Below are 288,358 nucleotides of genomic sequence, written 5' to 3'. Positions count from 1 at the left end.
TCAATAGGCAGCCAATCTGCAGAATTTGGAACCCAGAATCATGAAATTTTAAGCAGAACCTAAACTATATGACTAAACTATATGACTGCAAGAAGATAAGATCAAACGCATCCATTCTTAAGGAAATTAGCCCTGAGTGCTCACTGGAAGGACAGATCATGAAGCTGAGGCTCCAGTACTTTGGCCACCTCATGAGAAAAGAAGACTCCCTGGAAAAGACCCTGATGTTGGGAAAGATGGAGGGCACAAGGAGAAGGGGACGACAGAGGACAAGATGGTTGGACAGTGTTCTCGAAGCTACAAACATGAGTCTGACCAAACTGCGGGAGACAGTGGAAGACAGGAGGGCTTGGCGTGCTCTGGTCCATGGGGTCACGAAGAGTCGGACACGACTAAACGACTAAACAACAACCTATATGACTATACTCAGTCCCAACAAAAAGCCTAGATTTGAAAGGGATCTGCTAGGGTTCTCATGCAAAATCCTTTCAAGTCTGAATCTGTGGGGTTTGAGAATAGGTGACAAGAGGATGCCAGCTTTGTTTTCACAAGCGTATGCTTATTCTGTGGCTCCATCCCCTGATGCAATCATGAGATTCGGTAACAGCAGGGGTATCAGGCCTGGTTTGAAGCCTGAGTAGATGAAGAGAAAGGTGCTGGGAAGAAAGAGCCCTAAAGCAAAATCAAACCAACTTGCAAGCTCTGATGTCCGCCAAAAGAAAGGAGCACATGCCTTGTGTCTCTTGTCTCTGCTCATAGCATGAGCTGCCTCCATGTAGGAGCATGTGATTTTGAGCAATCTGAAATTGCTCTGTGAAAATCGTCTGCTATCAATTACTTATTTATGTTGTTTCCAACAGCTAAAAATAAACTTTTGTATACGTACTGTGATGCAGGAAGTCTACCAAACAATGTGAGGGATTAAATTGAAATTTTCAGAGCAAAACTACCAATGCATAATCTGGAAAAGAAACTTGTGTGTGTGTTTGTGTGGCTGGAGTGTGGGTGCACATTTCATACTTTGTCTTCTGTTTGAGTATGGATGTGTGGCAACTTAGACCCACCTTTTTTTCTGAATAGATTTTCTTTCTTGATCATTAGCCTCCCCACCCCGCAATACTAACTAAATTTCCCTATACTACCTTCAGCCTTGCTCAATCAGCCACAAGTTCCACCATTCTCACCAATGTATCTCTGTCAAATTGGATTATGCTGGAGGAGTCCAACACATTTTTCAGTTGGGGTTGGACATCAGTATTGTTTAAGCCTGTGGGTCTGCAGAAAAGGAAATTGCAAAACATGGACTATCCTTTTCAAATCGAGAGCACTGTGGCAAATTATCTCTGTGAGAACTGAGAGCACAGTCTAGAAGCCCCTGGTATTGCCACATGCAGAGATGAACACATAGGGTGCTGGCCATGCTAGAAATAACAATGCAACTTCATGCGCTTCTGGCATGGTAGGCACCCTCTATTGTCACAGCAAATGCCACTACTGAAAAAAAGGCCCCACAGTGTAAGTATGCACACACAGAGATGCTGATTTCACCTTCTGAATGAAACCACTTTCAAAGTTTTTCTTTAGGCAATAGGAAGGCTCATGCAGGGAGGGATATTCGCTTGGACGCACTAGCCCCAGGCCACATGGAATTTTACATACACAAATGGAAGACACATCAGATGTAATTTTTAGGCATTACAGAGCAGCCCTTTGGGAAGGGATATAGAGCCTATGCTTTGGATGTAAAAGCCTCAAGGACAATCTGGGACCTCTCTGGTAGCCTAATGGGGTAAGACCATTGCCTAAGGCCTCAGAGTGAGGTGGCTTTACATATGCAGCAAGCACTCTTTGCTGATAAATCATTTGCTCTCCCATCCCTAAGCAGACGTGTGCAAAGGAGGCAGGCTGTTAAATGAACGTTCATGAATTACTTATCCACTGCTGTGAATTTATCAAGCCCTGTACAAGCAAGGGGACCAGGCATGTTTATAGAAACCCATTCCACCTTGTCCTTCTGATTCACTTTCCATTCTGCCCCCAAGCCATTCAAAGCCTGGAATCAAGAGGAGCCGGAAAGGTTGTTCCAGGATTAAGTGAGTAGTCTGTGCCTAGTCATAACAGAAAAGCATTTAATTGAACAGTTGTTGGGCTGCATTAACAAAGACTACTCAAGGCCCAGGAGTTATGCATCCTTTCTTTTTTTCACCTTTCTCTCCCCACCATCCAATTACCCATTTACTTTTGTTGGGCTAAGCATGTGACAACATCACAGCATCTACAAAGCACAGATGTTGTCATGGCAATGGCACTAGCACATGACACAAACACACGGGTTGCTGCTTGAAATGCAAAGTCTTGTCTCATGCACACCCTGGGCTGGTGGAAATTGCAGCCATTGGTTTAGAAGTCCCCACAAAGGGCTTGCCTGCAGGATGCTCTTTGTCTGGGCTCAGCGATTGCTGGAGATTTGCAACAGGATTTCAGAAATGTCTCTCTGCATGAAGTTACAGCTTCACCTTTCCAGGCAAAGAGAATAAAGAAGGGTTCTTTTTAAGGAGAGGAACATCAATGAAGAAATGAATGTACACTAATATGAAATAATTTTCACTAGTCTACTGGGGTGGGGTGGAGGAACATGACCTGGAAGCAACAGTTTCATTATCAAGACTGCCAAGAACTCACATGGAAACCACTCTCTCTCAGCGTTTGGTTACCATTTATAATATGTGGTATTAACACTGGTCTGCTTTACAGGATTGTTGGAAATAAATGTTTGGGCTCCACTGAGCAGTAAACATGATTGGATTGACAAGTTCTGGTAACATCTCCACCCCATCTGGCTCCCAGTGAAGCAAGGAGCTGAGGCCTTGAAACATACAAGGCAAGGTCGCTACAAACCCAGGTTTTAAGATCAGGAGAGGCAGCCCTCTTGGAAGTTCCACCTCCCTCATAACTTTGAGGGATTGGCCCAGGAAATGACATTCTCTGTGGCACTCCCAAAGTTGTGGAATTCCCACCCCACAAAAGTGCCTCTGATATCTTCACAGCTTTGCTGAAGTTGCACAACTTTCCCCCTAACCTTTGGCTTCCAAGTTGTATGTGCTTTCAATATCCACCATATTCCTGTAATTGCAATTTGTTTTTGTCATTTCTATTTCTCAATTTTAAATTGTTTAAGGTACTCTGGAACCTGCTGGCAAAGAGCGGGATATGTACCAGCTTGGCCTCCTGCTAATATTGCCTTTAAAATTCCATCTTATATCCTTTCATGGTCCCTGTTCCTCACCCTTCACACAGATGCCCCGGGGACACAATGAGGTTACCAATGAGGTTTTAGACTTGGGAACTCTGGGCAAACCTTTCCTGAGGACTTGTGAGTGATTTCCTGTCATTTAGGCTTAAAAACAAAAACAAAAGTCTTTTAAAGGGATCTGTGGCTTAGTGGAGCTTAATTAAAGTCATTTCCTATAGAGTGCCCTGCTGCTTCTTTTAGTGCTGCTTGGAGAGGCTCCTTCTTCGTGCTGATAAATGAAGCAGCACATGGCTGCTCTCTAGTATGTTTTCTCTAGTTTGGCTCCCCATGTTAGGGAATGACAAGAGGTAAACTGACATGGGACAAGTCTGCAGGCCAGAAAGGAGACTTGGCAGACCTAGCCCCTCAAGGGGGCCAAATGAAGAGCAAAGCCATTCTTTCAGCTGCACCTTCAAAGGAGGAAACGAACTGCAGACCTTCCAACGCTATCACTTTTTAGGGCAGCCTAGGCTATTACCATCTGATATATTTCCACCCACTTGGCAATTCAAGATGAAAGGCTACATAGTGCATGCACCTCACTGAACTCTGGATTTTTGGGGAATTTGGATAAGCACAATAAACATGGAAGGGCTGAGATGGTAGATCAAACTGGATAAGTTTTTAAGAGCTCCTCTGCAAATTCATTTAGATTAGCTTTGCAAGACCTGAGAGGTGAATTAATTAAAACAGAACTTTCAAACAGCATAGAGCAGGCAAGAAAAGTATCTCAAGTATATAAATTTAAACATAGGTTTAAGAAACCTAATTGGATAAAAATACATGGCTGGTGCAGGTGTCTATGAGTTAAGGTACATTATGAACAATGAAAGCAGGTAAAATGGTGCTATTGTGGGGTTGAACGAGGAAGAATTCCATTTCCTATCACAGCATATTGGGGAAGGCAATAATTTCAAGAGCTTCCCTCAGCTTCACAAGAAATCTGGATTGCCTCATGTGACAAAATATTTGATAAAAGCATGGCAGATTTTCAACATCAGGCCTGGAAGACTGTATTTCCTTGTAACTCGCCTGTTATTTAGTAATGTTTTCGGCCTTTGGGGTAGAATCCTCTGTTCAGCTTTTGTGATTTATCTAACAATATTAGGGATAAAAGGAAATGGGACTTATAGTCAATCTCTCTCAATTTGGGCAGTGGCTTCAGAGGACAACTGCAACCTCAATGGTAATGCGGGCATTTGAATTTGAATGGACCACAAGCTTTGCCTTGTGGAACAATTTTACATGATTGCTCAAACATGATCATAACTTGACGACTATAAAAGAAACACAAGAAGCTTCCTGGTATGAACTCGGACCATTGCTCCATCTAGCTCAGCATTGGTGACACTGACTGGCTCTCCAGGATTTAAGGCAGAAGTTTGTCCCAGTCCTACCCAGTGGCGTAGCGTAGGGGGTGCAGGGGGGGCCGGCCGCACCGGGCGCAACATCTGGGGGTTAGGGTTAGGGGGCGCAAATCCACGGGTTAGGGGGCGTAAATCCATGGGTTAGGGGGCACAAATTACTTGCCTTGCCCCGGGTGCTGACAACCCACGCTACGCCACTGGTCCTACCTGAAGATACTGGGGGCTGAACCTAGGACATTCAGCATGTAACGCAGATGCCTTGACACTGAGCTTGTGGCACAGAATCAATTATTCATCTAAAAGCACCATTTGCTGTAGATGTGACTATTGCTTTAAGACAAGGAAGAGAGATTTTTCCTAAACAGCAGATAAGGTATGAACTAAGAAATCTTTGGTTCAGATCTTAGTGTTGCCATGATTGACTGAGTGGCTTTAAGAAACCGACTCTCTTATCAGTGTGCTGTCTTGAGTAGACTGCTGGAATTAAGATGGTGAGTCCTGAATTCTTCCCTGCTCTTCCACAAAAGTTAGTTGGTGATGTTGGGCCCAGATACCTCTCTCTTTCAACCAACCAACATTACATGACAGTTGTGAAGATAAGGGGGTGAACCATGTATTACATCCTGAGTTCTTTGGTGGAAAGCAGAATAATACCCCACCCCACCCCCCAAATGAATACAGTCTCAGGTCTCCCAAAAATGGCAATAAGAGAATTGGTTTGTGTCCTAAGGCTGTTGTAAGGATTCGTGAGGCAAAGCCATTTAATTTCACTGCTAGATTTTATAGCAAAGGAAAATGTGTAAGGACAGAAATGCCTACCCAGATATTTAGAAAGCTAGTATAAGTTTTACTTAATTTTAGTCTACTCTATTGAGATTTTACCTTTTTGTATGCTTTAAATTATGCTTGTAATTTTCTTAGTGATAATTTTATTGTTTTATCTTATTAGTAAACCATTCTGAGATTTCTTCTACAATTCCAAAGGCTGTTGTGAAATGAGACGGCAGAAGTGTGTCAGCTGCTCTAAAGGATGGGATAAATATATCATAAATAGATTGCCATGTCTATGGAGGGTGTTCTGTTTATTCTTTCCTTTTCAAAATCCAGCTAGACATTGACACTATCCCTTCAGGGAACATAGCGAAATATATCCTGGGCTTTCTTGATGTCACCACCCCCTTTTCATTTCTAATCCCTTTTAATCCATTCCCCCAACTAGAAAGTGAATTTGTTGGCTATTTGAGACTCCAGATGGGAATTGCTATTCAGAAAGAGAGCGCAGAAGAGCAGTGTGTATCTGCACCGTTTGTAACTCCTGGGAACATTTTGATTGTCATATTTCAGGAGCTGATAATAGACATGGCTAAATAGGATGTAATTAAAAAGCTGCATCTTCTGTCTTGAATTAATGTGGCACTTCTCCCCTAAGAACCGTAGAAATAATTAGCCTCTTCAAGGCTGCATGTTAATTATCTGCTACAAGCCCACTTTCTCTTATATAATGGGGAAGAAGCACCAACTTGGCTAGTCCATAATAACTGACTGATGAAAGTGATAACTGTTAGGCATTCAGCTCTTTTGTCTCTAATTACTTTCTTTATCCAAGGAAATGTACAAGGATTAGACTGTTTACCTGAAGTAAAGAGATCGCTTCCTCTGCCTCCCTCTCTCAGTCTTTTCTTTCCCATTCTCTCCCATATTTACAATACAGTATTGAGCAGGTGCTACAAACCTGAAAAGATTCCAAGTCCATATGCTCAAGAAAACAGGATTCATGCTAGTGTGTTGACCAAGGGTTTGATTCTTACTTCTTTTCTGAAACTTCAGGTTCTGCTGAAAGTTATATGTTGAGAGGAGCCTTCCTTTTCCTACATACACACATGGCCAGGCATTAGCCATAACATCAGTACTTTCATTATCAGTTGGTTTGGAAGTTTTTGGTCTTTTAAGCCAATGTTCTGCTGAGTAAAGAGTCCTGAGTAGGCAGGGCTTTTTTTTTTCACCAGAACTCAGTTCTGGCACTTCTCAGGTGGGCGCCATTGCCATTATAAGAGAACAAGGGAGGTTTGCATGGTGAGTTCTGGTACCTCTTTCTAGAAAAATAGCACTGTAAGCAGCAATGAAAGAAATGTGTTCTGAACATAATTTTTCACAATTTAAAGATATGGTGGAGTATCTTCTGTCACTCCTGCCCATCACCTATAAATTGTGCTCAGAAACGCACTTGCAGATCCATTGCAGATCCTTGGGTCCCAGCAACCACTCCCAGCCACCACTCTGGCAGCCACATTCTGGATTCATTGTGTTTTCATGAAAGGGATGCTTTTGCATTTCTCACCCAACACAGCTGAAATCGGGAGCCACACTTGTATTTGACAGAACAGATAAATCTCATCTTACGGCCACAACACAAAGTGGTCTGGTTCAGGCATAAAGCTAAAGGATGATACCTCGATCTTTGACACAAGTGTTGAAGCTGAGTTTATTCAGTGGGTGAAGAACCCACTAAGAGTGCTCATGTAATGCTACATCTGTCATCACCCTAATGCACTTTAACTATGACTACTTCAGCTACTAAATGTACAGTACCCACTATAAGGCATGTTGGCCTGGTTACTGCACAAAGCACAGGTATTAATACAATCCCTGCCTAGGGGCAGATAAGATGGCTTTGAAGAAGCAGCCAGGGCCAGACACATCAATAGTGGGATCAAGAACCAGTAGAGAAGGAGCCATGAAAACAAAAGATCTTGTAAGATAAGGAGATTTTTTTAAAAGGAAAGGCTTGTTTTGTTTACTTCTTATCTAAAGGCATGAGTGTCTCTTGCCCTATACAGTACATTGCATAATTAGACCTGCTTTCCCCCATGTTGATAATGAGGATGATGAAACAAACAAAAAACTTGCACGTAGCAATTATTGTATGTAGCACTTACAGCACTATACCTCAAGTAACATAGGACTGAAACATTTTAATCTATTCTCTCCCTGCACAGGATGAAAAGAAATTGAGACGGTGCATCCTCTTCACACAGCCAATCCTGTCTCAGATTGGGCATCCCCCACCCCACCTGACCTCTCCTCTTCTGCATCTTCCCTCTTCTCCTTGAAAAATTTCCTGTTATTTTTCCGCCTTCCTGCAACAGGATGTAACATTCATCACAACAACAGAGTAACCTTCTAGGCAGCAAGCAAGAAGGTTGCCTTTTGTTCTCCAAATTCCTTCGTGTAAACTGGCTATCAGAAGAGAGGTTAAAATCAGTGAAATGTGATCATCTCACTCTTTTTTCTTAGTACCATTGTGGAATGTTCAAGTGATTAATGAGTTTAGTATCTGTATCCATAATAGAGTAGTGAAAGGCATCCCTACACGTGGCACACTAATACCGTTTTTTAAATAAAAAAAATCCTTCCAGTAGCACCTTAAAGACCAACTAAGTTAGTTCTTGGAATGAGCTTTCGTGTGCATGCACACTTCTTCAGATACACTGAAACAGAAGAAACGAAAGCTCATACCAAGAACTAACTTAGTTGGCCTTTAAGGTGCTACTGGAAGGAATTTTTTTATTTTGACTATGGCATACCAACACGGCTACCTACCTGTAACCGTTTTTTTAAGCAGAACTGCTTTGGAAAGAAAGAGAAGAGAGGTAGCTGGGGAGGCGAAAGTACTTTACTCTTTCCCCATCCACCATTTCTCTATTCCAGATTCCCTGCAGATTACCACTCCTGTTTGAAATTTCAAATTGTTTGTAGCATTTTTATACCCCCCCTTCCCCCCCCCCAGGTCTGGATTTAGGTTTGATGAGGCCCTAAGCTACTGAAGGTAATGGGGCCCTTTATACGTCCAGCTGTCCTTTGTCAACCACAAATTGTCGCTTTTTTGTGTTAAATATATGCTATATGGTAGTTTATGGACCTAATAAGTATCTACACTGTAGATACTATCAAAATAATTGTTGAACTGAAATACAATTAAGAAGAAGTGTATTAATAGTGAAATAATTATTAAGCTCTAACTTAAAATGATTTTTTATTCATAACAAACTTAATAATGCAAACACATTGGCATTTGGCAATAGCAAAAGTTCCTTTAGAAACATAATTGACAAAGACTCATAATCTAGTCTTTAGAAACTTGCTATTACGTGAAATAATAATAGGTGAAAAGATATGCTGCAAACTACTAATAATTATAAATAGCATAATGTAGGCACCCTATATATAGAAATGAGCAAACCAGTGATATTTTAGGGAGCAGGCTAGCAGGTGGGGCCCATTACCTACATCATAGGCGCCTACACAACACAAAACACTGTTGGTGTATATAGGTTTTATTTTTTTGCTTTTTATCTTATATTTTGGAACTGTACATCCAGGTTTTTTCCCTTTCATTTTTTTTGGGGGGGGCCACAAGAGAGCGGAGCCCTAAACTATAGCTTGTTTAGCTTATACGTAATTCCGGCACTGCTTCCCCCTGAAGGCTTGTCCTCATATTTGAAATGCTGTGAGGGATCAGCCATGATGGTGAGGCAATTGGGAGTCAGAATACAGTGATGTATGTAGGAAATAGTTAAGCGGATAGTTTAATGTTCATGTGGATAGTTATATGTAGTTTAGAAAGGTGTCTTTTGTGGGATAGTAAATATTTAAAAGAGGGACATGGGTGGCGCTGTGGGTTAAACCACAGAGCCTAGGACTTGCCAATCAGAAGGTCGGCGGTTCAAATCCCCACGATGGGGTGAGCTCCCGTTGCTCCGTCCCTGCTCCTGCCAACCTAGCAGTTTGAAAGCACATCAAAGTGCAAGTAGATAAATAGGTACCACTCCAGTGGGAAGGTAAACAGTGTTTCCGTGCGCTGCTCTGGTTTCGCCAGAAGCGGCTTAGTCATGCTGGCCACATGACCCAGAAAAACTGTCTGCAGACAAACACCGACTCCCTCAGCCTGTAAAGCAACATCAGCGCCGTAACCCCAGCGTCATCTGCGACTGGACTTAACGGTCAGGGGTCCCCCTTACCAGTGGCGTAGCGTGGGGGGTGCCAGGGGTGCCAGCCGCACCGGGCGCAACATCTGGGGGGGCACGCTCGCTGCCTCCGGAGTCGCCGAAGAGCCTCCGGCGCAGGCTGTAGCAGAGCCCCATGTCTCGTGGAACCGGCGAGCTGTGCGCGCGCCCGGGCTGAAGGCATCCGGCAGGCAGCGGCTCTCAGGGCCGCGGAGGACGCACCAGGCAGCCCCTCCTCACAGCCCCGCCTCCGCTGCTGCTGCTGCAGGGCCATATTGCATTTTCCTCGCCTCTCTGCCCCCCTCCTCCTCCGGGCAAGCGGCGTGGTTTGGGCGGCAGCGCCAGCGGCAACTCACCTCAGATCGGCAGGTTAGGGGTTGGGGGGGGCGCAAATTACTTGCCTTGCCCCGGGTGCTGACAACTCACGCTACGCCGCTGCCCCTTACCCTTTTTAACCAAGTGCTGGGGGCAGGTTCAAAATAGAAGTGGCAGTTTAACCTTTAGTGTAACCTATCTCTTTCTTTGCTTAGCTTATTTGGTGGGTTTCTATCTGAAAAAAGAGCATTAATTTGGTATGCAGAAGACAGCACCACCCCAGGAGGTGACATCATCTTCCCTGCTGTGTAATAATAAGTGCCAGTGCTTTGACCCTGACCCTCCCTGCTTGGCTACGCCACTGGTTACTGCCCTATTTGGAAGCTATTTTAAAACTTCCTGTTACTTTTGCTTTAATTTTCAGCCTGCAACTACTCTATTAAATTACAAGACCAAAGCAGCCAGTAAGACTAGCCACAGCAATTATATAATGTCTGTATGCAGGAAACACCCCTTAAGAGCCTAATTTGATTGCCGTTTCAATATATCCTGGCTGGGTCTAATATGTAGGTTACTGGATTAGGTTATGTCACAGTTTGAGATGATCTGGTATCATAAATCTGCCACTTAAAATTAATTAAGTAATCGTGAGTATTGTTTTCAAAAGAGGATTGAGCTAGTCATCCTCTGTTCCCATTGACACCAACAAGACTAGTTAAATTGCCACTGTAGCTAGTGTCAAAGAAGTGCTCATTTAACATGCCACTATGCTCAATTCATTTAAAAAAAACAAAACTTTATTCTAAGATTAAAATAACAGTCCAGTAAAAAAGAAAATAAAAACTTTTCTAAAATAACCCAGCTTCAAAGTACATTATCAAGCAACTCACAATAAGTTAGATGTCACAAAACAACAAATGACCTGATCCAAAGAGAATACAAAACAAATAAATACTAAATAAAGCCATATTTCATTGGGACTTGCTATCTCCGTGACAGACTTTTCATATGAATAACAAGCAGCTGCCAAATAGAGGCAAAATCCATAGGTTTAGCTGCACTCTGAGATACTGCTAATTTATGAGTCAATTTTTCAGAAATAAGGATAAACATGAAAAATTGATAAAAGACATTATTTGTGGTCTAAAGGCACTATTATTTCAGAAATTTCCTTCACTGTCTCTCCCCAAAATTTGTACACGTTTACAAGACCACCACATGTGCCAATAGGTTCCATCGCATTGCATTCCATCCCCTCCAACACACAGGAGAACCTACTCTAGTTTTATGGGCGAGACAGACTGGAATAAAAAAACAACAACTTGATTCCAGGTTATTTTTAAGAGGTTTTATTTTCTAAGGCACCTACAGTGCACTCCCAAACAAAGAAAATGAAATGAAAATAAACCCATCAAGATAAAGTCTTCGCTACCCCTTCACAGATATTAAAATTCCGATGCAATGAACCATAAAGCTATTGTCCAGATTGCTGCTAGGTGTGGGTCCAAAAATGGAAAGCCTTCCAGGAAAAAGCAGAGGGGTGGAGCTAGAAGGAAGAGGAAAGCATTACCTGGAGACAAGACATTCCATAAACAAAAGCTCCCAGACATGAATGTTATTCCTTTTTGCCTCCAAATAGGTGTGCCTTTGTTTAGGACCACAAATGACATTTTCCTACACAGAGATAATATCAGAGCCAAACCATGGGAGATTTGTGACTGGCTCCCCTGACCTCAGGGCTTTATGTGAGAATATACTATATCACTCTCCTGAAAGCTACACCATGTCTTTTCAAGAGAAGTAACTGAGGCCTTTTTCCACACTTACCTTTTGCCTCACATTTTCCAGGCACAGGCCTGCACTTTAAAGCTCCATGTCCAAGCGCTCATCCCCCCCCCCCAGAGCTTTCCCCACAAAAACCCGCTCTTTAAAGCTGAAGCGCAACAAGCAGCAGTTCAGATTTTTCCACGGATTGCCATTTGCTCTAATTCAGTGGTAAAGTTTTCTCAGGGAAAGCTCCAGAGTCAGAGCAAAAAATAGAGTGCTTGGACACAGAGCTTTAAAACACAGACCACGCCTGGAAAGCATGGAGGACAGGTAAGTGTGGATAAGCCCCAAGTCTGACCTGATTGGATACAAAACCATCCCATTTCCTCTGCCTGCTCCTGTCCAAGTTCTAGCATTGCCCGACATCTTTTTCTCCCTTAAAACTAGTCACAGGGGCACCAGTTTGGACTGGAGCTGTGGCACTGGAGGACCATTTCCTCAACTTAAGCCATCAGACACGCAAGCTGCTATTAGCTATATACAGTGGTATCTTGGGTTACAGACGCTTCAGGTTACAGACTCCACTAACACAGAAATAGTACCTCAGGTTAAGAACTTTGCTTCAGGATGAGAACAGAAATCGCGTGGTGGCAACACAGCAGCAGTGGGAGGCCCCATTAGCTAAAGTGGTACCTCAGGTTAAGAACAGTTTCAGGTTAAGAATGGACCTCCAGAATGAATTAAGTTCTTAACCCGAGATACCACTGTATTGGGACCGGATGAGAAAGAGAGATCTACCCATATCATATTTATATTTTATGCCCTCTGAAGCTCATAGTTGCTTTGAGAGGATGGAGTTTGATTGAGCAGATGGCCTAAGAAAAGGGTTTTTAAAAATCTATCCTCTCATTGCCCTATCCCCCCATCCTCAGCTGCTACTTTTAATCAAAGGAAAAGACATCAGGAAATCAAATCATGGGCCTCTCATGTCACATCTAGTTTGACATTCAGTCTTAAGAAAATTGTGTGCAGTGGCAAGTGTTTACCGAAGTGCATATTGTCATGAAGCCATTGCCAAGTAAATAAATCTTGCGTCATAAATGACAGTCTAGACCAGGAGTGGAGAACCTTTGGTGCTCCAGAAGTTCCTGAACTACAACTCCCATCAGCCCCAGAAAGGGGGTAGTCCAGAGTTCCCCACACCTGGTCTACACAATTTTGTTTCTCCATATGGGAAAAACATTACAGCAGAACACTGCGGTGCAGACCAATGGTCTTGGAGTTCTGCAGTAATCCTCCAATGCCTTCTTCTGGATAGCTGTCCTCCAGGACACAATATCCATCATTCCTGTTCTAGCAGTTCAACATTTGATGCCATTAGTAGCAACTGAGAGGTCCAGCACAAGTATCTAGGATGCAGTCCCCATGCCCACTTCCCAGCCAAGGTCATCCCCCAACACAACCCTAACTGGGGGTCAGTCCCTCACTGGGTCAGAAACAACATGAATAGAATATTCTAACTAAAGAGTTTGTTTAATAGTCAGAATGACTGCTGGGAGGAGCACAGAAAGAGGAAACTTATTGGTCTCTACAGGCACAGCAGGCACTGTAACTCTTCAATGGTTTTGAAATGTAAAATTTGTTGTGAGCCTCCTAGAGTGGCTTGGGCAACCCAGTCAGATGGGTGGCGCATACATATATATAATTATTTTACCAACATATATAAACACATTAAAAATTAAACCTTAAAAAAACATCCCTACAAAGGGCTGCCTTCAGGTGTCTTTTAAAGGTTGTATAGTTACTTAACTCCTGGGGCTCAGGGGTTGCATAACTCCATACCCATTTGTCTGATGAAAATAGGGACATCCTAAGGAAAAGTGGGACATTCTAGAATGAATTCAAAAACTGGGATGACTTCTGTAAATCTGGGACACTTGGAGGCTCTGGGTTTTTGTATGCACACCCAGTGGGGTCCAAATTCTGAGGATCTCTTGGGTACATTGCCTGAATGATGTTTCCACACAATCATTTTTGTTTTTCCGTTCTCCACAGCTGATTGCCTATTTTCAATCTGCACTACCTTCCCCCCAACACATATACCCTGTGGATGAAAATAGGCAGGATTGCTCCCAATTCCAGATCTGTGTGACTAATTCCAGTGTGTTCCTTTCTTTTAAAGAGGCAAGGCTATGGATTTGAGGGGAGTGATGATCAGTTCACTATTTCTCCAAACAGGGCAGGCACACTCTGCCATTCCCCTTTCTAGAAGCTGATCCATTCTTCACCTGAAAACAAACTGCACGGCTGTAATCATGGCCAGACTGTCACCCAGCCCAGCTATTATAGAAGTGCCCATTCAGCAACACTGACACCAACACCTGCTCTTCCTCCTCCTCCTCCTTCCTCTGCAACCTCCACTGTCCTCATTTGTGTGGCTTCCTAATCTTAATTACCGCCTGCCTGCTGTTCTTTCTTCCTCAGCTCTCAATTGCTAATATCCGAGCACAAAATGAACTCCAGGCACATAAAATACACTTTCAGCAAACACTGGGAAAGCAGAGCACTTAGTGATCAGAGGCAGGCGGCAGCAAGGTCCTTTGTCATAGGGGAATTTTGCAAAGAAGCAAAAATAAAGATTCTGTGCTTCTCTTTGTAGTTGTTTGTCTGTTTGTTTTCTCTCTCTCTCTCTCTCCCACCCCCACCCTTTATTTTTTGTGCTCCCGCATACCACAGCCGCTCTCCAACCAGTGGCTGCATTGCAAACCAAACAGGAGCTTTCCAGTCTGCCTTATCTCTGCTTTATTTTTAGGTGAAGTCACGTTGTTGTCTACCGGCTGAAATATCTTGCAGCGCGAAGCGGACGTTTGCTACAGGAGAACCCTGGGCTGCTGTGCTAGCACACTTGGAGAAGACGTCACCGGGCTGGCACCTAGTGCAAATCTTCAGATCTGGTCCGCTTGACGTAGCCGTGCATCTGTCACTGCTTAGGCAATGAGGCGGAAATGCTTTCCTTAGCCCTGGCTCAGATGCCTGTCTCCTGTCTTCTTCATTGGAAAAAAAAGAAGTCGACTCCAGCCAGCTTATCTGCTCTGCCCATTCATGACAATAAAGAACAGCCGCTGCTCTATGCTCATTGGGCAGAAACGGTGTTCCATGGATTGCCTCCAACAATAAAGGTTTAAGTGAAGGCTATTGCCTTGGATGCCTCTGGTGTACATAACTGGCCCTGTAATCCAGTATTAATTCCTTTGCCCTTGAACCTTTCTGGTGCCAAATACAAGCTGTGGCTTCTACTGATTCAGCTGAGGTCTTATGCCATCCATGTTCAACCCACACAGCACAGGAGGGAGGGGAGGGGTGAGGTCAGGGCGGCCTTTACCTAATGGTGAAACTAGTTTATGTCTGTTCGAAAGGAACAGGTCACTTTTTTGACCTGTTAACGTGAAAGTGGGATTTTAAAAAATGCCATATTGATCCTATATGGGGCACATACAGCCACCACATTCATTCTGTCATCAAGTAGTTCCACAAACCACCCAAAGATTGTCCCTTCCACCTGCTGATGTTAAGCCTCTGTAGGCTACCATATGTTTCCACCACATTCCCATTTCTGTTCTTCCCCAGGTTAAAATGCAAACCATGATCAATTAAAACTATGCTAGGTGGGGAACATTCTTAAGTTAATCAGAGATTACAGCTGCTTAGAAAGGAAGACCTCCCATCCTGCTGGGTTCCCAGCAGGATATGAACCCAGACCTCATCCACTTCCTGTTCCGTTCCACAAGATAGGATTTGAATGGGGGACACCAATGACATTTGAAAAGAGGAGAAATGATGTGCAGCTCATGCTTCTTACTTTGGGCCACCTGTTTAACCTTTGCAACACAGCAATTCCTGCATTACTACACTCGGGAAGACACAGCCCAGTAAAGTGTATGTTACTCCAGTTACAATGGTGAGAAAAGGAGGAGTATTTTATAAGGCTAGCTAATAGGAATTACACCTTGGAAGCATATCTGGGCTGGGGCTCAAAGGCTAAGCATTTGCTTCCACCTTTGCAGTGTGAAAGCCTTGTCACCCGATTTTGGAATCAGGGGCATGGTGCCATTTGATACATTGCTATTCAAGATTTACTACGTATACAATGTAGTATTGTATACAATAATGTATACATTTACTATGTGTACAACAGATGCTAAGGAAGTGGAAAAGGACAAAGAAGGCAAAAACGGTCCAGAATTATATGCAGTAGTTACGATCCACCCATGGAGAGAGTTTCCTCAAAACATTGATAGGGAAGTCCTAGACGGGGGACTCTGGGGGATGCCTTACAGTTCTCATATCTATTTCTCCAAGGAATGAACACCCAAGTGAGCAAGAGGAAAGATGCACTGCTTAAGTTTTTTCCCTTGATTAACCTGCCCCACCTTTTCTTTCACTTGTTTCGCATACTAATTCACATTGCAGGCAGGCAAGATAGAATGGAAACTGGGAACCAGTCCATTCAATAAGTTTACATGATCTTCTAAAAAAATACGCCCAAATGTTTTGCTTTCCAGACATTTCACAGCAGTAATGGAGGCAAGCATGCTTTCCCTTCTGAGAGGCAGAGTCCTTCATTAGCCATGAGGCAGTTCCTGGGAGCACCTTCTCCAAGAGACCATCCTGGTCTGGCAGCAGTAGGACAACAATAATGTTTCCTGGCTGTGCCATTGTTCTTGGACTCCCTGCTGCTCCTCTACCCCCCCCCCCAGCCCCGAACAGCATAAGGGTCCTGTCAACGAACAGGGCAGCTCCTTGAGAATGAAAAAATGTGAGCACTGGGAAACAAAACACAACAAATGTGCCCATGACTGAAACATTTGGTAGGCATCAGCCATACAGCTAATTAGTGAGGTACTGTATTTCCATACTGTACTTAATTTTTGAGGATGCATAGGGAGAGTTCTCAATGAAGTGTAGCACCTGGCTTGGACTGCACCACTTCAGCTGGCAGGTGAGTTCTCAGAGGATGGTATTAATGTGGGCGAAAATCTTTGCAGATAGAAATCTAACATATCAGGGAGAAAACTAGGGTGCCACACATTTCCTTGGCATCTAGTTTTCTATCTGCAAGGATTTCCCCCATTTTGTACGGAGGATCATCCAAATGACACATGCAATCCTTTAGGAACAATTTTTAAAACATGGTTTAATGACAGAGACTGCAGTTTGAAACAGAAGGCAGGCATGGAAGGAGCCAGACCTTGCCTCAAGGCATTTTTCAATAAACAAACCCTCCCCAGTTGCTTTTAGCCTTGCTGGGGAATTGATATATATACTCAGTGTTTTTTTCTTTAAAAATGTTTAGCGGTACTCTCATTTTTACTCAAGAAAATCATCGTTTTATAGTTCAAATCAGGAAAAATAAATACAGTAAATGGACAAAAGTCAAAGATTCACAAAATGTTTAGGGGTATGCGTACCCCTGTGTACTCCCAGGAAAAAAAGAACTGAATATACTTACATCTTCCGTGTCTCCACAATCTGGATATATATTTTTTTAGGGGGGAAGCAATTTTCAGTAGTGAAATGCCACAAGAGAAAACTGTTAAGAGGTCTGTCTCCACCAACCCTTAGTGGTTTTCTACTCTAAATTTCAGCCTCCCCAGAAAGTACCACAGAACTATTCATAAAGTGTCCTTCCTGAGAAAGGAAGAGACTGATAAGAAGGAAGTTTTTGAAAGGAGGCAGGCACGAGAAGGTGGCTGGAGGGTGTTGTAGGTGGAGCGATAAAATTAAAATAAAAAATAAAGTGTCCTTCCATCCTTTAGAACTAGGCAAAAGTTTCCAAAAGAGTGTGTTGATAGAGGAAGATCTTTTGCACTTAGGGCTTTGAGGAGACTGCTGCGTTAATGCCTCTGACGCACATAAAACCATTTTACTTCCTGAGCCATTTTACTGTGCAATTGCTTTTAACGAACTGCGAAAATTGCGGCATTAGTATCTTTTCCTAAGAAAGTCCCCTGCACCTTGTTTCTCCGCCTTTTAATGTCAGATAAAATATACTGAAACTAGCAAATAAAATCAGACCATTTGTATGACTTGGTTAGGTGCTAGGAATTAGCCGGCAGACTTTAATCCAGTGGCTCCTAGTTAACACTGCCTTTGCCTGGTAAGCTGATTATGATAAATAGGCATGCCATGTCTTAGAAGGCGGCTGGAATCAGATCAGCCAAATGCAGGTGGCCAGTCAAACATTTAAACACACACACACACACTTCCTTAGGAGGAGGACTCTGAGTTAGCTTTGCTGACAGATCTCAGCAGGATTTCTCAAGAGTAATTCATGAACTGATGCCACTGACCATCCGAGTTTGAATGTCCCTAGTGAAGATGCTATGCAATTGTTTGGGTTCAAGTGAGCACTTGCTTGGTTGCTGCTGCTGCTGCTGCTGCTGCTGTTATTATTATTATCACCAACAACTGAAGCAAAACGCTACCCCTTGGAATGAAACACACTTCTTGATGCACATAGCTGAACTATAGACTTTGCTCCCACACGAGGCCACCAACTTGCATGGCTTCAAAAGAAGATTAGACAAATTCATGGAAGGCAAGGATTTCAATTAGCCACAATACCTATGCTCTGCAGTCAGAGGCAATAATGCTTCTGAATACCAATTGCTGAAAACTGCCAGAGAGGAAAGTACTCTTGTGCCCAAGTCCTGCTGAGGCATCTGGTTGGCCACTGTGAGAACAGGATGCTGGACTAGACGGGCCATTGGCCTGGCCCAGCAGAGCTCTTCTTATGTTCTTATATCAGCCATTAATTCACTGGCCAAGGAGCCTCAGGCTATGACCAAATAATTCTGAGGGTCCTAAACGGAAGAGAAGAATTAGCAGATGGACAGACTGGGATGAAGGGAGCATCAGAAGAGCACTGCTAAATCAGACCAAAGACCTATCCACTCCAATAATCTTTCCCACAGCCTCTGATCAGATGCCTATGGAAAGCCAACAAGCAGAACATGAGGATAAAAGCCCAGTGGTGCCACTGAGGCTTGACTTTAAGGCAGAGGTGGGGAACTCCTTCCAACCCACAGTTTAACAATGCATTCTGGGAAGAAGAAATGTCTCTTGCCTGTCTTGAATTTTCCACCATTGAGCTTCACTGTATCATCCTGAGTTTTGGTATTATACCGAGAGGGGAGGGACTTTCTCCACAGCATGCATGGGCCTGAAATGCAGCTGTACACTGTATTTAAAATCTGTAACATTTCTACTTCTCTAAGAAGCACAGAACAGGGCACATGGGACCGCCAGACCCAGTCTCTCATCTAAGCAGTATCCAAGCGTAGATATTCTTAGCTCCCAAAATAGAACAGCATCCCACACAATCTGACCATTTCCCATTTATTCATTACTTCCCAATTAGCTGAGTGTTCCTCCACCCCTGTCTACTTTACTAATCTAATCACTACACAAAGAAAGTAAGTGAAGCCAAGATCATCCTAGATGTAGTGGGAAATCAGGTACCAGTTCACTAACTAGAGCTGGGCATTCAAGATTGATAATAAAGCTTTGATCTAATATTCTCTTGCCCTCTTTCCAGTATGCAATCTCAGTGAGATGTGTTATCCGCATTTCCTGTCTGGTCCTTCAGATGTGGTTGATATGTGAGATAAGCACATCCCTCAGAGAGTTCATCTCCAAAGCAAAGGCTTTCAAGGTGTCACATAACCAAGCCATAACCAGATAAGTCATGTAGGAGGGAGTTACCGGTAAGCCTGGCTTTGCTGGTTAGTTTATGTCCTTTAGCTGCTCCTCTTTGACTGGGAAGCTCTCCCTTCTCTCTCTCTGCTATGCTGATTCAAAACAGGCCTGACACATAGGCGCAATCTGCATTAGAACTAGCCAAGGCTAAACTTAAATGAGTAGCGATACAACTCGGCTTGTTGCTAAAAAAGCGATGCAGTTTTTCGCAGAAGCCTGCAAGTCACAACATGGAATTTTGTCTTTGGCAAAGCTTACGTGGTTACTGGAATGTCATTGCATGCAATCTTTATTTATTAGGTCTTAATTAATTTACTGGAATTTCTGCAAGCCATTGTAAGCTTTGCACATCACAAACAGGAGTGGAGAGGAAGCACTTACGATGGTGTTTCCTGCAAAACGTCCTTGGGAGAAGATGTATGTCAAGACTCACCTTAGACATTATACACAGGAAGTGCCAAGAGAGAAAGCCATGCCCTCTCTTCCTACTTCAGTGTGACTCACTAAGCTACTCTCAACAAACACTGTCAACCTAATCCAGCAAAGGAGATTCGTGTGCAGAAGTAGGCTTATGTGTGTGCAGCTGATGTGGATGCACAAGCACCTCCTTGCAACCTCAGAACCCACCTTTATCCTCAATAGTACTGATGCAAAGGCAGATTGATGCATCATCCTCTACACCCTTCCTTACCATTGCTCACCCTTTCCCACTGCAGCTAATGGGACTTTTCATTTTCAAAAAATAAAATAAAATGAACTGATCTGGTCACAGCTGAGTATGTCCTTGGAACATCCAACCTAGATTGCTGTAACATGCTGAACATGGGGCTGCTGTCTCTGAAGAGTGTTTGGAGACTGGGAAATGGTCCAAAAATGCAGCTGTGAGAGTCTCAACTAGGATTCATCAGATGGAGCTCAAGCAAGTGCTGCAATATTACAACTTCGTTGGCTTCCATTCTGTTTCCAGCTCCACACATTCAAACAGCTGGTGCTTAAGATACTGGAAGATACCTTAAGGCCCTTCTCCTCCAATACAAAACTAGCCCTTCTCTCATGTCTTTCTTCTTCTGAGGCTCTGCTTTGTGTCACCATCAGAAGTAAAAGCAGATAGCTGTGTGGGACATGGCCTTTTCAGTAATTGCGTCCCAGCTTGGGAACTCCATTCCCTGAGAAGGTCATTTGGCTCTATCACTCCTGCTTTTTGCTGTATTGTGAAGACTCTGCTGTCGCAGGCAGCTTTTGACAGCTTGTTAAATTGAGTTTGCACTGATGCCAATTCTTTTGTCCTAGGAGGAAAGGTTACTGTGTTTGGGGCTTTTTAGTTTGGGGGGGGGAGTGAGTAATGGAGGACAGGATAGAAGTGTATATGGTTATACACAGTGTCAAGAGAGATAAGCCTTTTCTCCTCCTCTCATTACTAGTACCTGGAATTATCCAGTAAAGCTGAATGGTGGAAGATTGAGAACAGACAAAAGGAACAACTTCTTCATACTGCAAGTAGTTAGAAATTTGCTATCCCACAGTGATGGTTGGTAACTAGGATGGCATTAAAAGAGGATTAGATATATTCGTGGATAGTATGGCTACTACTCACAGAGACTGTGGATGGTATTCTGCTGTGTTTTATGTAGAGCAGACCTGTTAGAATTAAGGAACGTGACTCAGGGGGCAATACTATAGTAAGATGAGCAACTTGGGATGCAGCAGATCTCTGGCTCTTCTACTTCATTCCTGGCTCAGCTGGCATGAAGTCCCCAACCCCAGCTCAGCCAAACATGCTCCAGCATAACTTGCTCAGCCAGGACTCAGCTGACTGAGCTGCAGCTGCTAAAACTTTAGAAGAAGAAGAAGAAGAAGAAGAAGAAGAGGAGGAGGAAGAGGAGGAGGAGGAGGAGGAGGAGGAGGAGGAGGAAGAGTTTGGACTTGATATCTCACCTTTCACTCCCCTTAAGGAGTCTCAAAGTGGCTTACAATCTCCTTTCCCTTCATTCCCCACAACACACACTCTGTGAGGTGAGTGAGGCTCAGAGACTTCAGAGAAGTGTGACTAGCCCAAGGTCACCCAGCAGCTGCATGTGGAGGAGCGGAGAGGCGAACACAGTTCACCAGATTACAAGTCCACCACTCTTAACCACTACATCATGCAACATTCTGCACTAGCTATATTTTCTGGGCCATCTTCAAGGGACACTCCGTGTAGAGTGAATTACAGTAGCTGATATAGAAAAATAAGGCTGGTTGGCTTTTGCTGCCCCACTCCCCAAGGGACTGAGTCCCCTAGGCCCATGATCAGTCAGAGATGGATGGATGCAGGATACAGTGAAAGCAAGGCAGATATTTATTTTTCTGTTGCAAGAGAGTTCCCTCCCCTCCTAGCAAGAAGGCAAGAGAGACCTAGGACCAAGAAGAAACATCTCTTAAGGATTTGCATTTGGCATGGCAAAGGAGGGCATCCACTCTACAGTCAGAAATTACATCACACATAAGGTAGGGTTACTGTGGCTCAGGCAGGTCAAGGTGTGACATTCCTGAGGATTTAGCAAGTTTTACATAGTTCCAGACACAGTTTACAGAAAACACTAGCATTTGATAAGACAATCAGGGTGCCCGTCAAACATCCCTCAACACAAACATCCCTCCATTTGGGCAAACAATGACAATACAAAGAAGGTTCATAGTTATAGGAGAGGAATCCCTTCAGGAACCTCCCCTGGTTGCCATCTGCCTAGTGTTCTTAGGCAAAGGGGAATAGTGAGGCAGAGAAAATATTTAGAGTCTTTAGGAGAGCCAAGATGGCTTTTGGATTACTCTCCTGTACATTTTAGCCATGTAGTTGATATACATGTGTGTGTTCACCTTGTGCAATTATCAACATTTATTCTATATTTGAGACTTTAGAATTCTTATAACAGCAGCCAAGACAGGAGGTCATTAGAACATCTAGAACTGTAGCAAGGCTCCCTCAGTCTAGGAATAACTGTAGCTGGCAAACCAGCTTTATCTGGAAATAGATACTCCTTGCCACCTGGGCTTCCACTGACAACAATGGTTCTAGGAGCATACAGTGGTACCTCGGGTTAAGTACCGTACTTAATTCGTTCCGGAGGTCTGTACTTAACCTGAAACTGTTCTTAACCTGAAGCACCACTTTAGCTAATGGGGCCTCCCGCTGCCGCCGCGCTGCAGGAGCACGATTTCTGTTCTCAACCTGAAGCAAAGTTCTTAACCTGAAGCATTATTTCTGGGTTAGCGGAGTCTGTAACCTGAAGTGTATGTAACCTGAAGCGTATATAACCCGAGGTACCACTGTACCTAGAACACTACATACCTGCTCCTTTAGTGGGAATGCAACTTCAACCAGAACATAACAGATATCCTATTCCTGGACAGAAGAACCAACCACCAAGAGTTTGTCCATCTTGTCAAGATTCAGCTTCAAGTTACTTGCCTTTCATCCAGCCCTTTGCTGCTTCCATGCACCAGTTCAAGATGCAAACACAGCTACATGTGGTCCAGATGGAATGGAGATATAGAGCTGTGAGCTGTTTGCATACTGATAACACCAAGCCCAAACTCCCTGCACCTCCAGGCTTCAAACAGATATTCAATAGCTTTGCCAGGGAGTGGGATGAGGAAAGGAACACTGTCAGGCCACGTAGCACAATTGCCCTGGAGCTGATAGCTCTGAAATGAATGAATTAAATAAAACAGTTACCCCCACAGCAAGCAGAAAACTATTGCAGAATAATTAACCAAAATGAAAACACTTGGCAGTTGCTCAACCCCCACCCCGCACCCTGAAATGTCTTCTTTTGATTTCACTCTTTAACAATTCTAAAACCTTTGAGACTAATCATGAGAAGATGGTGCTTCTGTTGGAGTCACTGGAAGGAGCAAAGCTGGGAAGAAGGGAAGACAAGATGAAGACAAGATTAATCTATATGAAAGAAGCAGCTCAAAGGTAAAGTTTCCTGTTGACCACAGGAAAATCCGATCAAGCTGTTTCCTTCCTCTGTGCCTTTGATGTAGAGTGGCAAATGTTTGAAGCATCTGTTTGTTCCCCTGGCAGCTTGGAGTATCCCTGAGCCAAGTAGGTAAACACACTGCAGAGAGCTTCCTCCTACACCTCTGATGTCACCCAGATTATACTGAGCACCTAAGACCATCACGTGTGCTTCTGACTAAGCCCTGTTTGCTTACTGTAACATTTTGCGGAGAGTGGCGGGGTGGGGGGGCAAGAAGCAAATCCCGGCAAAGCAAACAGCCTGGCAAGCCAAGCTGGTTCAAAGAAGGTTTCATCCAGAGTCTTGCCATCTCAACAGTGGGGAATGAAATAAAAAGAACTGTGATATGGCAGCATACAACATATGTGCGCTTGTGGAACAGATAAACCCTGCATGCTCTGCTCACACGCAAGGTGTTCCAGCAACTTCGGGATAACAAACTTGAGGATTAAAGAAAGCACACTTTGATCCCCTTCTGTCATCTATGACATTTGCCCAAGGAAAGCGATTGGGATGGAGCAACCTTGCCAGTGCTTTTTTAAACAATTAAAAAGAGGGGGGGGGACCCGTTGTGCTTCTTTTGCTGTTCTACTTGGCAAGCTAGACTAAGAAAAACTTCACCTAGTTCACATAGCTGCAACATGCAGATTTGAGGTTCAAGATACCGAAATAGAATTCCAGACTCTGGTGGGAAATAGTTTCCCAGCTTAGTTGCCATGGCTGCGATTCTCACCTCTTCCCTAGATTTGAACCTCAGACAGCTTGAAACAAAATATAATGTTCTGAGCCTACTAGCACCTACATAAAAATTTGCAAAAGACAAGTAGCTGGTGACAATAAATGCTGGGGATGGAGGATGTGTGGGGATCTGGCACCCCTATTATCCTCCTCGGTGCCCTAGAGCTGCCTGACAAGGTGTGAATGCATGCCTGTGTGATATTATTATTATTAGATAACTTTTATATTAAAACCATAATCCTAGGCTTTGCACACCTGTGGTAGCTGGATGAATATTCAGCCTCTAAATCCAACGAGCGGTTCCGGCAGACAAATAAGCTAATTTAAATTGCAAAAGTGAAAAGATGCTTAGCCCACTCAGGTGAGGCACCAGGGTCAGTACTGCAGACGACAAACGAAAAATTGCTGGACTTTATTTTTTTTGTTAATGAATAAATGTTACACTTCCTCAGTATTAACTAAACTTTAACACTTTCTCTATTAATTGCTTGCTTTCTGATTTGTCTGACTTGCAAGGGGGCAAACCTGTACTATTAAAAGCAGGCCAGACTGCTGCTGAAGTTAAATCGAGTTAGAAATATGCTGTAGTGTGGGTGATGCATGCTAGCACAGGTGGGAAGGAGCAAAGGGGAACGCTAGATTTCATTTATGGTGCTTTGTCAGTGCCTGTGCCAGCCCCTTAGGCAGCTGCAAGAGGCCTTAACACCTGGGTCTGGGAGCTGCCTGCTGTTTTAATTGCTCACAGTACCCCTGAGCAATGCTCACAGGTCATGGTGCAGATTGCAATTCTGCTGCTGCTTCCAGCAGGTATGCGCATCAGAAAAGCCGGAGCAACCCACCACAGGGCACTTCCTCAGCAGTGGGAGGGAGCTGGCCCTGTGCTTCATATTGTTGCACAGTTATTAAAAACTACAGAAGAAGCACCATCTCCATCTGGAAAATAGCATCCTGCTAATATCAGCATGGTTTTTAAAGCCCATGTGTGCTGAATTTGCTTCATTCTGCCCCCCTCCCAGACCACAGCTACACATGTGCAAGCTTCCTTAACACATGAACGCCACCAAAGGGCAGACGTACACATAGCCACACACATTTCCCCAAAGTTCCCCCTCCACAAATGTATAGCTTCTCCTATATTTCCAGCTTAAAATAGGAATTGTATCTAGCGGTGGTTGTCAGCAGGTGAGAGAGAAGTCTTGATCTGAACTTTTCAGTGTTTAAGGGACTGAGGAATTCCCCCACTGGTGCCAATAGCAAACAGAAGTTTCAGAGGAGCAATAATCATTCGGACCACAGCAGGGAAAGAAAGGGTTATACTCTCCCCACCTGCTGCACAGCAGCTGCTACTGTATTTAAATGCAAACATGCAAAGATCAGTTTAGTTTTTTGCCCAAATACAGAATTGTCTTCCTTGTATGTCACACTGCCCTGACACAGAAGCATTTCAAGCCATTAGTTTAAAGAGTTTCTTCAGAGTAAAACAACTAATAATTATTTAGCAATAGCTAGTAAATACTGATAAACTATTTTAGCAAAACACATGGCACCTTACTTTTCACCAAAACATATGGCTTAAAAAGATCATTCTTTTAAATAATTTATTATTCTCTCTTACTTTTTTTTTAGTTCCTAGAAATTTACCCCCCCCCCACTCCCATGGCGATACATGAAGCCCCATTCTTCCTCCTCTGTTAGCAAGGTTTTTGTTTGTTTATTAACATGTCCTAGAATATTTTTTTAAAAAAATCTATACACATACAAATTTTCATCATGACCACTGTCCTCTATTCCCTCATCTGTTTACTTTCACACAGTTGGCCTCCTGCTCTAGCATGGTCAAAGTGGCATCCAGGGCTGTGTGACCTTATATCTTTAAAGCACATTTGAAGCACTGTCTCCCCCTCAAAGAATTCTGGGTACTGTAATTTAAGGGTTGTTGGGAATTGCAAGTCTGCAAGAAGTAAACTACACTGCCCAGAATTCTTTGAGGAGACAAATGTCCTTTGAATGTGTTTTAAAGGTACAGTGTGTATGCAACGTAAATCTTATATGGCTCCAAAAACCCACCCCACATGCTCCCTCTCTTTTTTTTTCCAGATTTCCTCAACTCATGAATGTCACTTGCTCCAAGACTGATTGAGTTAGGATTTCCTAACCCATCTCTCATGATCTGGCAGGGACTTACATTTTCCTGAGAATCACATGTTTAGCAACAAGGAGTATCCTCAATAAGAATGTTGCCTGACTATATTCTATAATTCTGTATGCATGCATACATGAAATATGGCACGGACCCCCTTAAATATATGATGGAGGAATTGAGAATCAGGGTCATACTGCTTCAGATTTCAGCTCAAAATATGATGACTGCTGGACAAGCCCACATAACGTGCATGAGCTGTGGCCCCAATAATTGTCCATGGTTGTTATGCCTGGAGCATGAAAGGGAATAGGAAACCCATACACTCTAAGCATCTATTTCTACTTCATAAGCTGCAGCCTCAGGTCTGTTGCCGAGGTCTTTATTACAGTCAGAACAACGTTCCATGATTAGGCTGATGTAATATTCACTTCGCCAGTGTGATGTTTTACACTCTTGCCCCAGTGATATAACTCCAGCACGCATATACATGAGCAGTGTTTTTTTTCTGGGGGTATGCAGGGATATGCACACCCCTAAAAATGTTGTGAATCTTTGCACTTTTGTCCGTTTACTGTATTTATTTCCACAGGTCTGAACTATAAAATGGTGAGTCATAATGAGAGTACCCCTAAACATTTTTTTTTTTTTAGAAAAAAAGCACTGCACGTGACCACACCCATAAAGCTATGCTTCAGTGCAGCTGAATAACCATAGTATAAAGACACAACCATATGGTACTTTTGAGGAGCTATCAGGGATGCACAATAATGCTAAACCTTGCAAAGCTTTTGACAGGACAGCAGAGCAGTTGGCCAGGCACTAAAATTGATTTCTTCCTACTTGGAACCCAGCTAGATGGGCTGCACTGTTGGTGGTAATAAATGGCAGGTTTCCCCCACCTCTCTCTCATTGCTAGTCCATAAAAGGACCTTTTAAGTCCTTGAGATCCAAAATAATCATAAGTGTTCAACAGATCTTAATGAAAGATCAACACTTATTGTACACATCCTCCAGGCCAGTTGAATTAGCATTCCTTGTTCTGCAGGTGCAACAGGATATGAATGCATCTGGTTCTGGAAAACCATGTCCATGGATATGTATGTGTATATGTGTGTAAGTGTGCGCAAGCATCATTATGTGTCTGTCTGTATACAAAATGAAATCATAGCTCCATCATCTTGATATCCGGGCACATCATTAATTTTAAAAGAGTGCGCTGTCAGCCACTGGCCTCAAGCCCAGCTATCTTTACCTCTGCTGACTAATTTCCTTTTCCCACACCTCCAGCTGCCTGACTAAAAAGGAAAAGAGAGAGAATAGGCTACATTTAATACAACATGCATCACTGCTTGTTTTGAAAGTCTCTAGACTTGGGATGAGAAAAAGAAATTCAAAACATGGGGATCCTTCAGCATGAACTCCCACATCCACAGCTCTCATAATAGCAGCCATGACTGGGCATATCATATGAAAACAGCAGCCAGCCTACAATTGTAAGTATGGCATAAACTTTAGATGAGGAAATGATGCTTTAATAAATCAATATCCCAAGGATGTCGAGGAGTCATCATCAAGGCTTCCAGACAAAAATGTCTCTCCCATACTCAATGACCCAGTTTGGATCCTGTAAAATATTTCACATTGAGCATCTCTATGGGTACAAAGATTTTGTTTCCATCCTACAACCTCCCCTCAACTCTTGAGCGTGAAACTGTCATCTGTGCATATGCAATGGCTGTCTTGTTTAACCGCAAAGTAAATGTGACTTAAGTTTTCCTTTCGGGTTGATGCATTTTCCCTCAAATCAGCTTCAAACAGCCATATTTCTCAAGAAACTGCAGGATACCTCTGCATCATGGGTAATGTCATGTGTACAGTAGTGGGAGTTCAGTGGAGCCAGAATAACTAGAACTGTGAAGACAGTCTGAATTTATGAATGGGTATTGGCACTGTTCATTGATGCAATTTGTGAGTTGTGAAAATTGTGTAAAGCTGGACCCCAAGGCACCTAATGATATGCTGAAAGAGAGGCATGTGTCAGCGGATCTCAGAGTGCCATAGAGCTGGCAAGTAAAATTCCACTTTAAAATATCCCTTTACAGTCAAACCTCGGTTGTCAAACGTAATCCATTCCAGAACAGAAATCGGGCTCCGGTGACGCGGTGGCAGCAGGAGGCCCCATTAACTAAAGTGGTGCTTCAGGTTAAGAACAGCTTCAGGTTAAGAACAGACCTCTGGAACGAATTAAGTACTTAACCCGAGGTACCACTGTATACTGTTTAGATGTGTATGTGTTTATTTTGGAATATCATTTGTTTCTTATAATAAACTTTTCCCCCCCAAAATTTTTTTTGAATACACCAGGGAATATTTGGCTGTGTGATGAGCCAGCAGCAGTGCTCAGACTATTCAGATATGAGCCGCACCTCTGCATCCTGTGACTCAGTTTCCCAATGTCATGCAGCAGGTCACATTTGTGCTTTGTGAATATGCAAGTATGCAATCCTTAACATGCTTTCCTGGGAACAAGTTGAATTGAACCTGTGGGACTTATTTTTGGGTAGACATGAATAGGATTTTGCTCTAAATATAGTAACAGCAGGCCCAGTGTTTGGGGATGGGGTTGCAGCTCTCTGGAACCAAAGTTTGAAATCTTAGAGTCAGAGGTTGAAGTTAGATAGAAATCATTTCAGAGACTTGCCTAGCAACATGAGTAAAGTCTAAAACAGAAAAATGGAAGCTTATAGCAGCCAAGGTAGACCCTGAATCTGTCCATTACAGCACACCCATTTCCTGCCAGAACCTTATACAGTGGTACCTCGGTTTACATACACTTCAGGTTACAGACGTTTCAGGTTACAGACTCCGCTAACCCAGAAATAGTACCTCGGGTTAAGAACTTTGCTTCAGGATGAGAACAGAAATCGTGCTCCGGCGGCACAGCAGCAGCGGGAGGCTGCATTAGCTAAAGTGGTACCTCAGGTTAAGAACAGTTTCAGGTTCAGTACAGACCTCTGGAACGAATTAAGTACCGTATTTTTTGCTCTATAACACGCACCTGACCATAACACACACATCGTTTTTAGAGGAGGAAAACAAGGAAAAAAATTCTGAATGAAACAGTGGATGTATCATTTTTGTGCTTCATGCTGTGGCCACAGACATGTGATCTGATGGTGAATTTGGGGTAGCTCAATGCAAAGATCCTGAGGATCCATGTGGATCCATGCTTTTTAACCACATTTTTGCACCATTGCAGCCCCAGGCAACAGTGGGTGTGTGATTTTTGGGGGCAGGCTGCTATGTGATCTGATGGTGAATTTGGGGTGGCCCAATGCAAAGATCCTGAGGATCCATGTGGATCCATGCTTTTTAACCACATTTTTGCACCATTGCAGCCCCAGGCAACAGTGGGTGTGTGATTTTGGGGGGGGGCAGGCTGCTATGTGATCTGATGGTGAATTTGGGGTGGCCCAATGCAAAGATCCTGAGGATCCATGTGGATCCATGCTTTTTAACCACGTTTTTGCACCATTGCAGCCCCAGGCAACAGTGGGTGTGTGATTTTGGGGGGGCAGGCTGCTATGTGATCTGATGGTGAATTTGGGGTGGCCCAATGCAAAGATCATGAGGATCCATGTGGATCCATGCTTTGTAACTACATTTTAAGTGGGGAGTGAAGGAAAAACACAGAAGGGACAAGAGAGCGTTGTGCAGAGAAGCAGCTGGCTAAGAAAGCAGGAGAGGGATTTTACGGGAGGGAGGAAAGAAAGGCAAAAGTTTCCACAAACCGAAGCCAGCTTTCTCTCTCCTCCTGCATGTTTTCTGGCTGCCTGCGAGGAGCACAGAGAGGAATTACTAGAAGGAAAGACCTCTGCTTTCCCCTCTGCTTGCCTGGAGGGGAGGGGATTTGCCTGCTCTTTGTTCCGTTTGAGCAAACACAGCAACGAAACAGAGGAGGGTGGGCAGTAAGACCCTGAGGCAGAATGCAGGAAAGCTGCAACTTCCTCTTTTCAGGTTTCCCTCTCGGACACAACGCACGATTGATTTTTGCTGATTTTTGTTCCTGCGCTCCCCTAATCGGCTCCAGGGACCCCCCCCCCACATTCGCTCCATAACACGCACAGACATTTCCCCTTCCTTTTTAGAAGAAAAAATCTGCGTGTAATAGAGAGAAAAATACGGTACTTAACCTGAGGTACCACTGTATAACTCAAGAGTCAAGAGAGAAGGCTCTACGTAGTCAGATCAGCAGAACAGATCCATTTTAAACAATTTATTTAAGCAGTTTATTAATGCTCACATAATGAAGAATCTTGTTTGGCATCTGCTCAGTTTCACAATTAAGAGCAGCAGTGGCCTGAAAGCAACATGTCAGGATGCTGGCTCCCCGCTCTACTTTTATGGATCAGCTTGCTTCTTTTGTGTTAAATTCAGGTGCACTGTGCTGCACTGACTGTGAGCATAAGGGCAAATGCATATCCATGCACACCAGGACTAAGATTCAGGGCACACACTTGGGACATTCTAAAGTGCATTCTATGCACTCCAAGACCTTGTCAAAGGCTTCCACACCTCCTCCTCCTGCCCCCACCTCCGCTGCACCACCATCTCCCAGGACCAGAAGAGGATTGAAGCGGAAGGAGCAGAAGGTTGCACGCAGGTGAAGACTCCGCCTGTCCCTTGGATGGGGGAGATACATAAGCCGAGGTGGGGAGGGACCTCTCTGTTGCAATGACTGCCTTATCAGGTGTACAGCTAGGAGTAGCTGAGGGACTTAGGACTGATGGACATGACTCCCCCTAACTTGTAAGTGTACTTTTGGCAATAAAGAGTCAGTTCCTCCTACTCTCAGCAGCCAGAAGCATCATAGCCAGACACTGGAGAGGCCTGTCAGGAGTAAGCATGGACCAATAGTATCAAATAGTATGGGAAACTGCCTTATTAGAAAAACAAACCAATAAACTACAACTGACATGGGCACAAATAGAAGAAGACGCCTTCATCCCAGTATGGCTCCACTTTATCACATACATAGCCCAACAAGACACCAACAAGAATCCGCCAACAACATACAAATCAATCTGGCTAACCTAATTAAAACACACACACACACACCACTCACCCACAAAAGCAAATCTCACTATGGTGATACCTCTGGTTGCGAATGGAATCCATTCCGGAGGCCCGTTCGCAACATGAAAGGAACGCAACCCGCAGCGGCACATCTGCGCACGCGTGGGTTGCGATCCCCCACTTCTGCGCATGTGTGTAAGGTTATTTTGCACTTCTGCGCATGCGCGAGCAGTGAAACCCGGAAGTAACCCTTCTCGGTACTTCCAGGTCGCCGCGGGACGCAACCTGAAAAAATGTAACATGAAGCAAATGTAACATGAGGTATGACTGTACAGCCAACCAACCAACCTAAGCCACCCTCAACCTCTCTCACCACCAAGGAAATACAACAAGCTAACAGTAAGAGAACCCATACAAGTAATGCTGACACAAAACCCCACACATACACTAAATAGGAGAATAGAAGCATAACCACCCAACTCACCAGTGGCGTAGCGTGGGTTGTCAGGACCCGGGGCAAGGCAAGTAATTTGCGCCCCCTAACCCGTGGATTTGTGCCCCCTAACTCGTGGATTTGTGCCCCCTAACCCTAACCCCCAGATGTTGCGCCCGGTGCGCCCGGCCCTGCACCCCCACGCTACGCCACTGCAACTCACCATTCCCCCTCCCCTTCTTTCCCCCCTAACACTGTATGTCTCACAGCAAATGAAACTGATCTGTAGAAAACACAACTTGAAAAAAGAGACAACACACGTATTTTTGCAAGATTTTGTAAGAAATCTTTAATAAAGATATATTTAAAATAAAAATAAAGGGTTAATTCCTCACACTGGACATTCTTGCCTGACAGTGCAGTGACATTGAGTCTTCTTGCCAAGAAGAGCATCCCATGTTCCTGCTCCGCTAAGGTGGAAGTGGGAACTCTGCAGGCCCCAAGGGTCAGTGTGGACGTGCCCCAAAGAGTTTCTTCTTGACTTCAACAGCAGCATTACTCACAAATAAGCAAGTCATTTGAATGCTCTGCCATTTCCCCCTTCACTTCTGCCATGACTAAGAGAATAGAAACAAACACTTCCCACATGAGAATTTGTGTTGCTGGTGCTACTTCGCATGTTAATGCTGCTAGGTGAGCCATGGCAGAGCAGCTTGCACTTAGCAGCAAACAAATATCTGTGCATAATCTCGGTTTGCTAATGGGCTTCCTATCCCATTGATCTTCTGTGGTCACTTAACTGTGATCCTGATAAGTGTCTCTGCCGCAACTAATTGCATCTCAGAATCCCTCATGTCTGTACTAAAAGTAGCTGGCAGATCTTTCTCTGAGATTTCACTGTTTGGAACAGGATTTATGAAGTGGCCAAATAAATTCATCATCCAGTTTGTGCCACTTTAAATAGGATATATTTCCTACAAAGTTAGCCCTTGAAGCAGGCATAGGTAGAGAATTACATCAGGAGAGACTTGTAATGCCTTGAAGAGCAACACATTTATTCTGGCATTTATTTATTTATGTACGTAAGGATCCATAAACCACTCTACATTCTGAAACTTCCTAAGACACAATGCAGATAATAAAACAGCATTAAAACACAAAACCCAGAAAGAATGAAAAACTACAGGGGAAAAATAAGCTTTTGTGGATTAGTCAGGAGTGATGAAGCTGTGGCTCTCCAGATGTTGCCCTATAACTCCCATCCACCCCAGCAAGACCAATGGGCAGGGATGGTGGGGATTGTACTTTGGCAATACCTGGAAGGCCACAGGTTCCTCAACCTTGGACCCACCATTAGATGCATCAAGTGTTGTTCTGGGCCAGGTGTGAGCAGTGTTTCTCAAACTTGGGTCCCCAGCTGTTGTTGGACTACAACTCCCACCATCCCTAGCTAGCAGAACCAGTGGGATGATTGAATAAAAGATAGCTGAAGCCCACACAATGGCTTCCACTAGCACATCAAGGCTTCCCCCTTTCCCCTCCATCCCAAAAGCAGCATGTGGGGGAAGGAGACAGGATATTTTTCACCAGGCAAGCAGAGATACTTGTGCTGATGGAGCAACTTCCTTAGTGCTACATAGAATTCCTCCCTCTGAGTTGCTGGTATATTATATATAAAAGGGTGTATGTGGTGAAATGTAAACAGTAACATTGGAGGGAAATGAATTAACAGTGACCATTCACAATACAAGGTTGGTGATAACAGAAACATCCTGGCACTGGTAATTAACAAATGTAGTGTGATTTAAAACAAAAACCATTGTCTGGATTCAGGCCACAGGGAGCCTCTCAATAAACTATGTCAGTAGCCTCACATTGCAGTCTCCCTTTTCAGAATAGACACCTTAAGGTCAACAGAAAAGCTTCCTGGAAGATTGAAATGTTCCATCGTGATTGCACAAATATCTATTTCACTATGTGAAAACACAATGAGAAGCTGTGTTTGGTTGTGCTGTCACCATGTCTGCATCCAGTGTAATAGACAATGGTGCTGTTGTCACATTCAATAATCTCTGTGTGGTTTGCCTCCTTTATTCTGTATGGGTGTTATGCTATCTGTATATGAAAATAATGATTGAAGTGACTCATGAGACTGTGGGTGACACCTGCCTGCTTGCCCAGGATGATGGGATGATAGCCATTAACTTAGATAGACTTCCATGAATTTATCCAAGGCTATCAACGGTTATCAACTATGAAAGCAGCATTAGGTCTCCATGTCCGACTTCCACTGATAGACCTTGAGCTGATCCAGCAAGACAGTTCTTATGTTCATAAGTGACAGGCATTCGTCTGCAGCAAGAATTGGGTTTCTTGTCAGAGCAGTGTAGCAGCTCTGACAAGTGGACGAACCTTATGCCAATCTTCCAAATCCAGAGCTTCTTGGAAACCAGAGCTAATGAGGTTCATCTGTTAGAAATGGGAAGCATACTAGACTCAAATGTGACAGTAGTCCCAGTTGATACCTTTTCATGGTGAGAAAAACCTGGACAAGTCCCCACACCGTCCAAGTCTAATTCTAAAATATGGCTACCATAGAAGACATTCAGTACTCATAGGAGTAGCCTTCCTCAGTCAGGCTGAGGCCCAGAATATTGTTTCTGAAGGTACTTGATGCTTCAGAATAGTACAAGAGCACGGGGCAGTAATGGAGCAAGTCATCTCCCAGTTTTAATTGAAAGCTTCCAGCATCCTTAGGCTAAAAAGTATCTCAAGAAGGAGGATGTATGCCTTCACCACCCTTGTTAATAGTCATTTGTATTGCTACCATCTGCAGTATTAGCCATCACCACATTTTTGACAGAGAATTGCACACATCTATAGTGTACTGAATAAGCTGCCCTTAGCCACAGCTTGTTGGAATCCAAGAGTAAACCATTTATCCTGTATTTGCCCTGTGGGTCCTTCTACGTTTCCTGTAATAATCTGATTCTAGCTGCTGCAGGAGACAGGAAGCTGATCTTGATGCACCATCGGTCAGACTCAGTTATTATGGCATGCTATATTACCTACTTCCTTTCTAAGGCTCTCAGCGTAGCATATCGTGCAATATCCTGCAGGCCCCGGTGTGGCACAAAGAAAAACAATATGTCACATATGTGATGTTTGAATCCAGTTTGTTCAGAATGCTTTGGTAGTTTATGGGCAAACAATGATAATAGGTGACATGCAACCATAGATAAAAGCTTATCCATAAACACTGATAAATATCTACATTTCAAATCTGGAGGGAATCCAAGCTGATCGCTTTACCACAGTCTCACTGCTGTTTAATTGTCTGGATTTTTAATGTGTTGTTTTACATATTTGTTAGGCCCCTAGAAAGTTTTGCACTGAGAGGCAGGATAGAAACCTGAAAAGAAAAGAACAGAATGAAACCTTAAGAGGATCTTCTCTTTTTAAAAAAGTGTGTAGAGTGTACTATATTAAGCAACACAGTCAGGACAGCCAAGAACTGGGATTTCAAGTAATGCTTCATTTTCAAACATCCAGTCTGGCTACTCCCTCTTGATTATTTTCTCACACTTGGTGAAATGTGCTTTGCTTTATTCTGCAGGGTGAGATTTACGGTAGTTTCCTGCTTAAAGGTGCAGCACTAAGTAGCCTAAACTTGACAAGATGCTGGCTGCAAGAAATGATTCTCAGCTGATGGTAGTGTTGCCTAATCAGAAGAAGAAGAAGAAGAAGAAGAAGAAGAAGAAGAAGAAGAAGAAGAAGAAGAAGAAGAAGAAGAAGAAGAAGGGCAAATGCCGAAGTAATACTGTGCCTGTTCTGAGCCTTTCAGAGTGGTTAACTGCAGTGGTTTGACATAGATTTTATTAATTTCATTCTATGAGGCTGTGATATTCTCGAGCAAGCAAGCAACAGGAAATTGGGACCCAAAACTAGGGACACCTAACAATCAATGGTGACTCCAGGGCCAGACTGAGTTACCAGTGTTTGGATTTCTTATTCCATGCATTTGAAGATGATTGAATCAAATGCTGTAAAAATTCTTCTGCATATTCAAGAGCCGTTTTAGCACTGAATTTCAGGAAAAAGCCTATGCAGGTCTATCCCCGCATGGTTGAAAGAAAACAAACTGGAATTCTAGGTACTCTTACTTAGGAGTAAGCCCCACTGAATACAGAGAAATTTACTTCCATGTAAACACACACAGAACTGGGCTATACATATCACAAGGCCAGGATCACCAGTGATTATGGCATTGTAGAAATTAAGTAGGTGTCAATTAGATTGGAAACTCCTGGGAGTCCCTATGTCCATCATTCTAAGCTTTCTATAAGATATACTCTAATTGTTTATTTTATTTTTTATTTTTTTAAAGGCTACAGTAGCACACTATTCTTATACTGGATACAAGTGGGACCTGTAACAAAATGTTACAGTGTGAAGTGTTGCTAATCAGAAATCTAGCCACTCCGCCTCATCCCTGCCCTGCCCCACATCTCCCCCAACAGTCAACCAGGCCACTGAACATGAACAGGTCTCACTGGACTGTGAGGGTCTTTTAGGGGGGAGGGGGGATCACCCTAACAACTTTTTGACTTCTGCCGACCTTAGGGTCCTCCCAAGCCTGCTGATATTTCCCACTGGTTTGTGGGTGATGCATTTTGCCTACCTAAGAAATGGCATATACAGCCTCAACATTGGAAACAGAACGGCGAAGTCATTTTGGTGGAACTGAATTGTACCAGAAGCCACTGCCCTTAACAGCCATAGTCTATGCTAGTGTGCTCTGCAGGTAGACTAGATGTAAAACCACTACCTCTCCTCTGAGAACAAAGCTGGTACTCCCTTCAGAAGAAACCAGGATGTATTTCCAACATAACAAGGTGGGAAGTTGTAAAGTCAGGGCTAGGTCTCTGGGCTACCACAGTATTGCATAAGAGATGACTGTGTGGCAGTCAGTGGTGGATAGTTGACAGTTCATTACATGGCATACTAAAAGCTGTTTGAGCCTTAGAACTGTCCATTTCCTTCATACAGCACTAATCAGTCCGTCTGACAAGCAAGGTAGAGCTGGATAGCTGTTGGCCTTGCTTGCTAGATGCAGGATTTAGATCTGGATCCAGGAGTTACTTATTGTGCTGATGTAGCTCTTGATCAAGCTATTAGTCATCATGGTTGCCAGCAGTGAAAGATTATCTTGAATGGAACAAGCAGCTCCCCCATCGGATGTATGCCTGTGCTGTATGTTCTTCATACAATTCAAAGGAATGTATTCTTTTTATACAGCTTGTTTCCTGCTATTCATTTTTGTCTAAATCCTGGGAAATCTGAATGGAAGGTTCCTGCAACCAACCAATTCCTCCCTCCGAAAAGAACATTTAAGAACATTTTCCACCACTCCTACTATTTTCTGAACTCTCACCCCTACAGAATCCTCCTCCCACATAATGTTTTTTCAAGCAATCTAATGTAGATGAGCTCCAGGCTGTCATTAGCGCTCTTAACTCTGGGGAAGTCCTATTAATATGTTAAAGAAAGAAACATTTCCCCTGGGAGGATTTTACATACGCACTCCTGAGCAAAGCATTGGCTAATTGAGCCTGCTAGATCAAACCTATCTGGCACTTCCTCTGCGAATAATTCCTTGAGCTAAACACACTGCATCAGTCTCAGACTGGGAGGGCCACCCCACATCCGAATAAGCTCTCCCTGGGAAAAGAGACTGGTAGATAACATTGTACCCTGTGATAAAGGATGACACAACCATTCTGGCTTCAGCTTTGAAGGGCTACAAAGGACGGTGGCTTAAAATGGTTTGTGCAACTTGTTAAAATGAAATAAAAAATTGCTTGTGTGTTTCCTCAGCACCCCGGAATGTCAGAGTGACATTTGTGCCAGACAAGAGCTGTTTCGGGGGAGATCATGCTTCTTCACAACAAAATTTCCATTCCCTAATTCTCTCACCCCTCCGTTGTAATCTCCTATTTCCTTACGTAGGCTCTTACTCGAAAAGAGAGGGCGTTGATATTTGCTCCATACCAGGTCTGTAGGTCTACATGGGAACACAACATTCCTAGTATCCAGGCATATTCTTGGGCTGGTTTCCAAGAGAAAGTCGTGGGCTGCTGGAAAGGAAATCTGCACACTTGCAGCTCACAAATCAGCAGGGATGTGAGAACAGAGGATTTAACATTTGCCATGGAAAATTTCTTCACATCTCCATCCCACACTGTATTTCTTGCACCCACCAGGCACCTTGATAACTTGAATTGCTTTAGTAGCATGATATAAGGGCTTTTTCCAATGATACATGGCAATCCAAATTATTAATTGCTTTCCACACTGTTGAGAGAGTCAGTTGAGAAGGATGACATTTTAACTGGTGGATGAAGAGTTATATTTCTATCCACAGTCAGCATCAGCTTTTCTAAGCAGCTTCTCTGCTGCTTAGAATACTGCAATTCTTAACGCCCCACCCCTGCAAACTGTTTTATTTTCATTAACTTCTTTTTTGTTCAATTTATTTAAGGGACTCCCATACCGAACATTCATCTCACAATCACTTTTTAATTTTTTTAAGAACCAGCGCCTTCTGGAACTACCACATTTTCTTCTTTGGGCTGCCACGGAGAAAGGGCATTTGTTAGCTTTTTGAATTGAAACTCCAGTAGTGGTGCTAGTGAGTTTTACAGGTGAGTCACTGTGAGGAGGGGATAGAAGCAGACAAACTAGGCCTCATTTCCATCCCTGTGTTATCCGGGCGTGACTTTGAGGTACTGTAGCTGTAACTCCCTATAAGACTTATGCCATAGGCTGGAGAGTGGTAATTGATACTCCTTAAGGCAGGGCTGTCACCATCTGCAGAGATCATGGAGCCCAAGAAAGTAAAATCTCTCACTGCCTCCATTTCTTCCCCTTCTATTTGCCAGGAGGTCATGAAAAGTCGGATGAGGATGAGGATGGGTGGCGCTGTGGGTCTGATAGGGCTTGCCGATCAGAAGGTCGGCAGTTCAAATCTCCACAATGGGGTGAGCTCCCATTGCTCGGACCCAGCTCCTGCCAACCTAGCAGTTCAAAAGCACGTCAAAACTGCAAGTAGATAAACAGGTACCGCTCCGGCGGGAAGGTAAACGGCGTTTCCATACACTGCTCTGGTTCGCCAGAAGCGGCTTAGTCATGCTGGGCACATAACCCAGAAGCAGTACGCCAGCTTCCTCAGCCAGTAAAGCGAGATGAGCACCGCAACCCCAGAGTCGTCCGCAACTGGACCTACCTTTACATGAAGAGTCGGACACAACTAAACAACAACAAAGGGAGGGCAAGTTGGTAATCCCTAGTGTTGGGTGAAAGGGTAAAGTGCTCTGTTAGGTAGTGGTTCAGTGTTCCGGGGTCAGCAAACTTTTTCAGCAGGGGGACGGTCCACTGTCCCTCGGACCTTGTGGGGGGCCGGACTATATTTTTTGGGGGGAAAGAAGGAGAACGATTTCCTATGCCCCACAAATAACCCAGAGATGCATTTTAAATAAAAGCACAGATTCTACTCATGTAAAAACATGCTGATTCCCGGACCATCCACATGCCAGATTTAGAAGGTGATTGGGCCAGATTTGGCCCCCAGGCCTTAGTTTGCCTACCCATGTTAGGATCTGCATATACACTACTTTTCAGGGCCAACTGAAGCTTCCACAGAAAAGACCGATTATATTTCTCTTCAGACAAGCATATCAGTGGCAGAGAAAATGTGGAAACCTGGCAGCACCTATCCACTGATGTCGCCTCACAGAACAGAAGGGACTGATTTTTAGAGCACTGTTTGTCGACATTTGCTCTAAAACATGCCCATATATTATTTTCGTGGTGGTCTTGGGAATGAATTGAAATTGCACTGAAGACCACAGTTTAAGAATAATTGTCACTGAGCAAATGTTCTCACTCTGGGAACGTTCTCACTTCTAAAATGCCTCATTTCCACATCCTTTAGCTAAAGAGTGAAAGAGGTAGCAATAAAGTGCAAATAAAATCACCATGAAAAACACTACAAGCTTCCAAAATGACACCGAGTTCCTGCTGATAAAGATGTTTACAGCAAGCTGTAGCTACCGGGAGAAACATTACAATTTGTGCTTTACAATTTGTGCTTTTCTGCAACTTCTTCCCCTCAAGAAGATCACCCTTGACCAGAGTCAATTCACACTTCGGTCACCTCAACTTCGCATGCTGGGTAGTGTCCCCTGGCCACCCCCTTTTGTGGGTGATTGACTAAGCTGTCAGCCGGACTGCGGCTCCGCAACACCGAGTGCGCCTCTCTAAAGTGGTCAAGTCAGACCTGAAGGTTGGGTTGAAGTTCCTGGAAAAGTACAATGGCATTTGCGTGCTGACGAGTTCAGGAATCACCAGGTATGCTTCTGGACCGACAAGCAAACGGTTGTCAGTGTCCTGTCAAAGCGATTACCGCACTCTCCTAGAGTGGCAGATCTGTCCCGGACCTTTGTCCTTTTGTGCTTGGAATTAAACACCTACTTCTCTACCAAATTTACCCCTAGGGTTAACAATGACATCACAGATGCTCAGGCGCAGCAAATTGCCACAGCCATTCCGGGTGCACCTTTGGAGCCTTGGGAACGTGATGTCCTGAAGGGAGTATTAGCTTCAGGAGCCCCATCCACGCTTAGATCTTATGGAGTTTCAAGGCAAATTTATAAATGAATAAATAAATAAATAAATAAATAATAAATGAATAAATGCTAGGCTTGACACACCTCAAGGCAAATTAGTAAATCCTAGGCTTGACACACCTCCTACCAAGGCTGAAGCTCTGCAATACTTGGTACATTGGAGGGTGCTGGGTCGTGTTTTGTTGGAAGCCGCCCAGAGTGGCTGGGGAAACACAGCCAGAGGGGCGGGGTACAAATAATAAATTATTATTATTCCTATTATGATTGTTGTTGTTGTAGGGCTGGCGCAGGCTGCAGCCACCTAAAAGTGATGGTAGAAGGCCCTTGTGACATTTTATGCCAATTCCAAAATAAATAAATAATTAAATAAAATTAAAATTATAATAATAAAATAAAATATGGAGTATCTGTTGGTCCGAGGACAGGCCCGGTTATTTTCAGCTGCATACTCCACTGCATTTGGCGCTATGCGCATTGGCAAAGTGGTTTGTAAGGGCCAACCAGAATCCGCTGCCTGGGGTTAGTTTGAGAGACCTGACCTTGTTCAGATCCAATTTAGTCCTTCCAAAACCGATCAGCAGTAAAGGACACTAAACATTTCATGTACGTGAGACCAACTGTCTCAGGTCCATTTCTTATACATTTGGATGGCTCTCGCCTTGCATGGCATCAGTCCACGTGCATTATGCAAAGGGTGATTGCTGCCTGCGGTTTATCCTCAGCTGAATTCGTGGCTAACTCCTTCAGGATTGGGGCCGCCACTACAGCACTGCATTTGCGACTATCAGCTGAAAGGATGAAGGACTTGGGGGCAGTGGAAGTCTGATGCATTTAAGGGATATGTTCGTAAGACCTTGTGATTGTTCACAGTATACTTGACCTGGCTTCGTTACCTTCTTTTGCTTTCAGGTGACGTTGCGGTGCACATTTGGATTATAGGCCCTGCACTGTCCCTGCACTGTCCACCGGGTTAGAAACCATGCCATTAACAGGGACCCTATGGTGCAGGAGCTATGAGGGCGCGCATCTGGATAATCGGGCACAGCATTGTGCATTGGGCCAGGGTCTGCGCCATCAATTCCGGTCTCGGGCCGCACCTTAACTACATCAACATATCATGGATCTCTCGGAGGGGAATGCACTGGGCCGGAATGTTGCCTGCAATTAGGGCCAGAGCGGCAGCGGTGCCCCCCCCCCCAGATGCTTTGGTTATCCAATTAGGCGAAAAGGATTCAGCTTACAGAAAGGCAGTTGACTTGATGTGGCATATCTTTAGTGACTTTGAGGAACTCAAGGCCCCTTATCCAAACATCACCATTCTTGGGGCCTTGGTGATGGAAAGCCAGGTTTGGGGAGAGAGCAGGTGCCCGATAGCCATAAATAGGGCTAGGAGAGCCTTGGATCGGGCGGTGGTGCGTAAGGCCTCTTATCCAAACATCACCATTCTTAGGGCCTTGTTGATGGAAAGCCAGGTTTGGGGAGAGAGCAGGTGCCCGATAGCCATAAATAGGGCTAGGAGAGCCTTGGATCGGGCGGTGGTGCGTAAGGCCTCTTATCCAAACATCACCATTCTTAGGGCCTTGTTGATGGAAAGCCAGGTTTGGGGAGAGAGCAGGTGCCCGATAGCCACAAATAGGGCTAGGAGAGCCTTGGATCGGGCGGTGGTGCGTAGAGTGGCAGCCCTGGATGGGTGGGTCATTGACCACCCGGGCAACTGTGTGGCCCTCTACCGGCTTGATGGCGTGCATCTTTCAGATGCGGGAAATGATATTTGGCTTGATGGCATGCATCTTTCAGATGCGGGAAATGACATGTGGCTTACTGATATAGCAAAGGGGGTAAGAGATTGGTTTCAGGCATGAGAGTATTGGCGGCGAGCGATTGCTCGTGTGGCGGTAGGCATTGGTAAGAAGGGGTTAAGAGGATGTGTGGGGGGGGAGGAACGCCATCACCTCCCCCCAGTGAGCGAAGGGTGGTCCGTTAAAGGACTCCGGGGGGCGTGGCCCTGTCCGAAGCCTATGGAGGTGAGGGCCAAAGGCACGCCCCAGAGCGGTGACCCGGGGGAGCTCTTAGTCGACGTGCCTCGGCGGGAGACTCCCCCGATTAGTGTTAACCCTTCCCCGTGTCTCCAGCAAATGGGCTGGAGCCGGATAGTCGTTAGGACCAATGCCTAAGCCAATGCCTCTCATTCCTGAATTCAATAAAGTTGTGGCCTAATTCGCCCATTTAACCTTAAACTATGGTGTCTCGTGTCTTTATTTATCCTGGCGGGGGGCGGGAACCCGCCACGCAAAGATGTTTACAGCAAGCTGTAGCTACCGGGAGAAACATTACAATTTGTGCTTTACAAACTTTAATGGGCAACGTCAAAAATATTCAAAATACGAAAGCAATCTCCGGCTACCAGCTGATCTATGGAAGAGCTTTCGGTATTTGCCTTGAAATAACTGAGGAACAGTTTACTAAATTGCAGTGCAGTTTCCCTGGGTTAAAGCTTAAAGCTTAATTTTAAAATGAGGTTAATAGGTAGCTAAAGAAAGAAAAGAGATTAATTAATATGTAAACAGTCTTTCAGGGTTTTGTTTCTTTTCACAAAACCTGAATGTTTGTGTAATCTCAAAATCAACTGGTTTTAAAATTTCAAACCATTTTTTGATTTGTAGAAGATCCCCAATGTATGAGGGATATTTTTAAATAATAGGACAAATTTTCCAATAACCGTAATGTGATCCAGGATCAGCCCATCATAACCTTTAGAGTGATGAGCTGCAGTGACCCGCGACTTGCCTCTTATTGCCCATCATACAGATATGAGATGCTGACAGGGAAGAAAAGGAATTTGGTCAAATACTCCAACACCCCCTTCCCTTCTGGCACCTCCTGATTTTATAATGGGTGGCATTCATAAACCCTCTCAACAGCAGATCTTTATACTTGTAAATTCAGTACAAACTATCAACACATTATGGCAAAATCCATAAACCTGTCTTATCGAAAAATTGTGCTTAAGAGGTGATCTTCAGGTCAGCAGTACTTTATTAATTCTTTCCTTTTTTTTAAGAGGGTTGGTTTCTCTGTGATTCATACCTGTGTGGGGCAATTAAACAAAGTGAGCTATTGTATTGGAATGCAAAGTATGCTTTTGGCACTATATTGGGCAAGGCCTATAAATTCTGAGGTTTTTGGCAATGAGTTATACAGCTACATTCATTTTAAGGAATTTATCGGGTTTTGATAGCTTGTACTTTGTGAATTATTATGAACAAGGAGTTTGCTTGCCAAATTCTATTATTATCTTAGTATTATCATTCAATTTCCCTGCTTTTTTGGCAGTTCCTTCCAGAAGTGCCACTGCGCAAGATATTTAAGTCCACTTCACACCTGTCTTTAGTGGCACCGCACCCTTCTTCATTCAAGTCCTCCTAACCTCACATCCTCATGGAACTACACCCCCCCCCCCCGCACGCCTTTCTTCTTCACCCATGAATCACCCATATGATACAGTATTGGCTCTATTTCCCCCTAAAACCTTGGGAATAGCAATTCCTTCCTTAACAGGAAGAATACATTTCTCTGCTGCCCAAACAACATAATGTTGTGGGCTTACTATTGTAAAATATAGCAGCGGCCAACTTGTACATCCTGAACTAGTCAGCTTTATCTTGCATCCCACGGTCTCTCTACACTGAACAGTTTGCCAATCCATCAATTCAAGCCCTATTCAGGTAATCAAAAGAACACATGAGGACACAAACTGGAGAGAGGATATAGAGCCATACCCTAGCCACAGCCCTAATGTCCCTGTGTGTGGCACCCTTACATTCCTGCACTTCCCACATTGACCAGCAAGATTGGAAAAGAGATTCCAAGTCCGCTTAGATGGGTGTGCTTAATATTCACCCTGCAGTGGGACCTTCCCATTCAGGCCAGGGCGGTCGGAGCAGGCAAGGCAGGGCGTGTGGTGGTGACTTGGTGGGGTGTGGTCACCCACACCTGCTGCACCGTCTGTTCCCCTGGGGCATTCTTTTCATCCCTGAATAGGACTTTGGACAAAGTGAATCTGAATAGGGCTGGGTACAGATAAGGGTCCTTCCCCTCCCTCTATCTCTCATAACACTAGAGAATCTGTTGTCCTCTGACAATGCCCGATATCAGAGGAAGACAAAAAGGAAGTATTTCTTCAAACAGTGCATAGCTGTTAAGATATGAGAATTGCTGCTCCTTGATGTGGTGGCAACCACCAACTGAGATGGCTTCAAAGGTGGAATAGATACATTCACTGCAGAAGATAAAGGCTATCAAAGGCTACTAGTCATGAAGGCTGTAAAGAACAGAGGGGACATGCCCTTAATGTCAGTCTTTAGAGGAAACAGCAGTGGGAGAGGGCTCTTTCCCTCAGGCCCTGCTCATAGGCTTCACTTCAACATCTAGCTGGTCATCATGGGAAACAGGATGTTGGACTTGATAGGTCTTTGACCTCACCCAAGAGGGTTCTTCTGAAACTTAGATTGGAGTTTCCTGTGAGAACGGACTCTAAGGTTTACTGCACCTTCCTTCATCATCAAAAAGTTAACGTTCTCTGGCCTATGTGCATGAAGCTAGTAATTCTGCTTTTGAAAACTATTGTTTTGAAAAAGAGAGTTACTGGGCCAGGAAATATGATTGAAGATCCTGGCTCTTGTATGCACTGCAATGGAATCCTTCTACTGCTTTAGGGCCTACTGGGTGATCATTAGTCATGAAGGAGCGTACTGTTGTTCTTCATTTCCTGTGAGACAAGCATAGCTATTGGATAGTGTCTGTGCCATTATTAGAAACAAGTGAGAAGCCCATGAGAGTTCACTGGTGGGAAGGCAGGTTGGGGTGACCCCTTATCTGTTCATGTTTCGAGTGGTGTGTCATTCCAGTCCCGCATTTCATAAAAATATGCCTCTGGTGCTTTTCTGGGCCATGCCCATCTGGTGTTGGCCCTGACTCTGTTCCTCCTGCAACCTCCCTCCTCCCATACTCCTCTAGTTCTCATTCTCCCTTACCCTTCAGTGTACGTAGTGTTTTGCCATTCCCATAAAATCAATTTGCTGCTGTAGGCAAAAGCAAAGGGCGCAAACAAGGGGCATCGCTAAAGTGGAACTAACTAAACCTTTTCCCTGGTATCTCCAGCCATAAAGGGTTTTCCTATGTGTAGAGGGATGCAGTTTCCCATCCCAATTCATACTCAACACCATTCTTGTGAATTTTGTCCTTTCCCTTACATAGCTGAATTGATTGCACTGCAGTCTATTCTATTTCTTCCTTCTGGCAAGAACAGAAGAAGCATACAGCCAGGCACAGAAAAAGTCATGCAGTCCCACGAAATAAAGCACATTCACTCATCTGACACAGCAATGTGCTCTGATCTTGCAGACCTTTGAACTCCTCTAGAACTGACTCACATCTCTTCCCTTTACTTCCCCTCAGCAAGACTACTGCCCTTTCCAGTACTGTACTTGGGAATAGGATATTGTCCTCCTGGCACTGGATTAAAGCTTGCCTGAATGTAGAAATAAGTGTGTGGGTTTTCTTTCTCTGAAGGGGCTCCAGGGCAGAGCTAGCAATTCCAATTTTCTATGCTGTGTGTCAAGGTTTGCTGGAGAGAGAGGGTGAACATCCAAAAGAAGGTAATGTTCTGGCACTGCTCAGATAACATACCTCCTTCTGCTCTTAAGATGTGTGTTGCATTTAGGAGATTTGCATGTTCTGGATGAATATGTGATGTTGCTTTAGAATATTATACAGGCAAAGACCGACTTAGGTGCGTCTGAATGACGTGCAATTGCAAACACACACACAGTGCCAAACCCAGAAGTAGCACCAAAACATCATAAAGACAATGAAAAGGGCCAGGGGCAGAGTGGGCTTGCACACATTTCACTAACCCACACACAGTCCAGAACATAGCCCCCATGCAAAACAAAGGTTGCCTGTATTATTAAGTCTGTGAATGAAGGTAGATGTTATACATGACCCTGAAGGTACTGGGTGATAAGACCTGCAAGATAACCTTGGTGTTGTTAAACCACTTGCATAGACGGCATATTATAAGTTTACCAAGAATGCCCTCTTGACTAATGTATACACACACCAAATCAGGGCAGTTGTCCTGCAACAGAAAACCTTTTTTGTGTAGATTACTACTACTATTATAATTTAAATATATATCCCACGCTTCGTCTCAATGGAGCTCAGGGCAGTAGATATAATAGAAGTTAAAATAATGCAACTATATATATACACTGTGTATACACACACACACACACACACACACACACACAGTCACATCCCTTATAGCAAATAATTATCTAGATTACCAGAAAATGTATTTTTCAGCCATCAAATGCCTAGGTAAACAAGAAAGTTCTAAAACTCCCCTGAACAACAATATTGTGGAGACAGAATCACATCAAAGGGGAAGGCATTTCAACAAATGGGGAACCACCACCAAGAAGGCCCCATCACATATCAACGCTAGGCAGCCAGCGCTACCAGTCCTCCATTAACAATCATTGTATCGTAGTTTCATTGCTGAGCAGCTATGTGCAGAGCTCAGTGGAGTAGGAGGCCAGCCAACCAGAATAGTCTCTGAGGTATTCTTACCTGGACATAGAGTCAGCATCCAATGTCAGGTTCAGTCCTAGGGTCAAGCGAACAGCAATCCATGTGGTCCGACAGTCCAGGGGTCAGAGAAACCAATGATCATAGGGTCAAGGGTCAAGACAAGCAGGAAGCAGCAAGATAGGGCAAAGAACTACAAGAGTTGTTACCAGCATTTGACTGCTGCTGAAAGCTATGCTTAGGAAGGCTGAAGTCAGCTGGTTCTAATCAGCACCTTTTCCTCTGCATCCTTGAAGGCTGATCAACTTCAGGTGGAGTCACTCCACCTTCCACACCTTCAGGCGGCTGTTCAGCAGGTGAAACTGACTCCTGGCCCACCATGACACATAGGGCTCAATGTGGTTGATATTGGGGAATATGTAAGAAGCCTTCTTTGCAGGTGTTAAGAGTCTGGACAGGACTTGCTTAAAGAGTTGTGCTCAGGATTAAGCTTCTTTATAATTCATGCTTTGTTGAGTATAAATTGTATGCATAGATGTGATGTGTAGTACAGTATTACTAGCCCCCAAGCTGGCTAGGATTCTACATAAATGAATCATATTTACACATAGTAATCCAGCAGCCCGTGCAAGTGACCAAAGCCCACATCCATCTCAACTGAATGACTTGATTCATTGTGGGACAAGGTTCAGCTGTTTGTGATAATTTTACAGGGGCCCCTTCTCCTTCTGTCATAGCCCCAGGACTGGAAAAACCAGAGGTACTGACATTCTTCTCCATTTACAGGTGTCAAAATCACCAGGAGCCCGGTCATGGGGAGAAATCCCATGTCAGCAAAATGGGGAAGAAGGAGGAGATATTGTTTGACAGGAGAAAGAAGGGGAATTTCCTACCTAAGCTGGGGTATTTTTCTTACACAGCGTTTCCCTTAATAATAAAAAAGCACCTCCTTTTTCACTTCTCAGTTTAGCAACCTGCTAGAAGTGAAACACAAGCACAGATGAGTCACGCCAAAGGGGAAGCATCTGTTATGACCCTCATTCCTTAATGCCCCTATGCGTTGGCTTAACCCCAGGCTTTCTAGAAAACGTAATAAAACGCTTCCATGAGAACAGGGTGTTTTTGTTGTTTACCCTGCTGGTGTAGGCGCCCATAGGAACTGGGTTTTACAGTAGCAAAGGTTAGATATTGATACTGGATTTTCATATGGGAGCTGATGGGCTCAGTCCCAAAGTATCCTTATCTAATGACAGAATGATTCTTCATCTTATGGTCATCTATTAAAAGCCATTCTAGTGGCTCTCTGAGGTAGCTGTGAGCTCTGCCCCTGATGAAATAGGGGCAGGTCACCAAGCAGTTACGTGGATTGCAGCTGTTACACAGCCCATAGTGTATGAATAGTCCACAGTACAAGAATAGCCAACATAGATCCCTCTGAAGATTATGGAAAACAACTCCCATCAACCCCAGCCACCATGGCCAATGATCAGGAATGGTGTGAGTTAAAGTCCAAAACATCTGAAGGGCACCATGTTTGCTATTCCTACCATAGTTTCTTAGAAAGGTTACCTCACTTGAAGGGAGACTAATATTGTATATACACTTGTAGGAACCTTGTGACTTCAGAAGATAGATCTTTAAGGGGGGAAATGCACATTGGTAATAATGGAATAGTGTTACGGGTTTCATTAAAGCACTGGCTAAATCAGGGGTGGGGAACCTATTGCCCTCCAGATGTTGTCCTCCCAACTCCATCATCCCTTATCATTAGCCATACTAGCTGGGGCTGATGAGAGCTGGATTCCAGCAGCACCCAGAAGGCTACACGTTCCCCACCCCTGGGCTGAAGAGTAAAAGACCAGGGTGTGGCTCACAGAGAACCTTAGCAAATGATCAGGCTGCACTTGACGCTTAACTAGACACAACAAATATTAGGTGAATGTTGTTGCCCAGTGTTGGTGCTGTAAGGTCCCAGATGCAAACCTTGGCATTTCCAGTTAATAGGATCTCGGATAAGAGGGCTGAGAGACACCTTTTTTGTGACAACTACTGGGCTGGGTGTATCCTTGATCTGACTCTGTGTAGAAAAAGCTCTTTACAGTATATATCCTAAATAAAATATATAGGAAAGCAAATTTAGGAAAGCCATAGGCCCCTACTTCTGAGGAAACCTGGATTTCTCTATGTGAAAGGAGAAGATAGTAAATGGTGGCCCTGTTGCCATCTTAAATGTATTCCCTTCCTTGCTAAGGCAACCAGCAAAGGCTACCTAAAATTGAATCAGGAGAGTGATTTCCCCTAGGCTTTCCTCCCTCTGTTTCACATATTACTCCAGGGACTGTTGATATAAGATAAGGGGGGAATCTTTAACAAAAGTCAAACTCGCTGTAATTTTCCCAGCTCTGTCCTCAGCAGTATTTTTGTGAGAAAGAGAAGCATCTGCAACAATGACATCTAAGGACAGCTTCATGAGAAGGAAGAGTCTGGGGGTAAGTTTCCTGACATTCCTCAGGCATCCTGTGTGTCAGGGCTCACTCAGGCTGACATCCACATAAGACCTCCCTGGACTGCCATACAGGAAATGGGAAAAGCGAAAGAACAAGGAAAGGAAAAGAAGGGAGGTACTTTCTTTTAGGGGGCTTTGCCCAACATTCTTCTTTATAAACTATGACCAAAGCCGCACATGCCACTTAAAAAGCACGTTTGAGCCTGTGTCCTGCGAGAGACAGATAGGAGTTCCCAAACTGTGGTCCACGAGTTTCATTCAGGTGGTCCATGGCATGTCTGTGGATTTCTGATTGAATGTTCCTCATTGATTTTTATTGTATTTTATTTTATTGCATTACAATTTGAATTCTATGGAAGTACAATTGCTACAACAGGCAGAACAACCATTAATTGGTCTGCCAAGACCTTCTGCAGTTTTCAAGTGGTCTATGGAGAGAGAAAATTCAGCTCCACTGACCTAGGGGGAGATGGTTTTATAACCATATTTCAATCTTTGTGCATTTTTGTGTCACTTGTGAGCACATGCTTTCTGTCTCAAGTTCATTCTTAGTCCTCCGCTACCACCACCATAAAGTTGCTATCCCTATTTGGATAGAGTATTTTTTCACCTTTTAACTTCTCCTCCCGCTACGGAAGTGCTGAGCTATAAGCAGAAGCACTTGCTGGCCTCACAGAGGGGATGCACAGTTCAGGTTTTTCCTTAAGTGCAGGAGGCTGATCAATTATGAAGGACATGAGCCAAAGGGGTCAGAAAGCATCGTTTTATTTTTTAATCTCCTTGCTTTCTGCATTCAAATGTATTTGTACAGGGAGTGTCTTTCTCAAGTTCTGACTCTTCTTCCCAATGCCTTGTAACGCACTGGGATCTCTCATATGTTTTTATGAACTGTAAATGCAGCACACACATCAACAAAAATGACTGAAGTTATCGCACACCCTGGGTGGTGGGTTTTTTCTCCAATGATATTACACCCATGCTACTCCAATAAAAGAAAATACATCTTATTCTTCCGTAAGCATACATCCCTCTCTTTTCTGTCCAAAGAGCTCAAGGTAGAGTTCATGGTTCTTTTCCTCCTTGTTTTATTCTCACAACAATCTTGTAAGATAGGTTAGTCTGGGAGTCTGTGACTAGTACAAAGTTACTCAGTGAGCCCTGCGGATTTAAACCCTGGTCTCCCATGCTCTAAACTAACATTCTAACTACTGTACCACAGTGGGGACTCAATATGTTCTATTACCATGTCTGTGAAACTGGAAACCTATCCCTTAGCTGTCTCACCTTTCTAAGGTGTTTTGTTTAAAAAGCCATACACTGGAATGAACAGTAGAGTTTTGATTTTTTCATAAGAGCATAGGAACAGCCCTGCTGGATCACACCAAAGGTCTGTCTAATCTAGCCTCTTGTTCTCATCAACTAGTGGCCAACCAAACACATATGGAAAACCCCCACACACAGGATGCCTGAGGAATGTCAGGAAACTTACCCCTGGACTCTTCCTTCTCATGAAGTTGTCCATAGAGGTCATCGTTACAGATGCTTAAAGGCTTCTCTTTCTCACAAAAATACTGTTGGGGACAGAGCTGGGAAAATTACGGCGAGCTTGACTTGCAGAAGTGAAACTGACTAAATTTTTGCCTTGGATACAAGGATGGGTGGGCAGGTAATTCAGAGAAGTATGGCTACGCTCTGTATTACATCTGAGTCTGCTGGCAGGCCAGCACCAGGAATAGGCAGGCCAGTGAGGGAATATGTTTTCCTGTACTAATTGGAAAGGTGCATGGTGACTTTTCAGTTGAGGAAGGCAGAACTTGTAAATGGTGGTAATCCATATTAAGAGAAGTGGGAGAAGACTGCCAAGGGATAATCAAACGATTTTAAAATACACAGGTGCCTTCCACCTAACATGGTCATCCTGGTCTCCTAACTCCGGTAAAAAGGTAAAGGTAAAGGGACCCCTGACCATTAGGTCAGTCGTGACCGACTCTGGGGTTGTGGCGCTCATCTCGCTTTATTGGCCGAGGGAGCCGGCGTTTGTCCGCAGACAGCTTCCGGGTCATGTGGCCAGCATGACTAAGCCGCTTCTGGCAAACCAGAGCAGCGCACGGAAACACCGTTTACCTTCCTGCTGGAGTGGTACCTATTTATCTACTTGCACTTTGACGTGGTTTCGAACTGCTAGGTTGGCAGGAGCAGGGACCGAACAACAGGAGCTCACCCTGTCGCAGGGATTCAAACTGCCGACCTTCTGATCGGCAAGTCCTAGGCTCTGTGGTTTAACCCACAGCACCACCCGCGTCCCTCCTAACTCCAGTAGTCTGCCCTAAAGACTAGTTGAGATCAGTGCATGACAAGGCAGCAGTTGTCCGTATGGTTTGCATGAAGTCAAAATGGTACATTCTTTACAAGCCTGGATGAAGCAATGTGTAAACAACACGTACGTAATAAAGCCATCCTCAAGTCATTGCTAAACTGTGTACTATAGTGATTAAGAGGGTTTGCTTCTTCCCTATGTTTCACTCTACATAGGACTTTATGTGAGCTTACTCCCGTTTTCAAAGGGATACTTTCTAATAATAATAATGATGATGATGATGATGTAGTTTCTGTTAAGAAAGGCATACCACCACACATCTACCCTACTCCTGGAGCAAAGAAAACTGTGCTGCCTCTGAAACCTGCCCTGCTAAAATGGCAGCATCTCAAGGTGTGGGATGAGATGTGCTAAAACCAGCTCTCCCCCAAATCTATGCTAAGCCCTTTGCACATGCCTATATACAATCTGTCCATTTAACAGCTGTGTGACAGAATTCAACAGGGGCTGTTTTTCATTCATTTGCATCCCCACTTTTAGCCATTTTAATAACTGCGGCCTGCACTGGGCAGCTTAAGGGCCTGCCCACTGCAACTTGAGCAGCGTGCCACCTCTGCTCCCCGCAGCTACCACCATCATCACCGCCACCATCACACTTCCTTCCCTCTCTTAGTAAGTCGACGGAAGCAAGTGATGATTGAGTGAGTGTGAGTGTGAGTGTGAGGAGGGCTTTCTGATGACTAGAGAATTTCTGAGGCGTTCTTCAACTTCCTTTGCTTCAAGAAGTCTGACTAACGCTTTACTGAGCATCGCCTCTGCGTTCCCTCTTCCTGGGGGAGGGAATCTCCTCTCTCTCTTTTTCTCTCTCTCCACGAGCGGGCACGGCTTAGCAAGAAGAGGCGTGCCAGCTTGGGAACGTTTCTGTGACGTCAGTCGCCTTATATGGACAGCGCCGCGCGGCTCCGGCGTTTCATTCAGATAAATTGCCTCTTCTTGTAAGCGGAATCCCCTGACCGGAGTTACGCGAAGGGAAATGCAAAGGCTGGGAGGGGCGCGCCGCAGCCAGGAGGGGCATTAAAAGGAAGCGGGTTGGCAGCCCCTCCGGCTCCGTTTTAAAAGCAAAAAAAGGCGGGGTGCCTGTTTCCAGACCCGCTTAGCTTAATCGCTGCCTGGCTGCGCTACTTTCCCGAGCCTCCCCGAGGGAAGGGAACTATAGGGGGCAGAAGGCGACGATGAAGGTAACCGCTCTTGACTCCCGGCAGCTCAAGCAGCTCCTGCGGAAGGAGCCCGCCGGCTGCCTGGTCTTGGATTGCAGACCGTACCTCTCCTACTCGGCCTCCTGCCTCCGCGGATCGCTCAACGTGAACCTCAACTCGGTGGTGATCCGCCGCGCCCACGGGCGGCCCGTGCCCTTGCACTTCGTGGTGCCCGACGAAGCGGCCCGAGGGCGGCTGCTCCTGCCTGGGGCTTGCCCGGAGGAGGAAGAGGAGGAAAGGGAAGGGGACGCTGCGGTGCCCTCCCGGCGGCTGCTGACGGCCGTGGTCGTCCTGGATCAAAACACCCGGCACTGGCGGAAGCTGAAGAAGGAGAGCACGGCGCAGATCGTGCTGAACACGCTGCTGGCCAGCCTGCCGGAGACCGGAGCGAGGGTCTGCTTCCTGCGAGGTGAGGGGCGGCCCGAGGGAGAGAGGCGAGGACGGGGAGCCGCGGGGGCTTTGGGGGGTTGCTTTAGTGGCGGAGTTTGGCGGGAGCCTCTCCTCCCGGCCAAAGAGTTCTGCGAGTCATTTCCCTCGCCTGCACGACGGCTAAGGAGCCGGACCCCGCTGCCTGCCCTAGAAGGCGAGATCTCGGGGTAGAAAAGAGAGGAGCGATCGGGAAGCCAGCGAGGTGTAGCCGCCTTCTGTTGCTCTGCCTCCTCGCGCTTTAGGTTAGGACGTCCGCCGACCGAAGTCTGGTCCGCCTCGCCTGCTTCCTTAACTTAATTTAACGCGAATGCAATAATAGTTTCACGCGAATCAGCCCGTCCCCATAGCATCCGATGCCAGGAACCTGGAGGACACCCCCCCCGTTAGTGTTTGAGCAGGAGGCGCTGATGTAGGATAAGTAATGCTGGGCTGCAGAGCTTTTGCAGATCTCGAGAGAGGCAGTGGGTTCCTCGCCTAAAGCAACGTGTGTCTTGGAGAGTGCCAAGGCACTCGCACGGCGTAGGGAATCATGACTAGAGGTCTGTTGCTGCTAGGTGGATATAGACAGATAAATGGTTTGTATTTCCCCCTTTCCAGTCTCCCCCCCCCCTTCTCCCCAAAGATTTCCCCATCAACGGACAAGAGATGAATCAGCTGGGGGTGAAAATAAAACAGCTTAAAATTTAATAGGTTCATTGAAATGATGTTCAGTTGTCTAGTGAAGGGAAACTTGCGTGACTAATTACGGTCAGTATCCGCGCTGGGTTAAAACATCAAACATCCATCTAAAGAGAAATGTGGGATTGGGGGGATTCGGAGTTGTAGAATAAATTACCCCTGTGGACACGGGCAAGTATCCCGAACTCCAAAATGCTGGACACTATTAAAGTGTTCCTGGCCTGCTCAGTAATAGTATAATCTTTGAGTAAATTTATCGGAAATGCTGTATACTAATACACGGGATGGGTTGGAGGTAGAAACCAAGGTTTATAATACATAATAATGCCCCTGCTCTTTGAATAAAAAGGAGTTCAGCAGTGTAAAAACTCAGCAGTGCCCTCTAAAGGGCAGTTTCCTCTAAATTACGAAATTAAAAAGAAATATAGATGCCCATGTGCACTCTTCCAGTGTCTCCCAAGACATGCAAATGCCAACGGTCATAGATGCCAACCTCTTTTCCACCTAAATTGTGAGGGTGGGGAAAGTAAACAATTGCCTCTTTGTATGTAGCAGAATAGGACAGAGCTGGTCCTGTTAAAGGTGCTGCATGTTTTTATCCAAACTGCCTGCAGGTTCGATCCTCCTTGTCTGAAAATGGCAAAGTCCATTTTCATCACTGAGCATGAAGCAAACTTTCTGCGTACAGTGTGTGCCTAATTCAAGTGGACTTCACATTTGCCCTTACCCCTATATATAAAGAACGTAGATGTACAGAAAGATTGTGGAAGTCTTGTGGCCCCTATCTATGGAGCTAAGCGGGTGTGGGGCAGAGGAATGTGGTAGTGGTACCGCTTTCTTTCAAGGAGTGACCTTTGCACCACAAACTTCATGAGGTGAAGCTGCTAATACGTTCCCTTCCAAAGCTCCTTATTGCCACCCTGAAGCTTGGCTGCAGCTCTCTTCACCCCCCCCTCCCCTACATATTGCAAGATAAGAAACCTTTTTTTATTTTTAGACAGTGTTCACAACTTGGTTCAGCTTTGGGTTATTCAGTGGCTTTGCCTACAGCACTTTAGCACAACATTAAATTCTTCTGGACGCCAATCATATCAAAGTCCCATCCTCCACAAAAACTTCCTGCCATCCAGTCCTTAGGCATGCTGGTATGGCAAATTCTGTGCGGCTATTTGCTTTGAATTCTTCCAATCCACATTTAAAGAGCTCGCTTTTATTCTAGGCCATCTATGTAGACCCCATACCTTTAAAGCATATTCTTCCCCCTCCCCAAAGAATTATGGGCACAGTAGCTGGTTAAAAGGGTTGCTGGGATCTACAGTGCCCAGAATTCTGAAGTCAAGAACATGCATTGAATATACTTTAAAGGCATGGCATGTAAGCAGCCAAAATTGCCTGCCGATAGCAAGTGATTTTATAAAACGAAAATGAAGAGCATTTAAGAGTGTGCTGCCACAGTAGGAAACTATCTTTTAAAAAAGCGAGCCTGTAGTCTGAATGCAATCTTAAGTTGCACATCCTTAAATAGAACGCTCTGTTGTTGCCACAGGTTTCCATCTTCCAGAAGCTGGCTAAATTGGCGAATTCTGTGTGAGTCACAAGCTCTTGAGACTCTTTCTATATTTTTAGTTCCGTTTGAATGTTCACTATGAAGTAACAGAAGAGTCCCGGGGTTTATCCCAAGGGTTTTGTCTGAACTGTGACATGAGAGAGAAAATTCATGGTTGAATGGAATGAAGTTTTCCAATTGGGGTTGGACTTAGGCAGTCCTAGTGAGATAAAGGTGTGAGTCAGAACTCTTGTCAGCCACCATAAACGCAGCCTCGCTCTTCAGGGAATTGTTTTTACTGCGGAATGACACAATCCTTTTCAGCACCCCCCCTTTTTTATATAAACTTCCAGCCCTCGTTAATTCATTGTATTTCATATGCGGCAATGTTTAAATTTGTGATAGGCTTTATCGTTTAAATTGTCAGCCTTGGGCAGGGGGCATCCTCAAAGGGTCTAGTGTGGGCTCTTTCCCCCACCTATAAAATAAGCAGTCATTTTTCATGAGAGAGGCTGCAGCTGTAAATGTCAATAAAAATAATGCTGGATTCTTCTGCCACTTTGTTATGCATAGGATTTTAATCATTGGTGGTGAAAATGAAGCCTACCCCTCTCACAAGATGAGTAATGTAGCATTAGCAGAAATAATAGCAACAGAGTTCAGCCAGTGGGGGAGCAGAAGTGTGTGCCTGTGTTTGTGAGAGAGAAAGAGCTGGAGGACTTGAAAAGGTGACTCACTTTAAGAACTGCCTGCAAATCTCCTGATCCCCAAAGGCTCCTGGTTTTCTATTAGCCTCCTGAGCAAAGGCACCAGCCACCCAAGATAAATCCGTTTGGCTGGTTCCCTTGGTTTGTGAATCCATGGGCATAAAATTGAGGAAAGCTCACCATATAAAATCCCTATAAATAAACTGTCAGGAGTTATAGAAAGAGGATGTGGAATGAAATAGCATTATATTTCAGAACGAGGTCGAGGAGAAAACCTGGCTTCTAACAATAACAGTTTTTACGGCCTTCTTGAAAACCCATACAGAGCCCTGTTCAGGTGACCACAGTACTCTGAAATGAGCTGTTGCTCCAGAATAGTTGTGTCTTCTCCCATTCTGCTGAGTGATAAGGAGAATTTTTTTTCATTCAGCAAATACGTGATAGATCAATGTAATCTCTTTTTTTTAAAAATATTCAGAGCTTTAGTTGATAAGGGGACACATTCTCTGTTACTGTTTTGTTAGGCTCAGCTAGTAGCTTTTAACAAGGGTAAACTGGAATTTTAAATGCAGGATAATTAAGCTTCTGCGTTCTGGCTGGATTAAATGAATCTATAAAAGAGGCTCCATGCAATTTACTGAAGCCCACACTTCCACTGACTTTGGACTGGTTCCTTAGTTCTGTATTTCCTCACTGTCAATATCCTGCTAAGAATGTTTCAGCACGCAGCTACTCAAGGACACTGATTACAGGGGTCAGCAAACTTTCAGCAGGGGGCTTGTCCACTGTCCCTCAGACATTGTGGGGGCCAGACTATATTTGGAGGGGGGGGATGAATGAATTCCTATGCAACACAAATAACCCCAAGATGCATTTTAAATAAAAGCACAGATTCTACTCATGTAAAAACACCAGACAGGCCCCACAAATAACCCAGAGATGAATTTTAAATAAAAGGACACATTGTACTCATGATTCTGATTTAGAAGATGATTGGGCCAGATACGGCCCCCGGGCCTTAGTATGCCTACCTATGGCATAGAATATGTAGCAGGATAGAAATCTTAAGAGAGAAGGGTTTAAAATGCTGGCTTGTAAGATCCTAGGTGTGATTCCTTAGGTAGAGTTTCAGAACGTCAATTTATCCATTGCTGCAATTTATCTTTGAGAAGATGTAGCAGTGTAGTACAGCACTTTCCATGACAGTTACTCATTGAAACAAGTTATGGGTTTTGTTTCCAAAGTAAACATATCCTTTCAGAGACCTGAACAAAAGACATAGAAATCCATGTAGTATAACTTGTGTTTGAAAGCAAAGGTTTGCTCAAGGTGTAGCTGATTTGCATGCTTCACAGTTTCATCCAAGGTCTGAGCTTAACAGATACGCTCATTTTCACTACTTGTGCAGAGAACATAACTAATTTATCTCACAGTAAAAAACAACCAAAGCACTCATCTGGGTCTGTTTTGTTGTCTGAGCCCATCATAGGATTTAATTAAGTTTTATGGCTCTTAATGGATCCATTTCATTTACCATAACACAACGGAATGGAAGTTATTAATCAGTACAGAACAGCCTCTCGGAACTTGCCCTTCCTCAAATGGATGCAAACATGAAGCTGTATGATAATAAATGTCTCAGAAGTAAATGGAGAATTGTTGGTGTTAGTCTTAATCTTTGAAACAGAGTCAGCTGATTTCTGCTGGCAAAGAATCACAATCTCTATCACTAACCTTTAATTGCCATACTGTTTTTCTTTTGATTGTGGTTATTTAGCTGCAGTGTTAGAAAATGGGTTAGAAAAACTAGGAGCCAAATGGCTCCTGGGATCTGGGTTGTGGGTGCCGAAACAGAATGTCTAGTCGCCATGGGTAGGGGTGTATGTCAGCAACACTTAAGTGACACATTGTTAATACAGTCATACCTCGAGATAAATACGCTTCAGGTTGAGCACATTACTTCCGGGTTTCGCCACTTGCACATACGCAGACGGTCAAAATGACGTCATGCGCGGAAGCGGCGAAACGCGGCTCGCGCAGACGCACTGTCGCGTCTTACGTTCTGTTCGGGATGCAAACAAGGCTCCGGAACAGATCCTGTTCGCATCCTGAGGTACCACTGTACAGTGGTACCTCAGGTTAAGTACTTAATTCGTTCCGGAGGTCCGTACTTAACCTGAAACTGTTCTTAACCTGAAGCACCACTTTAGCTAATGGGGCCTCCCGCTGCTGCCATGCTGTGGGAGGCCGATTTCTGTTCTCATCCTGAAGCAAAGTTCTTAACCTGAAGCACTATTTCTGGGTTAGCGGAGTCTGTAACCTGAAGTGTATGTAACCTGAAGCGTATGTAACCTGAGGTACCACTGTATCACATTTTTAGCAGAAATTGTTAATACAGTACATGTTTAATTTGGTATTTACAATAAAAATATTGGTACCACACCTCAGTTTTCAAAACGCTGTATCTTTATTGTTAAACTCTTTAACATAAAGTTTGAGGCTTCAAAGCACATACATTTCAGTAATCCTTGAGGGTCAGCCAAGTGCAAAAAATGGCACCCGGACTTTTGGAGATGCTCGCAAATGGAGAATCTTCCGGCACAAAGCGCCTGGTGCCTTGCTAATTTTGAACCCTGTTCAGCTGTGGTAGGAAAAACTTCCCCACTTATTTATAAATAGTTCATGCAGTGAGAACTATCACAGCCTCAAATTAATTGACGATCAGGAACAATTGAAACTATTCCCCCCCCCCCACAGACACACACTTCTGAACCCTATTAATTGACATTTCTTTGTTTGCTTCTTTCTCCTCAGGAGGCTACGAAACCTTTTATTTGCAGTATCCTGAGTTTTGCATAGATGTAAAACCCATATCCCAGGAGAGACCTGAAACGGAGAGAAGCACCAGCAGCCTCTACGAGAAGCCGTGCATCCACCACAAACCAGCATACGATCAGGTGTGTTGAGGGGAAGATATGACTAATCCCACCCACGCTCTGGCTCCTTGGGGGCTCTTCCTGTCATCATCCTGTTCGTAGCTGACTAGTTCACTCTTTTATTCATGTCTGGCAATATGACAAAAGGACTCGGCGTGCAGGTTTGTCATGTTTCAAATAAGAAGTCTGAGTGTGATGCACTTTTGAAGACAAGTGGCCTTAAAACGAAGAGAGATAGATGCCGTCAAAGCCACCTATTCCCCCCCCTTCTTCTTCCCTAATATGTAAAGAGTTTGTAACTCTTAAGAACTGTATAGTGACACCTTCCTGCTCTCACCTTTCCTCCAAGGAGCTATACATGCTTCACTCCCTCACAACAGTCCTATAAGGTAGTTTAGCCTGAGAGACTGCATATTGCCAAGGGTTCACCCAGCAACCTTTCAAGCTGAGTGGGGATTTATTTGTATTCCCAAAGGTGATATATTAAAAAGAGGTTTTCTGACACCTTATGAAATATGAATGGTGTCTTGGCTTGGTTTTCTGGGCACTAAGTATAATGCTGTGACGTTTTCTAGCATGTAGCTTCTTTTCTTGTTTATCGCCTTCTATTCACAAAGGGGGAGAAGACTTGAGTGGCTGAGAGCAGCAGGGGAGAGTGTTGTGTTTCTGACGTGGCAGGGCTGAGGGCCCCATGCTGATTCTGCTTTGGGAGGCTAAGACAGCTTGAAGTCAGAGGAGGCACATGCCAGCTGCCATCCTGCAATTATTAATTAGGCACGCATGAAAAGAGTGTCATGCTAAGCCCAGTAATGTGTTCATGTTTTTCTTTCAAACTGAACTTTAAAACAAATGCACACAGTGCATAGCATTGTCAAGATACCTTTGAAGCTTCTGGTTAAAGTACATCATGCCTACCAGGCTCCGTCAAGAGACACTGAACAGGCTTTGTGTCTACATTTTTAGTATGATTCTGTGGAAAAAAACTTGCCCCTGCATTTTTTCCATCATGGTGACGGAAGGGACAAGTAAAAATCCTTTTGGTGTGTGCTTCATGGGGGGAGGGAGGCATAAGGAAACCCACGAGTGAAATTGCTCATGAAATTACCACACATGGCAAATGTGAATGAGAAAAACCAAATCCGCTGATTTTTCGTAAGGAGTGTTCTGTTACAGTGGTTTGCTGGTAAGCTACCATATTAGCCTATATGGGTGGGTAAGTGGTTGCCCAGGACTCCCTATCAGAGGCTTTGCATTGCTCACAACCCACAGGTCTTAAGGGGCAGTCCCTGCCAGTATGGAAGTAGCAGGGCTGGCAAAGCTATCATTGTGCCAAGACCACAACAGTAATTCTACCCCCACAGCAGGAACTGCACCTCTTGCAAAGTACTTCCTGTCTGGGTGCTACAGCTCTGATCTCAGTGATGTCTGGAAAACACCCTAAAATTGTCCAAAGCTCAGCCCCTGCTGTCTGTGTTCTACTGCATCTCTCTGTGTGTGGAAGAAAAAACAGCAAACAAGAGCCTATAATTATATGCGGTTCCTTGCCTTCCAGGGTGGCCCAGTGGAGATCCTTCCTTTCCTGTACCTTGGCAGTGCCTACCATGCTTCCAAGTGCGAGTCCCTAGCCAATCTGAACATTACAGCACTCCTGAACGTCTCCAGGAAGAGCTCCGAGCCCTTTACGGATCAATACTGCTATAAATGGATTCCAGTGGAGGACAATCACACAGCAGACATCAGCTCACACTTCCAGGAAGCAATAGAATTTATTGGTAGGTGTATTTCTCTATTGAAGTTAATAGTGACCTCTATGGAGGCCGCCATCAGAGACCAAACCGCATGTCCTGAAATACATTTTGTTGGGGCTAAGGAAAAAGCCCTTCCAGAGCCTGTGATCAGGCTTCGCAGCTCTCTCACTTACCAGGAGGTGCATCTCCTTCCTGCCCCTTCTGTAGGGTGGTTAAAATATTTCATTACAGGGAAGCTTTGGGTGATAAATGGCTGTAGAGCAGGGTTTCCAAAACTTTGGTCTCCAGTTGTTTTTGGACTACAATTCCCATCATCCCTGACCAGTAGCCATATATATATATATATATATGGGGAGGCTTTTAAAAAAAGAAGGAAAAAAAATGATTTCACTGTGTTAAACTCATTTTGCAACCCGCCTTGAGCTAACTGAGGAAAGGTGAGGTATAAACTACAGAAAAACTACTGTGGCATAGGCCTCTGTGGGCTAGATGCACCTCTCAGCCGGCAAACATGCAAGTGTACTGTAAGTGAGGCTGCATAGTGGGGACGGGTGGTGAAGCAAGGTGTTCTCGGTGACAAGGGGAGGAGTATTTAATGTGCATGACTGGAAAAGACGAGTCTGGGGTGCTGACCTCTGACCCAGGGCTATTTGAGATACGTAGAGAGGGCAGGATTACTAAATGATAGAAATGACTATGTCTGCCAGTGTGCCACAAGCAGTGGTACTATGTCCGTTGCTTAAGAAAAAGCTGCACAAACCTGTAGGCATGGTTCTACAGAGACCTTGCTTTTTTGTCCATTTTTTAAAAGGAGAAACGACAGCTTTTTCCAATCTACCTGAGCCATAAATCAGGGAGTCCTTGGTTCAAATTTTGTTCCTAAAGCTAGCCACTGTCGCTGTTGGGGTTTAACAAAGCTGACCTACCTTATAGTGTTGTTGTGAGAATTACTGAAAATGTTAAGTGCTTTGCATTTAGTGCAAGTACTATTATTTTAATGTCTGTTAATACAGTACTGTACCCTAAGCTTGGTAGCAGGAAGCAGTTTAGGACACATTATTGCATTAACAAGCATTAAAATAATGATTATGTTAAAATATATGAAACAGTAACTCCATATTGAAGATGAGAAGTTTGAGGATTCAAGAAATGTTAAGATAGATGGATACTTCAATTATTACGGCATGCCTTTGAGGATGTGACCCAGAGCAGAATGCAGTAAGATGAAATGTGGGTAATATATTTCTCACGCCAGCCAAACAGGGCAAGTTCTATTTTTAATCAACGCGTTTTGCACAAGGAGCTTATTTTCAGAAATTTCCTTTTAATCTTATAACAATAATTGAATTGTGTGAGTAGCTTGGGGGCCTCCCATTGCGTAAAATGGTGGTTCTGCCTCAGCCATTTATAGCCTGACTTAAATCCAAGTGCCACTTATCAAGGGTTATAATTAGAGATGTTAGGCTACTTTATTGTGCATTTTGTGGTAGAAACCCCAGGAACCCAGGGACTTTACATCCCTGCTCAAAATGCATGCTGAGTGTCTACCAAAAAGGCCCACAAAAGGTGGGGGCAGAAGCAATACATTTCATGCTCTTACCCAATGGAAAAATAGGCGCACCTCCTCATCAAATGGGAGGGAACATGCAGCAAGCCCACACCTTTTGCCGCAAGGTCTGTGCTACTTTCGAAAAGAACCTAACTGTGAATTCAATTCTTTTGTGGCATTGTAGTATTTGCCTTATTACACATCTGTTGCCATAGTTTGGCTAGATGAGGGGAAGGCAAACCTCTTAACTTTATCCAAGTGTGATTAATCTACCCTATAGCTATTAAGTTTTGTTATTTGAACAAATGCGTTAAATGCTTGAGCCAGTGTTAGTGCATAAAGTGGAAATTTCTTCTCTGGCATTCTGACATTAATTTCATTTGTGGAACACCTTCTGTCAGCCCACTACCTCTTTTGGACAATAGTTTGCAGAATGTTGTGCTGCCATTGTGAGCATCCACTTATAACATATTCAATTCATCATCATCACCCTCATCTGTTCTTCTTTTTCTTTAGATTGCACCAGACGGGCAGGGGGTAAGATCTTGGTGCATTGTGAAGCTGGAATTTCCCGCTCTCCCACTATCTGTATGGCATATTTGATGAAAATGAGAAAGTTCCGCCTGGAGGAGGCTTTTGATTACATCAAGCAACGTAGGAGTCTGATCTCACCAAACTTTGGCTTCATGGGCCAGCTGCTACAGTATGAGTCAGAAATATTGTCCTCGACTCCCAGCCCTCCTGTTGCCTCTTGCAAAAGGGATGCTGTGTCTTTCTTCACTGAAGAGCTGGCTTTGGGCAAAAGCTTCGAAGGCTCCTGTTTTGCTTTTCCTACCTCAGTTTTGAATTCTGTGCCCATTCACTCACCTGTCCACCAGCTAAATATTGCTGCATCTTCATCCTGCTGGACCCTTCTGGGAACAAGAGACAATACAGTCCCATGAGCCTGGTAGAGAGTATAATGATACATTTCACCTACATGCAATACAGAGGACCTCATGAATTTCACCTGGAACTGGACACTTGAGGGGCTGTCTATACCTGGAAGGGGGAAAAGTCATTTTACATTGAGATGGAGTCTTTGTTCAGTGCATTTAAGTTTGGGGGGTAGCTATGCCATTTCAGGTTGTTAACTTGTGCTGAGTCTAGCCAACTCCTGCTGTAGCTCAAATTATCCTAGGCTTGTGCTTTGAAGATAATTCTTCCTCTTCCCAGAAGTAGATGCCCTTTGTTATGGCTGAGAACATAAGTGTATGGACACTGGCTAGATCAGGCTTTCAAAAGAAGGAATGTTTTTTTTTAAAATAAAAGTTGTGCACTGTTTAAGGGTTTTTTAGAATAAATTCTGGACTGTTTGTGCACCCACTACTATACTTCCAGACTACGTTGGGGTAGAGAGAACGCCGCATAAAGTCAGTCTGGTCTGATTGCTTCTCCGTTGCTGTCTCCCTCCCTCTCTTTTAATTATAGCCTTGTTTTAAAAGTGTAAGCAATAAACAGCTGTGTCAGGAAAGCAGAGCTGTAATGAAAAGCACAATTTACAAAAGAAGCAAACACTGACATTTCGGTGATGGCAGAAACTTGAATGTTTGCTTTTTCCTGTTTTGTGTGTTTTTAATATGTACTACACCATAGGCTGCAAGTGGGTTAGAAGGTAGGTGCAGAAGACTTCTTTCTTCCCACATCCAATGACCATTGCTTACTGCTGTACAACTGGGGTCAGGTTTATCCTTCCCCAGAGGCCTTGGGTGCTTGTCAGTTTCTAGTCTGGATAGCAAAACAAGGTAGTCTTGCCAAGAGGAACTTGTGCACGTCCCAAGGCTGCAACATCATAGGGGTTCCACTCTTTCTCATCCAGTTGAATCCAGCTTGTGTTTCCAGAGATGCCTTATTTCCAGGGGATGTTTCATTCTTAAAACACCATGGTCCTATCAAAACACAAGAGGTTTCCCTTGTTACACTGGGAACACCTGCTATGTTCTATTTCAGCCCTGAACACTATAGTAGAACCCTACCAACTCTGTAACTGGATGTAGCAACACATATTCCCAAATGGTACCACTAGAACTGTGTGCGGCTGGCATATAGTGGCCATGTTGCACCTACCCTTTGAGTGAAGTATAGTCAAATTCAGGCTGATGGTGTGCACAGATGTACTGTTACTCGGTGGGGGGGGGGTGAACTGCTGACCTTCCAGATGTTGTTGGACATCTGCATTGTCATGAGCTTCAGACAGCATGGCCAAATCAGAGGTGATGAACGTTATAGTCCCACAACATCAGGAAGGCTACACATTTTCCACACTGGCTAATCTTCCTGAAATCCCGTGGTTGAAAGTTCAAGTAGGGTTCTGCAATGCAGAACCTATGTTCTACAGCTTTATTTTGGCTTGATGCAAATGGCCAAAGCAGACTGGTTCAGTTGCAGTTGAGTAACAGCCATGTGTAGGACATACTGCTGAGCTAACAGGCTGCAAAAAATAAATGGGTGGAGCTGCACAGGTTGTTCACAGACCATATTGTCCCCCCACTCCAGACTTGGACCTCTGTTGAGAGATGACTGCCTCCTCTTCTAGCAGTATGCACTCACTAAAGAGCAGCAAAGAAGGAATTTTAAAAGAGCAGGCAGTTCTACAGCAGTTGGTTATGTAAAGGAATGCTTGAATTTTTTTTAATGCTTATCCAATGAAAATTTCTTTTTCTCTTTTCGTTGCAATTAGATTTACTGTATTTTAAGATTTTAAGAAAAAGTTGGAAGGGGGCAGCTTGCAAACAATGCATCTCCCCATTGAAGTGTTATCCATTTATATATTACGTGGTCTTGTTGAACGTCATGTGGCTTGCTTTTCCCTGTATTGATTGATCTCTTCCATAACACATTTCTGGCTGTGGAATAACATCATTTCCAAGCCAACTGGGGTCCTTTTTTTCCAGGGGATCTGTGTGTCTAGCTTGTATGTCTACAGGTGGCTCAATGTGCTGCTGTTGCTTTGTTCAGTCACATTTTTTTCTAAATGTGATAAATGGCAATAACTGCCTGGAAAACTTGTGAATGTGAATATGAGAACTTTTTTTAAAAAAAGAAAATAAAATAAAAACGTAAAAAAATTACAGAATTTGAAACTTTTTGTTCCGTGGATTATATGCACCAAGTCAGACAACATGTGAAAATATTATCTGCAAGGTTCAAGATGCAATTCATAGAATGGAAAACTAAATGCCAACTAAAATACAGAACCCTTGAAGCTCTATAGAGATATTACTATACCATGTGGGTGCAGGGAAGCCTGTCCTCTGGGTGCATGCATGGGCACACACACCATTTTAAAAGCTCTACCTAATTAAAACATTCACAACCAAGTTTCAAATGCATGTAACTGTCATGGCTTTTACACCAAGGACTTTGATTGCTGCTGTTCTGCGAAGAGAGTAGGAAACTGCTTAACAAAGCTCTCAATACCCTCAAAACTACAGCAGCTACTTTCTGAAGGAGAGTTAATTAGGATGATCAAGCCAATAAAAAATAGGTTTCAAGGCAGTTTATTGAATGTACCGTATTTTTCACTCTATAACACGCACCCGACCATAACACGCACGTAGTTTTTAGAGGAGGAAAATCCGTAGGCATGCCACCCGTAGGCATTCCCTCCATAACACGCACAGACATTTCCCCTTACTTTCTAGGAGGAAAAAAGTGAGTGTTATGGTGCAAAAAATACTGTATTTATTTATGCCTACCTATGCCCTCAAATGGAACTATGCTCTGGTGAGAGTTCTGTAAAATATGGCTCACCATAGGATTTTGATGAGGTTCAAGTATTCAGTACCCATGTAAATAAGAGTGTGCTCTTTAGAAACCCCTCTGTAATGCACAGGGCTTCCACGTTGGATAAATCAAATACACACATGTCCCACTTTATGAACACAATGTGTTTCCTGGGAAATGTTCATTAGGCAAGTGTTTGCGTAAGGAGTCTGCAATTTCCCTTGATTCCTATGGGGAAATTTCTAATGTATTCCCAACCATAAAAAGTGGGGGGGGGGGGCCGGGGGGAACCCAAATGTCCTCTGATTTGTTCAGTCACTCCCCCTCTGTTCCTCAGCCAACAAGGAAGTAAAAAATGCTTTCTGTTCCAATATCTATCTGAATCTGCAGTGTGTATTAAGTGACATTTGGGTACTAATGCCTCATGTTTGGGTAACTGAATATTTGCAGAGCAAGTGCTCATAAAGCAGGACCCTCATGTATAGAACACTGCATTTCTTACATTATATTGGGCCTTGGCATTTTAAGTACAGTTGAACCTTGGATCTCAAACGTCTTGGCTCCCAAACAAATCTGCTCCCAAACAATTGAAACCCAGAAGTGAGTGTTCCAGTTTTTGAACATTTTTTGGAAGCCGAACATCCAGTGTGGCTTCCGATTGGCTGCAGGATGCTCCTGCAGCCAATCGGAAGCCGTGCCTTGGTTTTCGAATGGTTCCAGGAGTCGAACGGACTCCTGGAACACATTCTGTTTGAGAACCAAGGTACAACTGTATGTGCTAGTTCCCTGACATAATACTACTAATCATTTATGTAGGTCTAAATCCAACACAGAATTAGGTATGCTAGTCAAACATATGTATATGTTTTAGTTTAGGCCACAGTGATCTAGGGCAGGTGTCACCCAGTCTGCCAGTACATCCTATGGTCTTTGTGAAAGGTCCCTGGTTAATACCCCTCAAAAACCCACAATGCACAAATAGACTGCTTACTCTTCCTGCTCAGTTTCTGTTTGCACAGGCTTGGCCTCTCCTATATTGAACATGCCCTTTTAAACATGCCCACAAGACTGGATATGCACACTTCCATCTCTGCGATTGAGCATGGCAGTGGCTGATGTAGGTGATGTTTCTCAAAATTTCAGATGTGCCCACTAGCCCAAAAAAGCTTGGCAACCCCTGATCTGGGGTGTTCAAAGCATTTCACAAATACTCAACCATGCAACCATCCTGTAAGCTATGAGTATTATTTTTGTTTTGCAGAGATGGGACTGAGATCAAGAAGTAACAGCTTGCTTAAGACTACCTGTTGCAATTATTGCTGAAATCAAGATTTGGTGTGTCTGGTTCACATTATGCTGTAACAGAAAGATAAAAAATACAGTTGCACCAAGGATGAATTAGGTTCATCAGTTTTCCTTTCTTACGCCCCTTCTTTTATGCATTGATGATGAAAAGTGATGCCACCTCATTCTTACTGTTGCAAGAAAAGGCATTTGCCATGAATATGGGGAAGTAGGAATTTGGGTGGCATTACCACCAGCCTCACGCATTTCAGTTCTCTTGACATTTGTGCTCTATCACATCGCCAGCTTGCTCTGAGACATGAGTAAATTAAATTTTCCAAATGAGGACTATGAATATAGCTGAGGAGGTGGGGTTGAGTCATCTGAGTGAATCAAATGAGGGCACACCAGTAATGGGGGATTGCAATTGCAGCATCCCATTTTGTTTTCTATCTGTATCAAAATGATGAGGCCATTTTGCTCTGGCTTTTCCAGCTTGCAAACAGAGCTGCTCTGCTATTCATAGAGTGTATTAAGATTAGGAGAGAAATTCCATTTTCCATTACCAGCAATGATGCATTTTCCTCCCTTGTCTGCAGCCTGATATATGTGCAAACTGTGTGGGCGCTTCACAAAAACTATATTGAATTTTACAGACACTGGCTCTGGGCTTGGACAACCTCACCTGATTCATATGTCACAGAGAAACAGAACCGGATGTCATCAGCATACTAATGCTGAGACCCAACAGCTTCATATAGTTAAACGGTACAGGGGCAAGATTTGGGACCCACAAAGCATAGTTGTGGTGGTGCCAATAGGCAGTCCTCTAATGCTACTCCCTGAAACCAACCCTGCAGGTAGGAAGAGAATCGCTGAAGAACACTGCTTGCAATTTTTATCTTACAGAGTCAGTCCAAAAAGAGACAGTGCCCAGTGGTATAAAAAAAAACTACTGAGAGATTGCATCAGAATAACACAGCCATGCTCCATCTATCCCTCTCTTGAGAAAGGTCATCCACCATGATGGACGAAACCATCAGATCAGAACCTTGACTGAAATGGGTCTAGATCAGCATTGGGAAACTCTTGGTTTTCCAGATGTTGTTGAATTACAACTCACATCATCCCTGGCCATTGGCTATGTCTGCTGGGTCTGATGGGAGCTGCAGTTCAGCAACATCTGGAGGGCCAAAGGTTCATCACACCTGGTCTAGATAATCAATAGCCTCCAACAATACTTTCAGTTGTGCTGCCACAACTGTCTCAGTTATGTTGCTCAAAAAGTGGGTGTTAATGACAGGATGATAGTTGTCTAAAACTATTGAATCCAGGGTGGACATTTCCAGGATGGTAATACTATTGTCTCCTTAAAGGCAGCAGGCACCACTCCCCTATATAGAGATGGATTCACCACACCTTGGACCCATCCAATAAACACACACCCCTCTAGCAATCAGCCAAGAAGGGCAATGGTCTGGATGGAACCTGGTCAGCCTCATTCCTACAAGTACCTTGTCCACATCAACTGATGCCAAAAATCATCAACTGATGCCAAAAATGAGAATTGGATATACCACTGGATACCTCAGCTGGATTTGCAGTCAGAGCAACATCAAGGTCTCCATGGAGAAGAGCAATTTTATCTTCAAAGGCTCTTCTCAAAGAGTAATAGCAGGTTGCTGAGTGCCAAAGCTGCATTCGTGGAGGAGGATGATAAGGCTGGCCCATGCAGGCAGTTTCTTGTAAATAATATAATGTTCTATTAATCCCACAACTGATTTTGAAAAAGAAAATAAATCTTAGTATTATGTCTATAGGAGCATGTCTGTCTATACCACAGGAATTGGGAAGGAAATCTTAAAAATAGGCAGCTACCTTACATTGCAGACCCCAGTGTAAAAGATCCATAGAACTTGTCATAAATTAAATAAGTGTGTGTTTCTTTTCTTATAGTTTCATATCCCCATCTAGTGTTCTGTATTTTATTGTATCATACTTGCAAAAAAGAAGAAGAGAATAAATAAATCCTAAATCCACATTACTTCAAAACCCAAATAAAAGGAGGAGTTTGAATTGCATCAGTGGGGGGTGCTGGGGAAGAGAAAGGGACCTGGAAGACAGGTGAATGACAAAATCTGAACCTGTACTTCTGTTTTGTAGTGCCATCTTTATCATCACATCCAGGTTTCCATCTGCTGGATTCTGATATATTTAAGCACTAATAGAAGGTGATTGGGCTGGATCTGGCTCCCGGGCCTAAGTGTTTGCTTACCCATGATTTAACACATTGCCTGGTCAATATGTATATTCTCCACTTAGAAACTGTGACATGTGCTGGCAAGTTATGTAACATATCCTCAAATTATGACTTGAGGTTATGCAGATGGAGTAGACAAAGTACACAATTCCCCACACACCCTCTCAATAGGTGCACATTTTCCACAATGCCAGGCAGATGTGCACCACGGCTAGCTTGTGTGCGCATTATCCATTCAATTCATACTGACTCCAAGTTCTTTATGGTGTAAACCTGCAATGTTGGCTGCAAATTGTTGGCTGATTCTTCTTCCCTACCCTCTGTAAAATGTCATGTACTTGAAATCAAAAGGTACCAGTCAACACACTTTCTACAATGGCTTAATAGTCTATGCAGAGCACGTTGTCAGCCACTCTGCAGCTAAGTAAACAATGTCAGGCCCCAGGTGGGCGGAAAAAAATGTCTGTGCTACTGAACACTAAAGAGTTGACACGGTTCAGCTTACTAAATCCAGCTGTGAAGAGCAGCTGGTTTTCTGGCCTTCAGCAGGGTGGATGCAGAGGGATATGCTTCGGAGAATTGATCAGGGGGGGCACTCCTAGGGAAGAGGAAAGACAGAAGATGTTTTGTTCTGCCTGCTATGGCAGTCATAAAGTGGGCCTCTGACAGTTCTGATTGCTCCCAACAGCTGGGAAGAACATTTGCTTTGCTTTTTGTTCTTTGGGCATTTGCCTGAGATGACTTGGAGAAGTGGCTCGAAAAAGTGGAGAGGAGGGGCAGCAGGGGGAGAGGAAGAGAGAGGTGTGGGGAGAGAGAGAGACCTTAAGGAAGGAACAGGAAGCTCTGAAGAAAGTGTATGGCTCATGGGATTCTGTTTTTGCCTCTTTTTTAGGTCACCAAGACAAACGGGAGATGTCTGTGAACCTTCCTTGCAGGGCGCTACTGCCAAATTTCCCACTTCAAGCAACTTCACCCCATTCTTCTTTGTCTTCCAGCCCACTTCTTCCTCCTCTTCCTGTGAGGGACACCCCCCTCCCCAAGAAAAAAAGAGAACAATCCACTCTTATAGAAATTCCTGCCTCAGGCTGGGAAAATCAAGGGAGGCAAGAGAGGAAGTGGTGGAGCATGAGGGGCCTGGAAGAGAGAGCAAGAATACATTAATGAACTCAAGCAGATAAAGCAAGAGAAGCACAAGACACTTACTGAGGCAGAACATTCTCCTTCGGAGCTTCTTCTTATGTGGAGTCACCATCACTGTACAGGTCACCATTCATGTCTCCTGCTCTCCCCTTCCCTCCTGCATCATGTGCTCTCAATCTATTTCTATCCAATATTAAAATGCTCAGGAAAAGGTTCCTAACATAGATGCAGTAAAACAAGGACCTCAAAGCGAAGGGTACCAGCACATAGACTGACTACAGGGGTGGGGCAAGGAATGCATGGGTCTTTATTTATAAGGCTTGCATGGATTTTCTGCAGCCCTGTGGTCAGTATGTGTTTGCAGCTGGCAAAAGAGACAGATTTGCGGAGACATCTTTGGACGTGGATTTGATGCGCAAGGTGGAATATAAAAGGGTTATGTGCATTCATAGAAAACAGGTCAATTCACAGTTACTGGTTATGAAACTGCATTTGTAGGGTAACAAAACTCGGGAATGGAATATCCATGTTCAACAGCGGAATACCTCTCTGTACAAGAGTGAACATCAGGCAACAATTCAATCAAGCCTTGTTTGCAAGTTTCCCAAGAGAATTCGGCTGGCCAAATGGAAGAGAGAACACAGGCACGGCCAGTGGTCAGGGTTGATGGGAGCTGTAGTGCAGCACCACCACACTGACTACTCTTGAATCTCAGGTAGATGGAACTGGGAGCCATCTATCTGGGATTCACTCAAAATCTGTTTTATGATTTCATACCCTCCAACATTTCTCCAATGAAAATAGGGGCATCCCATTCCATAACGATAATTTTACTATTTCTACCTCCCCACACCTTACTGGGTTGCCCCAGCCACTCTAGGCAGCTTCCAACTTATATAAAAACATAATAAAACAGTAAATAACAGAACATAATAAAACAGTAACATTTAAAAAAAAATCCTTTCCCATACAGGATTGCCTTCAGACGGCCCAGGGGTCAGATAACTCCACACTCTCCAACATTTATCCAAAGAAAATAGGGACATCCTAAGAATATGTGGGACATTTTGGGATCAAGTAAGAAACTGGGATGGCTTCTCTAAATTAGGGACATCCCTGAAAAATAGGGACACTTGGAGGGTCTGTGATTTGCGCTCTGACAGGGCTATTGTCTTGGCCAAGGCAGTGGAAGAATGTTCAGCCTTTGTAGTATAGAAAGAAGTTCCAGCCTCCCCAGTGCTGTGGCATAACTCAAACACAATTTTGCACAAAGCAAGCTCGACTTAGTGACAATTGCATACAGAGAAGAAAGCTTTGTTTCCTGGGACACCTAATGATCACCCTGCACTGACTGATTCAGATGAGTAAGAGTGTTGTGGAGCAGTTTAGAGAAACCTTTGAATCGCAAAGGATTAGATGACCGTAGTTAGGGAGGTCTCTTCACCTCCGTATGAGCTAAGAGGGCTTTAATGGTTTCCTCCCAGGTGAGGCTATGCTCAGGAAGAGAACCCTTTGGGGCATTCAGGCCAATTGAGGAGTATGAGTCATAACAGCAGCCTGTAGAATCCAGCTGCTTGCATACCAGAGGCAGTATGCCTCTGAAGACCAGTCACTGGGAATCATAGGTGGGGAGATTGCTGTTGTGCTCAGGTCCTGCTTGCCAGCCTCTCATGGGCAGCCTATTGTGAGAACAGCATGCTTGACCTCATCCAAAAGGCCTCTTCTTATGTTTATGGAGCTCTCATCCACAGAGCTTTGTCTGCATGGACTTTGTAGACATTGCATCAAGCAACTGATATCCCAGACATTTCTGTGTATTTTCCTGTCACTTTCTTTACTGCATAAGTCTTGATTTTTATTTTTTTTTTAAGTGGGGGGATATGTTTCCTGTGAAAGCCAGCTTCACTTTAATTATGCAGCCTTAGTATTAGATTAGCTATAAGTGTGTGGTTCATGTGCCCATTAAGTCACAAATGACACCATAGCCCCACCCAGGCAAATAGATTAGACTATAGAATAATGATAATATATTTCAGAATGAAGGTCAAACTGGTGTTTTCTGGCTTTTATAATATTTAAGGACACAATATTTCTGGAAAAACACTCTCAGTTTTCAACGTTTGTCAAACGTTTTCCAGTCCCCGTACCATATAAGACCTTCAGTAAAGAGAAAAGAAATGTGTCTTACTAATGTACATTGCGCTAACAGAAAACACAAGCATATTTCCAAAGCACTAATTGGAACGTGGAGGGGAGGTCCTAAAGTAAGCCAGAATAAATAGATGTGATCCCCTTGACAGCCCAGACTTGTTTCAGCTCGCACTTCTAGCATCCAGAATATCAATCTGAAAATAATTTTCAGAAAACATTTTCTATATTTTAGGATACCTGACATATCTTAGGTAAGTAGATAGGTTGCAGTCTTAACCATGTCTACTCAAGCACATTTAATTCAGTGAGGCTTACTACCTAGTAAGTGGGGCTAGGGTTGCAGTCTTAAGCATACTTTCTCAAGGTACAAAGCTGTTACTGGACTGGTGTGGGTGGTAAGCAGAATGCTCTCAGACTGTAATGCCCTAGCTTGACTGGAAATCATAAAATGGACCGTAAGGTCTGGCAATTCCTTAGAGACGCAGGACAGGCTTAGAGACACAGAACATGCACAAAACAGGTTTTGATATTGCTGGCTCCAATGACATAAAGTTGATGAGTCAGTTCTCTCTTAAAAAGACAAGGCTAGCTTAAAATATCTGGAGGTAATGCAATAATGATAATGGATCACTTTAATGGATTTTTGGTGTACCTTACCACATTTTAAAGCTCTGTATTGTTCTGCAATAACAAAAGCAAGGAATTTACTTTCCTGAAAACTCCAGACTGATATTTTAAACATGGAACAGCTGAGGCCACAAGCCTTAATATAAAATAAAAGGAAATGATACATTTATGATGCAACCTCATTTATTTAAACGATTTAGTAGATGCAGACTTTGGAAGATAACCAACTAAGTCAAGCTCTGAGGAGACCCATTAAAAGCAATGGAGATAAGTCTACTCAAAATAGGACTTGGGGCTTGTCCACACTTATGTTCGTCCTCCAGGAAAAAAACACACTCTTTACTCTTGAATGGGAACAAACATCAATGGGGTTTTCCGTGGGTTGGCATTTGCTCTGATTCAGCAGTAAAGAACCGGTTTTCCTGGGGAAAGTGGCGGGGTAAACAGAAAACTGCTTGGACCCATGCCTAAAAAGCACCAGATAAGCAGAAAACGTCTTGAACCGATGCTTTCCAGGCACAGTACAGGTACGAATGAGCCGTAACATTGGATATTACCCAGCAACATGATAAAAAAAGAGGTGGGTTTTTTCACATCGTTACACTGAATGGCTACAAGAAGGTACATTAAAATAACTGAAAACTTTAAAAACTGAAGTTTGGATATGCAATTCTGTGCAGGAAAATAGCATGTCATTGTGAAGACTATTGCAATCTTGGGAAGGGGAGTAGAGAAGAGGCAAGAAGGTGGAGTAGAGAGAAACTATGTTTTTCTGAATTGTATTAAACTCATTTTGATTAGGGGTTTCGTGCATTTTGTATACAGTATAACTGAGTTAGAGGACAAGTAGGAATATGAATAAATTCATGTTGAGTAGGGCCGTTAATTTACTGCAATGTATTAACAAAGAAGGCTGATCACTGGAAAATTGATGCTTTTGAATTGTGGTGCTGGAGGAGACTTTTGAGAATCCCATGGACTGCAAAAAGATCAAACCTATCCATTCTGAAGGAAATCAGCCCCGAGTGCTCACTGGAAGGGCAGATTCTGAAGCTGAGGCTCAAATACTTTGGCCACCTCATGAGAAGAGAAGACTCCCTGGAAAAGACCCTGATGTTGGGAAAGATTGAGGGTACAAGGAGAAGGGGACGACAGAGGACGAGATGGTTTGACGGTGTTATAGAAGTGACCAACATGAATTTGATGAAACTCCAGGAGGCAGTGGAAGACAGGAGTGCCTGGCGTGCTCTGGTCCATGGGGTCACGAAGAGTCGGACACGACTAAACAACTAAACAACATTAACAGAGTAAGGAAGAAGATTCAGATGGCACATCTACTGGTTAGACTGAACTACAATATTACTATTTGTCACACATTATGTTTACATAATAAAGAGTAGAAGGCTCATTTCTTGTTGACCTTTCAGAAGCAAGAACACTTAGAGGCAGAGTATGTGCTTTGAATGCAAAAGGACTCTGGCTGAGTTTCTGGCATTTCTGGTCAGGGGTGGAAAATAAGCCTGTCTGTAAGCCTGGAGAATCATTTCAGGCACTTTAGAACAGAGAAGGCCAATATAGTGCCCTCCAAATGAGAGCCAGTGTGATGTAGTGGTTAAGAGCAGTAGACTCATAATCTGGGGAACCAGGTTCACATCCCCGCTCCTCCACACGCAGCTGCTGGGTGACCTTGGGCTAGTCACAGTTCTTTGAAGTCTCTCAGCCCCACTCACCTCACAGAGTGTTTGTTGTGGTGGAGGAAGGGAAAGGAGAATGTTAGCCGCTTTGAGACTCCTTCGGGTAGTGATAAAGCGGGATATTAAATCCAAACTCTTCTTCTTCTTCTTAATAATGGACTAAAGCTCCCATCATTGTTGACCATTGGCCATGCTGGCTGTGGCTGATGGGAGTTGGACTCCAGCAACATCTGGAGGCAAAGGCAGATCTAGAAGAGCACACTTGATGTGGTTGCACTGGGCACGGAGCTTCTGGGGTCCTGCAGGGGCTGCCACAACTATGACATCCAACGGAAGACAAGAGGCATTGTATTTTGGTGTCTCATAGGGCGCCACTGAAATCTGAGGCATCAAGTTGTAGGTTGTCATTCCATAATATCATCATAGAAGCATATTCTCTTCATTTCAGAAGTCAGTGCTAACCATTGAGCAGAGAGACAGAAACTTCCTTAGTTTATAGCTGCTTCTGAAAGCCAGACACTCTGGTGTATGAATCAATGACGATGAGCTGGCATGTGGGAGAAAAATAAAATAAATAAATCCCAGCACCCTGTGTTTAAAGTATGGGATCTGAGGCTTGTACTTGCACATATTTAAACTCTCCTCTTCTTTCGCTTCCTCCTCCTCCTCCTCCTCCTCCTCCTCCAGATTTCCTCACCACAAAGGCTTGTCAAACACTTGTCAGCAGCACCTCACTGTGACTGATTCACTCCGAGACGCTGGAGGAGTTACTGCCTTTCACTGCTACTGTACATCTCTGGGCAGACAGGAACAGGGTGGGGAATGAGGAGTGGGAGCTATTAATAAGAAGTCCTTGGGGCTGCAACTGCCCACTGGCTGGTGGATTCACAGCTCACATCAGCAAAGGAGAAAGGACGCCTTCAGGACCTGGAAATGTGCCTCAGCTTCCTAGGGGAGTATTTGTTGGCTTTTCCTCATCCTGCCCCCACTTCCACCCCTACACAATGTCTGGTGATGATTCTTTTCCCAGACACGATTTCAGCATAAAACAGCTGTCTTCCCCTGATGTCTACTAGAGCTGAGCACAAGGAAGTGGTGTGGTTTTACAGTTCTACCACACTTCCTTAAAGGCTCCCATTTTCATCCTCCCACCCCTACCCTATCCTGCATCAAACCTTTTAGTTATCTAGTCTGTCATTATCACCCTCAACTTCATCTGCCTTGTCTACTCCTGGGCTCTTTGACAGGAGGAGGAGGAGGAGGAGGGGAGAAATACAGATCTGATGCTCAGATGAGGTTCATCCGGTGAGTGAATTCACCGATGTTTCTATGACTGTTAGCTCTTTCCTCTATAATTGGAATGGGTTTGGTGGTGGTGGTTTTTACTGGTTGCTGAACATACCCAGGAGAATGCAGACACACTCTTTATAGCTATATCATTATTCTCTCAAATACCAGGGATATTCCATCTCAGATGGAGGGATTGGGAATGATGAGTAAGATAATTACCTGGTGCTGTCTCCAGAGGGGGACCCTCTTGCTGTCCCCTCCTACACGTCGTGCAAATATGCTGAGTGAGTGGGAAAAAGGAACCCACATTACCATTCCGAGGAGTCTAAGCCCTTCATCTCTAAAGCCCTGCTCCCTGCATTTATTTTTTACTTAAAGTGTTGTTGTTTTTGTTGTGGCTATGATGATATAACCTCAACCTCATCAGTGAAATTTAATTAGCATATGAAACCACCTTGTACTGAGTCAGACCATTGATCTTCTAGTCTACTGGTGCTATTTGTCTAGAAAAAGAGGTGCCGGAACTCACCATGAACGCCTCCCTTGTTCTGAATGGCAGCGCCAGAACTGAGTTCCAATGAGTTCAGGCTGAAAAGTAGCCCTGTAGTCCATTATAGTCTACTTTGGCTGGGAGTGGTTATCCAGGGTCTCTCAGGCAGGCCCCCTCTTCCCTTTAGTTGAGACTGGACCTGGGACTTTACATCTGTTTAAACTTCCTCCTTCCCTCCAAACGTCAACAGTGGATATAATGCCAAACTTGGACTGAGGAAATCAGGGTTCAAAACTCCATTTGGCATGTTTGCTACAACGACCGCATGGATATTGTTAGCCCAACACTGGAAAGAAGAACAAGTCCCCACTAAAGAAGATTGGCAAATCAAACTAACGGAGTATGCTGAAATGGCCAAATTAACTGGGAAACTTAGAAATCAAGACGACAACAAATATAAAAAAGAATGAAAAAATGTTTATTGCATATGTACAAAAGCATTGTAAGGAAGTTAATAAATGAGCAGGATTTTAAAAACACTTGTAAGGTTGTGTAGAATGTTTAAATTTGGAGATAATCAAAGATAAAGAGATTATTGACATGCATAAATTAAGACAATACAAAGGAATCAGGGGAGGGAGTGGAGGGAAGTCAATGGATTTGAGTAATCCCAAAACGTGGATTTAATACTATGTGAATACAGTTGTTTGAATTTTTTTATGTTTTTTATTTTTACTTTAATGTGATTTTGTTTAATTGTGAAAATTAATAAAAGAGTGTGTGTGTGTGTGTGTGTGTGTGTGTGTGTGCACGCGCGCGTGTGTATAACTCAATTTGGCCACGAATGTATTTACGAATGTATTTACGGTATGTATTTACCCAGTGGCAGCTCCCTTGCATCACAAGTTTTGAGGCTAATTGCTCACAGAGAGATAAAGTGAATTCTACTTTACCAGCCCTAAGAATAGTACAGTCTGCCCTACCATTCTGAAAGTTGGCAGAGAGATTGCACCAGTTCATTTAAGAAGAGATAGATGAAATGTTGCAGTGCTGGGCAACCTTGGCCCACCATGGGAAGGAACCATAACTCAGTAGTAAAGCACCTTATTTGCTGAGATCCCAGGCATCTTGAATTAAGGTAGTAAGTGATCTCTGCCTGAAACAAGTTTGACCTGACCTGGTACTGTATATGATAGCATCCTATGTTCAAAGAAGGGTGCAGAGTGTCACCTACTGATTGACTTGTGCACTACTTCCTGCATTCATCTACACCAGGCTTCCTCAAACACAGCCCACTAGATGTTTTTGAGACTACAGTTCCCATCATCCCTGACCAATGGTCCTGCTAGCTAGGGATCATGGGAGTTGTAGGCCAAAAAAACCATCTGGCGGGCCGAGTTTGAAGAAGCCTGATCAACACTTTACTGTGGATAAGAACGTAGGTGCCAGTTGAAAACATTCCTCTTCAGACAGAACTTTGGCTGTTAAACACCTTATGACCTTTTAAATGTGTGGTTTTCTTTTTTAAAAAAATATGTTATGCATTTTGTATTTTTATGCCGTAAACCACCCTGTGATCTTCGGATGATAGCAAGAATAAAAATAAGAAGAATAGTCCTGCTGGATCAGGCAAGGCGCCCATCTAGTCCAGCGTTCCTGTTCTCACAGTGGCCAAGCAGATGCCCATGGGAAGCCTGCAAGCAGGATCTGAGCACAGTGCACTCTCCCCTCCTGTGGTTTCCATCAGCTGGCACTCAGAAGCATACTGCCTCTGACGCTGTTAGCAGCCACTGATAGCTTTGAACTCCACCAATTTGTCTAATCCTCTTTTAAAGCTGTCCAACTTGGTGGTCGTAACTGCCTCTTGTGGGAGCACATTCCATGGTCTATCTATGCACTGTGTGAATAAGTACTTCCTTTCATTTCATAGAATTGCAGAGTTGGAAGGGATCCCAAGGGTCATCTAGTCCAACCCCCTGCAATGCAGGAATCTCAACTAAAGCATCAATGACCTCATATTTAAAACCTCTAAGGAAGGAGAGTCCACAACCTCCCAAAGGAGTTGGTTCCTCTGTTGAACAGTTCTTACTGTCAGGTGTGCGCGCAGGAGCCAGGCCCTGTGACCAATAAGACTTTGCAGGACTGGGGCCTTCCTAAGTTTGTTCTGAAGAGGCAAGGTGCAGCCTCACAGGTGAGGCCGATTGGTAACTCACAGCACCTGGTGGCAAGAGCTGGGAAGGTCAGCATTTTCCCTTTGGCTCTTTGCCACAGCAACACGTTCCCTGCCTTGCTGCGTTTGACTTCTTGACTCTTTGCTTCTTGATCCTCGGACCGCTGACTTTGTGACTCCTTGCTTCTTGATCCTCGGACCCCTGATTTCGTGACTCCTTGCTTCCTGACCCTCAGACCCTTGGCTTCTTGACTCCCAGCTCTCTGACCCTCGGACTCTTGGCTTTCTGACTCCTGTCTTCTGGACTCCCGTTCCTGCTCCCACCCCGCCATCTTGCCCCCAGTCCCGACTTCCCCAGCCGGGACTTCGATCACCCGTGAACCAGACTGTGACACTTACTGTGAGAAAGTTCTTTCTGATGGTTAGTAGGAATCTCCTTTCTTGTAAGTTGAAGTCATTGGTTCTCCTCTGGAGCAGGAGAAAACAAGCTTGCTCCATCTTCCATGTGGCAACCCTTGAGATATTTTAAGATGGCTATCACATCTCCTCTGTCTCCTTTTTACCAGACTAAACATACCCAACACCCTCAACTGTTCCCCATAGGCTTGGTTCCAGACCCTTGATCATCTTGGTCCTCCTCTGCGCATGTTCCAGTTTGTCAATATCCTCCTTAAATTGTGAGACCCAGAATGGAGCACAGTATTCTAGGTGTGGTCTGACCAAGGCAGAACAGAGCAGGACTATTACCGTATTTCCCTTGATCTGGACACTACTTCTGTTAATGCAGCCTGAATAGCTTTAGGTTTTTTTTACTGCTGCATCACACTGTTATGCTTGTGGTCTACTAAGACCCCTAGATGTTTTCATATGCACTACTGGCAGTCCAGGTTTTTTTTGCACTGACATTTCTATCATTTCTAATAGAAGAGGTACTGATAACAATTTACAAATGCAAGGCTGTGAGGTGGAAAGTTGAAACACATAATAACATTCTTTAAGTGTAGGAAAGCATGATTTCGTTAGTTACTGAGGAAACTTCCTAACCGTGAGTGGTTGGGACACCAACTCCTCCACCCCGTCTCTTTAATTCAGACCGTCAGAATAAAGAACAAGTTCAAAGTGTGATTTCACCCCCACCAGACCCCTAGAATTGAGATAATAGGGGGAGGCTTCAAACAGTTGACTTATTGCTTGTCATGCAGCTATTAAAGGCAAAGGAGCCTACGGAATTCTAGAATGCCTGCCAACAACAAATCTCCCAAGAAAAGGTCAAGTATATGTGCAGCTTAACAGCGCTTCATTTAATTAAAGGGTTTTATGGATTTACTGATTTTAATTGGCTATTGTGCATGTGCTTTAAGAATTCTTACCCACACAGAGCTTTTGGGTTTGGATGGGATTAAAACCTAAATAAGTACCCTTACTGGCAGTGTTCTCAGCATAAACTATTCCTTCAGGTGTTACAGGTGTGGTTGTTATTATTGCTATTAGAAGAGTGCTAAGAGCACTTTGTGATGTTGGAATGCTAATGATAAAGAAAAGTAATTGGCCAATATCTACTGCTCACAGCAGAGAGACAGGAACCAGGCAATTATGTTCTGAACAGATTTGTTTTAATAGGAAAAGGGCTAGTTGCAAAAATTCTATTATACATACAAATTGATTTTGATAATAATTACACTTCTAAAATGAGATGCTGTCAAGGTGAAAATCCCATTTCCTCTGGTAAATTTTCTTCCCACTGTTGTTACACGTCGTGCCTAAAATTGCTATAATTTACAGAAAGTAGAAATAACAATTTTCTCTTTATTCCTTCAGATTATTTTGTGGCCTTTATAGCACTCAATCAGCATGTTATTTTTTGTATAGTACTTGCAAGCAATTGGCCTCAGTTTTCCATATTTCATATGGGAAAGACTAATAGAATCCTGTGAAAATTCATAGATGTGGTCTTTGTAAATGCTTCCATGGTACCCATTCCCCACTCACGTGCCAAGCAAAGTCACTCAGAGAGAGTTCCCTGCTGGTGGTAGCCTGTGGAAAGGGAGGATGCAAAACTGGGATGGCACAAGAGCCACTGGATTCTGAGCAAGCCATGCTGGCATCATGTGGCAGCAGTGGACTTGATCCAGGGATCTTCATTACACAAGCCTGGGAGCTGCCACAGCAAAGAGCTTTTTCCCTGCCTCCCTTCTTCTGCCATGGTTGGCATAAGCAACAGGGCTATGGATGGGGTGGGAACCTCTTCACTCCATTAAGTCCCACACTGCTAGCCAGGAGTTTGGATTGCATCCTAAGCATTGATAAGAGGTAAGAGATAAGCAGCAGGGACTACAGAAATTACTACAAAAGAATTGTTAAATTTATAACCCATTATATTAATATTTGATAGTAAAAGAATAACTTTCCTTTTACACTTTTTTCATTTACAAACTTAAACAGAAAAATAAAAATGAAAGAGAGAAATCTAGGAGAATGCCAATTTATATTGATTAGGGGTGACAGGAAACAGATAAGCAGAGTGATGCAAGTATTTTCTATTAGACATCCATTGGGTATATCAGTTACCCAAGAAACTAACCCATAGCAAAAACACTCACACTACCCTTCATATATTGCAATATTTGTCATTTTCAAAATGAAGATTATCTCCATGTATGAAAAATGAAATGAAGTTTCTTGCGCGTGCTATAACATGTGTGGCTATGGTTATTCCTTGGAGCAGTGGTGGACTTTGGGGTTTCACATTTCAGCAGTGCTTGGTTTGACACCAAAATCCAGTGCCCCCCCCCAACCTCTCACCTTCCATTCTACATCATAGTTGTGGTGCCCCCTGTGGTGCGACTGAACCAGTCACCCTAAATCTGCCTCTGCTTGCAGATTGGAGTCGTCAACTTCTGGGGGCCAGTGGGCACATTTGGAGTTTTGCGAGTGTTATGAGCACCTATCATAAAATAGTTTCTGTGGCATAATGCAAAATGGCTGCATTTGGGTGTGTGAGTGCGGAACGGCGGAACACAAAATGATATGGGCTACCCTGGCTCAGTCAACAGAAAAAAAGCACCTACATCAGCCACCATCACACTCAGATGTTCTTTGCACCACTGTGGGAGTCCAATCCTGGCAATCAAATGTGGGCATGTTTGGGAGAGGGGTGGGTGAGTTCAGTTTTGGGGAGAGTCCAAGCCACTGTAAACAGAAGCTGCACGGGAAGAGCTTGTGAATTGTGAAATTTTGAGGTGATATTTTGTAGGTGCTAAGGGACCTATAGGTTGCGCATACTGCAAGCTTTTTGGGGTGGTTTACATGTTGCTGCATATACGTGCAAAAGAACTGCAGCTTGCGTGGGTCCTTCAGGGGCCACAATACCCTTGGTTGCTTTTAAAAAGGCGGTGCTTACGGCATAAGCAATGTTACATGCTTTGCAAGAACCTACAACAAAATGTTGCAGGGTGGAGAGGGAACTATCTCTCCATCCTCTTTTTCTATGAGGGTCCATTCCTCTCTTCACCCACAAATTCTCTGCTCCCCGCCCTCAACAACCAGCCATCATTTCGAACCGGGCTGTTGCCTCTTTCGTTATCCCCTCCCCGATTTTTCTTTCTGAACTTCTGCAGCCACCAGGAGGATTCCCAAGAATGCTGACACTTCCCTCTTGTCCGGGAGGGGGATTTGGCACTCGGAGAACGACCCCCGCCCCGCCTTCACTACAATGACGAGCGCCCTCTAGCGCTCCCTCTGCGCTCCAGTTTGGCGCTCTCCTCCCGCTCCCATTGGCTGTCCTCGCCTTGGCGCCCAACACAAGTTCATGTCGGGCTGAACCAATTCCTACGAGGTGGGGGGAGGAAACGCTTTATTAGCTGGCGGGCCTTTTTCACCGAATCCTGAATGCGACGCGAAAACCGCAGGTAGAACAGCGCTTTCAAGACGTGGGAAGGGACGGGCGCCTTCCGCTGCCTCTTCGTGCTTTCCTTTCCCGGGTGTACTCCCAACCCTCCTATTTCCAGAGACTAAGTGGTGCGTTCCGCGGCGAACGGGATCGGGGAGGCTTCGCCGCCATTTTGTCCGTGGTTTGTGAGCGGGGCGGGCTCAGCGCTGAGGAGAGGCCGCCGCCAGCATGTATATCAAACAGGTAAACGGAGTGATGGGGCCTCTTTTTTGTGATGAGGCGGCTCCGCTGTCGCAGGGGAGGGCGGCTTCATTAAAGTATCTGATGGGGGAGGGCGACGCTGGCAACGATATTTCGGTGGGGGGGGTCTGGTTTGGGGAGGGAGAAGAGGGGCTTCGGCGGCTTTTTGCTCGGGAGGTTTTTTCTCCTCACGGGATGATCCCATAGATGGAGGGAGGGGGGCGGCCGAGGCTGTCATCTCCGAAAAGGCCTTTCTGGCGGATCCCACTTTCGAATGAGGGGCGGGGGGGTCCTCTTTCTCAGACTGGAGGGGGGAGGTGGTTTCGCCTATGGCCTGCGTATTGCAGTGCATGGCGGGGAGAGATGTAAACACTGGGAAGTCCTGGGGCCCATCTGGAGCGGACGTTCAGAATACCATATTGGTAGCGGTGTGTCATTGCAGGGGTAGACTTTCCTCTTCAGAATCCGGAAGGATCGAGTTAAAAGGCAGGATTATGTGAATGCTTTTTTTTTTTTTTTTTAAGTATGTATTCCCTTCTCAGGCCTCTCTGAGTTTGTTAAAGGAAGGCCCCTGCCTTGTGCTTAAAAGCTATGGTCTCACCAACAGTAGTAGGTGAGGGGGGCAAACCTGGATTGCAGCACTTCAGATTGCAGGTGGGCTTGCATGGTTGGACAGTTCCACCTCCGCCATAGAAGAAAGGCCCCATGCACGTAGTTGTGCATCTGTCTCAAGGAGAGTTCGTCTTTGGCGGTGAAGTCAAACCGTTGGAAGGTTGCAGAGCCTGCTGTGGCTGTAGAGACCAATGGGGAGAGACATGTTTTGTTGCAGCTAGGGCAGATGAAGGCATCCGGTTGTAGTGCTGCAGATGCACCATGGCATTTCTTCTCTTGGTGCTGTCATTCCTCCTATGGTCATTGCTGTAGATGCACAACCAGACTGTCTTGTCTCCAGGCACTGCAGTTGTCTGCAAAGGACATCCCACATGGTTGGGTTGATGTTGCCAGCCTTCATGTCATGTTTGCAGACATCTTTGTGTCACAAGAGCCGGTCTGCTAATCTGCTGGTGCTGGAAGCCAGCTACCCATAGAGCACATCCTTGGGGATTCTGCCATCTTCCATTCTGTGGACATGACCAAGCCAACATAGATGTTGCTGAGGCAAAATTTAAATGTGCTGGGAATGTGGGCTTGGGAGAGCACATCTTTGAAGCTGTCCTGCCATGTGATGCCCAAAATCCTCCTAATGCAGCACATGTGGAAGGCATTGAGGCATTGCTCCTGACAGTTGTACATAGGACAGCTCTCTGCCTGCCTGCCTGCCTGCCTGCCTGCCTGCCTATTGTGAAAAGCTGCATCTCCCAAGGACACTTTGAGTCTCTGATTTGCATTCTCCTTGGCGCTAAGAGAGATAAAAACATAATAATCTCTAACTGGTTTAAAAATCTAGCCAAAGCTCAACTTTTAACTTTACCTTCAGCCCACTCTTCAGCTTATCAGCTAAACATTGCAACTGAAACTTGAAACTTACACTTAACTAAAGCTGAAAGCTGAACCTGCAATATTGAATTTAAAGATGACCTCCCCACTTTCTCAATCTGCACTATGTGGAACTACTCTTGCGAACTGTGGGGTTTTGTTTTTTGTTTTTGCATTTTATTTACCCTTGACTTATTCTAGCTAGGTGTTCATGGTTTCTTTCAAACCACAAGGTGGGTGCACACAACACAATGCTAGCACATCAAAAAAAGCAGGGGAAGTTTATTCATGTTAAACCATAGAACCATAGTTCAAAACAAAAATAGGGTTTAACATCATGTGCAAGTGTGGCCATTTGGAAGGTAACATGCATCACTGTCAAAAACCAGCACAAAAAGAGAAGCAAGGAACAATTTTTCAGCTTACAACTCTTTGTCTAATTTTCAAAGGACATGGACATTTTATACCCTATTGTGCAGTTTCTTCAGATTTCTTATCAAAACTCTATTTTGAATCTTAAGTGTTCTCTGGATGCTATCCACAGATCTTCTTTCCTATATATGGGTTCCTTTTCTCCCCACTAGCCCTGGATAATTTTCATTTTTTTTAATGAACAGTTTATACAGCAGTGTCTTTTCCCATCATGAAAGTAATTCATACATACCTTTCCTGTGTGGATTTGCTTCTTTGTTTTACACTGTTTGGGGAGGCATGGCCTGTCTACAAAGTTTGTGTTGTATGGGGTTTTCAAGGTTTAGCATGATTTTGTTGGTGTCATATGTCGACTTTCTGATAGATCAAAATATGTCTGTACAGGCTGAAACATTTCCTACACTCCAGACATTTATATTGTTTTTCTCTTGTGTGCAAGCTGCAATGAGCCCTGAGGTGTGTGCTCAGACTGATACATTTACCACACTCGAAGGCACTTGTAAGGTTTTTCTCTAGTATGCACTCTCCGATGACTAGCAAGGAGGGATATGTAAGAAAAATATTTCCCACTTTGTAGGCATATGCACTCTTTTATTCCAGAGTGGGTCGCCAGGTGACTTCCAAGATGAAACCCCTGAGTATGTCATTTTCCACAATCTGGATGTTCATAAAGTTTCTCTCCTCTGTGGACTTTCTTGTGCATTCTTAGGCGTGAGTGCTGAGTGAGGTATTTCACACACTTCAAACATTGATAGGATTTCTTTTTTGTGTGGATTCTCTTAAGTGCTGCAAAATTTGGCTGTCAAGCACACATTCCCCACATTCCAGGCACTGATAAGGCTTCACTCCTGTGTGGCTTCTTTGCAGGCTGAACTCATGTACTTAAATTACTGAGTTGGGTGTGAAATCTTTTTTGAAATTATTGTATTAGCAGAATTGTAAACATTTTATATATGATGCTAGCTGTTTAGTAATTAGTGATATTGTTTCATGTTTACATGTCACACTGGCAAGATCTGGCTTTTTAAAGAGTTTATTGATTTAATATGATTTGGCTAAATGTAAAAAAGCTCCTGCCCACGTTCAAAAGCACATCAAAGTGCAAGTAGATAAATAGGTACTGCTCCGGCGGGAAGGTAAATGGCGTTTCCATGTGCTGCTCTGGTTCATCAGAAGCGGCTTAGTCATGCTGGCCACATGATCCGGAAGCTGTACGCCGGCTCCCTCAGCCAATAAAGCGAGATGAGCGCTGCGACCCCAGAGTCGGCCACGACTGGACCTAATGGTCAGGGGTCCCTTTACCTTTACCTTTTTAAAAAAGCAAAAGCTATTGTTCAATTCTTGGCTTAATCACCTATAGAATTTGGGTTGAAGAGCCAAAAGTGAGCCGGTGCAATGCCATGTAAAGGGTATGATTTGATGCAGCAAAACCAGGTTTTATTTTCTGCATATCTTCGATGAGTTCTTGATTTGGGGCAGCTTTATAGGATTGTAATAATTAGGAACTGTATAAATTAATATTATTAATCATTAATATTAACAAAGTTTTCTCGATGGTATACAAAGTTTGTAAAAAAAACAAAACCTGGAGAGATGATAATAGACAATGTCTATTTTTTTAGGGCATTGGATGTTGTTGCTGTTGCTGTTGTTCCAGCTGCTCATCCATTAATGCTTCCTAGTGACTATATAGTCCTTCCCCAAGTATGCTTCCTGCTAATTCTCAAATAACTTGTAGCTTAGAAAGTACAACAATGAATATTGTACCATTGAAAAATATTACTCTTTTAAAACGTGTAGTTATAAAAGCTGCAGGTGATAGCAAATAATGATGGTATTGTTGGCCGCTTTAAAAACTTGCACTTGTTTATTTCAGGTGATCATCCAGGGGTTCCGAAGCTACCGAGATCAGACTATAGTAGACCCCTTCAGTTCAAAGCATAATGTCATTGGTAAGTTTTTCTAGGACAATGACTATAATATTAAATGTGTATCGTTTAAGTGAGCCTCTTCATGGAGGTGATAGAAATATTATTTGTTCTTCATAGTGAGGCGGTTGCTATTCCTTGAGTGTTTATATAGTTTTTCCCTGAAGGGCTTGAAGGTTTCTGCATTGCCCTGTAAGATTCAAAAGGGGATTCCTTCTAATAAACACACGTTTCTTCACAAACATTGTTGCAAGGAAAATGGAACCTTTTCACAGCATAGCCTAGAAAGAGATAACATTTCTTCTTGCCTCTTTATCTGTCAGTTAGTAGTTCAGAATGTTATTGTATCTTTCAGTTAAAATACCACATAGTTAAGAAAGCAATCCAGAACTGTATCAAATGGTCATTCACCAGTAGTGAACTGAGGAGACCAGATTTAAGTACTAGTTTTCCTATGGATGTTACTGGGAGATCCCATTAGGAGTCATTGTTTCTCACGTTGTTGTGCTAGTAATATGCAGGTGAGTGGGAGAAGACTATGTTAGTATAAACTCTTAGGAAGAAAGTGTGATAGAATCTTAACAAAATAAAAATCCATTTCAAACTTGAATACCATCCATTCATATGGCCAAGTCAGGGAATAGTTCTCTTCTGGGGACTGGAGAGGGAAGATGTCCCTATAATAGCTTATTCTAGTTCAGTTCTTTTCCATTCATCCACAAGCAGGGCTGTAGCCTTCCCACATGATACCCTCTGTCATGGCCAGTGTGATGGGATGATGAGCTGCTTGTGTGTAAAATTGTAGTCCCTCAGAGTTTATTCAAGTCCACAAACCTCTGTCTGTGACGGAGCCCCTCAGACATGGCTGCTCTAGTCACTTGCAGATTCCGACAGTGGTTGCTTTCGGAATCGCTTCCAACATAAAAGCTCCTTAACGGAAACACGTCTTCTGGACTCACGGCGTGACAGTTTCCGGCGAGGAGTGGGTCTCCCTATGGGAGGTCCAGAAACCTCCCCACTGTTCTCGCTGGACGTTTCCCTGAGCCCTCCCTCTTGCTCGCTTTCCCTCAGAGACCCACCTCTCCCCCTGCTGGTTCCTGCTTCAGCTGCTGGGTCTCTCTCAACCTCCGTGAGCCCTTCCACCACCAGTCCCTCCGATGGCAGTTCCCGGACAGCCAGAATCCAAAACTACAGTGGAAGCTCACACAAAAATTATGTTAGTGTGTGACCTAGGAAGGACAGGTTATTTCTTTAAAAAAATTTCTCTTGCCAGGAGAACATTACAAGATATGATTACCAGTACAGTGATTAGCTATTCTCCTGTATAATCTAAAGACACTAGTGGGGAGGTACATGCATTTCAAAGTTAGGGGACTGCTGAAAAGAATTTGGTGACAAGTAGTCAAACTCTTGAAAGTTAGAGAATGTCATCATACAGATTGTTTTTATTGAAAATTGGCTGGTTTTCATAAGCCATAATAACTATTAGGATTCTTTTATATTATTTTCTATCAGAAAAGGTGGCTAACAAAAGAAATATTAAAAACAATACTAAAAATAGACAAATGAATTGGTCTCCTTCTCGCTCTCCCATACAGAGTGACTGGCTGTTGCTGGCGTTCAAATGAGAAGGGGCAATTATACAGGACAAACATATGTTAAAGAGTCTTTCTCACTCTGCTGAGCTGCAGAGTTGATAACACACAATGGAGTCCCATGGGGATGGGTCAGGTGGCAGTTCGGCCAACCTTATAATTTATTGTCATTGATCTTCCATTCTTTACATAACATTTGTCTATCTGTTTTACAGCTAGTCTATAATCCTCAATTTAGAAACATTTAGTTACTGAAAATACACAATTTAACCTGACCCTTATGTGTAACTTACTTTTTCTTTTTAGTGGGCAGAAATGGTTCTGGAAAAAGCAATTTTTTCTATGGTAAGTGAAAGCTTATGTATAATAATCTAAAATGACTTCTCCAACTCTTTCCATATCCCAGTGTGCCTTGCCTGAGAAGTGCATTGCTTGGGGAACGTTAATTGCAAGACAGATGAGTTTCTTTTAATCCCCTTCTCTTGTAACCTCCTTCACTCTGGCAATGGGTTTCATTTGCTGAGTGGGTGGCATGTTTAGTGGTTGATATTCATGGCCAGAAGCTGGCTAATGCCTGGCAGTGGACCTAGTGGAGTGTGTGTTTTGGGGGGAGAGGGTAGATGAAAGCAGGAAATTGTGTCTCTCAAAGCGTTATTATTATTATTATTTAGTTGGTCATTGTGGGGCACGCATCTGGGTTCTGCTTCAGACTGAAGTAATTGGAAAATTCCTGAAGAGATCCTTGCTTTAACATTTGTCCAAGTTTTGCAACACATTGAATGCAACCTATGCTGTTATTTATAAGAGATTAATAAAAACTGTTGATTGATAGTTTTGAATACTTCTGAACAGAATCCTAAAAATTAACACCTTACTTTATTTTCTTCATTATAGCAATTCAGTTTGTTCTCAGTGATGAATTCAGTCATCTTCGTCCTGAGCAAAGGTTGGCTTTGTTGCATGTAAGTGAAGATAACAGTTACATGTGAGCATGCTATTGTTGTAAAATAGTTAGCTGGAATAATAGTGCATGTTACTTGCATTTGTTGAAATGATAAGTAGGTGATGCTATTATTTATACTTTTGGGGTTTAACCTTGATCAGCTGTCTTGGGCACTCTTTGAGGGGAAAGATGGAATAAAAATCCCTCAATAAACAGTAGGCATTCCACTGTTTGGAAAAGGTTTACTTGCTTAGAGATGTAGATGTACACTTAGAACAAGAGGCCTTGAACATGCTCAGACAGATTTTTTTTCTTCCTGAGAATCTGAAGTTAGCTTAGTTTCATACTTAAATTCATTAGTGGTTTCCCAACAACAGGCTTCATTAGAGCAGTCTAATTTAGAAAACAAATGGAAAAAAAGTTGTTACAAAGCTATTAAATCACTGAAAAATGGGCATGGCATGGGGGAGATTGTAATACAAAGTACACACTTTAAAATGTGGATTAATATGATGATCTTTCTTAGGAAGGCACAGGTCCTCGTGTTATTTCTGCTTTTGTGGAAATCATCTTTGACAACTCAGACAACAGGTTACCTGTAAGTTAAAAATCACGTACATCAGCTTGTTTTCTTTAGTTTATATTAAGAGGCATAGTTTGCAATATCTGCCCTTCTGTTTTATTAAGATTGATAAAGAAGAAGTATCTCTTCGCAGAGTCATTGGCGCTAAAAAGGACCAGTATTTCCTAGACAAGAAAATGGTGACGTAAGCGCAGTTCCTTTTTTCTTTTAAACCAAATCTGGATTAAATGTACACCATAACAGGTTTTTTTTGGGGGGGGTGTTTTATTGTTAAACTTGATAATCATTTTAAAAATCATGTATGTAAGTCAACTAGAGATGTTTTATATTTAGTTGACAAATGAATAGGAGGAATCCAGGATGCTCATAGCTGGGTCCTCTTCTGATGCCTGCAAGTTCATTTTGGAACCTAGAAAATCTCAGTCTTCAGTTTTTCTGAAAAAACAGTTTTGATTACTGTTTCAGTCTTCATGTTTGTTTGTGGGGGAGGGGGCTTGAAACATTGTAGGTGGAATTCAGCGGTGTGCTCTTCCAATCTCTGTGTCTCTCCCAAGATGTTGCAGAAAGTTGCACCTTGCCTGCACACCCGCCACTTGCTGTTCTCGGGGTGTTATTCCATGTTGGGGAGAGAGGTTTGGAAGAGACAGTCCAACTCTGGCATTTGCACCAAGCACAGTATAGCTTTGTTAGATTTGTATCTGCCCTCATCCACCTTTAAACAAACACTCCCCGTGGAAGTACACGTTAGAATAAATCACAGGCATTTATTTTTGCAAATAAGTGAATGTGTAACTCACAGAGTTTCCAGCAAACAAGTATTCATCGTCTGGCAGTAAAATAAAGAAGAAAAAAGGTTCCAAATTGCCACTTTGCATTTGGCAAGAGACAAACTGTTTAAAGGAAGAGTTCTTGGTTTGCTTACAAAAAGGATCCTCCAATCTTTGGGTTAGCAAATATGTCCCACAGAGGACCTTACGGTCTTCAAACAAAAACATCTTGGAGGTCCCGGGCCACAGAGAGGTTAGGCTGGCCTCAACCAGAGCCAGGGCTTTTTCGGCTATGGCTCCAATCTGGTGGAACGCTCTGTCACAAGAGACTAGGGCCCTGCGGGACTTGACATCTTTCTGCAGGGCCTGCAAGACAGAGCTGTTCCACCAGGCCTTTGGCCAGGGCACAGCCTGACCCCCTCCTTTGGCAATCCTCACAGAACTTTAGCCCAATGGTTGCCATTAATCTGATTTGAATTTATTTTATAATGAAATGATTTTAGAATGTTGTATCATTTTAATGTTGTTAGCCGCTCTGAGCCTGGCTTCGGCTGGGGAGGGCGGGACATAAATAAATTATTATTATTATTATTATTAAATGCATGTGCTAAAGAGTACATGCCATGTGCTAAGGAGTACATACCAGGGATTCAGTTCTGAGTGATCATGAATTTTGCACTGCTAGTCAGCTTTCCCAGCTTGCCTGGAACAGTTTCTTGAAAATCATCCTAAGGCAGGTGTTTTAAATAATTGGTTTTAACTTTATGCTGGAGTCTTTTGCATTAAAAAAGAATTGTCTTCACCTATGCTGGTCATGTCTGAAAGTTAATGCCTATTGGAAACAGTAAGAGAAAGAATGCGGAAGGTCAGGGCACCAAGTATTTCACACTCCTGTTGGAGGTATTCATTTGTCTAAATAAGAATCCATGCAAACCTAAACAGCACCTAAGTTGGTGCTCCCAACAAGTATATCACCTAAATTGGTGATATACTTATTTGCAGCAGCAAAATTAAACCTAGAATATATTTGGAGGACAAGGCAGAGCTTGTGCCAATGAATTGCAAAAGTTTGGTGCCAAGAATTGGGAAAAGGGGGGTAATGATATTTCAGTAGCAAGTATTCTGTCATCTGTGTTCGACCTGTTAACTTCCCGTATAGAAGGAGGACTGAGCAGCAAGCACTTAAATGAAACAGAAGAAATTTTCATGTCTGAGTCTAATGGAAGCAGGCCAATTGTTATTTTTGTCCTGTATTATTTAGCTCATTCTAAACTGATCCACTGAAAGCTTTACTGTTTGAAAACTTGCTTCCAGGAAAAATGATGTGATGAACCTTCTTGAAAGTGCTGGATTTTCTCGCAGCAACCCCTACTATATTGTCAAGCAAGGAAAGGTATGATGATTACTATCCTTTGAACAAAGAACAATAGTAACTTTAATGCGAAGAATAAGTAGTTCTCAAATAAGTAGGCATATTATTTTACATTCTATTTTAATTTATGTATATTTCCTTAATCATTTGATGTGTTCATAATAATTTGAAAAATCCCATGATATGTGACTGTAGCTGCTGTCTGGTTAGCGTGCTTCAATTCTTGTGGTATTCTTTCTGACAGTTACGTTTTTATGGTGCTGGAGTGTAGCAGTAGCATTATGATAGTGAGAATTTAAACTGAATATTTGAGCAGTGATAAATTAATTATACCAAATTATTTTTTCCTAAAGAATCTCCTATACAGTCATATTTTCAGTTGAGAAAATTGCATATAACTTTGTATGCTCAGATAGACCTGACAGTATCAGTTTTAGGCATATAGATGGGTTGAGTTTTCACCAAACATTGGTTAACACTAGTTACAAAATGCACAAGTCTTTTCCTGACTCTAGCACAGGGGTAGTCAACCTTTTTATACCTACCGCTCACTAATGCTTGATGGAAGGAGGATTCAGCTTGTGCCATAGAACCCCCTACCGCTCAGCTAGAATCCTGAAACGCCCACTAGCGGGCGGTAGGGACTAGGTTGACAACCCCTGCTCTAGCACATAAATGCTTAGTATTGTGTTGACAGGGACATCTGCTCGTCATTGCTAATGCTGCTGCAGCAGTGTCATTGGAGATTTTGTTGCAAGAATTTTTCGTCTAAAAAAAATTTATGAAAAACTTTATAGTTACTTGTTGCTTTTTCAAACTGTGCCCAAAATGTTACATTCTTCTTACCCTTTTATTTTGTTTGTTTTTTGTTTGTTTGTTTAGATCAACCAGATGGCCACAGCTCCTGACTCTCAGAGATTAAAACTGTTAAGAGAAGTAGCTGGCACTAGGGTATATGATGAACGTAAAGAAGAGAGTATCTCCTTAATGAAAGAAACAGGTAAAAATTATCCTTCAGCAGCATTTCAAAATATTTTCATGTCATGTTACTTTGATATATTTAGTGTATTTTCTGGCTTGCTGAGAATGCACTGAAACAGTGGATAGGAAACTATGAGCTAAGACACAATCTGGAAATTATTGTTATGGTGTAGAATTCTATGATGCATCCATTATGGTCCAACTGCATATCTGCATGTTTCTACCAAGGTTGTGCATATTTAGCCCCATAAAGCAGGGGGAAGGAACCCTGGGCCCAGGGGCCAAATACAGCCTATCAGGCCTCTGAGGAGCCTTTTCAGGCTAACACCCTGTCTCCTCAGGCCACACATCCCACCAGCTCTACTGTATGCCCACCTTGAATGTTTTAGCTTACCAGAAGTGTGTCCTTGAACTCTGATAATGACTCTTGCTTGTCCAGATGGAGGAGAGAGGAGTGTGTTTGTAAAACTAGTGTACTGTAAAATGGTAAAATTCACATTCATTGCTCCGCCCACTTTTCCCTCTTGGCTCTCCCACCACTAGCATATAGCCCCCAGATTGTTGTCCAGAAGGGTTCATGGTCCTTGGCTAGAAAAAGGGTTCCCTGCCATAAATCAATCATGTTGATTCGTTGTTCAAGGTGTATGTGGCTTGGCTAAATCCAGCTACTCTCCCAAAGAGCTTACTGGAGTTATTGGTGATTTTCTTGAGAGAGCAGTGTACTGAATCAGACTGGGAACTGCACATTTATCTCTAGTTGCAGTCTAGCTGTTTGCTACCTGCCTTCATGTTATGAGGAGTCTCTTTCAATTAATCTCTTTATTTTTCCTTTAAATTACCGTAATTTTTGCTCCAAAACACGCACTTTTTTGCTCCTAGAAAGTAAGGGAAAATGCTTGTGCGTGTTACGGAGCGAATGCAGGAATCGGAGCCATGGCTGCCGTCAGTCAAGCAAAGCGGGAGCCATTTACACGCTCTATGAGGCTCTCGCTTTGCTTGCTTTAAAGCGACCTGGAGCCGGGGAGGAGGGAGGGAAGGAGAGCCATGGCAGCAAAGCGGACACGGAGGAGGGACAGACGCTAGCAAAGGTCTGCGCGCTCTCTAAACAGAGCAATGAGGCTGCAGAGGGACAGCAGGAAAGATAAAATTTAAGCAACCAGCAGCAAAATAAAACCAACCTCTAGCTCTGTGCCACGCAGTGAAAACCAGGAAGTTAAAAAAAAGGGTGGGGATGAGGGAGAGGGGAAAACTTCTCAAATCCCCCGCCGCTGGGACGGAGCGGCTTGTTTTCAGGCAGGACAGATTTGAGCATTGTCTGGGTCCTAGTGCCCCTATCTCTTTTTTGTGCTCCATTCTATTGCTGCTGGTGGCTGCTTATCACTCAGGCTGCAAGGAGGAGCGCTTTTACACAGCTAATGGCGAATCCCCTGCAATCCAAGTCCTCCTCACTTGCTCAAATCTATTCTGCCTCAAAACAAGGAGCAGAAGGAAAAGGCTGCAAACTGTTAAATGGAAAAAAACCCAGGCACAGGGCAAATACCTTAAGTATACCTTTAAAGCAACAGTGCTCTTTCCCTCCCTTCTCCCCGCTCAGCTCCCCGAAAAGCTCCTTCTCCACACACCCCACGCTGCTCCTTGTCCCTTGAGTGCTTTTCCTTCCCTCCCCACTTAAAACGTGGTTACAAAGCACGGATCCACATGGATCCTCAGGATTTTTGCACTGGGTCACCCCAAATTCACCATCAGATCACATGTCTGTGGCCACAGCATGAACCACAAAAATCATACATCCACTGTTTCATTTAGAATATTTTTTTCTTGTTTTCCTCCTCTAAAAACTACGTGCGTGTTATGGTTGGGAGCGTGTTATAGAGCGAAAAATACGGTAAATCATTAATGATGCTGTATGTGGTTAACTCTGCTTTATCATTTGGTTATTTTTAACCATAGAAAATATGAATCATTGATTTTGAGATTTAGTATAAATAATGAAATCATAGGCAACTTTTTATCATAACCATTGAGAATACAAGCTAATATGCTTAGTGGATTTCCCCCAGATAGGACATGTTGTTTAAAAGAGCATTTCTGCCATGTAGTTGGTTTTGTTGTTGTGTTTAATGACAGAATCCTGATACTTATTGTCTGCACTAACTTAGTCTTCTAAACTCTTTCTTAAATCATTTCTAAAGAGGGGAAAAGGGAGAAAATAAATGAGCTGTTGAAATATATAGAAGAGCGATTACATACTTTGGAAGAGGAGAAAGAAGAGCTTGCTCAATATCAAAAGTGGGATAAAATGAGAAGAGCACTGGAGTACACCATTTATAATCAGGAACTTAATGAAACCAGGGCTAAACTTGATGAGGTAAGCCATTTTTAAATTATATATTATTTTTTTCGTTACCAGCATTTGTTTTTCAACATATGTTTTAAAAAATATAGTTATGTTGTGCATGTTAACCCACAACTGATGTTTTTTTCAGCTTTCTGCCAAAAGGGAAACTAGTGGAGAAAAATCAAGGCAATTAAGAGATGCACAGCAGGATGCTCGAGATAAAATGGAGGTGAGGTCTTCATTGTTCTGATCAGAACTGTTCTGATCTAAATAACTGTTTTTAAACAAATATTATTATTTATTTGTGTAGCCGAAGCCATTACAAAAAACCAAACTTCATAAATACCTTTAATGTGAAAAACAGAAAGAAAGAAAAAAGACACAGTTTAAATAATTATTAAAACAAGGCATTCTGTCAGATAAGAATTTGCTCCCCTGAAGAATTTAACTTTTCATCCCCACAAACTTTTCTCCTTAAAATTGCCGTTCTAAAGGCAGAACAGGTCATTTTTTCAGAAGTGTAGGAAGACCTGCTCACTCATAAATGTTAATCAAATAGTAGATCTCTCAACTGGGAGATTTAAATCTTTGCCCAAGGCTGCTCTTAAGTCCTCATAGATTGGTCACATGAGTCAGTAGTTGCTTCTGTTTTACAGTTGCCTTAATCTATAGTAACAAGCAACAGAGACTCTGGATGGGGTGTGAAAAAGACAGAATTGCATGTTTTCATCCATATGATGCATTGTTGATAGAGAGTGCATTTGGTGACATGTCACACTATATGTGCATCTCCCTGGCTAGATCTATCATTATGTAATGAGAATTGTTTTAGTTTTAAAATTATGTAACCTGTTGTACTTTTCCAATCTTCTGTTGATGTGTTGTGTTTGTAGGAAATTGAACGGCAGGTCCGAGAACTTAAAACCAAGATTTCAGCTATGAAGGAAGAAAAGGAGCAGCTCAGTGCCGAAAGACAGGAACAGATTAAACAGAGGACCAAACTAGAGCTTAAAACAAAAGACTTGCAAGATGAACTGGCTGGAAATAGCGAACAACGGGTAAGGGCTGGAGGTTGGTTAGTTGTAGGATAACATGCCAGGGTGTATTTTATTTTGTCTTTTGGGATTCTCTCATTAGAATGTAGAAACTGCAGGGCAAATAATTCTTCTGTTTTATAAATGGACAGCTGGGGTAAGATGACAGTTGTTCTCTGTTCTCTGGTTATCTAGACTGCCATAGTGAAAAAAAGAGTACCTGTCTTTCTAATTAAAACACAGCAAGGTCATTCTTTTTCTCTGTTTGGATCAAAACTGGTTTGGGGGTAACACATTAAAGTATAATATTTCATAAGAAACAACAGAGTAGATACGGATTATGGCTAAATTTGTTTATATACCACTTTCCAAGCCAGTGCTGGGTGTGCCATGGATGCAGAGTAAACAGTAGTCTGTACATAGTCTACGGATGGTACATATTGAGAAAGTCTATAAGAGCAGCCAATTTCAGATTTGAACTATATCAAGCTTTTTTGCTGTCCGTATAAATTCCTTACTGAAGTGCTTATTTAATAGCATTCTACAAGAAGAGCTTGTTCACAGATTACTGTTCTTGTTAAAGGCAGCAGTCTATGATAGCTTATTGCTAAGTAGCTCTATTAAAATTGGGGATGCACAGATGCTGCTTTGAAGTTTGGTAAGCTGTAAACTGGACCAAAGCTTTTCTGAACATATAATTTCTAGTGCTTTTATAGCTACTGATTCTTTCACACCCAAAAACATTCTGATAAACCACTTCCCTTACTTATTGTTGACCTTCATATTGTCTGTTTTTCCAGAAAAGACTCTTGAAAGAGAGGCAGAAACTTCTTGAGAAAATTGAAGAAAAACAGAAAGAACTAGCAGAAACAGAACCAAAGTTCAATAGTGTAAAAGAAAAAGAGGAACGAGGAATTGCCAGGTCTGTGTGCTGATTAGCAGTGGTATGAAAGGGAAACATTTAGCATGTGCAATGAGGAATACTTCTGCATATACAAGCTCTTCTTTTGTGAAGGAATTGGAAAGGTTCTAGTATAGATCATGCAATGAACAAGAAAATCATTTGGAATACATTTGGCATGGTTAACTCGGTTAGAGCATGGTGCTGATAATGCAAGTTTGCAGGTTCAATCCCCATAAGGGACAGCTGCATATTTCAGCATTGCAGGGGGTTGACTATATGATTCTCAGGGACCCTTCCAACTCTATGATTCTATGATCTTTGAACTTCCCTGTAAGAGAGAGAAGACACATACTAGTAGAATGGATGGAGCTGTCCTCTGTAAGAGGTAGTGGCGCAGGATTGAGTATAAGAGCTTAGTGTTTTCCTTCTGCCACTTGAAAACAAAATGTTTTCTGTCAACAGATAGAGGCTTGGGATTTTTATGTTTGAAAGTGCTGACCAAACTGAGCCTATCAGTGCAGTCCTAGAGATGTCTGTTCAGAAGTAAATCCCATTGCATTCCCGAGTAAATGTGTTAATAGTTGGAGTTAAATGAGAGAGCTTGATAAAATTTCAAAATAATAATAATAGGTATTTGAGCAAAACACAGTATAAAATAAAGGAAATAGTATATATCTTATCTCACTATCAAAAACATTTCAAAGCTTTCTTTTTATTTCTTTCTTTCTTTCTTTCTTTCTCTCTTTCTCTCTTTCTCTCTTTCTCTCTCTGCATTATGAGACCTGTTGAAATAGAAGATGACTGAGTAGAAAGTGATAAAACAAGTTTAAAAGAGAAGCAATTGTTAAATAACAAAATTGAAAGAAAAGAACACAAGTGTTTCTTGAAATGACCTCTTTCAGTTCCCTGCTACAGTTTAATTCAAATTTGATGTGTCATGTTAAATATGAAGAATATGCTTCTCTGTTAGGTTTATAGCATTATAATTTCATTTTAAAAGGTTTCAGTTATGTTTTTCTCTTCCAACAGACTGGCACAGGCCACCCAGGAAAGAACAGATCTTTATGCAAAGCAAGGTCGAGGAAGTCAGTTTACATCAAAAGAAGAGAGAGATAAATGGATTAAAAAAGAACTGAAATCCTTAGATCAAGCCATCAATGACAAGAAACGGCAGATTGCTGCTATACATAAAGATTTAGAAGACACGGAGGCTAACAAAGAGAAGAATCTGGAGCAGTATAGTGTAAGGATTTGAGTTTGGTGGTACAGAAATATTTGAATCAGGGTAAATTATAAGTACTGTATATAATCAGGGTTTCTGTATGTTGGGTGTGGCTTCATACGCGTGGGTTGCGTTCACCACCATGCTGGCACAGTGAAAATTCCTTGCCCCCTCCCTCCCGTAAATACTCTTGAGATTCAGGGAACCCTTGAGAAACATCTGGAATGTGAGAAGGAGGCATTAGGAGACGCTCTTGTGGTGTTACCCTACAAAGGAGGGTATAATAAAAATGCTGACTCTTCAGCCAAAAGAAGACAAACTCAGCACGTGGATAGAGTTCATATTTGTTGCTGCAGCATAAATCTAGAGGCCCCAGTAGATATCTCCGAAAAGCTGGAACCCCAAACAAGGGGTGCAGAAAACTTTAATAATAATATAGAAAAGAATGCATTTATGGCAGAAGCTTAAGCCATCCCAATTGGCTATCTCTACGCATGCTCAAGACATGCTCCTACGTACTGTGCAATACCATAGTTCTAAGCAAAGAAAATAAATTTACTATTGACTCATACAAATGTTGCATTCTATGCTGCCAGCCTTTCTGCTGTCTGTTACATGAAACCTAATCTGGGTAAGAAGAATGTAGTGCTTCTCTTCTTAGAAGATCTACCAAGGTTAGCTTGCTTTTCTCTGCTTTGGAAGCTGATAAGAGAGACACTGCTTGTTAGCAAAAAGACAAAAATGCAGCTTCTGTTCACAGATGGGGGTTGCAGGGAAAATTAGCAAACTGTCCAAGCTTCAAGGCCAAGACAGCACTGAATTCCTTGCAAAATAAGCAGGCAGGAAAGAGATGGCTTTATTTCCAGTACATTTCCAATACAGGACAGTTGTGGTTGTGGCTGTGATAACGTGTTTAAGCAGACTCAGCACTTAGCAAGCTGAGGTCACTTGTGTACAGTATCAGAGATGTGTTCTATGACAGAGGGTGTGAGCACAGGTGTGATTGCTATTGGTTCTGACATACGCCCTAGGTCACAATATTCCATCTGGGCCCCAGGTCATGACACCTAGGAATCGGTGGGGAGGAGGCATACCATTGGTGACTAATCAAAGGCATCTCCAAAAAAGAGACCTTTGACACGATCTGGTCTCCCTTTTTCTCTTTTATTGAAGAAGAGCAGCATAGTTTAATGCCACCACCATCACAGAGTTGTCTGTGGAGGGGATATGTTGATTGAAAATGTATTGTAACTTTTGAATACATTTTTTTGGGGGGGGGAGTGGTGAGGAGGAGGATGAAGAAGAAATTGCAAGTTTTCCTTGTGTGAGCTACCTTGTGTGAACTCCCTGTTGGATGCAACTCATTATCTTGAAAATTCTATGATTTTGTTTTTAAAAACTGGAGGTGTAATTATGGTATAATTAAGTAAGCTACAAGTTCAACCCTTTATTTTGTCATCCTGTTTTCTGAATATTTTTAGAAGACATGCAGTGTGAGTTTGGAATTCTACTGGCCAATCCTGCCTCATGTAAACTACTAATCCCTTAACCTGGTCTCTTATGTTTCCATGCATAGGACATGTTTGGGGGGCGTGGGGCTTTGCAGAGCAAAGATTGTACAGGTTGGACCTGGGCTTATTAAATGTGCAGGTGTCAAATGGATCTGGAGTATGTGGGGCCAGTACAATATAACGAGCATACTCCATATCACCTCGCTATTCGCATGGGCTTGAGCCGTGAATGAAAACCTTCCAAGCAATTGTCAAATATGACTGTTCCATCTTTGTAGTCAAATGTACCCTATGCTGAAAGTAGCCAAAAATCTAAATTGCTCAGTTGTAACTTTAGTTTCTTATCAATGTTCTCTACAAGCTGTAAATAGGTTCTTTTATTTTATTCTGAACATAATTCTGCTTCTTAAGGGAACAAAATGTATTGGAGTCAATTAAAATCATGAGATGTTGAATTTTAAAATACCTCCTTTTATGCCTTAGAAACTGGATCAGGATCTTAATGAAGTGAAAGCTCGTGTTGAAGAACTGGACAGAAAATACTATGAAGTGAAGAACAAAAAAGATGAACTACAGAGTGAGAGAAAGTTAGTAATTTTTTTAAAGGGTTGACCTATCCTATATTGTGTGAATGTGTACAGTGATGTTATAAATATTGATTACTCAGACATTAATAAATACGGTTTCATTGTTTAACTATTATCGGTATAGGGTACAATCCATTGAGGGCCCTCACACTCAGGATAGGGCTTTTGTTCCAATAGAGATGTTTGATTATAAAAAAGGAGGAAACACTGTTATTACTGATGACTCCTTCAGTACCCGTTCCACCTTCGACAGTGTTCTCTCAACTTTCTGGAGCTGGTTTTAGCAGGTTACTGGGAGTTGCAGAAGGGAAGAGGGACTGAAAAAAATCACTCATCCGCTAATGTTAGTGCACACAACTTAGGAATCAAAATCCCTTCTGTCAGTGGAAGGGGACCAGTTGGATTCATCCATGTAGCAGAAGAGTGCACTGTACCTGGAAGCAAAGATTATAGCAGTGCTTGAATTTCTCTTATCTTATTAGTATAGGCACTGTTATACTCCAACCCATGGAGTTGACTCATAAAATCTGTGTTGAGATAGAAAACGATTATGGAGTGGAATATAGCTTCCTGGGAATCTGAGCTTTCATATTTTCCAGAGATTATAGCCATGATAGTTCTAGAGAAAAGTTTGAGAATGTGTAAGCACTGTTTTACTATCAGAGGGAACCTCATTCATGGATTAGGGCCTGGTTTTTAATTCTGTTTAATTCCAGGTTCCTACATTTGATGGCTGTTCTCCAACTTTCCCTTGCACTTCTTTTAGTACTCCAGCTATTTCAAAAATACTCTATATTTCCCAAAATGTGAAACCTGGAGGCAGGGGGCTTGCATGAAGTACTGTCTATCTAATTTTTTGTTCTCCAATCTTGGTGGCAAGGATTTTTGCTGTGTTAGAAAAAAGGAGTGATACTTTAAGAGATATACAGTGGTGCCTCGCAAGACGAAATTAATTCGTTCCGCAAGTCTCTTCGTCTTGCGAGTTTTTCATCTTGCGATGCACGGTTTCCCATAGGAATGCATTGAAAATCAATTAATGCGTTCCTAGGGAAACCGCCTTCAGACCAGGTCCGGGGACAGTCTGTCCCCGGACCTCTTCTGAAGGCGGGGGGGGGGGACAAGGGCTTTTCTTCCCACCCCCAGCATTTTAAAAAACCCCGGGACAGCGGAGGACTTCTCCGCTGTCCGGGTGATCTTAAAATGCTGGCGGGCGGCATTTTAAAATCGCCCCGGACAGCGGAGGACAGTGTTCCCGCCCCCCCGCCCCGCTTCGGAACAGCGTCCCCCGGGACAGGGGGAGATTTTAAAATGCTGGGGGTCGGCAGCTTCGCTCCCGCCCGCCAGCATTTTAAGATCGCCCGGGGCAGGCGGGGGGGGGGGAGGCAGGCGGGGGGGGGCAAAGACTTTTGCCCCCCGCCGGCCTTCAGAAGAGGTCCTCTTCTGAAGGCCGGCTGTGGGCGAAAGTCTTTGCTCCCGACCGCCAGCATTTCCCTATGGGCTTTCGTCTTGCGATGCAAGCCCATAGGGAAATTCGTCTTGCGAAGCGCCTCCAAAACAGAAAACCCTTTCGTCTTGCGGGTTTTCCGTCTTGCGAGGCATTCGTCTTGCGGGGTACCACTGTATGACATATTGCCTCTTCTTGTTAGGGATAATAAATCATTTTGAGGAGCTATACACTGTAGAAGAGCGTTAACAAAAGAGTTAATAGCATTAAAAAATGCTTGTGGAAAGCTTTAGATTAGGACAAGGTTATTAGAGACCTTGCAATACCACTGCCCTGATCTGGTATTTTATTCTGTTTTTCCTTGAAGATACGTTTTGTAACATGGAAGTGTACTATTTTTTCAGTTACTTGTGGAGAGAAGAGAATGCAGAACAGCAAGCTCTTGCTGCAAAACGGGAGGACTTGGAAAAGAAACAGCAGCTTCTTAGAGCAGCAACAGGAAAGGTGAGAGTCATAGCATGCTGTCATAATTACGATATATTTTCAGAAACTAATATAGTTCTTTTTCCTTCTGAAGAATTTTGTGGGGAATGGTCAGGCCAAAAGTAAAAATCAAAACTGTCTAAAGACTAATTCATTTGTATTACCAAGTCACAAATACAAACCAAACTGTGGTTTTTAAAATTAGCTTCTGTGGTCACCAATCACTTGCTTAAGTGCATACAGTTGCCCTATACTTAAACTTCAGTAGTTGCGTATATTAAGTTGTCTGAATAAATAATGGATTCAGTGCTGCGTGCATTATAATGATCATTGCATTGCATTGCATAACATGTCCTGTTGGTATAAAACTGATGATAACTAAAAGTGGAGGAAATCCTTAGAGAGAGAAATAGTGATGGGGTTTACACTATTTCCACAAAGTATAAGAAGCTCAAGTAATTCTGCTTCATTATGACAGGCTATTCTAAATGGCATTGACAGCATAAACAAAGTCTTGGAGCATTTCCGTCGCAAAGGCATTAACCAACATGTTCAGAATGGCTATCATGGAATAGTAATGAATAACTTCGAGTGTGAGCCTGCTTTCTACACCTGTGTTGAAGTTACTGCAGGAAACAGGTATAGTTCTGATTACTAGGCTTTTTTCCTGTGGAAATGTTCAATGTGAACATATTAACTTTAAACCATTGTCTGCTAACACTTAAATTGGTGAATTGGGCTTTTTTTCTAATAAATATTAGTGCATAAAACGTTTTGGTTCCATAGGATTTTTTTCTTGCTAGTGCTTGATGGCATGTAGGAGGGGAGACAATGCAGTTTTAATTTAAGATAAAACATTCATTCATTCATTCAACTTTGTTCTCTCTCTTTTCATGTTAGGCTTTTTTATCATATTGTAGACTCTGATGAAGTTAGTACCAAGATATTAATGGAGTTCAATAAAATGAATCTACCTGGAGAAGTAACTTTTCTGCCTCTGAACAAGCTGGATGTTAGAGATACTGCATACCCTGAAACCAATGTGAGTCTGCCGTCATCGTCGTCTTTAAATAGCAAATTGTCCTGTTAGGCCTAGATACTTGTAATCATTTCAGTGCTATTTTGGCCACAAATAAAATGATTGCAAAGGTGGATGCAACCTGTGTTTCATTTGTCCCTGCATGTTGCCGTTCTAAATCTGTCCTTTAGGCAGGTTATTTTCCTTTAATTTAAGGGAATCCTTGTGTGATTTACTTACATTCTAGATTATTATATTCTACATTTCAATTATTTGTATTTTTGGCACCAGGTTGGCTTTTTTATCGTATACATTTTGTACCTGAAAATAAATGCAGTACACTTGTACTTCTTTTTAACTGTTTAATATTCTTGCTTTCAGGATGCTATTCCTATGATCAGTAAACTAAGATACAATCCAAGATTTGATAAAGCCTTCAAGCATGTTTTTGGAAAGACTCTTATTTGTCGTAGTATGGAAGTGTCTACCCAGCTGGCCAGAGCTTTTACTATGGATTGTATTACTCTGGAAGGTATGACTTAGGTTCAGTTTTATTTGCAAAGGAAAGGGATTTCACAGTTTACTTGGCTCTTTGTCAGCTATTCAACAAAGCATATATAATTCATTGTGTTCTGATAAGCTGAATTTGTTGTGTACTAGTTCTCTCCCAAACCCTGTTCTGGCTATATATTGAAAAGGCCAGTTCATACAAATGTAATTGCTTGATTTTTAGAATAACTTAGGTAGAGCTGTAAATGTTTTTCATTAAGTGTTAATAATAATTTTAAAGCGGCAGAAGGGGAATTTCCAGCCCACAGGCCTAACTAGTTCTTCTAGGCCTTTCAACTTGGCCGGCAGGGCCATTTCAACCAAGTCACACTCACCTGCCCTACATCAGATTAGCTTCTATTCTTAACAAATATGTTTCCCGCCCTCAGGTGATCAAGTCAGCCACCGAGGGGCTTTGACTGGGGGTTATTATGACACAAGAAAGTCTCGACTTGAACTGCAGAAAGATGTAAGAAAGGTGGAAGAAGAACTAGGAGAACTTGAAGCAAAGCTCAATGAAAACCTGCGAAGAAACATTGAAAATATCCTTCATAATGCTTGTTCATATGTGGAGGATGTTGCTGGTGGGATTGCTTATTTGCCTGTTTCTCAGTAAAATAACTGCATTGTGTGTAAGGGAATGGATGACTGAGGTACAAATAGTGTGTGAATGCTGTTGGTAGTTTTGTATGTGTCTCAGTGTACATGCATTTGTCTTCTGCATGAAGGCGAGTAAGAGATGACATAATAGAAGTTAATAAAAGTAACCCTGGCATAGAGAAAGTAGATAGAGAAAAGTGGGGGGGGGGGGTTCTGTCTCATGACACTAGAACTCATGAATAACCAATGAAGCAGTGTTGGAAGATTCAAGATGGATAAAAGAAACTACTACTTCATGCAACACATGGTTAAACTGTGGAACTCACTCCCACAGGAGGCAGTGATGGCCATGAACGTGGGTGGCTTTAAGCGCAGTGGCCAAATTCATGAAGGAAAGGGCTGTCAGTGGTTCCTGGCCATGATGGTTATGCTCTTCCTCCACAGTTGGAGGCAGCCATGCTTCTGAATACCAGTTGCTGGAAACCACAGAAGGGGAGAGTGCTCTTGTGGTAGAATCCTGCTTGCTGGTTTCAGACAGGCAACCGTTCAGCCACTGTAAGAACAGGTTGCTGGAGTAGATGAGCCATTGGCCTGATCCAGCAGGCTCTTCTTACGTTCTTATGCTTTGGTCACTGTTTGGGAAACTCAGAAGAGTTGGTTGCTTTTAAGAAAAAGTAGTGTAGGTATATTCTGTTGCCAAGAAGCAGTCAAGATTTGCTCGGCCTAGAACAGAAAAGGGAGCCTTAACAGTATATTTGCAGAGAGTAGCTCTTCACCAGTAGCGTTGTAGAAACTGAACAAATATGCCAGGAGCTTTGCTCAAAAAGTGCATTTGAGATTGTTTGCGGTCACGTCTGGTAGGTGATTAGCTTGTAAGTACAATTTTATACCCAGCCATATTGTAACTTGCATTGCATTTGTTTATAGAAGGTTGTGGCATGTAGTATTTCTGTCCATGTTAATATGCTATGATTTGTAAACAGCCTTTATTGCTGTAAAAGGATTCATTTTTTAAGACCAATAACATACTGATTTTATATCATTCATAATGTTCACGATGATCAGAATTTTTCCTTAGCACACTGCACGGATTAATAATGAAATTGATCAGCTAATGAATCAGATGCAGCAGATTGAAACCCAACAAAGAAAATTCAAAGCTTCCAGAGACAGCATCTTATCGGAAATGAAAATGTTGAAAGAGAAGAGACAGCAGTCAGAGAAAACATTTATGCCTAAGGTATGGGATCATAGATTTGTAGAGTTGGAAGGGACCATGAGGGTCATCTAGCCCAACTCTCTGCAATACAGGAATATTTTGCTCGAACTCACAGCCCTGAGATTAAGAGTCTGTTGCTCTACTGATTTGAGCTATCAACAGATATTTGAGAACATGTGCAACTCCAACTATAATCCTAACACTTGACTCGCAGTGGCTGGTTTAATGAAATAGAGCAACCACCGGTGCATCCACAGCCCAGTCACTTGTGCTAGTCATGGCGGCAGCAGGGAAAAATCGCCCCTTTGCTAGTTCAGTTCCCTGGCTGAATCAGGCTAATTGCCGTCATATGACAGCAGTAGGGCCTGCTCAGGATCCAGCAGATCCTGTGCTTACCAGTGGGCATTCCCCCGATGGTGGAACTTCCCCAGCAGCAGAGTCTAGTAAAGGGCCACCTCTGCTCCATCCAAACCCCCTCCAGCATGACAGTTCAAGGGCTTTGATTGCTCTTCCTGCACAGCAGATTATACTTTCATTATCTGGATTGTTCAGTGTGCTATCCAGTAGATTAACTGGTTTAAAAAAAGGAATCAAGCAAGTGAAAGAATAGTAATGCTTATGATTATTTCTCAGTCCAGTTTCATATTCCCTGAGAGTCCCTAAGGCTGCAGAGTAGGATTTTACTTCTGAGTAGGTACATATATGAATGAGATCACTGTTGTTGCTTATTGCGTTTAAGCCTTTTTTATATGGCATTTGCTGCTAGGTCACATAATTAGATAAACTGGAAGGCTTATTTCATGATACTCACATTTAATTTTTTTCTTCAGCAACGCAGCTTACAAAGTTTGGAGGCAAGTTTACATGCTATGGAATCAACCCGGGAGTCTTTAAAAGCAGAACTGGGGACAGACCTGTTGTCGCAGCTCAGTTTAGAGGACCAGAAACGAGTTGATGCACTTAATGATGAGATCCGACAGCTACAGCAAGTAAGGACACTTAAAATGAAAAATAAAATTGCTGTGATTAAGAATGTTGGGAAATTATGTACAAAAGCCTGTTCAGAACTATTTCCTTCCCCACTTTCTACCTTTGCTACCTTTTCATTTTGTAGTAAAAATAGTGTGATACCAATGTTCGTCATGCATAGAGCTGACCCACTGAAATCAATGGATGCCTATAGATTTCATTGGGCTTGCTAGAATGTACTTATAAAACATGTATGTAAATAGTGGAAAGCATAAAGCATTTAATGAAATACCAGTAAACAGTTTTAGCTGATAACTTTAGTTTTGTAAACCAATTTGAGGTTTTAGTAACATAAAGCGATGTATAAATATTGTGAAATAAAATTATTTTTTTAAACAATCAGCCAACAATATTTAGTTGTTTTTGTATATCCATATGTATTTCTTGGTTTATAGGAAAACAGACAGCTTTTGAATGAAAGGATCAAGCTTGAGGGGATCATCACACGAGTCGAGACTTATCTGAATGAGAATTTGAGAAAGCGCTTAGATCAAGTTGAACAGGTAAGATATTTTATTTTGATCCACTCCATTCTTAACATTTTTTTAAAAAAACCATTTTAAAATCATCACAGTGACTCGGTATTTACTGGTGTGTCTCTAAGTTAGTGGATGTTCACATAATATTTATTTATTGAACTGCCAACATTCAACAAATTTTGGAGAATCCTATGATGACACAAATATAAATTCTCTTTATGCAATTTTTGGTGTGAAGCTGCAGTCTATATATTTCTAATCAATTATAAAAATGAGCTATTCAATAATACTATATTGTAAACCATGAAAAGTAACCTCTTCTATGTAGTATAGTCTATAGTTTCCTTATTTGCATCGGCTGAACTTGCATGCTGTTAACATTTTGCATTTTTAGGAGCTGAATGAGCTGAGAGAGACAGAAGGTGGCACTGTTCTTACAGCAACAACATCAGAGCTTGAGGCTATCAACAAACGAGTGAAAGATACGCTGGCACGCTCAGAAGGTTGGTAATCAAGAGAAGGTGACATATCTAGTATATTTTATTAAAATATTCTAAAATACAGTTAACTTAAAGTATTCCAAGAACAATTAACAAAGATTATAACACTGAAATGAAATCATGTTCAAAGAGTATACAGTACAAATAGTACAAAGGAGGATAAAGAATAACTAGAACTGGTAGCACAATCCTTTACACATTAGCTGTGCTTCCCATTAAGCCCTCCAGAAGGATACAAACTATAAAAGCTTATTGGACTCCCTTGTGCAATGGATTCCATTGCTTCTTTCTGAAGCTGCTGCTAGAAGTTGTAGTGGATGCTGTGCTTGACATAATCTTAACATACCTTCATTTCTTTATACTGGCACATCTGGATTTTGTTGTCTTGTTCTTCATCACCTTTGGGAGTTTATTAACAACATTCCAGAGTACATTCCCACCCTACCCTGGTTATATTTTAAAATCATAGATATTATTAATAAAGATTTATCAATGTTCTGCATTTTCTTTGTATATCAAGTTGTAAGGCTCAATTTCAACTATATGTTTTTATACTATTCTTTGATTTGTTATACTAGATCTGGACAATTCAATTGATAAAACAGAAGCAGGAATCAAAGAACTCCAAAAGAGCATGGAGCGCTGGAAGAACATGGAGAAAGAGCACATGGATGCTATTAATCATGACACAAAAGAGCTTGAAAAAATGACTAACCGGCAAGGCATGCTTCTGAAGAAGAAGGAGGAGTGTATGAAGAAAATCAGGGAATTGGGGTCACTTCCCCAGGAAGCGTTCGAAAAATACCAGACTTTGAGCCTGAAGCAGGTAACAAAAGTGTTGAGAGCTCATCTCCAGAGACAGTGAGTGGTGGTTCATACCGTGCTCTGATCGATTTTCTCAATTCTTTTATACAGCTATTTCGCAAACTGGAACAATGCAACACAGAACTGAAAAAATACAGTCATGTCAATAAAAAAGCTCTAGATCAGTTTGTGAACTTCTCAGAGCAGAAGGAGAAGTTGATAAAACGTCAAGAAGAGTTGGACAGGGGCTACAAGTCCATCATGGAGTTGATGAATGTCCTTGAACTCAGAAAATATGAAGCTATCCAGCTGACATTCAAACAGGTATTATTTGGCACCCATTGTGAGTGACAAGGCTGTTTGACATGCTTTGAATTGCATGTTGGAAACAATTGTATTATGTATTTCGCATGTGTTCATATTTGTAAAGTTCATAAATTGTCACCTGGTTTTATTTTTACAAGCAAACTGAGGTTACTGAAATCTTAGCAAGAAATTATTCACTCTATGAAAAGGTCCTAACAGAGGCACATGTCTCAGACTAGATTCTAACCAGATTGTACATATTTGTAGGTGCTATGAGTTTGATATAGGATAAACCTGCCCTTGACCCCACCAACTGCAGTATTGGCGTTTGGTGAATGTGTGAAGAGACTCTGCTTGCATATCAATGCTCTACACAAGAGAAGAGATCCTGAGCCAATCCAGATTCTCTATCCCCACCCCCACCCCTGTGCACACATGGAGGAACTTTGTGTACATATGTTGTTGCAAGCATAGGGTCCCTTATACACATACAGGGAGCCAGCCCATACAGTCCCCAGTCTTTTGTCATTCAAGTTTTTTGTTTTGCCACAAGTGCCAGTGGCAAGCACCACTTTGCTACTTTGTGTTTAGTGCACTTTGGAAACACTGAATCAGCAGTTATTAGAGTACTACTTTAATTGGGTGATGGGATGGGATTTTCTAGGATGAACTCTTATGGCAATACTTTACCAATGTACCTTTTGAAATCCTTTTAAATTACTTTTGCAAAATTTGTCTGTCAGAAAAAGCCTTCAGGTTATTTGTGCAAAGATTAATATGGATTGAATTACACTTTCTCAAGGTCTCAAAGAACTTCAGTGAAGTCTTTCAGAAGCTGGTGCCTGGGGGGAAAGCTACACTCGTGATGAAGAAAGGTGATGTGGAAGGCAGTCAATCTCAAGATGAAGGTGAAGGTGGTGCTGAGAGTGAAAAGGGATCAGGATCTCAAAGTAGTGTTCCTTCTGTAGACCAGTTCACTGGAGTTGGGATTAGGGTAATGGAATATTTTACCTTGCACTCTCATGACCACAAATTATATTATGGTAATGCTTAAGAATTAGCAGTAACTAATCTTTCATTGTTCCTGCAGGTGTCATTTACTGGCAAACAAGGTGAAATGAGAGAGATGCAGCAGCTTTCTGGTGGACAGAAGTCACTTGTGGCTCTAGCCTTAATTTTTGCTATCCAGAAATGTGACCCTGCGCCGTTTTACCTCTTTGATGAAATTGATCAAGCCCTAGATGCCCAGCATAGAAAGGCAGTTTCAGGTAGAGTCTTGGGTATTTTATTGTTCTACACAATGCTACATATTACTTCTCTATCTAATTGCAGTTACAAAGAAAGCTTCTCATAATAAAAATAATTGGGATTATAGTTTCACTATAGCTGCTTAATGTGGCATATGTGCGTCTTGTAGCTGTCCTTCTCTGGGGTACAGAAGTGAACTGCTGTTATGCTTTTCGGGAACATGGTTGGCTGTTTCACTGTAGCTGAAGGTAGGAACACAGGGAGATATTTGCCACTTCAAGTTGACCAGTTCCCTAGCTCTGGATTCCCCAGATAGGTCTGGGTCTCACTGATGGGAATGACATTGTAATAGTAAGGCCGAGTATGACTTCTAGAAGGTAATCTGGCTTTATTAAGATGTGTAAACCTTATAAACCAACCTGGGCTCTGCATTTGGGGCCCTTCTTCGTCCAGAGGATGGCAAGATGAGAATTGGCCTTTTCTGCAGTGGCTCCCTGTTTGTGGAATACTCTCCCCAGGAAGATTAGGCTGGTGCCTTCATTATATATATTTTTAGATACCAGGCGAAAGCATTTCTCTTCAACCGAGCCTTATTGCTACTGCTTCCATCAACCTTGGAAAAGTTTTCATAGTGGCAGTCCCAATCCTGCTCTGGCACATTATCTGGAATGACAAAAGAGCAGTGCAGCAGCCAGGAAGATGGCGTTACCCCTTGATTTCTTGACTGGTATATTCCCAATTATATATTTCTTCCAATTCCTTCCACATTTATTCCATACATGATGAATCAAATGCTGACCAAATCGAGCTCCTGTGACAGTTTACAGAATAGTCATGTGATGCCCACTCAAGCCAATTGCTGAAATTTGCTTGCATTTTAATATCACACTTTGTTATGTACCAGAACTTTCTGCATTTTATTACTTACCCACTAAAGAAATGCCTGGAAAATTATTTCAATGTTCGTTGAGAAATTTGTTTTACTTCCCCAGATATGATCATGGAACTGGCAGAACATGCTCAGTTTATTACCACAACTTTCAGGCCGGAACTGCTCGAGTCTGCTGATAAATTTTATGGTGTAAAATTCAGAAATAAGGTATGCAATTATAAAGTGTGTTAAATAAATTATTGTAGGCAATGGCTGAAGTCCCTCCAAAGCATGATGGGACACTGTTACCATAAATAATAAATCTGGAACTTGCTTATAAATCGCTTCATTAACAATAAAGGCACATGAATTCAACAGGCTTATGTTAAAGGCTGCGATGGCCTCTGACACATTTCTAGTGACTTGATTGCTAGTGTTTGCATAGATTTCAGCTTCATTTGACTGACTGAAGGCAAGGGTAGTACTGCACAGATGTCTAGATACACAGACATTTCGGAACATATGACTGGAGGGTTTTTATTTTTTACCTTTATTATTTTTAGTACAAAGTACGTGCTGTCCTCCTTCTAGGCTGCTTTCTGTAGATGACAGTCTAAAAGTAGGAGAGTATGCACTCCATTCTATTAAAGATCCTGTGCCAAGAGTTTGAATTGTGCTGTTTGTATAAAATACGTAACTCTTGTCATTTAGAGTGCAGACCAAAGCCGTGATGTGTCACACTTGGGGGTGGTGTGTGTGGATGGGATGGTCATCCTCCACCTGCCCAAAACAGCCCCACTGACTGTGAAGTGTAGCTCTATTAACTTGGAGCTCCCTTTTTCTTCCACTGAAAGTGCAGGCTGGCAGAAGAACCACTGGCATGAAGGTTCAAAACAGGGTGTTTGAGCGCTGCCCCGCTGGCCTCACTTGATGGCCTGTACCCACACCGGGGAGGGACAAGCTTGTGGATACAGTGGTTGCTTTGCCACTTCATTGTGTTGCACCGCTGCCCAGCCAGGGTTTGAATTGCTCTGGCTGATTATTTTGCTCTGCCTTTGCTGCTCATAGGTGGTGGGATCAGGTATGCAGGACTCTAAAAGCTCTGAGTAATGGAAATCTTGTTCTGACACTCACCACTCCAGTTTCTGAAACATCACAAGGCAGTGTCCATTCACTTTCAAATACAGGCGTCTCCCCACTTACGCTGGGGTTACATTCTGGGGCCCTGCATGCATAAGCAAATATTTTGTAAGGGGGGCTAAAAAGCCTCCAAATGCCCGTTTTCCCCTGCTGCCCAGAAATCTCTTTCCCACTCTCTCTCCACACCTAGAGTTAAAGTTCTGGGGCCAGCTGGAGACTGGAGGTTCCACAGAGAAGTGGCTGCTATGCTACTGTGCACATCAGTTGCTAGGTGGGGAGAATGAGCAGCCTACACAAAGCCCTGCTGTATCTCTCATCTCTTTGGGGCTTCCTCCACCCTCACTGAAGTCTTCCTAGGGCTCCGGGGAGGGTCTCCTCACTGGCCACAAGGACTCTCCAGCTCTCTCCTGCCATTTCCTGGTTTTAATCTCTTTATTTATTTCCTGACACCGTGCATATTTGTGGTCACGCGCAAGCTGATTGTGTCTAAATGGGAGGATGCCTGTACATATTTGCAAGCATAAAGGTTAGAAATGGAAGCTGGATTTAGGATGCAGTATTGCATGCTGAGATTTTCAAAATGTAGAGTTGCGTGTGTAGCATTTGGTAGAATGATTATGCCTGGCTCATACATTAATTACACAGTTACAAATTTACAGTACTGTAGAGGGAGAGTGCTTCATAAACACCATGGAGCTGTTATGTTGGCTAGCATCTTCATTGATTTCAATACTGTGTTTCTTTTTCTGATTTAGGTCAGTCATATTGATGTGATCACAGCAGAGATGGCCAAAGACTTTGTGGAAGATGATACTACTCATGGATAAGTGGCAGAGAGCTGTCAGCCTGTTGGGAAAGTCTGTAAAATATTTGTTTCTACACTGGGCAGCTGTGTAAAATCTGAAATACATTGTGACTGTTCAAAAGCTATTTTAACGTAAGTTAATGGAGCATCTGAATATTATGACTTCTGTATACATTGGATTCCATTTTACATATGTGCTGTTAAATTCTTTTATAAAATACCTGTTAATTTTACCTTCATACTATACCTGTAGCTTTAAAAATGTACTTTTAATGTGTCTTTTTTGCTGTTTTAACTTTTTGGAGTTTTAAATGCCAGTTCTTCCTTCCCAGTTACAATTTTAATGTTTATACTGCCTCACATGGTTTTTTAAAATAGCTTCAATAAAACAATTGTTTTTAATGCTGTAATTTAGATACATGTTCTTGATATTGGGAACTGCTATACTGTCTACTATCACTTCATGTAGAATGCAGTTTGTTTATGTGTATGGAGATCAATATTTGGCAATAGAGCTTATAGATGAATTTACCCCTGGCTTGTAGGTCACTGGCTTTTTAGATGTCATGATAGGTTACAGAGATTGGTTGTAAATCTTTACGTAAGCTTCTGCTTGTGATTTATGGGCTTCAGTGCCTCACAATCAGATAGGTTTTCTATTCCATCATCTTTACTCTATTTTATAGCTTAGGAACTCATGCAACTCTGAACACCTATCATGCTCCACTTCAAGTTAGTTATATGCACAGCATCTGTTCTGGTTAAATGAAGTATCTCATATTTCTACCATTTTCATTGCTAGATAGCATGGGGTGGGGAATTTTGATTCTACATAATTTGATGTATTAGTGCAACATACTTATTCTACAGATGTTTTACAACAGGTGTGGGGAAACTTTGGCCTTCCAGTTATTACTGAACTACAACTCCCTTCAGTGCTAGCAAATTTGGCCAATGGCCAGGGATTATGAAAGCTGTAGTTCAGCAGCAACTGGGTCATTTATATAGATTCTCCCACAGATTATATCTAAGATTAAAATCATGAGTTATCCCAATCTATGAGTGACTCCACAAGTATGTCACCTCCTTTCAGGTTTCAGTATAGCCATGTCAAAGAGAGAGAGGTTTGCATCCTTCACACATGATATCATTGCAGAAGTGGAGCACTCTGGAGAGCAAGACTTATGTGAGAATTTACCTCAAAGTACCTTCCTTGATCATCTTCAATTGTACAAAGCAAGCAAGCAAACAAAAACCCATTCAGATGCATCAGCTGTGCTGCATTAGCAGGAAAAAGATATTAGTTTGGTTTAATACTGACCCCCTCCCCTAGTAATTTAGGATAGTAGCCAAGCAATGTAGGATTAGTTCCATGTTTATGTCTGACTAGATTCAGATGGGCGATCCAAAATATATTATTTGCTATTGGCAGAGCCAAACTAGCAGCTGGTGGCATTGTAAAATAAAACTTTTAGAATGCCAAGCCAGGGAGGCAAGCCAAGGCTTCATTTAGTGTTGCTCGAGTAAACAATCTCTTAATACTTCAAAGTGTTTTAAAAATCTGTGCATAGGTTTACTTTCTTTTTTACAAAGTACAGTTTTTAAGGAGCTGATCAGTAAATGCTTTTAAAAAAATAATAATGAAATTGCAGTGTTGAAGCTGTTGCACGATACAAACATTTTTCCTTAGTGTCACTATTGTACCAGATTAGGCATTAGCACGTGGCATTCTTGGCAGGTGAGCAGCCACCCCACCCGCTCAACATGTTTTGTTTTAAACTGTTTTTAATGTTGTATTTTAAATTGTTGTAACCTGCCCTCACCCTTACGGGTGAAGAAATTTATTATTATTAATAATAAAAAATAAAAGTCAGAAAGCTGTGTTTGAGCTTTGTAAGGTAACAGCATTACAGTTAGCGCCTTTCCAAAGAACACGAAACCAGGGTAAGCACTGCGACCCTGGAATTTCTTACTTCTTGGAATATAGTGAGATGAGCCCAAGAGTATTTTCAAATCTTTGTTCTCCATTCTTTTGTGAAACGGAGGACAGCAAACATTCCTATTATCAGGAGCAGATAATATATAATAACTTCACCTCAACTCAGAATCTGTGGATTTTGCTTGAAAATTCTCCAGGTTTTTACACATTCTCTGAATATTTGTTAGCGAGCTGGTTCCCCCACACTAGTATTTGCTTAATACACAATGGATGGTTTTTAGTATTGACAAGTGTTAGTTGTTACACAATGGTTTATCACCCTTGTTTTCAGACTCTTGGTCATCAGGGATTCATTTCCACATCTGCCAAGGATTCCCTGCATATCTGGTCACAGAGGCCTTGTAGACCACACAGAATTCTAGTGCATGTCTTAGGAGAGGTGCAGGGGAACTAGTAGCCCTCCAGATTTGTTGGACTACAACTACCATTCCTGACAATTGGCTGTGCTGACCGGAGCTGATGGGAGCTGGGGTGGACACAGATTCTATATCAAGTTCTAGAAGCACTGACTGTGGAGCAGAACACAACCAATTTTAATGTTGGTGGACAAACTTAATTTCAGACATGAGATTAATTGAACCTGGCAGGCATAAAGTGTGCATTCTACCACTGAGCTGTGGCCCCTATCCTCGTGGTAGGCTTAGTTCTAGAATCTGATTTCAGTGCCAGGGCTGAATCCTAGAATGGATGTGCAGAACTTTTCAACTGTTGATTAGGGATGGGCAAATTGTCAATTTTTATTTCTCTGTTTTCTCATTTTTCAAAGCTCAAGTTCCATTCTCCACATTGCCACTTTACTGTGTGAATCTTATTCAAAACCCTCATGAACACCCATCATTTTAGCATGATATTTGATTGTATCCAGTTTTCCCTAACACATTTTTGCAAAGCAATTTTCGATAATATATAGATTTTTATGCACACTTTACCCCAGAAGATGCATTTTTGTAAACGTTACTAGACGAAACCTGCATTGCAAAATTCAGAGGTCAAAGGATGGCTGTGTTTTGGTTCTTGTAATGTTTTGGAAAGTGTGAATTTGATGAATTCTCCTATAAATGCAAACTGAATCAAATCCGCCCGCCCCCATCTCTATGACTGACCAATTTGGTGATTTGTTTTATTTTGTTCTGAAAAAAAAAAACATGCTAAACTACATCCCTTCCTCATCTGATACTGCACATCTAATTGATTGGCTGAGAAGTATGTGGTAACAGCATATTTCAGCATCACTGGGGAGTTCTCAGGGTAGCTTCTAGTTTCCCGTTTGATGCCATATCCACTCCTCAGCTATCCTGGGATTGAATAGCTGTAGATCCCACCCTGGACCAGGGAAGAAGATGTGCAAAATAATTCTCCATCAGTCAGCTCCTGCTACTCCCAAATTTCGAGCAACCACCAACACAACAGGCTCTGTTTTGTGAAGTGGGCTGCTGGAGCACAAGGAGGAGGGGATCAGTTGGAGTGGGGGTTATTTTAATGGAAAGACAGTGGGCCCTGGTACCATTCTTGGGCTCAGCTTGTGTCCAGAGGTCCCTTGTTTCTCAGTTTTGTGGCCCTGCCTATGACAGTAAGCATTTTTGGCAGCATTTTTGTACAGCCCTACACTTACATTCCCAGGGTAATTTACAAGAAGAATAAATATTTTTGCATTTGCATTTTAATGTTTTTAAATAGTAAGATAAAAGCCACAAAACAACAAAAAGCAGAAAGCAGGAGGATTAAAAATATATATATCTAAAAAGCTTGGGAAAGATAAAAGTTCATTGCCGAGGACAAAAAGGCAGTGAAGTAGGCTTGCAACAAGCTTCTCTGGGGAAAACATTCCACAACAGATTTAACCGCTCCATACAGATCCCCTTCTCTCTCTGGCAATTATATACAGTGATACCTCAGGTTACATATGCTTCAGGTTACAGACTCTGCTAACCCAGAAAAAGTGCTTCAGGTTAAGAACTTTGCTTCAGGATGAGAACAGAAATCTGGCTCCGGCAGCGCGGCAGCAGCAGGAGGCCCCATTAGCTAAAGTGGTGCTTCAGGTTAAGAACAGTTTCAGGTTAAGTACGGACCTCTGGAATGAATTAAGTACTTAACCTGAGGTACCACTGTATATAGAAAATTCTGCTATAAAGGCATACAAATCACACATCTCTTGGCCTAATATGAAGAATCAGAGTGTTACTGCTTTGTTGCTTTTGACCAGGGCTCGATCAGTCATTTGTAGGGTTTGTTAGTAGAATCTATGATCTCTAGTACGTTTGTCTTGGTTAATTGACCTCTGAACCTGTTCTGTGTATAATGGATTGTGAGGTTCTAGTTTTGAAAAAGAATGCCCACACTAAATTATGCAAACCTGAAGCCTGCCTACCCTTGCCCTGAAGCAGGGCTGGAGGGACTTATGACCCTCCAAATTCTGTCAGACTCTCACTGCCATCAGTCCTAACCAGCATGGCCAATAGTCAGAAATCATGGGAGTTGTAGTGCAGCAACATCTGGAGGGCCAGAGGTTCCTCAGCCCTGCCCTAGAGTGCATTCCTGTCATCAGAGAGTAACAGGGAGCCTCAACACAGCAGGAATGAGGCTTTCCACGTCAGAGGGCAGGGCTGCCAGACAGTTGGGTTTTTTAATACCTGACAGTATTTGGTAGATAAATGTAGGTGTTATTTGCTGATGACAGCGTATATTCTTTATTGACGAAGCTTCACAAAATCAGAACAGCCATGAGTCAAGAATATGCATTTTAACTGTTTTACTTTCAAGTGTCCAATTCAAAATGCAAATTAAAACTTGCTTGAAATGGTCTCCTGAGAAAAATTAATGTGGGAAAATGGAAAACTCTGCCATTTTAAACATTTATGGGAATTCATTTCAGCTCTGCTTGCTATATGTGTTTACAGCCGCCAGGTGGTGTCTCTAACCTGACATCGCATGGCCAAGCCCATGTTTTTCTTTTAACTTGCCAGCTGTTTCATATTAGTCAAATAGCAATGTGCAGCTTCAAAGTGTTGCTGCCTTCAGGTTCCATTCTTCGTAAGGTTAATGGACAAAGTGTGAAGTAGTTTATGTTTCTTGAAGCAAGCAGTTGCTTTTAGCGTGCCTGCTTATAAGCACAGCGGGTGAGCATCAATTTTCAGTGCTACTGGAAGCTTGACGCAGCTGTTTCAAATTACATTTCATGCACTGGCAATTATCTGCTTTGTTTGTTCCAAAAATTGCTGCATTCCTTCCTTCCTTCCTTTGACTCAATTTTTTAAAACTAATTTACTCCAGTAGTACAAGGCAATATTAGTATATTCTGGAAGAGGGGGGGAGGCTCAGCCTGATGGAAATATGATGGAATAAATTGCAAAGTGAGTCCCGATACTTGAGACACTGAGACGCCCAACCATTCCTTGCTTAATAGACGTGTGATCATTTTAGCTCAGGAAGCATCGCCATCAGGAATCCGGGTATTACTGTTACATAAGTATGTGAACCTCAGTGTTCAATTTGTATTCAAACCTTAAAATAATGTTTTTAAGGTATTTCACAGATTTTTATCCTGCTTTTAAAAATAATGTTCTATTCAAAGCCAATCACCAATAAGTAACTATACAAAACACATTCAACTGTTCTTTAACAGTTTTTTAAATTAAAAAAACTTTATAACTTCATTATTGTGTGCAAAAGAAATGTGGGAGGAGTGTGTTCTTAACCATGAGAAAGAAAAGAAGAACTCTATATATTTCACATCTTTGTGATTTATGGACCTTCCTTTGTGCCAATTAATGATTTAATGAGTTTGTGCCGATTAACGATTATGAACATTGACTGCAATCCTATGTACATCTCCTTAAAAATGAGTCTCACTGCATTAAATGGGCCTTACTCTCAGGCATAAATTGCATACACAAAGTCACAATACCAAAGCTTCACTATTGGTAGGTCTGCACCCAATTAGATTATTAAAGGGGTGAACTGTGGAGAGAAAAGTTGTCTCAGTTGTTAATCTGACTTGGATTGTTTCCTAATAATAAAATTCCACACAAACAAACAGAATTTCGACTCTTCTACACTTACAATTTCTAGTTGTATAGTTGCTGTTTGATCCAGTGTGTACCTTTGGTCACATGTTGTTTCTTCTTAGAGTGAGTGGAGGATTTTCCTTTCCACACTAATGCAGGGTTGTGCCTGAACAGAGAAAAGTTTGATGGGTGTGATCACACCTCTTAAATACTATCATGTTCCTTCAGTCTGTGGATGTCTGAGCTATGAGCATGTGCATCGGGATAGCCCTTTTGTGGCTTTGCAGGCCGGGTATTTGTATTAAATGTCTAGTATTGCAGAATCCTAACCTTGCCAGAGAATAGGAGATTCAGCAAGAAACTGTTATTCAGCTGGTTACTGTGATAATATTTTGCCTGTAGCTAATGAATGCTGTCATGAACAGTACAGTGGTACCTCGGGTTGCAGACACTTCAGGTTACAGACTCCACTAACCCAGAAATAGTACCTCGGGTTGAGAACTTTGCTTCAGGATGAGAACAGAAATTGCGCTGCGGCGGCAGTGGGAGGCCCCATTAGCTAAAGTGGTACCTCAGGTTAAGAACAGTTTCAAGTTAAGAACGGACCTCCAGAACGAATTGAGTTCTTAACCCGAGGTACCACTGTACTTCACTCAGTATCATCATCTTTATTTGCCACATCTCTCCTCTAAACTGAGCTTGCAAACTGACAGCTCACACCAATCAGTAGGAAATGGCTTGAAACAGATGTCTCCCAAACCTTGCCCACCGACCCCTCCACAAAGAAACACAGGTGATGCTTCTACATATGCCATACAAATGAAAAATATTGAGGATCTGTTCTGGATCTTTCCCAAAAGTTGGATTTTTTATGGTAGGAGAAAAAGTGGCTTTTCTAGTACATTATTCCAAAATGGTAGCCGAATACTGATGATGTCATGTAGCAGCATGCCAAAAAAATAAAAATAAAAATTCACACACCCACACCCCGAACTATACCACTGTAAATGGGAAATTTGGAAAGGCACTTACTATAGTGCTGTCATCTAAGCAGCAGGAATTTAAACAGAACAGTATCAGAGGATGTATGCGAGCAATTATTTCTTTTCCATCCAACACGCCATACATTAGACATAGGCAACCTTCAACCCTCCAGATGTTTTGGCCTGCAACTCCCATGATCCCTAGCTAACAGGGCCAGTGGTCAGGGATGATGGGAATTGTAGTCCAAAACATCTGGAGGGCCGAAGGTTGCCTATGCTTGCCATACATCATACATCACTGCTTCCTTAGATTCAGGCTTATCCACACTTCCTCTTGTCCTGCTGCTTTCTCCTGGGGAAAGCCACTCTTTAGCACTCAATCAGAGCAAATAACAATTCAGGTTTCCTCTGGACCAGTGCTTTCTAGGCATGGGACAAGCAGAAGTTTGGACAAGTGCTTCGTTTTGTGGATTGATCTTCCCACTTTTGATCTAATTGATTTACTCAACATCACATGTAAGGATTGTAGCCTTAGAGGCTGTACATGCTTATTTTGAGAAGCAATTGGAGAAGCATAGCTCATCCAGCAGTAGTAAAAACAGTACCAGCTCCTTCATACAGGAATGTTTGTAGCAGTCTAATAAGCTTACCCTCATTTATTTCTAAATTCTGTTATCTGCAACTTTAGCAATATGGCAAAAGTTCCATCTCTCTACCAGTTCAGGTAAGATCCACATCCCAAATGTCCTAGGAAGAAGAAAAAGTTAAGTCAGTTCGAGCCATGGCATTAAGATGCTGTTTGCAACATTTCTGGGCATTTATCAGTTTAAAAAGTCCTTTGTTTATTGTGATAAAATTCCAGAAAAGCTGCAGCAGAAGGTTAGGATTCCATGCCAGCAATGTAATCATTGCGGGAATGCCTTTCTACTCCATTCATGCTGTTTGTAATACAAGCAGGCTCCTCCAGAAATAAGACTGAATGTTTGGAATTAAACTGATTAAGGCTGCAATCCTGTGCACCCTTAACTGTGAGTTAAGTCCCATTGAGCTGTTGAATTTCTTTCCCAAAAAATATGTGTTGGACCAGTATTTAGAATGTTCTGCTGTGCAACAGCAGCAGAGTTAAGAATCAATAATAGAGCTTGTCTCAGTGTCTCCACAGTCTGCACGTCATAGTCTTGCCCCTACAGAAGCAACAGCTTCACAGCTTCATTTTAATACAGAGGTTTGGCAGCACCAAACATTGCAGGGCAGCAGACACATTCAATGTAAACCCCAAATAGTTTATTAAATCTGAATGCAATTAACAACACAATCCTTTGCATGTTTATTCAGAAGTAATTTCCATTATAAGCCATGAGTCTTACACCCTACTAAGTGTGTTTCAGATTGCAATCTATGGACCAGTTTGGATAGCCCATTTTGACAGCAGCTGTCTGAGGCTCAACCAGATCCCGATTTACTGCCTTCCATATTCCAAAAGCGTTGGTTGTGGTGTAGAAAGTCAGGGTCTAAGCATGCCGTGGAGCATGTCAGTAACTGCTTTGTCATATGCACACACAAAACAAATTGACAAAAAAACTAATCACACACTGAATATAAATGGATCATGCGATCTGGCCCTGTTTTCTGTTTCATTCCTACCTCAAACTTACTTGCTCTGTCAAATAGCTACCCCACCCCCTACCTCATCAACTTCGGTATATAAAAAGAATCCTGCTATTCAAGCAGAAAGTTTGTCTGCTGAAAGAGAAACCTAGTCATATAAGGTAAAAGTCAGGGTGGAGAGAGAAGGGTGGGAGAGGTCTTTTTCTTTGCACAGGTCTAGTTCCTAATCAGAAGGAATGATTTTGCCAGAGTTCTCCGATTACAGTGCTTTGGGGAAAGGGATGTTGATGTGATATGTCACCTTTTTGTCTGTCCTGTGATCTTCATTGATGGTGCTTGCTCGGAAACTGCTGGACATTCCAGTTTCTTTTTTGCCTCTGTGCCACATGCCCACACATTCTCTCCTGTCAAATCAGCTTTGCACTTAGTTTCTCTGACTTTTGATGCAAATTGAGCAGAACACAAGCCTGAAGCTGGTTCTTCCATTCATCTTAAGTCTCTATCTTCTACACCGATCCTCCTTAAATGTTGCAGGTTACTCAGGGGCAGTTTTATTACATGCACCATTATCGTAATAAAATCATTGGTCAAAACTACAGGGAGGTTTAAAAAATCCCTTTGAGCTCCTCTCCAAATCAATATTAGAGATGCCTAGCATAAAAAAAACCCTGGACTTATTTCTCTGTAATTCTCACCTAGTGGTTTCTCTATAACATTTTCTGTTTTTATACACAGGACCCATAAAACGGTAAGGGAGATTAAGTGCATCCTTTTTCAACCACTCTAGAACAGTAAAGCCTGCTCTTCCAGGAAAACCACTGCAGCCATCCTTCTGGAATTGTGAAAGGTCATCTAATTCTGTTAATAAATAATAATAATAATAATAATAATAATAATAATAATAATAATAATGGCATTTCCTTTTTAAATTGTGCCCTGAGCAAAAAATCCCTGCAAATCTCATAAAATTCTGACAAAAAGAATGCTGGGGAGAGCATTCCACAAAACAGGAGCCACTTTAGAAAAGCTCCCCAAACTGCATACCCACTCCTTTAGAGCCAGTGTAACCCAATAAACCTCCCACCTATCAGATAACTCCATCAACCTCCCATCCACCAAGTCTAGAGAACCATCCACTAAGAGTGTCCCAGTCTTATCTGGATTGAGCTTGAGTTTATTGGATCTCATCCAGTCCATTACCGGGGCAAGACGATGGTCCAGCACATCCACTGCCTCACCTACAGACGTAAAGGAGATGTAGAGCTGTGTGTCACCAGCACATTGCTGACAATGTACTCCAAACATCCGGGTAACCCCACTCAGCAGTTTAATGTAGATGTTAAGTCATGCTTTGTATCATGAGCCACGTTAGAACAGCCTTCAAAGCATTTCAAATTCTGCTGTTTTCCAATGTGCTATTATCAGGATCTGAACTGAAACTTGTATTTGGTGTGCACCCTTAGTACCCAGTGCATAATAACTGAGGCAGGCTCTACCTTCTCAAGACAGGGTCACAGTTGGCAAACCAGCTGAAGATGGTAAAATGCACAGTTAGCTCCCAGGGCCATTACTACTGATGTTTTGGTTACAGGGCAGCTGGGCGCATTGCCAAGTGCAGTGTTGAGACACCCTATATACATTTAATACAGAATTGTATTACGGGCCCGGGCCCTGAGTCTTTAAACTGCCTAGCAATCCTTCTGAGAAACAATGATGTTAACTGGGCGCCTGGAAATATGAAATAAAATTTTACCATTAGACAAACACTGAGGGCAACTCTCTCTCTCTCTATATATATGCACATACACACACACACACACCCTATCAAAGGCTGCAGGGATAAATGCCTCTCCCTTTCCACTCAGAAACAAATGGGCTGTTTAAAATCAGCCACCTGGCAAACTTCCTGTCAAATAATATCTTTCGGGGATTTGAAAGATTTGGACTCTGTAAGTAATTAGGGACTGGACACTGTGGGTAATTAGGAATCCACCACTTCTGTTGTTTTTTTATTTATTAATGAAATAAAACCAGAGCCCCATTTTTGTAGACTACATTTGTCAGTCAAGCGTTCATAACTTTGCAGAAAGAACCCCCCCCCCCAAAAAATCTGAATTGTCTAAGATAGTAGCAAGTGAACAAGACAGGCACTAGCAGTGCCCTTAACCTCCACCCCAGATCACTGACTTGGCAGGCGTTGATGACTTGTGATCTAGTTGTACAAGGGGGGGGGAAATCCAACTATAATTTGCAAGAAATTGCCATTTCTGTGCCTTGCAAGTATCCCATACAAAATTTCAAAGTTAAATAATCCCTCCTTTAATGTGGTGGTCATCCTTTCTGCAAGCTGCAGACTAGAAGGATCAAAGTATCAACAAAATGAAAATGTAGCAACTTCTGTAAAATCATAGTACAGATGGATTGCTCTTATTTATTACTGAAGATAGTTAAATGTGAAGTTTAAAGATAAATTGTTTTTTAAAGAGCACAGCACTGCTAAAGTAAATCTGCTATGGTGTAAATAAATATTTCTGTTTGGGGAACACATTCCTGGAACTAAGATTAAAAATAGCATGGAAATTATGGAGTAATTGACTGTCCTTATGAAGACTTAACACAAAATTAATTTCCTAAACAGGAATAACGTCTATATAATCTGTTGCATGTTCCTATGTTTACACTATCACAAGTGATGACTGTGACATATGTCTGTTCTGCTGCAGGTAATGCAATGAGAAGGAGGCTCATTCTTCATGTACACACAATAAAACAAATATGTGTGCATTTGCTATATATGCAATTGGGTATGGAAGGCACATGCATTCCTCTGAGAAGGGATATCCATGTACTAATATGGTCTAAAGTTCTTAAACTAAATGTATTTTCAGCAAATAATAGACAAATCATTTTTTCTCCCCCTCACTTGCCAATACTTGCTCAACATCCCATGAAGAAATAAACATGGACAGGGGAGATGTCCAGTCCTTTCTGAGCAAAGAAGAGTTAGGGAAAGGACCGTGGCACAGTGGCAAGGAGGATGAGTTATGGACATCAGTTCCTGGCATCTCCTGTTAAGAAATAATCAGGCAACAGATGATAGGAAAGGCCTGTTCCTGAGACTGGGTAGAAAATACTGGGCCTTATAGACAAACAAACTGACCCAGTATAAAACAGATTGAGTATTACAAAGCACTTCTTGCAAAATGAAATATGATAGACATGCACAGAATTACAACACACAAGTGGGTAGAGGGTTCAGAAAATAATGCAAAGTTCAAACTGATGAAACGAATTACATCATACTGCAGGGAACACATATCATATTTTTAATTAGTAATTTGCAACATATGGAATCGTAAGATGAAACTCCTCTAATTATCTCCCGTGCTGCTTCAAAGAAAACAGAAAATTTCTGTATATAGAAATGCCATACTGTGCATACTTCACATTTTTTGTCTTTGATCTTCTGCCAACATATAGATATGAATCCTAGACACTATTGTAAATCCCTCTATACTTTAATGCCTGAAATGTCTTGCAGGCACTTGTTAGTACAGTGATGATCCAAACATATTCCATAGCCAATTTCCAGTTGTTAACCTTCTCCTATCTTGAAACTGATTCTGTTTTCCCACTTGAGATAAGCCCAAACATTGACTGGCCTAACCATTCGAAAGCATGAAGTAGCTGCCTCAGGTAACAGATAGTAGGGGACAATGTTAAGGTGCTGAAAGACAGAGGTCTGGGAGTTGCATGGCCTGTGCTGTACATCCTAACCTCTTTGCTGGCCTCAGGCATGATGGAGAATACTCCCCCATCAACAGCATTGGTCTTTGCTTCAGGTAACATAATAACTTGTTCTCTGCCAGTGGAAGAGTACGTAGTGTGAGTAACTATTATTTTTATGATATATATAACACATTGATTACAACACAAACTCTTGAAATACAAACACTGCCACTGCAACTAGAAAAGGGAGGAATTCAGGAAATGGGTGGGATGAGGGTCCATAGCAGCATTCCCCAACTGAGTGCCCTCCAGATGTTTTGGACTCCAATTCCCATCAGCCCCATCCAGCAGACAGTGGTTAACAACTGGGAACAGACACACAATTCAGTCCTCTGATGCACACTCACCATTTGAAAGCAGAAGCATATTGCATTAGTTTTAACATAGTTCTTTTATGTTTGTGTATCATGATCCAGTGCAGGTCTATGCAGAAAGAATAGTGGTTACACACACACACACACACACACACACACACACACACTGCACAAACTTTGATTACTGGATTGTGTTAAGTATTGGCAACAGGGTAGTTCTAGTTCCTAATGCTTACTGGGAAACAACTCCTATTTCCTCAAGAGTTACAGCAAGGCCCCATTCACATGGATAAGTAAGTCTGGAGAGTCTGAGTAGACAATACTATTTTTTTTAAATCCACATTGCTTGCCAGCGCTAGCTGGAGCTGTTTCTGCTTTTTACATACCATCACATCTAATTTTCATATGTGGGAGACCTTGAATCCAGGCTCAGCTCAGTGTATAGTTGTATAGTGGATACAGCACCAGGCAACTTTCATGTGACTGGTTTAACTCCTGGCAGTGCTGGTGAAAACCTCTGCAGCCTAACTAAAAAAACAAAACCCACATCACTGCCACAGCTTCAGATGGTCTGTGAATGAGTCAAGCCCAAATTTGTCAATTTCCTCATGAGGCTCCCAAGCACAGAAGTTCTGTCCAAGTGAACAACTCACAACTCCAAAGTTCTCTCTTTCTAAAGTTAGGGATGATATAGGTGGATCCTGTGTCTGGTAAAAGTAACAAGAGCAAAATGTTTTTATCAATTCCCCATAGACGATTATTGGGAGTTACTGATCTAACATAAAATTGCAGCTGTTTTAAAAACACAATTAAATCAATCTTCTGTGAAATTTTCAAATAAACATTAGCCTCTTCTACACCCAACCTGTTTCTGTTATGTGAAAACTCTGTGCCTCTTTAAACATTTAGTTGTGTGTAGGAAACAGATTATCCTGTTTGCCTTTATTATGATACATGTCACTCTCTGATCCCTTTCATGATTTGTCAATTCTTCGGATTATTTAACAGCTCCACAGTGAAGTTTCAAGAGGTGACCTCAGGACTCTGCCATTATTTCCCCAACAGACAGAAAAGGACAGGGACCTTGGTGTGAGCCCTTGACCTTAGCTGACAGCCCAGCGGCGCCGACAACATGCCAGCAGGGGAGTGTTGGGGGCGGACATAAAAGACAGATGGCCCAATTCATCATACACTAGGAATAAATAAAAGCAGCTTCAAGCACTGCTAGTGCAGTGATGACTGCACAGTCCACAAATATGGAAGTCTGCCAAACAATTATAAACACAAAGGATAGAATGGCTGATGCAAAGTGAGCCTAAGAAAGAACAGGAGGTGGAAGAGTGTGATGTGCACCTTCCTAAAGAAGTACTTAAATGAATGTGATTTACACTAGCACAACGTATGCAATTAGGTCTATTTTTCTGTCCTGAAAAAAATTAAACATCACAGTCAGAAGCTAACTTTAACTGTCAGGATAAGGCTGCACACTTAACATGGGAGTAAGTCTCAGTGAACTGAATAAGACTTTTGAGTAGGCAGGCATAGGAGTTCACTATTGATGACTGAACTTTCGCATTTGTGTTAGCAAAGGCACTTCAACACAGATGATGTCCAGAGAGAAAAGAAACTGAAAATACTTTACTGCAGTGTTTCCCAACCTTTTCCTGACCATGGCCCCTTCCAACCTTGTTTCCTTCCTGTGCCCCCTTTTACAACAAGTAAAAACCAATGCAAACCAGTACAAATCTAAGGTTCTGGCCCCTAACAAAAATCCTGGCTATGCCCATGTTCTACCGGTAGAAGCATAACTATTTTAATATTTTCTTTATAAACAGAACATGTTTTATTTATAATTTTTATAATTTATACAGAATATAATTACATAAAACGATAGGAACACAATGAAATATTGCTGAAGCAGAAAAACATAGAATCATAGAGCTGGAAGGGACCCCAAGGGTCATCTTTCTAGCGCAACCCCCTGCAATTAGGAAACTCAGCTAAAACATCTATCACAGATGGCCATCAGAAACCTCCAAGGAAGGAGAGTTCAGAACCTCTTGAAGGAGATCCATCTTCCATAAAAAGTAAACAACACTTATTTGACCCCCGTTATTTGACACAGAGGGGGAAACCTAAAGATACAGTCCAAAAGGTGTACAGGGAGTTCTATATATATGGGAGAATTTTAAAAAGTAAGTGGTCTTCACTGACCTGGTGCAAAAAGATCTTGTCATCCGGAGGAGTCCTAGCTGCCTAGGTAAAACACTATAGTCCCACACATTCTTACCTGGGAGTAAGGCCCACTGAATGCAGTGAGGCTTTCTTCTGAGTAGACACTTATTTACTAGATGCAAGTCAGCAACACCAGACGACCCCACTCGGCTAGGCGCTGGGGTAGATTTCATCCCATACCTTGCAGAGCCGGGCTGCCACTGCTGACAAACCCTGCACCCCTTGGCAACATCTGAAGGCACCAGTCTGCTAGGTGCTGGTGTGGATCGCACACTGTGCCTTGCAGAGTTAGCCCAGGCTGTCACTGGGCCCAACACCGGTGGCAGCAACAAGCAGCTCTGGCTCACCCAGCCCTACCCATTGCCACCCCACCACTGCACATACCTGACAAGTGGGTTCTGGGCTGCGGGCTCTACTGGCCAAAATGGGGGCCATAGCAATTGCCCTCTCCCACCAGAAACAAAGACTGCTCCCAAAAAATGTGTATGGCAAAAAGGATGCACTAGGCCCTGGTGGCCTGCCCCTTTCTTACGTCAAGCCGCTTGTGATTGGCCAAGCGGATAGCTAGTTAATCAGGATTTAAAAACAAACAAACAAACAAACAAACATTCTCATTTCCCTCTGTGGCCTCCTAGCCTTGTGCTGTGGCCCCCGTTTACATGATTTTCACCTGTAGTCCCCTTAGGGATATCATGGGGTTCCCCAGTGGGGCCATATGCCTCCCGGTTGGGAAACAATGCTTTACTGGGTAAATGGAAGAAGAACACTGTATAACTTGAAGAGCAATAAACAGAGGGCTTTTGTCTTTTTATGTCAGGCCTTGTTCATATCCAGAAGACATTCAACAGCTAAACCTATGGGGCTGAAACTTCCACAGAACTGCACAGTCATTCAGAGCATGAATTAGCTCAGTAAGGGTCATGCCATTCTGACTCATCATTGCTAGGCAATACCTTCAACTTCACCCACCCCGGGTGGCTAACTATGAGCAGAATTAACCCTTTAGTTACTAAGTGAATGATTCCTGCTGTTGCACTTCCAACTATTTGTATCCTCCCTTTTTTTCCCAAGAGCTCAGGGTGCCATACATTGGAATGTCTTATTTTATCATCTCAACAATCCTGTGAAGTAGGGTAAGCTGAGAGTGCAGGACTGGCCACAGTTGCACAGTGAGCTGCATGACTGAACATAGATATTGAACTTATGACTGGTCCAAGTATTACAGTACACTCAGAGTAGGCAGACTTCCATCTTGCATAATCTACTTTAATTTCTACTAGCCCTCAAGGTCCAGTAATGGAAGCTAAGGGCAAAGAGATACACAAAATTAAGAAAGACATGAACTCTTGAGCACATGCGCAACCCCAGAACCGTTTTATTATCTTAACTGAGCTCAGTCTCTTTACACAAAAATCTGCTCCTTTTTCCTTCCAACAAGCTTTCTTTGCACAACAGTCTAATTCAGACATTGTGTTGTTGCTCTTGTGAAATAAATGGGAATCTGAAACTGTTGTTTATGTACTGCAAACCAGTGTTCTACCAGTAGATCCCAGTCTCTTACATAAATGTTACAAAATTTCCTTTACAGAATCATTCAAAACTAAATCAGGGGCCACATGCAAATAATAATATGTCTGATGGATAAAATGTCATCACGTAAAGCTTTCCCCATAATTGTATTCCCATGCTAGAAAAAGGCTTACCCTGTTTAATTTGTGCTAGCCACACAGCTGGCACAAGGCAACATTCTTTTTGTTCCTGGACCGAGACTTCTTGCTGCGAGCTCTTCCTGTTGGAAGAGAATAAAACTCTTCAGAAGGGAAATTACAAGAAATGCCTCACATGCCTTCCTCCAATTGCTTAACAACAGTGCTGCATTATTAGCAACAGCAGCACTTCCATATCTACCCTAATGAGCCTCAGAGCATTGGCTCCATGTTTTGCTTTCTAACTTTCTTTATATATGTCCAAAATGACTTTTCTTTCTTTTTTAATGGGGGTAGCAGGTTGGATGAACATGAAGATGAACTAGAAAATATTCAGAGTTCTACCCCCAAATGAATTTATTTCACCTTTCCTTCATCTGGCACTCATGGGAACTACTTTCAGCTGCAGTTCAGAGAGTTTTGAACTAGTTCAATTAACTTCATTCAGTTGAACTAGTTCATTCTAAGAACTGAAAGTCCTTACCCACACACTACGGATGCTGATTTAATAAATGTCCATACTGCCCTTCATCTGAGGACCACAGGGCAGTTTACAATATAAAAACACAAAAATACATAATGTAGTAACAAACAAAAACAATACCCACCCACGCTGCCTGTTTGCTGTACAGGATGATAATAGCCTGGTCTTTTTCACATATGGAAATACGTGATAGTAGTAAAGAATACATGCAAGATAACGTACATCAAATACACATGCAATACAGACTCTATGATGAGAGCTTGCACTTCATGCAACACTAGAGTCCTAACTCCATTTACCTGGGAGTAAGCCCCATGTAATTCACTAGGACTTACTTCTGAGTCTGTGAATCTACATAATTATGATCTGTGCCTGTCTGCGCAGGCATGCAATTAGGATTGGACAAATCAGCCTATCAGGATGTGTTTCTTATGTATAAATGAGCAATCATTATTTATTGCGAGTTGGTAGTATTTTCCCCACACTGTGTAAATAACAACTTAATCAAACATACTTATTCAAAAGTAGCAATTGCTATAGAAACTTCACCTTCAGGCACAAACAGGAATTCTGTTTCTGGTGTTTCCCTTTTTATAAGCTAACGAAAAAGCCAGACATTAAATGTGGCTTCCTTTTTGTAGACATAGTTGTTGCTGCTGATAGCACTACCACAGACTCATGGGCCTCCACAATTTGTTTTTACTATAATTGTTTTACTCTAACAGGTGCTCAGTAACACCTGTGTTTCTGTGGTTTTACCATTCAGCTAGTAGATGTTTGAAAGCTATTTGGAAACCAGACAGAGATGAAGTATGTCTCTAATGAAGTAGTAACTCAATGGGTAGTGTATTTCTGGAGGATTATCTGAGGCCTCAGACACGTTGTAAGACATGAGGCTGAAGGCCAAGTACTTTCAACCCCCTGCAAATGCAATAATCCACCAGAAATGCTTTGACTGGTTTATACCATCTTATTGAAGGCTCTGAAGCAACAATAATTTAAGAGAGTGATGGGTTAAAACAAGTGTGCTGCCTCACTTAATGGGGATTATCAGTATTCAGTTAGGAAGTGTGACTTGCTCTTACAACTATAAAATAGGTTTCATTTCTTAAATCAACTTTAAAAAAAAAGTCACATGAGACTTTCCGGACAGCACATTGCAATAAAACTTTTACAAGCCAAGCAATCCACAAATCATTTTGACTGATGCGTCCATGACAGAGCTGTATTTGTTGGCAAGCATTTTCACCTTTCATCCCTTCTAAGGAAGTGCCTTAATTAAGTCTCTGCAGTTGCTTTGGCAGCCACACCCTATGTAAAAATATTCACAAGGCTGTGCTGTGTGTATTAGTTAACATCTTGGTGATGTCTTCAAATACCACAGGATGGCTAGTTTCAAAATCACTGCATGCTGACTTCCCCAAATACAGCATTCTAGTTTTATGCCTAACACTGTTTGAATATCAGAAAACATGCCAAAATTATTCTAAGTGTCTTCACATGAAACCAATATCCACTCTGTTTGGAAACCATATCTAAGCTATACACATAGAGCTGGAAACAGACTAAGTGTGCAAGTCTGTTAATCTGTACTCAGAAGTAAGCACCGTTGAGTTCAATGGGACTTATTCCCAGATGTGTATAGGTTTGCAAGCTAAATTTATTGAATTTAGCTCTCATAGAAATCTATGGAATTTAGGTAATGACTAACTCATCCCATTGATTTCAATAGGATCTAAGTTCAATTTTCTTACATCAAGCCCGTAATGTGTGTTAATGGATGTTTCCCTGGAGTTTAAAATGAATAATAGCAGTTATAAATGCTGAGCTCCATCTTAAATTAATCTGGATATGGCAACAGCTTCACCTTTACTCAAAAAGAAAAGTCTGACATCTTCTGAACTGATTTAGAACACTAATCCCCAAACATCTCAATAATGAGATTTTATGCTTAAAGTAAGATGACTGTTATCACTAGCAGAGTCTCATAATAACGCATGTGACAGGAGTCAACTGCTTTTAGTTTTGTAAAACTAGTATGCAAACTTTCTTCCATACCATTGTTTCATATGAAAATGAAATGTCAAGGTATCTTTCATTTACTTTTGATATTCTCTAGAATCATGCTTTGGTACTATAAGCTTCCCTGTAAGATTGTGTGTGCATGTATGTACACACACACACACACACACACTTTGTGCTGCTTGGTCTATTAGGTGTGTGTGGGACTACAAACAGCAACACACAACATTGGAAAGATTGTTGTCTGCATTAACCTTTTCAGAAGGGGTTTATCCCTGTGCACTGGGAATTATGACATGAAATACTCCACTGTTGAAATTCGGTGTGAGGATTATCATCAGACTCATGTTTTGTTAACCTACAGCAGTTCCAGGCTCCTGTTGGCACACTAATAGTCTGAGGCTCTTGTTGCAAAGTTTTTGAAGCATTAGCGCTTAGTACTAGGGAATGAAAATAAGAAACATTTCAACATCATGACCATACGGTGTGCTAATGACTGCTCGGTGATACCTTTGTGTGTGTATGTCTTCAAACTCATATATGGTTCTTACAAAAATGAAAGCAGATGGATCTGCAGCAGCATAAGTATCCAAAGCCTAGCTCAGAAGCAAATGTGCATGGACTTCAGGGAAGGTTAGATTCACTGGTGAACTTTGCATCTAGATTTTCAAATAACTAGATTTTCCTGTGGTAAAATCTTTCCAATGCATGTCCCCCCACAAGTGGCGTAGGAAGGGGGTGCAGTGGGTACGGGCCACCTGGGTGTCATCCCTGAAGGGGGTGACAAAATGGCTATGGGCTATGTGACACGGTGGCTCGGGCACCTGCAGGCGCCACGCAGCCCAAAATGGCAGTGTGGGGCTTGCATCCGTCTGCCGCCTCTCCCTCAGCCACCCTACAGCTGGGGGGGGGCAGTGGCGAGGCTTGATGCAGTGCAATATGCCCCAGCTTGCCCCACCCAGTGGGTGGCTTGCCTTGCGCACGTGACACTCCGGGGGCCTGAGCTACACCGCTGCATTGGGGGAACGAGCTACAGATTGCAAACAACAGGAGCAAAGCATAGCGAACAGGTCTGCAACCAACTACCCCTCTAAGAAGGCTTCAGCTGGGCAATTTGGAATGGGCAGCAAGCAGAGGGGTGCTGTGGGTGCTGTGGTCTTGGGCCCAATTTTGAGAGGGGGCGCAAATAGGCGCCCCCACAGCAGGCTCCTTCATTGGAGCCTGACTCAGCACCAGCAGTTGCTAGAGATCTGTGGATTGCAGATTTAGCATACAGTGGTACTTCTGGTTACGTACTTAATTTGTTCCGGAGGTCCGTTCTTAACCTGAAACTGTTCTTAACCTGAAGCACCACTTTAGCTAATGGGGCCTCCCGCTGCTGCCGCGCCACCACCGCACGATTTCTGTTCTCATCCTGAAGCAAAGTTCTTAACCCGAGGTACTATTTCTGGGTTAGCAGAGTCTGTAACCTGAAGCGTATGTAACCTGATGCGTATGTAACCTGAGGTACCACTGTATATATAATGCAGAAAAACCTTGGCCTCATATGTTTATTTATTCATTTTATATAGACACTCGTCTATGGCACGGATGGGTTTCAAACATAACAGTACTAAAAATGCTAAATAATAAGTAGCAATAAAATATACATATTTCAGCTGTTTCTGGGCACAATTCAAAGTGCTCGTTATCACCTATAACACCCTACATGATGTAGGTCCAAGCTATCTGAAACACCATATGTGAACCTGCATATGAACACCTGCATATGAGAACCTGCTCAGGTTTTGAGATCTTCAGGGATGTCCTTCTCGGTCCCACTACCCTCACAGGCCTGCTTGGTGCGGACATGGGAGAGGGTCTTCTCAGTGGCTGCTCCCAAACTCTGGAACTGCCTCTTTGGAGAAGCTAGACTGGCTCCCTCCTAGTTGTCCTTCAACTGGCAGGTGAAGACTTTCATTTCCAAAAGGCCTTTGGGAACTGACTGCTTTAATGAAAGGACTGGTGCTGTGCTGTTTTTATGTAATTATTCGTATTTTTAAAACACAGTTCATATATGTACATAGTTTTAATTCTATCAATGTTTAATTGTATTTTAATGATTGATTTTTCTATACAGTGGTACCTCGGGATGCGAATGGGATCCGTTCCGGAGCCCCGTTCCCATCTGGAATGGAATGCAAGACGCGATGGCGTGTCTGCGTGTGCATGGGTCATGTTTTGCTGCTTCCACGCATACGTGTGGCGTCATTTTGAGCGTCTGCGCATGCGCGAGCGGCAAAGCCCGGAAGTAACACGCTCCGTTACTTCTGGGTTGCCGTGGAGCGTAACTCGAACACACTCAACCCGAAGCACATTCAACTTGAGGTATGACTGTATTTTTAGTAAAATTAATAAAAATCTGTAAACTGCTTTGAGTTTTCTCAGGAAAAAAGGGGAAGTATAAATAACTATATAACAACAACAACAACAACAACAACAACAAAAATAAATAAATAAATAAATAAATAAATAAATAAATAATTTCTTTCCCAGATGTTTCTGGCTGGAGTTAGGCATTGGTTACATGTTTCTAGTTCAGTAGCCCATGGAATGATAAAGGGCAAAGCATTTGCATCTGAAGGTGACCAGTCTGCATTCTAGACTGGGATTACCTCACCAAAACAATGTTTAGAAGGTGGTTTAAAGTAAGTTAGCTCCAGAGTGTGGGCAGAGTGCAAATCCCAAGCTTGTAAGCAACAATGAGAAACTTTCTTCCAATTATACGAATTATATGAAGGTGACCCCTTCATACCTTACTTGTGGGCTTCGGGAGACAACTGTTGACCACTATGGGAAGGAGGAATCTGGACTAGCACTAAAACCCTATGCACGAAGCCAATGAGGTTGAACCTAAGGTAAGTGTGCATAGGATTGCAGCCTTTATTTTTAGTGCAATCTAACAGGGCTCTTCCTCTGTTCTTATTCCCTGAAAAATAGAGGACATACCCAAGCTAAAACAGAGGTAAATATGTTCCAATATGCTGCTTCTACTTAAATATTTAGACATTTATGGTGGCAGTGCAAGATTTAGGAAAATCTTTACCACAGCATCCATGAGTCTTGCGCTGAACCTGCTGGTTATTTTGCAATCAAATACTCTACTGTCATTTATACATGCAAAAAGGCTGCTTACCAGATGGCCTGAGCTATGGCAACTTTTTTCTTTATTGACAATATGCATACTTTACTATTACATTTTGGTGAAGGCTGCCACTGATGTGCAATCTTTATAACTACAACTAATCCAGAATGTAGCAGCTAGACTGGTGACTGGAAGTGGCCACCGAGACCACATAACACCGGTCTTGAAAGACCTACATTGGCTCCCAGTATGTTTCTGAGCACAATTCAAAGTGTTGGTGCTGACCTTTAAAGCCCTAAATGGCCCCAGTCCTTTATACCTGAAGGAGCGTCTCCACCCCCATCATTCTACCCAGACACTGAGGTCCAGCGCCGAGGGCCTTTTGGCGGTTCCCTCATTGTGAGAAGCAAAGTTACAAGGAAGCAGGCAGAGAGCCTTCTCGGTAGTGGCACCCACTCTGTGGAACGCCCTCCCACTAGATGTCAAAGAGAACAACTACCAGACTTTTAGAAGACATCTGAAGGCATGTTTAGGGAAGCTTTTAATGTTTGATGCATTACTGTATTTTAATATTTTGTTGGAAGCCCCCCAGAGTGGCTGGGGAGGCCCAGCCAGATGGGCGGGGTATAAATAATAAATTATTATTATTATTATTATTATTATTATTATTATTATTATTATTATTATTATCAGTTGTTGCTGTTTTAATTGTAACTTTGCATCCACGAGCTGTAGTATTTGAAAGCGACATTTTTTGTTTTGATACCCAGCGCTTGTTATTTCAAGTGACTTACACAAATCCGCATGCACCATAATTAAAATTCTGTCCTAATCATCAAAGGAAAGTGAAGGCCAAGGCAATGCATGTCATGCATATCTTGTTTCTCCACTGATCATCCGGTAAAAATAAATCACAACGGATGCCACATAACCTCTCCTTTCATTGTTTAAACAGCTAGAAAGGCTAATGTGAAAACCCATTCTAGGAATCCCACATGAGTATGAAAATATGCTGTACAATAACTATTAAACATTTCTATAATAACGCCAATACTTTTTAGTATTATAAATAATGTTACAGCCTAGTTAGTACAAGAGTGATTTCTACCTGCCTCATCTTTACAGCTACAGGGGCTTAGGGTACAGCAGATGTGCATGTCCAATGCCCTCTGCCAGGAGGGGGGCTTTAATGCTGTGGAGGCTCCTTCTGCGATCACATAAATTGCAGTCGATGGGACTGCTGGTGGTAGCAAACAAAGAGACACAAGGCAGATTGTTATGAACTGGGAGTGGAGCAGAGCCAGCCATGGATCTGCTGGTTCCAAAGCTGATCTGTTCCCTAGAGCAAAAGATTATCTCCTCATTCCCTCGCAAAAGTCTGCTTCGAATTGATCTGCCCTGTATAGTACTTTCCCCACTTCCTCTGTTGTGTCCCCGTGTCAATTTTTAGATTGTGGATTTCTCAGGGCTAGACCCTCTTGAACCATGAATGGCACCATGCACATTTATGCTGCTATATGAGTAGTAAATAAAAACATGGCTATCTTACAGCACAAAGAGAAATTAATCTAGTTTATATCTCAGAGTGCTACTGTATAATGGTAGTGTGTAAATGCTGTTAATGTTTTTAGAATACATAAAGGTGAAAGTGGGATGCGGGTGGCGCTGTGGTCTAAACCACAGAGCCTAGGGCTTGCTGATCAGAAGGTCAGTGGTTCGAATCCACATGACGGGGTGAGCTCCCATTGTTTGGTCCCAGCAGGAGCCCACCTAGCAGTTTGAAAGCACTTGAAAAGATTATACCATCCCAATCAAAGTTACAACAGTGACAATTCAAAGTTGATTGGGACCCTAAAATTGTGGTTATGTGTCATCAAGACTCAAGCAGGTGAAGATTTGCAGTGGAGTAAAATGGTATTTTACAGAGACAAGATTTTACAGACACAAACTTCCACAGATTCCACATTTGTCCAGGTTATCATGTGATAGGGGAAACTTTCCAACAGAGAGGCTTAGTCAGCTGATGAAAGCTACACACTGTAACTGTCTCCTGATTGAAGAAAGCATTTGCTAAAGTAATATTGTCTTTTGCACGTATAGCGAAGGGATATTACTGCCTTACCCACCACCTAAAGCTGGTGACAGCATAATCCTTGATCTACATTCTGAAAGTTTAGAAAAGACTGGAATGTGAAATTTACCATACCTTTGATGTTTACACATGCTCTTGGATCCCAAAATACTGCCCCATGTAATGAGTGACTATTTTCTGTTCCTTTCATAATTTTGAAACAGCAACTGTTCACCACTAAAGCTAAAAGAAAAGAAACTGAGCAAAACATAATATGCTCCTAATTCACAATTATTATTTTATATTATTTTATTGGATTTTACTGTGCACAAACTCTGTGAGATTTGCGGGGCCAAACAGGAATGTTATAGCAGAACAAGCAACATTCAGATCAGTGTGCTAGTTGCTCACCCAAGCCCACGTCTATAAGCAGAACTTGTAGTCAATGAAGTCAGAGTAGGCCCACTGAAATTAATGAACATGAATAAGTTAGGTCCATTGATTTAAATGGGCCTATTCTGCATAAAACGTAGTTGAATACCACCCAGAAATATTTGCATTTTTCATCTGGACTTGCTCACTCAAGAAGTTTCAGCCACAGAGACAGGAGGGAGGAGCAAAGCCCTATAATAATCAGGGCCATTAATCCCAGGAACAGTGGGAGTCAGTGCTGCTTATAACACTTGTATGCTCAAAATATAAGTAAATGAAAAAGTGAGTAAATATCTATCCACAAGTATCTCAGAATTTTCTTTGTGAATTGTTGCATCTGGAGGGCAGGAAACTACCATACTTTTGGAAAGGAGCATGAACTACCCTCATTTACAGTAAGTTACAAAATACAGCAACAACTACCTTTCACTAAAGTTTGCTTAGCCCCAGGGGGCAAGAATGCTTAAACCTCCTAACTATTTTGTCTATTGAGTGTGAACTTGTAAGAAATCGATTTTGGGAAGATGATGTTTTTGTAATTAAAAAATAAACTTTAAAATGAATTGACCTCCTTTGGCAATCTTCACAGAACTTTAGCCTAATGGTTGCCATCAATTTTATTTGAATTAATTTTATAATGAAATGATTTTAGAATGTACTATTTTATTCTTGTTAGCCGCCCTGAGTCCGGCTTCGGCTGGGGAGGGCGGGATATAAATAAAATTTATTTTTATTTTTATTATTATCTGTTTATGGAATGTTTGATGCTGTGTTAGTAAACCAGAATAAAAACAAAACAAAACAGTGAAAGGATATTAATTTTATGAATGCCAGTCAAAAAGTTACTAAATAGCAGAATGTTTCTTCAAGCCGGTTGTTATATTAAACAAAAGTAGCAGACAGCATGTGCGTGTTTGCAGGGCATGGTAGAAAAATCCCAGTGTGGATCAGAGTGTAATTTCAAACATATGGTAAATGCAATTTCAGAATTAGAATGTAAACTTTTATTGCATGAGTTGTGATATTGTATTAATAGCATGGGACTGTGGTATGTGTGATGGAGGGGGCCTGTCTTGGATGTTTGTACTAGGCCCTTAAATTTAGAGCATTAAATAGCAGTTTAACATATAAACAAACTGACATGCAAGTTCTGATAGTATAAGCTGATTATTCAGAAAGCATAACCTGAATAGTTTGAAACTTTTAAAATTAATTGGAAAATTGCCTAAAAACACAATTGAAGAAAAACTTTGAATTAAAGTAATTTTTAGAAGAGCTAGTGGTAAAGGTTCTGTGAGCGACTATATTTTGCTGTTCTTTTCTTCCATTGTTTTTGCATGTGGCAAAATCATTTTCACTTCAGCCAAGTGGATGTAAACTGTGTGTAATTGGAATTTTCCACTTATTCAGAGTGGTTATTGTATTTTTACAGCCGCTGTACCCACTTCTTGTACAGGTGTGAATGTCTATAGGAGACAGGGCAGTTGGAGAATCATATTTCACAATAGAGTAGACATTTTAAAATCTGAGAATAAACTGAAGTCTAAAATACATTTTGGCTTACTATGACACAAGACAATCATATAGGATTGGGTTGTGCAGCCTTGGTTCTTTGTTGCTCCATCTCTTCCAGGCTCTTGTTTAGATCCTACCAACCTCCCATTTTTCATAGCCTTGCAACACGGCTGGCATTTAAGGAATCAAAAGCATTTAAATAATTCAGACCTTTCCTTTTCATCTCAAAGCCCAATATGGATTGCCAGGTTCAAAAGCAAAAATTAAGAAATGATTTCACCTGCTTAAAAACATGGTAGGAGAAGGGGGGCAAATCTACAGCACACTTGAACTGGACATTTTCTATTTTCTGAAACCCTTTGAATGATAGGTTTTCTATAGGGTGCTGGGAGGAGCCTATGGTTCTCTAACTATATCTCAGAGGACAAAGTGTGGGAGCACAAAGTTGGACGTTGTGTATGCGTATGCATAATCTTGCACCATTTTTTATACGTAGAAGATCCCAAGGTTTTCCTAACTGATTTCCAGTGCAGGTAATCTACCTCTTGTTCCCTCAGAAACAGGGGAAAATATCCTAGGGCTGGAAAAACATACAAGAAAAAAGAGCAATTGATTTGAAACTTTAGAACCAGGAATAGTCTGGGACAGGACACTGTTTTGCTACCTTGTTTTTGCTCCTTAACCTTGAAATTGTTACATTTTCATAAAGCCTTTGTCTTTTAATTATCTATGGCCTTTTTGTGTGGATAGGATGTTTAAACTAGTTTTTAAAAAGTAAAATTGTCTTCTAGATTGTTTAGATTGTTGGTTTTTTACTGCTGGTTTTAATGTATGTTTGTGTATGCTTGCTTGTTTTGCTTAAAAGTCACTATGAGTTGCCATGGCAAAAAAGCAACAAATTTAAAAAAATACCATGAAATTACAGACACTTTTGAGACTTTCTAATCCTATCTCTAACAGATAATTCTCAGAAGTCTCACCAAACTAAAATTCCCAATATTTTTAATGGAAAGCCATAGCAGTACAATTAGTACAAACCAATATTTATAAGTCTGTAGTATATATGTGGTCTTGATGAGAAGGAAGCATAGTTTCATGGAATGGGCCAAAAGTATAAAGAAAACTTGTAAAGCAAAATGGAAGTTGATGAAAGGGAACACTACATACCTGAGTTTGGAACTGTAAAAACATTTCTGAGTTCAAGAGGAGACGAAAAGCACAAGCAGATGTAAAAGTGATGAAAGAGGTGTAAATCCTTACTGTAGTAGTAAGGCTAGTGAAATTAGAAGATGGAAAAGCGCACCTGCAGTAAATACAATAGTAAATCAGGCATAGTTTGGTATTACACATTGCAGTCTGACTACTCTCATTTTATTGTTGTGAAATTGTTCTTCCGAGTTTCCCACTGTAACAGACACTAAATCACCACTTACCCTGAATATGAAAAAAAAACTATAATTTAAAAACAATCCCGTGCCAACTGAACTGCTTTTTTTGTTTAATGCCACCTAAATAGTCTTCACATAAATATTATTTTCCCATGGCGTTTAGTTTTAGCTACTGAATATGACTGATGTTTTAAAGGTCCTTTATCTTATTTCACTTTCAGATATATTATTCCTTGATATAAAATGGTGTCCCATATACACTTTACCCTCCTGTCTTCCATTTGCATAGATACTGGGGTTTAAATTGGTAATATTGTTACAAAATTAAACTCCATTATTGTAGGTGTTATTTTCCTTTCTTCTCTACCAAGAAACTTGCATAGAAAACATTGCCTGTCCAGGAAATTACAGACATATGTATGCACACAGAAAAAGTGTAAGCTTAAGGCACAATGTGAACAAATCAAAGATTAACCTTCTGTAAGGCCAACTTAATTTTTCGAATCTTTATGCTTTATGAAAAATCAATTAGCTTCAGAGGCTGAAGCAGGTAGGCAGCTGCTGAGCCTCAAGAGAGCCGCCTCATATGGGTCACACCGACCTGACTAGCTGCCACTGAGGAAAAACAGACACTGCTGTTGAGAGGGTCCCATGGGAGACTTAGTTCTACTTGGGTGATCCTCTCTGTGTGCTAAAACTGTACATCCTGCAGCAGCCCCTCCTTCCATCCCATCCCAAGCAAGTAACTGAGCGACAGTTCAAGAGAACAGCCACCTCCACTTGCTTGCCTGCCCTTTCCTGCTGCATTGGCACTGGGGATTGGGCCCAGCACTGCCACTCAGATTGGTAAATGAGCAGATGAGTGATGATGGCAAGGGGCAACCACCACTTCCGCAGTGTGGAAGCTCAGATGCCACACTCTCCACAGACTCACATTCCCTCTGGGTAATGCAGCGAGCCCTGCACAGAGAGAATGACCACAGGTGGTAGCAATTGCCATGGTAAGCAGCAGACCCTGCCTCCTCCCATACTTTATCCCTCTGGGTGGCACAGTAGGTCTTCTGGGTCCAACTGCACCACCCAGAAAGAATGAAAGCAGCAATAGCTGCTCCTTGCAGTTGCCTGCTTAGGTGAGCAAGCAGTGGAAGCTGCAACCAGCGGCTGCCTCCTACATCTTGCTACTCTCAATCGCTCTCTGAGTGGTGTTGATGGGCTTCCTAGGGGAGTGAGGCAGGGAAGCAAAGGAGGATGAGACCTGCCAATGCCATGTTGCTGAGGAAATTCCAGAAAAATGACCTGTGCCGACCATGTGACAGTCAAATACACTTTGTGGCATGACTATTAGCTGGGAATTTTCTCAGTGCATCTGTAAGAAATGAATGGATGTGCAGGTTTCACAGTTAACTACTGTATATGGAAGGGGTGGGGTTTTTTTTGTCTAAGGGTCCTTCCAGATTGAATCCTATGTGAAAATAGTGACAATCACATATTGGCAAAATCAGGTTGGGCAATGGAAGCTGACCTGGTGCTCTTGCTCAACAAACCTGCTTCTTCAGAATAAGGAAAGTGACAGGGAAATGCACTCTATTGACTTTTCGCAACAACAGTTGCTTCAAATGTTTACTGAGCATTTGTCTTGATTTGTTCACACTAAGTTTCTGAGGAGCTCATCTGATGCTTATTGAACACTCAATGGTGATGTCAAGCCATTGTTAACTTTCCCCTTTCCTTGGGAAAAATAACTATGGGGTGGGGATGGGGAGCAGATTTGCTGTGCAAGAACAGCACATAAACTTTATTTGCGCAACCTGAATTTGTTGGTATTTGATTGAATTCCATCCTAAAATAAGGACAATCAGAGGAAAGGGGAAAATACACTGGAAAGAGTAGGGGAATGATTTGCTTGAGGCAAGGCCCACAAGCTGCCAGGGAACAGATCGGAATGAGCAATCAGCAAAAAGGTCGTCTGGAAACATAACGGGGCGAAAAGTCTCCTCAATCACTTCGGCTGCAATGTGGGGTTTTAGGGGTCCTGTGAAGTGCTGAAACACACGCCGTCTTGAGGAGGCCAAACAACGCTCCGTGAGGCGCGAGTAAAAGACCACCTTATTCCCACAGGCGAACAGAGGCGCGCAGGCAGCCACGCGAGCGAACCTCTCGCAAACGACAGGAGGGCGACGCGAGTGGGCCAGGCGCCACGTGCGCGCGAGAGATGCTGCGCGCGCCAAAAAAAACCCCTCTGGCGGGTGCAGGCGCGAGGCGCGGAATGGCGCCAAAACGTCCTGAGGGGAGAAGGAAAACATGTCGCTGCGCCCCCCGAAGGCCGTGCACGGGGGGGGGGGGACCGAGACGCTGTTGGCGGACCCGGGGGATTTCTCGGTCCGCGCGTCCCAGGAGGAAATGATGGAAGCCTCCCCTGTCCGTTATGGGAGACTTCTTACGACTATCCTAGGTCACGGGCGCCCCGTCGCCTCACTGCAGCGCCCCTTCCCCGTCAGCAAAATCCCCGCCATGGCCAGAAGCCTCCGTCCTGGCGTAGGAGGGGGCCCCTCCTCCCTCCATTGGCTCCGCTGCACCAGGCATCGCCATAAATGCCTCTCCGCAGCCTCCCGCTGCCCCCTCAGCGCAGACACCTTCCAGAAGGGCGAGCGGCCGCGAGGGGCACTTGCCGCCACCGCCGCCGCCTGCGTCGAGTTCCTGCTGCACACGCTGCCCGGCCGGGGTCGGGTGTCTGGCGCTCTCCCCGCGGCTTCCCAGGGAGGCTCGGGTGGTGCTGGCTGACCCGCCGCCAGCTGCCTGAATGGTCCCCGCGGCTGCCATGAACCAGGCCCCGGACCCCAATGGCCCCGAGCAGCCTGAGAGCAGAGATGCCCGCGCCTCGGCTCCTCTCCAAGCCGGAGCCGGAGGCGGCGGCGGCCCCTCCAGGGGGATGCCACCACCGGCGCCGAACCTGCCCCAACTCATCCAGAAGTAAGAGCCGCGTCGGGACGTTGCTTGGGGCGAGGAGGGCGGCGGGGGGGGGGGGAGAGAGAGAGAGGCGGCGGAGAGGGGGGTCTCCGGGCTTCCCTTTCGGCTCGGTGGCGCTTTCTCTCCTCCCTCTTCAGCGCAGGGCCAGCGAGGTTTGTTTGCATATAGGCTTCCCTCAGGGATTGTTTAATAACTTCAGCGGTCTTTCCCCCTCCTTTCCCTGGAGTATCTCCGCGTGGGGCACATACAAAAAAAGGGACCCCCATTTTATTCTCCAGGGATTAAAAAAAAATTCTTTCTGACCTTCCGCAGCAGCGGTGAGATTTTCTTTGATATATAAAATCCTATGGATGTGGCTCAATTTAGTTCCTCCGCTTTGGTCACCCGCTGCATTTTCTTTTAGGGAGAAAGTCTCGCTCATCTTATGTTTACAAGCATGAGAGTGTTTCTTCTACACTCTTCTTGTTCACATATTAATGTTGCAGCTTTCGCATTTCTTGCCCACTTTTTAAAGGCTCCTCTTGCTAAGGCCTCGATGGGAATTAGATGTGCGGGAATGGAAATTCAGGACAAGTTGGTGCTGTATGTAAAGAGCAACAACCCCAGTTGGTGAAATGGGCTTGCTTTTTGCAATCGTACCGGTCGTAAAAACACTGATAAGAAAGTTTGCATAATTACAGCAGACTGATCTATTTCAATTTCCACACATATCCATCGTGGAGGAAAATTGGTATGTTAATCTGCCCATGTATTTTCTTCTTAATTAAATGAAACGCCTGAAGATTAGCTGAAATTGAAATAACACTGTGTAACAGATGCCATAGGCCTGAAGGAAAATGGTTATATGTATTGGATTCAAAGGTTCCACCCCCCCCCCCAAATCTGGCTAGAACATTAGTATAAAATAAATCCTGGCTAAATTTTAAATAAGTCGGAAAGTGGTTACAATAGCAGACGTTGCTATAAGAGTCATAGCTTGCCTTGATGACTTAAAAAGACATGGTGGAGCGATAATTTTGCATGTGGTAAAAAGTCAGCTTTTAATATCATTGCCTAGAGGTCCCAGAGAAAGTAGTTCTTTCTGTTGATTCATCAAATTTGCTGCATGAAGAAGAAAGACTGTGGTGGTTTGTGGAGTAATCCTAGCTTTCTTAATATCTGCGCACTTGTAAAGCGGCCTCCCATTGAGAAAGATGATCTAGGCCTTCAAAATATGGTATGGCGCTGTAGACCTTACTTATACATTATTTTGGGGGGTTCCACAACCACAACATTTGATGGAAGCATATTTCAATATTATTTTCTGATTGTTCTTCTATCCATGCAATCCTTTGCATATTTTCTCAGAACTAACTATTTTCTCACTGAACCACTGAGTTCAGTGGGGCTTATTTCTTCATGTTTTTGATTGCAGCCTAAGCACGACAACTTTATGAGAAATTATAGTGGTCTAAAACAATATATTTTTCAGAATCATTTTTGTTGGTTAATGCTGAAATACACAACCTGCTATCATTATGTGTCTTAAAAAATGGAGTTAAAGAAGATAGTTCCAGCCATTCTTTATCATGGAAGCATGGCGTAAAATTGCAAATGTCAAACTTCCATCTATGGTAGTGGAACTTGATCGCGGTATTTGTAACTGCGTTGCATAATTTAATCTCTTATTGCATGTTGACATAATTAATATGCTTCAATATTAACTGTAGTAAACAGAAAATGTTTAGATACATGTTATTGGGTTTATTTTCTGAAACATTTGGAAACTAATATAGACAGTGATTGGCATAAGAATTTTGAGAAGTGTTTTGTGAACTGAACACGGTATTAAATCAAATTAAATTAAAACAGCTATTAGAAGAACAACTCAGAGAGTAGGCCGTCAAATTATTTTGACTGTTAATTATTTTCTATTACTTTTACACATGTAGAAAAGTTCCGAAAATGGCTTTGCTTGTAGGTACTTAATTGTCATCACATACATTTTGTTTTGCTCTATTTATTTTCATATTGCTGAAGCAGAAGTGAACTGTGTTTTACAAGATTCACCAGTATTCTAATATTCCTACTCATAAAATGGTTAAAAATTGATATTATTGTAAAAATATGTAAAATGGCAGGTAAAATGTTTATTATTTTATAGTAAAACAAATGAAATAGCAGTCTTAACTCTTTATAGGAAAGAACTTGATTAAACTCTTAGCAATTCAGTCCAGTATACTGGTAAGGAAGTATTCTGCGCTTTCTGGACAGAAATATTTTTCACAGGTGTAATTATAAGCATTATACATTGAAAGTTATATATTCGTTTATACACAACCATTGACTAAATCTCATAATTATAACATTTTAGCTAATAGCTTTACATTTACATTTATAGAAAGGGTACCATTTCAGATGGAATATAGTAATTTTTGCTGTGGGGTGTGGTTTTTAATCTGGAAAAATACGGTTTTGTGTAGTGGGGAAATTGTAAGGAAGAGAAGGAGTAAGAATGCAGCATCCTGTATCCTAAATTAATATAGAAGTTTAAATCTTCTAACAAATCAAATTATTACATATTAAAAGTAATTTAAAACATGATGAGAAATACTGAGTGCTGTGTTTATGGGAGACCCTTCAAATCTCCACTCAGATATTGAATTTGTGTAGCTTACTGGGTGGCCTTGGGCAAGGCAGCATCTTTCTGCGGACTTCATGTTAACTCTTTATCCCCCATGTCCTGCAGTTCACATAAAAACACTTTGTAGATTTGTATTCCAGTGTTTCAAATATAATATCAGTTTTGGTTAGGCACCTGCGATATACTGATTACATTATTTCACCTGTTCTTTGTTTGAGTGGGAATGCATAAATGCCACCTGATTTAGGATTTTTAAACTGGAACATCTGACTTCCTAGGGGGTGGAGGATTAGTGAAGAGCCTAGGTCGCAGATGGAGAAAGCAGCCGCTCCTTAAGAATGTGGAATCTGGATGAAATTACCGGTATATGGGCATGTTTAGGCAATGGTCTTACAGACATGAAAAAGATTTGACTGTATTCTGGCTGGGTGAGCGGAGTTCTGAAGAGAGGGCAGAAGGTTGTGGCAGCGCGATGTTTGAAAGCTTGCAATCGAAACCAATAGATCTTGGATATCTATGATGCATTTACCATGGTGGTACATGATGGGGAAAAATTATTGAAATAACACTGATGGGAAATAAACAGCATCAGAAGGGACTGGATGAAACAAATTTTAGAGGCAGCAATTCACTTCAAGTTTAATCAGACTTAAATTGAAATCCTCTATGTGCCTACTCAGAAGTAAGCCATATTGAGCACAGTGGGAATTGCAACCAAGTAAATGTGTATAGGATTCCAGACTTAAAAGTATGATTGAGGAATGTGCATGCACATCCTTGATAACATCTACAGTAGAGGTTAGTTCTGGGAGAATTCTGTTCTCAGACCAGTGGGAGTAAGAAAGGAAGACTGCAGCAAGAGATTGGATTGTCCCTTATAATCCTGCCATCAACATGATTTAAGCATATCTGGCTTTTTCCCAATTTCTAGCCACTATAAGTTGAAAAAAAATGACAAAGCTGTGTGAATAAATCCTTCAAGGGAATGTCAGGATTTGATCTGGGCCTTTTCATGGATTGCAGATTTTAATATGAGTTCTATACTCCCTGCCCCTTGTACACAGTGTGACGTACTTCTGAGAAGACCTGTATAGAGTTGTACTGTAATATATGAATAATGATGATGCAAGTTCTATACTCCCATTTCTTCCAAATGAGCATGCTTAGGACCACATGCTATTAGTGTTTTTGTTTTACATATGTTGATACAGTATTAAGATTTCCTATCAACAATTCCCTAAAAACAAACATTTTGGGGAAAAGTAAGTACCGCAAGAGTTGTGGGGAAAGCTCACTTAATGAAATACCAAGAATAGATGTGGCCTTTTGCACCTTATGTCCCAAAACAGATTTGGTTTCCAGTTAAGAAAAGAAACTCTTGAAATAATCTAATTTAGTTGCTCTTTTTGACATAGTATTTAAGACATAGTAGTGTAAGATTTGCTTATTGAAGTTTCAGTTTAGTTATTTAAAACTGATTTATTTTGTTTTCCGTTGACTGGTGTGAGGCATCAAGATGTAGGATTAGTCTTTGTAACAAAAAAAGCTTTTGATATAGTTTGCTTATAATTATATTTCTAGTGGTTTGACATTCCAAATGAGTTTCGTATTATCATTCCTTTGTGGGTGTTTTATATGTATTTGAAAGTTTCATATAAATAACAAATAAGTTTGGGATTTTGATTTCCACTGCCTTAGCCCACCCCTCAGTCCAGATGAAGGACACGTCAGATAAACTCCCCCCCTCCCCCGTCTTGCCACTTTTGTAAAAATAAACAGGAAGTAAATTGATGTTCACACATATTAAGAAACAGCAAAAAGAACTAATCAGAAGCTTACTAAGCTACATTTTTCTTTATGGTAAGTTCCACATCGAATTACTTTTACCACATGTTGTGTCTAAATATGTTAGTTTTGTCTTAAACATATCACATAACACATTGTATACCTAATGAACTACTTCTTTGACAGTGATTAATAAGATAGTCAACCAGAACTAAGAGTTCTTAAAACCCGGTGGTAAGCATGGTAATCCAAACTGAAAGATGTTGGCGTTTAAGAGAAATAGAAGATTCAGGGGGAAATGAAGGTCCACCATAATTTTATGGTTCTTTCATAATTTATTTCACCTGTTGCTGTTTGGTTACATGAGGAAATGGACCATGTGTATATCAGCTGCTGTCTGATGCACAAAATGGAATATAGAAACAGACTATTTGCTGTTTAATATCTCATAAGTATACAAACTTTTTTCAGTTTCCCTGTGGGATACGACATGTAACATTTGGAAAGACTTTCATTGTGAGATTTATGCAGCATGGGAAAAAGCTTTTGAAGCCTTTTAGAGAAAGTTCTGAGGTAGAAGAAGTGTAATATTAAGTGGAAATGCTTTCCTTTCAAAGATTGCAGAAACCCCTTATGAATAGAGGTTTCCCTTCTTATCTGTGTTTCATTGTTACCGGTAGTTCCAGTCATTAGCCAATTTGGAATGGTCCTGTAGAACATGGTGCTTTTGTAGACTGTAAAGGGGAAAGGATCATTGATTTCCACAGAACATGGATTGGAATTGCAACAATGCCTGTAAATTCCATGATGTGTATTATTCTCAATAGAATGATGAGAATTTATCTAAATTAAGCAAACACATGACAGTGAATTCCTGTTAACTGCAACAAAATTACCCAGAGTTTTTAGAAACTGGGAATTTAATATTGCTGTTCCCATGAGTGGAGACACTAGGAAATGTTTATTTTATTAAATCAGTCTACTCTCTAAAAAAACTGAGTTCATTCAAATGCTGTAACTGCCTATGAAATTAACACATGATCATTTTTCTAAATACTTCTTAAGAAGTTTCTCTCTAAAGAGGAACAAATCACAGAAAAATATTTCAGTTAATATATTTTTTCTTTAAATTCATAAAAATTATACATTAGGAATTTTAAGGGAGCAAATGCTCTACAATTGTACATAATAGAGACTAATTCTGGAATTCTTCACAGTCATCATTTTAAATTGTAGTTTTTAAAAATGTTTGTGACAGCATTTTATTCTGACTAACTGTTTGCAGCTAAACATTGTGATTTCAGTTATGAATTTTTCCTTTTATTACTTTTATTATTCCCTTTATGGGCTTTGTGGCAAGTTCTGATTTATAAAGATGTGATCAATCTGTTGTCCTATGCCTCTTTAAGTTTATTAACTGTCAATTACAAGCTGTTGTTTTAAATCCTTAATAAGATCTAGCAAAGCTCCACTTGCGTTGTAGAAATGTTAATGCCTTCATTGTTTTGGCAACTCATTCATAATTACTGTCATAGCTATTTCATGTCTGTTGATGGAATCCAATGGACAATGGTTGTGCTTACATGATGACAGGGTGCGTATGTGTTCTAGGGAGCCTCAGGCTCACATGCTCACATCACCCTTCCATGCAACCAAGAGGAGGAGCTTGCATATCTAATTATCAGAGTGGTTTGGCACTAGCTGTTGTGTCTGGAGTTCTAAGGTGAAGCAGCTGAAAACATCTGAAACAGTTCTGGGATAGGAAGTTTTCCTAGTAGTCTCTTTCTAATATATGTTCTGAGACAAGGCTGTTTGCATGAGGTACTTTTTAAAATATGAGTGCTCTTTTCCCATAGTTCCTCTTTGTGTGTTCTCAGTGTGCATGATGTGAGGTCAGCGTCTGCGAGATATATCTGTGTGCCCCTGAAATGCGGTCTCCTTGTCTAGGGTTTATATACTGCTCTTTATGCACTATGATGGGCTGAATTCTGTACTCTGTTGTGATGATGTGGGCAATGCAGGATGAGGGAAGGAATTTTTTATTTTATTTTTGGCTCTCTGTTGTTTCAGCAGGTAAGTTTTTGCTTACATTAGATGTATGGTCAGTGTAGCATTATACTAACATTGTAGGTGGGATGAGGATCTGAGTGGCATATGTCCACTCTTTAGCCTGTCAAACCCTTTTCTCTAGCCAGTTTTGGGCTTTCTATTAGTGGATTCACATCAGGTAATGTGGAGTTGCATGGTGTATCTAAGGAGCTGTGCTATCGGATCTACACTAGCTGCACTGTATATGAAAATATGCCATATTCTAAAGCTCCCCTGCTGATGTATCTTATTATAGGATTATAACCTTGGATTTATTATTATTTTACTTTGGCTGTTTTGAGATGGAAAGCATTGCTTACTTACAGGATAACTAGTTTTTTTCTTCCCATCAGGTATTCATTAAATTTGAAAAGATTTTGCCGAGAGATTTAACATAATTCTCATGAGGTTGCAATGCCTGTACTCCCCATGGTTTCCAGGGGGGACCACAGGTAGTGAAACTTCTGTTTCTCAAGGTATTTTAATTTATTCACAATTGTAATTCAATCTGAACATTTTTTTTCTTGGCTAAGTAATTTTATATGTCCATCCTACATTCTAATTATGATCGAGCCCTTTGAGCACTGTTGCTTATGAAACCAAAATGAACAACAGGGAGATATTAGTAGACTTGGAAAAACACAAAGGTTTGCAGAAGTATACAAATAAGGAAAAAAGAACTCTAAGAGGGTAACTTGACAAAACAGTCCAATGAAGACCAAGTGTGCTCAGTGCCATTGGAATTGTTTTGAGGAAAACAGTCGTATGGTAGATGGAGAACAGTGGAGTGGCCGGGAAAAGAGGATGGAGGAAGAGCCACATAGAATCATAGAATTGTAGAAAGGTTGGACAAAACTGGATAGCTTATTTCCAAGTTCACACTGATAAGCTATACAGTGGTACCTCTGGTTACGTACTTAATTCGTTCCAGAGGTCCATATTTAACCTGAAACTGTTCTTAACCTGGAGCACCATTTTAGCTCATGGGGCCTCCTGCTGCTGCCACGCTGCCGTCACACGATTTCTGTTCTCACCCTGAAGCAAAGTTCTTAACCCGAGGTATTATTTCTGGGTTAGCGGAGTCTGTAACCTGAAGCATATGTAACCTGAAATGTATGTAATCCAAGGTACAACTGTATTTAAATGTATGTAAGGAGCACAAGTGAGAGCTGTCTGTAGAAATCAAGAGCTACCCATTGAGAAATCCAATATTTTAATGCAGGTTGGATTTAGGCACCAGTGTGCCCACCCCAGCCTAACAAAAGAACCAACCTAATCCTAATTAGGCTCAGGCATGCTCAGTAATCATCGAATGCTAGGTGATGGGGGGGAGTAAGCTGCAGGGGAGGGTGAATGCAGTGGAATAGCTGGAACTCTGAACAAAAGCACACCATGTTGAACATTTTGTGTGTGTACACACCCACCCACACACCAGTTCTCTAAGTGCCACTGCCTATGCAGCTAAGACTGCATCACTCACTCTCAAGAGAAGAGGTGTCAGCATACTCAGTGTAAGTTGCAGCTTTTAATACAGTGGATTATTAAACAGCTTGGGAGTTGCTTTTCTGTGATTCTGTTCATACCTGTCTGTGACTGTTCTGTGTATGTTTGTCAGTGTCAAGTAAAACTGCTTTGAGGTTTTTTCTTGCAATTCAGTGGTGTCAGGGGTTCAGGAGCAGAGGCGAGGGCTAGGGAGGAAACAGAGAGCGAGGGGGAGGAGGCAGAAGAAAAGATGAGTGATGACGACGACCCGAGATCTCCGAGTCTTTCCAGTGAATCAGAAGATTCACAGAAAAGAGCACCAGTAGCCAGGGCAAGGGGGGGAGACTAGGGGGACACCCCAGGAAGATAGAGCCAGAGGGGACTCAGAGGGGAGCAGTTGGAAATCGGGACCAGCGTCACCGCCAGAGAGCAGGGAAGAGGAAGGGCGCCAGGGATCAAGCGCTGGCAGCTCACAACAGGAGGGAGGGCACGAGTCAGGAGTGGCCACACCTCCATCGGGGAGCGAAGAGACGGTTAGACGGAAGGTGGAAGGTTGGGCGCGCGCGCCAAGTTCAAATGCTCAGGAAGGTGGCGCAGTAGGCAGCCCGGAAAGGGAACCAGGTCCTAAAGCCCGGCGCAAGGAGACAGGAGGGTCCGGGGGGTCAGCGTCAGAAGAATCCCGGAAGGAAGAGACCCCGGGGGGCAGAGGGACCCAGAGAAGAACAGTCAGGCGGAAAAGGTGGAGCAGGGCTAGGATATTAAGTTGGTGTACAAGGGGCGGAGACTCAGACGGAGCTTCGCCGATCTAAGCATAAGACATAGAGTTGCACGCAGCAGCTTGAGAATGGAAACTGTAACTCAATAAAGACTTTTATTTAATGATCGCTGGCTAGCGTGATCCTCTGTGAGCTAGGATCTGGAAGCAACTCTGACAAGTGGTATATAAATTTTATGAAATAAATGACTGAAGTAGCCACAATTATTTCAGAGGCATTTACTTTCATATGACATGTTAAAGAGTTTAGGATTTTTCCTGCTTTTGGGGACTTTGTGTATATATCATGGACAAAACTTTTTCCACACTATCACTTATTAGATATATTTTCTGTAACTCACTGCTTTCTCCCACCTGGCCAAAAATAAATAAAAATGATATGGTGGATGGTACTCATTCATTATGATTACAATGCCAAAGGGTATTTAAAGATAAAAAATAAGTAATTAATATTCATCAGAGTGTAAAAGAAGTAAAGGAGATCGCTTTATAATCTCCATGTGTACTTGATAACAAATTTAGCATTTTATCATTTCATTTTTTAATAAAAGGTCATGCCCAAATGCATCCCCTGTAAAGAAAATTATGTGCTGACATCTTAAACCATCTATAAACTGTTTCTGTTATTCAAAAAAGATTGGTTGTCTTTTTATAGCTATTTCATGCTAATGGTTATAATGTTTCATGCAAGTTCAGAAACAGTATACTTTTGGTCAAATAAAATGAGGCCTGTTGATAAAATAATCCACATGTCAAAAGAGTGCTGGAGATTTGGGTTTTGTTTCTTTTATACAAGAATAAAAATTGTATTGGTTAACAAGTATAATTCTCTACTCTTATCTCTATTTATCTTCTTTAAATGCTTCCTATTAGCACTTCTTAACATTCATGAGTATCCATATTCGCCAAGCCACCTATTTGTACTCTACTCTTTCGCCACCTGGGCACTTGGCACATTCTTTGCCGGTCACCACCCTCCTCCCACTTATGCATCATGCTCTTCCTTCACTTTACAGCTTTATTCAAGGTCACTACACATACAGGAGCTTTCCTTCCTATCTTCTGTGAGAAGTCTGACCCTGATTGTGAGTTGTGAAGGCATGTAAATGAGCTATCCAGAAATAATTTGTAGCTTTATCCTCTTAATTATTGGACTTCTTTTTTTAAAAAAAAAGATTTTTTTTCCTATGTGAAGAAAATTCTTAAATACTTTTTAAAAACAAAGTAAAATTAGCTATACATTCTAGGCAGCTCATCTCTTTGTGATTGGCTGGAGTGCAATTGAGTATACTGAACTCCCATCACTGTGATAACAGATCAAATGAAAAAGCTGGTGCTACAAAATGAAATCAGAGGCTAGGACAAACTTTGGGCCAAGTTTGAAAAATTGGGTAGGGAAAAATATTTAGTCTGAGATGCTTGAGAGGCCTCTTTGGAAACCCTATACCACAATTTTGATGCTAGTATAGAGAATGCTCTGCCATGCTCAGTCAGATATTTCACATCCTAAAAATGTGGGACAAACAGCAAGCCCCTTTAAAAGGATATTAAGATGTAGGGAGTTTTAAGACAATGCTTTCAAATACTCTGAGAGAGTGAAAGGAGTGGAGAGAGCAAGAGATAGCAGGATCTTCAAAGAGCAAAATAAGAGTGTGTATGACTCAAGAGAACCATGAACCAAGTTCTCCTTTTGCAATGCTATTTATCCACTTCCTACTTGCTGTTGCTTCCCTTTGCACCATGGAAAAGCCAGAGTTGAGGGTTGCCTCTCACTGAATAGCGTGAGCTGTCACACATGAAGTAATACGTTGGAAGGAAGGAGAAATACAGTGGAACCTTGGGTTGCGAATGTGATCCGTGTGGGAGGCACGTTCGCAACCCACAGCGTTCGCAACCCGCAGTGCCACGTCTGCGCACACACGGGTCATGATTCAGCGCTTCTGCGCATGCGCAAAGCGCTGAAACCCGGAAGTAACCCGTTCCGGTATTTCTGGGTTCGGCGCGGTGCGCAACCCGAAATCACATAACCTAAAGCATCTGTACCCCCAGGTACCACTGTAATCTGATATTAGATATGCATGCCTTAAGTACCAGAATATGCTATCACAATTAAGTAATCATTTTCAATAATTCTCTGCTTTTTGAGATAAACTCAGTTGGTTAGAGCATGGTGCTGATAATGTCAAGGTTGCAAGTTTGATTCCTGTATGGATCAGCTACGCTTACCTGTATTGCAGGGGTGGACTAGATGATCATCAGGGGTCCTTCCAATTCTACAATTCTTTGAATTCTATGATTTAAAGGATGATGAATTTTTGTACAATAAAAAATCCCTTTTCCCTCCACTAAACCAGAATTCCCCCGCCCCTGCTGCTCACAACCAGCTGTAACATAAGAAAAATGAACTAGACCAGTAACAACTATAGTCAACAGAAGCGGTGGAAAGGGTGGCTAGTGGAAGGAAGAATAGGTGAGGTGGAGAAAGGCTTCCCATAGGCATCAGGTTGGTCACTGTGAGAACGGGATGCTGGACTATATGGGCCACTGACCTGATCCAGCAGGCTGTTCTTATGCAGTTATGTTAAGTTACAAGTACACCTATGAATTGTAATGATCCAGAGCAAGGATTCATACTGTTCAAGAAAGTAGACTAGAAGGAAATATATTTTTTACCATATGTCATACTGATTCATTGCAACCATCTCCTAAACAATCATTCTATGTTCTAAAATCATAAGAACTCCTTGGTTAATATCTCAGCATTTGGTGCAAGTGATACCTTCCAGTACTGAAGGCAGAAACATTCAGCATGCAGTGGTACACCACACAACTGAGCTCTCTCCAGCTTTGCTGCTGCTGCAATAGTGAGAGGTGAGATCAGTATGGTACAAACACAGTAGCAGAACCAATCTGACATTCCTGCTGATGTGTTTTTATACTGTACTATGTCTATGCTCCTCCATCTCTCCATCCCTGTATGCAGCATTGATGCAGACAGAGGGAGTTAAGGTGAGTGGTGTAGCTCCACTACACTGTCTGCTACTGACTGAAGGTTGAAGATGAAACTGGGAGAAGGAATTTGGGAGCAGACTAGAGAAATGGAGGTATACTGTGGATGTGGTCAAATATGTGCAGGAATGTTATACTGACCTAAAATTTTAAATCCAGGAGCATTCTAACTGTGGACTCAAGCAAAATAGAAAAACATTCCTTACTGATGTGCTGGGAAATGTCGCATGTGATGTGCAGTTAGCAGAATATGCATTTAATTATCTAGAAAAAAAAGAATGCCTGGTTATAATTTCCCCCCCATTTTTATTCAGTTATGATGATTAGGTAAGTTATATGTCATCAGGAAAGCTTTGAATTGGGAAAACGCAATTCAACATTGAAGAACTAAGAAAAGCTTGATAAAATAAGTTTTACAGCACAGTCCTAACCATGCCTTTTCAGAAGAAATTCCTGTTGAATTCAGTGGGGCTTAGTTCCAGATAAATGGGGTTAGGATTGCAGCCAGGCTAAGTGTCATCCCAAGGGACACTGAAAGTACCAGATACCCCTTTCTCAGTGCAAAACAAGCAAGCAAGCAAGCAAGCAAGCTGTGATTTCAGAGAGGTAGAACCAATGTCAAGATTCCTCCTCCTTGCCGTCATAGAAACTTGCCACCACAGAAACCCTGCCCCTACTGATCTTTGATTCACACTGTTGGTAGGACTGGATGTGGACCAACATCTGCCCAGTTTCCCCAAAAGCCCCCAACAAGGGAATTAAGTATGCTAGCTATTGAGCCTGCATAGAGTATTTCCCTCCTGGTGTTCCTAATGGGCGGCATATTGATTAAAGGGGGAGAGAGGGATCTACTTCTGCCCTGCTGATGAGAGCCCAGCAAGGTTTTGAATGAGGTATATCACCTTTTAGGAGTGCATCCTAAAAATAAATTTATTAGAACCTGTTTTTGCTAGATGCCTGCCATCTGATTAATGATTCATAATCTCACATTTCATATTTCTACTCATTGTTGCCATGTCAATTTGAATGCATTATTTGTGATGCAGCATTTTTTATACACAGAAGACCACGTGCACAGGTAGTCTGTCTATGAACAAAGCAAATACTTAGCATGTGTATTGACAAATTATTAGGTACATGGAGTATTTCCTTTCACACAAATGAGTGAAGAGCCATTGGGTCACACACAATGGTTGCTTATGCTTCTCAGGAGAGAGCATTTGGGGAGAATCATCCAGTAGGTCAGGTTGAGGAATGTCATGTCCATGGGCCAAATGCTGCTCTCCATATCTGTCTGGTCTTTGGGACTCTCTCCATGCCTCAACCACTTCCTAGTCATATCCATTCTCTCTAGGCCACACCCATCATTGGTTCTGCTTCACACCTACCTACATTGAGTGTTTTCGCCTAGCTGGAATGTGTCCTTGAACTCTGATAATGACTCTTGTTGGATGGAAGATAGAGGTGTGGGAGTATATTCTCTTGTACAAAGGCAACTTTTACATCCATTGCTCTGCCTATTTTTGCCTCTGGCCCTAACACTCACTGGCATGTGACTGTCCCCCTCCTGAAAGTTGCCCAGAAGGAAATTTCACCTTTGAGCTAAAAAACTTCAACGCATCATGCTTCACTTATGGATCATAGCAGAAATTCATGTGCCCCTTACCTGAAGTCCTCCAATATATCAAAACTATCATTCTCCTTTCTTCTTTACAGTATTGGTCTATTTTTAAGCCGGCACTGTTAGAAAGTGTTATGCTGCTTAGCAATGCACAGTTTACCCAATTAAATTTGACTGAAGTTTTTTATTAGATAATTTTTTTTAATATGCTGCTTACTTGAGATAATTATTCTGCAGCCACTGAATTTGACAATTTTAACTTTCTAGTTTGTGGAATTTTCCTGTTTGAATCCTGATAAAATGAAATCTTTGCTCTTGGGATTTTCTCAGTGTAATCAATTTACATTAGAGCATGGGCAAGGAACTTTGCAAAAACATAACTGCCTGCCTTTTATTTCAGTGTAGACAAAGAGAAATAACTTTTTATTGGCTGTGTCTGAATTTAAAATCCCTTCAGCCTTTTCTTCACAGGGTAAAACTGAAGCTCTTCCATAAATCAGTTAAAAATAATGCCTGTATTTAATAACACATGAAGGCAAAGTGAAAGAAGATCTCTTAAACTATATATCAAGTAGAAGAAAGAAGAAAAGCTGCTCGTCTTCTTTTATATTCAGGCTTTTGGTTGTCCTCTACCTCAGGAATATTTCTGTCACCAGCAATAGTTCGTTATGCACGTATTGACCAAATTGTATTTCAAAAGCTAATTTAAATGACTGCTCTTTCACTGAAAAGTTTACCAGCTATTTTACTGATGCAGACAGAAAAGAAAAAGAATCAAAATAACCTTTGAAAAACATACTATCTTCTGACTAAGATTATAAAGACGTTTTAAAATGCCTGGCAATAAGACAGCATATTTGATTTAAGAAAGACATCCAATGTAAAATAAAAGGATCACTTACTGTCATCGATCCAGCTTTTAAGTGGTCTTGCACTTCATTTGTTGCAAGAGTATCTTAAGCAGAGGTCATCACTCTCATAGCAGAAATATGATGTTACTGATGCCTGAGCCAGGCAGAAGAGGGAACTGTGCCTAAATCAGTGTTAGATGAAGAGTTTGAAGGGAAATATAACAATCTCTGCATGCTAAACAAGAAGTTAGGCCTGGATGATTGAGTGTCACTGAACATTGAGTGCTTCTATGAGAAAATATTTCAGAAACATTTGAGGCATTTTCAAAATTATGAAACAAGGAAGAGTTGTAAAAATGAAATCAGAATAGTAAAGAAATAGGGATACAAACAAATCTGAGATAAAATTGCAATTGCATTAGAATGACAAAGATTTATGTTAGCATCTCAGTTGGTATTGCCACTGTATTTTTTTTTAAATAAAATATTTATTGAGATTTTCAAAGTGTTACAAAATAAAATAAAAGCAGAAGAAAATACAAAATAAAAATAGTTAACAAAGTAGAAAAAGAAAAAAACAAACCCCTTCCAACCATACAAATACAAATTCAAAAATAAGAAAAAGATACAGAAAAAAACAAAAATACACCACAAACAATTAAGAACATTTAAAAACAAATTCATTATTCTCCAATCCTCAACTGTCAATACCTTCTTTCTTTGACCTCCTCCTCCTCCCTTTCTTTGTATCCTAGTTATTAATTATCCCAGCAAATCCTTTCCATATTTCATAATATTCTGTCATTACATTACCCTAAACTGTTTTAATCTTGTCTTTCTATAGGAAAATAAACCTTAAAGCTTAAAACTTAAATCTTATCCTTACCAACTTCTCATAACCATAATATTCTTTCATAATTCTTTAAACATCTTTACTAAAGCCGAGTAATTTCATTCCAACATTTTTCTGACATTCATCAATTTTATAAAACAGTTCTGATGGTAAAAAAAAAGAAATACAAACAGATCCAATCTTCATCCAACGTCCCTTCCTCCTGGTTTCGGGTTTTGTCAGTCCTTATTATCCCATCGATCTAGCCCATTAACCTGGCAACCTTATATCCAAGGCCCTCAAGTTTCTTCCATGTCCCTTCCGCAGCTCTTCTTCATATTTGTAACTGTATTTTCCCTTGTCTCCTGCTCGTGGTAACTCCAGCTTGGCAATATTTTTAACCCTTCTCGACAGATCAGCCCCTTTTCCATATTCAACACTGAATTCCATATGGTATTTAAAAGCATGTTTCAAAGACCCTCCAAAATTAAGAGCCCCCACAATCCCAAACATCTCACGGCCCATTGCCAGATTTGAAAAGTCCAAACATCCCAGCATAGGGGGGTCAATCCAGCCCCCCATTTCCAAGCCAAACCAAACTTTTTCTTTCCAAATCTGGCTTTTTCCAAGTTCATTTGTCAAATCCGAAAACTCATATTCCTGTTGGGCCTGTTCTGTCAGGACACACTCCTGATTTAATTCCTGGGTGGGCTCCACATATTTTTCCACTGTCTGTTCAAAATTTCTAGTTGAAGTCACCATCAAATTCACCTTCTCATGTAACTGTTCCAGTAGGGCATTTGTTTTATAGAAAGCACACAACAAAGCTTCTGAATACATTGTCCTGCAAGGTCAAATTCCTATTCCCACGATTGTAATCTGTAACAGCTGCCGGCTCCCTGGAGTTGGTTACAGTTTCACAGTCTCCCTCTAGGGGGAAAACTTCTATTTGTTCTTGCAACAAAGTTTCCCTTTTTGAGATACTTTGTCAATATTTATTCCTTTAAAGTGCGAAGGGAAGCAGTGGAATCACTATGTTTCTCTTCTTTTTGCTATCTGTCAAACACGCTTGTCTCTGGTCAATGAACTTCAAACGTCAGTCCTGACACCCCGCTCCAGGATCAGGACGGAGGAAAGTTGCTTTACTTTAAACTCACTTTAAACAGTCCGAAAAAGATTCCCCTTCTTCTCCTGCTGACGAAGGGAGGTTCCACAATTTTAAATGATGAAATCCAATCCTTTAAAGGCGATTTCCTGAGCTCTAGTTTACGTTGTCTTTGCTTTATTCTGTCTACAAAAGTACGGAAGGCTGACTTCCTGTTTAGACCTTCCCGTTCCATACCAAATTAAAATAGATTTTTAAGATCCAATTCCTTTCTGCTCACAAGTCCCCATTTAATGTCCAGTTGTTCAAAGTCTAAGTACTCACGGGTGCTTATTTTAGAGTCCAAATTGTCCCAGGAAAAAGGCAGCGCTCTCCGGCAACGGCTATGCGGCTTCGCTCTGCGGAAATAGCAGTTGACTCACAGCACCGCGCCACTTCCCCCTCTTCACTTCGGAGCCCGTTAGTGGGTTCCTTAGCGAGTTGGGGGGCGCTAAAGGCGCCCGCCGAGTCCCATGGTCACAGGCTTCATCTGCCTGTGATTTTTAAAAGGGTCCCCGCTTCGCCATAGCGGAGAAGACCCGTTTCCCGCGGAGCTAGTCCCTCCAGTTCAGAGGGAGTCCGCCATTGCTGATGGCGCCACCCCGGAAGTCGGTATTGCCACTGTAATGCCAGCATGACATAATTAGTTTAATGTCAGAATAGAGAAGTAGCAACATTTTTCCATCTTGAGTTGGGATCCAAAGTGTTTCTTAGAGTACTTCTTCTGCTAGCTCGCTGGAGGCCCCCCCCCCCTTTTAAATAAATGACCCGCATGCTACAAACTGCTTTTCAAATGCCCTTCCATTTTAAAAGAAGCTTGACCCCATATATTTACATTACATTTAAAAGCCTATACAAGTAATACCTCCATTTATCCAATGAATGATTATTTGAATAGTTTAGATTTGGATAATCATGGGCTGTTAGAATTACTCAGATTATTGTACTATACAGGAAAATATAGAGTGCCTTCCATTAATACATGCACATACACACTTGGAAATTCAAAGATGAACACATTTAGAATATCAGCTGCTTCTAAAGCAGGAAATAAAATCACCCTGTAGTCCTGTTCCTACTTTCTCTTCCAAGGCTGAACGCTTGGAGAGCGATCATACTGGCTGAACCAGCGCCTCACTTCTGCATGTCTTCTGGCTCTAATTTCCATGTTTCAACCAAAGAGTGGGAGTTGTCCTATGTCTGTATCAGTGGCGTAGCATGGGGGGTGCAGGGGGGGCCGGCCGCACTGGGCACAACATATGGGGGTTAGGGGGCGCAAATCCACGGGTTAGGGGGCGCAAATCCACGGGTTAGGGGGCGCAAATTACTTGCCTTGCCCCGGGTGCTGACAACCCACGCTACGCCACTGGTCTGTATAACTGTACACCTATTGGGACCTCTGATATGATAGGAGTTTACATTGCTATTCACACCTTTGGCTAATATCTTAGATGTCAAGGACAGGGTTAGCCAGTGTAGTCTTGGTTCCCCTCCATGTGTTTAGTTGTGTGGAACAAGGGGTTGGAATTAGCTTTTGCACCTACTGAATGTTCCAATTGTAGTTCATGGCTGAAAAAAGAATAAAAATGCTTTTAGAAATGCATTTTTTGAGAAAGAGCATGTTTAAAAATACTATTCTTTTTGATCATTTTTTCCATTAAAAATGCAGAAGCAGGATGAAACATTTTTACGGATGAACATACAGTATGTGAAAGTGACATGAACTGGAAATCGGCCAATTGTCCACAATGATATATTAAAGATACAATGTTTCTTCTCTAAAAGAAATGAAAGCTTTATACAGTGTTGCACATTATTTTTCTGACATTTTTGCACATTATTATTGTTTATTAACTAAAATGTTGATAAACATATTTTCTTAGGGGGATGAATAACTAAACTGTTAAATGCTTTGCGTTTCCATAAAGTTCTACAATTGCATGTTGAGAATGATTGACCTATAGTAGCTAGCAAAAGCATTCTCCTGATGCACAGGGTATACAGATTTAACCGTGGTTGCAGGAGTTATTAATAGAACATGCTACATTTCCTTCATATAAACATATGAGCACTTTGCTGAAGAAGAAAAAAACTGCTGTGCCTTTCAGTATTTAGGGCCAGTTCATCACCAAGCTAAAATTAAAAAGTGAAGTCAGACAGTTCTAGTATTCTATTTTTAATCCATTTAAGCATGTGAATGTGAAATCTTTCTTTAGGATTCAGTTAATTCAATTACCCACTTATTCAAAACATTCTCTTCTCATGTTACTGTACTGTAGCACTGTAAACTTATATGCTGGACATACTAAAAAAGTTTGCATTTAAATGGGCATTTTATTATCTTTTGTAACCCTGCCAGTAATATTTTTATTGTGCTTTGTGGTTGAGGAACAAGAGACAGCTCATTTGCTTATTTTCTATACAGTACTAACCATGCAAACTTGGAGCCTCTGTGTTTACATGTGCAGAGCAGTCAGTGTTTATTCTCACATATGTGTCTTTGTGTGCAAAGGCCTATTGCATTATGTCCACACGTGTTAAGTTTCCTACCTTTTTGCTCCATGCACTACTTTCACAGACAAGAATCAGGCCTTTCCTCCTTTGAGTTGTTATGTGACCATGGCAGCCTAAAGTACATTTCTGTTTCTCAATGTTTTTCTTAATGCAGTGCCTGCTGAGACCTTTCATAACACCAATGAGATCCTGAAGTCTTCCAAAACTAAAAAATAACAACACATTTTTGCTGAGTGGCTGGGTGTGCTCCAGAGCAAAGTACCAGACAAGGCTGCAGTTGCCTGCCATCTTCATTTCTAAAATAGCCCCTGGATGCCACATGGGCCCAAAGGCATTTTGTAGAAATGGTGGTGTGTAGCTGGAGCCTTTCCTGCTACCTTGGTTTTTAGTGTACCTGGCTGCCAGGGTAAAATGTAAGAAAGGGGAACCCCCTTCTAAATTTGGGCGGCAGGAAGGAAGGCAGCAAAGCACCTGAGGTTGGGGGAGGTAGAAAAGTTAGGGATGTGTGTGTAAAGAGTAGGGTAGTGGACCCCAAGAGATAAGTTTTCATAATTTTAATTTGATAATTTTATCTGCTTCGTAGTGTTTATACAGTGGTATCTCGGGTTACATACGCTTCAGGTTACAGACTCTGCTAACCCAGAAATATTACCTTGGGTTAAGAACTTTGCTTCAGGATGAGAACAGAAATTGTGCAGTGGCAGCGCAGCGGTAGCCGGAGGCCCCATTAGCTAAAGTGGTGCTTCAGGTTAAGAACAGTTTCAGGTTAAGAACAGACCTCCAGAACGAATTAAGTTCTTAACCCGAGGTACCACTGTATATGCTTCTACTCTGTTGACAGATTGCAGTGGCTAGTGAATGATATTTATTTATCTAAAGCCCATTCTATGAGTTTTGGAATGAGATCATTTTGGAGCAATTTTGCTAAAAGATTTCAGAGTCTTTCAGTGGAAATGGATGCCGCTTATTTCTGACGTATAATGATGGTGGTACCTCCATGTCACCATGCCCATGTATGCATGTTACCCTACAGAGGGTGTCTGGAAATATGCCGGTCCTCTTTAGCCAAATAAAGACAGCAGCATCATGGAAAGAGTTCATATTTATTGCAGGCTGCAGCAAGAATAAATGATCCAGAGGAATTCTTCAAATTCTAGACCCCAAATACAAAATTCAAGACGCTTTTATAACAATTACATGCATGATCACCTCATGTGCGATCTTTTCAGTAATATGATTGGATAGCAGAACGCATTGGCAGCTTGTGGACTCCAAAAACTAATTTCATTGGTCAGAACACCTGCCCCTAATTACTATGGCAACAGGTATCTTTAAGCAAAGTTTGTAAATTCACTATTCTTCTGTCTCATACAAAATGTTGCTTTTCTGCTATCTGCTACATGAAGCCTAATCTGGGTCAGGAAAATTTACTGTATCTCTTCCTTGACGATTTCCCAATATTTCTTCTGCTCAATGTTAGCTTGCTCCTCTCTGTTTTGGAAGCTGATAAGAGATGCCCACAATGGGTGCTATGCCAGCAAAATACAGAAATGCACCTTCTTATTCACAGGTAGGGTGTGCAGGGTGAATTAGCAAGCTGTTAGAGCTTCAAGGCAGCACTGAATTCCTTGCAAAATAAGCAGGCAGTAGATAGATTGCTATATTTCCAGTTCAGGGCAATGGCACGGATACCTTGTGGTTGTGGCTGTGATAATGTGTTTATGCAGACTCAGCACTTAGCAGGCTGAGGCCAGTTGTGTATCAGAGATGTGTTCTGTGAGAGAAGGCATGCTCATAGGTGTGTTTGCTATGGGTTCTGACATACTTCCTGGGCCACAACATCCACCTGGGTCCTAGGTCATGACACCCAGGTATCATATAAACATGAATCAATTTGAAAGTCAACAACAGTCGGATGCAGAATGATTATGCATAATGTCCCATTAAACTTTAATTAGTTTAATGGTTAGCAAATGTCCAGTGCGCTTCCGATGCCACAATGTCCCATTACAGCAGAGCTTTTCGCACAGCGGCTCAAGAAGGGCTGGAGAGTCAGCATCTTTTCAATAAAGGAATCTTGGAGCAAGCGGTTTGGAACTCAAATAAAAGGTTTATTTACACAAAAACAAAAAACCCTGGTGAAGAATCACACATTTCAGCAAACATGCCCCAAAAGAAAGGAAGGGGGAAGAAGGAAGGAGGCAAACACACAAGTGAGTTGACTATTTATACAAACTCACATTCCTGGAAGCCTAACGACCTCCAGCTGCTCAGTGATTAGAGCGTCTTGACTAGAGCTTCTTAACCCTTTAATACCAACACCCCCTCTCGCTCGTAACACTGAGCTGTACCAACCTTAATTCAAATTTAAACCTGAACAGAAATATTTATGAGATTGCGGACTCAAAGCTTTTGTAAAACCGTCTGCGAGATTTTCTTGGCTTGGACAATATTTTAGTTCAATTAAACCTTGTTTTACACTTTGGCATACATTTTGATAACGGATATCCAAGTGTTTTGTGTGTGCCTTGAATTGACCTGATTTAGCTAGTTTAATACAAGGTTGATTGTCTTCCCACACTCTGATAGGTAGGGAACATTCTCCAAACAATTCTTGTACCAGTTGCTTATAAAATTCCAGTTCTCTACATACATCTGATAATGCATTGAACTCAGATTCAGTTGAACTTAAAGCTATAAGTGATTGCTTTCTTAATCTCCAACCAATTAGTGCATTTCCAAATTTTATCGCCATTCCTGACACTGATTTTCTATCTGGTCCAGCATCTGCCCAACTGCTGTCGGCCCAACATTCAAGTTGTGTGCTGCCCTCTGCTGATAGTTTTAAGCGAAACCTTTTGGTAGTTTGGAGATACCTTAAAACTCTTTTTACTCCTTGCCAAGCATGCATTGATGGTTTTTCAGCTTGTCTACACAGCATGTTGACAGCATATGTTATATCGGGCCGAGTCCACTGTGCAATGTGGAGTAGACTGCCTATCGCTGACTGGTAAACCCCGGGATTACTGAACTCTGCCTGTTGCTCAGTTTGAGCATCCTTTGTGTAACTTAACTCCATTGGGGTTTTAACACCAGCACAGTTGTCCATTTTAAACCTTTCCAGCAACTGCTGGATCTTAGCTTCTTGGCTGAGCCAATAGTTCCCATCTTCATCTTGCTGAATTTTAACTCCTAGATAAACAGATACATTGCCTAGTGATTTTATCTGAAACCTTTCTCCAAGCTTTGTGGCAAATTGTTGTGCAAGTTTATCGTCCTTTCCACTGTATAATAAATCGTCAACAAATATCAAGACTGCTTCTTGTTCACATCCCGAGCCTTTTAGATAAAGACACGCATCTGCTGCGCTCTTTCTGAACCCCATGCTCTCTAGAGCATCGTTTAAGCAGGAATTCCAATTACGGGCGGACTGTTTCAACCCATAAATGGATTTGTGTAGGCGCCAGACCTGGTTTGGCTTGTCTCCTTCAAAACCTGGTGGTGGCGTCATATAGACTTCCTCCTGTAAGTCTGCATTTAAATAAGCCACATTGACATCAAAATGAAACAGCTTATTTCCCTTCTTTGCTGAAGAGGCTAAAAGCATTCTTAATGACTCCGATCTTGAAGTAGGGGCATAGATTTGAGAATAGTGAACTCCTTTGCGCTGTGAAAACCCTTTTGCAACTAGTCGGGCTTTATATTGCAACTCCTCAGTAGTTGTGGGCTTTAAACGATATACCCATCGACAACCTACAGCTTGTTGCCCTTTTGGAAGCTCTGTACTTGTAAACACACCGAGAGACTTCATCGAAGCCATCTCTTTTTCCATTGCTTCCTGCCACTTTGCGGCTTCTGAGCTTGGAAGCTGTTGTACCTCTACATAGCTATCTGGCTCACACTGTGCCATATTTACATATACACTTGTCACCTTACATATACGCTCTGGCGGCTTGCCCTTTGTGGCACGTTTTGACCTGCGCAATTGCTCCTCTTGCTCTTGTGCCCCCTCTGACCGTTGGCTGTCAGAATCTGTCTCAGACTTTATGTCTGGACGTGCCTCTAGGGATAAAGACCTCCGTTTAGATACCTCCCTTGGGCTTGGTGTTGCAGGCGACCTGCTTCGCTTTTGCTGTCTGCTAGGCCTACTGACTGGCGATGTTGGAACACTCTTAGATTCTGGCTTTCCTATCTTAGGAGAAGAATCTTGTGCCTGGTCAGAATCTGCATCTGAACCATGTGCACCATCCCCTTCTGGCTCATCACCCTCTGGACTTTCTTTCTCAGCATAAATGCCTAAATCATCTCTCAAAATGTCAGGGTTAGCATGTAAGTGAGTCCATCCGGATTGCTCACAAAATTCAGCGCTCCTACTGAGGACCACTCTTGTAGTATCCCCATCTGGGTTCACGAACCTCCAAGATTTGGTGTGTGGTTCGTACCCACAAAAGTTGAGTTTCCTAGCCCTTGGACTTCCCTTTTTCCTTAACGCTTTTGGGATAAGTACATAGGCTTGAGATCCAAACACCCGAAAGTAATTAACTTTGGGCTTCTTCCCATATAAAGCAAAATATGGCGTAGTATCAATTACCGAATTATATACTCGGTTCAGAACATGAGTAGCCGTCTTCCAGGCTTCCGCCCAGTAACTTTGAGGAAGTTTAGCATCAAACAACATAGAGCTTGCCAACTCTTGCAGAACCCTGTTTTTACGTTCGGCCACGCCTCCTTCTTGGGGGGAATAAGGTGTAGACAGACGATGCTTAATTCCCTTTTTCTTAAAGAAATTCTGCAACACAGACCCGGTAAATTCTGACCCTCTGTCTGTCTGAAAAGCAAGTACTCTAGTACCGAATTCAAGTTCTACTGCATGAACCCAATTTTTAACTGTTTCTGCAGTATCTGCTTTTGTTTTGAGAGGAAAAAACCATGTAACCTTTGTTTTGTCATCTGAGAGACACAGTGCATACCTCGAACCTCCCATGCTAGCAACAGGCATTGGGCCACATAGGTCCATATGCACAAGTTGGAATACTTTGTCAGATTTCCTATTTGAACTGGGATAGCTGCATCTATGAACCTTCGCCCTTTTGCATGCAGTACAATCCAAATACTTAGCACATTTGTTCAATTTGCACCCTTCTGATAATTCAGGTTGTCTTTTAACATACTGAAAATTAATATGTCCCAAACGGCGATGCCATAAATGAACACAAGAATTATGGGTAGGCAAGTTCACACAACCAGCATGAACCTGTTCAACTTCATCTGGACTTGTCTCAAAATAATATAACCCATTTCTGCATTCCACCTGCAAAAGAGATACGTTATTCTTTGAAATAGTGCAAACCCCATTTTCAAACACAGTTTTAAACCCATTTCTATCAAGTTCTGACACAGACAAAATACACCCCTTCATTCCCTTTAGCACATAGGCATCAATTTCTGTTTGCAAACACTTCAAAAACACTGTGCCTACGGTCTCTAAGGAACGTTTAGTTGAATCTGCCATTGTCACAACTTTAAGGGTTTGCAAATGTCTGCAATTCTGCAAACGGACACTAGATGGCGCCACCAGGTGGTGAGATGCACCACTGTCGATCAACCAGCGTAGATTGCTGCCTTGGCCACGCCCTTGCATCAACGCCATTGCTGAAGCCATGTGCTGTGTGCTGTGGGAGTAGCCACGACCTCCTCCTCTTCTTCGACGTCCCCTAGAACTCCTTGTCTGGTAACTAGGGGCAACGGCCTTGGTGCTATCTTGACCAGGTTCACGTGTACAATTCCTGATTAAATGGGAAGAGGAACCACAGCGAAAACAGTGTCTAGCTGCAAAAGCATTTACTGTGTTCTCAAACTCAGCATCCCCACTCTTAGGCACAGCATAACTCCCCTTTGAAGACAAACCTCTTTCTCTTTGCCTTTTATCCTGTTCATCAGCAAGTCGAGAAGAAATGTATTCAAGGGTTAATTCAGTTGAAGGCATAGCTTCCAAAGTTAAAGCTAGAGTCTCATAGCTTTTATCAAGAGAAGACAACAATATGTATGACTGCTGCTCCATAGAGAAAGGAATGCCCAGCTGTCTTAGTTGATTAAAGGCAGACACCATTTTGGCAATATGTTCTTTCACACACGCTCCCGGTTGGAGACGTAAATCAAACAAACATCTTGTAGCATGGATCTTGGCCCCCGCAGTGTTTCTGGAATTTAGCTGCTGCAGAACCGTCCAGACCTCATGCGTGTTCTTTAACTCAGAAACATAAGGCATTTGCTCTGGTCCCACTGCCAAAACTAGTAGACCTTGGGCTTTCCTGTCGCGTTTCTGTGAAACTGCCGCTGCTGCTTTGTCTTCTGCAGACGCGTCTGCAGCTGCCTGTAAAGGCGGTGCTTCAGTACAACTCCACAACTCTTTTGCTTGCAACCAAACCCTTACTCTAGCCTTCCAATCTTGCCAATTTTTCCCATTGAGTCGCGTAAATGGGACAGTAAAACTTTCCTGGGACTCTGCCATCCTCCCTGGGGCTTAGGAACGATACTCACAGACCTGTAGACCGTCTCCCAGCTGCTGAGGTGGCTCCTCGAGGAATAAGACGTCTTCCAGCGAGTACAAACTGCGCAGTGCCTCTTTAAAAACTTTTCCTAGGCACGTTGCAGGACTCAAGCTGCTTTGAAGGCTTTCGTTGTCGGCAACCGCTTCTGTCTTCGCTCCAGTCCTTGCATAAATCACTCTTAACTGCACTCCTTATCTCCTTCTTGACGTACAAACAACCATAACCTGTCCCATTAAACTTTAATTAGTTTAATGGTTAGCAAATGTCCAGTGCGCTTCCGATGCCACAATGTCCCATTACAGCAGAGCTTTTCGCACAGCGGCTCAAGAAGGGCTGGAGAGTCAGCATCTTTTCAATAAAGGAATCTTGGAGCAAGCGGTTTGGAACTCAAATAAAAGGTTTATTTACACAAAAACAAAAAACCCTGGTGAAGAATCACACATTTCAGCAAACATGCCCCAAAAGAAAGGAAGGGGGAAGAAGGAAGGAGGCAAACACACAAGTGAGTTGACTATTTATACAAACTCACATTCCTGGAAGCCTAACGACCTCCAGCTGCTCAGTGATTAGAGCGTCTTGACTAGAGCTTCTTAACCCTTTAATACCAACACATAACTGCAGAATGGTTATGCACGCAATAGTTTTAAATGAAAAGGGTTGGGTAGGGAGGAGAATTATATCTGGTTGTTGTTATTGCCTAGTTACAGATAAAACACGTACACATCTAAGAAAGTTGAGCAAAATCACTTACTAGAAGGCTAAGTCTACAATCTTGTGCATCCTTTTTTTTAAAGAAACAAGTATCACTGAAGAATTTAGAACTCTCTTTTGAGTAAATATGTGCATAATTGAGTAGTAATAATTTCCAGAACTTGCCCAAATCAAGCAGTGGTAGTTACTGTATTTTTCCGTGTATAATACACCCCCATGTATGAGATGATCCCTATTTTTTTAACCCAAAATTAAGTTGTTTAGCTTTGGGGGGGGACGTCACTTCCACCAATCACTCACCCGCCTGCCCGCCACTGCCGATCACTTGCCACAGCCACTGCCAATCGCACAATTCACCACAGCCACCAATTGTCTGCCTGCTTGCCGCTACCAACAGCCCGCCCGCCCACCCGCTTGCCGCCACCAACAGCCCGCCCACCCACTTGCCGCAGCCGCCAGTCGCCTTCCCAATTGCCGGAGCCACAGCCAATCGCCAGCAGGTCTTGCTGCAGCCAGCAATCACCCACCCAATCGCCGCTGCCACTCCTGCTTTCTGCTGCCATTAATCACACGTCCCCCCTCTGCATTCAATATCTGTGTATAAGACAACACCCAATTTTTGCCTAAGTTTTTTTTAGCAAAAGCATCGTCTTATGCATGGAAAAATACAGTATTATACAAAATAATGTTTCTTCATAAGATGGAAGATGAATGTACGTGAATATTAATAAGTCCCAGAGTGGTAGTCGTGTTGAATTATTGCAGAAACACATGCACACAAGTACATTAATGATTAACAAATTTATAATGACATAAGTTTTCTTGGGACTATCCTGAGTTGCAGGTATAGATATGCATGATAGAGGTGTATTTAAATGTAAACAGTAGGTTGGAAGGGAAGGAAATGCAAAAAATGCACGGACAATGGTAACTGCATTACACACACATACAGTAGCTATACATAAACTTCCTGACATTGGTAAGCCAATCAACACATGTCATGGGAGAAAAGCTATATGTCACATGAGAAAAAATGTATTTTTAGCAGACTATATATGTTAATTTGCTTATCAGTGCTAAAACATCTTGTGTTATCAATTGCTATATGTTGTGAATGGCTCCTGTATGTGAGATAATTGGGAATCTCTGAGCTCCCCCCCCCCCCGAATTTCCTTTCCTTATGGCATACCTGTTTACAGTTCCCTGCCTCAAACCTGTATATCTACTTGCAGCTCAGAATAACATGCATCTGTTAAAGTGGATAATAATAATAGTAATAATAATAATTTTTGTCATCTTTAAGATGCCAAACTCTCAAAACTGAACACATAACCGAGCTTAAGTAGCTGGGAATGAAACAGGAATAAATAATCTGCCACATGGGCTCAATGTATGATCCTGGTAAGATACAGGTTAGCATTAATATGGGTTCTAGTACCTGTGGCCTCAAGTATAAAACTACAGGTGGTACCATTTTAGGCACATCCAAATGACTGACAATTGCTGATGCGTGGGCCCTTTTGGACCCAGAACAGGGAAGAACAGGAGGCGGGGCAGGGCATGTTTAGGCACACTCCGCTGATGCGTGCAGTGGCTGGAAATGGAATCCCTGCAATAAATGGTTGTCACCCTTATTACATCAATACATGAATGATACATGTGCTGTGAAGCTGTTTCCTGTAAAAGCTCTTAGTAAGAGGTTGACAACTTAGTTTTAGAAGATGGTAAATTTACATTAAGTTTAGATTTCATTTTAGACCAGGTTATTTTAAAAAGAAAAACTTCTTATAGCTGAAATTTGGGGAAGAAATCAACTAACATTTTCAAAAAACCTGATTTAAATAATATTATCTATTTTTTGCCAGCTCTATACACCGGTAAGCTGTAGTCTTTTGAGGGGGGCAGTCTATATTTGTAATATAGTCTTCCCTCGCACCAAGGAATTCTGGGTGGCATATCTTAATCCTCACAATAACTGTGAGAACACTATGAGATGCTGGCTTGTCCAAATCCACTCAGTGAGTTTTATAACATTGTAGAGCTGTCTTATCCAAGTTGCTTACTCTGTGTCATTCTCATTCTTACTTCTTTCATTAGTTACTGTAGAAGAGGAAGAGATAATTCCTTAGGCAATTTCAGCTGAGGGGAAAAAATGTCTCTAAGGTTCTGAAATTTTTATTTGAGAATGAAAAATATATTTAAGAACAGTTGATTCTGCTGTATGTTTTCTACAAAGTGCTGTGTTCTAGTAACTTTTGGAACCCTTAAATGTGAAGCTATTGTATTTAAGAAGAAAATCATTTTCTGAGTTAAACTTATAAAAAGTTTCTACCTTGGCATGGTCATGATACAAAGAGTCTGTAACGAGAATAAGATATAAGATACTGATTAAATGGTGTAATAAAATATCATCTGAAATTGGTTAAAATAGAAGAGTAATATAATAATTACTGCTTAAAATTAGTTAGATGACAATGATACCAACATTGCCTATAGCTAATTACTGTGTGAATGTCTGCAAATCACTTTAAAGTAAAAAAAGGGAACTTGGGATAGCTACATGAAAAATAATGATCTGTTTAGAAACCACAGCCATATGTTTAAAAATCTTACTGGTTTCAGTCTGTCTGGTGTAAGACATGTAGTACCTGGATTAAATTACTAGAAGGTTAGAAACCTTGTATTTAAACTGCTTGTATTTTTATTAGAATGCTGTACTTCTCTTATATAGATTAAGGAAAGAAAGCTTTCTGTTTTCAGTTTTGTTAAAAAATAATTCTTACTGTGCGTGCACATACTAGAAGCCTGTAGTCAAAGAACTAGCTGGTTAGCTCAGATGTAAAATTCAGGTTTTTTCCTATTCTACCCTCACTGCTAATTGCCATTTAGTCTTTTTGTCTTGCTGGGTCACATTGCTGCAGTGGCATTGGAAATGACAGCTGACAGCACTTTCCTATTAGGGACTAAGCTTTAGACTTTGAAACCTTAGGTACAGTCCTTAGTCCTTCCTTGATTTCCTACTTCCCACTTCTCACTGCACCTGTAGTACACATTCCCAGTCATAATAATAATAATAATAATAATAATAATAATAATAATATCTTTATTGTCATTGCCCCCTTCGGGGACAACGAAATTACTTGACTGCTCCATATTCAGAGTTGAGGAGCAACCAGCCGCAGCATCTACACGCGCCGCCATCTTAACCCTTAATACCTTAATACTTTTTCTTTGGCCCTTCCATTTCTCTAGTACCCGTTGTTTCCCCAGATCACACTTTTCACTTGTATTTTCACATAATGCTGAGGCATGGTTTGTTTTAACCATGGTCTGTTCAACAAATCAGGAATCACCTCACAAACAAGCTGACCAGCCACAGCTTGTTTTCCAGCTGTTCTTGCCATGTGCCTCTGTAGTTTAGTGGACATATGTGATTGGCTGGCTAAAGAAATTATGGTCAAGCAAGGCTGTTCAATTTTGCCATAATGGCAAGCTATGGATCATAAGCAAAGAATAAACATGGCTTCATATTGTGGCTTGCAGCCAGAAAACCAACATTCACTTTCGCTTATGTTAGAACCAGGTCATTGCCTATAATAATTTAATAATTTATTATTTATACCCCGCCCATCTGGCTGGATTTCCCCAGCCACTCTACCTTGTCTACCTTGTCAGTTCCTTTTGCCAACCTGACCACCTTTCCTTACTTCCACTCCTCTGTAATACTGACCCCATCAAGTTTATTTTAAGCTCTAGAAAGTTTATTCAGAATCATGTCTGATCATCCTCTCTCAGTTCCTCCTCTGCCCTTTACCTCAAGTTCTGTTCTTCATTTACTCTTCCTACTTCTTTCTTTTTCCATTACTTACATTTCCTTCAGCCTCTGCCTCTGGGCTGCCTACCCTTAGCTTTCTTTCATTATGGTCCATAATAATCTCCATGTGAAAAATCCATTCTCTCTCAGAAACTGAAAACTTTTGTCCCATGAGTTATTGAACAGTGCTGGATAGTCAAGTGATTTGCTAGTGGAAAATGCCAATCATTGCTGTGCAGTGATGATGGAAAGAATGGAATTCCTGCCCGTAACTGCTAGGCAGTGGAGGCAGAGGGCACCTTAGTACCGTGCAAATGTGCAGTTACTGACTGACTAGCAGCCCCTGGTGTGAGCTTCAAATATAATCGAGGGCAGACTGCTAGTTGGCAATTATGTGCTTCCTCAGTGCTGATTGAGGCACCCAATGTCTACAACAAAAGAGTGTTCAGACTTTATAATGGTGTGTTGAAAAAGGGATACATTTTAACTGTAATGCTGCTTTCATAGCTCCATAACAATGGTGCTCAAAGCATGCATTAGTTAATCTTTATTAAAGCTGCTATAACATGCCAATCTTCCTGCTGTTTAATCTAGGTATTTATTACAGTCAATCTGTTGAGTACTTAAAGTAGATCATTGGTTTGAGAGTCATTCTCAATGTCACATTAAGTTAAGATGCCTACAGGATTGACTATTTCCCATGGAAAGCTGGTTTTAAAGAGCACATTAGCAATTAACAGATCTTGCCAGTGTTTATGTACTGGGAAACTGGATGAATGAAGGACATGGTCCAGTCCAGGTTAAGTACTTTTAACCTGTTGATTTAAATGGATTAGTTAGCATTGTTTTAATCTCTGGTTTTGGAATCAATGGGATTTTAGATTGTATGTGGATCATACTTGCTGTTATGAATCTAATTGTTAAAATTACTGAAATCTAGTTTGCAGTTTGGGAGTAATCACACAATATATGGCATTTCATTGGCTCTTTCATATAGAAATAATTAGAACTTTAAAGGGCCTAACTTTGGCTGGATTGTGCTCCAGTTTTTTGGTTGGAAACATTTCTCAAAGTAAATATCAAGTCATCTATGAATATATAGATTTTTTTCAGTGGAAAAGGTACTATTGTGGATAGGAACTTGAATTCTAAGTTGTTGTAGCCAGACACATGAGGGGAACTGGATGATTCCCATAACCATTTCATGACAGTCACTGGAAGGACTTATTATGACTTTTAGCAGTTTTAGCTCCATAATGTTGCTTCAGCTCCCTTGTTGAATTACACATTAAGCCCAGTTTTGGTTTTTTATATACTGGGAGAGGGATTCTAATGATGTACCAAGAATTGAATTTAACCTGTGGCCGTACCTGTGGCCAGCTCTGTATTGACTGAAGCCCTCGACTGAAGTCAGCATAGGCTAGTCTTTCCAACAGCTGTGTAAATTGGCACTTACTAACAGCACTGTAGATTTTTCATTATAGTGTAACTTCAGACTTGTGAGTGGATAATGCAGTATTAAAATCTTGTAAACAATTTCTTGTATTTCAGCAGAAACTGTTGATTGTATACCATATCTTATATATAATAAAAAGGTAAGGTTGTCATCATGCAGCAGTTTGTTTGGTGGCTGACAGGTGGTGCCACAAGGTACAGCATGACAACAGCCTACTGAAAGCTGCTGGGCCATTACTGCAGTGTTGGAGGGTGAGGAGAAGGGAAGCAAAGGGGAAGATGGAGGCAGGTGGCTCAGGCGAGCCACAGACAACTAACTTTAATGGGAAGGAGTAGTGGATTTGGCAGAGAAGATGGTGGGTTGGGGGCTGGGGATAGGCAGGATTACTGAGTGAAGTGAGCAGGGACACAGCACTAGGTTAATCACAATCTGAATAGGTGCACTGAAATTAATGGACATGACTACCACAGATCCATTAATTTAAGTGTGCCTGCTGTAAGTAGAGTATAGTTGGATACAATCCTGTTGCAATGTGGGAGTTTTCACACAGTGCCCAGTAACGCGTTTTATCAAAGCAAGTGATATGTATATGGAACAATGGGTGGGGATTTTATTAATTAATGAGAGAGAGTGCTTATGGTGTTTTTCTGGATAGGTATAAAGTTGCTTTTCAAAATAATTTCATGTGGAATTGTGATATTACTTCTAACAATGTTTGTTTTACATTACTGGTTGTTACTCTAGCTTAATTAGCCATGGTGTTCTATTTTGATTTTCAAGAAAACAAATAGGAGATCTGTTCATCCAGTCCTGCCATTAAAATATATTATTCTTTAATGCGAAGTTATTTCAAATATTTGTGCTTAGTTTAGATTATTTGAAACAGTTGGTACATTTTGGAAGAGGGTACAGATTCCTTTTATCAATGATTCCTAAGTAGCATACCATGCATTGGTTATACATAATTTAGTTGTACATGGGAGTAGACTGTAACATGAATTTTCTCCCAATTTTCTTTTATTGCATGTGTAATGAATTAGTGAAATATGTTTGGTGACATTTCTAGGAATAACATTTTAAACACAAAAATACTGTAAAAGAATGAAACATAATATATTTGTTATATTAATTTCTAATGTGTTCTGGCTGCCATGACTGATATTGTCTGTCTCAAACCATATTTTTGTGAAAATAGCATTGCATTCAGGCCTGACTATCCTTTGTTTTGTTTGTTTTGTATTGTATTGATTCCACACCAGTCAACTATGTTTAGAAGCCTTTCTCATGCAACACTTCCTGGTTAAGTAGTCATTAGCGTCTACAGGGCAAATGATCTCTTTGCCACAATTGGATGTCATGGAAAAACCACAACTTGAATCTTCAACTGTCTTCACTGACTTTACATAGTCTGTGGTAAACGAGAAAGCCAGGTGGGCACTGTATTGCAGAGAGGATGCCTAGGGACAACTGTATTAATTCCCTGTTCCAGCTCAGGGTTCAAAACCTCTGAGCTAATGAATTTCCCACCCACACTGTTCCATTCAACAAAGAGTAGATGCACCCTCTCTCTCCCTCACTATCATCCCTTGAATGCAGGTTCCTGTAAACAGGCATGGCCAAACTTGGCACTCCAGATGTTTTGGGACTACAACTCCCATCATCCCTAGCTAACAGGACCAATGGTCAGGGATGATGGGAATTGTAGTCCCAAAATATCTGGAGGGCCAAGTTTGGCTATGCGTAACATCTTCTATATGTAAGATGTTAGAAACCTGATTTCCAGGTCCCAACCTTTTTTTATGTGAACTGCCTGTCATTCACTTTCTGACCAGCAGTCTTGGTGGAGCAGGGAATATATTTGAGCCCCATGGTGAGTGATACTCTTTCACGGTTCATTGCATATTCAAACAGCTGTTGGGCTTGATAAATCAAGTCAGGTTTATTTCAAAGCAGCCTTGTCATTTTATAATTGCTTTTACAGTCCTAAATATGCTACTATCAATTAAGGTTGATTTCAGAACAAACTCATCATTTTATGATGAGCTTTTGCAGCCCTACAAAAGTATTATATTTAGATAATAAACATACAAGTAATATAGATATACATAAATAGATCTATACATATTACATATTAAAAGAATGTTTTGTGATTGTTTTGAATAAATCTGGAAAGTTTTACTGCAAATGATTAGACCAGTGGTTCCCAGCTGGTGGTCTGTGGACCCTAGAGGGATCCCACCCAAGGGATCAGTGCACCATTCACATAACAATCAGTTTGCAGAAATTTGTTATGAAACTCAAATTGATTCTAATGCACTTGATATTTTAGTATTATTGGTTGTTTTCTTGCAATATTTTCCAAAATGATGTAACTTTACTATGCTGATTCATTCAGCAAGATTAAAAACATCCCCTGGAAGCTCAGGAGCCTAATACAACTGTAACTTGTTTAATTCAAACTTGCCATTACTGCGTTATGAATAACGTAGATTAACAAGTCAGCAGGCAGTGAATACCAGAAGATTGATTACCTCTTAAATCTCTCGTATAACAAGAAATCTTGTGTATTAAGTAACACAAACTGTTCACTAGTTGATAAATTGCATTCTAATAAATTCTCAATCAACCATATGCAGTACCTTCCTACTATAAGGACTTTTTGGTGGACTTCTTTGTTGGTATTATAATAGTCTTAATTTAAGTTTATCAAAGATTTTCTAGTTTAGAATGCGCATAATATTTTGTTGCTTATCTTAAGAGTTTGCATTCCCCCCCCCTGTTTGTTTGTGTACCTCTTGTGTTTTTCAGGGCATATGGTTTATTTCCTATTCTATTTTCAGCATGTGGGGTCCCTTTACCTTTACCTTATTCTTCAGAGTAGAGTTTTAATTTTTTGCAAGAAGTTCCTAGGTAATTTAATATCAAATGCAGTGTATTTTTAGGATTTGGTGTAGTTGAATAGAAGTAATAGAATTGTATTTGTATTTTTAAAAACCATTTCAGACTTTTAAAAATATGTCCGAGCTAGACCTTTGGAATGCTGAGAGGTGCTGCTTGTGGATGACATCGAATAGCCATAGGCTGGTGTATATGTTTCTGCATAATAAGCACAGTACATAAGACAAAAAAAGATTGTGTTATATATGTTCGCCATCTTGCATTACTCACATATTTTCACTTATCTGTTTGTCATTTTAAGTGCTCTTGGCCAGTACTGTGGCAGTTATAGCCCCACACTCATCTGGTAGGATGCACAAAGCAGTTAGAGTCAGTGGCGGAGGTCTGTACCTTTCAATGTGTTCTAAACTGGAACAACCCTTCCAATTTCTCTGCCTCAATTTGACCAGATGTGGAAATGGTCCTCTCAGTGGATGGCAACTGCCTTTTTTAAATCTCCAAGCATTCCCTCAGAATGATGAGAGGACTTCCAAGATTGTTTGTTTGTTTGTAGTTGCTGCTAGCTTCTACAAGAAGTGGCGCTAGCTTTATCCAACAACTGGGAGAAGTGAAGAAAAGAAATGTGAGCTTGAAGTTTCAGTTTCAGGGGACCTTTTGCTCTCTCCACATTGCAAGCTGCGAGTTTTCTATAGCAAACATTTTGCTCAGGTGTAGTGGCATGAAATCTTGAAGAACACTTTCAGTTTCAAAGTCTTTAGCTTTATTGGCTACATAACCAGATGGTGAAAAGAAACAATGCAATCATCAGCCTTACCTCATAGCCTAGACTCAGAAATAAAGGTTCCACAAATTTCTTCTCTCCTCTGTGTCTTGTTAAAGTGTCAAAGGAAATGCCTGTTTTTGTTAGGTCCACTTGTCAAGGCTTTATTTCAGATTTATTGGTAGGAATTTAGTATTCTGGGGCTTGCCCTTTAACCAATTGAAGGGAAATAATGCAGTAGCTGAGCACATGTTGCTTATATTCAACCAGTTGTAGCTCATTTCTGGAAAGAAATAATGTACAACTCATGAATTCTTGAAACTTTGAAAAGCTATTGCTAGACACACAGTTGGTTTTGTCCAAGAGTAAACATTCACAAATTTGTTTACCTTTAGGAAGTTTTCAAAAATAGGAAAGCCACACATTGTTTTATCATGTAATTTTAAGTGTGTAGCCTTATAGCTAACAACATTTAGCAGAGATTTATTCAGCCTGTGTACTCATCATACATGTAAAGCTTATTATTTTCCCTATCTTTGGAAATGTAGGGTACTAGGAATTGTCACTCTGTGAGGGTAAACTACAATTCCCAAGATTCTTTGGAGGAAGCCATGTGCTTTAAATATACAATGGTACCTTGGGTTACATACGCGTCAAGTTACATACGCTTCAGGTTACAGACTCCGCTAACCCAGAAATAGTGCTTCAGGTTAAGAACTTTGCTTCAGGATGAGAACAGAAATCGTGCTCCGGCAGTGCAGTGGCAGCAGGAGGCCCCATTAGCTAAAGTGGCGCTTCAGGTTAAGAATATTTTCAGGTTAAGAACGGATTAAGTACTTAACCCGAGGTACCACTGTACAGCCTTACCCTTTGGGTAGCATCTTAACTAATGAAGGGTTCTGGAGTACTCTAAACCAGAGATGTCTAACAGGTCGATCGCAATCTAACAGTTGATCATGGGGCGTCCCTACAAAAAGCTCAACAACAACTTTGGGTCTCCCTGGTTAGTAGTTCTTTATTTTTAGTTGAATTTATTTCAATCTAACCTAGTGCTTAGGATCACATTCTGAAGAGCTGTGAGAGTGCTAGGACTGTATTCAGCTGTACTCATAATCAGATTGGGTGGGCGCACAGAGCTGTCCTCCTGACAGTGCTGTCACTGCTGCTTACCAGGATGCAACCAAATTCCATGTGCTTGTCAATGTGTTGACACAGACCCAACATCTTTGCCACTGTGCATTGTCCCAGGAAGTGGTAGTGATGCCATGATTGTGACAGTCGTGGCTTCAAGGCACTTGATGTGTTTATTTACCTGATCCTATGCATTTGTACTTTGGACTAAAGGATAGGAATATGGCTTTGGGCCAACTACTGAGTCCCCATTATTATAATGATTTGAAAAACTGCATATTAATGCTCATAATTGCATTGGTTTTTCAAGGCTTTTGGGAGAAAGGGATATTTTTAAAGAGGTAATAGCAGTACAAGATTCCTTTATATCAAGTGCTTAATAGATTCCATAGAACTGACTTTATCTGACATAACTATGGAAATGTGTGCAGCTGCTTTCTCAGTTAAGAGTATCTATTTTTGACATTGAAGTGATTAACCAGACCTGGCTTTTGTCAGGTCAAGTGGCAGAAACAGAGAACCTTATCACCTTTTCTTTGTTGACAGCATATCATTATCCATGGTAGGTCATAGGGGGATACATAGATAGTTGTGGTATTTAAATACCTAGATAGTGCCATAGCTTTTGGATTTCTATTTTTAATTTTACTCAGTCATGGCTGCTATCGAGGCCCAAGTAAAGAAATGGGCTGGGGGAGTATTTGAAAAAACCATTAGAAGGTTTGAAAGGTCACAAACAGGTATATTTTGGTTACTTACTAACAAGCTTTTTGAAAAATACAAAGGTACTGGGTATGTAAAGCTTTGAAAACTAGTTAGTGATGTGTAGAAAGCTGTATTTTATATATTTTAAAATGTGATAAACTTTTAACTCTCCCTGCTCCCGCATTTTTCTTGGTCTTCAATTTAGAATGCAAATGTTTTTTGTCAGCGTGTACTACATTCAGGTTAATCTTAATCACGGAAACAACATTTATGTGCTTGTATATGTTAATATTTTTTTCCTGAAAAGGCTAAAAGAATGGAACACTAGTTTGTACATCAAACTTTAATGAAAAAGATACTGAATGTGAAATATCTAATCAAATGTGTGTTTGTGTTACCCAAGGCAAACAAATTATACAATAGTTGCAACAGTAGACCAAAAGCCACATTACTCATTAAAGAGTATGAATATAAAAATGTGTTCTGTAAGCCAAAAATTGAGCTGAGTATCTATGCATGTACTCTAAATCGGCTTATTTTAGATAGTGGCTAACAAAATGGTATTAAACTTCTTGGAGGACATATTTTAAAATGTTAGCCTTAATATAACTCTGTATGCTTCATTTATGCGGACAGCAACTGTATAAATTTGCTGAAATAATAATGCCTCATTCTAAAGGAAATGTCTAACTTACAACTGTAACTAGAAGGTACTACCAAAACAATATGCCAAAATTAATTGCATGATATGTACCGAGAAAGGAAATAAAATAATGCCAAATTAATATATTTATTTTTAATAAATTTTGGCAGTTTATATATTTTATCAAGTTGCAGAAATCCTAAACAAAAGATATTATTGCTTTTGGTTCTGAGATGAGGTTGTAGTGAAGAGAGATGGATTAGAGTTTTTAATAATATGATATACATACTGGCCTAATAATTCATAGATTCAGGCCTTAAATATGCTACTAAAGAGTTTCTGGAAGCAGTTGGCTCATAGTCTCTGGATTCAGGAGAAACAAGTTATCTGTATTTAAATCAGACTCTTGTGATAAGTGAGTGAAATTCCTTTTGCTTTAGAACATTTTTTTTTAGTATTTTAACCAGCATGCTCCGAAACTTTTTTTTCTTTTATAGCCTAATCCTAACCATAGTTACTTGCAAGTAAGTGTTGCTGATTTCAAGAAGACTGGGTGTCCAGTAAGGCTGCAACACTATGCATACATTTACTTTCAAAGCATGCATAGCTACAGCACAATCCTATATTTAAGGTTACAAGCTTAGATATAAATATTAAAGTTCCACTGAAGACAATTGGATACATATACTGTGTACAATGAATATGGGAGAAAGCTGTACTTATAAAAGGGAGGTGTGTGTACAAGTAAATTGTTGTAAAGAAACAGACCAACAAATACATTACTTTTTGAAAGGTGATAAATTGGATTTGTTACACTTCGCTACATTGGAACTAGGCAGTCTGAATTCTTCAGATTTATTCTGTCTCTGCTGTTTCTTCCGTCACTGAGAGCTGTGCCAAACAGGTTTCCAAGATGTATATAATGTGGGTGCTTAAAGTTGTGTGTCTGTATTTTATTTTAGGCACTTTACTCATTTGCTGCAGGAAATATTTGTATAACAGTGGAATTTCTTGCTGCAATTATATGGATTAGCACTGCCCTGATTTTTTGATTTTGTAAACAACTAAAAGGGGGGAAATAGGAAACAATTTGAAAAGTATAAGTGGAAACAGTTTTTAAAATAGGCATGCTTTCCCCTTTGGATTTGTATTACAAATCAAATCCTCAGTACTGTTCTAATAAAATACTGTTAGTTTCAGTTGACCTCTATTGGAATAATTATCAGGGGACACCAAGAGGTAAAGTATGGCTCAAGCTCACCAAATGAGCTACATGGATGAGCAGAGATTTAAAGCTGTTTTTTTCTAGTGCTTGTTAAATGTTCTAACCACAACATCACTCTCGTTCTTCAAACTGGGACAAGCAGCAGCAGCACATGTGAATGCAGCTGATGACTGAATATGTGATTGTGTCGAATAGCTGGAATTACCCTTATATGGTTTGGAGGCTTGAAATCTGAATAAATAGATTGATGAATTATTATTACTTTACTGATAAAATACAATGGTTCTATGCCTTCCTGTTCACTTGTTAGAATACATTAATGTGTGCCAGCTGTTTAAGTTAAGATACTTCACTCATGTACTTTCAGAGATCACTACTATATCTTAAACCAAAGAAAACACAGGTGCAGAGATCATAAATAAGATTGCACATGTGCTAGTCATTCCATGTAATGAACTTGTTAATTATACACTTCTCTAGTTGTAACTGAATATATCTAAACCAGGCTCATGTTTATGGATAGCAATGAGTGATATTTCATATGAGATTTCTTGATGAGTTTACCGTATCGCCTATCTGGCTCTCTTCCTCAAAATCTGCTTCCTTAGTTTTGTGCCTGACCAAAGCTGCAGTCTCTTTGGTGGCTCAATGACAGCTAAGGTTCAGTTTTCACTTGAATGTAAACTGGCATCTCTTTTGATCTTGATTTGAAGTAGTGCTTTAATCATGTTTTATGTCATTAAAATATCTATTTGATTTTAAGAATAATGGATATCATTGTTTTCAAAGCATTAATAGTAAAGTTAATACATCTGACTAGGGAACACATTTATGATAGAAAACATAAGTTTCTGTGTTCAGATTAGAAAGTTGAGCCCACATCAATAGGGGTGATGGATTTTCAATTATTTGGAGTATTGAGAGGTGTCAGTATCAGACAAAATTGATGCCATAGCTAATCATAAAGACTAATGGTGGGAAATGAATTAACTTCTTAATAGACAGTTCTTCATAAATTGGAAAAGGAGCGAGGAATACGTAACTGGAATACATAACAGTTAAAGTTTTTGCTATTTTTGTTTTGTGGTTAAAACAGCTTCGGAACTTTTGACAACTCAAAGTTTTTTATTTCCAACACTCACAAATGTTCAGATTTTGGAATTATGTACAGTTGTCTTAGAATAACATTCATGTATCGTTTTGTCAAAATACTGTAACAAATGTAGAGAATGCAATCCAAGGAGAAATAATAACTTGTGACATGTTTAATATTAAAATTTAAATACAAAATATATATTTTAATATAAGATATAACTGACATTGTTGATAACTAGATCCTCAGTGAGATTACCAAATGCAGAGTCCTATGTGCTCGTAAAGGCATTGGTGGCTAGGTGCTAGCTTTTCTATCCTGTATCATAAGCAATGTGTGCCTTGAGAATCCATCTTCTGTAACAGTTATGTGAGTCATATTCTTATACAGAAGAGCAAGAGAAGAACTCCTGTGTGAGCATCCTGTAGCTCTCTTACTGCATTGCTTTGTGCTTACCAGGATTGTTTCATACTTAAAATTGTTTTCTGCTTAGCACTATCATACAGCTCAGCACACTCAGAAACCAGAAAGTACCTAGTTAAACTATGGAATTCTCTACCACAAGTTGTGGTGATGACCACTGACTTAGATGGCTTAAAGAGGGGATTAAGACGTTCCTCTTGGAAAATAGGACAGATATATAATGGAGAATAAGGCTTTCAGTGGCTACTAGTCAATGTCTATGTCTGCAGTCCTGGAAGTGCTATGCCTCTGAATAAAGGTAAAAGGTAAAGGACCCCTGGACAGTTAAGTCCAGTCAAAGGCAACTATGGGGTTGCAGTGCTCATTTTGCTTTCAGGCCGGGGGAGCCGATGTTTGTCCACAGACAGCTTTCCGGGTCATGTGGTCAGCATGACTAAACCACTTCTGGCACAACAGGACACCGTGACGGAAACCAGAGCGCATGGAAACACCAGTTACCTTCCCTCTGTAGCTATTTACCTATTTATCTACTTGCACTGGATTTCTTTCAAACTGCTAGGTTGGCAGGAGCTGGGACAGAGCAACAGGAGCTCATCCTGTTGTGCAGATTCAAACCACCAGCCTTCCGATTGGCAAGCCCAAGAGGCTCAGTGGTTTAGACCACAGTGCCACCAGTGTCTCTGAATACTAGCTACTGGGGAACAGGTATAGGGTTGCCATATGTCTGGATTTTCCTGGACATATCTGGAAACTGCAGTCAGCAGCAGGGTCTGGGCAGGAATTGGATAAATGTCCGGGAAAATCCAGACGTATGCTAGCCCATGTCGGCAGTGCCGCTTTTCCAGAAAAATAACTCAAAAATGGCTTCTTTTTTTCTTTGCAATTTTGCCCAAAAAGCTCAACTTTGGGGGAAACAAACTTTGGTCTGATCCAGCAGTATTCTTTTTATGTTTTTATGAAACAAATACATGTTCTTTGGATGTGGCAGTGAAAGGTGGATTTATATCCTTAAATAGTATGGTAGGCTTGCTTCCAAGAAATTGAAGCAGCAATATATTCTTCACTAAGTTGCCCACATGAGAAAATGTGTGTAGAATTAATGATTTTTATCATAGACACTATAGATTGATATTAGAGTGGTTTGTTTCTTTTTGTTTTCAATTCTGGTCATTTGTGGGGGGTTTTTTCATTTTAAAAATGTATTACACATTCGCCTTAATAATGGTGAATTAAGTTAATGAGTACTAACAGGACTGAAGCCATGGTGAAACATGATGGATTTACTTTGAGGCTTTGCAGAAGTTAAAAAAAAACTTAAAAAAATAAGACCTATGGGAGAATCCTCCCTCCCAAAAAATGCTGAATGAGGAATGAGCATGCTCAGTAGCTATAGAATGTTGAGTGCTAGTTGGACCAAAAAACCCTAAACTAAACTAAACTCTGAAAATGTGACTATGGTGGAATGGATTTTCTTGAAGGACAGCAAGACTGACTGAACTTTTGCTGGGAGGTGAAAATCCATACCAGAATGTTATTACTTACCCCACTTTCAATGAATAAAATTTCAGGTGTAGACCTTTTTTGGGGGGCTACTTGGCATTTTGCCTTTGCTCCCACATTCTTCAGGAGACTCCTAATAGTAGACAGCAGCTTGAACGTTGTCTTGATATAGTTTATGTGAACCAGGTTCACACTCTCACTGGCTATGAGGAAGGGTGCAGTAATCCAGGGATTCGTAACCTGTGATCCTTCAGATGCTGATCAACTCCCAAGTACCATCATCCCTAGCCACTATGATCAGTGGTCAGGGATGATGAGAGTGTTGTCCAGCATCATCTGGAGGACCACATGTTCCTCATCTCTGCAGTAGCTTAAGTGAAAATGTATGAAAGAGGAAACACAATGCCATGCTCTTGTTTTTAATCCAATTTAGGCTGCTATTTCCCTGGTGAGAATAGGTTCTTAAGTTTCTCTCCATTGAACTTGCTCTGGTAAGCTAGTGGTGGTAATCAGAAAGAGACCAGTCAAACCAAAAATAATTTGGAATTTTTTATTAAAATCAGGGCACAGAAATGATGAAAGTATACAGACTGAGCTATAACTGAAATATTACAATAAAATTAACATATGAATGAAAAACAAGAGCAATTTGTAAATGGAAAGCAATACTAGATTTTCAAATAAAAATAATTAACCAAAGAGCTACAAAATTGCATCCTATTAAAATGGCCACAAGTTCATCTATGTTCAATTCACCCACTCCCCCTCTTCCCCGACCCCCTTCTTTGGATTGTTCTGTCCATCTAATTTGATCAGTATAGGAACTTTGTGAAAATACAGATTCCTTAAACTAGGTTAGCTTTGGAAATATTTATTGCTAAACATGGTACCTTGAGAATTTAAAAAAATAATCCACTAACAATGTTTCTTATATTTCTATGCAAAATGCCATTTATATTTATATTTTCAGCTTGAGTTTTTATAATCACAAAATGTTCAAAAAATTGCAGTGGTTTTAAAATATACAGTACTTTGTGTTCTTTAATAAGAAAACTGAATCCTTTACCAATATTTGAGCTATATAATCAGATACAATCTCTAGCATATAGTAGCAGTTAACTATCACAAGGAATCTGATAAGAAAAAAGCTCTGTAAATGCAGAGATAAATACAGTTAATATAAAATATGCTATAATTAAAGATCTAATAATATTATAAATTTGGTGTTAATTGTATGCTTGTCCGATATATATGAGAACTAAGGTATATACTAGGGAAAGACTGCTCTCTGAAGGTGTATGACAGAAAGAGTTTGCTGTTGCTCAGCTGTGCCAGTAATTTCATATGCTCCTAGGAGTCACTCCATTTTTATTCCAGGAGTATGATACATCGTCTGGACATAAGCTGGCATTATGCATATGTTTGCCAAGTCACGCACAGTGGAAGCAATAAGCAAGTGTTGAAGCTGGATTTTGTTGTTGTATGTGACTTGTTCTCAACCTATGCTTTGGATTGCATATCATTTTTTGGTCAGCCTTCTATTACCACCATGTAACAAAATGTAAACCGTCAAATATATCAATATTCTAGAGGTTTTAATCCCATGGAAAAGTCCAAGTGAAGGGTACATAATTTTTTCCCCAACTTCAACAAAAGGTTTGTGGCTTTGTTGATAATTTTTTTGAAGTGTGAAGAATATACAAGGTTGTATTCTTCAAAAATCTCAAGGACAAGAAGAAAAAGTTTTGTTATGGAAAGTACCTCCCCACTTTTCTCACTTTCTTGGGAATATGGAGTTTTCTCAAAGCATATCAAAGTGAATCTCCTACTTGAAACATTTTCTCCAGAGCGGGATTCCCATGTGTGCTATGCCTGCGTGACTGGCCATTCCTATCATGTTCTGTTGTAGTAATATTGCAACCCTTCCAACAGGAAGGGAGATGGTGGATTCAGAACAGCTGTCTTGTTTGATAAATGTCTCTCTGTGGAATAACCCAGGCTTTGACACTTCTGTTATTCCTTCCTGATAATCTGAAAATCTACTATGCTAGTTTTGCCCCAGGCCTCTCTCTTTGGAATGTCAAACCAAACTGTGTTTCATTTGCTGGCCCTTGCATTATGAGCTTGGATGGATTGAAACTGCTAAGTTTCAAGGCCACCCCAGTAGTTCAGAAAACTCTGCATTCACTGGTTATATTTCCAAGAGATATGATTAGAAGCAGCAGGTTATATTTTACAAAAAGTTTTTATGCTTTTTCTCAGATTATAAAATAGGAGAAAATGGTGATACACCCCCTTTTTTTTGCAGAATGCTTACATGAAAACATTCTCCTATCACTGTCATAATGTCACTAATCTGCTTTATTCTTTATACTGCCTGTGCATTATTTTGCAGAATGTCTTATGAGTAGGGGAAAAACCTCTGGCTATGATGGTTTAATTGCACCATTCCCTTGTGTGATAGAGTATGTCACACAGCCATTGTGTCATTGGATTGTTCCCAGGATGTGGAACAGTTAAAATGAGAGTTGATCTTATGAGGAGTAGAGTGGGCATCCAGATCCAAGGAAATGGGAGAGTTCCTCTCTGATATTGCCTACTCTGTTGCTCATGATAGTGAAAGTGATGTGGATGAGGGTTCTAAATCTTCATCCTCTGTCCTGTCATTTGAAATGGAAGGAGGAACTAGACATAGAAGAGGAACTGGAGTCTGGAAAATGTTCTCACCAACACCATTTACGTGTTTTCTACTTGGAAATTTTGACAGCACCCTTTCTGACAAGGTGATTAAGCTAGCCTAATGGTGTGGTGAGGGGAAAGGGCAATATAGAGACACCATACTTTTTTAGTTGTTTGAGGCAGGTAAGTTCAAAATGTGGACAGGCCCATGGGTCTTTTTCAAAGATTGTTGTGTCTGGGGAAGAGACAATGTTGATGTTTCCTTCTGGCCTCCTCACCTTAAGTTTTTTGGGTACATCTCTTGGGCTGAAGTGTTGTTTGCAGAGTGCCAACAGATTTCTCTGGTCCCAGTACACTGTATATGGCTTGTGTCTTTTGGCTAATCTCCAGAGGAGGACACAGATTTGTATACAAATTGCATTTGTTTTGTGTCATATCCAAATTTGTGCCCTCGTTTGCAGGTGGACCAAAAATAAACCAGAGGCTACAGAAAACGAGACAGAAAGAATGTGAATGGGTGAAACTTTCCCCATAATTGTATTTCCATACTAGAAAAGGCTTACCCTACTGAATTTCTGCCTACCACACAGCTGCTAAAGGCACAAGAACCTTGCTTTCTTCCAATGCCAACCCCACACTAAAGCCTAGGCTGCAATTCCAGGGAGTAAGTCCAATCAAACTCATATATTTACTTCTAAGTAGATATGTATTCCATTGCACTGTAAGTTAACTATGTAGGGAATTCTTAATGCTTGCCTGCCGTTCAGCTCCTGGGCAGCAAGAGGCTTGTCTAAGCCTCTTTGCAAAGTTTTCACATTTTGCGCTTAGTGTTTGTGGGTGAGAGTTGATACTTTTTAACATTCACCTGCACATACTGTGTAGTTTTATTGACAAAAATAACTGTTAGGTATTACCTGGCCACCAGATACGGGAAAGATGCATCAAAGTTGCTGGGGGGGGGGGGGGGAGGAAGGACAAACTATGAAGATTCCAAGGAGTAGAAAACATGATAGAAGCAGGAAAAGTGTGCTAAAAAGATAGGGGAAAGCAGCACCTCTTTTGGACCATACGCATCTGCCAGTTGACTCATTGAGACGTTGAGACGGCTAGAGCGCCGGTGGCGGAAAACTCATTCTGAATCAGACCGGACACGGGTTAGAGCTCAACGTCGAGCCTACCAAGTGGCAATGGTGACGGCGAAGAGGGCCTTCTTCGCCGCCTCCATTGCATCTGCAGAAAACAGCAGCAGGAGACTTTTTCAGGTGGTTCACAATCTATTGGAACCACCTGTACCACCGGGGCCTGGTAGGGACCCCAAGATCTCCTGCAATGCTTTTGCAAAGTTTTTTGCAGATAAAATCGCTCAGATTCAGAAGGAGGTAGACTCCACCGTGGGAGCAGGGCCAGGGTGGGAGAGTGCTAGAGTTCTGTCTGGTCCTGTTACATGGGATCAATTCCAATCTGTTACCTCCGAGGATGTGGACAGGCTGCTTGGACAAGTGAAACCGACCACCTGTCTCCTTGATCCTTGCCCATCCTGGCTGATAAAAGCGAGCCGGGAAGGGCTGGGCGAAGGGCTCTGCAGGGTGGTGAATGCTTCTCTCTGTGAGGGAGCCTTCCCAGACCCGCTGAAAGAGGCGGTCATTAAACAGCTTCTTAAAAAAACATCTTTAGACCCGGCCAATTTGGCCAACTATCGCCCAGTCTCAAATCTGCCATTCTTGGGCAAGGTGATTGAGCGGGTGGTTGCTGAACAACTCCAAGCACGCCTGGAGGAAACGGACCATTTGGATCCCTTCCAATCGGGATTCAGGCCTCACCATGGGACTGAAACTGCCTTGGTCACACTGGTTGATGATCTCCGGTGGGCTAGGGACAAAGGTGAGAGCTGTTTCCTAGTTCTGCTGGATCTCTCAGCGGCCTTTGACACCATCGACCATAACATCCTTCTGGACCGTCTAGAGGGGCTGGGAGCTGGGGGCACTGTCATACAGTGGTTCCACTCCTTCCTCCTGGGCCGTGTCCAGAAAGTGGTAGTGGGGGATGAGTGTTCAGACCCCTGGGCTCTCACTTGTGGGGTGCCTCAGGGTTCTGTCCTCTCCCCCATGCTTTTTAATATCTATATGAAGCCGCTGGGAGAGATCATCAGGGGGTTTGGACTGGGTGTTCATCAGTATGCAGATGACACCCAGCTCTACCTCTCCTTTAAATCAGAACCAGTGAAGGCGGTGAAGGTCCTGTGTGAGTGCCTGGAGGCGGTTGGAGGATGGATGGCGGCTAACAGATTGAGGTTGAATCCTGACAAGACAGAAGTACTGTTTTTGGGGGACAGAGAGCGGGTTGGTGTGGGGGATTCCCTGGTCTTGAATGGGGTAACTGTGCCCCTGAAGGACCAGGTGCGCAGCCTGGGAGTCATTTTGGACTCACAGCTGTCCATGGAGGCGCAGGTTAACTCTGTGTCCAGGGCAGCTGTCTACCAGCTCCACCTGGTACGCAGGCTAAGACCCTACCTGCCCGCGAACTGTCTCGCCAGAGTGGTGCATGCTCTGGTTATCTCCCGCTTGGACTACTGCAACGTGCTCTACGTGGGGCTACCTTTGAAGGTGACCCGGAAACTGCAATTAATCCAGAATGCGGCAGCTAGACTGGTGACTGGGAGTGGCCGCCAGGACCACATAACACCGGTTCTGAGAGATCTGCATTGGCTCCCAGTACGTTTCCGAGCACGATTCAAAGTGTTGGTGCTGACCTTTAAAGCCCTAAACGGCCTTGGTCCTGTATACCTGAAGGAGCGTCTCCACCCCCATTGTTCAGCCCGGACACTGAGATCCAGCGCCGAGGGCCTTCTGGCAGTTCCCTCATTGCGAGAAGTGAGGCTACAGGGAACCAGACAGAGGGCCTTCTCGGTAGTGGCGCCCGCCCTGTGGAACGCCCTCCCATCAGATGTCAAAGAGATAAATAATTACCTGACATTCAGAAGACATCTCAAGGCAGCCCTGTTCAGGGAAGTTTTTAAGATGTAACGCTGTACTGTTTTTAACACTGATTGGGAGCCGCCCAGAGTGGCTGGGGAAACTCAGCCAGATGGGCGGGGTATACATAATAAATTATTATTATTATTATTATTATTATTATTATTATTATTATTATTATTATTATTATTAATTATTATCATTATCATTGACTAAAAACACTGAAGAGCAGAAGCAACCAGGCAACTCAGATCTCGCTTAGGAGGTACCTGCACATTTTGCTTCATAATTTTCTAGGAGGGCTAGAGATGTGTGTGTGTGTGTTTAATAAAAAGGAATATCAGAGATCGGGGCCCTGTTTGATGTTGTTTACTTCAGGAAAAATGACTCTACAGTAGTCTTCAGCATTGTGATATCTTTTATCCAGTTATAAAAGGAAATTGAAGTTGAATCTAAGCTTCGGCTAAGGGAAGCAAAAGGGTAGTGAACAAGAATAATCAAGGAAATAATTTTATGATTTAGAGAAACCATTGAAAATAGAGCATTCTGAATTTTGAATGTGACAGAAATATATAATATATTTAGACCTGTTTGTGTAAGAGAAGCCATGGCATTGATTCAGAAATTATAGTAAACAGTCACCCATAATGCATAATGCAGTATTACATTAATTATAGCGTGAGCAGGAGGAATGCTGAAGTGTGACTGTCTAATTGCCACACATTCCTGATTTTAAAAGATTAATCTTTCATATTAAACTTTTCTATCAGGCATCTATTCTCAAATTTTGATCTGTGCTTTTTCTTTGTGCTTCCCTTGTACAGATGGTGGTGTTTAATTTCCCAAATAATTTGTCTACTGTTTTAGTAATGCTCTGTGGTTTTTTTTGTGTGTGTATTGTAAACACAGCAGCTGTACAAAACTGTAAATCTCAAAAAGAGCAGTCCATCTATACATTTCTGTAGCAAATAGATGCAATAAATGTTGGGAAGTTTTTCAGTTGGCCAGAAAAAGTTATATGTGATTTTTATAATGCTCTGTAATAAACAACTCTCACTTGAAATAAATAATGCAACATAGAAGTGATAAGCCATATTGTTAAAATGCTTATTTTGCCACTTTTACTATGCTCGATTTAACAGCCAATAAACACTTTAGTTGATTTCATTACTATATAGTCAAGATTATACTTTTCTAAATTCTGTTTTACATTTTTAATTTTGTGATTAAAATAAATAAAAATAACTGTTTGGTATATATTTACCCTGTGAAGAATATAAATCTAGGAATACTGTGTGTGTGTGTGTGTACATACAAATGAAGGATGACAGAACGGAATAAAATCTTAGACACACATACGAATCAATATAGATGCCACTGGAAAATAGTTTTGCATGGCAGTGCTCTGTGTGAGGATTATGAGTATGTTTCTTTGTACTTTTTGGAGCTGAAGAGCTCCATGTTTCTTATCATTATATGAATTCAAACGTTAAAACCCCATGCTCTGAAAACTCACCTCCGCAGGAAAGCATGACAATAGTATGAATGACTGAAGTTATCTGTGTGAAGTCAGGATTTCCATACCATCTGCCCTCCTACCTGCCTCCATGATATGCTGTGCTTTCTACCAGCTTTCGTTGGTATGCCACCTGCATCCTTACCTTGACAGTGGTAGCCTGGCCGCAATGATCAATGCCATGGTAACCTCTGGATTAGACTACTGAAATATGTTATAGCGTATGAGGGACGACCTTTGGAAACTGCAGTTAGTACAAAATACAACTTGTAATATCTAATGTTAACTAACTGGATGAGTATTTTTATGTTTTGTTGGGAATTCACCACTAAGGTATTCTTTAAAAATATATGCAGGTATAGTCATGTTGCAAGTTGTTTTCGACTTTTAAAAATATTCTGTTTTAATTTTGTAACCCACCCTGGGACCTTAGAGTGAAGGGCTGTTAAAAAAATTAGTAACAATAATAATATCTGTGTTCTATAGGAAAATGCCACAGATAGTTACCAAATAATACATGAGTTTCTGGGGATTTCTAGCCATTTCTGTGTGTCTGACACTGTAGCCTTATATCACTATTCTGGCAGTAGTTATGCTACTCATGGTATACTTGAAATGTTAACTCCTTCCAGGAGTTTATGTGATTAGACATGGGCATAGCCAGGATTTTCGTTACGGGGGCAGAACAAGCTGTTAGTTAAGAATTTATATTTATTTACTTGATTTGGGGGATAGCTTCTCTCCCACTCCCTTTTGGCTATGCCCATGTGACTAGATCCCATTGTAGTAATATAAACCAGACTGCACAGAAAATGCAAAATGAAGCTAAAAGCTAAATGTTTGTGGCATTCCCTGCTATGCAGGAAAATATTCATGTATTTTATGTTTATTCTGAAATATTCATGCATTTATTTTTAAACTAATTGATAAATCCCTTACAGATTAAATTCTGTGCTTTTATTAAAAGTATAAAGAATAATGTATAGCTTTCATCAGGGATCCTGGTACAGTATAAACAACCTGCTTACCAAGGGCGCCTTTTTGTCCCAGTATTGCTGGGGGTGGACAGTAGACAGTCAGAGAGTTCTGTAGTAGGTTTGTGCAGTCCCGCGATGACACAGTCTAGCCACTGCTTGGCTGTGCTGCAGCTTAGCCTCCACCAGGGGAACAAACAGGTGCACCCTCTGATTTCCCCAAGGCGTGACTGTGGCATGTACTAGATGGAGAACCTATCCCATCTAGTCTACTTCTAAGCAATAAATTTAGATGACCAATTAGACCTCAGCTAGTGCCAGTTTCACTGTCCTGTGCTCCTTCTCTCATCTTACACTGTTTATCAGTTACCTTGCTATGGACACATGCTAGCTGTCAGTTGATGGGTCTGGGAAGGAATTTTACCCGCAATCGCATTTGGCCTAGTGAGCGGTTTTGCCTTGTCAATATAAAATGTATTTAGTTATTGGTTCAATTTTGGTTTTACCTGTTTTTGTCACAACTGTTCAGGTTGGTGTTCAAAACATGGGGCAGGATTCATAGCAGAGCGTAAGTGGAGTCGGCTCTCCAGATTCCACTGGGAAATCACTTTAAGGAGTCCTGGGAGTGTCCATTCAAGGTCTAGCACAGGTCAGGTGCTGGCATGACTGTTTCATCCCAAGTTGGCATGAATCGTCACAGTATTGGTTGTCTTCAATTTGCCTTCCACTCCTTAAGATTTCCCTAGATTGGGTAATGGGACTGACATAAATACTGTGATTAGTTTTTACCCACCTATCATTTCAGTGTTGTTCTTGCTTTTCCACTGTGGCTGACTCACACTGTGGAGCACAATCCCAATTAGACATGTAAGAGCATGGGTAGGCAAACTAAGGCCCGGGGGCCGGATCTGGCCCTATCGCCTTCTAAATCTGGCCCGTGGATGGTCCGGGAATCAGCGTGTTTTTACATGAGTAGAATGGGTCCTTTTATTTAAAATGCACCTCTGGGTTATTTGTGGGGCATAGGAATTAGTTCTTTCTTTCTTTCTTTCTTTCTTTCTTTCTTTCTTTCTTTCTTTCTTTCTTAATATAGTCTGGCCCCCCTAAGGTCTGAGGGACAGTGGACTGGCCCCCTGCTGAAGAAGTTTGCTGACCCCTGTGTAAGAGGAAGGGAAAGAGTAACTGCCCCAGATTTAATACTGAAAAGACACTGTTAATCTATATCCTGCTTCTTAACTCAGTTAATGTACATCTGTATGACCAAAACCAAAAATTAGAAAGTCAGTCAGGGCAGTTGAAGACCTCTAGCCATGAGAGGGACTCTCTACACTTCGAAAAGCATAATGCCCCATTAGCAATGCAATGCTTGCTAAGCATTCATATCTGGGAGATTTGATATGGCTTAGCACATAAGCTGAGTTCTGCCCCAAGGCAGTCTCAGCAACACTACTTGATTAAAGATTACTGCCTCCCTTCTTTGTTTTTTCTTGCCACTGCCCCATCTGTTGGAAGGATAAGGGGTAAGAAGGGCATTTAGAGTTCTGGGAGAAAAGGGAACTGGAGAAAAATAGTGTGGGGAAGGAGCAGGTAGACATGGTGATGTGTGCATGGAAGAGAGAGCATTAAAGGACACCCCTTCTGCCATTTTCGATTTACTTACACTGTGTGCCTGTGTGTATTGTATAATGTGTAGGTATGCCCATTTGTACATTTGTGTGCACATGAATGTGAGAGCATGTGCACACGCGCATACACACGTGCATGTGTGTGTGTGTGTGTGTATGTTTAGTCATTTAGTCGTGTCCGACTCTTCATGACCCTCATGGACCAGAGCATGCCAGGCACTCCTGTCTTCCACTGCCTCCTGCAGTTTGGTCAAACTCATGTTGGTAGCTCATGTTTTGTGTGTGTGTGTGTGTGCGCGCGTGTGTGCGCGTGCATGCATGCATGCATGCAGTGGAGGAGAGAGAGGATTCATCCTTCTGTCCCTTCCCTAATGTAGCACATAGCATAAAATAAGCTTTGCACTTAGAGTTTTATTACCCTAAAGGTTCTCTTGTTGATGGATTCATACCAGGCTCATTCCAGCACTCCCAGCTACACCATATCTTGGAGTGAAAGATCATGTGATTCAGATGAGGTCAGTAGCTGCTGTTGACAGATATGTGGGCCAGTGCCCTGGCTGGATATCACAGCAGTCTCCACAGGATTGCGTCTGCTGTTCTCAGATCACTTGATTATAAAGAATGAGGCTTGACAAATGTTTCTTTGTGTGGAAATTATTTGGATTATTGGTCATTGTTCAGTCCTGAAGATGATAGCACATATGAGTAACACTATCTAGAGTAAAAACGACTGATTATTTTTTAAAGAGACAGCTTGTCTCAGTGAAAGCGAGGATGTTGCTTTACATGTGCAGTACACTGCAAGATTCTACAGGGAGTGCAGGAGGGATAAAAAAATTCAACGGGAAATGTGAGGATTACTGATGTAGGTGTAGACTAAGGGCCATTTCACTTGTGATGGGGAGGCAAAACTGGATTCTCCAGTCAAATGTATACCAAATAAAGAACTGGAGCCAATTACAGCTCCATGATGAGTGTACCTGAATGAGTGTACCATGATGAGTGTACCTGTATGTATCGCTAGACTATGTTTGTCACAACCATACTTTACAAATCTGGGTGTGAACAGGTCAGGCGTAACTAAAAGGGGATGTTGTGGGAAACTTTTTTCTTATGTAGGAAGTGGATAGTTTTTCATTGGAAGCCATTAAAGGTATTAACAAGTGAAGTGCTATGGATTAACAAGCATGTTTTCTATTCCTTTGCTCACATTAAAGATTGTAATGTTGGGAATGGGAACATGTTATTTATGTTTGCACATTGATAGCCTTGCATAAAGTATCAGATTAACCTCAGTACCTCAGCATCTCAAAAGCACAGGGTTATTCCTTGTTCTTTGCTGGACTGGAAGTCTCCCTGCTAATACATGTCTTTTTTAAAAGAAGAGGACATTTACTTTTCAAAGTGACAGACCTGTAAGTTTTATACAGTGCCTGCTGTTCAGATGTAAATTAGTTCCCTTTTGCATCTGTTTTCTGTGAACAGTTTGCTGTTCCAGGTTATTTATATCCTGTAATATTTGCCAAATATATGATGTAATTTCCTAACTTGTGGCATCATGATTAGTTGCCAGTGGTCTTGTGCTTCAGAAATAGCATGAATGAAATACAGACTTTACACATCTTTAAAACTATCCATTCCTGTCCAATTTTTCCTCCTTTTTTACCCATTTATCTGGGCCATCCAATAGTCAGCTATCTAGAATACTTTACCAGGTTAGATAGATAGATAGATAGATAGATAGATAGATAGATAGATAGATAGATATTAGAAATACCCAATGTATCTTGATTTTAGCAACCCAAACCTGCCAAAAGTGCTTGGCCAGATACACCACATGTCACAGTCATGCATTTTGGGGAGTCTAAAAGTCCTGTGGTTTGAATACAGAAGAGCAGCTTTAAACCCAATGCTGTTATAAAAACAATAATGTTATGGTTTATTGCTATGTGGCGTGTGCACAGTAGGTCAGGCTGATTGGTAACACCAGGGCTTCCCGTGAAACCTCTGGGATTGACAGCCACAGCTTGATAACGATGACAGATGGAAATCTGCTGTGTCTGCAAGCGATCACACCCAACAGATTTTAAGGCTGTAGCACTGTGAAAATTGTTCAGAGAGCAAAGCCAAGTCTTCAGTCCCTGGATCAGTTAAAATTCAGAGAAATTAGTACTCTTAATAATGATAGGCGTGCAAAGTTATCCCATAAGACAGATGATCATTTAAATTAGTTTGTTTCTGGAGTTTTCTTGGGGTGTACCTGTATTTCTTTTGCTTTCCGTTCTTTGTTCAGACATGATTTCCCTATGCAGGAATTACTTATTTTTTTTCCTAATTCTGCCTGGACACATGGTTAGTAATCCCTTCCATATCAGTACCAGTTTCCTGTGGTCACTGGCTTAATTCCATTTTCCAGGGGAAAGATTTCCATTTTTCTTAATGTTCTGTGTGCTGCTATGCTGTGTTACAGTGTTTGTTAATAGTTGATAATTAAAAATATAACTTGGATTCACTCTTTTTATTTATTTGAATGAAAAAAACACTTATATATTACCCTTCTGTTTCAAAAACCTCTAGGAAAATAACATATATTAATAAAACAAATGAATTTTTCAAAATTATAGAAATCAGCAGAGCACAGAAAAATAAGCACTAGCAAACAAAAGAATATATTTCAGAACTATAAGAAGAGCCCTCTTGGGTTAGCCCAAAGGCCAAGCTGTTTCCCCATAGACATAAGCCAGATGTCTCTGGGAAACATGCAAGCAGGACATGAAGGTAATAGTCCTTTCCCAAAGTTGTCCCCTTCATCATGGAGGTGGGATATAGTCATCATGGCTAATAGTCATTGGCAGCCTTATCCTCCATTAATTTATTGAATCCCCTTTTAAAGCAGTCAAAGTTCATCATTGTCAATTTCACTCTTGGATAAGTACCTTTTTTTGTCTGTTCTCAATCTTCCAGTATTCCACTTCATTGGATGATCCCAGATTTTAGTATTATGAGAATGGAAGAAGTGTAGTTGTACTACAGTGCTGTATAAAGGACTTGTGATATTGTCAGTTCTCTTTTCAGTCCCTTCGGCAGTAATCCATAGCATGAAATTTGCCTTTTTCACAGCTGCCATATACTGGTTTGGCATTTTCGTTGTGCTAACCACCATGACCCCAATATCTTTTTCTCCCATCAGTCACTGCCCCATCAATGTGTATGTGAAGTCAGGACTTTGTGCCCCAGTGAGTCTTGCATTACACTTAAAAGTATACAATGTTAACTTAAGTGTATATTCCTTGTGTTGTCCAGTCAGATGTCAAGGATCTTTGTGAATGCTGCATAAAAAGCTGTACTCTCACACAGGTTGAAAAGGAAAGGGAAAGTCCAGAGAGTCCAGCAAGTGGGAGTCTCTTGTCCAAATAATTTTCTGCCAACTGCATATCAGTGGGTTTTCTTATTGTAAACCTTCCATCTGTTCAAGCTTTCCATGACAACCTGAGCAGCATCTATATGAAGATGCCCTGCAGTGCTAATGTGGGAGCTCAATCAACTCTTACCCAAAATTTCAAGCCTGGTGTCCTGTAGACAATAGCCATTGGATGTTATTTTCAGCCATAAACGGATAGAAGCCGTGGGCAGTATCCCAAGAAGTACTTCTGTTAGCAGAAGGTATTCTGGATGCTGAGCAGAATTTCCCCTCCCTCTCACTACGCACTCCCCAAAATCTGTTCAGGGGCTTTTCCAATCCTCTGGAGGAGATTTGGAGAGGGCACTAGTGGAAATGCTTGTGCTAGGAGACATACTTTGTTGGATTATTGCTGATGAGTTTTCCTTGCACTATGAAATCTTTGGGGAGGGGGCATTGTCTCACATGCAAATGTTTGTGCTTCCTAACATTTTCTAAGTGCTTAAGAGTAAGTACAGTGTTTCAAATGTGACTCAAAAGTGTTTTTTTAAAAAAGCTTTGAATTTATGAGTAGAAATTCTAATATGGTGATGTTATAAGAAGATAGTACAGTATTGAAAATAACAAATCAGTGAGGCTGACTCTGAGAAAACAAAATATTATTCTTGGCTTAACTCTTAAGGTTATGAGTAGAAATGTACTTCATGCCTCCCTGTGTGTGTGTGTGTGTTCTCGTAATTATAGAGTTGGATATTCATTTTACAACATTGTGACTATGCCTTTTAATTAGACAAACCTTATACTAGAAATGTTCAGATATCTGTCAGAGACCATGGTAACTGATCTCTCAGACTCATAGACAGTAGCTAACATAAAATGATTTATTGTTACTGTAAATAGAAGTGCCCCCACACTAGCTTGCATCCCAGTGTTGGGCATAATTGTAAAGGTCAAGAAGTCTGTGTGTATGTCTGTGGATCAGGAGAATTTTTTCACTGGCGACCCATATTAATGTCATATCACACTGAAAATATTTTAATTATTTTAGGTTATTTGCATTAAGCAAGCAAATCTTCGAATTGGCTGTGTGCTGTTTTTGATGTCTGGCAACCATGTCTATAACTTTACGGAGCATGAAGATATGCTTATCTAGCTCATTTTCTCATATTGAAATATTATATCTTCTAATCTTGGTACATCAAATTTAACACCAGCATTTGTGTTTGCCTTTTCTGAGCAGCCTGCTACATTGAATTCAGTTGCAAAGCAAGCCCCTAGAGTGTTTGAGAGCACTTAACAAGCAGTAATATAAAATTAAAGACTACACTATCATATACCGCGATCGACTTACTGGTGCTTTAAGCAATCAAAGGAGATTTAAGGTTTTCTTTGCTTTAAGCCTGGGATACTCAGCGTAGTGTTCTCCAGATGTTGAGGACTACAACTCTTTATCAGCCCCAGCAAGCATAGCTAATGGTAAGGGGTGATGGGAGTTGTAGTTCAGCAACATTTGGGTAACGCTGTGTTGATTGTGCCTGTTTGAAGCTTGGAAAAGCTGATTCACTCTAAAGGTGCCCTGTGTTGAGCAGAGAGGCACATAGGTTGTTCAAGTTGCCACCCAGACATCTGCCAGTTTCTTCCTCCACATCCCAGTTTATTTTAGAAGTGCAAACCAAACAGTTATACTTAACATCAGGCAATATTTAATACAGTGGTACCTCAGGTTAAGTACTTAATTTGTTCCGGAGGTCCGTTCTTAACCTGAAACTGTTCTTAACCTGAAGCACCACTTTAGCTAATGGGGCATCCTGCTGCCACCGCACCGCTGGAGCACGATTTCTGTTCTCATCCTGAAGCAAAGTTCTTAACCTGAAGCACTGTTTCTGGGTTAGCGAAGTCTGTAACCTGAAGCGTATGTAACCTGAAGTGTATGTAACCCGAGGTACCACTGTATTTAGAAAGGTTGGTGTACAACTCCCAGAAATTAAACATTACAAAATAAAAATAAAGTGAAAATAAAATAGAGATATAAATTCAAAGCAACAGAACTAAACAGATGAAAAAGCAGTTGCTGCCTAAAATTAAATCCCATCAAATGCTTTAAATAAAATTGTTTTACCTGACACCTTAAAGAAATTGAAACAGGTGCTATGCCCAAATTTCAATTCTCCTCCCTATACCTATCTACTGAACTCCCTTTTACACTTTATTTCCGAACATCTGGAACATAATAGTACTGCCTTGGTTTTCTCTCTTCCAGTTTTTCTCTTGACCTTCTACAGTCTCACTTTCTGCCTCTGCACTAAAGCTGCCATGATCTCAGCACCATATCTAAAGAACTCTTTTCTGATCTCATCGTACTTGAGATCTCTGCTGTCTTTGATACAGCCAACCATCTCCTTTAGTCCTACTAGAGCACCATATCTAAAGGACTTTTCTCTGATCTCATTCTACTTGAGATTTCTGATGCCTTTGAACCATTTCCTCAAGTCCCTCCATGACCTAACTCTCTGTGACTCACTTCTTGAGAGGAATTTAGAAGTCAGCGATTATAATGAAGACCTGAAAATTGCATGTACTTCAGCATTTTCATCACCAAGTATCTATGGGGATGTCAGGGAATTTCAATGAAAATAGAAACAGGAGAGGAAATTGCTGATGCTCACTTATTATCCCATGTCCGAAATGGAAATCAATCCTGTGAATATGATCAGTAATAATAGTTGCTCTTGCTCAGTCTGCAAATGATATGTAATTGGTTGTGGTATTTCCCCCATTTGCATTGCATTTCCTTTGCAATGGAATGAATGAGGTGGCATAATTTACATAAGTTACATAATTTCACCACAACAAGATGAATAACATAGTTTTTGGCAGAAGATGAATTGCAGTGGAAGGGAAACAGCGTTGTATGTGATAAATACAGGGCCGAATGGAAAATGATGTTTTCTTATGGAAAATATAGGGCCAAATGTAAAATGATGTATTCCCTAATAAGAAGAGAAAAAGTTAATTGTGTGTCTGTATCAGCAGCTACTTGAGATAGAATTAGGCATCTCTTCTGCAAATGCATGTTCTGTTGCTCCACTTTAAACAAATAGGTTCAGTATCTGCCTGGTTGGAATCTGCGCCATATTCTCCCATTGAGACCTTGCTTGGCTTGCACCACAGCAAGGTTTAACACTGGATGACTCCCGTAGTTCAGGTTGTGAACGATCCAAACCCAGCAGATCCATTCCATGGGGCTTGTGGAATGATGAACTGATCCTGGGGACCCAATGCCATGCCAACCCTGGCCCTGCCTGCTTCTGTCAATAAATATTTGGCCTGATTTTATCCTATCACTATTGTACAGTCTGGTTATTTTACTGCTCTTATGGGTCACATAATGTGCCTGTCTGGGCAAACAAATATCATAGCACTAGAAAAAAGAACAGTACAAATAGAGCTTATTTCTAATGCTAATTTTGTTGTGGGAGTTATAACACTGGAGCTTACAGTCATCCAATGAAATGATGATGATATACTAAATTTTTGTATACCACCCTTCATCCAAAGATCACAGGGTGGTTCACAACACAAAGATACAAAACGAGGACACAAAATACATATACAAAAAAACCCAAACAAACCAATAGCCCCCTTCCTACAAACATGTTTAAAAAGCCTTAGATTGTTTAACCAGCCAAAGGCTTGGTATCCATAGCTATTAGCCACAGTAGGTAAACTTGCCTCGGTAATAGACTGAATGAGAGCCAACAAATCAAAGCTCAATCCAGATAAGACTGAGGCCCTGTTAGTGGGTGGTTCCTCAGACTGGATGGTTGGGATGTCGCCTGCTCTTGATGAGTTTACACTGCCCCTGAAGGAGCAGGTTCGTAGCTTGGGGGTACTCCTGGATTCTTTGCTGTCGCTTGAGGCCCAGGAGGCCTCAATGGCCCAGAGTGCCTTCCATCAGCTTCAGCTGGTGGCCCAGCTACGCCCCTATCTGGACAGGGATCACCTAACTACTGTTGTCTATGCTCTGGTAACCTCAAGGTTAGATTACTGTTATACGTAGAGCTGCCTCTGAAGATGGTTTGGAAACTTCAGCTGGTGCAGAACTCAGCGGCCAGGTTGCTCACCAGAACGGTTTGAGCATATTTCACAATCCTGGTCCAACTGCACTGGCTACCAATTAGTTTCCGGGCCCAATTCAAAGTGCTGATTTTGACCTTTAAAGCCTTAAACAGCTCAGGACCATTTCTCCCCTCACAGATTTCAATTCCCCTCCACCCATAGTTGCTGGTTTTTTTCTGCTTCTGTCCTCTTCCTCAAGGCTACTTAAGGAAGGGTGTCTCCCCCTTATGTTTGCTTAACTTTTTAGAACCATCCTCCTCGCTTTATGGCTACTTAGTGGTAGGCAGGTGGTAGGGCTGGGTGATATATCACTATGTCATCTAAAAGCAGTCTGAAGTCCATATCGTGATATCAGTTTCATAATTTTTGGCCTGGAAATATATTGTGAATCATGGTGTGTGTGCCCGCACTATGCAAAAATCACAATGTAGGAAAAACTGTGAAGCCAGCCAGTGCTTCTCTTGATTCCAGCAGCCCGTGTTAACACTGCTGGCTCAGCTCTCTTTTGGTTTGTGTTATGTACTGAAGTTCTCACCCTGGGCCAGCAGGGGGATACTGAAGATAGTTTTCACTCAGATCCACATATGCAAATAAGGGATTGAAAGTGACATTCAGTGATTGGATAGTTACAGAAAATGATTACTGTTGCGTTCTAGTGGAGCTATATATAAGCAGGCTGGCTGAACACTTCAGTTCAGTTCTGTTCTGGCCTGTGAATAAACAAGAGTTGTTTGAAGAATCACTGTGTTGTCTGATATGTTCACCCACAACTTAACAGTTTGCTTGGTCCTCTTCTCTTACCCCCTTCTCTAAACAGGCAAACCTACCTCTTCCTTTGTTTCTTTTTATTTGCCTCCCCTCCTCTTTGTATGCTGCCATCCAGTGAAAACACTCCTAGTGTCTCTCCTCCAGTCAATACAGCAGCCGGGGGACTTAGCAGACAACATAGGAAAGCTAGCAAGGAGGAATTGGGAGTGCTTCATCAACTTTATCCTTAGAATCCATCATAGAGGGGGATGAAAAGTGTGCCTTGGTAGGACTTCATGGTCACCATGGTGCCCACAAGCATCACAATGGGGAACCCAGATCTGTTGTATGGGAATCAGATCTTTGAACCAGGACTTGCAAAGTTATGCTACAAAGTTATGTTTTGAATGGGTCATATACCTGAATCCTAAAAAACCCCAAAACTTGATAAGCTGCTAATGAACTGTTTTATACTTGTATGTTGCTTGTATTATGGAGATGGACTGAGAGTTACTGCTGTTCTCTTCTCTTGCCTATCCATATGTCCTGAGAATACCTAATTAGGATTTTTTTCTGATAGACAATGCATTTATTTATTTCAGACAAATTTTACAATCTCTCCCTTCCCACCGCCCCATCAATTACAATGGAATGCAGTAGCGTTCTGTTTTGAATAGTTTCCTTTGTGAGTTATGCAAAGGAATTTAGTCTTGTAGTTAACTTCTCTTAATCAGCATTTGTCCATTTATTGCCCTTGAAATGTACAGTATGTCTTAAAATCCACTGGTGGCATAAACATAACTATAAACCCATTTATGGGGGAAATATTCAGAGATCAATTCAAGGGCTTTATTTGTTTGGTTTTAAACCTCAGTCTTAGGGATATACATGCTCTGAATAACCATAAACATAGACCTCTTTCTGTCTCTGGAAAGAATAGGTTTTAAAAGTTGCATGGCAAGTCTCATTTGCATTATAAACACATTATAAATGAAATAGAGAAAACCTGTTGAAAGTACAAAAAAGAGAGAGGCATATTGCATTTCCCCAAAACATTACTTGGGTTTTTTTTTGTTGGGTCCTAAAATACTTAACTATGTTTCTGAAACATATAATAGGTCTTGGGTGAATGTAGTTTTTCTTCTATGTTTTTATTGAGATAATTTTAAGGAGATAAATTCCCTCCAGTTCCTCAGTATAGATGCATACAACCCAAGCAACCTATTTAATATTGATTTAGTCAGACATCTCCATCTAGTGGTGATTTGTTTTTAAATTCACAGCTTGTGTCCACTGATCTCTCATTTAGCACTGCCCAGGTGGGAAAAATGGTTGACATTTTCCAACATTACACCATTAAGTTGGATTTGTGGTGTTGCAAAGATATTTAGGATGTTTTGGAGGTCATCCTCTGAGTGTGCACACTCTACGTTGTCATAAGCATACTGAAGCTCTATGACGGAAGTTACAGTAACCTTACTCTTTGCTTTTAGCCTACTCAGATTAAAGAGCTTTCCATCTGTTTGATATGTGATTTCTACCCCAGTGGGGAATTTCCCTTTGACAATATGTAGGATCATGGTGATGAAGATAATAAATAGAGTTGGGGTGATAACACATCCCTGTTTAATGCCTGACTCCACAGTGAATGGTTCACTTTGAGAGCCATTGTCATCTGCAATTGTTGCCATCATATTATTGTGAAGGAGCTAAAGGATGTTCACAAATTTAACTGGGCAGCCGATTTTCAAAAGGACAGTCTACATGGCAGTGTGATTTACAGTGTTGAAGGCTTTAGTCAGGTCAATAAATGCCATATACGGGGGCTGGTTTTGCTCTCTGCATTTTTCTTGAAGCTATCAAGCAGTGAAAATCATATCCACTCTCCCCCTAGAGGTCGAAAACAATTTTGGGATTCATGAAGGATATCCTCGGATATAGTTAGGGGATGGTTTGCTAAGATCCTTGCAAGAATTTTGCTGGCTAATAAAGAGATGCCTCAATAATTTCCATAGTCCTTTCTATCACCATTTAAAAAAAAAATAATTAAAATTTTGTCATCGCTAAAGTCTGCTGGGATCTCTCTCTTTTTCGATGAGCTTGTAAAGTTGTTGTGTAAGTTTAATTCCGCCCACTTTGAAGATTTGTGAGAGGACCTCAGCAGCTATGGGTCCACAGATGGTCTTTGTGGCTTTAAAGAAGCCCCGTGTATCATGAGTATCCGCTAAGTGCTGGATCTCTTGAGCTTTTTTTATCCACCAGGTGTTCATTAGTTCTCTGGCTTTTCTTTGAACCTCAACCTTAGCATTGGCATAGGTTTTTTTTCCCCTTAGTGCCACAGTTTCTATCTCTTTGCCAGATCTGAATTTTGCCCAACTCTTGCATTAAAGTCACCCAGGAAGCTAATTTTATCCTCCTTAGGCGTCTCTGATAGGATGGCATCCTGCTGAGAATAATTTTTTTCTTTAATGTTTTCATCAACATCCACTGTTGGTGCATTAGCATGTAAAATATTTGTCTGCTGGTTTTTGGTGAGCTTTATTTGAAGAGTTGAAAGTCGCTCATTAATGCCAATATGGACTTCTGACAAGAGCTTTATAAGATCATTTTTTATAGCAAAGCCTACTCCATGTATTCATCATTTTTGTTCAGATAGACCATCCAAGAAGAATGTATTTCCTCCTTTTTCTTCCTTCAGTTGTCCCTCTCTTGCTCTTCAAGTTTCTTGAAGTGCTGCATTATTGATATTAAAAGTTTGCAGCTCTCTTACAATGATGACACTCCTGCGTTCGGGATATTCATTATCTGTACTATCCAGCAAAGTCTGTATAATCCATGTTCCAAATTTCATTTGTCTTTTACGAACGCTGGGTGGTGACACCACTGGGCGCGGTAATCCACTCGGGGGAAAAAGAGGCAGACTATGTTTAGCCCCCCTCCCCCTTTTCGGGGTGAAGAGAGTGGATCCTAAATATGACTGCTCAGTCATGGATACAGCCAGGCTACTCAACGCCTCATTCTTTAAGTCAGAACGACTGAATCTGTATCCACCACCCATGTTCATGAGAAGGGGCTTCCAGGTTTCATGGTCCTGCCCCCGTTATCATTCGCCGATCACCATGGGGCTTTTTGGGGGATGGGTGAGTTGGGCTTGGGGTGTGTTTCTGGAAGATGCCTGTGAGCCTTATGTGTGGAGATCAGTGCACGCTGACCAATGCACAGTCTTTGCAGTAAGGCTCTATTCTGATGGCATGAGTATCACCGTGACTGGTAGATTCTTATTTGCTGCAGCCTTCATCTGCCGTCACAGCCATTGTAGTATTTCCCTTGTTATCTTCCGCCTGTTCTGCCATTGGAGACTTCTTAAATCATTCTTTGTCTAGCTCTTCTCCCTTGACCTTACCGCCTTGCTGGGAGTACGATACTCCCGACGGTTTCGCTCACAAGGATCACAGGAACATGCAAGCCCACTCACCACTACGAGGTGATGATCCAGAGAGTGGATCATCAACAACTTGGGCAGAGCTACCAGAATTACTCAAGCTGGAGAAAATAAACATCACAACCTCACTGAGAGCAGTTGCTGGTGAAATATCTTATAAATCTGCTTCTGTCTCTCAACTTGCCTGTCACAAGCTTTATACCTTTTTCTGTAAGGGGAACGCTCTATGATTTTATCGTCACCTGCAATGTGCCTTTCTGTTATCTTAAACAGATCAATCCTGCACTGATAGTAATTAGCTTTTGGTAGCTGTCTTTCTGGGGTACAAGGATGGGGGAGTGAAACGGCTGATACCTCATTAAAACAAAAGATGTGAACTTCATTACTGAAACCTGAAAAGAACTAGATAAAATTGGGTTGGGGGTGGAGTAAAAAATAATGAAATGGCAGGACAGGACAGTATGAAGAGGCTACGTACTTGCACCTTAAAAAGACTAGGTGACTGCTTAATGTGAATTGTGATGGCTATGTGTACATTCTTCAAGTAGAATCATTCATTCATACAAATAGTACCTCCATCTACACACCTCCTATCTGCAAGTTTGGTCCTTTCTCCTGAGATGTTAATTCCTGAATTGTTGACCTAGGTGCGTCACAAACTGGTGTAAATTGGGTCCTAATATATTTGCATTTCTCTTTTCTTTTTATAACCAAAGACTTCTTGTGTTTGGTTGTGTGGTTGGAAAAGAGAAAAAATGCTCTGGGGCTCATACCTGACTAAGTAATCATACTTTGACTTAAAGACCATTAATTTTAGGGGGCCTGTTCTGAGTATGACTAAACATCGGATGTCACACTTTATAGAATTTCCCCATCAGCAGTAGTGTGTTTCATACTATTATTATTATTCTTTTTCTAGATTCCCCCCTCCCTCAAAAGAGCACCACTTACCTTTTTATTAAGAATGCAGTTTCGTATTGAAGCAACGGGCGTATTGACTATAAAGATACATCAGTTTTGGATTTTGATTCAAAATAAAATGTTAAAATGCCTCAGCAAACAGTGCAGTGTTGTAAATTACTATAAAAAGTGGACATGTCTGCAAAATGAAAAATCCTAATTAGTTTTTTAAAAAAGATATACAAATTTTTAACCACAGTAGTTAAGAAACAAGAATCTTCAGATTCTCAGCTTATCAGAATTGTCTGTTTTCTTTTTATTGAAAAGCCACTTATCAAATCAGGAAATCCAAAGGAATGGAAGAGCTACTGTATGTGATTGTCCTGATGCAGAATAATAAAATGACGGACCTTTTAACTGAATAATTGATTGATAGTATGATCCCATTCATGTCTACTCAGAAGTAAGACCCACTGAACTCAGTTGGTTTTACTTTTAGCTTTATAGGATTGGAGCCTAAAACTGCTGTAAGCTTACAAATCTACCACAAGCTTTCACCTTTTCAACTCTTACCACAAAATTGTACAGTTAAACGGTATCATTTCACTGTTATAATGTGGAACCGACAGGGCTACAAACGCCATTATTGAAATTTGTCGTATCCTAGTAATAGAGCAGAACTATAACTGGTGAAGTATCTTGGGTTTCTGTGTTTGGCAAGTTGCACATTCTAGCTTTAAAGGTCTGCTGGTGAGTGAGGTTTGAAAAGTGTTGGACCATGCTTAATTTTTTAAAATAATGCTTTGCAACAGTTTTGTCTGCAGGATTGATGAACATGCTATCATATCCTTTTTGTTCTCCCTTTCTTTACCAATGAAGTTTTAATACTGTTCTGCATGTAAGTCAATCAATCAATCAATCAATCAATCAATCAATTTGTTACGATTAGTAGACCAAAAATAAAAAACATAAGAGTACAAAAGAATCTCAGAGCAAAGGAGATTTTTCTCATGTTATACTTTACTATCATGTCAAGCTACATTAATCTCAAGTTGGTCGCTGAAGGCAGTCCTTCAGGTGGTGAGTTGTTCTCTTGTGTCAAATTTGGGTTCAGATGCAGATCAGCACACAAGAGGCAGAGTCTGTTAGTTCAGTTAATGCTTTATTCACAAAAAATGTCATACATCTCAGCAACACTTCCCAGCAGTTCTTGCCCTGTATAGCAGTTGCCAGGACTGACGCTGCCCACCTTCTACCAAGACTCCTCCCCTGCTGGGTGTTTCCCAAGCAACCGCCAACTGTGTCTGGGAACCTTTAATCTCTGTTCTGCTTTACACATCATCCTGCATGTCCTTGGAGACAAGGGGAAGGGGAGCTAATTGCATTAGGAGAGGCAAACTCCTGGAATTCTTTTGCAGCCTCTTGCCCCACCTCCTCTGCATCAGCCTCAGAGTCTGAACTGCTCCCTGTCACCAGCTCTCCTTGTTCACTAAATTCTGTTACCTCTTCAGCATCCAACAACTCCTAATATTCTTCTCCCTCTGACCTCTCCACAGAATCAATTATTCCATTTTTGCATTACCGACAAGAGGAAGTCTCACCCCAAAATTTTTCCATGCAAAAAAACAATTTTAGGAAGAATCCATTGTTGGTATTAGTTCAGTTGTGTAGAAAGTCAAGAAGTTGCTGCAGCTGGACTTGCCTTCAGGCCAGGTCTTCCTTGGAGAATGTGCCAAACAGAGTGGATCATCACAGCAGTCTGTGCTAGGCTCCATGCTCTTTGACAGTTTTATAAAATACTTGAATGTTGAAGAGTGTATAGATGTGCAAGAGGGATGCTTTTCAAATTTGCAGATGATCCAAAGCTGGGAGGGGTAGCTGACACCATAAAATACAGAATCAAGTTTCAAAATGATCTTGGCAGGGAGGAATGCTGAGCTAAAACAAACATGATAAAATGAACATAATTGTATAGTTCTGCATTTAGGTACAAAGCATCAAAGGCACAAGGATAGGGTGGAGACGACGTGGCTTGGCACTAATACATGTGAAACAGATCTAGTTTTAGTTGATCACAAGCTAAACATGAGCCAGTGCTGCAAAGTGGCTGCTAAAAACAGAAGTCTAGTGTCTAGATTACAAGAAGTAATAATTCCACTCCATTCTTCACTAGTCAGGCTGCATCTACAATAATCTGTCATAGGAACAGAAGAGCTTTGCTAAATCAAACCAAAATTTCATCTAGTCCAGCATCCTCTTCTCACAGTGGCCATATAGATGCCTATGTAAAGCCCACAAACAGGACATAAGTGTGACAGCAGTCTCCCCACATGTGACTCTCAGAATTAGTATTCAGGGACATTGTGCCCCTGACAGTGGAGGTAGAACATAGCCATTGTTGCAGAGAGCCGTGGGAAGCCTTATCCTGCATGAAATACAGTATTGTCTAATCATTTCAAGCCATCCAAGTTTGTGGCGATCTTTTGGGAGCAAATTCCATAGTTTAAACTTTGAAGAAAGCCTTAGTCAGAAACAGGAAGTTTATATCAAAATAGTGGAAAACAGTGCTGAATATCACAAGTCTGATTAAGCTACTTGGAAAGGAATAGATTCTGTTCCATCTCCAATAAGTTTGTAGCTTCAAAACCACTCTTATATGGTGGCTCTGACATCACTATAACCTTATTAAATGTGTAGCTCTGTCAACTCACTCAAACTTGAATGTGTAAGTATATTTGAAAATGCTACCATGTAGGCCCAAATAGCCTTTGACCTAACCGCCTGAGTTCTGACATTTATCCTAGACATTTTCCTTGCCTCATTGTTCCACCCAAAAAGATACAGAATAGGTGGGAATGATCAAGAACAATAGTATTTTATCTTTTCCTTCAAGAGAAGAGTATCATAGGCATATACCACATACTGGATGCAGGTGGTGCTGTGGTCTAAACTACTGAGCCTCTTGGGCTTGCCAATCAGAAGGTCAGCGGTTTGAATCCCGTTGCTCTGACCCAGATCCTGCCAACCTAGCAGTTTGAAAGCCTACCAGTTGCAAGTAGATGAATAGGTACCACAGTGGTGGGAAAGTAAACAGCATTTCCATGCACTCCTGCACTCGTCATGGTGTCGGTTTGCACCAGAAGCAGTTTAGTCATGCTCGCCACATGACCCAGAAAGCTGTCTTTGGACAAACACCGGCTCTCTCGGCCTGAAAAGCGAGATGAGCGCCACAACCCCATAGTCGTCTTCTGGACTTAACTGCCCAGGGGTCCTTTACCTTTCCTACCACACACTATAAGAAAGCGGAGGACTTTATTGTCTTGATTATTTTTGCTGGAGTCATTGCCATTTAATGTTTTGTTTCTCTCTAGCATTTTTTCAAACTACAGATGGTTTTAATGATTTTCTCTTACACCCGTGCAATTTAAGATGTGTCTATGAATTCCCTTGAGTTACAGATTGTTCAGACACCCTATTACACAAACAGCTGGGCATGCATGTAGACAGATGGTTGACCATCTATATGGATCAAGTGTGGGTTAGAGATTAGACCAGAATTCCCATCTGAAAACAGTAAAATGGCTCCTAGTCCTGATGTTACATATCAAGTACAGAAAGGCTGTACCATCACAAATCCATCTCTCCACTGGATTAATTTTCAGATGTCAAATAAGGCAAGAACCCTTAAAAGACTTTATTTTGGTCATTTAATTGTAGCTATGAGCAAAGGGAAAGGTGCATTATACTTCTTTATATTTTACGGGGAGCAATGCTTTCTTGAAAGGAAGAAATCCATATTTGGTGTTTAAATTGAAATTCCTTATTAGGGTGGGTGGGAAATTACATTCCACAAGAGTGAGGCTTGCCATGGTTCATTGAAATGCTTTTATTTGGGGCAGTTTCTCCCCAAGGTGCTGAGTGAAATAAAAATGTTGGAGGACAAACTAAATTTTAGACTGTAATAGGGGACAACGTAAGACTAAGCAATTGGAATATTGCTTGCCCTAGACTTAAAATACTGGGAGCAGGCTGTACGCTAGGTAGAATGAATCTTACTAATTTGGGTTGCTTTACTCTGTCGTCAGTCCATCTTGACTTGTAGGAGACGGACATTTAGTCTGTGCAAAGAACGGGTCTCAAGATTGACCCATGCTGTAGGATGGCTGAGTCGCTGGAACCGAAAGGACCCCCAGAATCCAGGTGCTAGTTATACTCAAGACTTTGGTGAGGATTGGTTTCGTTGTTGGATTTAGAAATCAACTGTGATTATTAGGCTAGTCATACCATATGTATTTCCGCACGCTTCTCGGAAACTTTACATGAAACAGATTCATTGTGGAGGTTTGATAGCGATAGTATGTAATGTGTTTTTAGTACTCTTAATAGGCTATGCCCAGCATGTTCATATATATTTCTTTGACACATGCGTTACGGAGCTTTCTATAGCTTTTTCTGGACTTTTCTGCTATTTTCTACTGTTGAAGTTTCATGCAACGGAAGACCATCTGTTGAGTACTCTCCATTTTAAAACTCCAAGCGAGCTTCTATATAGAGACAACGGCCCTAAATCATGCCATTAAATTCTTTAAAGAAAATATTTTTGAGATGTTACAAATAAAACACAGCAAAAAGTCAGTCTTGGAGCAAATCTATAATGTTACGAAAACATTTTTAGCAAATTGAGTTTTCTTTCAAATATATTTTTAGTTTGATTATCTAAGGTACAAAAACATAGTAAACTGCAAATAAATGCCCTCTATGGTTCAACAGATTTATAGATTAACAACGCTTACTAAATGATATTTGGAAAAGAGATGTCTTTCTTAGGAACTTTTAAAGATGAATCAGATGAACTGCCAAAAAATTAATTGTAAAAGAAATTATCTTATTGGTGCAACAATATGCATTACCGGTATTTAAAAAACCTCATATGCAAAACCCGTAGCGCGCGCACACACACATACACACTGCCTGAAAATTGTAGTTAACTGAATAGTTGAACTCGTCTGTTACGTAAATAAAAGGTAAAGTTTAACTCTTTAAAAATATTTATTTTATAATAAATCTTAATAGCAGGGCAATTTAATAAGCTACTTTTTCAAGCCTATCTATTGAAACAATCATTCCTGTTCTTTCAGGCTTGAATTATAATACTAAATTTCACACTAAAGTTTTTTAATGTCAGTAATTATGTAGTTAGAGCTTCAGTAATATATATGCTTACTGGTTACATATATTTATTCTGATAGTAGCACAAGTGTATTCATTTTATCTTTAATATTTATTGAGTGTGGGGGCATCTCCTGCCACTTTCTGAATGTATTCGGAATATAATACAAAACATGTTCAATAATATATGGTGTACAAGTATATTGTATGAGGTATAAATATAAATGAAGGTATTAAAATATGATATTTGGTAACACTACGTTCGGGTGACAATTTGGCCGATCGAGTACCATGTAAATGTTCCAATGCTTGCTTTTAAGCTTTATAGGTTTATTCATTCCAGTGTTTTTTTTCCTATTCAAAAGCAAACTGATTCCTTTTTGCTATGCAGAATCTATTAAACTAGAATATCCTCTCCTCTTCAGGATTCTTTGAATTATGTCTCTGCTGTGGTGGTAATAATGTGAGGAGTCGGAACATATGGCATAAACATCAACTGATATTGTTTGCCATTTACACTCAGTATGTGTAATGCAATAAGAATGGCACCCAGAGCCATGTGACCTATCTTCCAGTCGTGGATGTAGCTGTGTGTGTGTGTGTGTGTGTGTGTGTGTGTGTGTGTTGTTTAAGCAGGGAAAACGTGTAAATGAAATTTTACAAGACTGTGTATAACACCAGAAATGACTACTTCACTATCCTTTTTCATGATCAGAACGATATATTATTTGCATTTTGGTATGCTCCAAAAGGTAAGATTCTCTTATGTTATCCAGTCTGCTGTTATGGAAGTGAAACAGGTTTCTATCATCTGCATAATGTTGTTCTTTCACCCTTTACAGTAGTGACTATAGTATAAAATTGTCTGATTGGTTTATAATTTAAATTGAAACAAAACTTTGTGTTACAACAGAAGTTAACAATTGAATGTTCTGTTAAATTATTTTGTCACGTTTTAAAAATGTGTTACATTACTGAGGGATTGCGTTTTTATGTGTACATTTTACTTGTTGATATTTAGGCACTGGGCATCAAACTATTTGAGAAAAGTGAAACTGAATCATAAAACATGAGCCTAAGTTATCTGAACATAGAGATTTTCATGTTTCATTTCTGGAAAACAAGAGTTATGAAATCTTATAAAATTATAAACAAGTATATCTCTTTTTATTAATATTTGAATCTTATATATTTGTGAACAGCGTTTCTTAAAACAAACAGTGTAAACTTAAATAGTTATACGTAAAATTCCTTTATTTCCATGGGACAACTGCTCATAACTGAAAGTATACTGCATCACAGTTTTAGAATAATACTACAGCAGAAATAAATGCATTTATTTTAATGTTAGATTAATAGGAATACTGATACATTTCCAAACTTTTTTCAGCATTTTCATAATATAAAGGAATACCAATATTCACCTAAAATTCTTTGGAGAGATAGAGTTTGGGGTAATAATATTTTGCTACTTTGTCTTTCTGCTGCTTTCCCACGCAACTCTATGGAATTTGATATTTTGAACAAAATTCAGGTCTACTTTTCAACATATTATGCTCAGTTATCATTTTTGCTAGCAGCAACTGCAAACATTTTTATTAGTAGTAGTAGTTATTAATCACCTTCTACATTTATATCTCAAGGAAATATAATAATAATAATAATAATAATAATAATAATAATAATAATAATAATAATAATAATAGCACAAAAATAACATGATGAATTTATAAACAACACAAAACGGTAATATTTCAGAATCTCATCTACATGTAGTTAACAATCAAAGCTGGAATAGGAGAACATATAAGTATAATAAATGTTTTAAAATTTATGATACCTATTTCATATGAAATTGATGGGTTCATTTTTTAGTATTGCTAGCATATGTTTACAAATTCAGGAGTAATTCAAAAATGTGGTTTCAGAAAGTAATGGCTAATCTTTATTTTATGGTTAGTTGCAGTGAATTATATTTATGTAATTTGTACCGGGACAGCACTGGAACAGGTGCTATTTTTTATTTAGCTGTACAATCATGTATTTGCTTTGTTTCTATACTCGCAGCAGGCAGATTTGAACATTTAAAAAAAATGTGCTTAATCAAAAAACACAGTCACTAACACAGTTTCAGTCACTAGTAAGGTTTGCATGTACTGCTCTGAAGGGGTTTCCCTTATATGAGAGAGAGACCTTTGGCATATGCAGGAAAGCTAGTTTTTAACCCCACCCCAAACCTAGGGATGTAAGGAGGCAGGGATTTCCATCCCATCCTGTGTTTGTCAAAGTCAACACTGTTTCCCTTCCGCTACAATTTGGCTTCGATTAAAACCCTCATTATTCATCTCACTATCTGTGATGGCCAAAACTAATGCAATTTATTCTATAATTAATTTCTAGGGAAGGGAAATGTCAAAAACAATGCAGATAATGATGTATTTATTTATCATCATTTGCGGACCACAGAAACAGTAATAGTAAATATCACTCATATTCACTTGTGTGATTTCCATTCATGGCTTTGGATGAACATGCAAATTGTGGGCAATTTTTGCTCCCATTTCCATATCCAACAGAATTATCTGACATTGCTGACTAAACCACAGGTCCTAAGAGCTGAAAGTTATGCTGAAAAGAAACAGCCTGATGCTTGCTTCCCATCAGCCTAGGACACAGTAAGAGAAAAGAGTTGACTAGGGCAGTGTTTCCCAACCTTTTTTGGGCAAAGGCACACTTGTTTCATGAAAAAAATCTCGAGGCACACCACCATTACAGCCCCATGACGTCAGCGCGCAGCGTCACGCCGGGAGGGACGCACGAAAGTGTAAGATTCATTTTTTTCCCTCCCCCTTGCCTTCCTTCTGTGCCAACCGCCAAAAAGCCAAGAATCGCGGGACCGCCGGCGGAGGGGGGGAGGGCGAGCGGAGGCAGCGGCGAGCCCCGTTCCTCCCCATCCGCCCCATTCCGTGCAAGGAGCGTGAACAGGTGTGAGAAGGGGGTCAAACCTGCAGGTCGGCGCCGGGGAACTTCCAAGCTTTGGGGGTGGGGGGGGAGGAGGCAGCAAAGCGAGGCAGGAAGGAGAGCGCGGCTTGGCGAAGTACTCGGAGGCGAAGGCCAGCAGGTCCGGCGGCCGGTGCCGCAGCACCTCCATCGTGTAGCCCTGCAGCAGCTCAGTCAGACTCGGCGGGATCTCGATGCTCATCTTGTAGCCGAGGCGCGCGGGAGACTCAACGGACGGGCCCGGGAGAGAGAGAGAGAGACATGACGAAGAGAGAGCGGGAGTCCCTGCTCACCGTCGCCGCCGCTACAACTACTGTGGCGGTTGGTCGTGGTCGCCGCCGCCCACCTCTATCTATCTCTCCCCCTCAGCTTTCTACACGGGCCTGGAGCCGGAGGTGGGGGGTGGCCGCCGCCGCTTTCTCCGCCTCCACGTCCTGCCTCCTCCTCCTCGAGCCCTCCGTCAGCCCTGAGGGAACCGCCGCGCTCGCGCCGCCACTCTCTGACACGCGAGAAAGAGAAAGGAATGGAGCGGCGGGGTAGTCGGGGGAAGGAGGGGCCGGAACGGAAGCACGAGGCGAGCTGCACATGCCCAGCAGGAAGCGGCGGAGAGCGCCACAGAGAGAGAGAAGCAAGGGAGGGCGGGGAGTGGGCGGGAACACGCTTCATGCGTCACAATAACGGACAAGGGGCGCTCGAGGGATAGATTAGGACCTAATTTGACTTTTACAAAAAAAAAAAAATCTTTTTAATTTTTCCCACGGCACACCAGGCAACATCTCGCGGCACACTAGTGTGCCGCGGAACAGTGGTTGGGAAACACTGGACTAGGGATGACGAGCATGTATCCTCTGAGATCAGTTCGCTGCACTACTCCTTAGAATTACTGGAATTGTGAGGCAGACAGATGATTTGCAGTTTAAAGGTGGGAGGACTGCTTCCCCACCCCACCAGCTCTCTTAGTCTCAGCTCAGCTAGCACTGGTCCTCTTGTTTACTGCCCCTACAAAGTCATTGGGCAGGAAAAGTCTTTGCTAGGCATCAGCTACATCCTGAGTCTCAGTTCATGGCTGCCACTAGCTGCACACCAGCTATATGAAGCCACAGACCAAGCAAGACAGCAGTCTGCCAAGCAGTAGCCAATTTTTAATTTAACATTGTAGTGTATTATATATGTTAGTAGCATATTTAAACAGCTTGTTTGTGACTGGACTAGCCTCTTCTGTGGCAAAATGCAGCCACTGAACAGAATATGCTGTTTTCCTGCTAAATCTGCTATTTGCCCCTGAAGAGGAAATATGTGCAAATAGCAGACTTAGGGAGTATTTTTGGCAGGAAAGATTTAACCCCCCTTCTTCTCTGCAGCCCTGAACATCACTTGGCTGGTTTTTGTTAGGAAAGAGTCAAAAGCATGATATTTAAACACCCACTAACAAACAGGTAGGAAACATGTGGCTTGGGAATCACATGCACTCACAGCCTCATTTTATATAGCTCCCAAGGCTTCTTGTAGGTATCCCATTCTCAGTTAATAACTAATGCACCATGTAGTTTGGCCCCCCAGCTTTCAAGCTTCTCCACCTATAGAATTGAACCCATAGTAAATTGTAAAGGTAAATACACATCTGAGCCATGCTTTGAAAGTTCGTTTCCAAAAAGTAGCTTGTTCTATTTCAAGTCCATCTTGTCCACAAGGAACTAGTTCCAGTTTTTCCTTTTATAAAAGGAATTGGTTCAGCTCAAGTTTATCCAAATGAACTTTTTAGTTCATAAAAAGTTCTTCCTCAGAAATTTCTCCCCTAGCATTCAGAATGTTGCAATCTGTTGTGATGAAAAATCACGGGTCACAAATGATAAGGTGCCTGACAGACAGAATGTCAACTGGTGAAGCTTTCCCTATAATTGTATTTCCAGACCAGAAAAGCCTTGCTTCTTTAATTTGTGCCAGCTGCACAGCTGTTAAAGGCACACAGTTTCATTCAGTATGTTCCTGGACTTGTGTATGTGTTGCTGCAAGCTGCTCCTGTTGGGAGTGAATCTCTTTAGCAGGAAATGTCTCACATTCCTTCACAGCTGAAATTAAGGTGGAATTCATATAAGTTTTACTCAGAGTAGACCTATTGAAATCAATGAACCTAATTTAGTTATGTTAATTTCAATGTGTCTGCTCTAAGTAAAACTTAGGTGACTAAGTGTCCATAAGAACAGCTGGGTGTCTGTATTTACATAATACATAAATTTACATAAATGTTGCCTCCACATTTTGCTTTCTAACTTTTCTTATAGATGTCCCATTGACTTTAAAAAACAAAAGAAAGCTAAGTGTTTGGGCCTCTGGCCAGGGGTCGAGAGGAGCGGATGAATGTGAAGATGAACTAGAGGGCCCATAGAATGACAGCTTAAACATATTTTCCATTATCTGTAATTGCTTCAGAATCTGCATGTTTCTCAGTTTCTTGGAAGCATGTAGTTCTGGTTAGGACATAATAAGGGGCCAAATTTTCTGTATAATATTTTAACTAGAGCCTGATTTTTCCCTGTACTTAAACTGTACAAAAAGTATACTTAACAGTTTAGAGAATGGAAAAAGAAAGATTAGGGGCCTAAGTATTTCATCTGCTTCAATAAGTCCAGGTGCAGAGGTGGCTGTTTTGGGCAGTGGCAAATAAGCAATTTTATAAAACACCAAACACTACTGCAACAGCTACAACAGGGGTCAGCTAGGTTTACCTCACCTGGGCCGGTTCACTCCAGCAGAGATCCTTCCAGCCACGATTTCCAGCATCTGTATCTGCGCAAACACGATTTCCAGCGTCTGCACAGACGTGATTTTCAGCATCTGAGCATGTGCAGACGCGATTTCCGGCACCGCGGAAGCGAGTACCCACCTGTGCTGCGCCAGTTTAGCATAGTGCGCGGGGAGTTGCTGAGTGGGCGGCTCGGTTTGGGGGCAGCTCGTGGGCCGGTTAAACGACCCCCGTGGGCTGCTTGTGGCTAAATATGGAGCTGCCTGTAAAAAGAATTAGAAATTGTTAATTGGTAGTTGTTAATCAGGAATTGCCATGAATAACGCATTTCCCTAGTAGTTAATGATTGTCACTGGATTCCAGTTTGTATTCAGGCGCAATAGAAAGTGTTGAATTTTACCAGGAAGCCCTTAATGTTGTGGGGCCAGGGTTTCTAAAGAAGTGCTTTCTTCCATGTAAACCTGCCCAACAATTTGGGTTTTTCATTTGAGAGCCTTCTCTGAGTGCTTCTGGCTTTCTGGCTTCAGAGGTCATGTGTGTGGCCACCAGTGAAAGTACGTTTTATGTGAAATTCCCTCTCGGCAAATTCACTTTGCTCATTTGTTTTGTTTTTCCCGAGACACTAGGCTCAGACTGTTCTGTTTAGCAGAATTTTTAACAGCAATTGAAATCCAGTCAGCTTTTAAAAACTTTGTTAATAGTACAGTGGTACCTCGGGTTAAGTACTTAATTCGTTCCGGAGGTCCGTTCTTAACCTGAAACTGTTCTTAACCTGAAGCACCACTTTAGCTAATGGGGCCTCCTGCTGCCGCCACGCCGCCAGAGCACGATTTCTGTTCTCATCCTGAAGCAAAGTTCTTAACTCAAGGTACTATTTCTGGGTTAGCGGAGTCTGTAACCTGAAGCGTATGTAACCTGAAGCATATGTAACCTGAGGTATCACTGTACTGCTGTTTGTATTTTATTGTGCCAGCATAATAGAGTTCATTTTCCAGGAGCAAAGACTACACATAGGATAAACAGTTGAGGTTATTGCAGCTCATTGAGTTTGGCAGTGCAAGGATTCCGCCATCAGGCAGCCTACCTGCTGGCAAATGCAACCCCGCCCCCTTACTAGCACAATGCTGATAAGAACGCCTGGCATATTGGGTCCACTCCTCTATAAGCAACCTGTGAACCTGGAGATATAGCTGGCATGCCAGACCCTGAGCTGGACCTGGACTAAGAAGCAAAATGGCAGGATCGCTTAAGAGGATCTCCATTGGGGACCAGGGTTTCCACCCACACTTAACCCTTATATATATTTGTCCCAATACCTTCCTTGTAAGGAATAAAGGTAAAACTGTATAATGGGACCAAAATCATAGAGCGATTTACTCTATTATTGTTAAAGAACAAATCATAGTCATGCATAGAGGAGGAAAAAAGCCCACAGCCCGCAATGCAGAGCCAATCACAACTGTAGGTAAAATTCCTTATAGCAATATCCACAGTCATGTAGTAGGGAGAATGGGTAGGGAAGCCAGTGACTTATCATCTGTCATTTTGAATGAATGAGGCATCCCACATATCCAAAATACTAAGATCCGTGTTAACTTAAAACAACAGCACCCTAATAATCATAAGAATAGGATGGTCTGGATTAAGTGTAGTATTTCCACAGTTGGCACCGTATCAGCATCATTCACTGGCTAGGAAGTAGACTTTGCTCAGAGAGAGGAAAAAATGAGATGCTGCCAATTTTTGAAGTGGTGTGTTGAATAGATAGCATGTTGTTAAAATTAGTGCTATGTCCATGATAGTTAAACATTACCATCTGCGTAGCCAGCGGATTTATGTACAAGTACTTCGTACAGTGTTAACTGCCATCACCTCCTAATCCTTATTGTGGAACTAGTTTTGAGTTTACCTTTCAGACCCTTCCTTGCAGAAATATGTACCGGTACTAGTTTAGCATTATAGGCTGTCACTGGTTTGGGAATCTGATTAGACTCCCTGTGAAAATTCCAAACACACCTGCTGATAGTGAATTATTGGATGTAAGGCTTGATTCCCATTCATTCATTTTATATACTGCCCTTCATCACAAAATCTCTGGGAGGTTCACATCATAAAAGACAATGTAAAAACACAAGTAAATAGTTAAAACTATAACCCCTCCCCTTCCCACAAACACATTTAAAAGGCTGTAGAATATAAATCAGCCAAAGGCCTGATTCCTCTGATCCCTTCTTCATATTTGTTTAAAGCAGAGCTTTTCATGTTGGTGACACACTTTTTAGACATGCATCATTTCATGACACAGTAATTCAGTTTTGCATCATTTCGTAACACAGTAATTCAGTTTTACTAGCAAACTGGAGGTTAAACTAACCCCTTTCCAGCCCCAGGACGCGCAACATACCTACACACTGCAGCCAACACACTAGCATGTTGTGACACACAGTTTGGAAAGCTCTGGTTTAAAGGGATAAACAATTAAATGCAATGCCTACTATCTTAGTTACAGTGTGGTTTGCAAGACAACTAGGTTGCAGACTAATTTAATATTCTATTACCTAATGGTCAGCCCACCAGTTGAAGTCAATCATTCTACAAATGTTATTCAAAGATGTTTTGTTTCTAAAAATAGAAATATAGTTTTTTAAAGCACACACACAACTACTTAATTTGCTATTTATTTTGGCTTTGAATAAGCAATCATCAGATTATTTGAATGTTTGAAGGGGCATATTTTCTGCTTAGCTTTTCATCACTTTCACAGAAGGGATTACTTTACTAATCCAGAGATCTAGATAACTTACCATAAACAACTATAGGTTCTTGAATGTTAATGGCGACAGAAGTGGTGGAGTGACTCAGCTGCACTGGTTGTGTGGTATGTATCAAAAGAAATACATCCACAATTTTCCAAAATGCAATTAGTTGTTTATTTAATAAATTTATATCCTGCCTTTCTCTTAAATTGGGTTTCAAAGTGGCTTACAACATTTTAAAATATAAAATAATAAAACAACATTATAAAATACAAAATAATAAAAACTAGCTAAAAGCAATAATTAAAACATATCCAAACACATTTAGAATGAGCAATTAAAAATGGTTTCCCATAACAGCAGCCTAGTGATCAGCATCATCTGCACCTTAATTTTCAAAGGTCTGTCTGAATTAAAAGGTCTTAAGCTGCCAGCAGACGGATAACAAAGAGGGAGCTCCATATTCATATTCCATATTCGTAAAACCTTTTATTAGCATCACATACAACATCCACAACAAAACAAATCAATACAGAATTACCACTTCCCCAGTGGCACAAAACATTTGCTAAAAGAAAGGAGGCAGAGCAGTCTGTTGTCACATCTCTTGGTCTCCAAGGAGATCAGACGTCTGCAGTGGAAAGAGGGAGCTAGTCTAACCTCCTGGGAGGAAATGCCACAATATGGGAGCAGCCACAGAAAAGGCTGTCTCTTGCGTCACTCTGTGCTTCTATGATTGATGCATCCAAGAGAAGTTCCTCACCCAAGGATCTTAAGCAGGTTTGTATAGGGAAATACAATCTTTCAGGTAGTTTGGGCCCAAGCCATATTGATTTTTCATATTTTTAGTATTTTGAAAAATGGTTGCATCAATATTAATCATGATGATGACAGAATGAAAATGACAATAGACAAATATAATAATAATCACAAAATGTTCATTTCAGCAGGCTTACTTTAAATCCAGCCTTTCTCATCTCTCCAGATTCCTATCCTCTTCCCTCTTGCAGTTTTCTGCATGACATATTGTTCAATTTTTCCACAACTAATGTGAGCTACAAGGAGATGAAACAAACACCCCAAGGAAATCCCCTTCCTGTCCTGCTGCTACCCATCTCTCAGTAGTCTGATCTAGGCCTTTTGTTAAGTAGTCTAAGTCTAACCTTCAACTTTGTACCTGTTACAGACTAAAATGTATTTCCCCACCTCATGCATTTTTTAAAAAGAGAATCTGTGTGGTCTGTGCTGGGGACTTCTTTTATATATCGAATAAAGACTGGTCCCATAAAATAGCTTCCACACTTGGAGGGACAGCAAAAAAGCAAAATAAAAGAAAATTCAGCCTCTAAAGGCTGTGGCACAAGGCCATTACATAGGAAACAAGCAAAAACAAACCCTTCCTAGTTAGGGAATTCCAAAGTCTGGGTGCTGCAAAGGTCACTTGTACTCTAAAACAGCTGCACAAAACAACCCAAACATTTTGCCACAGGGACACAACCTCACCTTCTGTTCTGCTACTAAGCAGACTCGTATTTGCTTTAGCAACTGAAGCTGATCTTCACACTATCCTTACCCGCTGAGTTGTTCATTTTGCTCCTGTAATGAAATTTTGGTATTCTAAAACAATGTCCTTAGGGATGGATCAGCCCTCTCAGATTAACTGGTTTATTTATTTATGGTGTGGAAAGCCCCTGGTGCATTCAAGACTTACTATGACAGCATGCAGAAGAGATGAATGATTTTACTGTATCTCTCAGGTGCCCATTCCATGAATCTCACAGATAGTAGAAAGTTTTAGACTGCCACTGCAGCTGTTGAACTAGTCTGAGTTGTGCCTGCTAATGCATGCACTTTCGTTTGGTCAAATTAAAGAAACATTATTTGCTCTTCTAAAATAGTAAGGAATTAAAAGGTAATTCAAACTCCACTTTTAAAATTGAAATTACTATTTCATGTTCATTAACACACATTTGAGTCAAGTTGCCTAAAAAACATTTGGTATGATTAGCAGAATATGGATAAGGAATAAAACAATAGTTGTAATTGTTGTGATACTCACATAGCAAAGTATAAAATGTAGCATTCCAGATGCCAGCTACACAGTCTATCTTTCATAGCATATAATTCGGCATGAGTGTGCCTAATTCTCTAGTAGGAGTAATGACATGCATGGGAGTTTCCGATCAAATCACATATGTTGGGACGCTAAGGTTTGGTACATAATGGCTTGAATCTTGTAAAGCTGAGCACTCTCAAATCTTGACATTCGTGTTTTTTTTTATAGGTTGGATGGGTTGATGGGAGAAAGCCTTGGCGCAAGCAGAAACAAGTTGGTGTTTATGAATGTGTAGTATCTTATTTGTATCTACCTTTTGTAAGCAAGTCTTAAGGTTAAACTCTCATGAAATCAGTTGAAATGCTAAGTGGTGGGGTGTCTGTGAAAGGAAAATATTATTTATTTATCTAATAAATAAAGTGAAGCCAGTTATTTAGAGCATGTTCAACTGATACGAAGTTGCATAACTGCATTACAAATCATTTGTACCAACTTGAGTTTAATTTTTTAAATTTTTCTGGCAATAAATATGCCCTCTTTCTAGTCCAGATTTTGTATGTTGGGTGTGAAATATTCCTTTCCTCATAATCACCTCATTTTCCAGTGTGGTGTTATTTAATTGGTTCATTGCTCATCAGTGAAGCTCCTTACTACACCAGCTCCCTTTACCACTGTTAAGCCATTATTCTTCCAGTTGGTATTCTTCAATCAGTTGAAAGCAGAATTGAAATTGCAGTTCCATATGAGACATTGCACTGTATTACCCATAGGACAGCTCATATTTTCTCAGAAGTAAGTCCCATTCAGTACAACTTGTGTTTAGGAGTTCAACTTTCAATCATCAATAGTTCAATACTTTTTTAAGCAGCTGTTTTATTTTTCCAGGCACTGCCATTATTGAAATTTGTTGTTTCAATTAGCTGATTTCTTAACTGGTTCCTTACCATGTCTGAAGTTGACCTTTTAATTATTTCCCTAGAAACAGATTTCTAGTTTTTCATCATCTGTGAAGGGGTAAAGGGGACAGTGGGATAGCAAGGATGAAGGCCTAATGGCTACGTCCTCTCTTCACTATAGAACTCTGAAAGAGATAAGTGCCATATCTGAGTGAAGATCTGGCAATCCTGTTTAGTAAATGGTTTAAATTTTCATCTGCCAGTATTAATGATAGCAGAAGAAGTGCAGATGAAGAAAGACAGGAAAATTACAATCAAATTTGCTTTTGAAATCCATGTTTGGTTGTTTGGCTCATCATTCTTGTTCATTTCAGCATTATAAGTAGTGTAACTAATCATGGAAACGGAGAACAACCATTTGAAGCATGCTGATTATTTATGGCACAAGTCAATGAGGCAGTTAACAGTGTAAAATCCAACAAACAATGTTGCAGATATGAAAAGCAGCTGCACTCATTCCTCTGTATCTAAGTGCCTTCGTTTGAACAATAGAATGTATTGCTCACTGAGTATGACTTGCAATAATAGTATAAGCTAGATATCTTGGATTTGGAGATATGTAACTTGGTTGGAATGACAAAGGATAGTCATTTGTGTTCCATCAGTTCCTTACTTGGCACTCAACTGCTATCAATTTCCCCTCCAAAATATGTCAGATCAGCTTCCTATTATAAATGAAACACACACATAAATGTTATATTGTGAATTCTTTGTATACTTTGAGTAAATTTTCCCTACAAATAGGCATTTCATGAGAACAATAATTAAACTAATATAGTTGGTTAAAATAAACATTTGTTTGTAAATAACTTTTGCCAGAAAGCCATTCCTAGTCTATATGCTTATAGTAATTACAGTAATAGCAAACAATGAAACAATTTGCCGTGCCTATATTTTCAAGGGACACATTCTCAGTCCCTTGAACCCCAGTTGACCAGTAATCCTAAACCAGAAGCCCATCTCCAAAATGCCTTTGGGTGGGGAGGGTTAGTGAAGAGTGGTCAGTAGTTACATTCTTGGAAAAAACCATTACAGTATCATGTTTCTAATCTAGTAGTCAATGGATGTGTTTACTAGCTGTTTAAAGGATGAATATGGTTTTAGGGTTTTAATTGTATATTTGGGTGTGATTTGTAAACTGCTCTGGGATTTTTAAAAGTAAGAGTGGTGTGTGAATTAGTCTAATAAGCAAATGCTGATCCTTCAAAGCCTTAAGGCATAATCCTAAACACAATAGCCTATAGTTGAAGGGCTAAAGGACTTGACAGAAGCCTCACTGGACTGGCAGAACACCTGATACATCACTGCCATTGCAGATAATACTGGCAGAACATCTCAGATACACCACTGGAACATGCTGTTGGGCAGGTTGCCTGAAACAGGGAATCAGTCGTGTGAGTTGCACATGGTTGGCACAGGGAAGGACACTTGCCCCTTCAATCCACAGCCATGCCTTAATCAATGGCACTTTACACTAGCCCTGGATTATAGAAAACAGTAATAGAATTGTAGAGTTGGGAGGGACCCTGAACATCATCTAGTCCAGCACTCAGCAGTGCTAAAACTAAAGCTCTATATTTGCTGTCTGTCATTTTAACACCGTTTTTGTAATTTTTGTCATGTGTATTTCCCCTTCCTGCCTGAGCATACATTGGAAACAGTGACAATTCTGCTTGTGCAATAGCAATGAATATCTGGTACCTTAAGAAACTAGGAAGCTGCCTTCTTCTGAGTCATACCATTGACCCATTTAGCTTAATATTGCTGGGACTGATGGGACTTGTAGTCATAAGCTGTCAACTTTTCCCTTTTCTTGCAAGGAATCCTATTCAGAATAAGGGAATTTCCCTTTAAAAAAGGGAAAAGTTGACAGATATGCTTGTAGTCCAACAACATCTGGAGGACACCAGGTTGGTGAAAGCTGACCTGCACTGACCGGCTTCTTATACTGGGCAAATTTAATTTTCACTGGCTTATTTGTTACAAGGAAAGTGCCCTTCTATTAACTGCTCAGTAATGGGCTTATAAGAAAACCCACTGGATTCAATGAAGTCCTTCCATTGACCTTCACATATTTTTTTGGCTTGGGTCCCAAATGAACATAAGCCTCTTTTTAAATCTTTGAAACACTGATCTGCCTTTAGCATCATAACTGAAATGAATATAGTTCCAGACACATTAGAGGACGGGCTGGGTTAATAGTATGTCATAAATCACTTCCCTTCCTTCCAGGGGTTTAGCAAGGATAGATATCATGGGTAGCATCTTACCACTTAGTCATGGTGACAAGGGTCTACTGTTAAATTACTAATTTAAACTAAAACTATTGCCTGTTGTTTTGCAGTGCTGCCAAGCTTCTGGACAAGAATCTGTTCTCTGTCAGCACCCCGAATCCTCTGCTTCCTTCTCCTGCAGGTCTTCAGCTTGCTCAGCTGCAAGCCCAGCTTACCCTGCACAGGCTAAAATTGGCTCAGACAGCAGTCACCAACAACACAGCAGCTGCAACTGTCCTGAATCAAGTTCTCTCCAAAGTGGCCATGTCTCAGCCTCTGTTCAACCAATTAAGACATCCATCCATGTTTAACACTCCTCAGGGACACGTTGGAGGGCCTGGAGTTACCAACTCTAGATTCCCACCTGGTGGAATACATTTTCCAGCACAAAACCCCGCTTTGGCAGTACCGAGTGGAACTCTGGGGCCTGTAAATAACCTTCAAAATCAAAACCCAAATGCTGTTGTCATAAATCCTTTTGGAGGTGTAATATCTCAGACAGCTGGACAACAGGCTGTAGTTATGGGACTAAATAAGTCTGGCATCTCCTCTGCTACAGGTGGATTTTATGACTATGGTAAACAAGTATTTCCCTCTGATGCGGAACAGTGCAGCCAGCATGGCTTTGTGACCACTGCGTCTCATTCAGTCCCAACTTCTTCTGGAGTTGGAACCTATGATGGTCATTTTGGTAAGCATGACAACCATCCAGGATTTCAGAAAGACTTTTATGGAGTGAGTTCTAAAGGCCAGCATACAGCTGGTGTACAGACTTTGACTTTTGCTGCTGATCCACATAATTCTCATCAGATTATAAATCAAAAAGGCGAGGCGGGTTCTGTAATACATGAAACAGAAACAAAGCAGTGGGAAAATCCTTCTACTTTTCCTAGCCAAAATAAGCCTGACACCATGCCCAATGCCAGCATGTGGCCATCAACAAGTGCCCCATATGAAATAAGAAACGACCTCTACAACCCTGAAGAACCAACGCCTGACACAAAGTTCAGTGCTGGCGCTCCACTTCCTTTCAGCAGAACCAAAAGCAGTAAGCAGAATTTCAGCAACTCACGAATGAGACAGAAGCAGGAAGCAGATTTGTCAGTGAGACCTCTTCAGTCTCATGAGCTAAATGACTTTCATAGTATAGCACCTGTTTGCTTCCCTCACATCTGCAACTTATGCGATAAGAAGGTCTTTGATCTAAAGGTACGTCTTGGGGAGAACTGGACATCTTTCTAGTACTTGGAAGTGTGTTTCATTAAATTAACTCCAAGGCATTCCTGACATAAGTTGTGTAACTGTTGAGTTTATTAGATTTTTTTAGTCTGTGTATTTGTGGGTTGTTACATGGGTCTTACAAGTTTACTCAAAAGCAGACCCACTGAAATGAATGACCACTACTATGTTGTGTCCATTCATTCAGTAGGTTTCTCTGAGTAAAACTTTGTTAAATATCACACAAAGGCTACAATCCTAAGAAGATTTAGCCATTTAGCTTGCTTCAAGCTAAATATGCTTTAAAATATTCTGTTAGTTGTACACTAATTTATTATACACACCGATGGATTATAAATGTAGAACTTTCCTTATATCTGAAGCACTTTGGGGAGAAGAGCTGTGGTATTTCAATGATTTGTCAGACCGCTTCACGAAGAGCAGATATTAAAATAGTAGATAAATTAATCACGATTCTGCAATAGCTAGGTTCTGCTCTCATCCAGTTGTCACAGGTAAGGCCATGTTATTTGATTTTGCAAGATGGCTGTTTTTGTGAAATGAAGAACTTCCTCCATAAGAAAATATTAATACTAATGGAGTTACATTTCTGGTGCTAGGAAAAGTGCATCCTTTAGAACAAAACTTGCTAAGAGAAATGTCTGTCCCAACCTAGCTTTTTATCTTGCCATGGTACTGTAGTAATCTACCAGCTTCTGGTACCAGTTCCTTATCCTCAGGTGATATGTACTTGGAGCCTGATTCATATTTGTAAGTGATTTATACCAGATTGTTCCCCAGTATGGTGAGAAATAAACTGTTTTTAATGTTGTAACCTTCCGTGATACCTTAAGGTGACGGATAGGTAAGAAATTAATATTATTATCATCAATAAATACATAATTTGACATGTTAAGAAAAGAATCATATCTCAGGGTTGATATATTTTTCATCTTTGTTGTCAATAACTCTCCTTATTGGAAATTTTGGTAAATGAACAAAGATTTTTTTGTTTTGTTTTTAAATGTCACATACATTGAAATAAATATTTTTAAAAAACATTTGTGGGCACTCAAAGTACCGTATATTCAGCACTTCAGAAATTTTCTCTACATTAATTTTACTCAACCTCCCTTATATGTCCTTTTAAAAAACATAAATATTGCAGTCAGGAGATTTCTTGTCACGCGGCATTTTTAGTTCTTGTATTTTGCAATTAAAAAGAAAAAGCCTGAGTACCAGTTCTGCTGCACTGTAGGGCACTCTGCAGATAGGCATGGAGGAGGAATTTGTCTGGTTTGCTCTTTTACAGTTGCTCAACCTGATCTAGCGCTCCTAATTTGCTTGTGGAGAAGAATGTAACTCCCAGTCTGACTATACACTTCTTCAGATGCAGTTGAGATGCAGCTTCACTGCACAGAAATATGCATGAAAGCAATATCTTATGTGACACATACAAAATGTTTATTTTACAAATGAATGCATTGAAAATTGTGCAGTTTATGTTAAAAGCATGTACAAAATACACACCATTTAAATGTAGACTTCTTGTGTATTCTTTCAAAAAATAAGCATAATATGAATTAATGAGTGAATAATGTTTGCACCTTGCTGTCCATTAGTTGCTGTATTTGTTAATTGTATGTCTACCCTGAGGTATTGACTGCTGCTTTAATTCATACTGTAATTTTAATGTATTCTTTATTGTACACCACCTTGTGATTTCAAATGAAACAAATAAATAAGAAAATGGGACAGAATGAACCTACAACTGAGCACCAGCAAGACTGAAGTGGGATGGATTTAGGTGGATCAGTCAGTCCCTTTATGCAGATATGGCTCCTTCACATACAAAACCCCCGTCCGCAGTAGGGGTTCAGAAAACGTCCTGTCCTGTTTCAGTGTTCCTCCAGTGATACTGCTGTGAATGGGATGAGCAATTCCAGCAGCTGTTGGAACAGCTTAATTCAGCCACAGTAGAGTCACTGGAAGGAGCACAGCAGTAGGGCTCGGCAGTGTGTGGACTCCAGCTATGGCTAGGAATTTATGGGCCTGGATACTTGCATAGTGCATGTTTGCAGAGTTTAAGTGGGTCAGATTTGTTTCATCTGGAGTAATTTCATGTCAAATTTTGGAATAGTATGGAATTTTCTACAAAAACAAAAATCCCCAGAAACTTCTAATACAGCCATTCATATGGCCTATTATAACAAATGCTGCTGCACGTGTTTTCTTCTATTTTCCCACAATTTTATTATATTTTCTCACTATTTTTACGTAGGACTGGGATCAGCATATTAAAGGAAATCTTCACATTCAAAAATGCATTGCTTTCTCAGAGAAGTGAGTGTTAAGTAAAGAAACAATTTTGTGCCTGCTTTGTGACTTATATTACTGTTTTATTTAGTTTCTTGTACATGCTTCTTGAATTAGAGTTGTGATCTAATCATAAAACATGTTAACCATAAATACTGTGTGGATGTGAATTCTAGTAATGAACACAGGAACCTTTTGCAAATGAATGTATGTGTTTCGAATCTTCTACAGACAATGCATGCATGACAAATGACATCAAGATGTACCGAGGTCCAATTATTTGTCTTGCAAAACAACTATATTGCAAGACAGATGTATTTGCGCTGTTCTTACTGGAAGCAGAAGGAATGCATGCTATCTCCAGATACAATTTCCATCTGAAACCCATAGCTTCACACTGGCTTATGCTATTTTTGACAATCCTAACCATTATTTTGCCACTCCCACTTCATTTGCATGCTAGATCCTTATGGGTTGACATTCTTGAGGAGGCTGAAGCGAAACCGATAGTGCAAATGCCCTACAAAGCAGTCCTAATACGTCAGTAATGTAATGTCCCTGGAATAACAGAATAATTTCTGGTAGTGAGCAGGGGAGTTTCTGTGATAACTTTGAGTATTTAGGCCAAGCTCTTTTACAGTTTTCCTACTGTCTTGCTGAATGTCAACCTTTTTTTTCTTTTTAGTTCCAACATACGGTGTGTGCTAAGTTCAGCAGAAGGAATGCTGCACTCTTCTCCAAATAACACATCTGCATTTAATCTTTCTGGTTCTGAAGGTAAATTACAATATAAAAATATATATAATTAACAGTGCACTCCTATATATGTCTTCTCAGAAGTAAGACCTTTTGAGTTGAACAAGACTTACTCCTGGTAAGTGAGCATAGGATTGCATCCTTAACCTTTTTTTAGTTGGCATACTGTTGCAGCAAGCAGGGTTACGTTTAATTGTATGTTTATTTGCACATGACATAATATTAGCTATACGTTAATGTATTTTTGTTCAAAGTTTAAACAAAAAAGAGCTTTATGCAATAATGTAGCATTATGCAATAATATATAAATAAAGAACAAATATACTGTCTATTTGGATATATTTATCCAAATTGAGCCCATCCAGACCTGATTGAGCCCATCCAGACATTTTTGATAGCAAATGAACTAGATCATCTGTCCACGAGGCCACCTATCACCCAAATCATGCATACAGCCAAAGGAGAACGCCCCATAGCTCTGTCACTGTACTCTAATAAATCTTTTAAATGAATCTAAGCCTTTATAATGAATAGTAAGTCTGGCTTTATTCCTCTGACTGCTGGCTGACGATGTGTTTATTTTTGTATACTTTACTGCTTTACTTCAATTGGATTTGTTGGTTTATCTGCTTTTTATTGCCATTTTATATTACTTCAGTTTTTATATATTTAAATTTATTTAGATTTCTTATATGTAGATTCTTATATGTAGATCATATTTGTGGGCTTCCCATAGGCATTTTGTCCATTGTAAGAACAGAATTCTTGACTAGATAGTTGCTTGGTCAGTTCCAGCAGGGTTCTCCTTATGTTCATATACTTGTTCGTCACTCTAAAAACTGTTAGTTGAAAAATTGTTTAAAAAATAAATAAAAATCTGAAGACAGGCATGGGGAAAGTCTGAATCAGACCGCTATGCCCTCTTGGCTGTTTGCCTTTTTCAGCAAAGATCCTAAAAACAACAAATAGCACATCTCAAGGTCAGACAATGGTGCTACAGTGAATAAATCAGAATGGTGGGAGATTCAGGACAGACCAAAGGAAGTACATCATCATTCACACAATGCATATGGAGCACACTAAACACATTCTTAGCCAATGGAATTTGATACTAAATGTTCTGGTGATGGCAACCAAGCTAGATGGTTTTAAAAGAGGCTTAAACAAAAATCATCACAGAGGATGGGGCTATCAGGGGCCATTAGTCATAATGGCTGCATAGTATATCTTGGATTAGAAGTATTATGCCTTCTGAATACCAGTTCTGAATAACAAGAGAATGCTGCGCTCATTTCATATTTGTGGGCTTCCCATAGGCATTTTGTCCATTGTGAGAACAGAATTCTTGACTAGATAGTTGCTTGGTCAATTCCAGCAGGGTTCTCCTTATGTTCATCTTGCCCAGCAGAAACGGGACCATGATGGATATTTCATTTTGACTTGATGCCTCACTGGGCTCAGGAAATCACCCCAGCTCACCCTCTGTTTGTAGAATTTCTCCAGAGAATCATGGGCAGTGGTAGCCTATCATTAGAGAAAGACTGCTTTGTAGGATGGGCTTATACCTCCATGAACCTGAAAGGCTGTGACAGATAGGATTTGTTTTCCCAATGTTAGAAAGATACTAGTTATTTAAGAAAGTAGCACTTCTTCGTGTTTTGTACATCAAACAAATTTCTGAGTTGTCACTAAATACGTTCTATTTGTTTAGATTACACTTTAAACGTGGGGACATCATACAACTCTACACCTTCATTTGGCCAGCCAGGTTCTACGTTTTCTTCTGTACCATCTGGAGTAAATGTGAGTATCTCACACAATGTTCAGCATTCAGCTCTTAGTGAACATCAGGGTTTTCTTTAACAGCATTAAAACAATATAATTGAATATACTTGAATGATCTAACAGTATTTCTAATTAATTTTGAATTAATTGCTGGCCTGTATGTAGCCCAGGGCTGGGCCCATACTCCTTCCACATTCATGTATATGCTTCCTCTCCAGTTAAGTGATATGTAGAAAATAAAATTAAAAGGCTTTAAAAACATCCTGTAGAGCTGTGCAGTGTTAGGTTTTCAGCATTGCAATGTATCACCAGCCAAAGATTGTGATCTGGTGCTACATTGTAATGTCAGAAGGGAGGGGCGAGCTGCTTCATCCCCAGCCCTGCAAGGCGCAGGGGTGAAACCGCCTCAGCTTGGAGCTAAGGCGGTTTCACCCCAGTGCTTTGTGGGACCAGGGATGAGGCAGCTTGCTCCTACTGCCTGGCACTTCTCCACTGAGAGGAAGGCAGCTGTGTGTGCCTTAATGTAGAAGTATAATGGAGCCCCCGCCCCACCTCCAGCTTGTGGAAGCCAGAGGCTAGGTGGGGGCTCCTTTAAACTTCTCCACTGAGCTGCACACAGCTGCTCACCCCTCCGTGTAAGGGAGCCCCTACCTTGTCGCTCATGTAAGCCTGAGGCAGGGTGGGGGCTCCATTGTTTTATGGTTCAACTTCATTTTAATGTTGCATTTTTTATTGTTAGCCACCCTGAGACAGGAAAGTCAGTGTATAAGAAATAACAACAACAACAACAAATAGTTCATATTAACTATTTACAGTAGTATAATTATGGCTAGGATAGACTTAAATCCCATTCTGTCCTAACTGTTGATCAAGGTGTTTATTGTTACTAGATCTGATCTTAATGTATTTTGAGCAGTGTATGGAAAACTGATATGTCTGAGATATGAAATGAATGCATAGGATTACAGGAGAAAGACAACACATAGATTTGCCTTTAAGGCTTGTATTCCTATACAGTGCAAGTTAAGAAAGAGGGTTTTTTAAAGCATGTGTCTAGTTGGATGCTGTTTTAGATATCTGTATATACATTTATTTTTAACAATTTCAGCTGCCACAAAGGAAAAGTACACCAGGTCGAGTAGTACACATTTGTAATCTCCCTGAAGGAAGCTGTACAGAGAATGATGTTATTAATCTTGGACTTCCCTTTGGAAAAGTCACTAATTATATCCTTATGAAATCCACCAATCAAGTATGTCCTTCTTTTTATTGTTTGCTATTATAAAAGCACAAATATGTACTGTAAATGTATTGTTTGAGTTTTTAACATAAATTGCATTTTCTTAAAGTGCAGTAGTTACCGGTATTTCAAAAGTGACTGTGTGTAGTTAGCTCTTTAGTTCTTCCAGAATAATTGCTTGTTTTATTTATAAGATGAATTGTGCATACTCTAGTTCAGATGCCTAGTTTAGATCATTGTATTTTCAGATGCCTGCATATTTTACAGGGACTTTGTCAAGCAAACACAGGACTGCATTGTAGGAGATTAGTGGCTTTAGTGACCTTTTCTCAGTGGAGGAGAACATCCTTGTACAGTGGTGCCTCGCAAGACGAAATTAATCCGTTCCGCGAGTCTCTTCGTCTAGCGGTTTTTTCGTCTTGCGAAGCAACTCTATTAGCGACTTAGCGGATTAGCGCTATTAGCGGTTTAGTGGCTATTAAAGGCTTAGCGGCTATTAAAGGCTTAGCGGATTAGCGGCTAAAAGGCTATTAGCGGCTTAGCGGCTTAGAAAAAGGGGGGGAGCGGAAAAAAATCGGAACACTCGCAAGACGTTTTCATCTTGCAAAGCAAGCCCATAGGGAAAATCGTCTTGCGAAGCAGCTCAAAAACGGAAAACCCTTTCGTCTAGCGGTTTTCCGTCTTGCGAGGCATTCGTCTTGCGGGGCACCACTGTATAGGTTAGGTTTTCCTGTCTACTCTTAAGAGCCAGTCTTAAGGATGGATAAATCTGTTGATTTTGTGTCTCTCAATTTCTCATTTTTCCTACCTAAAGTTTGCATCTCCACATTTTCACACTAGTTTGCAAATTTATTCAGTAACTTTCATCAGAACTGTAATGCACATCTCTCCCGATAATACACATTTTGGATGCAATTTTGGCCTTTATCTCGATAGACATACATTTTTGGAAGCGGTTTTTCCTTATATAACTATTTTTGTATGCTGTTTTCACTAGGCATGCTTTCTCCTAATATAAACATTTTTGTACACATTATTTGGTTGGAAAAATGCATTGTGAAATCCAGAAGTGTGAAATTTGAAGGAAGGCTGTTTCAGTGTGCATGTTGTTTTAAGGAATGTGATTTAGGTAGGTTCATATTGAAATGCAAAGTGAACCAAATTTCTCTCCCAACCCCTATCATGGTTAAGAAAGAGAAACTTTAAACCCAATACCCAGTTTAGATGACATGCTAAGCCACACCTTGATTTAGCTACTGCACTGTGCTCAAAGGACCAAGGCAAAGTGGATACAGGCTGCTCTCCAGAATGCACCAGTTTGCACAGCTTCAGTAAACCACTTTTTGGATTACCATGATGTGTAAATGAAGCCAATGTTCCTTTCCTTCTGCATATAGCTTATAGTTAAACTGTAATAATCAATTACCATTTTTTTTAAACCCACATTTATGAGTTTCCGTTCTGCTAATTTTTTTGTACCGGGTCCCATGAAAATTACTTGAAATCTTTCACAGGGCTTGGGATATATTTTTCCTTGTGTGGCTAGATGCAAAGGAGGGCAAGGCTCTTGAACCGTTAGTAAAATGTGGAAATCTTAGCAGACTGTCCTTTCAACATCCCTGATTACAAGATGCATCTACCATGCCACTTTCTTTTACATATCAGTGGAAGATACTGGTGTCCTGTCTTTCTGTGTAACTAAAATTATGCGTGTGTGTGTGTGTGTGTACACATACACATATAACTTGATTAGTAGAGAAATAAGTGTGTCTACTTATCAACACATAAATATCACAATATATTAAGATAATCGTACTATTTATTCTAATGATCTTCACTTTAATATACTATGAAGATGCAGTTTTTGTCATGTTTTTCTTTTTTTTACTAATACAGTTTCTGTATTATAACAGGCTTTTCTAGAAATGGCCTACACTGAGGCAGCTCAGGCTATGGTGCAGTACTACAAAGAAAAACCTGCAATGATAAATGATGACAAATTGCTCATTAGAATGTCTAAAAGATACAGAGAACTTCAGTTGAAGGTAAATAAATTAGTTATCCTGTCTTTCTGTGAATTTTGGTGTTAGTTGTTCAACTGCTTTCATTGCTAGTATGTTGTTTTCAGATAAGCTTTCATAAATTCTTTTCTACTGTTTTCCCCTTCACCATGTCATTGTTTATATACCTGTGGTATCATTTATTGGGCAAGCCTGCCTTTTCTGCTTAGACTGAGTATTAGACTAAAGTATTGGACAAATAAGACCCCTGATTTCTCCCATAGACCCCATCTGTACTGTCTATACATTTAAAGAGCTATCATAGTATTTTAAACAGTCATGGTTTCCTGCAAAGAATCCTTGGGAACAGTAGATTGTTAAGAGTGCTGAGAGTTGTTAGAAGACCCCTATTCCCCTCACAGACCCTGTGTTCCCTGGGAATTGGGATTGATGGTTAACTACTCTAGGTAATAAACTCATGTGTAGAGAAGATTTCAGCAAAACTTTATCTATGGAGCTTTTCTGTAAACAATATATCAACGGAAACGTGTAGCTTGTGCCATTGCTGATGAGTTGTGTGACATGTTTGTAGTTTTTATTAAAAAGGCATTTTTGTAGCCAGTGTTAGTCAGTGGGCTCTCATAAGTATGTCGCCCACATGTGCTCAGTATGAGCCTGCTGTGAAAGGAGTGAGTGTGGGCTGAATGGAATGTTGGGTGGGTAAGAATAAATGCCAAGTGAAGATGATCAGTTTGGTACTTGTAATGTGGAATGGTAGCTTCAGCTGCATGGCTGCTTCAGTTCTGTAGGCTCCATGTGTCTGTTCCAGCGAACAGCCAAATCTGGGACTTAGGTCAACCACACTGCCACTCATATCCACCCTATTTCAAGACTGTAGTAAATCTTGAACCAGGACTTTCTTTCAGCCGGGGGTCAGTGGAATTGAGTACCGGCACCTCTCTTGTGCCAACAGAGGCAGAGGTTGGCACAGCACTCAGGTCAACAACTTCGGGTGGGTGCTCCCCCTAAAAAAAGTTCAACAAGTTCTGGCACCTCTTCTCTAGAAAAAAGCCCTGTCTGAAACTAACCACAGGATGAGATATTATGCCATATAAATATTGTCTAAATAATGTGTCTATTAGGGCTCTTAATAGCTGTAATTTCTCAGCAGTTTGAGTGGAAATGTAAAGCCACTAGCCAGCAATGGATGCTATAGTGGGGCAGCGGACTCACTTGACCTGCAACTGTATCACTCCTGCTTACCAGCAGGGGCAAGGTTGGTGTACTGCAAATGCACTGTGCCCTCTTCGCTCCTTCTCCTCTTCCTCCTGGTTTGCAGCAGCAACATGACTGATACAATGTCAGGTATTATGCTGCTGCCTTCACCACCATCTTGTACTGTCCTTAGCAACTTCTTTAACCAAATGGTTTCTTGCCAATTGAATAATTGTTTTTAGTTGATTAGTTTTCTCTTATTCAACAGTAAGAAACTAAGTCATAGCATTCTGCAAAGTAAGCATAATAAAATAATATTCATACTAGTGCTTCTCTTTAAATAGCTTGAAGTGTGAAGCTTATTTACGATTATTAATCTGTATGTTTATATTTGGCTTAGAAACCAGGTAAGAATGTGGCAGCAATAATCCAAGACATCCATTCTCAGAGGGAGCGGGACATGTTGCGGGAGACAGACAGGTATTACACAATGTTAACAGTTGATGGCAGAAAGACGCTGAGATTGCTTTATAGAACAGAGATGCTTTTGGATAATACAAAAATAGGCAGACAGGAGACATTTCTGCAAGTCTAAAGCTAGGAACAACAGCTTTTACTTTTTTGATTTGAAATGTGTTTTTTGAAAAGTTAAGAGACTTAAAAATTGTTTGCTATACAGCGGTACCTCGGGTTACAAACTTAATTCATTCTGGAGGTCCATTCTTAACCTGAAACCGTTCTTAACCTGAGGTGTGCTTTCACTAATGCGGCCTCCTGCTGCCGCTGCGCCACTGGCGCGCGATTTCCATTCTTATCCTGGGGCAGAGTTCGCAACCCGAGGTACTACTTCTGGGTTAGCTGAGTTTGTTACTCGAAGCGTTTGTAACCCGAGGTACCACTGTGTTAAGAAAATGCATGCTGAAATACTGACATTCTCAGTAAAATCTGCTGAGCACAAACTACAACGTATTTCTGAAATTTTCAAGAAGAAAATGCCAAATGCACAGACACTGTGAAATACCAGTTTTAAATAAAATATTAATCCACTTTATATTATTTCCTGTTTATTGTTGTCTATAGTTAAGACAAAAAACTAGTAGATGAACTCATAAATTACCTTTTTACTTGCAGTTAAGGTACTTGTAGTTAAGGTATTTTAGTCATTCTCTAGAGCTAATATATGTAGATGGCTGGATATGCATTCAGTTCAAAATCATCAGATTGTTTGGTTACGTGAACAAATCTTAATGTCCTTAAGATAGTGTAATGTTTTACGATGGTATGAACTGCTTTGGTGTTTCTGTCTTGTGATTGAAAAGTGGAATAAAATACTATAAAACTATTATAAAACAATGATAAGAATAATAAGTAGCATCCTTCTTTTTCTTTGTGTTATAGATATGGACCTGAAAGGCCTCGGTCTCGCAGCCCTATAAGCCGTTCTCTTTCCCCAAGATCACACACTCCAAGCTTTACTTCCTGCAGTTCCCCACATAGTCCGCTGAGCACAAACTGGACAGACTGGGGAAATGGGAGAGAGCAATGGGATCAGTCTTCATATTCCCGAAGGGAGGAAGAAAGAGAATCAATGCCCTGGAGAGAGAATGGGGAAGAGAAAAGAGATAGAACTGACACATGGGTGCATGAGAGAAAACATTATGTGCGCCATTTGGATAAACTAGACTCGGAAGAACGTTCTGAAGGAACCAGAAGCTACAGAGAAAAATATTTAAGAGGGGTGTCACCAAGTGCAAAGGGGATTCATGGTTTGCCTGGATATAAGAACAGAGAAGAAGACTATTATAGGAAACCAACAAAGCAAAAAATTGATAAGTATTCAAAACAGACACTGGATACAGCTCCAAAGTGTAAAAGGAAGGAAGAAGCAAGATTGAAAGAACACAAGCATTCTCACTGTGAAGATCCAACAAGAGAAGAAAAATTAGAACAGAAACCCAACAAGGTCCCTGACAAGCAAAAGCAAAGTGATAAAGAAAAATTCAAGGATTCTGATAAAAAGTCAGAGGACGAAGTACCTGATGAGGCTGAAAGAGTTAATGTGAAGACAGGGACAGGAACTGAAAATGAGGTAATAAGTGATTTAAGTTACTATTGGAAAATTTTATGAGACACACTGTAATTAAAAGCACCTCTTCTATAAAATAACTTGGTGTGAATTTACAGAATGAACATGCACAGATGTAAATTAGACTCCCATCAACACTGTCTCTCCTTGCCTATTTCTAGAAATCAGATTAAATAATTTCCCGCCCATGTTGCAGGCATCACCTCCTAGTGTATATTCTATTCTATTTATTATATTACATATTATTTGTGTGTGTGTGTATCAGTTGTGTTGATTATATGTCACCACTTTGTCATTTTGCCAGTGAACAACCTCAACGGAACTGACTATTTAAGAATTTGTGTGTTGTTTATTTGTTAATTAAGGGATTTGAAATTGGGAGCAAATGTTGTTGTTAAGTAAAATCACAAGGACATACAAGCTAAAGTTTCCAATGGAATAGAATAGAAAAAGATACCCAAGAAACATATTGCAACAGTTTAATTTAGAATTCCTGGTGCAGATTATCACTATGGAACAGCAGTCACATTTGATAAAATTTGCATAAAGCTATTTACTGCAATGTTCAGTACAGCTGTCTATCCCTGCCCAGTGTATCATTACTTATGCTGAGAAGTGACTTACTGTTAATTATAATCAAATTACTTTTACAACATTTCCCATTATAATTACTGTCCTGAGAACTGGATCACATTCATTTTTATTTCATAACTGTCATAATGTGGAAGGTAATTCACTGATTTTGTGACATTTTAAAATAGCAAATCCTTACCTTAATTTGTACAAGTTACGAACGTGCATTCCTACAGTACAATTTTACAGTGAATGGACTTGTCTGGATCTTCTGATAACTCCAGTATTAAGCATTATTATTTTGCTCTTTGTAGCTGGGAACCTAAGATCAGCTTAAATTCACAAAGAGGTGAGGATTGCAGAGTGCAGTAAAAAATAAATAAAAAAAATTAGGGGAAGGCAGACAAAACAGCAAGCAAGTTGAATTCGGAAGCACTGTGTTAAATCCGAATGTAGTAATCTTCTCCAGGGGTCTAGCTCTGAAAAAACAGGGGTTCTCCAGGCTTGCAGAAAAATCTGGCTGTGTCCAGCACTGGTTGAGTGGCATCTCATCATTTTATCAATAAAGCTTCATGCTGTCAAACACCCAGAGTAGTTTATAATTTGTGTTCAAATAACACAATGAATGGATTGATAGAGGCACTTGCAGCTCTCTAATTCTAAAAAAGCAAAACAAAACCAGGTAACCCATCTGATAACCTGGGAGAAGGGGCAATACTGAGAGCTTATCCACACTTCCTCTTGTTCCACTGCTTTCCCCCAGGGAAAACTGCTCTTTAGAACTCAGTTGGAGCAAGTGACAATTGGGTTTTCTGCACATTCCTGTTTGTTCTTATTTAGAACTAAAGAGCAGATTTTCCCTGGGAAAGCAGTAGGGCAAGGGGAAAATTGCTCGGACCCATGCCTAGAAAGCGTGAGTCAAGCAGAATACTGCCAAGACCCATGCTTTCTAGGCACGGGACAAGTGGAAGTGTGGACGAGGCCTCCACTAAACCAGCATTTGATTTTCTGGTATGTACATCCATCCATCAAATTTTGAAGGTGGGAGGAAGAGGGCTCACATCATGAATGAGGGATGCAATGTAAGTTCACTTTTTATATTACATCTGTCTTCACCCATAGACAATCTCTGTCTTAGGTTAAAAATACATATTCTAATATGGAGATACCCTTTCCCGCAAATAAGCAGATGAAAGAAGCAGAAGATCCTATGGAAAACTCAAGAAAAGAAAAGGTGAGATTTATACGTTCATGGGCCTTGATATCTAATGTAAAATTTGTTTGCTTGAAAATTTCTTGAGTCACTTGGCTGCCAGATATTCAATATATAATCAAAAACATGAAAAATACAAACAACACTAAAATCAGATAGAAACACATAGCACAGTGAAGGTGCAAATCTGCAGGAAGGCAACACATTCATGAGCATGGCCTGTGGTGTGTTGCTTTAAAACAGGATCTTCACAGTGGCAGCACCTCAACACTAGGATATTTTCCCCCACTAGGGAAGTGTGATCATATCTAATACTGTCAAATTTCAGATTTTAGCTGAAAATGTTTTTGTTCATCCTGACTTTGGGGACATATGTTTTGTACGGGTCTTGTATTACTTTGCTGCTGTATAAAGTTATAATTTTAATCATGATGTTTTAAAATGTTTTAAATGATTGTGTATAATTGCTGTGCTTTTTATTATGCTGATGACTGCCCTGGGCTCCATCATGAGGAAGGGTGGTCTATTAATAATAGCAATAGCCAGTACGGTTATATTAATTTTAAAAAACAGCCACCAGATTTATTTGATTAATTAATTTTTGTAAATAGTTAAGTTTTTGTGTGCCCCCTAAAATCCAGAAATGCAATTACAATCTGGGGAGCAGATTCTAACTTTTACTGAAAAGAAGTTAATGCAGAAGGCGGCTCTCTGTATGGCACAGAGAACCCAAGCTGTTTAGGATTTTAAGGGCAATAAGCAGCACTTTGAATTGAGTCTGGAAGGGCACTTCCAAAAGTATTTGGGTGTGGGGATGACACTCATTGTTGTGTGAGGAGGACTTCCCTTTCATCTCTTCCTCCCACAACTCCCCACATCCACATCTGCTCCAGAAAGTACCCCAAACCTCTGCAGCATTTTATGGGAGTATGTGGGATGCTGCAGGGGTGAAGATCCGTTGCTCCAATGGTGTGTATTCTGTTTGTAGAAGGACACTACTGGATTTCACCCAAAGGCTTTACAAATTATGTCATCATGACCTTTGCTTCTTTGGACAGATCCTCAGAGTCTTTTTTTAGTTGTTCTCTACATACTTAGATTGCTTTGAATACTTGGCACTGGCTTTCAAAAATTTGGCATCTTTGAAAAGCTATAGAGTTTAAAAAATTAAATCCAAGCATTAGGCCAACTTGTCACTTTGAGCAGGAGCAAATTAAATAAAGTTAAAGTGAGAACTTATTGAAAGGATACATAAGTGGAAAGCTAGTCCCTCAGTCCAGCTCTGAAGAAACATAGGCCAATGTCCTTGGATGTTTTCCAGCATCATATCTTTAGGGTCATGAGCTGATCATCAGATGTGAAAGCTAGCAGTATCTATAGCAGCAGGAAACTGATCTCCCAAGAGTATCTGCCCTCCGCGCCTTTCTAGGACACTAGAAGGATAAGTTTAATAGAGCAAACGGGAGAGAAACAAATAGGCTTAGCTTTTATATTTTCGGACGTTTCCTTCCCCCAACCCTTTACAATTGCTCCTCCCAGGGCATATGACAAAAATTGTCATAACAATGAAAAATAGTAAGGTCAAAAGTTCAAATGGGACTACAACAGCAGAGCCATAGGCACACTGCATTGGGCACACATAAGGATTCTAACAGCTGATGTGTGCCATATGCAGCCTTTTGAACAGAAGCAAAAGTTGTTAGGCAAAACGTTCCTCTGGCTGATATCAAAATCTTTTTTCAAGTTTGAATCACCATCCATCTAAAAATTCCTAGCATTTTGCCAGGCTGTTTTATCATAAATGATAGGGGGGAGAGGGTGCTAGTAAAAACCATACAGATTCTTCAATGCTGGCTGATGCACATTGGGACTGGTAGGGCGGAAAGCAGGGAGGCTAAGAGTAGGCAAAGCCAATGAGGGGCAGAGCTGGAACCAGTGAGGGGCAGAGCCAACTAATTCTACTTTGAATCCCTTTGTTGTTATTTATTAAATTTATATACCACCCTTCCACATAAGATCAGAGTGGTTTACAGTATAAAAACACAAAAGTATAAAATAATAACAAAACAAACAAAAACAATACCCCCCAACATATTTTAAAAGCCATAGATGGATTAATCAGCCAAAGGCCCAGATGAAGAAGAATGTTTTCACCTAGTGCCTAAAGATATGTAATGAAGATGCCAGGAGTGTCTCCCTGGAGAGAGCATTCCACAAATGGGGCGCCACCACAGAAAAGGTCTTTTCTTGTGTGGCCACTCTCCAGACCATCTTCATCTACAAGGGCAACACTGAGACACTAAGGAGAAGGTAACACACAGTGCATCCCCAGGACTGGTTGTAAATAAGCAAACAGGTGGGGGCAGACTGTGGATAATGGGGCAGATCCCCACTTGGCCTAAGGGAACAGCCTCTCCTGCGGTTCCTCATGTGATGTACCAGGAGTGGCAGGCTATAAAATTGACTGAGCCAAAAGTTATGCACAAGCATGGAATCTGGAGGAGGTTATAATAGAGTAGAGAAATTGGATTAAAAACAACTGCTGGTGCCAGGAGAGAAAAATACCTGGGCCTTAGTATTAGTGGAATGTGCTGGACCTGTATATGGTAACCATCTTGGTCTACAAACCCGAATACAAAAGGATCTAGATATATTCCCTATTTATATTGATTATATGGATTTAAGATATATACAGATATATTATATATCCATCATTGTACAAAATAGAAAAAGAGTTCAGACTGTGGCAGGAATCCACCTAGCACTCATGGGAAAATGTGGTGTGATCTCTTAGAACAATCAAATGAAACCTTAACACATGGCATGATAAAAGTCCATAATTTTATCAGGACAAGTTACTTGTTCTTTACTGTTATAAGAATTGTTTTCTCAAAATTTATCTTCTGTACCATGAGAATAAATAAAAACAGTATTTTTAAAAAGGGGGAAGCAGAAGTTTTCAATCTTCACATGTGCATAATAATAATAATAATAATAATAATAATAATAATAAAGGAGAGAGGGAACATGCTAGCCTGTGACTTGCTGTGATTCATTATTAAAATAATGAACCATGGTGTGTTGTTGCATCTGAACTGGACCTCCAATAATATCCTCTTTATTGACATATTCACAATGGGATGTACATCTTTGTTACAGGATTGGGAGAGCGGAAGTGAGATGGAAGCTGAGACCTGGTATCCAACTAATATGGAAGAGCTAGTAACTGTAGATGAGGTGGGAGAAGACGACCTTATAATGGAGCCGGATATAACTGAACTTGAAGAAATAGTAACAGTAGGTCAGAAAGACCAAGAATGTCCTTTAGTGAGTTCTTTAGCTGCTGGATTACAGGTGAAGAATGAGCACAGCTTATTAAGTGGAAGTGAAGACAAATCAAACGCAATGGAATCAAGCTTAGGGTCAGAAGAGGAAAACGCAGGGGATCTCCCTGGCTCTGAAGGTGATAATGCAGCTGATAAAGCACCACATCTAAATCTGGACACTGAGCAGAAGCCAGATGAATTGCAAGAAGACAGACCTCTAAGGGATTCTGATTACCATGATAAGCAAAGAAAAATAAAAGAAAGCACTAACATTCATTTAAGGATGGAAGAGCAGTGTGTATCCTCTGATCCTCCTAAAGAAGAGCTCTTCCAGCAAAATGACACACTTGTAGGTGATGATAAAGCAATGGAATCATTAGAAAGCGAGAGTAGAAAAGCTATGGAAATGCTGGTAAAGAACTCCCAGGAGGAAACAAGCTGTGGAAGCCAGGAACATCAAAAGGCACCGGGTAACTAGTATATTTTTCCTTCTCTCCCTTTGCTAGATTAGTTTTGTTGTCCTTTTTCTGTTCAGTGTTTTTAGTTATTTTGTCATTAAGAGTAAACATTGTTCAAAGCGTTGTGATTTTCCTAGGAAGAAACTCAGTTGAAGAACAGGACTGTCAAAATTAAGGTTCTTATTCAGATGGTGTCAAGGAAATTAGATATGTATCAAGCAAGTGTTCTGGAAGAGACATCCGTTATTATGGTCACTTCTGGGTTCATACAAGTTGAGCTGAACCTTTGGAGCACCCAGCTTAAATTACTTAGAATTGTTAATGGGAAGACCAGGTCAACAACTAAATTATTTATGTCTGGTTGATAAAAAAATATTCCTTAGATATCTTTAAAAGATTAATTTGGCATGAAATGGCTTTTGGGATTGCCACATTTCATTCTTTTTTCATGCCAGAGCATAATAATTTATTTTTCCTGATTTGTTTTTGTTACCCATATGTTTCTTTGTTCATGATTTATGTTACTAGTTCAGAATTTATTGTTCAAAGGCCATGGCTATAGCTGCTATTCAGACAGTAGGGTTGTGGTTCAGATGTTGTATAGCCTCAAGACACAGCTAACTTCAAATATCTTTAGCTAGCTGATCTTTGTGACAATTTGAATTCAAATGTGTCCCATCTAGGCACAGCACAAAACAACCTGTTACTTTTGGCAAACTATCATGTTTCTCTTCTCAATAACTGAGGCTCAGATTGTAGGAGTCCTTCTGACAGATCTTCAAACCTCATACAGCTTGCCAACTTCTAAAGCCTAGAGTTGCCATCTGTTCACCTAAAAATTATAGCTATTCCTTATTGAAGGCTGAAGCGAGAGAGGATATGTATATACATTGTACCGCTCAAAAAACACTGGAATGCAATGTATGTCAACCATGTCATCTGAATTATCTTTAAAACTTGATGGGGGGGTATATTTAGTGTAGAAGCAACACTGGATTGGTCTAGAAAATATGTTGGGTTCAGGTTATAAATATTGCACGGAACTGATTTTACTCAGTATGCTTTTGCTTTCAAAGCAAATTGTAGGTATCAGGAAATGAAAACTACTGACTTCCCAGAGGTAGAATCTAAAAGATCTTACTTTTCACCATCATGGGAACAAGAAGATGTGTTTACGGAGCTCAGCATTCCGCTAGGTATGTCTCATTACAAGCGATACACATTTAACTCTTTACAATACATTTGTTTTGCAAGAAAACAATGGTATCTGTTTCAGATTTTTTAAAAGAGTTATTCAAAAGAGCTTCTGAAAAGAGAGAGAGAGTTTAAAAGGCCCCCACTGGACAGAGAGCCTGGAGAGAGAGAATTTCTATAGACCACAGCAACTCCCCCTCCCCAGCCTTCAAGTCTGCCCTGGTGCTCCACCAGGTGGGTACTGCTGGGTGAGACCAACTCCACCCTGTTCACCCATCCAAAACTCAGTAATACAGTCCAGATCAGCCTCCTCATCGACAACCAGGTCAGGCCTAAAGGCTGACTAATAGGACAACCACAATTCCCTAGGTTACAGGAAGGGCTGGCACATGGCACAGTCAGGTGGGAGAGAGAGTAAGAAAAAGTGACTTAGTCAAGACCACCTAGTGAGAGACAATGGACCCATGGTCTGACTCTATATAGGGCGGCCTCCTATGCTACATTACTCTATATTATTTTTGATAGAGAAATTATAAATATCTGAGAAGTGAAAGCACTATACTTTAAGAAATTCAGGTGACGCCAAAATAAGTTCAACCATTTTTCTCCCCATGGAAAGGAATTTTCTTTATAAGGCTATCTGATTCCCACCCCCGGTAATAATTGCAAGTCAATATTGTTTTATAGGCATGGAATTCGTTGTGCCCAGAACTGGCTTTTACTGCAAACTCTGTGGACTTTTCTATACAAATGAGGAGACAGCAAAGACTCGTCATTGCAGAAGTACTGTTCACTACAAAAATCTTCAGGTAACAACTGATTTATTCATGCAAATTAGTATCTGAAATGTAATGGCACGCATAAACAAGTCTTGGGGCTGCCTCCTGCATTACTGCATGTTCACCACCCTTGTGATGTGAAGCACTTAACACTGTCTACTTGTGAATCCAAGTTAGATTATTTTCAACCCATTTTTCAGTTCTACAGCTTGTTTATTGCAGCATTTTATAGTCTATGGGCAGTATTCAACTATGGCAAAAAAATTGACACAGATTAGGGGGATGGATCAGTCTTGCCCTCTAGGATCAACCCTTCAAGCTTCTTTTCCTGGAGCCTTAGGAGTTATAGCAGCCATGGCAAAGCTTAGAAATTGTTTCTAGTAAAGCACCTCCTAAGGGTGGCTAAAGCCATGGCATCTATGCTCTGGGAAGAAGCATGATGCAGGGGTGTCTGGCTTCCTTCCTACCTGTTACCTAGGTGTTTTGGAACATCTTGGTGGGTGCCTGGTTGAACAACTATAGGCAGTGCAGTCATTGTCAGCAGGGAGTATATGAGTATGTGTGCTGTACATTATGTACAAATAATGGGATATTGATTGTTAGCTGTTGAGTTCAGTACTGAACACCTAGTATAAGACAGCAGTGAGGAGAGATGGATGTATGAGTCTAAGTTCATTCTGTGAACATTCTAAGCCTACATGTAAATTGTACACATTTTGTACACTCTCTGCCTGTGAAGTACACATTTTCAATGCATTTCAATGTATTTTGATTAATTTCCTCTAACCGCAGCACAAAATCTAGAGAATTGCATAATCCAATTAATAGTAGTCTTCCAATCTGCAAGCAAGTTCAGGAACATAGAATTCTGTTGATCTACTAACAAAGCAGACCAAATGAACTCCTCCTGTATCTCTAATAACTAAAAAAGCATAGGTATTAATGCAGTCACACCCAATTCACTTTCTGAAGTCCACCTTTTCTCTCTTTGCTTTCTTCTTTCAAAATGTATTTATTTATATTAAATTTATATACTGCTCTTCATCCAAAGATCACAGGGCAGTTTAGAAATATATCTTACGTGTAAAATGAAGTGAATAAAGATGTATGTCACTGGATTTTCTGGTACAGAACAACAACCTATAGATGACAAAAGCTGAAGATTTACTATAATCCCATGTTGCATACTTCTGTTTCAGATAAATAAGCCTTTTTATTTGGATATGTGTTTGCCTACAGCTCTCTGATCTGACTTTCAAGAACTTCCATTGCTGTGTTCATCATAAATTCTGGCCATTTCAGACCTCTATATTTTGTGCGATTACAATTCAGGCCTTCTGTTAAATCTCGCAAGTTGTCAAAACCAACTAGAAGCTAAAGAGCTTTGGTTCAATTCCCTTGCTGCACATATCAAAAGTCATTGCGCATCAAATTGTTACACATCACGAGAAGATTAACTGTCACCCAGCCTTGGCCTTTCTCTAGAAAATGAAGTGCATGCTGCAAGTTAATACAGAATGCTGGGTAGAGCACGGTAGCAAGTCACGCACAAGTCTCAGTGAAAGGGGAGATGGCAACAGGTGAAAGGCTTGCCTTCGGGATTCTTTTTCTCCCTTTAGGGCAGCCACTAATCCAAGACCAAAGCAGTTTTAAATAGCTGGAAAAATATGCATTTGCTCATTAAAAGTCTATATACATTAATGGTTTTAGTGAACCTAAGCAACAGATGAATCTCTTTTTAAGAGCGTGAAGTAACTGGCATTTCCTTGGCAGCGAGTCAGGAGAAGAAGCACTTAGACAGTTGTCAGCTTCACCACACCCCTTGTGTGCATTTATACTGAATCTAGCTTCTCATTGGGTGCACAGCTGGTCTATACTAAGAGCAGTGCCCTGTGTAGTGCTGTGATGTCATTGAGTAGCAGAAGAGAAGTGACGTCATGCGTGGTTCACTTGTTGCTGCTGCAGTTTGGCATGTAGGAGTTGGGGGCTGGTCATAAATGATGTGAAGCACCCTTCCTGCTACAAAAGTAGGGCCATAAAGTGGGGAGGGGTAAGGGAATTAATAGGAGAGCCACCACCTCCCCTTAATACCAAATGCAATAGATAAACTGGCCTTGATTCTAGATGCAGTTTCTAAACGGTCTCACTGCCATTATATAACAACAACCCTGCATTGACTATTAGGTGTACAGGGCAGCATGAAGCCACATCAATCCCAATTCCCTGGCATTTCTATATGAATGATATGTGTGGTGGGAAAACATATTGTGTGTACACAATTCCATCTGTGTATATGTATGTTGTGTGAAACAACTCTTAGATGGGCTATCCTACTCTCTTTCATGGCTGAGCACTAGAATGGCTGGACATTATGAACCTTATAAATGTCATATTGACTGGTGTGTTTCACTTCCTTTCCTGGTACTGCAAATAATGTGGACAGTATATTCATGGGATTATTACGCAGTTTGATGGGAGAAGGCTCACTACACATATTCAGAAGTACTTTGCTTTAATACTTCACATGTTCCCAAGTTTAGACCTTGTTCAAATCAAGCTCTGAACAGAGCTATTGTTACAGAACAAACCAATAGTGAATTAACGTTTGGCTAAATACTAATGATGTGGCTCCCCCTCCTTGCATTGCTCAGAGGAGCAAGCTGACAAAGCAACCTAGTTGTGAGGAAAAAGAGGACAGCTGTTCCTACAAGCTCACAGCCACTGCTGCGGCAGTACTTCTCATCCCTAGCTAGTTCCTGTCCACCTGTTCCTTTGGGTGGCAGAATAGGTAGTGTTTTATTCCCGTTGAGCAGGAGGTGAGGTAAGGTTGCAGGCAGATCAACAGTAATAAGATGTGGTGTAAAATAATGATTTTTCATTTAGCTGTGGGGTCCTTTGGTGGCATGTGAGCCTTGGTAAATGCCTGGTTATGCTGACTTCTGTTTTTGGGCCTAGATATCATATTGGTATTTCCTCCATCTTAGGAGTTATGTGAGCATTAGAATCATAGAATTGTAGAGTTGGAAGGGACCACGAGGATCATCTAGTCCAACCCCCTGCAAGGCAGGAATCTTTCACCAAACATGGGGCTCAAACCCCATGATTAAGAGATTAAGAGTCCCATGCTCTACCAGCTGAGCCTATCCCTCAAGGCATCTTCAGCCCTATAGAGTGACATAAGCATTTGTGGCCGTGGCTTGAAGGCATGAAGTTATATGGTTGAAAATCAAATTACCTATATTTTCATTATTTCATTCACCACAGAAGTACCTATCCCAGCTTGCAGAAGAGAATCTGAAGATGAATGAGAAAGAAGGCAGTTTGCCACAAGATGATAATGGGATTGTCCCTCACTTTGAGGAGAAAAAGCTATGAGGTGAACACTAATGGTTTTCTGCTGATCCTGCTTGTGCACCTTTTGTTTGCACTGTTGAAAGGCAAGCATAATGAGAAGCTTGTTCTATGCATCTACACTGACAGCACCATTTAAAAACAATGTCTGAAATACAGTGAAGCAAAGTGACATATCTGATAGCAGTAAAGCTCCACTTTCTCAGCCTGTAATAGGCACAACAGCTCTCTTTAAACTAGAATTCTCAGGGATTCTCTCAGTGTTGGTTCAGGTAAATTGTTTAGTGAAAATATTCTGGGAGTGAGGAAGAAATAACCTGAAAAATCCTTGGTTAAAATACTTTTATTTACATCACCTAGTCCAGCAGTGAACTACGGGTCTTGTAAGTACATCTATAAGTTATTGTTGTGTTACTGCTGATAACATTGGTTCCATCATATGATAACAATATCCATGTCTTGTATGAAATACTCACAGTTCATATATTCAAAGGGCTTACAATCCACATTGGGATGGGGGCAGAAGCAGTGAAGCCCTTTCCCCCTTCAGTGCCTTGACACATTTCAGAAGACTAAATATGTTCCAAGTTTTGCCTCTGGTAGGATTGCTTATTGCTTCTCTTCTTTCCTTAAGGTTTTATTCTTCCTAATTTTAGAAATCAACCAGGCACTTAATTTTGTTTCACTCAGAGCCATCGCCCAATTTAAGAAACCTTAGTCGACTGACAGTATAAGTGTATTAAGTCTGCATAAATTTGCACATGAATAAAAGAAGTCCTAAAGTAGGGACATCTTCCTTTGTCTCAGATGATGAACATACTTGTTGCACCATCTTAGAATGTGCAATGAGGGATGCAGGAGGGAGGTGGTGGCACATGATGGTGGGAAGGTTTGGTCCCAGGGCATGGTTGAAAACACAAGATGCAGCAGCCTTGCTGAAACTAAGCAGGATGGGTGTGGTCTGTGCCTGCATGGGGAAATGATTGAGGAGCATCTGGTATGCTTTGAGTTGCATAATGGAAGAAGGGCAGATATATAGTTAAAGAAAAAATATCCTGCATTTGCCCAGTTGATCAGACACACCATCTAAATTAATTAAAATGTTTTTAATGATTGATCAGCTAAAGCTCTGAGCAGACTTTGAATTTCACTTCCATTAATTTCTATGTTGATGATATAGGTGTCCAGTATAGTATTATAGTTGTGTTTCAGCAATATGTGTGTTTATATCATCCAGAGTTCCACTAAAGTAAACTGCTTTACTTTTTTGTTGTTTTAGTAAGGTTTGGAGTGGTAAAATGCATAGATTCTGTAAGACTGTTAGTAGCATTAATCACAGGATGATCTTTTAAAAAATGCACCAGGTACTATTTGAATTGCTGAGCCATATCTAAAATCAGAGCAAGTGTATTTGTTGCATTTCCTTTTTTAAAATGTTTTTAAAGAAAATTGGAGAAATTATAGAAAAAATATCTGTGAATTACCATATTATATTTTCTTGCCATTGGCACCTTTAAGAATTTTCTTATCTATGAGTAAATCAACACAAAAAAATCGCCCGGTTGCCAAGATCTCCCAATAAAAATATTACATTACCTGTTTCATATTATAATATTTTTTGTGGGAGGAAATGGAACCAGCATCTTCAGTTAACTTTCTTTGTTACCTTGCAAGTGTGTGCTGTCACTAGGCTAGGTTCCATTTCATTAAATGGCAGAAACATTCCATTTATTACCATCAGAGATGAGGTCAAACAGCACATTTCAGATTCACAAACTTTAGAGCCTTTGAGGTCCTGACCTTCGGCTAGGCAATGTAAGTAAGAGGCAGGGGCAGACATGGCTTTCAAGCACACATCTAATCCCACGTATCAGGTGTACTGAACTTTGCATCCATCCTCTTTAAAACATTTTATTCCACCTTTCAGCATAAAAATTTCAGAGGTGAATAAGAGAGTTTTAAGTCTCTTAAAAGAGAAAAATGAAAACCAGCAATAAAAGAAATAAATGTTTACGGCTGGCTTTTAGAAACATGAATACTCTTGCACTGTTCCAGGAAAGACATAATCTGTGGAGGCAACATGGAGATCTTTATTTTGCCATCAGTAAAAATGCTAACATAGGCAGTTCCCAATGAAGGATGCATATCCTGCTGGGAGATAACCACACATAGCTGTGGAGATGGGAGGCTGTTCCCTTGCAACAATGGGCCACCTTGGCTTGGAATTTTTGCACCAAAAATCTGAAACTTAAGAAATGCTACTTTCATACCTGACTGAATTCTTCACAAATGTCATTTGTACACATTAAGTTGTATGTATAGCACAATGCAGACTATTTATTACTACTATGTAAAAAGCTTTCTTATTTATAAAGTGTTGCAAAATATCTCAGATAATTTTTTTAAAGTATTTAGAACTAGTAATAATTTCTTATTTGTCTTTACTTACTACTGTAATGGGCGTTAAGTATCCCATGTATTATTATTATTTTTCATTCTAAAACCAAAGAATCTAAGAATTGCCCCCCCCCAAAAAAAACTTGACAACTATGCTACTGGCCTGCACACTAGTTTAGTATCAGGCTTTCAGGGTTTTTCTGTCTCTGTTAAGTCTGTGTTTGTTGGTATATACTTGAACTGGACCAGACGTTACTATTTATTGAGTTCACACAATCTTGTTTAATCATTGGCTTGTAAACATTTAGAATGTATTAGAATTTAACTTATTTAGGAAGCATCACAAGTTTTAATTGCTCTGTGTACCTGAGATTTCAAATTGTGTTTATTAAAATGGACAAATTATTGTAATAAAGAGAATTTTAATGGCTATGCAAGAACTGGTGATCTTTTCTTTCAATGGCACACGCCTCTCTCTGTAGATGTAATGCTACTGATCCTTTTAATTACAGTGTGGAGGTCAGGAGCAAGCTGCAAGATCACATCCTGTTCCCCCAGATCCTTTCCACGCAATGCAACCAAAATATTTAAGCTTAATTTGTTTAAGGGTCCAGACTTCACATGCAGGGTCCAGACTTCACAGTGTTCTCATCCTGATTCTGCAACTGAGATGGACAAATCCAAAGCCCAGGACAGGTGCCTCTACTGCTCAGACAAACATTTTGTTTGCCTGCATCCAGGCCAAGGCATTCAGAAGGTCGTTCCAGAACAAAGCCTGACCCTAGCAATAATCATGTTCATATCATAACTCTGGCACATCAGGGTATGGCTGAAGATTTAACTGTTCATGTGTCAGAAGAAAAGAACTCTGTAAACTAGCCTTAAGCAGGTATTATGGGGTAGGGGATATAGATGAAAGCTTACTAAAACACACTTCTTTTTACAGGAACCTCAAATAACTTTCCTGTGTAGTGCTAAAGAAATGTCAGGTGAAATTCATTCTTGTCCCCATTTTTAAGTCTTTTTTTCCTTTTCCATTTTATTAAAATACATTGCTTTTCCTTTTTTAGATTTGATATGTATATTGTATTCCCCCTACTGGACAGTTAATTATTGCAGCAATGGCATGAGTCAGTATTTCAGCTTTTAATCTAACATTGTGTATGAAGTAGTACATTTAAAATACCAGTGGCAAACTGCTCTACAATCCAATTATCTCTTGGATAAATAATTTGAATTTCATAATTTTACTTGATGTATATTTGTGAATGAATGTCTATTAGCTACATTTCACTGGTTTTGAAACTGATACTCAAATGTGACGTTTAGGAGTTACGTACCAGATGCGATGCAGAGACTTTTAGGTTTTATGCATTCTTGCATTTTAGGGTGTGTGGTTGTTTTGGTTTTGTTTTGTTTTGTTTTGTTTTTGCATTGCAGTCTTGTGTGTGTGTTTTTAAGAAACAAATTCCATTGCTGTGTAGACTGGGAGCACTTCGGAAGCAGCACTGTGGAGGAATGCAAACCATGTGTTCTACAGCAGCCTAAACCGTAACAGCAAGATTTTTAAGTTTCTAAAAATCAGATTGCTACCCACAGCTTCTTGGGAACGATTTCACTTCTGCAGTTTCGAACCTTGAATGTTTTTGTTGAAGTTGCTAGGTGGAAGCCCTGTAAACTAAGTTTGCAAGTAATTGGAAAGTGTGCAGATGCCATGCTTCCACATAGTTCGTCAATTAAAGACCGTTCTCATCCTCTTCTCCCATCTGCTGTGGAATAAAGCCCAAATCCCTGCTTGCTGCACAGGGAACAGGGAACTGTGAAGAAACTGGGCTGCAGGCCATAATAGTTCTACTTCAGTCTACATTGCATTGCCCTTCCATTTATTAATTATCCTTGTGGGCATGAAGGCCAAAGTGGCTTTTTGTCCGGTCATCTTTGTTTGTAGGGCAAATATTACGCATCTGATTAAACTTGACCGGTCAACGCTACTGCTTTCCCACTAAGCCACAGAGCTGACCTTCAGAAAGCAGAAGACACACAATCAGTAAACCATATTGATCCGGATTCAGTAACGGATAAGGTGACCCAAACCCAATATCAGATCAACATTTGCCAAAGGCATACACCATTTCCTCTAACTCAGCTCAGTCAGGAATGAGACAGGTATGTATGAAGCCTCATGCTATATTAAACAAGTTATAGCCTGTTTCCATGTACTGCAACCCATTAAGCAGGTACTAGTTAATTACCAAGTTTTTCCACCAGGTGCTAGGTGGGGCCTGTGATGTAAATGTCACCTTCCCTTGGCATAACATTTACCCTTCATCGTTCCAAAACTTGGGATATGTCGTATCTTGGGTTATGAAATCTCTCCTTGAGGCTTTTTGGAACTTGTCTGAACATGTATTCTTTGTTCTGATCTTAAAAGAGAAGAAAGAAGTAGCAACTGATTCTGTTGTTGGATTTGGTAGGCTTGGCAAAGCAGCTTGGCTTACTTAAGCTTATCTTCAACAGATAGCAGCCAGCTGGTGGCCACAGACGCTTACCTTGAACTAGAGGGGAGGGTGTTGCCTCAGCTGAAAGATCTGCATCTGTTGACGGGAAACCTGACCTGGCTGCAAAAAGTGAAGTTGCACAAATGGAACTGATTACAGCACTAAAAACAAAGTCGTATGTCACATAGCTATGGCATGCTGGCAGATCCAAATCATGTAACAGTGTGTTGAGGTGAAAGTGGAACCTTGCCATTATTGTCCTCCAGTGTCATCTTTCAAGGCAAGAAAAACAGGTGAATTAAGAATTGATGCCATGTCCCCATTTTCACCTGCTGTGGTATCACAGTCTGCTTCAAACAAAGCAGAGAGACTCTACAAGCACTGTGAGGAGTAACTGGGTGTTTCAAGAGAAAAGCCATGTTTGTGTTGGAGCATGAAATGAGTAGGCCACCCATGCAGCCTGTAGTCACAGCTTTGAACTAAGTGGTGGAGCTGGACCAGGATCTCTTAATTTTGCCCAGTAATGGAGAAGTGCCTCCACCAAAGTAAGCTAAAGACGGAGTGGGAAAATGAAGTTTGGCAACACCTCTCCTGGCTTAGGTCCTGTGGGGTTTGCCACAGGTGTTGCCCCTTTCAGGTTTCCACTACCCTGCCTCTAGTTCCTGTGTCTACTTCCTATCCTGCCCCCTTCCTCCTATCTCCCTGCCTTGAAACCTGCTTGAAGATTCATGTGATGCCCCACAGCAGAACTACGTTGCAACAAATTAATAATAATTTTTAAAAACAACACAACTTCTGACTAGACCATAATATTGGCTGGAAACTGCTGTTGGTGACTTTGTTGAATATGTTCTGGGTTGGAAGAGGGAGAGGGAGGGTGGTACATGCAGTAGAGCATACTTAGTGGTCGCATCTCATGTGCAAAACTCCAAGTACAGATCAGATTGTTCCCCATTTACATTCACATGCCAACTTGAAACATTTATTTGTATTGGCCTTTGGAGCGTAATGAGGGCAGCTCTATTGGCTTATACTACTGTGCAACTGACTGCGTTGGTTTGGAGTAAATGTATTTTATGCTGGTTAATTCATTTTTAATGTTGTGTTTCTTAGGATTTTTTGTTGTATTTTATATTTGTTGTTAGCCACTCTGGGCTCTGCTTTGAGAAAGAACCAGTAAGCTAGTAGTAGTAGTAATATCTGCACGTGATGTACAATTTTTCTGTAAATCATGGGTGGGGAACTTGTGGCTTTCCAGATGTTGGACTCCACCATTGATCATCCCTGACCATTGGCCACACTGGTTTGGGCCAATGCAGTCCAACACCATCAGGAAGACCAAAGGTTTTAAAAGGAAAGGTGGTTCTCAACAGCTCTTTGGCAACTTGTTTTCCCTGTACATTCATTGTTGTATTATTCATGAAAAATTTCCCAGGACAAAATCATAGCCTACTTCTAATAAAAGCTTTCTATCTGAGATGTGCTAGATGTCCTCATCAGGGCTTTGGAGCTACCAAATACCCCCAGGTGAACCCAGTTGTTAGAGGCATTGCAAGCATGGCACTTTTATGTGGTGTATATGATTAGTATTGTTCTGCAGCAGGTAGAAGATGAGATATTAAGTGAGTGGCCTAAGGTTGTATGCCAAGTCAGTAGTTAGATGAAAGAGAATTGCCTAGACATGCTCAGCCTAGACCTGTGCTTAGTAGCAAATGATATCATTTGTGGCATTTAGCACATGCCTCATTGTATCTGTGCATCCTGTTGAAGCCAATGATTGATAAACAAGTAAACTTATTACAATTAGAAGACCATTAACAGTGCAGTTGGCTAGCAGTCCATTGCTTTATTAGTATAAGCCATCCTACCAGGCCTTTGGGTTGGAAGAAGCTGTGAGATTATTTTGCCCTGGGGGGTTTGAGGACAAGGATAATTGAACACTTGCAAATGGCTAGAAACAGGGTTATCCCAAGAGCTTTCTTTGCCCTAGGCAAATTAAATGCTTGCTGTTCTTCTTTCCATTGTGATAATATCTAGGGAGCTCCTTAAGATATCATCTCATGGAGAGTGACTGGAAAGAACTTTCTGACAGTAAGCTGTACAACAGTGGAACTGACTACATTGAAAGGTGGTGTCTCTCCTTCATTGGAAATTTTTAAACAGAGGTTGGATGCCCATTCTTTAGTTGTGATTTCTGCATTGCCGAGGGTTGGACAAGATGACCCTTTGGATCCCATCCAACACTACAGTTCTATGATGGGAGGGAGGTCAGGTCATAACGTTTGCCTGTAGAAATACAAGAGCTTTCAGCTACTGGCTACTTAGATTTTTTTTTTTTAAGATAACTCTTTCCCTCCTCTTGCTTCTGCCTAGGACTTGTTGACAATATTGAACTGCTGATCACACTTTAGCACCACTTCCCAGTTAAAAAAAACCAAAGAAAGCTTATTACAGTTGGCAAAGGTGGCACTGGAATCAGTCAGGTGATTTCACTTGGCTTGGATGCTGGATCATGTGCAGCCTCTGTTGATTATATTACATCTTTTCCAAATAGAGGGATCCGGATTTCCTTCTAAGAAACTTAACTCTTTAGTTGAGGCTGAAGAAATGGGAAAAGGCACAGCAGCAAACAAGCACTCTTCAGCGAGGGGACTGGGATAACAATCTTAAATCCTTATCTTAAATGTCAGCTGCAAATGTCATCCTGTCATCTCATAAGGCCCTTCTTGTGGCCAATGTGCAAGCCAGACAAAAAGATAAGGTGATATGAATAAACTTATTGCTAAGCCTTCTTGTGGGCTGCCAAACCCAAACACTGGTTTGGGTGTCATTTAAAACCAAAACAATTCAGCCACACAACTGTCCATCTCAGAAGTTGGAAAGTTAGGTCATTTTGGCCACCATGAGCATCCACATCCTGCAGAAAAATGCTATGAACTTCAAAGCTTGCACACTCTCCCAAAAGACCATTATTCTGCCTAGGGCATGCACCATCCGATTTTCTTGAGTCATAGAAAGAAAAACTTCATAATATAAAGCTCAAAGGCTTTATCATCAGTAGGCATGAAGTATTAGTCCTATCTTCACCATTGTTAGCAGTTTTAGCTAACTAACAGAGCCCTTGAAGATCACATGCTTAGAAACTCTAGACAACTGTTGTTTTCCCACCCAAATCTACTGAGACTCTCTTACTGATAACTAAAATCCCAAGACTGATTGATGAATACTGGTTACTGTTTGCAAACCCATTGCTCTGCAATTAATTACTGAGGGAGAAAGTAAGCGCCCAAATGACCATGCTCTGCACAGCTGCAAACTTTCACATACATGTTTTGCACACTTATCTCCAGAACGACTCGGTCATGATAAGTACTGGTATGTTATATAGATCCATAGGCTCAGCACTCAATAAAAGGTTGCTATGTGACTGTGCAATCAGAGACGCAACAGCACCTAAGATGGGATACAGCTCTGCTATAAGGCAGCTTCTAGGACACTAATTACAGTTCCAGCACTCGGGGAACCTGTTAAGTGCCTAAAGCATGGGTAGGCAAACTAAGGCCCAGGGGCCGGATCCGGCCCAATCACCTTCTAAATCCGGCCCACTGACAGGCCTGGGAATCCGTGTTTTTACATGAGTAGAATGTATGCTTTTATTTAAAATGCATCTCCGGGTTATTTGTGGGGCATAGGAATTCGTTCATTATTATTTTTTCAAAATATAGTCCACCCCCCCCACAAGGTCTGAGGGACAATGGGCTGGTCCCCTGCTGGAAAAGTTTGCTGACCCCAGACAGCACTGTGATGCACCACCCCATGCACTACAGGCAACTACTAGTGGCACATAATATATCCATGCAGTGCTTTTCTTCTAGAAAAAATGGTGTCGGTACTCACCATGAAGTTGTTACAGTAAGTGCCACACTTCTAACCAGTGCTTTTCTTCCAGAAAAAGGTGCCAGTACTGCGCACCCTTGAGTACCCCCAGAAAAAAAAGCACTGCATCCGTGCATCATTTTATTTGTATGCCTCTTTTCCATGCTCAAGGCAGCTTATGAGAAAGATAATTACAATCATAACAAAAATAGCCATAAACAATAAATACAAAGTATACAACCAAATTGAAACAATTTCCACATAAATCATCATAAGATCTAAATTATACAAAAAATTAATATCAATAACAGCAACACACACACACACACACACACACAAACCCAACAAAACTTCCTAAACCATATCCCAGCCCTAGCATCTGTTCAGTTGGCTCAACTTTTGGAGTCAGTCAAGGCCCTGCCCTCCTAGGCCAGGTAGGAAAAGCCTAGCAAGACAGGGAGCAGGTCTTCCAGGACTCACAGCTGAGATGGTCTCCAGAGCTGGATCAGGGTGTCAGTGTTGGAGTGTTGAGGCCACAGCTTTGCCATTAGTTGGCCACATAGCCTTAGGCAAGCTGTTTTCTCTCAGCCACTGTCCCCCATCTGCTCGGGGGGGGGGGGATAATCCTCACTTCACTTTGAAGGGTTGTTGTAAGGATTATAACTAGATAATGCATGAGGAGCACTCTGAATATTTGAAAGCACTATGCAAATGTTAAATATTATGATAACAAGTGGGACCTACAACAAAATGGTGCAGCGTGGCGCACTCACTGTTAAGTGTTAAAGCTATTCCCTTGCCCCATTCCTGGTTTCTCATCCCCTCTCCGCAGCCAGTCAGCATTCCATGCCTTCTAAATATACCCAGTTTTTGGTCTCTCCTCTTTTAGGTTTTTCCCTCCCCTAAAGGATTTTTTTTGGGGGGGGGGGAGTAGCTTCTGTGAACCACTGGGTTATCCTGCGCATACCAGTGCTGCCTCCTTGTATCTGGGTGCTGATGTCTTGGTTACTTATGCAACCACACTCTGGTAACTGAGATTTCTGTTAGTATGTAGTAATAGCAGCAGCAGCAGCAGTAAAAATAATAATAGCCTCCAATAGTACAAACTTGTGGGTGTAGCTGGGAAACCAGGCATGTGACTCCTTCATGCTGAAGCAAAGTCTGTTCAGCGTTGTTTGTTTCTCTCCGTGGAGAATTCATTCTGGCTCAATCAGATCATGGTGCACTTTCTCTTGCGCTGCTCTTGGTAGGTGGAGTGCTTCCAAAGTGCATGTCTTGTTGCAGCAAGAATGGACAGAAAAACAAATGACTTGTGATCCCAGAAGACATGTCTGGCTCTGTTATCAAAATATTGCAAAACACCCTGGGCCCCTCTTCCTTCTCTTATATTCAGCATATATTTTAAAGAGTATCCTCTGGCTGAAAACATGGGATATATTATTCAGCTCTGTTGATTTACACACCGTAGTATCACATCTGCCTTTTAATGTGGGAATCTTCTTGGGTTAGCGTACACGACCACCATTCACAAATTCTGCTTTTCATAGTGTAAATGTCACTACAGGCAGCTCACCAGCTACTTTGCTCCCACCCCACATGGCCCATAATGCCCATAATCAGATACTATTCCATAATACAGAGTGGGACACTGGTTTCTGAATTGCCACCCTGCAGAGTTCACAAACTGTGGTCCACAGACACCAGTGAGCCTTGAGCTTCAGTCAAGTGGTCTCTGGCATGTGTGCAAAGAACATCCATTGAGCTAGAAATCCATTAGTTGCATTTTTCACATAGATATTCCTATTGATTTTTAAATGTATTGAAATTTCACATGTAGCATCTAGCGCAGTGCATTACATTTGCTAAACAAGAGGCAGAAACATCCTTAAATTGTCTGCCACTAACCTTAGCGATTTTCAAGTGACGGTGGATTCATCCCTTGTTTATATAGAGGATTGACTCCTCCTACTGGAAAGAAGGCAAAAACCTTCCAGTAGGAGGCGTGATCATCAGCAGGAACGTTTTCCTGCAGCATCTTCACGCAGAAAGCCTTAGTAAGTCAAATTTCCGTTTCCCCCTTCCATCCTTTTGGGAAGCCAGCATGTTCCTGTTTCTTCCGTAACCACCCAGGCACGCCCACCCGTCGCTTTCGGGTATGCGTGCAGTTCCTCCATTTTTCAGCTTAATTTGTCGCACTCCGTAGCATTCAGGGAAGCTTTTCATTGAAATCAGCGGCACTTGCTTATGTGCAAATATGATCAAGATCGAGCTGCAAGTAGGTTCAAGACCAAGGTTTGCAAGGCAATCGTGGCTGTCTAATCACTACCCAGCAAGGCTCGCGGGAGATTTCCTTCCCAATAAATGTACTGTCGAAGTCATTACTTTTGCACGCAGCAGAATATTAGGGGAATATTCAAAGATTAGGGTATGCCCTCCCACCACTGTAAAAATGTTTTGTGAGATTATAACTGCAATGCAATAAAAAAAATTAAGAAAGTAACGAAGCTGATCCATTGGCATGTTAACTCTCTTTGGAAGATTTGCAACTGATAAATTCTGACTTTGGACTGAATCGGCATGTAAAAGACTGCGGCGTTAAAGGAATTTCAAAAGCAATAGTTTGCCAACAGACCGGAAATCGACGGAACGCCTCTAAGCAAAATCATCTGCGCCAGTGAAAAATGGCTGTTAAAGGAGCTTCGGAGAACCCCGGAAAAAAGTCTCACAAACACCCGCCCTTCTCGGGTGGGAAGGCCCACTATTCCAATTGTGCGGGCAACCTCGTCCAATAGCTTTCCTCCTTGCGCTCCGTAGGCGGGACTACCCCGCTACCTTAAACGTGGGGGGAAGTAATGGGTTGTTTGAAAACAGTCGCGAGTGGAGAAATCTGGTGCTGATCTGCTGAGGAGAAAACTAGGCGAGAGAGAGAGTTTGTGGGCCAGAGTTTTATGATCAACAGCTTCTGGGTAAAAGCAAGAGGAGGAAAAGGGTGACTTTCTCACATTTTCATTCTTTAAGTAGCTGTTGGTTTAGGCTGCTAGGTCTTTGCCTCTCGTTGTCATTTGCTGCTGAAAAGAAACCAGAGATGCAAAGCAAGCGGCGTGCGAGCTCGGTGCAAAAATGTGAGCGGAAATCCCCGTATCTGAGCAAAAGGAGCTGTTCCTAAACGGCTTCTCGGCAATCGAGTTCGGCTCCATTTTTTAAAAAAGCGAATTGATAATACATTTTGGCTATAACGGTTGGGAAAGGGAAATAACAATTTTATGATTGCTGGCTTTTTTTGTGTTAGTGTTTCGTCATACTGCACCCCGATTTTATGCATGCCTTTTCGAAAATAAGTTCCACTGTATGCAATGAACTTTTGCTCCAGACAAGGGTGTGTTTCCTTAGACTGCACTTTTTGCCGATCCTGTGCAGTTCTGGGACATAAATTCCATTGTGTTCATAGATTTTGCAAGCGAGAAAATGGGCATAAGACTGCAATCTGTGGGCGGCATGTAATCCGAACCTTTGCATCTTTCCTCGGAAGGAAGACCCTTTCGTACAAAGTGCATAGAATCGAAGGTATTGTCAGCGGGGCTTTTCACCTGGGTCCTGTAGCAAGTCATTTCGGAAATTAGCCCAATGGAGTCCAAGGGGGCATGCTCCTAGGTAAGCGTGCAGTGGAATGGTGTGCGCCTTGCTGCAGATGCGCCCAGTTGCTTTAAGTAGGATTGTGGTGGGGAAAATGAAGTGCTGCTATCATATGTCAGTGGTCTTTTATTCGGTTTTTTGAAGGTCGCTGCTTTTGTGATCTGTTCTGGCTACTACTTGGGCTTGTTTAGATGCATCTAGACTTCCCACCTAGTTTAATGGAGGCTTCGATAAACTTATGCAGGGTGCCTTCGGATTCATTTTCAGTGCTTCAGTTAGGGGCTAGTGGCATTGTGAAGTGCGTGGCGACGACATTGGGGTTTAGATGGCATAATTTGCAGGTAAGTCGAGAGAACCAGTAAACTCCCTAACTTGGAGGTGGGACGCTGCGTAGCACAGTTGCAATTGGCCAGTGCAACCTCTCTTCCAGAGACTTGCCAATAAGTTTCGCTTATCTTCATTGCCTGATTGGGAAGGAATGTTTTCCCCAGGTCTGATTGGCTAGCGACTTTGATGGTGTTTTGCTTTTCCTGCAACACGTGGCTTGGCATTTGGTTTGCTGGAGTCGTGCGGTGCAGTGCTATTTGCCTAGTTGGAGTGCGATATTTCTCAGATATCCTTTATTTATGCTTGGTTCACTTTGCTGTTAGATGGCTTTGGATTTGAAGAAGGAAACTGACTAGAGAGTAGCTTTGGTTCTTTCAGACAGCATGGTTTTGTGATTCTTTGAGAAACAATAAGCCAGGTTTCAGCCTCTCATAATTGCTCAGCTACTAAATTACAATTTAGACTCTTTACAGAGTTTTATGCAACGCTTCAAAGGACACCTTGTGGGAACTAGGGCAGTGGAGTGTTTAGGGCAATGTGGAGACAGGTATTTGAAAATATGCTTCTCCTGGATCATGACAGCAATATTCTTGCCTCCTAATTTTTCTTAATGGTGAGACTTTAATGAGTGATACAAATTTGTGCATCAATAGAAACTGTCGTTTTGCAGCATTTCCCCCCTTTCTGATTGCTCACTGCCACAGAATCTAGTGATGGCCACAGACTTGGAGGATAAGGCTACCAGTGGCTATTACTGTAGGTGGTAGGCCAGTGAATACCAGTTTCAGTGAATCACCTGAGACCGTGTTCGTGTCCTGCTTGTGGACCCAGAAAGGCTGACCCAGAAAGGCTCTTCTTCTGCTTTTAGGATATAGTTCCAACCTGTGGTATGGGTAATGGATTCTGCAATACCCCTGGATAAAAACAGGAGGGTGCAGCAGAGGCAGGGCAGTGTATTTTAGTGCAATCTCGTTTTTTTTTTAAATGCTAGCACAGTTTAAAAAGCTCAGCACCAGTGGTTTAACATATGCCATGTAGCAATTATTTTCTATAGCTAGAGGATTTGTGTGCTTAAATGATTCCAGGGAATGGCTGGATGTGAAGAGGTGGTGGGATGATATTCTATTTGTTGTTAGGAAGGATACCAACTTTTGATTTGTGGAGATTCTGCCTGGCGGAAGCAAATTCTGGCATTGGTGGATCTGCTTGCTAGGTAAATGTTTACATGGTAAATTTCTGCCTGTCATATAGCTCTAAAGGCAAAAGAGGCCTGTGAGGTAAAACCTAGCAGTGCTTAGTTATTGAATGCTTATAGGTTACAACTTGGGTGCTTGTGCTTCAAAATATTTCAAAGACAAATCAGGAAGTGACTTGCGGATCTCAAACTGTTGTCGGTGTGCATTTATAATTAAGCCATTAGAGCGGCGTCATTACCTCTTTCCAAACTACATCTGGGAATCTGCATAAACACAGTAAATATGTTACTCATGTACTTAAGCAGATTCCCAGATGTTTACATTACAGGTTAGGTATGCGTTGCATGTTGACATACAAACAATTACTGACTTGCGTTAAGAACCGGTAGTAACAAGACTAGCCTTTTAATTCTTGTATAGCTCTTAACTACTTAAATAAGTTTATATTGAAGCTTGTGCTATTACAGTTCAGAACCTTACATTTAAACTGCCCTGTACTCAAGGGGGTGCATCTATAGACAGATTGATACATTTACTTACAGAGGAGAAATGCAGTCACAGAATGGGACTACACCATATATAATCTTGTCCCTAAAAGAGCTCTGGGATGTGGCATCCTGGGAGAATCAGTGATGTATATCAGCTTGTCTTGCAATGAATATCTAAGAGTAATAATATTTCATAACCACATTAGCATTAAGCCTTCTAATTAAGTACGGCTGTACAGCATTCAGTGTTATGCACAGTATGTAATTAATAGGGAGGCTCTGAGTATACTTTAAGAAAATAAATTAAGCTGTCTGTAAGGTCAAGAAAAGGTCTTTTTGAGAGGGTGGAGGTTGGTTAATCATAAGCTGTGTGCACATATCAATCTTCAAACCGCTTAAGCCAGCCATTTCAGAGACTCTGACTGCATAGGATTTAACTCGTTTACTTGCAATTTTGTGACCCTTGCATTTTTTATGCAAGCTTAACATAAATAGGATTTTGTAGGATCAGTTTCATTTCTTAGTACTGACTCTGAAGACTGCAGTTGTGAATCAGTTGTTCAAAACTTCAAGAACAGGCATCTTCCCGACCACAGCCTTGTGCTGGCTTAGTAAACTTCAAACATCAAAGGGCCTTCATGATTTGCTTGGGGCAGGAACAGCAAGGAGAGGAAAAAGAGGCAAAAGGTTCTTATTTCAGACATCAGACAATAGCATGAAGATAACAAAGGGCTAAATACAGAATGACCTTGACAGCTTGAGACACATTATCTAAGGCAATGCCCTGTGTTCCTTGATAGAACAAGTTCACTTGATTTTACTAACTGCACAGTCCTGTGCATTTTTAACAGTATTTATTATTACATTTGTATCCCATTTTTTCCTCTAAGTTCCTCACACAGCAAACCTGTGAGGTAGGTTAGAATGAAAAACAGTCACTGACCTAACGTCACCCAGCAGAGTGAGGAGTGGAACCCTGGTCTCCCAGGACCTAGTTTAATACTCTAACCTTTACACCACCCTCACTCAGGAGTAAAGTATCTCTCATTAAGTGCAATGAAAATTACTTCCTAGTTAGTGAGCAGTGCAGCCTAAAAGTGTTTTGAAATGTGTGGTATAGGGTTGACAACCTTTTTCAGGCTGTCATGGAGCTGACACAAATGCTTTTTTAAAAAATGCAGCAATTGCATTATTGCTCATCATAGCAGCTCTTTACTGGGTACGGGTAAGTGCCACCTCCTTAATATCTTCTCGTGTGGTAGGTGTGAAAGGCCGAGCTCCTCCAACTTTAAGCATAACCATTTGCACCTTTACCTGTAAGCCCCAATAATGGGACTTCCTTGAAAGTAAACATGGAAGCTAGAGGATAAAATTTAATAAACAAATCTCTAGGCCATGCGCTTCTCTATAACATGATAGCTTCTGGGAAGAACTGGAGTTTTATTTGATACATGACTGGGAGCCAAAGAAGTGAGAGCCCTCCACCACACCTTTTTATCAGCCCCAAGCAGAAAATGTTGAGTGGGCAAATCTCCAGGCTACAGTGAGGCAGCTCTATGGCTTCCTCTGTCGCTAAAGATACTTCCCCCACGCTCCCCCCCCACCTGGATTTTCGATGGTCTCACCCACTCGTCGCGTCGCGTCACGTCACACGCCCTTTCCCGTCCCCTCCATTTTGACACTCATAACTCATTTGTTTTCCAACTGGTTTTTTGTTTTGAACGCTCCCCTGTACCGCCCTCTCGGAGTCCCTTTTTCTATTGGCTGTCACGGGCCGCAGGGCGAGGCTGAGCCAATCAGGATCGGCCGCTCGTGGCCGTGTTGCTGGGCAGAACAAAAACAAACACCGTGTGGCGCAGCTCCGGGGCCGCCGCCTACGGTAATGTCCCCACCCCCACCACGGCCCCAGAAACGTGAGCACGGGAATGGGGGGTCTCCCGTTAGGGCTGTGCCCTCCCGCCTTTCGCGACGCCGAGCGGAGAGGGACGTACGTGTCTGCCGACTCCTCAGGAGGAAGGGGGCCCATTTCCTCGCCTTTCCGCCTCCCTTACGCCCGTCATTTGGCCGGTGTATTGGCCGCCCTGCCCCACCTTAGCTCTTGAACTGGCCTCACACGACCGATAACGCTCTCCGTAGACAGCGGAGGGGAGAGCTGCTGTTATGCTGAGTACAGGCCGTATCATTTATTGGGGCTTCCCATCGTTTTACCTCAGGAGTATATTCTTTCCCTCAGGAAGAGCTTTCTCCGTGATGTGAAGACCGTGCTCAGGAAAATCCTGCTGCTCTTTGAAAGCATTTTTATTTTGAGGCCGGGTGTTGATTTCAAGCGTGGCAGTTGGGTTTCCACGCAAAAGGCAGTTTGCCTTCCACTGCTGGCCTCACCTCCTAATGTGTAACTGCTGGGGAGCACTGAGCGGCTATGCTCTTTGTGGAGCAAAAGTGAAGACCAGCGTAGACCTAAGTCATTGAATGTGCACCTTGTAACATGCCCCAGAACCCTCTGCTGAACACAAGGGGTTTGTGGCAGGCAAATCAATGTTGAAATGGTTAATTGATGTTTGAAAACCACCATTGTCCTGCCTTATGCATCAAATGCCGATTCACTTATCTGTCAGCTTGAGTCTCAGCAAGCTAGATGATTGATCCTGCATTTTAATGCTTTTGGGGTCAGGATGAAGTTGCACTAATTTTTGTACAACACTCCCTCCACTGGATTATCTCAGTTTATGTGCACTGATTCCCCCCAACTTGTTCTTGGGACAACTGGATATCAGTACAGAGACTGTTAAAGTTCTCTGTATTTCTCAAAAAGATACCCCATTATGTTTACTTTTGCTGCTAAATGCTTATTCTTTAGAATCTGGTTAAGCATCGGAATATCCCCTTCTGTAAAATGCAATAATAAGGGGCTCACTGGACTTGGAAGTTTAATATTACAGAATCCATAATATTTCATTGCCAAAATTGTCTTCTGAAGAATGAGAGCATTACCTAACTTTGTAGTTGTTTACTATGCCACTTTGTCAGCATTATCTAAAGACACTTTTATTAGGGTTCATTAGTCAAGCTTTGGCATTTGAATTTAAGGCTTCAGCATACCTTAGTCTACTTACAATTTGAGTGACCACAAAAAGTATAACAATGTTATGAGTGTCTATTCTATTTTAATCGAATGAATTAGTCCTTGATGTGTACAAGTTTAATGAAGTTCAAATAAATGAAGCCCCTGTAAACAAGTTGCTTTTCAGGATACAATGGTGTGATTCAGACATAACAGCAAACCATAGCTTCCTGTTTTGAAAATGAATTATAGCAAGCTTGAGGCCCACCACACTTCATTCTCCCATCCAGAAAAGGAGACAGAAAGATTATGCCTTTGAATTTAAGCTTACCACTATTCCCTGTCTGTGGTCTGTTTAAAGTTAAAGTGAGAGAACAAGCTATGATTTGAAACCATTTGTTGTTACTAACTATAGGGTGAAGAAACCATAGCTCCTTAAATTTGGATATCAGGGAACTGTGAATAGTTTTACACTGAAGTTCCTTCAGAGAGGAGAAAGTACATAAACCTGAGGTATGGTGCAGTTTAATATTGTAGTGGGAAACCATTTCCCCATTACATCTGAACCAGGCCAGTTTTTTCACATGGAAACATCTTCAATAAAGCATTTAATGATTAACAAAAGACTTTTCACGACCATATTGACCCTCTTTACTTAATTTGGATTATGTTTATATTATTTGGTAATCTGGATTAATTTAATTTGGCATTCAGGATAAACAAATTGATTGGGTGAGTAGTCTGCTACCACATACCCTTTCAGTACTTTAGAGCTACAGGACTATTTTTGTTGTTGAGAATAATGATTTAATGTGTGTTGCCTGCCGTTCAGAAACGCAGGAACTACAACATTCTAAGTGCTGTAAGATAAAAAATGAAATGCCTTCTAAACCACAGTTTCCTTTACCATTTAAAGGTCTAGCAACAGATGTTGCTTGAAAACTTTAAAAAGATCAACTAACCATACAACCACTTCCCTTTCTTATTTTTAAAGTGTGTGTCAAACAAGTTGAACACAGGCAGTCATCTGCAGGAGGCAGGTTTTCCATATTATAGACTTCAGGCCTTCAAAAAATTCTGTACTTTTAGAGAACATGCCAGCGGTTTATTGCCAGATGGAGTGTATGTGTAATAGCAATCATGAACTGCGTCTCATCAGATACTTCATTAATTTTGCTGTTCTTGTAGCCTCAGGCTCACAGTTGCCACAAAACCAGGATGGTTTAGCAAGCATGGCTTGCAGTATGTGGCAGACCTGTATTTGTGCAGTCTGATGGCTTGTAGATTTCCAGGCCAGTAGTTCCCAGGCATGTAACAGAAGTGAGAAGAGTTTTCTTCTTAATGAATTTTGTTTTGTTCCTGTCCTACACATCCCATTTACCCTTGTGTTAGAGTTAATTTGTTTATGCTGCAGCACCACACCTCATGGTGTTGGTATGTAGTACTTTTACAACATTTGTGTGTGGTTATGCTGTTAAATTAGAAGTTACGGTAATTCTGTGGTTTTAAACTAGTGGGTTACTATCTAGAACAAGGATACCCCCAAGGATTCAGCATTGTCTCATTCTGCTGTCCTAAGAGATGTGTGGGGAGAGTTTTGGTTTGCTTGCCACTCCCTACTCATGCTGTCACTTAGAAATTATTTTAATTTCATAAAGAGTTGTACATTTGCATATCTGCAAGATACTGAAGATACATAATTCCAATGTTAAATTATCGTACATTTTTCTATATAAACATTGTGGTTTTCCTTTGGATTTGAAGGAGAGTTGATGCATGTAATGGAATACTCTACCAAGAGGACTGAAATTAACCTTACAAGCTAATAAATCAACTCTCCAATCTTCTACCTTTTGAGAGATCTGAGGAAACTCTTCTATCGAAAGGAAAGTGCTTCAGAACATTGCAAACTTCTGAATGATTGGCTAAGGTAATGTTGAAAAACTCTTTGCTATGAGGTATGATGTGAAAGACCTGATGTCATAATCTCACCACTCAACAATGCATAGTGTTTGCTAGATAAAAGGTGGGGGAAGGAGGGAAAAAAAACTTGGGGCAGATACTGCCTGGGAACACAAATGAGACTGCTGAATGTTTAATGAAAGCTACACAGGTAAAAATTGTGATGCAAGATATAAGATCTGTTAGGATTATCTGCATGCTTTCCCTCTAGTGGAAGTGTTGTAGCTATGCTATCTAAAACAAATGTGATTAGATTTGGATGATGCCAACTTATTTGAGAGTACTACCATGGGGTAAAACACTGGATGAGCTGCAGGTTGGAGGTGAACAGAGAGCAACAGGAATTCCCAGAAGGTGGTGATCTGTTCTTAGAGTGAAAGAATAAATACAAATAAAGTATCTTTTTCGTTGTTTGATCTGCATGGTATTTTGACAGGACTGATAAAACAATGGAACAATTGCCAAAAAACAGGTGCTATCCCTACAAAATACCTAAGCAGAACTGGTGCTATATAAATATTAAAACATGGTAGTAAGACTTGCAGCCTAAATAATTTCTATTTTGTTGATGTACATAGGTACATAGATACATAGATGCAAACACTCACACATTCACTAGATAAATAAATAAAAATGCTAGTCTTAATTAAATTTATACCTCAGTCCTGAACTTGGATGGCAAACAAGCAACTTTCTGTTTTTCCACTGCAAAGTAGAAATAATGATTATGGGTTGTTCGGATAAATGAAGTAAAAGAAAATTTTTATTATGTATTTATAGTCTATAAAAGCATTTCAAGGCAGTATAGGTATGAGAATAAAATCAACAAAAATATGCATAAAAACAAATACTGAGTGGGTTAAAAAAGAAAATTCATATTACAAAGGCCCATCTAAATAGTATAGTTTTCCAAAAAATGTCTGATAGAAGGGAGGGATGATTCCTGCCAAACTTCTGCTTGTAGGAATTTACAAATCCTAAGCTTAAGAGAAGTCTTTGGAACAAGAGAATAACTTGGCTGATTCAGTTTCAATAATAAAAATAATAGAAATTTTGCATAAGGTTTAATGTTTACAAAATATTGTGTGTTACAATTTTATCAAAGAAAATACACTGCACAGCTACAGTTTCTATAGTTCTAATTGCACTAAAAGGTTCTATTTTTGTGTTTAGGTCTGAAACAACAATATTAAACAATTTTTTGCGTTTGGTTCAGTTACTGTAAAACAGCTATGGAAATAGGAAATGAGCAGACATACAACATCAACTTGACAGGTAAGGAATCAGCCCAATTCATTTGCGGTCTTTGATGCTTGAAACGCTGCAAAATGCATTTCCATTATAGAATGGAACACATAACTAAACAAAGTTTTTTAAATTGAGAAAATTGTTCCTAATACCTGTACTTATTTAAGCTCTGACATATGCTACTGGGTTTGTTAATGACTTTGTTGTTCTAATTTCACAGTATCCCATTCCATATGCTCTTGGATTTGCATGTTGCATTATTATAAGAAGTTGAACTAGGTCTTTGTCACTTATTATTTTCAAAAATCCCCTTGATTTTTTTACTTTTGGAAAATACATATTCCTGTGTAAAGTAACTACTGTACAATAATCAAGCCCCCCCCAAATTCTAATGTTTTTATTAAAAATATATATTCCACCTTTCCATATTTGTATAGTAATTGTTCAAATCACAGTGAATAAACAAAACAATTTAAAAATCAAAGCTTTTGTATAAATCTCGCATCTGTATAGCACTGCAAGCACAAGAAACACAAAAATACATTTAAGACACAGACACCTGTAGGCTTGATGAAAAAGACATGTCATAAGCTGTCCACTGTTATACATATGAATGTGGCTTACAAATATAAAAGTGGGGCTGTACTTCAGCCACATCATTAAACAAACCCTTCATGAATATAATTTGCAATAGGTAAACTACAATTTTGTTGCGATATATCCCACTGTGACTATAATACCATGTTAGCTTTTGTCAACTGATTCTCCCTCCTCCACCAAATGCCCCTGAAACATTTCTTCCTGTTCTCACCCAATAATTAGTTTGTCACTTTTGCAGGAGAGCTGCAAGAACTAAATCTGTCAAGGATTGTTAAAAACATTTTTTTTTTTTTTGCATGATGCTTAGAATGGCGTTGGAACTTTTACCATGTTGGAAATTTGTGTGATTTTAAAATTACTTGCCAATAGCTAAACCTTCCTGTATCTTTCTGTTTTTGAGAACTGGATAATCTGAGTGATACTCCATTTTCCGGTGATGAAGAAAATGGTGGAACTGAGGAAATAAAACCTGAAATCAATGGTAACTGGAACGCTGTAACGTCTATTAATGAAGCTAAGATCAATGCCAGAGCAAAGAGGAGACTGAGAAAAAACTCTTCTAGAGACTCTGGAAGAGGAGATTCAGTGAGTGATAATGGGGAAGCACTGAAGAATGGAGTCATAGTACCAACAAGTCCAAAGGGAAAGCATCTGGATAGGCGATCTCGTTCAGGAAAGGGAAGGGGTCTACCCAAGAAAGGTTGGTGTGTTTTGAATTCACAGCAAACAGAAATAACCTATTGAGAGTTTATCTAGGTTTAGATTGATCTTCATTTTGTACTTATTCCTAAATGTTTTGTTTTACATTAATTTGATAGCAACAAGAATGTAGACACAGTAGAGATCTGCATAGTTTATATCTGCATGTATAATACTTTTCTAATTTAGAACTCTGAAATTTTAAGGTTCATAATTTTAATATGAACATTGTTAATAAAATAAAACCAACACAAATACTTGGAGACTTGATAATGACTGCTGCAGATAGCTTATGCTGTTCTATTTAGCCTGATTAAAAATATTGCCTCCTGTCTTGTTCATATTAGGAAGATAGTGAACAGTGTCAGCTTCGCTGTTCAGCTTCTGTGAGCCTTTCATGTGAATTTGAAAACTAGATTTCTATGAAAGGTTAGAGTGCAGTAATAAGACAAAAAATAACACTGACTTGTAGTCTGGTTCTCATCTTTGCTGTTAAACTTTTTTTCAGGTGGATCAGGAGGCAAAGGTGTTTGGGGAAAACCTGGGCAAGTGTATGATTTGGAGGAAGTAGACATTAAAGATCCCAACTATGATGATGCTCAGGTAAGGAAAATGGTTAGTTTCCTCATCTGATGAGTGCCCCACCCCTGAACAGTTATTTCATCTAAAACTGATGATGTAAGTAGTCTGTGTTTTTCACTGACTCTTTCTAGTCTTGATAAAAACAGAAATTGGGCATAAAACCTCAACTCTATTTAGCCACAGACATTTAATTCTGTGCTTAGTTAACAGCTCCTAGAGGAGGAGAAAACAGCAGTGGCCCAGTGATAGAATCATCGACCGGGAAGGAGCAAAACATAGGGGTTTGAAGCAGCATTTGCTGTGCTGTTCTGCTCACCTGACAGATAAATTGGGATGGTGGAATTGAAGTGTGGCTGAAGAACACACTGTGAGCTGTTTTTCATATCAATCTTCAGCTATAGCTGCATTTCTCCATTTTTGGATTAGTTCAACAGCTTACCTCTTCCTTCTTGGAGTAGTTGAAACTGATGGCAGCAACTGAAGAGAACAAAGCCATTACTCATAGAAGCCTGACTGACAGTATTAAAGGGATTATGAATGGAAAGCCTGTGAAAATTTATGGGGAACTATGTTCTAAAACTGAATTGTTCTGAGCCTCCCAAATATAAATTTTGTTTTATTAAATTTGTTGCATCTTTGTTTAAAGCAGGATAACTGTGTCTATGAAACAGTAGTTCCACCTTTGGAAGAAAGAGCATTTGAGAAAACGCTAACTCCAATAATCCAGGAATATTTTGAACATGGGGATACTAATGAAGTTGCGGTATGTCTCATGACTTATATTTTGGAAATTGCAAGCAGTGATTAATGAGATTTAAAATAGTTCTTTCAAGAGTGGGGTACTTAGGTCCTTAACCATCAACCATAAAATCCTTCTGGACCGTCATGAGGGGCTGGGAGCTGGGGGCACTGTCATACAGTGGTTCCGCTCCTTTCTCCTGGGCTGTGTTCAGAAAGTGGTGGTGGGAGTGTTCAGACCCCTGGGCTCTCACTTGTGGGGTGCCTCAGGGTTCTGTCCTCTCCCCCATGCTTTTCAACATCTACATGCAGCCGCTGGGAGAGATCATCAGGGGGTTGGGGCTGGGTGTTCATCAGTATGCAGATGATACCCAGCTCTACCTCTCTTTCAAATCAGAACCAGTCAAGGCGGTGAAGGTCCTGTGTGAGTGCCTGGAGGTGGTTGGAGGTTGGATGGCGGCTAACAGATTGAGGTTGAATCCTGACAAGACAGAAGTACTGTTCTTGGGGGACAGGAGGCGGGCAGGTGTGGAGGATTCCCTGGTCCTGAATGGGGTAACTGTGCCCCTGAAGGACCAGGTGCGCAGCCTGGGAGTCATTTTGGACTCGCAGCTGTCCATGGAGGCACAGGTCAAATCTCTGTCCAGGGCAGCTGTTTACCAGCTCCATCTGGTACGCAGGCTGAGACCCTATCTGCCTGCAGACTGCCTCGCCAGAGTGGTGCATGCTCTGGTTATCTCCCGCTTGGACTACTGCAATGCGCTCTACATGGGGCTACCTTTGAAGGTGACCCGGAAACTACAACTAATCCAGAACGCGGCAGCTAGACTGGTGACTGGGAGCGGCTGCCGAGACCACATAACACCGGTCTTAAAAGACCTACATTGGCTCCCAGTATGTTTCCGAGCACAATTCAAAGTATTGGTGCTGACCTTTAAAGCCCTAAACGGCCTCGGTCCTGTATACCTGAAGGAGCGTCTCCACCCCCATCGTTCTACCCGGACGCTGAGGTCCAGCGCCGAGGGCCTTCTGGCGGTTCCCTCACTAAGAGAAGCCAAGTTACAGGGAACCAGGCAGAGGGCCTTCTCTGTAGTGGCGCCCTCCCTGTGGAACGCCCTCCCACCAGATGTCAAAGAGAACAACAACTACCAGACTTTTAGAAGACATCTGAAGGCAGCCCTGTTCAGGGAAGCTTTTAATGTTTGATGTATTAGAGTATTTTAATATTTTTTTTGGAAGCCGCCCAGAGTGGCTGGGGAAGCCTGGCCAGATGGGCGGGGTACAAATTATTATTATTATTATTATTATTATTATTATTATTATTATTATTATATTTTATTTATTGTGTTACTTTTACAATTTCTGTCTTTTATAATAATTAGTGGCATAAACACAGACTTTTATTAGATTATGAAATGTGGGTCTGTTGGTTGCAGATTAGTTTGATGGCATCTAGTAATAATTTTTATTTTTTATTATCAGTGGTTCATTAATTGCCTTCTAAACAACAGTCTCAAGGCACCTTACACATCGGATAAAAACAGTTAAAAACACAAAAGCAAGCCAGTGTATTTAAAACAAGACTAAAACCCTAAGAAAGTTGACACTCATGGTAATGACTGGTAAATTTTATAGGTAGAAATGGTACCTTTCTTTAAAATCCATATATTTAGATTGAACTCCTCTCTCCTGCTACTTCCACAAAAATATAGTAAGAATTAAAATTGCTCCTGAGTGATTCCCAAATAAGTCATATTCACAGTAGTTCCATTGAATTGATTTAAGTAACTTTCATCCATTGATTTCAGCGGGTCTCCTCTGACATACGGTAATTGGACAATTGTCCCTTATGTCAAAGGAGTTTACTTAACTTGCAAACACATTAGTTAGAGAATTTCTCTTACTATACTGGTTCCATAAGAGAGACATTCTTCCTTGCTTGTTTTTTCTCTCTCATCTCTACTATAAAACTCATGGGCACTTGAACTAAAATAAAATGACTGCTTATTTTACTTTCCACATATTTAGGAGATGCTGAAAGACCTCAATCTTGGTGAAATGAAATACAGTGTACCAGTGTTGGCTGTATCATTGGCTCTGGAGGGAAAGGCCAGTCACAGAGAAATGACATCTAAACTTCTTGCTGACCTGTGTGGGACAGTAGTTGGCAAACAAGACGTTGAAAAATCATTTGATAGGCTTCTCAGAGAGATGCCAGAATTGGTATTGGACACTCCCAGAGCACCACAGGTTTGTTTAAAATACCTATTATCAGTGCTATTTTTCTAGAAAAAGAGGTGCCAGAACTCACCATGAACGTCTCCCTTGTTCTCTTATAATGGCAATGACATCCACTTGAGAGGTGACGGAACTGAGTTGCTGCGAGTTCTGGTTGAAAAAAGCCTTGCCTATTATTAATTATAATTTGTTTCTGTGGTAACATCTGTTGCTCACATTTATTAAAGTACTTTTATGGCATAAAGGTACACAATAAAATCTTTATCTAAAGTTTTGATACCCCTAATGGCTAAATCATTAGAATTTATATGCAAATTCCATCACAGCACAATGTACCTTAACTTTCTGTGTCCTAGAACTCCTTGTCTTCCCTGCTACCACCCAATGTATTGTATTATCTTTTCTGTATTGTGCCAGTATATTCTTATTTATTACATTTGTAGCTGCATGTAATTGGCTCTTCTGTTTATGTAAAATTAAGAAATGTAGGCAGCTGAGGTAGCAGCACTGCCTGTACTGCTGCTTGAACCAGCCCGAGAGGGAAACAGCAGGGGTACTTGGGTATGGCTTCCTTCTCCCATTTTGGGGGTGTACTACTGCTTCGTGTGACATTGTGACTGATCAAAGAAACCCTGTCTATCTCAAATTTAATCTGTAAGACATATTTCTTTTTCATGGCAGTTGGTGGGCCAATTTATTGCAAGAGCAGTCGGAGATGGGATTCTTTGCAATAGTTACATAGATGGTTACAAAGGCACTGTGGACTGTGTCCAGGCTCGGTAAGTGCATTGCCCTTCATAGCTGGGGTTCGCAATTAAAGGTGATAATCCAGTAAAAATTTTGTATTTGCCAGGTTAAAGAAGGCTTACCTATTATTTTTTAAGAAATAAAAACATCAAAGATTGGGGTTTATACTCTTTCTTGAAAAGTTATGAAGATAGAATGTTTCTGCTGCCTCCTTCCATTGCATAGCTTGTGGAATATTTAATACCTAAAGGCAGTGAATGGCTAAAAGTACAGAATTCAGAGAAAAGCTTTAGATAAATAATGGAAATTTAAGGAATAATCAGCAGCTGCTAAGTTTGGATGTTTAGGGCATCAGTTCTAAAAGTGTTAGAATATTGAGGTGCTAGAGCCTTAGATAGAAGAAACAGAAGCAATTATCTCAAACATCTGGGTATGATGGATATAGGGTACTCTATGTCATGGACTATATTTTTAAAGAAAATTCACCAAGGAAGCATGCAGGTAGTGTCCTTTCAATCAAGAAACATATATCATATCTTAAATAGTAGTTAATAATAGTTCCCTGCTGCAGGATTATTTTGGGAAATAAACTAATGTGACTGTTATATTCACTGTGAAAACTTTGAAAAATAATTTGAATTGGATTGATGATTTGTAGTGAACAAGCTACAGCTTTTTGACCTAAGTTAATGCTGAACACAAGTTAATATTAGGTCACTTTGTTACAATAGCAGTCTTGGTGTATAAATCTTGCATCTCATTGTTAATGCAGATTTCTACAGTGTAGTTTAAAGGCTTAATGGTGAATGTAAAGATTCTTAAATATGTTTGCTTTTATTTGCAACTCTCCTTTCTCTTCACAGGGCTGCTCTGGATCGAGCTACTGTATTGCTGAGTATGACCAAAGGTGGAAAACGCATTGACAATGTGTGGGGATCAGGAGGCGGGCAGCAGTCTGTAAAACATCTTGTTAAAGAGGTAGGTAATTAAGTTCAGCTGTTCATTAGTGGTTAACTTTTATATCCAGTTAACAGGACTGGTTCAGTGTTACAAGGGGCCCCTTGACAACATGTTTTTGGTCTTCCCACTCTCCTCCTGCACCTCCAAGCAGGCCTAATGTTTCTTGCTGCACCATATAAAGCGAACAAGGCAGAGGTGGGAGCAACTGCTGCCCAGTGCCTTTGCCACATCGTCTCAACTTGCTCACAAGCTGTCTTTCAGTGGTATTCTACTACCACTGGCTGTTCTTCTTGCATGCTTTCTGAGTGGCCCCATTGAGTGGTATCCTCTGTTCTGCCACAAAAAGTGAGAGTGCAAGTAGGAAGAGACGTAGGGTAAACTACTGGACAAAGCAACTGATGCCTCTTTGTTTGTTACTAATGCATTGTATATTATTAAATTCATGATTATTCATTCATGATTACATATGTACTGAACAATATTTCATTTCCATTTCATTTATATCTCATTTACAATAATTAATACATAATTTATCTTTTGGGATCTTGCCTGCATTATATAATGAATTCATATATTTTTTGTATTTATCAAAAAAGCATTGACCACTGTGCCATAGAGGGTGCTCATCAGTAAACATTTAATTTAGAAATTGAAATACATTGTGGATTTCAGAATTGTAAACTTTTTAACATCTGGTCTTATACATTTTTGTATTTTTAATCTACTAGATTGATATGCTGTTGAAAGAATACCTTCTTTCAGGAGATGTTTCTGAAGCAGAACGTTGTCTCCAGGAGTTAGAAGTACCACATTTTCACCATGAACTTGTATATGAAGTAAGGCAGGATTGAAACGTGTGTTTTTTTTACAGCATAGTATTATAACTGTCATTGTAAGTTTAGTTCTGAAGTTACAAACTTTAACAAGCATAATGATTTTTATGTTGAAGGAGCTTTATTGAGAGCTTCTCTTTGGTGGTACTATTTTACACTTGCTTGTAAGCTGAGAAAGATGCTTCCTACAGTAGCCTGCATAACCTGTACCTTTTATACTAGTTTATTTCCCTAATAAAATGCCTGGTAAATAAAAAGACTGAAGTTCCTTCTTAAGTAATTCATTGACTACCTCTTACTTCATTTTCAATGAAGGGAATATCAATACTGCATATTATTGTTCATTTCAAAAGAGAATGTTTTCATATCACCTTTGGCTTCCTTTTATACTTTTTACTGGCTTCAAAAGCATGTTCTCTATTACACTTTGTGGGATTACCAAAAATGGACCTGAACAGCAAAGTATAGGAATGCATAGTATCAAATTCCTTGAAATCTCTAGATGCCTTTCACATTATTATGAGAGATTTTCTCTTCTCAAGCTTGTTTTTGTGCTTTCCATAATATCCTTTTCCCTCTGCAGTATAGTTATGTTTGTTACTTGCTTAAAATATGTACTTTCCCACCATTTCTACCTGAACATTCAGTTCATTTGATTTTACATTTTAGGCAGTTGTGATGGTTTTGGAATCAACTGGAGAAACAAACTTTCAAATGATGCTTAATTTGTTGAAATCCCTCTGGAGGTCTGCTGTCATTACTATGGACCAAATGAAAAGAGTAAGTGTGCCTAACAGATTTCCAAGCATTTCCTGTTAAATATCCTTATAGCTGAGAAGATTGGGTTGCATTTATTTTTGTTTATTAACATTAAATGAACAGCCCTAGAATTAGATCAGGGAACACAAATTTTGACTTCGTTACAGAATTTGAGGGTTTTCAACGATATTTTTAAAAAGAAAATCTAGGAAGAATGTAGAAATCTGTCTTGTACAAAGTCAGATTGGTAGTCTGTTAAGTTTAGTAATGGTGGCTCTATTGTCACTTGCTACCTAATATTCAGGGGCAGATCTACTAGAAGACACTTTAGTCAACATTGCTTTAAATTTTTGGGTTTTGTAGACCGAATTTGAGTCACACAACTCAAATCATTCTATGATGCATCATGCATGTATATAACATTTCCCTAATTTTCATCTCCCATAACTTGAAAACTATAAGGCATAGGAATTTTTTTATTCACACCAGTGACTTTGACATGTGAGATAATCCAGTACAACAATTTTATTCAAAATGTGAGATGTAGTAGTTATGATGATGGTGATGAATTGTCATGGAACAACCCAATTGAAGAAGGCAACAGTGGTTACCCAGACTTCATTGCTGGTTGCGTAAGGGCCCCCATCACAGTTTAAGTTCCAGGGCCCCAAAAATGTAGGTCTGCCGCTGCTAATATTTTAACTGTAGATACTGGGGACTAAATTAGTATGACGTCTGGCAACAGATATAAAAGATATATAATTATATATATTTAAGTGAAAGTTAAAGGTAACATACCCATTTAGATAAAAACATTTTACTTAAAGTTTACTTAATTCATACTGAAAATTCCTGAGATAATGAATTTTATTCTAATTTTGATGTTGCAGGGCTACGAACGAATTTACCGTGAAATCCCGGACATTAATCTTGATGTGCCACATTCATACTCTGTGCTTGAGCGGTTTGTAGAGGAATGCTTTAGAGCAGGAATAATTTCCAAACCAATGAGAGACCTCTGTCCTTCCAGGTACATACTTAAGGATCACTGTGTCAGAGAGGTAGCTGTGCAGCAAATTAAGTCCAAGGGGTGCAAAACCTAGCTAGTTTGTCAACAGAATTTAATCAAGTCAGATTGGCAACTTATCATTTTTTTTATTGCATGGTAGTACAGGCTGTCTTAGGACTGGTGCTGGGTAAAGGGGTAGAATAGCTTGGAATCTCTGATCCAAACTTCCATTCTAAATCCGAGCATGTGGTTTGAAGGCCCAAGAGGCCAGTCACCTTGTTGAAGTGAATTAGGTGCGGTTCTAGTCAGTTCCTGAATGGGTGACCACCTGGGAACTATGTGTTTGCCACATTGGGTTCTACAACTGAAGAAAAACAGCATATAAATATGAGAGAGTAAGACTATGGATATTTCACTTGTCTTCCTGTTGCTACATTGTGCTTTTTCAGATATTGCTAATCTTCTTCTGTGCTGTAGCTGCTTTTAATTTCTTTCCACTTCTGCTAGGATGATTGGGGTCAGAGGAAATTGGTTATTATTTATAAATTTATTTATTTATAAATTATTTATATTATTTATAAATTTACGTAACTTATTATAACCCTGTTGAAGAATTCTTAGATTCCTGCAGAATAAATGATTTTGAAGCATAACCCTCGCCAAAACTAGGATATTAACTGAGCCAATTCTGGAATCTCGATCTATTCTTAAATGTCAGAGTACGGTTCTCCTTTGTAGATTCCTGGCTTTGGGTCTTGCACTTTAATGCTCCAAACTTTCCTCCCCTGCCCCCATCAGAGTTCGAATAGAACAGAGCAAATGCAAGTGTCTATAATTTGCATACATATAACTAACCACACTGCTTTGAGGGTGATTTACACTTTTTTATTGCAAATTAACTTTCTGCCCTCCTCTTCATATGGCCAAGTTTAAGGGATATACTGAAAGCTAATTGTATATTTAATTTTAGGGGAAGGAAGCGCTTTGTAAGTGAAGGAGATGGAGGCCGCCTGAAAGCTGAAAGCTACTGAATGAACAAACTCTTGCAGCTGTAGATGTTTAAGGGAATATATATGTATATATTCTATAGTAAGAGTTGCTTAGCACAGTTCATTTATTTTTTAAGAGATGCACTTGTTTTGGGGAACAAATACCTTCTGACGGTTTTATAAACTTGTGTTCACAAGGGAAATTCTTCAGTTTTCTTTTCTCTGGAGCTATAGTTGGGACAGAACAAGTAACAACCTTTCTGTGGAGGTTTGCTAAAATAAGCTACTATTCTGGAACTGCCATATGTTTGACCTAATCATTCCATGTTTGCATTGATGCCTGCCTGCCACTCCTTTGTTTTAATGACAGTGCTTTTATAGTGAAATCACTGGTTTATACAAAGCTTTATAGAATGGGTCATTAAGCTGCTGGAACCCTATTTTGGCTGCTGCTGGGAGAAAAAAGTTTTTTTCTTTGTTTTAAAGAATCTAAGAATTTAGTTTGATCATAAGATGTATTCATCTTTTTCCAGGGGAACAATTGATTTGCTCTTAAATTAATTCAGCAAATGGTGGCTGGAACATCTATTTTTTCTACAATACTGGAAAAACGAACAGTTCTGATAGAATGTATTGCAAAATAAACTTTTGTGAAGCAGATTTTTGCCATGTTTTCTTAAACAATTCTAGAAGTACATAATCGTTTACTCTTAACTATATCTATGGTTCATCTCCTAATCTACTCCTAGAGGAGCTCTACCTGTGGCCCTTTGTGTTATCTGCTTAAAGTGCACTTTAGTTTGTTTTATTGTATGCCAGCATCATTACTCTACAATGAACTAATCCTGGAATAATTTAACTGATTCATCCTAAAAGCTTGCCACGCACAGAAATGGGTTTGCATGGCAAGAAAAAGAGGCCACTGCTAACATAAAATTGCTGATTCTTTTATGCATGGTTAATAGGGGTGTGCTATTAGCAGACATGCTACCACTCTTAGCTAATTATGGTACATTGAAATGTTTGCACCAATGTTAATGCTAGCCTGTAATAAGCTTCAAACTAGTTTGCAGCCATGGTTAAAAACCTTAATGTAAGAATCAATGCAGACAAAGTTGATGGAAGATTAGCTGTAAAAAAAGAAGTGTAGAAGGAATTTGCATACGACTTAGTAGAAGATTGGGAATATTTTGGCTGTATCCAGCCACAGCTGGTACTGACTGGCTCAGTTAGAATGCATGCAGAGCATGTTTCCTTGTTACATGAAAAGCTATTAGACATATAAAGCAGAATTCAGAGGCAACCCCACACCCAGCAGCATGGTTCTCTGCCAGGAAATGGAATAACAGGAGCCAGCCTGTCTTTGCACGACCTTTGCCAGTCCTGAGTCCAAGGAACCTACAGCCTAGAGTTATGGTACCAGTACTTTACCTTCTAAAAGTAATCTCTGCATGTGTATGAATTAGATAGAATGGATTTTTTAAAAAACACCTTAAATTCTCATGAACCTAGACATGTCTACATACAGAAGGGTGTGTACTGAATGTTTTCATTGTTTCATTGCTCATCTTATCAATGCAAGAGTGACAGTACAAATGAATAATTCAAGACAACACAAAATAGTACTCTTTAGCATATTGGTATATTTAATAGTATAGAAACAAGTTTTATTAATGTCAACCTTTCGAAACCTAAACCTTGGGAAACCCAATTGCTCAGCTGATCTCTGTAGAAAGCAGCTTTGTCAGCCCAATACACTGCAATTTTCTGAGCATAGGGCTGGCAAAGCCACTTGCATTGTGGTTCCCAAGTGTTGCACAAGGGATGGGCTGGTGGGTGTGGCAACCCTCATGGCAATCATCCAGCATCATTATGATATTGGGTAACAGGCAACTTAGCTGCCACCTGTCAAAAGTTGTCCTGCAGAGGTGAATGATCTGACCTGCTGGGCCAAAAAGGTTCCCCATGCTGAGTTAAAGGTTCAGTAACGTATGTAAGGCTGCTAAGTTGACCTATGATATGAAAAACAATACAGAAATCCTGGAGCAGGATTCTGAATGCCATTTTTTAAAAGATTACCTGGATTTAAATGACTACATACTTGAATATATTTTAAAAGAGAGCAGTACAATTGGGAAAATTTGTAAGAATCTACAACCACTATCCTGTTTATGTGTAATGTTTTACACAGCATATCATATTGCTATATACATTGATACAGCAGTACAGAAACTCCATTAAGTAAACTATTGAATGAATTCAGAGTTTGAACATTGCTGAGCAAGTAGTTCCTGCTGTCGAATAGTTTCCTGTGCTTCACGTTGCATTTTCTCAAGCTTTTCTAGGGTAACTGACTTTAAAGGTAGCAGCTTCGGCTTGCATAACACCATAGTAGTCACATCTTCTACTGCTAACATCCCTAAAACAAGAAAAATTGAGAAACCAAAGATAATTACAAAGCTCATAAAATATATATTCAAGAATATATCTGCAAGTTCAAACACTACAGTTCCACGTGGATGCCACCAAACCCACTTCTCAGAGTTATTCAGCTGTGAAATATGACAGCTGTGTAGAGCAGTACACATGGAAGTCTCCATTTAAGCACCTCATATTTTTGGCAGCCGCTGGTATAGTACTTGCATCAAAGCTTTTCATATTATTGGGCCATTTGTGTACCTGTACTAAAAAAATGGAGTTCAAGTGTGATACTAGCCCCTTAGCACAAATATGCTCCAATATAAGGGTCAAAGGGCAAGCCTTGCTGAAAGAACCTAATCTATTCACCTTCTTAAATACTTAAGGGGAGATATATAATACAGGATGCAGAGTATGAAAGAGCTGAACGGGTGTAAAACTATTAATAGTTATAAAACAGGCTACTTCTATGAAGAGAAGAATAAAGGCTCCATAATCCTCCGTAAGGAAGCATTCAGATCTCAACATTGTAACAAGGCCAGTGGTAAACTGTTACCTTGAAGTAACATGCCTGATCCTGTGTTATATATTAACAACATATTTCCTTACATGGAAAAATCCCTGCAATGTAATGTTTCTCAGACATCTGTAGATGGCCAGAGAGAACATCACATCAATTCTGAGAGTATTTAACTGCTGCTGATGAGCTACCTGGTCCAATTTAAGGTATTGGTACTATTAAGTATTGGTACTATTATACAGATATCTTAAGTACTAGGCGCCCAAGTACTTGAAGGAACACCTTTCTCAGTATGACCCAATACACAGTTTACAATCAGGAAGAGACTCTTCTTACAATACCATTGCTGTGGATGCCTAGGAAGGTGAGAATGCACAAGAGGGCTTCTTCTGTGTTAGCACCCCGTCTCTCCAGACAGTCCCCTTCCCTGCTCATGTTCTGATGGAATTGGAATACAGTTGTATTTGTCCAGAGCTCCAGAAGGCAATAGGTACATTCAGGCACTGTTTTTTGTAATTGTCCTCAAATTATAGTATCTTATACTGGCTATGATTTCATCAAATTGCATCCTGTTAGCTGCCCTAATCACGCTGTGGGGAGAAAGTGCAGGATATAAAATCTTGCAGTGCTGATAAAGAATTTGCCAGAGACACAACCCTAAGAGTGCTGCCGACTTGTAGTGTGATAAGGTGAAACCCCATGCAACCTTTGTAACTTGGCAAAAAGATCACAAGAGGTAAGCACAGGAGACACACAACAGCCACTTGAAAAGCTTGGCAAGTGCACTTTGATGAATGCTGGGAAAAGTCACTCACCTTGCTTGGGCAGCACCTCCCGAAATTTTAATTCAGACATTCTTCTAGTGCCAGAATTGAAGAACCACCACCGCCGATCTGTCTAGGACTAGAAATCATGGGATTATTGTAAAGGTGAACATTGCATTCCTATATTCCCCTTTCCTCCCTTAGTTTAAAGCAGATAGGCAGCTGCCAAATCTGACTTCAGCTGATCCAGGATCTTCATAAGGCGGAGCTGCCCTAGAACTTGCTTAATGAATGTTAGCTCGGGCCTGTTTAAGCACCTGCTGGAGATGTTTGGGAGTAACTAAGCAACCTCGCCCTGCAAATGCAAAACCTCTGAGGAGCAACTGCACTGCAGAGGGTTGGACTAGATGGCCCTTGGGGCCCCTTCCAACTCTACACTGGGAGAAAAAGTTGCACTGAATTTTCCAATATCCCGTTCGGGAGGGGGGGCATTTTAGTACTAGGAGAGGAAGAGAAAAAACTTGTTGATTTCCCCACACCACGTGCGATTTTTCTACGTCCCCCATCACGTCCCGCCTTTACCCACCGCCATCCCGCACTTTAAAAGCCCCAAATTGAAAGAGTTCCTCCTTCCTCAGCGCCCTTCCCTCCACATCCCTGCCCCCAAGGTCCCTCACCTGCCTTGCCTCCCCGCTTCTATTTGCCGGGCTCAGCTGCTCAACCCGCAGCGGGGACCACCATAGCAGCCCAAAGGCACGGGAACCGCCTCAACTACCCGCGACAAACACTTCTGGTTCCGCGTCGAACTCGTGGCTCAACCGACGCACGACGGAGCACCATAGAGATCCCAAGGAAGAACGGTTCCCTCGCTTTGGAATAAGGCATCTTGCCCGCACGCGGTGTTCAAACGGCAGCCGGACGTGAGGACTGCCTCCTTTTCCTCGAGCCTCTAGGCCAACCGCGCCTAGACGCCTTTATTATTGGCCGAGAGGGCAGTAACGTCTTCGTTGCTACTAGGAACCAAGGGGCGGGCGGTGGGCGATGCGATCCGCAGGGGGGGGGGCGGTTGTTCCAAGTGTGACGCAGATTGCGTTCCATCGGGACCCGCCGCCCCGCCCTCTCTCGCGTTTCCTGGTAGACTTCGACTGACGGAGGCAGTGCACTGGGGCGTCTGGGGCTGAGCAGGGAGACGCTGGAATGGAGCACCAATTGATGTAAACACATATAGCTTGCAAACGGCCATCCGGGTCAGGCGTGGCTTAGTTCAGGAAAACCTCACCCTGGTCCTACTCTCTAACACTTGTTCCTCTTATGGGTTTTTCCAAAAGTTTCCCAGAGCCCCTAAGCATGTGCAGAATGCCCTTCCGCTCTGTTTCAGGGTGCAATCGTCCGCACACTTTTCGGGGGACACTGGCTAACTTCTGAACCCAGGGTTGCAGTTTTAACATGCTGCAGTGGATACACATTCCCATTCTTGCCTAACCCAATAACTCACCTCCTACCTAGAAGCTAATGCTGAAGTAACATAGTAGACAATATTGATACTGTGTTGTTGTTGTTTTAAAAAATAATAATTCTGTTTTGTCCCCTCTTAACTGCAAATTTAGTTTTATCGTTTGCATTGTCCGGATTGCTTTTATTTTTTGTTGTGGTTTATATTTTTATATGCAAGCCACCTTCAGTTTTACTTTATTGTGGAAATGTGGGGTATAAATGGCAAATAAATAATAAATGCAGCATTGCATTTTGAGGGTAAAGGTAAAGGGACCCCTGACCGTTACGTCCAGTCGCGGACAACTCTGGGGTTGCGGTGCTTATCTCGCTTTACGAAACAACAAATCCCAGCTATAAAAATACCCTTCATTATGTATTGGCAGTAAGTACTCTTACTGAATGATTTCTGAATGATTTTGCAATGTCTGAATTATTTTTATTATTCAATTTCTTACCTGTGGTTCACCATAAGGTCCCAGAGTGGGTTGCGGCATATATATATATATATATATATATATATATATATATATATATAGTTTTAAAAACAGTTTGAAAGAAATTGGTGGGAAAGAAGAAGGGAGTGGGTGCCCAAAAATAAAGTTTTTCGAAAGCAATATATTTTAACTCCGGTACTCTGGGCACAAAAGATACTGTGTAGCCCTTCCATGCAGTGGGATCACCTTTTGTTCCTCTTGCACACCTTGTTGCAAGGAAGCTCCCATCTTCAGTGCTTAATGTGGAGCTTTCTATTTCGCTGGCCCTGCATAAAATTTATAACTCCGAAAAAGGCTCTTCTGAACTGATGTACAGAGTTCATAACAAGCTGTGGACTTGTTCAAGGTCTCTCCCCCCCCCCCACAGTTTTCTATTATGTTTTCCTAGTTGAACTCATTAGTCCCAAGACATAGTCATGTGTTTTCCCGCCTTTCATTCCCACGCATGTGGGAATCAAAGGGAGTTAATTGGTTCTGGCTGCCATGATGGCAAAATGTCTCTCCAGTAGACATGTTAACTAATAATGAGCAGTATGTCCCTTCTGGCAATTTAATCTGCCTTGATTTTAAACTAACAGTGTCAGATTACATGGGAAAAGGAGAACAAAAGACACCAGCTTTTGAACTTAATTCCGCAGGAGTGGAGTTTAGTCTGCACACTTTTGCCTCTGTGTCCCTGCTCTTTCACGCCCCAAATTTTAT

The 288,358-nt window shown here is 41.2% G+C and overlaps 5 protein-coding genes and 2 long non-coding RNA genes across 41 annotated transcripts; 4 read left to right on the top strand and 3 right to left on the bottom strand.

The window, feature by feature from the left end:
- Positions 1–52,946: 52,946 nt before the first annotated feature.
- Positions 52,947–65,954, top strand: DUSP5 (dual specificity phosphatase 5). Its single transcript, XM_083505009.1, has 4 exons — positions 52,947–53,662; positions 59,428–59,570; positions 61,102–61,321; positions 63,363–65,954. Exons 1-4 carry the CDS (start codon positions 53,230–53,232, stop codon positions 63,788–63,790), a joined length of 1,224 nt encoding a protein of 407 aa, XP_083361135.1. The 5' UTR covers positions 52,947–53,229; the 3' UTR covers positions 63,791–65,954.
- Positions 65,955–83,465: 17,511 nt separating this feature from the next.
- Positions 83,466–115,891, top strand: SMC3 (structural maintenance of chromosomes 3). The gene is made up of 29 exons (XM_083504763.1): positions 83,466–83,849; positions 87,631–87,706; positions 89,584–89,622; positions 90,172–90,239; positions 90,747–90,818; positions 90,908–90,987; positions 92,885–92,963; positions 93,825–93,942; positions 96,116–96,291; positions 96,410–96,490; positions 97,155–97,319; positions 98,096–98,217; positions 99,229–99,442; positions 101,416–101,519; positions 103,368–103,467; positions 103,925–104,085; positions 104,347–104,488; positions 104,846–104,996; positions 105,403–105,555; positions 106,702–106,853; positions 107,663–107,821; positions 108,257–108,364; positions 108,735–108,843; positions 109,419–109,666; positions 109,756–109,968; positions 110,753–110,944; positions 111,041–111,218; positions 112,191–112,297; positions 113,965–115,891. The coding sequence occupies exons 1-29, from the start codon at positions 83,835–83,837 to the stop codon at positions 114,034–114,036; spliced, it is 3,654 nt and encodes a 1,217-aa protein (XP_083360889.1). The 5' UTR covers positions 83,466–83,834; the 3' UTR covers positions 114,037–115,891.
- LOC310707698 lies at positions 111,220–144,364 on the bottom strand. Of its 5 annotated transcripts, XR_014526664.1 has the most exons (9): positions 143,497–143,615; positions 141,468–141,603; positions 138,484–138,596; positions 135,953–136,126; positions 130,650–130,735; positions 123,304–123,466; positions 121,651–121,747; positions 120,073–120,183; positions 111,220–111,861 (listed from the first exon to the last, which is right to left on the bottom strand). It is a non-coding gene; the product is annotated as an uncharacterized lncRNA (long non-coding RNA). The 5 variants fall into 5 exon arrangements; XR_014526662.1 differs by lacking the exons at positions 123,304–123,466; positions 143,497–143,615 and adding an exon at positions 144,130–144,364; XR_014526663.1 differs by lacking the exons at positions 123,304–123,466; positions 143,497–143,615 and adding an exon at positions 143,794–143,914.
- On the top strand, positions 138,683–253,960 carry RBM20 (RNA binding motif protein 20). Of its 12 annotated transcripts, XM_083504759.1 has the most exons (15): positions 214,286–214,584; positions 224,616–224,660; positions 227,688–228,825; positions 231,116–231,177; positions 231,836–231,927; positions 233,618–233,709; positions 234,800–234,943; positions 236,845–236,976; positions 238,547–238,626; positions 239,545–240,235; positions 241,944–242,039; positions 245,178–245,814; positions 246,879–246,998; positions 247,684–247,805; positions 251,040–253,960. In XM_083504759.1, exons 2-15 carry the CDS (start codon positions 224,629–224,631, stop codon positions 251,148–251,150), a joined length of 3,549 nt encoding a protein of 1,182 aa, XP_083360885.1. In that variant the 5' UTR covers positions 214,286–214,584; positions 224,616–224,628; the 3' UTR covers positions 251,151–253,960. The 12 variants fall into 12 exon arrangements, with proteins under 12 accessions (XP_083360888.1, XP_083360886.1, XP_083360877.1 ...); XM_083504762.1 differs by lacking the exons at positions 214,286–214,584; positions 224,616–224,660 and adding an exon at positions 138,683–139,180 and having other exon boundaries at positions 241,992–242,039; XM_083504760.1 differs by lacking the exons at positions 214,286–214,584; positions 224,616–224,660 and adding an exon at positions 138,684–139,180.
- Positions 253,961–260,025: 6,065 nt separating this feature from the next.
- LOC310707699 lies at positions 260,026–267,157 on the bottom strand. The gene is made up of 2 exons (XR_014526667.1): positions 265,594–267,157; positions 260,026–261,171 (listed from the first exon to the last, which is right to left on the bottom strand). It is a non-coding gene; the product is annotated as an uncharacterized lncRNA (long non-coding RNA).
- On the top strand, positions 261,878–282,626 carry PDCD4 (programmed cell death 4). 20 transcript variants are annotated; one of them, XM_083504988.1, is made up of 14 exons: positions 262,757–262,886; positions 263,346–263,548; positions 270,367–270,532; positions 271,738–271,839; positions 272,813–273,112; positions 273,620–273,714; positions 274,343–274,456; positions 276,460–276,681; positions 277,351–277,448; positions 278,280–278,394; positions 279,105–279,212; positions 279,879–279,989; positions 280,859–280,998; positions 281,948–282,626. In XM_083504988.1, exons 4-14 carry the CDS (start codon positions 271,797–271,799, stop codon positions 282,006–282,008), a joined length of 1,407 nt encoding a protein of 468 aa, XP_083361114.1. In that variant the 5' UTR covers positions 262,757–262,886; positions 263,346–263,548; positions 270,367–270,532; positions 271,738–271,796; the 3' UTR covers positions 282,009–282,626. The 20 variants fall into 20 exon arrangements, with proteins under 20 accessions (XP_083361118.1, XP_083361129.1, XP_083361113.1 ...); XM_083504999.1 differs by having other exon boundaries at positions 262,761–262,886; positions 263,427–263,548; positions 274,340–274,456; XM_083505000.1 differs by having other exon boundaries at positions 262,766–262,863; positions 274,340–274,456.
- A 963-nt stretch (positions 282,627–283,589) lies between these two features.
- Positions 283,590–286,568, bottom strand: BBIP1 (BBSome interacting protein 1). Its single transcript, XM_083505041.1, has 3 exons — positions 286,346–286,568; positions 285,720–285,807; positions 283,590–284,385 (listed from the first exon to the last, which is right to left on the bottom strand). Exons 2-3 carry the CDS (start codon positions 285,757–285,759, stop codon positions 284,213–284,215), a joined length of 213 nt encoding a protein of 70 aa, XP_083361167.1. The 5' UTR covers positions 285,760–285,807; positions 286,346–286,568; the 3' UTR covers positions 283,590–284,212.
- Between the last annotated feature and the right edge of the window lie 1,790 nt (positions 286,569–288,358).

Source organism: Podarcis liolepis (genome assembly GCF_965112155.1).
Source record: "Podarcis liolepis genome assembly, chromosome: 5".
NCBI lineage: Eukaryota > Metazoa > Chordata > Lepidosauria > Squamata > Lacertidae > Podarcis > Podarcis liolepis.
This window is presented reverse-complemented; position numbering and strand designations above follow the sequence as displayed.

Coding starts and splice junctions, on each gene's coding strand:
- DUSP5 (XM_083505009.1), top strand. CDS start 53,230: ATGAAGGTAACCGCTCTTGACTCCCGGCAGCTCAAGCAGCTCCTGCGG. Junction 53,663..59,427: donor GAGGGTCTGCTTCCTGCGAG/GTGAGGGGCGGC, acceptor CTTTCTCCTCAG/GAGGCTACGAAACCTTTTAT. Junction 59,571..61,101: donor ACAAACCAGCATACGATCAG/GTGTGTTGAGGG, acceptor CTTGCCTTCCAG/GGTGGCCCAGTGGAGATCCT.
- SMC3 (XM_083504763.1), top strand. Junction 90,988..92,884: donor CTAGACAAGAAAATGGTGAC/GTAAGCGCAGTT, acceptor ACTTGCTTCCAG/GAAAAATGATGTGATGAACC. Junction 106,854..107,662: donor AGAAAACATTTATGCCTAAG/GTATGGGATCAT, acceptor TTTTTTCTTCAG/CAACGCAGCTTACAAAGTTT.
- RBM20 (XM_083504751.1), top strand. CDS start 144,489: ATGGTCCCCGCGGCTGCCATGAACCAGGCCCCGGACCCCAATGGCCCC. Junction 231,928..233,617: donor TAATCTTTCTGGTTCTGAAG/GTAAATTACAAT, acceptor CTATTTGTTTAG/ATTACACTTTAAACGTGGGG. Junction 240,236..241,943: donor GGACAGGAACTGAAAATGAG/GTAATAAGTGAT, acceptor TCTCTGTCTTAG/GTTAAAAATACATATTCTAA.
- PDCD4 (XM_083505003.1), top strand. CDS start 271,797: ATGGAAATAGGAAATGAGCAGACATACAACATCAACTTGACAG. Junction 274,457..276,459: donor GGGATACTAATGAAGTTGCG/GTATGTCTCATG, acceptor CCACATATTTAG/GAGATGCTGAAAGACCTCAA. Junction 279,213..279,878: donor ACCATGAACTTGTATATGAA/GTAAGGCAGGAT, acceptor TTTACATTTTAG/GCAGTTGTGATGGTTTTGGA.
- BBIP1 (XM_083505041.1), bottom strand. CDS start 285,759: ATGTCTGAATTAAAATTTCGGGAGGTGCTGCCCAAGCAAG. Junction 284,386..285,719: donor GGAGGTGCTGCCCAAGCAAG/GTGAGTGACTTT, acceptor TTCTTGTTTTAG/GGATGTTAGCAGTAGAAGAT.